Source organism: Chiloscyllium punctatum, chromosome 3, assembly GCF_047496795.1.
Source record: "Chiloscyllium punctatum isolate Juve2018m chromosome 3, sChiPun1.3, whole genome shotgun sequence".
NCBI lineage: Eukaryota > Metazoa > Chordata > Chondrichthyes > Orectolobiformes > Hemiscylliidae > Chiloscyllium > Chiloscyllium punctatum.
The window spans coordinates 88577601-88854694 of NC_092741.1; the positions used below are offsets into that span (position 1 = coordinate 88577601).

Consider the following 277094-nt stretch of genomic DNA (forward strand, 5'->3'; position numbering starts at 1 on the left):
CAGTAATTGAGTGACTGCACTGGGACCCTCTAATTGAAAGCTGTCTTCCTTAAGTTGACTGATGACCACTCCCCTTAGATTTTGAGACATAGCCGTTTGGCTAATGCACATGCAGGGTGTTTGCCATGTACTCTGCTGGAATGTGGTGCAGCTCTGAGATTGACCTAGCACAGCGCCGAACAGCAAGATGCCTACCTCATTGACCAATGACTGCTGATGACCAGGACAAGCTGACTGGCTTTGTGTCTGTGGTAAAAGGCAAGGCAAGCCAGAAGCTCTGGCAGAGGGGGGAAAAGACAAAAAGACCAGACAGAAGTGCTGTGAGCATGTGAGAAGGTGAAAAAGAAGTGAGCACTCAGAACAAAACAGGAGCTCTGAGGCGCACCTTGGTGGAATCCATGAGACTGATTCCTGTCCCTGCATGCAAAACAACCTGATAGCGGCATTCCGATGAAAGATGTTGATGCACTCCAAACTGCAGCATTGAAGTGCTGCCGCGTATTGTATGTGGTTTGGAAATATAGGTTGCCATGAGATGACATGAGTAACTAATGCCAATCTCTGTGGAAGGAGAGTCAATGGGAGTGTGTTTGGGGCAAGTGCCAGGCCATCTCTGACCAAGATTGCGCCCCGAGGATGTTGGTAACTATTGTCTAAAATGGAAGCCTGGAGGAGAAAGTGGTGAACTGGTCGACTATTGCTCACTGATTCCTCTTTGGCAGATAGAGAATAGGAAACTGCATAACAATGAGACAAGATTAAGTTATAATGACATGGTAATGCATGCAAATAGATGTAACTAGGCCTGTCACTAATGAGAGCCTTGTCCCACTGTTCTAAACTTTGGTTGGAGACTTGGGCTTCTTTCTCGATAATGAAAATCCCATTTCTACTGACCACGCCCTACTCTCCCAACTGACTTACTAATACCCTGAGGCTGGGAAGATTCAATCTTTATACATGACAACAATGTTTCTCACCTACTGATAATGAAATTAACCAGGCTTCAGCTAACATAACCTGTTTGTAGTCGAGAGTGGGTGCTGGAAAAGCACAGCAGTTCAGACAGCATTCGAGGAGCAGGAGAATCAATGCTTCGAGCATAAGCCCTTCATCAGGAATGAAGCTTGTGGGCCGGGGGTGGGCTAAGAGATAAATGGGAGGGGGTGAGTTTGGGGGAAGGTAGCTGGGAATGCGATAGGGAGGTGAAGGTGAGGGAGAAGGTGATAGGTCGGAGAGGGGGGTGGAGTAAAGAGATGAGAAAGATGATGGACAGGTCAAGAAGGTAGTGCCAAGTTGAAGGGTTGGGACTGGGATAATGTGGGGGGAGGGGAAATGAGGAAACTGGTAAAATCCACATTGATCCAGTGTGGTTGCAGGGTTCCAAGGCGAAATATGAAGTGTTCTTCCTCCAGGCTTTGGGTGGTAAGGGTTTGGCAATGGGGGAGGCCCAGGACCTGCGTGTCCTTGGTGGAGTGAGAGGGGGTGTTGAAGTGTTCAGCCACGGGGCGGTGGGGTTGGTTGGTGCAGGTATCTCAGAGATGTTCTCTGAAACGAACTGCAAGTAGATGTCCTGTCTCCCTGATGTAGAGGAGACCACACCAGGTGCAACGGATACAGTAGATGACATTGATGAAAGTACAGATAAACTTCTGTTAGATGTGGAAGGACCCTTTTGAGCCTTGGACAGAGGTGAGGGGAGTGGTGTGGGCATGAGTTTTGCACTTGCTGCGGTGGCAGGGGAAGGCCTCGAGAGTGGGATGTGGGCTGTTGGGGGCGGGGGTGGGGGGTTGGGGGCATGGATCTGATAAGGGAGTTGCAGAGGGAATGGTCTCTCTGGAACACTGATAGGGGTGCAGAAAGAAAAATATATCTGGTGGCGGGATCTGTTTGTAGGTGACGGAAATGGCTGAGGATGATGCAATGTATGTGAAGGTTGGCGGGGTGGAAGGTGAAGACCAGGGGAGTTCTGTCCTTGTTGTTTTGGGAGGGGTGGGGTTCAAGGGGAGTGACGTGGGAGGTGGAAGATATACGCTAGAGGGAATTGTCAACCACGTGAGAAGGGAAATTGCAGTCTTGGAAGAAGGAGGCCATCTGACTTGCTAAGGTGGAATTGGTCATCCTTGGAACAGATGTGGCAGAGGCGGAGGCATTGGGAATAAGGGATGGCGTTTTTACAGGAGGTAGAGTGGGAGTCAGTGGGTTTGCAGTGGATGTCAGGGGTTAGTTGGTCACTGGAGATGGTGATGGAGAGGTCCAGGAAGGGCAGGTGGGGTGTCTGAGATGGTCGAGGTAGATTTGTTGGTCATGGTGAAAGGTGTTGATGAAGTTGATGAACTGTTCAACCTCCTTGTGGGAGCACAAGGTAGCGCCAATACATTCATTGATGTAGTGGAGGAACAGGTGGGGGGTGGTGCCGGTATAACAGCGGAAGATGGACTGCTCCACGTACCCGACAAAGAGACAGGCATAGCTGGGACCCATGCTGGTGCCCATGGCTCCCCTTTGGTTTGGAGGAAGTGGGAGGATTGGAAGGAGAAGTTGTTAAGGGTGAGGACCAGTTCAGCCAAATGGATGAGGGTGTCAGTGGAAGGGTACTGATTGGGATGGCATAAGAGAAAGAAACGGAGGGCTTGGAGGGCCTGGTCATAGCGGATGGATGTGTACAGGGATTGAAAATCTTGGAGGAGGCGGAGGGTGTGGGTGGTGTCCCGAACATAGGTGGCATCTTCCTACTGACACCCTCATCCACTGGCTGAACTGGTCCTCACCCTTAACAACATCTTCTTCCAATCCTCCCACTTCCACAAAACCAAAGGGATAGCCCACCACCAAATATATTTTTCCCTCCCCACCCCTATCAGCATTCCAGAGAGACCATTCCCTCTATGAGCCTCTTGTCAGATCCACGCGCCCCCCCACCAGCCCACACCCTACGCCCAGCACTTTCCCCTGCCACCTCAGGAAGTTCAAAACCTGCTCTGACGTCACTCCCATAACCTCCGTCCAAGGCCCCAAAGGATCTTTTCACATCTGACAGAAATTTACCTGTACCTCCACCAATGTCATCGACCGTATCCGTTTCATCCAATATTGTCTCCTCTACATCGGGGAGACAGGACGCCAACTTGCGGATCTTTTCAGAGAACATCTCTGGGACACCCGCACCAACCAACCCCATGTTCCCGTGGCTGAACACTTTATCTCCCCTTCCCACTCTGGCAAGGACATGCAGGTCCTGGGCCTCCTTCGTTGCCAAACCCTTATCACCCAATACCTGGAGGCAGAACGCGTCCTCTTCTGCCTTGGGACTCTGCAACCACACGGGATCAATGTGGATTTCACCAATTTCCTCATTTTCCCTCCCCCGACATTATCCCAGTCCCAAGCCTCCAGCTTGGCACCACCCTCTTGACCTGCCCATCACCTTTCCCATCTCTCTGCTTCACCCTCCTCTCCAACCTTTCACCTTCTCCCTCACCTTCACCTACCTATCATATTCTCAGCTACCTTCCCCCCAACTCCACCTTCCCCACCCCCCCATCCCTCCCCTATTTATCTCTCAGCCCCCAACCCACAAGCTTCATTCCTGATGAAGTGCGTATGCCTGAAACATCAATTCTCTTGCTCCCTGGATGCTGCCTGGCCTGCTGTGCTTTTCCAGCACCACACTCTCGATTCTGATCGCCAGCATCTGCAGTCCTCACTTTATCCTTATAACCTGTTTGTGACCTGTTTGTTACTTCCTGTAACATGTCTCTTCTGCAGAAAACTCACAAGTATTTAATCCTTTACCACTTAATTTCAGTATGGGCCATAGGATCTGGTGGCAACAAATCTTCCAAAGAAAATCCAAATCGCAGCTGAAGGCACCTCTTAGTACAATTTCATTTTAATCTGATTTGTCTCTAATTTATAAATAAGACTAGAGCATGTGACAGTTTTTATTACCTTTTAGTCAGTGTTTTTATCTTCTTGGCCCTTTCCCATAGAGAATGTTCCTTGTGTTAACTAGAAAATAAGAAATGGACCTTCACAGTAGCCAGCCTCAGCAAATTTGAAACAAGTTATTCTGAAGTTGTGACACCTATACAAAATCCTTACTTCCAGAGCCAGCATCCTGATCAAGTAGTGTCAAAACAGCTTACATATTTCCATGTCCAGCTACAAAGATCTCCTGTGGACAGTTAAAAATTTTGTTGAGCATTCTGAAGCACAAAGATACAGAGTTGTGTGGTATGTTTAGTTTGCATTGGCTTCCCTTGTTTTATTATTACATTCTATAATATTGCATAGTTTAATAAAATAAAAGAAAAAAATCACGTCAGTGGCATATCACGGCATCATTCACTTGAATTTTAGTGTGAAAGCAACAATTTACCTGTAATTTTTTCAGTTGTTGATTCTCTGCATCAAAATGCAATCTCATAATGAAATGAGTCATCGGTATTAATTATATTTTATTGAGCATGTTTCTTGACTAAAATGATTGTTGGTGAAAGCTGACCTATTATCCACACTCATGCCCGAACTAATCCAGTACAGACCCTACTGAAGAGAAATTTTGGCAATGTAAATCACATTGGAATTTAAGGGATAATATTTTGCCTGGAGGCAACATTTATTCTGACAGATAATGATGTAGAAAATAGTCTTCTCCATGTAGAAAAGCATTTGGACAATATTCATGGTTAATAGCAGTTTCTAATATGGGTTTGACATTGTGGGAAATCTCTTGTAGAATAAATATGAGTGAATTATTGAAGTTCAGATCCAGTTTAGTCATGCTGCGAAAGATTGAATGACATGCACAACATTGTATCTAACTCGCACCTAACCTTAACTCTATAAGCATGTATTTCTCATGTAACTCTGTCTAGAATAGTCTTTTTGTTCAAATGGGCAACTGTAGTGCAAATCAAATTGCGGAACTACTCAGTTCAGTTTTATTAGATTCCCTACTGTATGGAAACAGGCCCTTTGACCAAACAAGTCGACACCAACCCTCCGAAGAACGACCCATTCCCTTATCCTATATTTACCTCTGAGTAAATGGGCAATTTAGCATGGCCAATTCACCTGAGCTGCACATCTTTGGATTGTGGGAGGAAACCGGAGTACCCGGAGGAAACCTACACAGACATGGGGAGAATGTGCAAACACCACACAGTTGCCTGAGGCTGGAATTGAACTTGAGTTCCTGGCGCTGTGAAGCAGCAGTGCTAACTACTGAGCTACTGTGCCACCCTGACATTTATCAACTGGCATTGTTTGGAATGCTTCAGTTAACATGAACATTTATATACTTTTGGAGAGATAAAAGGTAATTGCAATGCCTTATTCACAATGCTCAGGGTGACAGTTTGTCAATCTAAGGATCATCCCACAAGGGAGCAGTCTGCATCTGGCCTCCTAAGTCATAAAAAAATGGAAAGTAGCTAGACTCAAATCCTGTACCCCAACGGAAAAAGCAGCAGGTAATTTGAGAATTAAGAAGAATAACATCATGGAATGACACACAGGAAGTTGGTGGTTCCAAACCAGTGTAATGACTAAACAAGTTCAACAATGTCTAAAATTCCCAGGTAAGAAAATCACCTCTTATGTCTGAAGGATTGCAAGTGCAATATAACATGTTCTTTGAGAAATTGTCCCTCAGTCGTTAGCTGAGTCAGTTGTGAATTTGATCATCTGTGATTTTGGTCACTTATAAGTTGGTCAGTTGTGGGTTTACAAAACTGTGAAGTTGGTTATTATGAGGTTGGTCATTGTGATTTTGGTCAGTTCAGTGTTTGGTCCACTGTGAGTTCAGTCAGTTGTGAAGTTGGTTGATTGTGAAGTTGGTCGATTGTGAGGTTGGTCAGTTGTCAATTTGGTCAGTGGGACATGATAGATATTTAGTTTTGGAGGCATCAGGAATGAAAACCTCCTTTTGATTTGATATCCCAACACAGGTTCTCCAACAGTGTCATTAAACAGCAATTAGTCAACCAAGTTGTAGTGTTCACCTGATTCTTTGATTAACTCAGCAGAGATCAAAAGGTTGATCTGAAATATTGTATTCCAATGGATTTTTCAGTTTGTTAGGCATTATTCACTGAGCAAATAGAGAAGTGGTGACATATTAATGAGTAAACCTTAGGTATTTGACACTAATTTGAATTCTGTTGTTTCAGATCTGAAAGGAAAAAAAGAAAACATTGAAATTATTTAACGCATTGAGCATTATTAAAGTATCTCAATAGCGTAATATCTATGGCTCATTATTTTAGCAATGTTGGCCTGAACTTAATGAGGGTGATGGGGAACCCAATGTGGGGCAAGAAGTAGGTCCCAAGCCCATGCTGCTTGCACTGAGACTTGCTCAACAATTTTACCACAGGCAGCCTCCAAATTGAACTTCTAGAAACATGTTGTCCAACTAAGGATGACAAGAAGGCTGCTAGCTCAACTCAAAGACGGACAGATCTGAGGCCTCAGTATTACCTCCAGAAAAGCTAATTGCTGCTGATGAATAAAATTAAACAAGGAATTAGAAGGAAAACCGTCTCAGGGAGATCATTGGATGCCACCTTCTCTGTCTGCACCTTATGTATTTGGGTTTAGGCCATTGAGACTTGCTCCCTCTGCCTCCCCACTCATAGTCATTGAGTCACAAAGATGTACAGCATGGAAACAGACCCTTCAGTCCAACTTGTCCATACCGACCAGATATCCTAAACTAATCTAGTCCCATTTGCCAGCACCTGGCCCATATCCCTCTAAACCCTTCCTATTTGTGTACCTATCCAGATGCCTTTTAAATGTTGTAATCGTACAAACCTCCACCACTTTCTCTGGCAGCTCATTCCATACATGCACCACCCTCTGCATGAAAAAGTTGTCACTTGGATCTCTTTTAAATTTTTCCCCTCTCAACCTAAACCTATTCCTGTAGGTCTGGACTCCCCCACCCCAGGGAAAATACCTTGTCTATTTACCCTATCCATGCACCTCATGATTTTATAAATTTTAATAAGGTCACCACTCCTGGCCTGCCATTGTTTGTTTATTTATTTACAACTATTTAGTTGGACAGTGAATTAGCTAGCCATTGGTAAAGTACCAACATCTCAGAAAATATTCCCAAATTGTGTTTTTTATTTTGGCAATTGTCTTCTCACCTTCTAGCAGCAGACAGTCTCCATAGAATTTTATTCATCCTACATGGTCTTAGTTTCCATTGTTGTAATTTTAACAGTCAAATTCAACAAAGCAGTAATGAAAATGATTAATCATGGTGGTATTGACTGATAAATAAGTGTTGACTTGATCTTGAGAATTTACTGGCAGTTTTGAAAAAGGGAATATGGGATTTTGACATCCATGAGGAAAGGGATATGATATCTTAATTGGAAATTTGATCTGAGAACCATTGAACAATAAGTACTGCAGTGAGGAATTAGCCAAAATTATGTGCATAGCTCTGAAATGCAGTTGAGCTCACAGTCTTTGTAAAAGCACCACTGCCAAGCCAAGTACTGACTACAATATTAATATTCTGAAAATGTTTGAAACGTATCCAGACTTGCAGTATCAGTATCAGACAAAGCAGTGTTTCTGAGCCTTGTGTTGTCTTCAAATTGGATTCAACCGACTTTTGTGTTATGATATGATGCCATCATTTAGTAATAATAATAAAAAATGGAAAAACACAGCAGGTATGACAGCATCGGTGGAGAGAAATAAAGTTATTGTTTCAGGTTGAAAATCTATCAGTTTTGAAAAGGTCATCTACCTGAAACGTAAACCGTTTCTCTCCACAGATGCTGTCTGATGACCTGCTGAGTTTTTCCAGCCTTTTCCATTTCTTTTTCAGATTCCCAGCATCCACAGTTTAGTTTTGAAAATAACAAGTGCACGAGATCACAGTGTGTCAGGAAGCATCCGTGGAGAGACAGCAAGCTAACGTTTTGAGTCTAGATGACTCTTCATCAGAGCTGAAGTGAAGTGTGGAAGGGACAGCATTTATGCGATAGTTTAGAGGGGGATGTGGGTGTGCGGGGGTAGTGGGTGTAGGGAGCTCGTGGACAAAAGATGTTGATGCTTCAGAACTAATCAAAATCTTAGCTTGCTCTCTCTCCATGGATACTGTCTGATCGCTGTGATCTCCAGCATTTGTTATTTTCAGTACAGATTCCAGCATCTGCAGTAATTTGCTCTCACAGTTTAGTTTTGTTTGATTTTAGTAAGCAACTTGTGGTAAAGAATCTTTTTTCATTCTCAATAACTAAACAAATCTCAATGTTGAGGGGACACTACTCAGAGTTTTGCCTCAGTTATCTCCTCTATAAATTGAGTAAGGTTATAAGCACTGTAAATAGTAAAATATTTAGTCTGTCAATTTGATAGCATATTTAAGATAATAGGAAACGTAATATCGAAACTTAGAAACAAAATATAAAACGGTGCTGCAGAATCTTATTTTTTATCTCAATGTTAGGCATTCATGTTTTCTTGGTTGCAGTTGTAGTACTGCAAGTTTTCTAAAAAATGTCAACTATCTGTGAATGATAGTTATGTTCTGCTAATGGTTTAAAGGGTAAATGCACCATCCTGGTCAGTACTGAACTGTATAGACCAAAAATGTAATAGTTTCAAATCTTGCTTTGTGCTGAATTAGCTGACCTCACCCAAAACAGCTGTTGGGTTCTTAAAATTGGCCCCTTGGGATAGAGAGGCAAAATCAGACAAGATTCTGAGTTTTAATCCACCCAATGCTGGAAAACTGATACACGTGGATGTCAGATGAGGAGAGGATCGAGCATGATTGTTATTTCTGTAAGGTGAATTTACCTTTCAAATAACCCAAATGAAGAGACAGCCTTTTGGGCAAGATATCAGAGAATTGCTGATACCAGAGAGAGCCAAAGCTGTCAGGAGAGGAGAGGAAAATTGGGGGTGGGAGAAACAGCATGAAAGAGTAGCATTATGTTTCAAGTATAAATAGAGACAGCAATTAAGGTCTTATCCTAGTCTGATTTGTGTCTGTTCTTCGCTGGTCACCATTTGCTGGCATTTTGCATGCTGTGTTACATCATTGTATCAAATCGCAGAGAGTCTTTTTTTTAATAGTGGGTCAGGCCATAGACAAATGTGTTTAATAGTAGGCCACCATGGCAGAATGAGGGGATCTGCTCTTTCAAACTTAATGTAATGTTAAGTGAGTTCTGAGCGGCTCTTGCTGGTATCCATTTCACTGCAATGATGGTTTATGTTACAACCCTTTTTAAGCTTCTAATTGCCCTGTTTTGCTGACATTCATAGACATACCACATTTGAAATGAAAACACAACAGAAGGGTCAAGAAGAGGTTTTGAGTTAACAGAGCTCCTCAGATGAGATGCTTCATTGTACACATTAACCCTTGGTATAGCAAACATTTAAAAACAGATAAATTGGTTAGAAGAGGCAATAAGAACATGCGTGACATTTTTTTTGTATGGGAAAGAGAGATGAACTATAAGAACTGCATCTTATTTTCTTCATCTCAATTTCAAATGGCAAAATTATATGTCTGATAACATTATTACATCTATCTTTCTCTACACACTAAGTATAGTAGAATTGTAAATATGATCTTTATGAATGCATCTATATTCTGGTTACAAACAGCTCAGAGCAACTCCCCTACTGTAGCCTTCTTGATCCATCTGCCCCACCATCACTCCAACTTTATACTGTCAGAAACGGCTTGGCATAGTCTTTTTGAAATGAGCACTCCTTTAGGCTATGCAGAAAATATAGTTTCATCTTTTTTATTTTTTAAAAAAAGTTCTCTCTCAGGAAGTGTGAAGGAACAAAGTATTATTTTGTTACCATTCCAGAGTCTATAATTAAATACATGCTAATAAATAGCTGGCAATTAATTCTGGGGCTGTAATTCAATCAATGAGTGCAGGCGATATCATAAACAATGACAGTGAAACTTGAGTGGTTTATGATCATCAGCAGAGCCCCAAGGTTGAAGTACAGCTCACTGACAGCTATTAGTTACAATATAGACTGAATAGTTCCTATTTTAATAACATTTGTTTTCTACTATCCATACCTTATGCAGCCAACACGTGCAATTTCTCAGCAGAGGTAGCATGATATTGCCTAATGAAGCTAATTGAAATGTTTGACCTGAAGGTATAAGGAATCATGATCAGATACTATTATGTGTACTTTTTGGCAGATGGTTGCTGGTAAATAAACTATTCAGGATGTAATGTATACTATGAAAATTAAATCTCGACAACACATCTTTTTGAAACGTTAGTGCGATAGAGTCTTTCTCTTTTTAATGTAGATTGAATGTTATGAAATAATCTTTTGCATACCACAGCATTTTGTATCTAGTTACAGTTATAGTAAGTACCAGATGATTTGAGTTTAGACATTTTTGCTAATTTCACAAAAAGTAGCAAATAAACTCCCATTCATTGATTGTGCAACCAATCAGAACGAATTGTAGGTTTTTTTTCTTATTCATGATTTTCTCCTTATAATAGATGTGATTGACAAAAGTTCAACAGTCCTGCATGCCAAAATGCTTCACTACACATGTTGTATAAGATCTTGGCTGAAAACCAATCAGTTCTGAGTGCCCTGACTTCTCCATGGTAATGCATTCTATCACATAGCTACAAGAATGTTCCACTTGCACAGTGGATCGGGGCGTGTTTTGCTTTCTTTGTGCTGTTGAAGAGACCTGTGCCTGTCCAGTAGATGTCATCATAAATGTATGCCACATGTGGACAGCGCTGGAGAAACTCAGTAACTAAGTTCTGAAGAACTGAGTTCTGACAAAAAATCATACCAGACTCGAAACATTTGCGCTATTTCTCCTTCCACAGATTCTGCTACACCTGCTGAACTTCTCTAGCATTCTCTGTGTTTGTTTGAGGAAAAAAAACTCTGATTTGCTTCCATACATTTGTCATATATCAAATGTCCAATTGATTATGCATGAATTAATCAAAACAATAATGAAAATTATCCACGATCCAAGAGGATTAGTAAACAGCAAAAAAATGAGATCGCTGAAACCCATCACAGAGTAGCAATTAGGATTAAGTAGAAATTCTTTTATTGGATATAGGTATTGCTGGCAACACTAGAATTTGTTACACATCTCTAATTGCCCTTGATATGAGAGGCTTGCTGGACCATGACAGAGGACAATTAACAGTCAACCACGTTACTGTCTTTATGTGTCGGAATCAACGTGTAAGCCAGAGCAAGTAAGAATGGCAGATTTTCTTTCTGAAAGGGCATTCTCTAAAGTGCACCAGATGTGTTTTTATGAAAAATGGCGATAATTTCACAGTCATCATTACTGAGACTTTCTCCCAATTTTTAAAATTTTTAAAATTAATTTATTTTAAATTCCATCAGCTGCCGTGGTGAAATTTGAAGCCATGATATCTTGAGAGCTTCAGCTTGGGACCTTGTACTTCTCGTCCAGCGACACTAGCACTCAGACTAGTAGATACATGTAAAACACTATGATGAGAATCTGCATCTTCGAGCTCACTGCAGTATACTGCATATGTGTCCAGTTCAATCTCGGTTGGATGGACCCGGGTCTTTATGAGCTCAGTGATTTAAATGGACCAGCTGAGTAACCAGACAGTGTTTCCACTTTGAAATTATTGCATGCTGAAGTGGGCTTGGAATCTGTGCCCTGCTTTGGATTTTAAAAAGGTGAAATTATATAGTGCCAGGTTTGTAGGAGAAAGCTATGCAGAGAGAATGATCGGTACACTGAATGGTTTTGTACAGTGTACATTTGATAAGTGGCTCAAGAATTATTAGATCAGTGAGTTGTGGATACCTGCTATCCTCTCAGGTAAAGTGGAGTTGAATTTCACACCATTGCATTGCTGGCAGCAGCCATCAGGTCAACCAGTGTAAGAGGTAGAGACAACCAGGATCAAGAGAGGAAGCAACAATGTTTGTAGCTCCTATGGAGTAAGGAGGAATACCCTCGCATCAGCTAAGTATTCTTTTAAACTTAAATTTGATAAGTTCACCATCCAGGACAATGCAGTCCATTTGATTGTCATCCCAACTACAACCTTAAACATTCACTGCCTTCACCCCAGACACACAGTGATAGCAAGGTGTATTATCCACAAGATGAACTACAGTAACTCGTCAAAGCTCCTTCAAGAGCAACTTCCAAACTCACAAGGCTAAAAGCTGGAGATGTATGTTCACACTACTACCTGCAAGATCCCTTCCAAGTCACACATCATCCTAAATTTGGGACCACATTACCATTCTATGTTTCTATGTCAAAATCCTGGAACTTCCTTCCTGAAAGCACTGTGGGTATAGTTACATCCAAGAACTGCATTGGGTCAGGAAGGTCAATACCTTCTCCTGGGCAACTAGGAATGAGCAATAAATACTGGCTGAGCCAATGACACCCAGATCCCATGAACATTTTTTAAAATGAAAAATCACTATTGGCCTATGTAGGTGCTGTCCTTCTCATTCTTGATGTTAGTGGTCATAGGTTTCTAAGATGCTACTAGCCCTGAGGGCACCACCAAATGTACAGTCAATGAACTATCACTGCGCTGATCTCTTATTTACTGGAAATAAGTGTCAGTTAAGTTCTATCTGCCTTATAGTGTCCCACCCTGCTACCCTGTATGATGAGGAAGATGATGTTCCAATTGCTCAATGTCCTCACCTTGCTCCTGCTCTACCTCTCCCAGTTTTTCAGACCCCAATACAGCCCTTCCTGGTCCACTCAAGTTGTGACAGTTCTGTGCCAGTGTCCTGAGACATCCTCAGCCTTCAGTACCATTGTGCTTTGCTTACCTGGAGGAAATAGCATTAAGGTCAAAAGGCTTTGGCTCTGCTATACATCCAAACAGGATATTAATGTACAATCCCATCTTGTGAAGGGCTATTCAACATCCACTGGGGTTTGCTCTTAAATTTCTTTCCACTTTTGTTGCACCAATGAGACACCAATGATAGACCCTGCTGTGGCTGATTCTATCAGTCTGTGGGAGAACATAAGAAACCGAGCATGCCCTTCATTATGTGAGCAGTCAACATTCACATCATTCACAAACACAGTTTAAGATATGCTTCTATACAGCAGGGGAAATAGTGCGGGTCCTGTTTGGAATGTAATTCTATAATTGAATGGCCTGTGGATGCCCAGAATTGTGTTGTTAGAGCTGTTTAAAACCTATTCCATTTAGCACTGTGGTAGTGCAATGCAAGGTGATGAAGGGTATCCTCAATGTGAAGTCAGAACGTTGTCTCCACAAGGACTGCTCTTACTGATGATTTCATGGTCAGATGCATTTGTGGCAGGTAAGGTGCTGAGGATGAGGACAAGTTTGTTTGGCCCTCTTGTTTGTTGCCTCACCAAATGCCACAGAGCCAGGCTAGCAGCAATAGCTTTTAGGACTTGAGCAGGTCAGTGAGTGGTGGTGTTGCCGAGCCACTCTTGGTCACAGACATTGAATTTCTATCCAAAGTACATTCTGCATACCTACCACCCTCAGTGTTTCCTTTGAGTGGTGCTCAACATGGAGAAGGACAGATGGCCATTTTTGGCCTTTTGAGATCTGAAGTCAATGTTGAGGACTCAGAGGCAACTCATTCCTGAATGTATACCACTGCGCCACCAATTCTGACGTGTCCGTTCTGCCAGTGGGTGGTGGATTATGTTAGGCCGTGCTTAACTTATTAGTAAGACAGCTCTCCCAGTTTTGGAACTAACCCCCACATGCCAGCAAGGAGGACTTTGTTTCCTGGGTTCATTCCTAAAAGACCTGGTTCTAATTTTATTGGCATCATTTTTGAGGAGGGGAGGCGATGGCCGAGTGATATTATTGCTGAGCTGTTAATCCAGAGACCCAGGTAATGTTCTGTGGACCCAGGTTCAAATTCTGCCACGACAGCTGGTGGAATTTGAATTCAACAAAAATCTGGAATTAAGGATCTAATGATGACCATGAATCAATTGTTGATTGTTGGAAAAACCCACCTGGCTCACTAACATCCTTTAAGAAAGGAATCTTCCACCCTTACCTGGTCTGGCCTACATGTGACTCCAGACCCACAGTAATGTGGTTGACTCTTAACTGCCCTCTGGGCAATTAAGGATGGGCAATAAATGCTGGCCTAGCCAGCGACGCCCTCATCCAATGAATAAAACAAAAAATTATTCTAGATTCACCCACCAGAGGAAGTAACTTGTCTGTTTTTCACCTTTTTGAAATCCTTTGTCATTTCAGAATGTTTCAATGAAACAGTGACTCAATTTTCCAAATTCAAGGGAATGAAAGCCAAGTTTATGCAATCTGACCTCATAATTTAACATATATTCCCTCATTTGCTCTATGCTCCTTCCAAGTCCAGTATATCTTTCCTGAGGCTATGTGCCTGAAACAGAATACATTACTCTCCTTAGGTTTGAACCAAGTCTCACATAGAACAGACCACCCTGACCATACAGCTGGAACATTGCCTTTTCCTTTTGGTCTTCCATCTTCTTGATATAAATATCAAAATGTCATTCACTTCTTTGATTATTTATTTACACATCTTATTCTTATATGTGCTCCAGAAATCACAGACACCCTGTTAAAGTAAAACATTTCTGAAGGAAGATCACTGGACTCAAACAATAACTCTGTTTTGTCTCCAGAATGATGTTGCTAGACCTGCTGATTTTCTCCAGCAATTTCTATTTTTGTTTCAAAATAAAACATTAACCGGCAGGTTAAAATACCAAGAGACTGAGTGGAAAAGCTTTAGATAATTGTGTAAATGAATGGTTTTGATTGGCTGCCTGTTAAACACCTCTCGGGATTCTGTTTCCATTTGAAATTAAAATTGGGAGGGATGGTTAATGGGAACTCTAAGATAGCATTAAACATTTTGCATTATAATTCAACATGAAAACTACACTACAGGCTGGAAAAATACACTTTGTGAGGTGGCATTCTTGGCAGAGGCCTGCTTGTTGGGAATCCGGGTTAGAGAATCAGACAGAGGCTTGTTAGCAGCCCTCCTGTTATTCACCTTACACGATGTGTGCTATGAAGCCTTGAGATATTTATAACCTGCAGGAACAAGTATAACAGTACTGGTCAGAGAGAAAATTAAATTCATAGACAAATGTTAATTCATGTTTTAGGATATACAGTCAGGGCTACACAGATTGTGAACCAGGACAGTAGAGGAGTGAAGGTAGTCAAGCAGGAGGCTGGAAGAACACAGCAGGCCAGACAGCAGCATCAGGAGGTGAAGAAGTCAACTTTTGGGTGTAACCCTTCATCAGGACTGGAGGTGTGTGGAGAAGGTTCACCTGCCTCTCCTCCAGCCTAGTTTACTATATCAGGTGCTCCCCGATGTGGTCTTCTCTACATCAGTGAGAGCAAACACAGACTAAGGGAACGTTTTGCCGAGCATCTCAGCCGGGCCTGCAGGGGTCAACCTGACTTCCCAGTCATCGCCCATTTTAATTCCCCTTCCCACTCCTTTTCTGACATGATCATCCTTGGCCTCCTCCATTGCCACAACGAATCAAATCACAAGTTGGAGGAACACATCATCTTTCACTTATGTAGCCTACAGCCCGGAGGACTCAACATTGAGTTCTCCAATTTCAAGTAGCCTCCCTTACCATCACCTGACTCCCTTCACAGCCCCTCCCCCTTTCCTTCCATTCCTCTCATTGACCCTTCCTTCCAGCTACCAACTGGATTCATTCCTCCCATTGATCAACAAGGTCACACCCTCTACTTGTGTACACTTATCCCCACCACATCACCCTGCCTTGAAACTTCTTTATCTGCAGCTCCCCTTGCACCCATCCCCTATCCTGAAGAAGGGATACACACAAAATGTTAACTTCTCCATCTCCTGATACTGCCTGACTTGCTGTGTTCTTCCAACCTCTTGCTTGTCTACCTTGGAATCCAGCATCTGCAGTTTTTTTTTGTCTCTATCTAAGTTGAGGAATGAAAGCAGGATGGAATCTTAATGGAATCTGAGTAACGTAGACATCGGCAAGATTTGTGGCAGAATCAAAGTCCACTGAGGTCAGTCTCAAACATCTCGCTCCGTCGTTTATGTTTTTGTTGAGTTTCTTGTTAATCAGTGGCGAATCTGGGTGATCCAAGATGGAGGATGAGAAAACAAAATGTGGCTGTCAGAGCTGTACCTTTTTTGAGGTATTTTAGGTGTTGGAGGTGATTTGAATATTTCCAGGAAGAGCAATTAATGTTTTATTTGCCGTTGCATTCTTTTGGAACTTAGTGAAAAAAGTCAAAATAATGACACTTTTAAAAGGATGAAATACAGACAAAGACATCGAGCACAAGGTCAGGAGGGAGAGAGAGAAAGAATCCCTACCCTGTTAACTGGCACAGCAGTGAATCTGCACAGTTACTGCCTTTGTTGTTTACATTCATTATCTCAGGACATTGGAGTGTGTCTAGGAATATTAACAAACAGTGAAATTCACAGCTGACCTTGGAAGAGCTGGTGTGGGCGAGCTCACAGCACAGGAACAAATAAGTGCATAGTTTTTAACATGTAACCTTGCTGAAAGTCTGCAGTAGTGAATAGAGCGGGTTCTTTATTGATTATTTGTTTTATTGAGATCTGTCTCATGATTACATTTTAACAATATAAACCATAAGTAGTGAGTCAGCCTGGAGCACTGATTTTTTTAGAGCAATAAGAGGTGTTATTTTCTGGGTCTGTAGACTGTGAAGGAGCAATGCTGGCCTTTAATAGAGTGATATGCTCTTTCTGTCGGATGTGGGAGTTTAGCGAGGGTTTCCATGTTACTGATGATTATGTCTGCATTGGTGTGTTTGATGCAAATTCTATCGGATTGCATGGATCGGTTGGAGCGACAGTTATAGACAATAAGGAATTTACAGGAGCTATGATGTGTGATGGATGGCAGTTATAAGAAGAGAGAAAAGTCGCAGATACAGTCAGGTAGATGGGTTAACTCCAGGAAAGGTAGGAGGGATAAGCAGGTAGTGCAGGAGTCTCCTGTGGCTATTCCCATTTCAAACAAGTATGCTGTTTTGGAAAATGTAGTGGGTGATGGACTCTCAGGGGAATGTGGCACATACAGCCAAGTTTCTGGTATCGAGACTGGCTCTAATGTAATGACAGTTACGTTGGGCTCCAAACGATAGATTGTGATAGTGGACTCTCTAATCATAGGCACAGACAGGCATTTCTGAGGCCAGCAGAGAAAAATCAGAATGGTGTGTTGCTTCCCTGGTGCCAGGATCAAGGATATCTCAGAGGGGGTGCAGAATGTCCTCAAAGGGGAGAGGAACCAACAGGAGGTCATTGTAAATATTGGAACTAATGACATAGGAAGGGAAAGGGATGAGATTCTGAAGGGAAAATTAAGAAAGTTATGCAGGAATTTAAAAAGATGGTCCTTGAGGGTAGTAATATCTGGATTACTCCTGGTGCTATGAGATACTGAGTGTAGGAATAGGAGGATGGAGCAGATAAATACGTGGCTGAGGAGCTGGTGCATGGGAGAAAGGTTCACATTTTTGGATCATTGGAATCTTTTCTAAGGTAGAGGTGACCTGTAAAAGAAGGACTGATTGCACCTGAATTGAAAGGGGATTAATATACCGACAGAAAGATTTGCTAGAACTGCTCGGGAAGATTTAAACTATTAAGCTGGGGGTGGTGAGATCCAGGGAGATACACTGAGGAAAAAAATCAAGCTGAGACTGGTACAGTTGGGAAAGGGAGTGAGTCAAATAGTCAGGGCAGGAAGGAACAAAGCTGAGAACAAGGTAGGACTGATAAATGCAGTTTAATTTATTTTGATGTAGGAGGCCTAACAGGGAAGGCAGATGAACTCAGGGCAGGGTTAAGAACATGGGACTGGGAAATCAGAGCAATTACAGAAACGTGGGTCAGGGATGGACAGGACTGGTAGCTTAATGTTCCAGGATACAAATGCTATAGGAAGGATAGAAAGGGATGCAAGAGACGAGGGGGAGTGGTGTTTTTGTGAAGGGATAGTATTACAGCTGTACTTAGGGAGGATATTCCTGAGAATACATCTAGGGAAGCCATTTGAGTGGAACTGAGAAATAAAAAAGGGATGATCATCTTATTGGCATTGTATTATAGACCCCCTAATAGTCAGTGGGAAATCGAGAAACATATTTATCAGGAGATCTCAGTTATCTGTAAGAATAATAGGGTGGTTACGGTAGGGGATTTCAACTTTCCAAACATTGACTGGGACTGCCATCGTGTTAAGGGTTTAGCTGGAGAGGAATTTGTGAAGTGTGTACAAGAAAAGTTTCTGATTCAGTATGTGAATGAACCTACTAGAGAAGCTCTTGCAAGTATGCCTGCCTTGAAGAAGTTTTCCTCCTCTCTCTACAAGAATCTCAGGGAGTCCCTCTCCCACTGCAACTCCCAGGTCATTTCCTCTGGCCTGAAGCTCTTCAACCATGTCCTGAAACAAACTCGCTACTACAGCCACATTTGCTTCCTCAGTGCCTGTCTCCGTAACCAACTCATCCCACACAGACTCCAGACCACCTTTAAACCAGCAGAGTTCGGACGCGAACAGGACAAACAATACAGACTACAGATTCAAAAACGCCAGCAACAGTTCTCCTTCAAGATCCTCCGCTCCACGCTCGCAGCAATGCGCCGGCACCTAACCTCTCTACAGTCAGCCCTGCCTCAGCTGAGGGCCACACTCTCTCAGAATTGCAAAGGACCTCTTCTGTACTACATCCTCAGGAGAATTCATACTCTCAACAAACAATATTTCAACTCTATCTATGTTACCTAGCCAAGTAATGAAACGTCTGGATATCAAACCTACAGCTCAGTGAGTAAACCTACATCCTAAATCCCTGCATCTCAAACATCAAAAACTGTAAGTACAACAAACGTTTATCTACCCACCTCGATAACCAGCACTCCTCAAACATTCCAGTAGATTCCCCCGGCCTCTGGAACTGCTCCGACGCCATTAGCCATGCGGCTCATGCAGCCACCATCCCCATGCTGATCGATTATGTCACTTCCGCCACCATCATGGCCACTTCCACAGCCACTTCCGCCCCTCACAATTCCTAATGCATCACACGTGACATCACTTCCGCCCCTCACATCGTCACTGATGTCACACACTCAGTGACTTCCGCCCCCCTACTGCTATGTTTGCCACCACTTCCTCCCCCACCAATGCCACTTACCTGCATTCTGCTGACACGCCCCCCACAGATCCCACCATCACCATCCCCGCCCCCCAGAACACCACCCCTGCTCATGACTCCACCCCAATTCCCCCCACCACCACACAGACTCCAGTTACCAGCCCTGCCCCCACTCCCAGCTCCACACCCACACCAGATCCCAGCTCCCAGCCCTGCCGAGTTTTCACCATCCCTCCAGACCTCCCCCTCACGCCGTGATGTCGAACACTTCTTCTGCCGCCTCCGCCTCCGAGCTTACTTTCACAATCAAGACTCCTGCCCACCTTCCGAGGACCCCTTCGCCCACCTCCAACACACTCCATCCACCTGGACACCCCGCACTGGCCTATTACCCGCCCTCGACTTCTTCATTTCCAACTGCCACCTCCAATCCCTCTGCTCCAATCCCGAACTCACCATCAAGCCAGCAGATAAAGGGGGTGCAGTGGTAGTCTGGCGCACTGACCTCTACACTGCTGAAGCCAAACGCCAACTTGAGGACACCGCTTCCTTCCGCCCCCTCGACCATGACCCCACCCCCATCACCAAACCATCATCTCCGAGACCTTACAGAACATCATCACCTCAGGAGATCTCCCACCCACAGCTTCCAACCTCATAGTCTTGGTACCCCGCACTGCCCGGTTCTACCTCCTTCCCAAGATCCACAAGCCTGACCACCCTGGCCGACCCACTGTCTCAGCATGCTCCTGCCCCACTGAACTCATTTTTACCTACCTTGACACTGTCCTATCCCCCCTAATCCAGGAACTCCCCACATACATTCGAGACACCACCCACGCCCTCCACCTCCTCCAAGACTTCCGTTTCCCTGGCCCCCAACGCCTCATCTTCACCATGGATATCCAATCCCTCTACACCTCCATCCTCCATGACCAGGGCCTCCAAGCTCTCCATTTCTTCCTCTCCCGACGTCCCCAACAGTACCCTTCCATTGACACTCTCATTCGTCTGGCCAAACAGGTCCTCACCCTTAACAATTTCTCCTTCGAATCCTCCCACTTCCTCCAGACCAAAGGGGTAGCCATGGGCACCCATATGGGCCCCAGCTATGCCTGCCTCTTTGTTGGTTACGTAGAACAGTCCATCTTCCGTAATTACACCGGCACCACTTCCCACCTCTTCCTCCGCTACGTTGATGACTGCATTGGCGCCACCTTGTGCTCCCGCGAGGAGATTGAGCAATTCATCAACTTCACCAACACATTCCACCCTGACCCTAAATTTACCTGGACCATCTCTGACATTCCCTCCACTTCCTGGACCTCTCCATCTCCATTAATGACGACCGACTTGACACCGACATTTTTTACAAACCCACCGACTCCCACAGCTACCTGGATTACATGTCTTCCCACCCTACCTCCTGAAAAAATGCCATCCCGTATTCCCAATTCCTCCGCCTCCGCAGTATCTGCTCCCAGGAGGACTAGTTCCACCACAGAACACACTAGATGGCCTCCTTCTTTAGAGACCACAATTTCCCTTCCCACATGGTTAAAGATGCCCTCCAAAGCATCTTGTCCACATCCCACACCTCCGCCCTCAGACCCCACCACTCCAACAGTTACAAGGAGAGAACCCCCCTGGTGCTCACCTTCCACCCTATCAAACTTTGCATAAACCAAATCATCCGCCGACATTTCCGCCACCTCCAAACGGACCCCAGCACCGGGGATATATTTCCCTTCCCACCCCTTTCCGCCTTCCGCAAAGACAGTTCCCTCCATTACTACCTGGTTAGGTCCACCCACCGTCCCATCCTGGCACCTTCCCCTGCCACCGCAGGAATTGCAAAACCTGCGCCCACACCTCCCCCCTCACCTCCATCCAACGCCCCAAAGGGGCCTTCCACATCCATCAAAGTTTTACCTGCACATCCACCAATATCATTTATTGTATCCGTTGCTCTCGATGCGGTCTCCTCTACATTGTAGAGTGCTTTAGGGAACATCTCTGGGACACCCGCACCAATCAACCACACCGCCCGGTGGCCCAACATTTCAACTCCCCCTCCCACTCTGCCATCGACATGGAGGTCCTGGGCCTCCTTCACCGCCGCTCCCTCACCACCAGATGCCTGGAGGAAGATGCCTCATCTTCCCCCTTGGAACACTTCAACCCCAGGGCATCAATGTGGACTTCAACAGTTTCCTCATTTCCCCTTTCCCCCACCTGACCCCAGTTCCAAACTTCCAGCTCAGCATTGTCTCCATGACTTGTCCTACCTGCCTATCTTCTTTTCCACCTATCGACTCCACCTCCTCTCCCCTTGACCTATCACCTTCATCCCCTCCCCCACTCACCTATTGTACTCTATGCTACCTTCTCCCCACCCCCACCCTCCTCTCATTTATCTGTCCACCCTTCAGGCTCTCTGCCTGTATTCCTGATGAAGGGCTTTTGCCCGAAACGTCGATTTTACTACTCCTCGGATGCTACCTGAACTGCTGTGTTTTTCCAGCACCATTCTAATCTAGACTCTGGTTTCCAGCATCTGCAGTCATTGTTTTTACCAAGGTGCAAAACTTGACCTACTCTTGGGAAATAAGGCAGGACAGGTGACTGAGGTATCACTGGGGGAGCATGTTGGGACCAGTGACCATAATTTTATTAGTTTTAAAATAGCGATGGAAAAGGATAGTCAGGGTCTAAAAGTTGAAGTTCTAAATTGGAGGAAGACTAATTTTGATGATATTAGGCAAGAACTTTCAAAAGCTGATTGGGGGCAGATGTTCGCAGGTAAAGGGACGGCTGGGAAATGGGAAGCCTTCAGAAATGAGATAATGAGAATCCAGAGACAGGATATTCCTGTTAGGGTGAAAGGAAAGGTTGGTAGATGTAGGGAATACTGGATGACTAACGAAATTGAGGGTTTGGTTAATAAAAAGAAGGAAGTATATGTCAGGTATGGATAGGATAGAAAGTGTGAATTCTGAGGTGAATATAAAGGTAATAGGAGTATACTTAAGAGGGAAATCAGGAGGGCAAAAAGGGGACATATGGTAGCTTTGGCAAATAGGGTTAAGGAGAATCCAAAGGGTTTTTATATATACATCAAGGAGAAAAGGGAAACTAGTGAGAGAATAGGGCCTCTCAAAGATTAGCAAGGTGTTCCATGTGTGGAATCGCAAGCAATGGGGGAGATACTAAACAAATATTTTGCATCAATGTTTATGATGGAGAAGGTCATAGAAGATATAGAATGTAGGGAAATAGATGGTGACATCTTGAAAAATGTCCATATTACAAAGAAGAAGGTTCTAGATTGCTTGAAATGCATAAAAGTGGATAAATCCCCAGGGATAAATCAGGTGTACTCTAAAACTCTGTGGGAAGCGAGGGAAGAGTTTGCTGCACCCCTTACTGATAGTCACAGGTGAGGTGCCGGAAGACTGGAGGTTGGCTAATGTGGTGCTAGTATTTAAGAAAGCTAGTAAGGAAAAGCCAGGGACCTATAGACCAGTGAGCCTGAGGTCAGTGGTGGCTAAGTTGTTGGAGGGAATCCTGAGGGACAGAATGTACATGTATTTGGAAAGGCAAGGACTGATTAGGGATAAAAAGGTAAAAACAATGACTGCAGATGCTGAAAATCAAATACTGGATTAGTGGTGCTGGAAGAGCACAGCAGTTCAGGCAGCATCCAACGAGCAGCGAAATCAACGTTTCGGGCAAAAGCCCTTCATCAGGAATTAGGGATAGTCAACATGGCTTCGTGCATGGGAAATCATGTCTCATGAACCTTTTTGGAGAAGTAACAAAGCGGATTGATGAAGGCAGAGCGGTCGATGTGATCCATATCGACTTCAGTAAGGTGTTCGACAAGGTTCCTCATGGATCAGTGGTTAACAAGGTTGGATCTCATGGAATACAGGGAGAATTAGCCATTTGGATACAGAACTGGCTCAAAGGTAGAAGACAGAGGGTGGTGGTGGAGGGTTGTTTTTCAGACTGGAGGCCTGTGACCAGTGGAGTGCCACAAGGTTCGGTGCTGGGTCCTCTACATTTTGTCATTTATATAAATGATTTGGATGTGAACTTAGGTGGTATAGTTAATAAGTTTGCAGATGACACCAAAATTGGAGGGGTAGTGGAAAGTGAAGAAGGTTACCTCAGATTAGAATGGGATCTTGATCAGACGGGCCAATGGGCTGAGGAATGGGAGATGGAGTTTAATTTAGATAAATGTGAGGTGTTGCATTTTGGAAAAGCAAATCAGAGCAGGACTTATACACTTTCTGGTAAGGTCCTGGAAGTATTGCTGAACAAAGACACCTTGGAGTGCAGGTTTATAGTTCCTTGAAAGTAGATTCGAGGGTGGATAGGATAGTGAAGAAGATATTTGGTATGCTTTCTTTTGTTGGTCAGAGCATTGAGTATAGGGGTTGGGAAGTCACGTTGCAGCTGTACAGGACATTTGTTAGGCCACTTTTGGTTATTGTGTCCAATTCTGGTCTCCTTTCTATCAGAACGATGTTGTGAAATGTGAAGGGGTTCAGAGGAAAACGCTGAATAGGTTGGGGTTGTTTTCCCTGGAGTGTCAAAGGCTGAGGGTGACCTAATAGAGGTTTATAAAATCATCAGGTCTTTTCACTGGGGTGGGGGAGCCCAGAACTAGAGGACATAGGTTTAGGGTGAGAGGTAAAAACAATGACTGCAGATGCTGAAAACCAAATGCTGGATTAGTGGTGCTGGAAGAGTACAGCAGTTCAGGCAGCATCCAACAAGCACGTTGGATGCTGCCTGAACTGCTGTGCTCTTCCAGCACCACTAATCCAGTTTAGGGTGAGAGGGGCAAGATATAAAAGGGGTCTCATCCCACAAAGATATAAAAGGGACCTAACGGGCAACCTTTTCATGCAGAGGGTGGTGTGTGTATGGAATGAGCTGCCAGAGGAATGATGGAGGCTGGTACAATTACAGCATTTAAAAGGCAGCTGGATAGGCATATGAATAGGAAGGGTTCAGAGGGATATGGGCCAAGTGCAGGTAAATAGGACTAGACTGGATTAGGATATTGGGTCAGCATTGATGAGTTAGACCGAAGGGTCTGTTTTTGTGCTGTACGTCTTTATGACTCCATGAGTCTACAGCTTGTTAAACGCCTTTGAATGGCCATACTCACTATGGTAATTTTCAACTTCCTATCTGATAAAATACAGCAAACAAACTCGGCTTCAAGAAATGTGAACATGGAAGATAGAGTGAGTACCTGGTGACTCCAGCTGTCTGCTGGCTGTGAGGAAACTTGATGTTACTCAGCACATTGTGACACAATGTGTGGCTAACAGTCAACAAACCATTCATCCAAGAATATTGGCATCTGGCATTTGCTAACCTCTCATCATGGCACCTTTCCAATCCAATTGCTTGCTGTTTATAAACAATAGACTTGAAGGGTATCTGGAAACTAGCATTGAAAGGCTGCTGCAAGGTCAGAAAGACACCGTGTTCACGGATTGGACCAGGGTTGCGTTTCACGACTGGTCAGTGGCTCACTTAGCACCAACCTGCATTCTCACCACATTCATATGCATTGCCTGTCCTTGACTTGCCCGTCATGCATGTTAGCATATTGGTGCTTTAACCAGAGCCAAGGGCTAGCAGTGCTGCTGTACTGACAAGCTGACTTTCACATAGACAGACTGCTTGTCGTGAGTAGGAAAAACATTTTGATATACACTCCACCAAGAAGTCAGATTAACATCTACAACATGTGCCAACTGCCTGGGAAGCAAACACACTGATATTTAATCAATGACTATTTTGGAAACAGTGGGCTAGACCTCAGTCTAGACAAGAAGGAGCAACTGAGTGGGCGGCATGGTGGCACAGTGGTTAGCACTGCTGCCTCACAGCACCAGAGACCCGGGTTCAATTCCTACCTCAGGCAACTGTCTGTATGGAGTATTTGCACATTCTCTTCGTGTCTGTGTGGATTTCCTTTGGGTGCTCCGGTTTCCTCAAACAGTCCAAAAAATGTGCAGGTTACGTGAATTGGTCATGCTAAATTGCCCGAAGTGTTAGGTGAAGGGGTAAATGTAGGGAATGTGTCTGGGTGGGTTGCTGTTCGGAGGGTCAGTGTGGGCTTGTTGGGCCGAAGGGCCTGTTTCCACACTGTAAGTAATCTAAATCTATAGGGCACAGTCTACACCTTGGCCACAGTTGTTCACCTGCTTGGGATGCTCATGTCTGCAGATCTATTTGACCTTAGTTCAGTGAGTGGTCAGCAATCAGTGCTGTAGGGCCAGCGGTCTAGGGGAGTTGTGTGTTATCTGTTTAGGAGCTGCAAAGACAGTGTTCAGGAAGTTGGTCAATCATCCTTGGGAATTGCTTGTTTACATTGGTCAAAGGGCTGGGGACAAATACAGACTTGGGGATCCACCCGCCCATCATTAAGGAGGGTGCAAGGGGGTGTGGTTCTATGAGGCAAGAGAGATGGAGTCATTGCCAAAAGGAGCTGGACAGTGAAGGTCTGGGCAAGGTTGGGGATGGTGCACGGAGGGGAGCGTGGTTAAGCAGAGGCATTTGTGGAGGTGAGAGGGAACTAAAGGGATTCGAGGTTATACTAAACAACATTGGAAGCTATGGTAGGTTGTGACAGAGGGGTGGTGGAATTATTACCAGTGACCACCATCATGGCCTCCACAGGAGCAGAGTGGACATGATTGAGGTGTAATGTTGGGGTTCAGAGCACAAGGAGGTCAGTTGCAGACAAAGTTCAATATGGTGAGTCTCCACGTGGGGAGGGATGGATTTAAATAGGCTCTCAGGATAATATGAGGTAAATGGGGAGATTGAAACATGGAGGAGATGTACCTGGCTATCAGAAAGGGCCAGGTGGTGACAGTGTCCACTGCGACCTGTGATCTCTGCCACCACTTGCTGTTCTCCAAGTGTGCAATACAACTGGAAAATAGCTTGGACATTGTCCAGGATAAGTGATACCTCCTCAACATCCAGGGCCTCGTGACTGCTGGCTAGTGACCACAGCCAGCAGAGAGCTGGAGTCACCAGGTACTCGCTCTATCTTCCATGTCCAAATTGGTATGATCAGATGAAGCGGTGTGATCAGCTCCATTCTTTTTAAGGCCCTTTTGGTCAGTTGCACTGAATAGTTATAAATCCTTTATAGCACACAGTTAACATACTTAATTTAAAATTGAATTAACTAGATCAAAATGAAGGGGCCAATTTGAAAGGTATCCTGGAGTGAAAGAAAGAAGAAATTTATTATATAATGGCCTCATAAAAATGAGAACATCAAATGTAAGTATGAACACAGGTAATAAGTTTAAACTGAAAGGGCTGGGAGAACTGACTATGCCCACGGGAAGATAAAGGCAGTTGTAGAATAAAGTCCTTAGAGTATTTAAGAATTGAGATTTTAAACTAGAGTCCTGATGGCTTAGCTAGTGTCTTATTTCTTCTGCAGTGATGAAGTTTGTAGATCTTGAGTTCTATGTGAATGGTTGTTGCTCCAACTTGTTTTTTCACCAGGTACTGGTACTTAATTTGAAAGAGATAGATAGAGAGAAAGTGTCTTCCACATTTTGTTTACATATCCATTTGTCCTTGTCACTCTTTCACTTCCCACGCAGGTCCATTTGTACATTCCTGAGTCTGCTTATTGTTTTTCCAAACTGGCTACCCAGAAGGCAAGTTTTTCATCTCCCAATATATGCAATTATTGTACAAGTGTGAATTAATAGGTTGAAAACTTCATGATGCTGATTTTGTTGCCTGGTTTCCGTGCTTATGATAAGATAATAATTTCAGTGTAGACATGTTTTGTGTATCTCACAAAGCTTGCCTCAATTTGTGGTCAGGTGATTACAATAGCGGTGTTCCTTTTAAAAGTAACTTTAGTCCATCAAGGTCTCAGGTTTTAGAATTAGTTGATGGAAATAGAATATTGATAGTTCATTTTCCTTACTACAATCATAGCAAGACCTCGGAGCCAGTGATGAACCCCAACATCCCGAAGCCAAAGAATGCTCCAAACAGCTAAGAGTCAATGAACAACCCTATCAACCAAGACCAACAACAATCCTTAAATATCAAGGAGACAATGTCCAACAGTAACATCCAGGAGCTCAAACACCTCACTGCAAATCATTTCTGAGAAACAAAATGGAAAACTTCATTGCACACTCTCCAACTGCAGCAATATCAACAGCTCCAGTCCCACTGACACACTGTACCCTTCCCGGAAAATGCAAAAGCTCATAGTCTGCCATAAGCCATTCAGAAAACTGATCCTTGATCTGGTGATGTTAGCTGCCCAGCCTCCTGCTGCCTCTGTTATTACCCCTTTTTTTGCACAGTGAAACCCCAAACAACTCAAACCTTTCTTCAAGCAAGTCAACAAATATTCTTTCAACAAATTACAACATTTGTCTCAACCATATTTTTTAGGTGACAACTTGATACAATTTACATCTGCTTCCCTATGATTTGTGCCATTTTAAAATGCTCTGAACTGTCATAAACTTGCAATTCGGGAGAAAACCTTTGAGAAACGTGAAAAGGGCTAAAACAGTCTTAAACTTATTTTGCAAATCGATCCCATGAAATCCTCAGGTCCGTAAGTTTGTTCTGTTATACTCTATTCCGAAGGAAAAAATGATAAATAAAAGACTAGAGTACTTTTTTATTGTGCATAAAAGAAAAGATTTACTAAATTTAATAGTACTCATGGATGTAAGCAGAAGTAGGAAAGTACCTCTCCGGGAGTGATTGCACAAAGCTGATTTGTATGGAGGCTACTATTATTGTGCTAACACTGGGGAAACAAAGGCAAGGCAGGAATCAAAATGCTGACTCCAGCCTTTTTAGAGATTCTGTACTCTCCAGCTACTGGCTTAGGACCAACATTAAATTGTAACTTCTTACTTTACATCAGAGCATCCAGAAAAATAATTAAAGGATCACTTTAACCTCCCAATTCAGAAACAACATGACAGTTTCACCTGAGGAATCTGATATCACCAGTATATGGGGAACAAGAATTTCTGAAGAAACACCATCCCATCATGAAGGTTTTTCCAGCAGCAATAATGGTCTACTGTGTAAAACACATTCACACGGGTCACATGTCTGTGTTTTCTCAAAAAAGATCTCTTCAGATTTTGAACTTTAGGTAATGGTCTTTTCAAAACCAGAGCCAGTGCAACAGTGAAACAAGCAATCACTGACATTCCTAGTCTGGATGAAATTAATTCTAACTTTCTTCCTTTATGGCTTTATATTCATATGAATTAATAACTAATCAAAGAGGCCATTTTATTTTTATAACACTATAGATTTATGTTTTGTGCTCACTTCAATCAAAAAGAAAAATAATGAACTGGGCAAAAAGAAAATATTTAGGTAAAAACAAGAACTACAGATGCTGGAAACCAGATTCTAGATTAGAGTGGTGCTGGAAAAGCACAGCAGTTCAGGCAGCATCCGAGGAGCAGGAAAATTGACGTTTTGGGCAAAAGCCCTTCATCAGCAATACAGGCAGAGAGCCTGAAGGGTTGAGAGATAAATGAGACGGGGGTGGGGGTGGGGAGAAAGTAGCATACAGTACGATAGGTGAATGGGATGGGGATGAAGGTGATAGGTCAGAGAGGAGGGTGGAGTGGATAGGTGGAAAGGAAGATAGGCAGGTAGGACAAGTCATGGGGACAGTGCTGAGCTGGAAGTTTTGACTGATCATGTGTAGGTTTTAAAATAGTGATGTAAAAGGATAAACAGTATCTAAAAGTTAAAGTTCCAAATCGAAGGAACACCAATTTTGACGACATTAGGCAAGAACTTTCAAAAGTTGACTGGAGGCAGATGTTCGCGGTAAAGGGACGGCTGGAAAATGGAAAGCCTTCAAAGCTGAGATAACGCAAGCTCAGAGACAGTATTCAAAAAGGGGACATGAGAGAGCATCAACAAGTAGGGCTAAGAAGAATCCAAAAGGATTTTATAAATACATTAAGGACAAAAGGGTAACCAGGGAGAGAATAGGGCCCTTCAAAGATCAGCAAGGCATTCTACATGGAATCACAGGAGATGCATGAGATACTAAAAAAGTATTTTGCATCAGTGGTTACTGTGGAGAAGTACATGAAAGATATAGAATGTGGAGAACAGATGGTGATATCTTGAAAAATGTTCATATTACAGAGAAGAAGGGGCTGGATGTCTTAAAATGCATAAAAGTGTAGAAATCTCTAGACCTGATCAGGTGTATCCCAGAACACTAGGGAAGCTAGGGAATTGATTGCTGGGTCTATTGCTGAGATATACGTATCATTGATTGTCACAGGTAGGATGCCAGAAAACTAGAGGTTGGCTAACATGGTGCTACTGTTTAAGAAAGTTGGTAAGGAAAAGCCAGGGAACTACAGACCAGTGCGCCTGACATCAGTGGTGGACATGTTGTTGGAGGGAATTCTTAGGGACAGGATCTACATGTATTTGGAAAGGCGATGACTGATTAGGGATAGTCAATATGGCTTTTAGTGTGGGAAATCATGTCTCACTAACTTGATTGAGTTTTTTGAAGAGGTAACAAAAGAGGATTGATGTGGGCAGAGCGGTGGACGTGATCTATATGGACTTCAATAAGGCATTCGATAAGCTTCCTCTTGGTAGACTGGTTAGCAAGGTTAGATCTCATGGAATACAGGGAGAACTAACCATTTGGATACAGAACTGACTTGAAAGTAGAAGACAGAGAGTGCTGGTGGAGGATTGCCTTTCAGACTGCAAGCCTGTGACCAGTCATGTGCCACAAGGATTGTTGCTGGGTCCACTGTTTTTCGTCATTTATATAAATGATCTGGGTGTGAACATAGAAGGTATAGTTAGTAATTTTGCAGATGACATCAAAATTGGAGGAGTAGTGGACAGCGAAGAAAGTTACCTCACAGTTCAACAGGATCTTCATCGGATGCCACAATGGGCTGAGAAGTGGCAGATGGAGTTTAATTTAGATAAATGTGAGGTGCTGCATCTTGGAAAGGCAAATCAGGGCAAGATTTATTCACTTAATGGTAAGGTCCTGGGGAATGTTGCTAAACAAAGATACCCTGGAGTGCAGGGTCATAATTTCTTGAAAGTTGAGTCACAGGTAGACAGGATAGTGAAGAAGGCATTTGATATGCTTTCCTTTATTGGTCAGAGCATAAAGTATAGGGGTCAGGAGGTCATGTTGTGGCTGTACAGGACATTGGTTAGGCCATTTTGGGAATATTGTGTGAAATTCTGGTCTCCCACCTATATGAAGGATGTTGTGAAACTTGAAAGGTTCAGAAAAGATTTACAAGAATGTTGCCAGGGTTGGAAAGTTTGAACTATAGGGAGAGGCTGAATAGGCTGGGGCTGTTCTCCCTGGAGCGTCAGAGTCTGAGGTGTGACCATTTTGAGGTTTATAAAAGCATGAGGGGCATGGATAGGGTAAATAGACAAGGTATCTTCCCTGGGTTGGGGGAGTCCAGAACTAGAGGCCATAGCTTTAGGGTGATAGGGGAAAGATTTACAAGGGACCTACAAGGCAACTTTTCACACAGAGGGTGGTGCGTGTATGGAATGAGCTTCCAGAGGAAGTGGTGGAGGCTGGTACAATTACAACATTTAAAAGGCATCTGGATGGGTATAGGAATAGGAAGGGTTTAGAGGGATATGGGCAAAGTGCTGGCAAATGGGACAAGATTAGTTCAGGATATCTGGTTGGCACAGAAAATTTGGATCGAAGGGTCTATTTCCATGCTGTATATCTCTGACTCTATTGCCATATGTGGGTTGTTATGAAACTTTTGTCTCGGCAATGTTCAAGGACAGGCCAAGTCTCTTCTTTGCAGCATTGGAGAGATGGAGAATGACTGGCACATCTGATTCTAAGTGGCTAATGACAATGCAGTCATACTCAACCTGTTGATAATATGTATCTACAGTGGTCAGTTTCATTTGGGAAAAAGGCAACTGAGGTTAGAGAGCTTTCTATCCAGACAGTGCTTAATACTCACACCAGAGGAATATAAACACTGTGAGGTGAATTGGAAATAATACCGGGCTATCACACAGTCTTTTTTAGCACTGTTCTAGGCTCTGAAGACATCTGGTACTTTCTGGTTAAAGGAAACTGCAATGGATTTAAAGGGAATGCTGATTTGGCAGCCACATTACTCATGAGACCAAAACCAGCTAGCAGTCCTGACATGATCCAACTGGCAGTGGTGCCCACAATATAATTATGACTGGTAGCTGTGACACAATCCAATTCCCCCACACCCAGCATTAACTGATTTGACTTCCATGGCAACTTATAACTAAATGAGTAAACTTAGAGCTGACAGGCCACCCAGTTGTGAAGAACACTGTACATATGGACAAGTCACCATAAGCTCATATGTTAGATTGTGAACTCATAATTTTTTTAAATCAATCTGTCTCTTTTTATAATATTAAGATATTTGAAGAAAAAACTACCACTTATAACTTATTCTCGATATTGTCTGCTCCATTTCTTTTCCTCACACTGCTAAATGCATTCAGCAAAATGAAAACAAAATATGTAAAATTCATTGAAATACCATCAGTATTGGTCAGGTAGTCATAAACAGTATGTGGAGGTCTTTTCATTCAGTGGTCGTGTCTCTCCTGTAAGTTCCTTCCACCTCTAAACCAGAAGCTCTGGACTTGCATCCCATGCCAGGTCATAGAAGGTGCATTCATAATGTGGTCACATAGGTTGATTATCAGCCTATAAGTCCTTCCAACATACCCCCAATGACAGGCAGGGAGATTGGCAGAGTCTCCTTGTCATCTAATATGTAAAAGTTAATAGTAGACCATTGCACTACTTTGCCGCAGCATGTGGACCAATCCAATGGAGATTTATGGCCCAATTCTGAGAAAGAAGGGCAGTAAGGCAGATGGAACATCATAACTAAGACATGTTGGTTTAAACGTTCCTCTTAAACACAAAGGTAATAACCTGATCAAGTAGATTATGCCATTACCCATTGTGGAACCCAATTTACATTCCACTAATTTCGTTGGATTGAAAATTAATCCAATTTTCTAATGGATGATTTGAGATCCATGTGGACAAGAACATTTGGCACCAACTCAGCCCCCAACAAATAGTGTCACTGTCTACAAATAAAATAAAATTTGACTGTAACTTTAAATTAGTTCTCTCCAACTAGTAGCATTGAATACATAGAGGATTGAAGAGTTTCAGGGAAATTCAAGCTTTCTTTATCTCTGAGAATTAAGAAAACAAAATTAGAATGTATTAGTCCTTAGCTGGTTTGGCTAGAACCATTGGAAGTGACTAGGTGGCTGGAAAAACATGACATCAAATGGAAAAGAGATAGAAATTCGAATGATTACCTGACTCGCACCAAATAAACTAAAAGAGGACAAAAATAAATATAAGCAGTGTAAACAATAAATAAAGCTGAAAAAAGAGAGTAAAAATGTAATTTGGAACATTAATAGCAGTGAATTCAATCTCAATTTTCTTTAATAATAGACTGGTGGTGCAGTAGGATATATTCCTTACTCCACCCAACCCAATCCATTTTATTGGCCATCATTCATGGCAACAGTGGGAAGAAAATGTCCCAAAGAAGGTCTTAGCCAGAACTGGCCTATTCAAACAATCTGTTCGAGAAGTTAAATAGAGAGAGCGAAAGACTCAGCAAAATTCTTTAAATGCACTTAGGAACTTTGGTAGTATTCCTGCAGCTTTCTAGCCTTGTATTACCTGACACATGATGGTTTCAGGAAGTAGCAGTGACATGGATGGAAGAGAAGGATATGTATTGTGTGACAAGTCCTTCTCCCCTCTATCATGAGCATGCTACCACAGTGGAAAAGAGTGGTCAAAAGCAGTCATGGTGAGGGAGGATGAAGCAAGCTGAAGGACCAGAGTCATGGTCTTGTGGTAAGACAGTGGTAAGCCTAACTGCATGAATTTCTCAGCACCACTGCTTTTTTTTTGTATTCAGTCAAGGATGTGTGGGCCTTGTTGCCTGGGCCAACATTTCTTTTTGAGAAAGTGGCGGTGACCAGTTCATTTCTGTTTAATGTTGGACTAGATCACAGAGAGACTGCTAGCTCTGAAACTCTTTAAAATGAAGCAAATACATGGGAACAAAAGAGATCAAACATAAAAATACAAAATGGGAACAATAGAATAAAACAAAAAAAGGAACACATATAAAAAGACAAAAGTACTACAATTCAAGAAGCAATCTAAATAGTGGGAAATCATAAATTGAAATTTTAAAAATATGGAAATAATATATTACGATAATATAGTTTATTAATGACGTTATGGTTGAAGTAAACGGATATCAGCCCCCACCCTTAAATAAAGGTCACTAGTTGTATTCATTCCAGGAATTATAGTGATGAAACTGGGATAAAATTACAAAATCATAACAAGAATGCAAGTTCTTTGTTGTTAAGTGAATATGTTTTTGGCATGATTCTGCTAAGTAATAACAACCTCTCTTTTAGATTCTCTTATTTTCAATTACATTTATCTGAATCCTGAATTGGATAAACAAGGATAGTCTTAAAATGCTTGCTATATTTAACTTCTAACTTTATTAACTGTTTGGCCTACGTCAGTAGAGGAGTTCAACTATTGCAAACAAATTAAAGTTTGGCATTACTTCTAGTATTGAACTGTACAGTCCAACATGGAAAATCCTTGGAAAGACTGAAAATTATATGAACATGAATCTGCAGTCCATTCTCCACTGCACAACATGAGTTAAATGGAGTTGCAATAATTATGATGAATTAAAAATTGTATATTCAGTACATCCCCATCTAAGATTTAAAGCTTATGCTATATTTGTACCTAACTGCTTTCAACTTTATAATCATAAAAAGCAATTCCCAGTGAATACCAATAAAAATCAAATTCATCACAATGTTTCAATAGACTTTCAGGTATGATGGGGGTATCAGATAATCTTGAATCTCAATGAAAGTGCAAAGCTGGTGGAATCAGATTAGATTCCTTTATAAATCCTGCACAATTTTCTTTTCTGAATGCCTTCAGGTTTGAGATAATATGTTTCACAAATTTACAGATCTTTCATTGTATCTCCTGAAGACAAGTAACAACATTTTGCTGTATAGCATGGAGTGAGAATGTATGTTGTGTAGAACATCTGAGCTTGGATCAGTAGGGATAAGGAATGACTAGAGAAATTGAGGTTTTGGTCAAGAAAAAGAAGGATGCATATGTCAGGTATAGACAGCAAATATCGAGTGAATCCTAAGAAGAGTATAAAGGCAAATCATGAAGGAAAAAAGGCAACATGAGATAGCTTTGGCAAATAGGATTAAGGAGAATTCAAAGGGATTCTATAAATATATTAAGGACAATAGAGTAACTAGGGAGACAATAGGGCCCCTCAAAGATCAGCAAGGCAGCCTATGTGTAGAACTGCAGAAGATGTGGGAGATACTAAACAAGCAATTTTGTATCAGTGTTTACTGTGGAGAAGGACATGGAAGATATTGAATGTAAGGAAATAGACTTTGACATCTTGAAAAAATGTCCATAATAGAGAGGAGGAAGTGGTGGATGTCTTGAAATGCATAAAAGTGGATAGATCTCCAGCACCTGATCACGTGTACCCTAGAACTCTGTGGGAAGCTAGGGATGTGACTGCTGGGCCTCTTGCTGAGATATTCGTATCATTGATAGTCACAGGTGAGGTGCCAGAAGACTGAAGGTTGGCTAATGTGGTGCTGCTATTAAAGAAAGGAAAAGTCAGGGAACTATAGACTGGTGAGCCTGATGTTGGTGTTGGGCAAGTTGTTGGAGGGAATCCTGAGGGACAGGATGTATATTTGGAAAGGCAAGGACTGATTAGGGATAGTCAGTATGGCTTTGTGCATGAGAAGTCACGCCTTGAAGAAGTAATGAAGAGGATTGATGAGGGCAGAGCAATGGATGTGATCTATATGGACTTCATTAAAGCATTCAACAGGAGGCCTGAGACCAGTGGTGAGTCACAAGGATCAGCGCTGGGTTCAATGCTTTTCATTATTTATATAAATGATTTGGATGTGATCATAGGAGGCATAGTTAGTAAGTTTGCAGATGATACCAAAATTGGAGGTGTAATGGATAGCAACGAAAGTTACCTCAGAATACAATGGGGTCTTGATCAAATGGCCCAATGGGCCGAGGAGTGGCAGATGGAGTTTAATTTAGATAAATGTGAGGAATTGCATTTTGGAAAGGCAAAGCAGAGCAGGACTAATACACCTAATGATAAGTTCCTAGGGAGTGTGGCTGAATAAAACAACCTTGGAGTGCAAGTTCGTAGCTCCTTGAAAGTAGAGTCACAGGATAGTGAAGAAGGTGTTTGATATGCTTTCCTTTATTGGTCAGAGCATCAAGTGTATGAGTTAGGAGGTCATATTGTGGCTGTACAGGGGCCACTTTTGGAATATTACATGCAATTCTGGTCTCTATCCTAGAGGAAGGATGTTGTGAAACTTGTGAAACTATTTTACAAAAAAGATCTCTGTTCCTATATTTTAAAGAATATATTTGGGAAAATTAACTATAATTGATTATTAAATCATGTTAAAAATATATTGCAAGTTATGGAATCATAGAGATGAACAGCAATGGAAACAAACCCTTCAGTCTAACTCATCCATGCCAACCAGATATCCTAAATTAATCCAGTCCCATTTGTCAGTACTTTGCTCATACTTCTTTAAACCCTTCCTATTCATATACCCATCCAAATGCCTTTTAAATGTTGTAATTGTACTACCCTCCACCACTTCCTCTGGCAGCTCATTCCATACACACAAAAGGGTTGAGAAAACATTTACAAGGATGTAGCCAGGGTTGGAGGATTTGAGTTATTGGGAGAGGCTGAATAGGCTGGGGCTGTTTCCCCCAGAGAACCAGAGTCTGAGGGGTGACATTTAGAGGTTTGTAACATCACGAGAGACATGGATAGGGTAAATTGATAAGGTCTTTTGTCTGGGATGGGGGAGCTCAGAACTAGAGGACATAGGTTTAGGGTGTGAGAGAGGAAAAGTTTAAAAGGGACCTAAGGGGCAACTTTTTCACATAGAGGTTGGTACATGTCCGGAATGAGCTGCCAGACAAAGTGGTGGAGGCTGGTACAATTACAACATTTAAAAGGCATCTGGATGGGTATATGAATAGGAAGCATTGAGAGGAGTATGAGCAAAGTGCTGGCAAATGGGACTGGATTAATTTAGGATATCTGGTTGGCATGGACGAGTTGGACCAAAGGGTCTGTTTCCATGTCATTCATCTCTATGATTCCATAACTTGCAATGTATTTTTTAGATTAAATTAATTAGTGTGTAAACAGGTCCTTCGGCCCGACAAGTCCACACCGACCCACTGAAGCGCAACCCACCCAGACCTGTTCCCCTACATTTACCCCTTCACCTAACACTACGGACAATTTAGCATGGCCAATTCACCTAACCTGCACATTTTTGGATTGTGGGAGGAAACCGGAGCAAACTCACGCAGACACGAGGAGAATGTGCAAACTCCACACAGAGTCGCCTGAGGCGGGAATTGAACCCGGGTCTCTGGCGCTGTGAGGCAGCAGTGCTAACCACTGTGTCACCGTGATGCCCACTGTGCCGATTAACGTGATTTAATAATCAATTATAGTTTATTTTCCCAAATATATTCTTTAAAATGTAAGAACAGAGATCTTTTTTGTAAAATAGTTTTACTATATTCAAGTTCTGTGCTTACTTCCCTTCAGAGACAGAGAGAGGCATATTTAAGAGAGGAAAGGGAGCAGTGGAGTATGGAATAAAGGGAATTAAAGGAAATGCCTTGCTTTCATGTATCCTGAGCAAGTCCCAAACCACTCCACAGTCGCAGATAATTTCAATTTTTAATCAGATAAAGTGTCTATTTTTCAGGTTTTATTTTTCCAGCCCTGCAAACCTTTCCTTTTCAAATACATACTGCATTTAAAGTTAGTACGCTCACATGACAACAAAAGACCTGATTTTTCAGAAGCAGGTTATAAGTTAGACTTCCATTTCAATGCAGTACTGAAGAAATGCCTTTAATGTTAGCAGTTAGTTAGGTGAGAAACACGAAGGATTATAATATTGTTGTGTCCGTCCTCTCTATTCATAAGTAAGAAATACTCTAAAGACAGTTTGTGCTTACACTATTGCTTCCTTAAACATCTCCTTTGATTATATCCATGTAGAGAAAAAAATACGATAATTTATTTTGTTTTCTTTCCCATGTTGACCAGGTGATTTTTAAATCTCTTGGAACGACAAGTCTGAATATAGGCCCAAACCAGACATGTGCAGTCTCATCGGTTCAAAAGACCTTGATTTGTTTGCAAATAATGCCACATTAGTATATTAAGGAATTAATTACCCAAATCTTTTTTATACGTATTAATACGCAATGAATGGTTTAACATTTCAGTGTTCTTAAAATAGAATAAAGCTTTAAGCCAAAATAAATATTACAATAATATTAATTCATAAATACACTGTAACAAACATCTCAGGGATGGTAAGAAATGAAATTCAATTGGCAAGGTGATTGCAATGCATGGTTAAGCAATGCCTATTGAGTTGACTACAGCACAGTCAACTTTGTGCCACCTGTGTTTTTGAATGGATTCGTCATTGAATCAGCACTAACCATTCTGTCAATCAGCTGGAGGCCTCAGATGGGGACCAGTGCTATGAGTAGCTGGCACCAGTTAAAGCCAGCCAGCGCTGTTTAAAGCTAGCCGGCATTCTCCAAACGTCAAGGTGCTTTATAACTGGAGCAGGTTCTGGTCATCATGCAGGAAGTGAATCTGGCTCGTGAAGCATGGCACAGCATGAGATAGAACAGGCATCGAAGTTTGGGATGTTGAACTGGAGGCCTTTAGGAGGATCTGGAAAACAAGAGAGATATCTGTGAAGCACAGAGGTGACAGGAGGAGTAGATTCTCATGGAGGTCAGTTCGAGGAGTAAAGTTGCAAGGGAGTGAAACGATCATCTTAATGGCCTTACAAAAATCATCAAGATCAGTGAATACTTTTTCAATACATTATCCTACCAACTACTCCATTAAGCTTAGTAACTGTTCAATTCAACCCCGCCCCCTCCGCCCTTCACCTTTACTCGCTTACTAATACCAAGGGTGTATACTTCACCCAAAAAGCAAACACTACCAATCCTAATTTCACACCAACAGTACATTATTTTCCATTACTTTTAAGAAGACATTTACCAATTTTAGCACAGTGCAGAGTTGAAGTTCATGTTTCAAGGTGATTTGTCATTGTGTCAACTAACTGTTGACATAGGGGTATAAGTGGTTAATGTGTACCTAGTGTTTATTTCATTAGATTTATCCCTACAGGATGGATACAGGTGGAATATAATTGTTATTCATAGAAAAATGTGATGAATGTTTTAGGATACATTTCAACATTTTGCTCTTATGGATGAAATGCAATTTGAGGCCTAGGTATTGCAGGTGATGAAAGCATTTTTCACACCTGCAGCAGATATTTTAACAAAAATTTAGAACAGCTTTATCACTTCAATTTAATTTCTTCCTTTTTTCTGTATAAATAGCCAGATCCTCAACAATCCATTTTGGATTTAAACTTTACTTTCATTCAGGATTCATATGGAATTCAAATAAAATGTTAACATTATTGGTGGAGATGAAATTTAATCCATTTTAACACATTTCGTAGGGGTGACCATGTATTTTCAAATGTTAGCACACCTTTACGAAGGGGTACTTTTTTGACTCAAGTCATTAAAAGAGCTAAGTTTATACTCTTTTTATAAAGAAATAATCTGTTCTTGGTGTTAGTCAATGCCATCAAAAGAAGAGAGTATTAAAAATGCTACTGAAATCAACACAACCGAAGTATATTTTATTACAGTTGTCATGAATCCTATGTGGAGACTGAAAATTGAAATAAACAAATTCACTGAATGAGGACATGACCAACAAGATGCCAGACCTCCATAGTGAGTAACAGTTACTGTAAAATAATTCAATTCAGTCTAGATGGTTGTACAAAATTTAATGTTAATACCGTAGAAGGCTAACTTTACAAAAATAGCTTTAGGGCTTACATGGGATCATTGAAGCAGCCCTGCATGGTGGGGGCAGTAATAACACAGATGAAAAAGGGAAAAGCTTTGAAACCTATTGTATAGTAAAATGAGAGCCATGTATTACACCAAAGTCAAAAAAAGACACTTTGTTAAAACATGTAAAAGGTGACCATCAGGTCATGTATGAGAACTTAAGCAGAAGTACTTTTACAGGATAAGAGAAAACAAGCCTCAAGAGAACAGAGTTAGGCAGCACGATTAACTGAATGGAATGAAAGCTACTATCAGAGCAGTCAAAAGGCAATTAGAAAAGAAGATTGTGGATAACTCGGGCAGCAAATTGCAAAATTATTTTTAGTTATGTTAAGAGCCAGAGAGTGATAAAGGTCTATTTAAGACAACTAAAGGAGTCTTCAAGACAGATTCAGGTTTAAGTGGTTCGAATCAGTTGCTTTGCATCAGTCTTTGCTCCTGGGGGCTGTTCTCAGTTACTATTAATGCACTGTGCAGTTGACATGAAAGTTGTTAGAGATATAGCTAATGAAGATCTGATCTTGAAGAGAATAAAACTTCTTAAATTAGATCAAGCTGTTGACCCAGACAGCATTTACCTAAGGTTATGTGAATAAATGAGAGCTGCACTAAATGAATCCATTGCTCATATTTTCAATAGTTTGCTGGCATTGTGAAATGGTCTGCTGATTACTGAAAAGTGATTAATGTAGTTTTGTCTTAGAAAAGGGCAACATGTTAGAGTATATGAAACTATACGCCCAATAACATGTTGCCAGTTACAAAATAGTTTTGAGAAAGATTCTTGTGTCTGTTCTGCAGTTAAGAGAGGTCATAGCTAACTGTGATCAATCTCCATATGCCCAACTTTGTCCATTATCCTTGATATCATTGGATCACAAAAATCTGTTGAAATAACTCTGTGGAGGCTGGTATCCCGACACCAGGTTACCCTATTTTGTATGCGCACAGAACATGGACTCTGACCAGCTAGAGCAGAACCAGCCCCGAGAGTGAGAAGAATCCCTATTTATATCTGTCAGCCAGGGCTCCCTGATTGGCCCAGGCTAACTGCCCCAATCAGGGATTTCAGTTTTTATTAAATCCATCTGGCCTACCTCATTCCAATCATTATATCTACGAAGCTCAGCTTTTAAAATTACAATTGATTTTGTATCAGTTGCCACCATCACTACCTTAACAGCTAAAAAGTTTTTACAAAGATACAGATCATGATTTGTGGCAAAAAATAGATGCTGTCTTAACAATCTATTTAAGTTCTATAAGAATTAAATCTGTTAGGATGTAAAAAGATTTCAGAGTGAGTTTCAAGCTATCCATAATTAGCGCTTGAAACTATAAAGAGGTAAATCAGTGATATGATGTAGAGGTAGGAATGACAAAAATAAAGGAAACCATGGTGTTCATGCACAAGACCCTTCGTGAGGCACCATTGACAAAAACACTCTGTCATGTACCTATATTTTTCATTAAAGAATTATGGCTTTACTAATTGGCTTTGTGACAGTAGTAAAGGGAAATTTTATTCTTCTCATAGCTAATTCTAAGTCATGTTGCATACTGTGACATATATACACCAACATTAGCTGCAAGGTGAGGATGAGAGGTGTAGGTGCTGTTTGAGATCAGGAAACTGGGAAGAATGCATTTCCATAGGGTTCTTTCAAACTTAATGGACTTGATTACACTTTTTTTCTCCATTTTTGGCTGGCAGGCTGGTAAGCAGTTGACATCAGGCCATAATTAGGGAGCAGTGAGCTGAGGGGCAAAGTCAAGGTCAGTGGTGAAGGAGATAGAAAGCCTTGGTGTAGGGTATTGATGGGAGGATGAGGGGGTGATGGGGGTCTTCGTGGAGAGATTGAAAAAGATTGGTATCAGTGTGGAGAAGAAATTGGCAGTTCGGCTGAGTGGAGAAATAGTGGTGAGATTGAAAGGATCATAGTAAAGATCAGTATGGTTTTGGGAGATTGAATAGGTCATGGAGAAATTGGAAGAGTCATAGGAAGAACATAAGGGATGGTGAGGTGTCAAATTGCAACAGTGAGTGGTGCAGATAAAATGGCTCCAAAAGATCAGTGTAAATGAAATTTGATTTCCAAGGCTGTGAAAACGAAGTCAGGCCAAGTTAAGTTTAAAGCGGTGGTTAATTCTGAGGCATGTAGCCTCATTATAATCTATAAATGATTGACTCATATTTGATAAACAAATTAGTTTCCCTATCCCAACCCCACCATTAAAACCACAAGTCATTGGCTTGGAGGTGGATGGCATGAAATGCAAATTACAGTTTGTTTATATACTTACATGTAGCCAGCAAGTTTTAGAAGCTAAATTTCTCCCATAAAATGTCATTGAAAAGGTTCAGAAGAGAACCCCTAGATATCGGCATCCAAACAGTGATTATGATTCAAAAATATTATTGGAGCATCCTGATGGTTTAAAAGATACTTCTTAAATGCATATTTTTGCATCATTTTTAGATTAATTGGGTTTTAATGTCCTTGAGTTTCACATACGGCCTCAGGTACTTTAATGGTTTTTTTTCCTGTAGAAATGAAAATAGTCTAGGAAGACTTGATCATCGAAAAGCATTTAACAGAGTGGAATAGACTGAACATGTAGTCGCATAACAAGTTAAATTGGATAGAGAGAATCAAGAACCATGCATTCAAGCTGCATAATCATAAAAATAGGTTAAATGTCAACAGCTTTTTCTTTTCAGAGAGGATCATTGAACATTGGATTAACTTGTCAGCTTGTGCAATGGATTCACAGCAAACATTCAAAAGAGAACTGCACAAGTTCCTGTGGTAAGTTGCTTTCAATAGATGCAAGAGGTAGGTGTGGTGTTGGATAATTATGCATCACACCCTCACCGTTATTTGTAGTTGGGAGTTGAGGCTGGGTGGATAATCTAGTGATCTTGAACTGTTAAAAAAAATTAGACAGCAATCGAAGTAAGCTGTGCCTAGGAAATGGTAAGTCAGTATTTCTTCCAGAAATGTTTCAGGGAATGTTATGTTCGTCTGAAGTTTAGCATCCATTCCCACACAAATGTTGTGCAAAGCATACTCACAATGACCACCCCCTCAGTACTTTCAGCTTCTCCACTGTCTCCAAATGATCAATCTGCTTGGCTAACATCCAGTACTGACTGAACAGAAATTTTCTCTTATTAAGTATTGGGAAGATTTAAGAAATTGTCTTCTCCACAATCTCCTGCATAACCAACAACTTTGTTCCTCCCTTCAGCAATTATTTGAGGCGTTTTCAGGCGATGTGCAATCTTCATATTAAACTTGACCCTGAGACAAACCATTCACTCCACAGTTTGACTCCAGGCCTACCTCAATTGATGGTGAAATCCTCATCCGAGACTTTTCGTTACTCACTCATAGGATGGGAACATCGCTGGTTAGGTCAGCATTAATTGTCTGTCCATAGCTACCTTTGTGAAGATGGTGCTGAGTTGCCTTCTTGAACCACTGCAGTTCATGTGCTATAGATAGACCTACAATGCCATTAGAGAGGAAATTCCAGGATTTTAATCGAATGACACTGAGGGAATGATGATATATTTCCAAGTCAGTATGGTAAGTGACTTGTAGTCACTTGCAGATGACGTTTCCATGTACCTGCTGCCCTTGTCCTTCTAGACAACAGTGGTCTTTGATACCTCTTGACATTACTATTCCAAAGCTGGTCTCTTACATTTTATCCTCTGTAACTTGAGTTTATCCACAGCAATTCATCCATCACCTCTAATCAATGTGATTAAGATGCATTATGTGCAGTTAGTTTGATATCTTTTAAAAAAGACATTTCCCTGTAACAAAGACATTGACTTATAGTGTCTGTGGAGCCACGTTTCACATCATGGAGATTGTACAGAGATAATGGTTCCTCTGGAAATGTGAACAATGCCTTCCTACCTCATAAGGTGGAGACTAGATCATTAGGAGTGAATGGCTGCAGAAAGAAAAAGTCTTCATTTTCATAATGTCTAAGAGGAAGCTGCGACCAACATAAGCTGTCTTTTAGAATATATAATCAATGTAAAGAGAGGTCATGTGATATAACATTTTATGTGAAACCTTAAACTTGGATTTGAGAAGAGATATTTTAGTTACTGGCATGAGTACTCGCTCCATCACCTTCTCTCTTTGTAAAATATATTGCCTAAACTTTGAACCCTGTTTTGTGAGGAAAGAAAAGTGTGTCAACATTCTTACAACAGACAGTCTCCATTGAAATATCATTGGAGTTCAACAATATTGTTTTCCAGAAGTAAAAGGACATCTATCCAAATTTTGAACCAATTGCTTCAGTATCTGTAGACTCAATGAACCTTGACGGACTTCCCCTTTTTTGCAATCTGCATTTTTAATTTGATCAAGTTTAACCCCAGTTCTCTGAGAAGTTGTGTTCTTCTGCATGCTTGGAGCTTGAGTTTGTGTTTACTTGATCTGATTTGATAACACAACACAAAGAAGGAAAATTATGAAAAGGGAGAGGAGGAGAAAAGACAGGAAGGAGCGAGAAGGAAGAGTGAATCTAGAAGGGTGAGAGAGAGGAATTCATAAAAAGAGGGCAAATAGAGGTCTGCAGCCATGATATTGCAGAGACAACTAAGGGACTGAGGGGCAGGATGGGGGATTGTGTGTTGGTTAGTGACCTTGGAAACCCTCTCCGTATTGTGGGAGAGTGTGGGGACTTGGGATGATGATAGGCATCTGGCTGTATAAGGTCATTCTGGAGTTGTAAAATCCGACATAACAGTTTGGCATTTGGTGCCTGGAAACAGTAAATCAACATTGCTTCAGGGAGCACTGACTCCAGAACATTCAAAGCGATGTCTGAGAAATGCTACCAGCACAAAAGGGGACTGTGGTTTCTGACATAATGCAATTTGTTGTAAAGGTTGGGTAAGAGGCTGAGAATGGTTTCAGAATGTTTTCAAAGAGTTGCTTTGGAACTTGCTTTATCTGTTAATCTCAGAGGCACTGTGGTAGTGGGTCACTGGGTGGCATGGTGGCTCAATGGTTAGCACTGCTGCCTCACAGCGCCAGGGACCCAGGTTCAATTCCAGCCTTGGGTGACTGTCTGTGTGGAGTTTGCACATTCGCCCTGTGTCTGTGTGGGTTTTCTCTGTATGCTCTGGTTTCATCCTACAGTCCAAAATTGTGCAAGTCAGGTGAATTGGTAATGCTAAATTGCCCATAGTGTTAGGTGCATTAGTCAGAGGGAAATGGGGCTGGGTGGTTTACTCTTCGGAGGGTCGGTGTGGACTTGTTGGGCCAAAGGGCCTGTTTCCACACTGTAGGGAATCTAAACTAATGTATTAGATTAATTAGATGCTTCATTAGCATATTCAGGACATGGAGTATTAGGGTAGTGCGCCTTGGATTTGCACGTATGAGATGGGACAGGCTGGATAGGGCAATATGGTTTGATTTGTAGGCTTGTGCCTTCAAAGAAGGGCAAATATTCACAAGTCATCCTACCGGAAAAGGGGTGAGGTGTATGGAATGGGAAATAAATTAAATCAAAACATTCTGGTAAAAAATAAATATTAGATTATAAGAAATAAAAGCTTTACTAGGCCATCCGGTGAGAGATTCAGAAGTGGCCAATGACAGGATTTTCAGGAAAGGGTATTTTTAGCAATGTTTTGAATGGAGGTTTTTGTCATATACAGGAGACAGGCCCACAATGCTTGGGAAGTGTAGAAATCTTCAACTTCTTTGGAAAATACTTACAGCAATGTCAGCCATTCTGAAGTCAAAGATCAGAAGGCATGGTATCAGTAACCAGATTTGCATGAAGTATTGGAAGAACAAGGGTGACTGCACATACATTAGGTATGTCTATGCGAGGAAGTTTAGGCTAAATCATAAATGGTGCTTCACAATAGCACTTTTCTATAGAATGCTGCCATGACACATTTAAAATTGAAAATAGCCATTTACAGTACCTCTATAGATGTAACTGAGACTGCAAGTATTGCTTGATACTTTTAGGCATTTTCTCTGTAGACAAACCTGAGGTAGGAACTTAAGTGCATCTTTAAATGGAGTGTTGCTATCTGCTCAGCACTGTAACTTATAATAGATGGCAAACAGGGGTAAGAGGAAAAGAACACCCCTGACAGTTGTGTAATATGCATGATTCCTATGTGTTGATTTTGTGAAAAACACAGCTATTTTCTGACAATTTAAGAGTAATGTAACCTTGGCTTTAAACAGCATAAAACCATAGACATTTAACAGCATAGAGAAGGCCATTTGACCTGTCATTTATATGACAGGACAACATTAGGGAAATATGAAATTAATTCACAATCATAACTATGAAGCCATATATCTTAGACTAGCTGAAAATATATCAAGATTGGGCAATTTCTCAGTTGTTAGATGAGCTTTTAATTTTTCCCCTTCTTTAATCATTGTACTGAAAGGGTGAAAAAATAGTTTGTAAGCTAGATGTAGAGAAATTGTAAATAAGTTGATAAATCACTTTTTCTAATCATTTCTAATTAGTCATAAGATTATTTGGATGTTTAAACCTCCAAGGGAGGTCTGACAGAGAGATCTTCTTTCATTGCCTCAGAAGTATCATTTCCTTCGTTTGGACAGTTTAGCTATTTGTTTCAGCTGTGGTTAACTCTGACTCACTCTTAAATGGCATAGTCATTATTCACCATAAGACAAGCCAACAGATATACTCAGCTCAAACTGCATACAAATATATAACAATCAATTTCCACTTGAAAATCCTCAGTTGAGGGTTATATACATAAAGCATTGAATTGAAAATCACTTTTTGAATTGAATTGAATTGAATTTCTTGTCATGTGTACATAGGCATAGTGAAAAGCTTTGTCTTGCGAGCAAAACAGGCAGATCACATAGTTAAATAGCATAGATAAGTAAATAATAGGCAATCAGCAGAAAAACAAAAACAGAGGTACAGGTAGTTGTTAAGAGTTTGTGAGTGCATTCAGTATTCTAACAACAGTAGGGTAGAAACTGTTTTGAAACTGACTGATGCATGTGTTCAGACTTCAGTACCTTCTCCCCGATGGTAGAGACTGTAGAAAAGCATTGCCTGGGTTGGATGGATCTTTGAGAATGCTGGTGGCCTTTTCTTGACAGATACAGTTTATTATTTGCCAGGGTGTGTGTTTGAACAAACGAACATTAAGAACAGAAGTATGAACATGTGCCATTCAGCCCCTTAAGTTTGCCCAGTAATTCAATAACGTCATGGCTGAAATTCCACATCAAATCTCAGTTTCATAGTTTCACTCCATATCCTTTGATTTCCCTTCTGTCGAAACATCTGTTCATCTCAATATTGAATATGTTCTGAATTATGATCGAGCGGGTACAATCCTCTAATTGAGCATTTCAACAACCCAATGATCTCTGAATGAAGAGATTTCTCCTCATTTCTAAACGTCAGAATTCAAAATTCTCTTAGCAGGGGAGACGACCACTGAACAGCTACCCTACCACCCCCTAAAAATGTATGCTTTAATCAGTTCCTCTCTCATTCATCTTATAGATTAGAGGTCCATTATAGCTCTCATCATAGAACAGTCCACCCATACCCTCTAATAAATCATCACTGTCCTGTTCTAAGGGTAGTCTTTCCTTTCTAATGGATAGCAAACTTGTGCATGATACTTCAGGTGTGGACTCACCAAAGGCTTTCCCTTCCCCTGATACAGCAATGCCTTCACATTAAAGGCAACCATACGAATTGCCTGCATATTCATTTCCTGTGATTTACAAATGCACTAAATTCCCACTGAGCATTTACTTGTTTTGTATCTTTTTATGAATACTCTGTTTTTCCATTCTTCCACTAAAATCTCCTGCTTCCTTTTCACTTTGAAAAACCTAAATGCCATGCTTTTGCACAACATAATTCAATGACTGTTCTGGATAGTTCCAGACATTTTGAAAAACAGTGAAGATACTGACAAACATAGAGGCGACAATTTAAATATAATTTTTATATGTAATTTGATTAGTTTAGATTGCAACAAATATGTTTATTTTGGGGCAGGATTTTATTGTGGTTAGATCTAGTCATACATTAATATTCCAGTAATGAATCCCATAGTGCTTGTACATGATGAGTTCCTCAGCTTGATATGTAATTCAGTTTATCAAAGTCTCTATTTCTCCTGTGTTATAGTCATAGAGTTATACAGCATGGAAACCGACCCTTTGGTACAACTTGTCTACGCTGACCAGATCAGACACCCCAATCTGATCTAGTCCCATTTGCCAGCATTTGGCCCATATCCCTCTAAATCCTACACATTCAAAACCCGTTCAGATTGATTTTAGAGTGCAAAGTATCAGTTTCATTATGATCTGAACTTTCACTCTCAGGTCAGGAACACATAATTAGGGCATCTCTCAGCTCTGCAAATCCAAACAAGGAAGATGTGCCCTGGAGAAGTGTTTTCTTTTCCAGTGTGGTGGGGTTCCATAAGAGCCAGTGTGGATACCACTGGGACATGAACATACATTGCCTGCTGTGGAAGCAGGCTGGTTCACTTCACTGGCACCATACTGGACTCAAAGGATACCTCAAGTATCAGGCTTGCTCTTAACAGGTCTAATCTGCATTCTTCAGGTTTCACATTCCAAGGCTATGAAAATCCCACTTTAATGGAAGCAGCTAATCACATTTAAATACACAAGTGAAAACTCAATCTGTTCCCATTCTCACATCATAAGAATTGGGAATGTCATTTCAGTGGGAGACAATTAACATTTTTGGACAGTTCAGCTATTTTTCACATGATGGAGAGGATCTCTGTCATGACAAAAATCTGGGCCTAAGTTTGTGCAGTAAGAAAAGATCAAATTTCCACAAATAAATACTAAATAAATAATATTATTTTGCAACTGAATTGCTTGTACAAATATCCTATAGGGTTTCAAGGGAAGAAATAGGCTGCAAAATAAATTTTGAATGTAATATCCAAGTTGGAAGTGTGGAATAATGTATACTTAATAGTGTGCACATATTGGATAACTACTCCAGATATACAGATGCATTGTAGTGAAAAAGGGCCAGACCATTGGGATATGAAATTTTTAAATAAATTTTTGCTGTTACAACTGAGTTGTCATTATGACTATAGAAAATAAATAAAATTGATTTGTAATGAGCATTTCATAAAACTAGAAAAATTATGAATTTTCAATAAGGTAGTAATAAAACAAATTACTCTTAGCTATATTGTACTGGATAAATTGATATGCTCTGAGATGGTAATGAGATATAACTCTAATAGCTCATGTTAAAAAACTGTCTGCTGTCTTGGGAGTTAGAATGGGAAGAATCATCCATCTCTTTTTGATTTGTTGACCAGCTTGAGAAAAAAGACTCAATCAGAATAATGTCAGTCAAGATATAAATGATTTGTGCTGGTGTTTTCGAGATGAAGCAACAGTGATAGCCTTCACTAAATGACCATGTATCCAAATAGAATTTGCCTCAAGAATTACACCATCTGTTGACAAATTGTGAGAAGATCAAGGAAGATTTCATATTGGACCTTGTGCACCTCTTGCATCCTGTGTATTTGGCTGTGTAATCCAACCACAAAGAGGAAGACCTGCAATGCAGATGGTGATAAAATTATGTGGTTTTGATGACTGTCAGCCAGCTGTGAACAGTTAAAAAAACAAAAGTCGAAATAGTCAATTAGGAGGCTATCCTAGATGGGTGACATAATAGGAAATGGACATTTGCTACTGAACAAGACAACTGCTAATGCAATATCTTTCTTATAATTAATATTGTCGGTATCTGTCTTCCAAAAATGAAACATGTTGATTCTGTAATTTTTATTAGGAAACACTGGGCTGGGAAAAAAATGACTGAAAACTATTACTATAATAGCTATTCTCTTTGCATTTATTTTAATTGATTTAATTGATTTGTTAAAGTAGTGGACACAAAATCTTCATCAGGGTGTATGCAACATTTGTACTTATAAAGTGTAATTTCAAGCCCTTTGAATGTACTTGTATATTTTCACAGATTATGGGCGGTCTTCTGGTTTGTGAGTAAATTTGATGAGCATCCATAGGAGCTGGCATAAGCACATTACATTTTCCATGCTTTCCCCGGCTTCAATTCAACTGGCAAGCTACCAGAATGAAACATATTCCCAGCTCACCAATTACTAGGTGGTTGCTTCTCATATGTCTGAAGCAGCAGCTTAGAGTGGGCTCAGACCAGAAAGACTGGGCAATGACAGATAACAGGGCAGCTAGATCTGTTTGAAGATGTTTCAATTTGGTGGTAGAATTAACTAATAGAATAATCATGAAAGATGTTCTCTTTCTGCAGATGGATAGCAGATGCTACATTTTCTCTTACTGTGTTGTGTGGACCCAGCTTTTCATAGACTCACAAGGATCATGGATACACTTAACAATAGGGAACAGGATTTGATTCAGGGATTGTTTTCCCCATTCCTGTGTCCCCAGTGTTTACTAGCATGAGGTAAGCATGTACATAGAAAGCCTGCACCCTCCATTTCTGACCTGGTTGTGTCCACTGTTGATGTAGGTTTCGCCACCAACCACCACCACCCAGCGGTGTTTGTGGATTCTGGTCAGTTTTCCATGACTCCTGGGTCACAGGTCTCAGAGGAGTTGTGAAGCACAGTGTGGATTTCGGAACCTTTGAAAGGTAAGCTCAAAAGATCTGACCAGAGGCATGCTCCCTCCTGGCAACTTACTGTCAACTCATGCCTTCCATCCATCTCAACTAATCCCGATACCCACTCTACATACTAACCCAGAATGCACTATGCACAGAATCAATGAAGCATACAATAACAATGGCATGTTTGAAACTGCTGAAAGCAAAATACTTTATCAAAATTAAAAAAAAAAGAAGCTGGTGCTTCTATACCTGCACAAAAGTGTCATTCAATCTGACAATTAATGTGTCGGTATAAAAATATAAAGGTTACAATGTAACCTTATGATGAGCTGTATTATTGGCAATTTCATTGACTTTCTGCTGTACATACAGACCTTGATATTGACACTTAGAAACTATTAGAAAATATGTTTCATACCCTCAGCTGCCAGAAGTCTGAAGGAGGAGTAAATCTGCTTTGTAACAATAGCAAAGTGAAGTAAATGAAAATAGATTGGTCATTTTTATTTTAATTTAATATAATTTAGATTTTTAATTCTAAAAATACTCACTAAAATCTTTCAGACTTTCTGCTGATACACTGCCATAACTTAATAAATATGTTACATTGACACAACAGCAAAAAGCCTGAGCAAATTCAGAGCATTCAAATTATTAATTTGAAAATAATGTTGCTAATAGTGACTCTTTATCAGATTGAACTCCCGCAGCCATTACTTATTCCAGTTTAACTCAATCTAGCACTGATTGACATTGCTCTGCCCTTTAGTTGCTGACAGTTCAGGTACTTAGCTTATCTCTTTGACATATGGATTAACAAATGGACAAAACCATAAAGTTTGCTTCTCTCTGCAGTATCCGTTTTCAGTTTCCCTGTGGTTTGCTATAACTTTTCATATCAAAGACATTTCGAGTAATTAAAGCATAGCTTTCAAATTGTCTGATGGTATACTGCTAACCAAGAGGTCAGTAAGTTCAGTCACTCCACACATGCATCCTCCCAACATTTCAGTCTTGCATCATTATCACACACGCTCATTAGATTTATATCTCACATATGATTAACAGATGTTCTGAAGCTCAGTATGGTGTCCCCATAATAACAGCTATGGCAATGTCATGTGGAAGACTATTTCCAATGCTGTAACAGCACACAAATCCAATTCTAACAGCACACAAATTACATTGGCTATGGGGCACAGAAACCAGTCATTCAGCCCAACTAGCCCATGCATGAGGTTTTGGTCCACCCAAGCCTCATAGTAATCAATTTTCATCAAGTAAAACCCTTAATCAAGTTTCAATATCAATTAATAATTTTGACAAAATTGTAGTTATCCCAATAGCATTTCACATTATTTATATACAAGTGGTTCAACAACTTCAAGTATGGAACAGATGCAGAGTTAAACTTATTTATCCAAAGGTTGCTGCTTGTGTAATGTTACTCATTCCAAACATGGTATTTTGCTCTGACTGACTATTGAAGTGCATTTAATGGTGTTGGTAGCTTTATGCTATAAACTAAGCTCATGACAGTAAGTTAAAATTTTGTTCATTTCAGCCTAAGTATCTTAAATGACATAATGGGTGTCTGATGGCTTTTCGGCCAAATGTGAGTTGTGTTGTGTTTTGTCGGAGCAACTCATGCCACAAGCCCTCAAGGGTTTTCTTGCCTTTTCCTACCAAACTCCTTCATTAACCATCTACACTATTATTTCCCTCATTTCTGATTATAACCCCATCTTACCATGCACCAATCCAGGAACAGTATGCCGTGCCCACTGCCACGATATCCCAGATTTCAGCAGCATCCTTTTCACCAGCAGCTGCCAGCCAGAGCTACCCTGCATTTTGACATTTGACCCAGACATGGCAGACAGAGAAGAGGAAAGTGGTGTCTCACTTTGTGGGCAAGACCTGGAGGTTCTGCTGGATGGGCTGGTGCAGGCGAGAGATATCATCTTTACTCAGGTCCAACATGACCAAGAGACTACTAGACCAGACCACGCCAAGCCTGACCCAAGGATGCCAGTCAGTACAGTCTCAGCCTTCTGGAGGAATGGCCAACAGTGTAAAAGCGTATTTCTCCACCCTGCCAATGTAAGTGCAACCAACTTCTCACCATTACCTCACACTATCTCTGTTACTGTATCCACCACCTAACAAGATGCATGCTCCACCAAAATCAATATTGCAGCATCTCCTTCACTCTCTGTCACCCACCTCAACCTCTGATACCACCAATTCTGCATGCCCTCTGCATGCCTACTTACTCGCTTTGGCATCTCTCCACTGACACTGAGTGTAACAGATATATCACCTACTTTGATTTCCTATTATACCTATATCTCTCTCATTCCAGGAGCAAAACAGCCTATAATAGTGAACAAACTCCATGACAGGTAGTGGGATATCCAACATTCAGCTTCCCATCATATAAAAGGTGGATCCTGGCTCTAACCACCTTGAGTGGCTGACTGACTGTGCCCAAGCCCTTGGACTGGGGTTGACTTAATGTGCTAGGGTCCCTCCAGTGAAGGCTATTCCCCTTGATTTGACTGAGACCTACTGACAACTATGGAAAAATTCCTACCTTTGTATCTACACAAAATTGCAATGTTGATGCCTGATGTCCAATATGGAGTCCTTTGCAGTTGGCAAGCTGTAGCTGCCAGGTACCCGCTCTGACTTGCGTGGTCATGTCAGGTATTCTCAGTGTGTGATTTCTATCTGTTCCATGACACAACTGGAACCTGCATTTAAATGAGCTGGGATTCAGCGTCAATGAAGCTGATAATAAGAAAAATTCCCATTATTAGGCTGCTCCCTAGTGAGGTTCTCACCTTCGCATCTACAAGTCTGTTGGACAATGCAACTAGATGCTCCTAATATTGAGATAGTCGTCACTTGACCTCAACTCTCACTGATCTTCCACATTTCTCTGCATTTGAGAGGTTGACTGAAAATGATTAAAGTATATTGGGCAAAATCTGATAGTGGTCTGAGTGACTTGGGATCTGGCAAGGTTATTGGTAGAAGCAAACAAGAAGATCATCAAGGCCTGTTTCGTTATGAGGAGCATCTAGTTTTATCCTTAAGCTTTTAGTAAGTGGTGAGGCAAGTGTCTCGCTTTGCAGTGGCAAGTGGTTGATTAAGAGTTAACTATAACTTCATAATACAGCAACCACCTCATTAATATTCAACTTCCCATCTCACTAAACAAGCCAGACATCAAGAATTCTTGACATAGAAATCAAAACAGGTACCTGACAACTTTAACTCTTGGCTTACTCATCCAGAGCTCCACCTTGGATGACATTTGGTGCAAGCACTTTAGGCAACAGTCACTTGCAGCCCACCTCCACAGATGTTGGCACCTGACATGTGCCATCCTTTGTTGCATGATGGCGCACTCTGATCCATTTGATTAATTTCTTTACTTCCACAAATAATCTCACCAGTTGCCTTTGTTGAATGTTAAGTATTTCCATGATTAGAAATTCCACATATTTTACATTTATTTTTTAGAAGTTTGTTTATAATGTTTCATGTCGTACCTTAACTCACAACACTTCTTTCATGAACTGTGAAATTTTAAAAATAAAAGTGAATGTGTTCAGTGGCTTTTGCTTCCTGGTTTGTTTTCTGGGAGAATACTTTAAATGTGATCACCGACTTATACTTTTTAATTATTATTTCATCACTGGTGTTGGATGCCTCGAAATCAGCTTGGTACTAGGTTTGAACTGACAAAGGGAAAGTCCACTCTACATCTTTACGTGCAACTTTCTTTGAGCACTATTGCTTCACCACTGGCGACAAACTCCTGCCCATTAATTGCCCATTTTTAAAAAAAATGCAATATTTTAACTTAACAAAACTTTTTCTTTGCTTCCCTTTTCTTATCTCTCTCTTAATCTGATAATTTTAAAATTTGCTTTAGTTCTCTTTCTGTACCTGATTTGACACTGAATTCACCCGCTGTAATGTACATTTTTTCTCTGTGCTTGTGCTGTTAATTTCACAATCCTTCAATCTGATTAAGATAAAAGAGATATGCACTTACTTGCTCTGTTCTCTCAAGTGCCAGATGTTCAGTTTCTCCCGTTTCAACATTATTAGCTTTGCCTTTAGCATCCTGATGAGCAAAAATTTTAAAAAACCCAAAGGTGCAAGGTCAAGTCTAACTATTAGGAGATACCATTAGATGCCCTTTAAAAGCAAATTATGGCCCACTATGGGGGTGTTAGTTTTTTTATTGAATGCATCTTGGTACAGAAACTAGGTTGCTTTTTGTTTAGAATACTTTACTTCATTAAATAAGAATAATTCAGTATGCATTGTCATTTCATAAATCTCTTTGTGAAAATCTGCCTTGTTAATTTCATCCATTGAAATTATGACCATATTCTAAATGATTTTGGAATGAAATGAGTCATGATTTTGCTACAATGAGAAAAAGGTGAAATCTTTGCAGTTTTTTTAACAATGTTACACAGAGAAACATTAAATCTGGAGTATTAATTTCTCAATATTTTGTGCATATTTCATGTGAAAGTTACAATAGTTAAAGGGTAGTTGTTAACATGACTACAATTAAATTTTACTAAGTGCTTGCAAATATATTACATATATCACTTATCAATAACATTTCCAGGGAAGTCTGAGTTAGCAAGGATTGTGTTCTAGAGCCAAACATCTTCAGCTATTTGACAAATGATCCTTCCTCCAAGATAAGTTCAGAAGTGGACATGTTCATTGATGATTGTTCAAATATCAGCACTATTTACAACTCCACAGTAACTGAAGCAGCACAAGTCCAAATACAGCAAGACCTGGACTCAGGCTTAGGGTGGCAAATGGTAAGGAACACACAAATACCAGTCAAAAACTATCTACACCAGTAGAGCATCTAACTGTTGCCCCTTGATGTTCAATGACATTACCATCATTGAATCCCCATTATCAACATCCTGGAGTGATATCTGATCAGAAAATGAATGGACCAGTCACATGTAGCTGCAAGAGTTTGTCAGAGGAGAAGAATCCTGTTGAGAGTGACTCACTTTGTGTGCCCCAAAACTCCATCTACAAGCCACAATTCATGATGGAATACTTTTCCCTTCCCTGGATAGATACAACACCAATAGCACCCAAAGAGGTCAACACAGCCACCCCAATTGATTGGCATCAGATCTAACTCCTTCAACATTGACTCCCTTAACTACCAAGACATAAATTGTAGTGAAGCAATACACCTTGCATAGAGTTATAGAGATGTACAGCATGGAAACAGAACCTTCGGTTCAACCCATCCATGCCGACCAGATATCCCAATCCAATCTAGTCCCACCTGCCAGCAACTGGCCCATATCCCTCCAAACCCTTCCTATTCATATACCCATCCAAATGCCTCTTAAATGTTGCAATTGGACCAGCCTCCACCACATCCTCTGGCAGCTCATTCCATACACGTACCACCCTCTGCGTGAAAAAGTTGCCCCTTAGGTTTCTTTTATATCTTTCCCCTCTCACCCTAAACCTATGTCCTCTAGTTTTGGCTCCCCCACCTCAGGGAAAAGACTTTGTCTATTTATCCTATTCATACCCCTCATACTTTTGTAAACCTCTATAAGGTCACCCCTCAGCCTCCGACACTCCAAGGGAAACAGCCCCAGCCTGTTCAGCCTCTCCCTGTAGCTCAGATCCTCCAACCCTGCCAACATCCTTGTAAATCGTTTCTGAACCCTTTCAAGTTTCACAACATCATTCCGACAGGAAGGAGACCAGAATTGCATGCAATATTCCAACAGTGGCCTAACCAATGTCCTGTACAGCCGCAACATGACCTCCCAATTCCCGTACTCAATACTCTGACCAATAAAGAAAAGCATACCAAACGCCTTCTTCACTATCCTATCTACCTGTGACTCCACTTTCAAGGAGCTATGAACCTGCACTCCAAGGTCTCTTTGTTCAGCAACACTCTCTAGGACCTTACCATTAAGTGTATAAGTCCTGCTAAGATTTGCTTTCCTAAAATGCAGCACCTCGCATTTATCTGAATTAAACTCCATCTGCCACTTCTCAGCCCATTGGCCCATCTGGTCCAGATCCTGTTGTAATCTGAGGTAACCCTCTTCGCTGACCACTACACCTCCAATTTTGGTGTCATCTGCAAACTTACTAACTGTACCTCTTATGTTCGCATCCAAATCTTTTATGTAAATGACAAAAAGTAGAGGGCCCAGCACTGATCCTTGTGACACTCCACTGGTCACAGGCCTCCAGTCTGAAAAACAACCCTCCAACACCACCCTCTGTCTTCTACCTTTGAGCCAGTTCTGTATGCAAATGGATAGTTCTCCCTGTATTCCATGAGATCTAACCTTGCTAATCAGTCTCCCATGGGGAACCTTGTTGAACGCCTTACTGAAGTCCATATAGATCACATCTACTGCTCTGCCCTCATCAATCTTCTTTGTTACTTCTTCAAAAAACTCAATCAAGTTTGTGAGACATGATTTCCCACGCACAAAGTCATGTTGACTATCCCGAATCAGTCCTTGCCTTTCCAAATACATGTACATCCTGTCCCTCAGGATTCCCTCCAAAAACCTGCCCACCACCAAGGTCAGGCTCACCGGTCTATAGCTTTGACAATGCCTTCCAAGCTTTGACTACTGCCTGTTAGAGAGACAAGGTATACATGGGAATACCAGCACCTGCAAGTTTCCATGCTGACTTGGAACAATGTCACTGGCTCCATCACTGTCACACAGTCAAAATCCTGGAACTCCTTGGCTGACCCTGCCATCCCACAGTATCAGCAATGACAATGACAGTAACAACAATGTACATGTACGTATCATCTCTCATGTAAGTAACATCCCAGGTTGCTTCATGCAAACATGCGGAAAACCAAGAGAAGAATACGTTAAGGGAGCCTGTCCAAAGGGTTCAGGGAGAAATTCTAGACAGTAGGATCTGTGCATCTGAATGCACATTACAGTGATCTAAATGGTGGGTAGCATTTAGCCCAGATACAATGGCACTAAATTTATTGGGAAGTTATATAAAGTTAAGTGCTTTAAGCATAAACTGGAATATAGGGATTCAACTTTTCTGTTTTTAATAATATTAGCAAAATTATAAAGGCAACAGTGAACAAACCATCTACATGTATTGGTGCCAAATATTCAGCTTCTTCAAACAATGATTTTTTTAAAAAACTCATGAAAAGTAAAGAAAATAGATCCTTCTCACGATAATGAAAAAAACCCACAGGACTTATGTTAAAAAATGAATAATTTACTCGAGAACTGTCATTATTAAGCATAATGATAGAAAGTAAATTTAAGTGATTTCCGTGACCTGGGAATGGTGAAACTTAAAGAGCATGGACAATGCAGTACTACCGCCATGGAAAGGTGAGCTAGTTGGGACCTGACTGATCACAGGCAGTACACTTGACATGCACTGGTTATGATTCCCCGTAGTACCTGTAGAACAGAGCCAGCCGCCTGAACATAGCAGAAAAGCAAGAGAAGTATGAAGAGAAAGCTCACGGTGGTGACTGAAATATTTGAAAGTAGCCAGAGACTAGTGATAGACTTGCTACCTATGTCTGGAAGTTGCATGTTTAGTGGCATGTTTGCTCCTTTAATCAGTCTGAGCATCTTACTTTTTCGACAGTTTATTCAACTTAGCCCATGCCTATTTTTGAGAACATCTAAAAGTGGGGATGCACCAGAAGCTGAACAACAAACACATCCTTTCTACATGGATCTCATCAATTTTTCCAAGGATAAACGTAGCATACTCTTGATGAGACAAAGTTAATGAGCGGCCTTATTTTTTGTCAGGTAAACATACTAAAGAAAGTGAAACTGAATTCATTTATTTCAGTCAATGCAATTTGTCTCCAAAGAATTGCCTGTAATGTACTGTACAGAAACAGGGTCAACCAGTTGCAGCTAGTGTTTTAGACTTCTCTCAAACCTCTTAACATCCTTCCTCTATCAGCATAACTTACTTTTAAATGCTTATTTGAATTCTCAATAAATGCACCATCTACAGAATTTCCTGTGATTCTAATTTCCACATTCTTACTACTCACTGGGTAAAAAGGTTTCTTCTGAATACTCCATTTGGTTTCTAAATGACTGTCTTATATTTAAAGCATTTAGTTTCCTCACTTTGTAAACATTCTCTCTCTACTTTGTCAAAACAATGAGCATGCTATGCTATTTAATTTTGGTATATTGCCCTGTGAATAAATCAATATGTTTTGATTTCAATAGAGGTTTCACCTTAGAAGTACTTCATTAGATGAAATATAGCATTTTTGTCACTTGTGCACACAGCATGTTTAACATTTGGTGCTCACAATTTAATGGACTATAAAAATCAGCAAATTCATTTGGTAATATAGCAAAGTGCGAAGAGACAACATGAGTATTTCTGTGTATTTAGATGAATGAACCATGCTGAAGTACAGCCTATTAAGAATATGTGAAAATTCATGCAGGTAGTGTTCAATTTTATTTCTGTTTATCTTTGAGTCTACTGCCATCTACCATTAATGCCCATCCATCAGCCTGCCTGTGTTCCATTGTAATAGAGTCTTGGAGTCATAGAGATGTACAGCATGGAAACAGGCTTCATAAATGTTGTAAATCTTACTAGGATTAACATCTCTCAGGAAATTGCACAAATTTTGCAATATAATGGGTCCACACTTCCAAAATATCATATCTTTATGTTTTATATTTGCTTTGAGGAGCTGGAGAGGATTTCTCAAATATAATCAACCGTTCACTTTGAAAATATTGCTCCTTTAGACCTAAATATATGGAAATAAGAGAATCAAACTGCAAAAGCACAACGAGATTCACTTCTAATTATGTGGATTGATCCACTGTTTCGCTCACTATTCACTTTGTCATTGCAGTATGAAATCATTGGTATTTTACTTCTGTTTGAGACTATTCTTTATTGAAACCATTGCAACCACATCTTACTTTTTAGGAAGACATTGCCCCAGATGAGGTGTCAGATTCCAGCAAATTGAAAGAACTTTATGTTTCATAGCTTGTCATTTCACTCCAACACAATTAGAAGTATTATTTAGACAGTGGTTTTGAGGACAGAATATTGTTTAATCAGAAGATACAAACAAGGAACAGTTTGACTATGTTGAGTGTGTCTCCAACATGATGTTTTAGCTGATGTAGCAACACTTATGCTACTTCCAATGACATAAGAAACTGGACGTGGATACTGTGACATTGAAGGATCCAATAGATATTTATTATAACTAACTATTATGTACAAATATAATATTCCTCAGTCACATGAGTGTTTGTGCTAACATTACGTTACTAGATTACAACAAAGAAGCATGTTTTCAATAGAATGTCATGCTTCAAGGGATATGAAGTAAGATGATGTATAAGATCTTATATTCTCAGGTCACATGTTATGATACATGGGCATGTATTTTAAACATATACTGCCATATTGACCATGAATCAGAACAAAACGCCCATTTATTTCAAAGATAAAATATTACCCCAAACAGAGATATATGATAATACATAGGCACATGTTGTAAATTCAATAAGTGTACAAACAGATAAAGCAGTCTTTACAAGACTAACATTTCAAATTTCAATGCATTGGTGGTCTGATAACTTGTCCTGATTGACTGTCTGGAGATGTATGTACTGTTCTCTGTATTATCATATATCTCTGTTTGGGGTAATATTTTATCTTTCAAATAAATGGGCGTTGCTTATTTTACTGGTTGCTGGTTGCTGGCATTCATTATCACTGCAAAATCTTCATTGTCAGTGTTCTTCCTCATTTTCTTGGTGCATGATTGTTGTGTAGTACTTTGGTCTGAACTGGCTTTTAATTTTTCACCATGTAGCAGCACGATCAGTATTGACATCATAGAATCAGGGCTGGTTTGGAAGCCTTTGTTGGCATTCAAGTGCTTGCATTCAAATTTCTAAATCATATATTCTGCCCAGTAGACAGTTTGATACGTCTCTACCTGCTCACTCATCATGTATCTTTTTCAATCTCCTTTCACATTAAAGAAGAATGTCCTGATTCTCAGCATCATTAGACAGCTTGTTGATAATTGGCTGAGTAAATCATTGGCACTTGCTTTCTTAGCATGGGTTGTGCTGGGTAATTCCTTCTCCATCGGTGGTGCAAAAAATACAGCAACACAAAGTGAGAATCTTGCCTTTTGTTCAACACTTAATGATCATTGATTTACTAATATGAACCATGCATTCTACTAGACCTGCTTTTTGTAAATAGTGTATTGATGATGTGATATTGGATCATCACCACTTAATACAAATGTCTTGGTTTGCCAATGCACTGTGGTCTGTTGTCAGACATGATTTGACTCAAGACACTGAATAAACTAACCATATCTCGTCAGTTCTGCCATAGTGGGTGAGTTTTGAATTTCATGAATTGTGGAGAATCTATGCAAACTGGCAATTCTGTCACTACTGGTCTGTTGGTTTTCACTATGTGGAAGATTTCAGGAAGCCAAATGAATTTGTATACTGGCACTGCAATGTTATTCTGCTAATGCATGGAATTAGTGATCCATTACATGATGTGAGCCTATCTCTTGTAGGCTGTAAGATGGAGCACGACCTGCTAAGGAATACATCTTTCAAGCTGCACAGTGGTGATACATTGGATCCGGATGTTGATATTAGCTTTTAAACTGTATTGTCCTACATATGGTTTCAATAGTTTTAGAAGATCCTGATCGCTTTATGCCATAGATTGCCTCATATTGCTTTGAAAGTCAACAATATGGAAAGCTTGATTATTTTCTGAAATTTGGCTTTCTCTTGGTTGATTTTGAATCTCATTGATGAGCTTGCATTTGTAACAGTTTCCTTGCAGCCACTGCTGTTGTGTTGTACTGTCTTCTGGACACTTTTGCTTTATTCTGGAGTCCGCCTTGGCCTTTGAAACAAACTTTCCTGCATATGGGTGTCAATTTTCCTTGCTGTCACATGATTTACATCTAACAAGAATGGCTGAACAGCTTTTGAGTAGGTATAATAAACTGCATCTACTAAAGCTTTTGTTGGTCTTTTTGGTGTTTTGCTCAGAATAGCAATATTGTTGTCTTTACCTAATGCACATAATTATTGTTGGCCTCCTACTATGGCTTCATACTTGTGTCCATCGTCAAGTAATGTGTCAACTGAAGGGCCTTTTTGCTTGCAAAACAGCCTGTAATTACAGTAGAGGTGTTGACTAACTTGACAACTCTCTGACAATTCCTCTTCAGAAAAGAGATGCTATCATGTCCTTTGCTGCAGGATCTTCTGACAAAACAGAGAATACACTCTTGGGGTTTCAGTGTTTTTGCCTGAGTTGGTTTCTGTTAATCTCAAATTAATTCTTTACCTGAGCTAGTCTTCAAGAACCTTTTCTGGATGTACTGATCACCCTCGGAAAGACTAATGTGTTAATTCTGCTAAGCCCCCTCATTGCCAATAACAGTAAGGCTTTTTGCTGGATATCAATTCAAAAGGATTGAATGCTGCAGATTCATTAGACACATCCCTTGTGGCATATGTTAACCAGACAATTCCTTTATCCTAATCATTAAGACATTCATGACAATAAGCTCGAATCATCATCTGCAGAAATTAATGCCATCTTTCCAATGCACCTTCAGATTTTGTGCCTGACACATTGAAGCCAAACTTTCTTCCCAAACTATTCATTGAATATTTGTGACATTTAAATTGAAGATTGGCAAGATTATTTATTTGGGTAATTCATAGGTGTACCCTAGAACTCTGTGGGAAGCTAGAGAAGTGATTGCTGGGCCTTTTGCTGAGATATTTGTATCATCGATAGTCGTGGGTGAAGCGCCAGAAGACTGGATGTTGGCTAACATCGTGCCACTGTTTAAGAAAGGTGGTAAGGACAAGCCAGGGAACTGTAGGCCAGTGAGCCTGACGTCGGTGGTAGGCAAGCTGTTGGAGGGAATCCTGAGAGACAGGATGCACATGTATTTGGAAAGGCAAGGACTGATTAGGGATAGTCAACATGGCTTTGTGCATGGGAGATCATGTCTCACAAACTTGATTGACTTTTTTGAAGAAGTAACAAAGAGATTGATGAGGGTAGAGAGGTAGATGTGATCTATATGGACTTCAGTAAAGCGTGCAACAAGGTTCCCCATGGGAGACTGGCTAGCAAGGTTAGATCTCACGGAATAAAGGGAGAACTAGCCTTTATTCTGTGCTAGTTAAGAAAGAACTGGCTCAAAGGTAGAAGACAGAGGGTGGTGGTGGAGGGTTGTTTTTCAGATTGAAGGCCTGTGGCCAGTGGAGTGCCACAAGGATCGGTGCTGGGTCCTCGACTTTTTGTCATTTACATAAATGATTTGGATGCGAGCATAAGAGGTACAGTTAGTAAGTTTGCAGATGACACCAAAATTGGAGGTGTAGTGGACAGCGAAGAGGGTTACCTCAGATTACAACAGGATCTGGACCAGATGGGCCAATGGGCTGAGAAGTGGCAGATGGAGTTTAATTCAGATAAATGCAAGGTGCTGCATTTTGGGAAAGCAAATCTTAGCAGGACTTATACACTTAATGGTAAGGTCTTAGGGAGTGTTGCCAAACAGAGAGCCCTTGGAGTGCAGGTTCATTGCTCCTTGAAAGTGGAGTCACAGGTAGATAGGATAGTGAAGAAGGCGTTTGATATGCTTTCTTTTATTGATCAGAGTATTGAGTACAGGAGTTGGGAGGTCATGTTGCAGCTGTACATAACATTGGTTAGGCCAATGTTGGAATATGGCGTGCAATTCTGGTCTCCCTCCTATCGGAATGATGTTGTAAAACTTGAAAGGGTTCAGAAAAGATTTACAAGGATGTTGCGAGGGTTGGAGGATCTGAGCTACAGGGAGAGGCTGAAGAGGCTGGGGCTGTTTTCCCTGGAGCTTCGGAGGTTGAGAGGTGACCTTATAGAGGTTTACACAATCATGATGGGCATGGATAGGATAAATAGATAAAGTCTTTTCTCTGGGATCGGTGAGTCCAGAACTAGAGGGCATAGGTTTAGGGTGAGAGGGGAAAGATATAAAAGAGACCTAAGGGGCAATTTTTTCACGCAGAGGGTAGTACGTGTATGGAATGAGCTGCCAGAGGATGTGGTGGAGGCTGGTACAATTGCAACATTTAAGAGGCATTTGGATGGGTATATGAATAGGAAGGGTTTGGAGGGATATGGGCCGGGTGATGGCAGGTGGAACTAGATTGGATTGGGATATCTGGTCGGCATGGACTGGTTGTTCCCATGCTGTGCATCTCTATGACTCTATGACTCTATATCTCTAAAAAAAAATTGAGCTCACGGCTCCATTATCATTTTTGTCATTTTGTTTTCCAAACACTGCTCAGGAAATCTTGTTGAAACATCCATAACTGTTGAAACATACTGAGTCCCTTTCGAGCTTTTAATTAGGGATCTTGAAAAGTTGGTACATGAATTGAATGCAAAGGTTTGATTCATTGTTGGAGTTTCCCACTTCCATCTCATGTTAATATCTGTCAACGTTTTAGCACGATTTCTAGGTAATCCTAGAAAGTAAAAGGTTTTAGTATTTTAACCTGCACTTTCCTTACACATGTGGGAACTACCATTGGAATGAGCCGCTTGTGAAATGCCGCTATGATATTCAGATGAAGCCAGAACCTAATGAGCAATTGCCTTTGGCTGGCATTTGAGGTGATCTCCATTTCCTCATTAACACATTGCCTTTTAAATAATAACACACAGGCTTTGTCTCTGATTCAATTTCTCTGTAGACTGTTTGATATAACTTTTACAAATCTGGACCTGTTGTTGTATTCCCATCAAAGGAGATAGGCCAAATATACCAATCTCATTGTCTTTACCTTCATTCTTTTAATAACTTTTTTTTAAATTGTGTAAAGTTTCCAAGTAACCTCCCTTTTTTTGTGGACTTCTCGTCTCCCTGTCAAATTCTTTGGGCTGTAGTTTTAGTCATAATGAACACAAGAAATGATCCAGATGTTCACTCTGTAGCACCCCAGTTGCTTTTTCTTCGACTGATTGTTCCAAATCTCAGTGGATTTTTTAAACCAATATTTTGAAACAGTCAGGTCATTTCCTAAGATAAAATTAAATCTATCGTTTGGGATTTGTTGCACTACTTGAATTACAATTCTTCATTTACCAAGTCACTCTTTAATAAACCTGTAAAATGGGACTGGTTTGTAATCCCCATGTATGCCCCCAATTAATATTTTCAGCTTCATGATCCCCCTCTTGAATACAAATTTTATCATCAGCCAGCATCAGTGACTGGCAGTGTTGCCTAGTCCCTCCTGAAAGCAGGTTAGACAACTCTAACCAGCATGTTATGAATAATTTGCCCAGATGTCCCTCAATACTGAAGCAGTCAATCACTACAAACAAAAACCAGTACAAATACAGACAATCTCAACTTTAGTAGGAAACAAATTCATAACCTTTAATACTAAACAACTATCTCTAATGCTAATTGACCCATTAAGTTTACAGTCCTTCCCAAGTCTCTTCTAGATTTACGCAGTTGCACTCTCTCTGACTCTGTCTCTGGATCTGTGAAGCTGCTCTCACTCTCTCTCTCTCTCTCTTTCTCTCTCTGGATGGTCAGTTGATCAATGCCTCTTGCCATACTGGTCTCCTTATTCAAGAGATTGTTCTGCAAGTGAATGCTGTTTGATACCTTTTTAGATGGTTTTCTGGATCTTTCTATAACTCTGGCCAATCAAGGAGGCACACAATAGTTTGAAACACTGTCAATCATTTGGATGGCTTATTGCTGTTTGTTTCTTTGTGTAGCAGAACCCGGTGCCTTTCGAGGCAAATGTGAGGACGGCAGTTGCTGGAAACCAGAGTCTAGATTAGAATAGTGCTGGAAAAGTGCAGCAGGTCAGGCAGCATCCAAGGAGCAGGAAAATTGATGTTTCAGATAAAATCCTGATGAAAGACTTATGCCGGAAACGTCGATTTTCCTGCTCCTTGAATGCTGACTGACCTGCTGTGCTTTTCCAGCACCACTCTGATCTAGACCCCAGTGCCTTTCTGTCTGGACTCTCTGTTTAGTGTATACGTTGTTGGGGATATGTCAGTCCAGCATAACTGTTGCTTTTTACATTATGCTAATGTCATTAGCAGTTGGCTACTGTGTTTGCACTGTGTCTGGTGTGTGGGTTTTTGTGAATTCAGAGTTTTACTTTGCCAATATACCCAGCATCCCTTGCTGTTTGGACAAATTAGTAATCTATCTGTGTTTTAGCAGCCAGGTAACTGCTACAACATGCTTTGATGTTTTTCAATATCTCTGTTGGCTTACCTACTTGAGTAGAAGGATATGACAATGTCCTTCCTTTTGATATAAAGTATCCAGACCTAGCAATGGCTTGATTCTCTTTACCAATAATCAAGGAATAATTTTCTTGATTGTCCTGAGTTATTTTTCTCTTCTTAGTGGGTTCTAAGGGAACATGCACAACTTCTAAGATGGTACTCCTACTCCTTTCCTAATATACCTTTTTCTGAGTATTTCATAGACATTCTTAATTCTGCAATTAGTCTTCTATCTGACTTCCTGCAATTGGCTATTGAATGCCCTGTCTTACTACAATTAAAACATGTTAATTCCTTTATATCACTTGAAGGTTCAAGTCTTTTTCTTTTATTATTTTGGTGGTGATCTGTTTGATCCCTAAAACAAACACATTTTCCTTCGGCAGATTTTCTATTCTTCCAATTTCCTCATTGATTACCATGTGACCATTTCCCATGTGTAAGTCACTATGTGGGATACCATAGCAAGAACTGCAGCTTCTCGAATCTTAATGCTCTTCTAAATAAGCCTTAAGCTTTACTGGAATACTATTTCAGAATTCCTTTATAATGTTAATGTTCCTTAGGTTCGCAAATGTTTTCTCTAACTTCAGTGATTGAAACAACTGATACTTTAATATTACTTTTTCTCTTGCAAATTCTGCAAATGTCTGATTATGATTCTGTCTAATAGTTCTAAATTTCAACTGATAAGCTTCAAGGACAAATTCATAAGGATTAAGTATTGCACCTTTAACAGTTGCATTTTTTAAATGTCTGTCTTCAGTTTATTTGCTCATTCTTAATTCAACCTGAGTCAAAGATTTCAAATAATCCACTGTTTATCTTCTACTCCCACAAAAGAGTGATCAGCATTTAAAGCCATTTTGAAATTCCAACCCATGTATAAACTACACAATAAAATTCTTGTTTTATTTTCACCATCTTCACATACTCGTTTCTTGAAAGGTTTACATAAATTCGACAAAACACCATCCTTCCAAAAGCCTCCACTTTGTTATCATCTCAGCTGATATTGGACATGTTAGGTCCAAGAGTAAAATCTGGTTTGATATAATATAGGTTTGTTCTTTGCTGTTGGTTACCATGGTGGTTAGTCATTACACATGTTCATTTTAACAGTGAATATTCTTTAACAAAAGAACATAAATTTATTACACTAAAGAAAACATACAAAGTTTTATATATATATATATATATATATATATATATATGACAGCTTAGAAAACTCTTAAAGTAGACAACAAAATAAAGTTTCAACCTTTTTCTTTGCAATATATTTACAGATACTCAATCCCAGTGTGATATGTCACTCTAAAATTAACACTTTAATTTCTTATTTAACTGACTCTTTCCAGTTTAAATGGCCTAGAGACATTGTTCTAGTTCTGATAGCCTGGAATTCTTTTCTGGTCTGATGACCTAAACCTCATTTCAGTTCTGACAGCTTGAAAATTTCTACACAAACCCTTATGACTTTTAGCCTTCACAAACGAACTTATCCTTCTATTGACATGGAACTGTTCTTCTCAACTGAACTCAAAGTATTAGTGCCGATGACCTATTCAACTTTGTAAATGCTATTTCAATTAACTCCCCAGATATTTAATTGAACTTTAATCACTTGCTTATACAAGTAGTTCACTGTTCCAGATGACTTTCTGACCTCTTATAGCTGTAAATCTCTTTTACTTTTACTTTAAAATCCAAATTTCAAGTGATATCTGGAAATTTAGTTCCAAAGTGGGCAGAAAATACAGCTTTAGGTTTAAATTGCATTTCTGTATCATGTGAGTGGGGAATGAAAGAATTTAGTTTCATTTTTGAGTTCTATGACTGGTACCAGTGTGTCTGAAAATTTGCTTACAAGTACTTAAATGAGGCCTTTTAAAAATCCCTGGCAATCAATAGTGGAGTGCTTTAAAAAATAAGAGTAAAAAAGACAAAAAAAGGTTGTTGTCGAGAATCAAGATCCTATGAGACTGTAGAGACAGAAACTAGCCCTTTCAGAAACACAGAACCATTCAGAAGGTTTGTCAGTTTGCAAGTTTCTTTTAGATAGAAGAAGGTCATTCAAGGTGAGTAGGCCTAGAAGAGAAGCAGTGCAATTTAGTAGTCTCTGGAACAGTCAGGGCAGAAGAAAATAAGTCTTGATTGGTTTCATGTCAGTCAAAGAAAAATCCAAAAACAGAAGAATGTAGTAGAGGAGCATAAGGAATTCATGATATGATATATTAATTAGATTATGCCTTATCATTTTTATGTGTATTAAACTTTATTATTATTTTATTAAAAATACATCATTAGCCTTTTGTAAGTATTTTTAGTGGCTGACCCCACTATCACAACCAAATTGTCAAAAAAAACTTATGCTCTATCAAGCCTGATTCCACACTAAGACCTGACAAGAATATATTATAATCAGCTTGGATCCTAACTCTTTGCTTTCTCAAAATTATGTTATGATCCCAGCTGGTGGTACTACTGGACAACTGAGATCCTAGAATGAAACCTGACTTTATTGATCGTATGTTTCTTTATTTTGTTTAGTTAGTTACCCTGGTGATTAGACACAGAACTACAGATTTTTCTAATGAAAGCAGTGAAGTTTTTACACACAAGAAGAAATAAAACAAAAAAAGCAGTCTAAATATACAAGGCAATTGGAATAATCTCACACTATATAATGAAGTAAGTTACAACATGTTTCCCAACACTGTTCATGACAGAGAATCAAGTCCAGATAAGTTACACCCCTATTTCAACTCTTTAATATTCTACTTAACTGATATTTGACAATTTTATTGCTGTGGTGCTATGGAGAAAGGTTGAAAACTCTTTAAATCTGCTGACATGAACTTTCATAATCCTGAGAGCCTAAACTTGCTTGTTTCTAATAACTGACGACTTGTTACCAAAATTTCCTGGTTTATAAATTTCACAAAAAAAACCTTCTTCTTGATTTGCTCCTTAATCTGCCCTGAATCCATTTCAGGAGAGAAACTAACTTTGCTGCTAAACTAAACACCGGAGTCTTCTGAACTAATCTTTCTTAAAAAGAACTGCTCATCCTAGATCCTTCTAAACTAAAAACATAATCAATATTTGTAATTTACGAATTTACGACATTTATCGTAAACCCAACAATATAAACATCTTCTCATTAACAATATAAGGGTCCTCAGACGCTTACACTCTGATTCAAAACATTGTATCAGAAGGACTTTCTAGTCCAGTTTGGTTTTGCTTTACATCTTTGACGGAAGTATGCAACACCCAACTGACTTGAATTTGAAATACAAATTCCAAGAATGATACCAATATATAGGTTACACATCTTTCATCACAATATATCTTCTTTCTGCTTGTGAACTATTGTGTTCGACAGAGAAGATGCATAATAAACCATGCTCAGCAGTAAACGCTATTGGTTTTTGATGATGTATGCTTTTTCTGTTGTAGCAATAACATTTCATAACTCAAAGACATTTCTACATCCCTTTAATTTTGTGGATTGTTTAATCCACTCCATGTAATATTAAATCATAAGGTTGGGATTTTATTTGCTTCAAGCAAGGGATATCTCTCAGGTAATACAGTTACACTCATTCCAGTGTCATGTTTGAAACTAATCGAATAACCATTAGGTTGTATGTTTTAGGTCATTGTTTTTAGGGAGTTCCCATCAAGCAGTCCTACCTAGTCAGCAGCAGTTCTCATCAGGTGACCCCCAGAGTACAGTCTTTATTAAGTGGTCCTCACCAGGCAGATGGAAGGCAGACTAGAAGAAGTGGAGTTAGAGAGAGGGAAGTGTTCTCTAAATCCTCAGATAAAGAGGAGCAAATTACTGGAGATGCTGGAATCTGTGCTAAAAACAAAAATGCTGGAGATCACAGTGGGGTCACGCGGCATCCATGGACAGAAGGCAAGCTAACATTTCAAATCCAGATGATTCTGAATCATAGAAACCCTACAGTGTGGAAACAGGCCATTTGATTAGATTAGATTACTTACAGTGTAGAAACAGGCCCTTCGGCCCAACAAGTCCACACCGACCCGCCGAAGCACAACCCACCCATACTCCTACATTTACCCCTTACCTAACACTACGGGCAATTTAGCATGGCCAATTCACCTGGCCTGCACATCTTTGGACTGTGGGAGGAAACCGGAGCACCCGGAGGAAACCCACGCAGACACGGGCAGAATGTGCAAACTCCAAACAGTCAGTCACCTGAGGCGGGAATTGAACCCGGGTCTCTGGCGCTGTGAGGCAGCAGTGCTAACCACTGTGCCACCGTGCCGCCCATTTGGTCCATCAAGTCCACACTAACCCTCCAAAGAGCATCCCACCCCTCTAAAATATGCTTATAACCCCACATTCCCTGTGGCTAATCCACGTAACCTGCACATCCCAGGACACTATAGACAATTTAACATGGCTAATCCACCTAATCTGCACATCTTTGGATTGTGGGAGGAAACCGGAGCACCCAGAGGAAACCTACACGGGCACGGGGAGAATGTGCAAACTTCACATGGACACCCGAGGTTGGAAACAAACCAGGAGACTCTTCATCAATCAGAGCACAACACTCTTCATCAATAACAAAATCAAAACATTCCATGTCAACAGCCTGTTTGTCCTTTTGTATCAGTGTACCATTCCCAATTGTCATGGATGTATACTTGCTTTATGTAATTAACTAATGTATTATGCTCAATAAACAGTCAGAAAATTATTTTCTAATCATCGACTACATTATTAGGTAACTGTGATTGTGAAACCCTATAAATCAACAGTTGAGAGGTTGATGCAATCTGATTACCTTTTTGAGCAAGGTTGGTTTTCTGTTCCAATCATTGTCTTGTTCTGCTTCCATATTGCAGATTCGACCATGATCTGGAGAGTTCTTTCAATACGAGATCCTCTTTTGATTGTAACATACCTGAAAGAGATGTATCAAAAATTCTGAAAACGATTCTGTCTCAGGTTAGCACTGGCTGTGAATCATCATGACCACAAAATTAGGATAATGTGTAAAGTTTATCGATCAAGTTGTCAACAAACTTTCCATATAGCTCTATTCTGTTAACTCTTGCTCTCTCCAATATGTTATTGTTAATTTGTGTAAAATAATTGTCAAATGCTCGACAATATTAACTAAAGTATCTATGTTTTTCTCTTACATTTTGTTGTTTTAAGACCTGATCTAAAATTAGACATACAGATGATGAAACATGTTCAGTTATACTTCTCTGGGATTCTTAAGTAATCCTGAAACAATTACATTTCAATCAAAGTGTCTGAATGATTTGCAATCACAAATCTGCTTGGAATCGTAATTTCTTTCTCCAGTGTCATAATATCTAACTGTTGTTGTTTTCCAAATTTATGTAATTACTTGAAAGTTATTGCAAGGATTTATTTTCAATTTGTTGAAAATTAACTTAATTTACTATTTAGTGTTTTTTTTTCAATCAGTTCAATTTTATTGAATGCTCAGTTAACCAGTGAATCTTACAGATTGTTTTAAATTTGCAATTATTTTATTCAATTCTTGGATAATAAAGATGACTTGCTAATGAAGATTTATTCTGAAGAGCTTTATCTCAATGAAGATTTTTGAATTCTCTCTTCTTGTTTTCCTTTTCAGATTTTTTCGTGATTTCTAGTCATTAAAGTTGAAAAATTTCTAAATGTCTCAGAAATAGACTCCTGCTTTTCTCTAAAAGTAATTTTTGAAGAAAGAAATATCACTGAGGTGTGTTAAAATAGTGAAATGCGACATTTTAAGTCTTTCTTTCTGTATAAGTGGAGGAACTTGTTTTTTCACACTGTTTTACCTGTGACATTTGCATCTTTTTAGTATGATGAATGATTGACATCCTTCCTATTTTTCCAATACTTTCATGCAACTTTACATGGAAAGATGTTATGTTGTGCTGATTTCACATTGAGAAGTGACATTTCTAGTTAGACAATAAAAAATATTTTCCTCTTCAAACATTGCTTCCAATAAACTCTTCTTCTACCTTCACATTTTCCATGTTCATTAGTCAATTAATTTATTTTTCCAATTTTCTTATTGACTGCTCCTTTATCACAAAGATGTTACTGCCAACTTTTCTCTATATTTAAAGTAAATATAACAATGATAATTTGACAAATATAGCACTTTAAACCTTCTTTTAACTTCTTGGCCTTGAATCTTGTTTTAAGTACAACACTTGCCCACCACTCCTCCCCCACTAAAGGGCTTAACTCACATTGGATGTCCAATATCAGCCACTGTATCCAGTGAATATTATTCAAATGTTTCCCTTTGCTGCCTTGGGGAGATTCTGTTTGGTTTAAACAAGTTTTTTTTCTATTTTTAAACAGTTTCTAGTTATCTTGAACTAATCCAGGTAGACCAAGAGCTGCTACAGCTACTGAAGGTTTTCTTTTACAACTGCCTGCTGTTTGGTTTGTGTATTTTTGAGCTTCTAAACAGTGAGTGGTAACTGAACATGGATCTAAATCAATAATTTCCCTGTTTATACTCCTTGGATGGCTGTGACATGTAAAACATTTTTGTCAGTCTAGCACAGTTTGTTCAAAATCAGCACTGCTATTGTAAAAGTACAGCTAAATAAAAGTTTTTGAATCCCATCACTGTTACTATATTGTCCTGTTGCATGCCAGCACTGACATTGCTTATAACTGTTGGTTCATTCAGAACCATTGGTGATATCCTGGATGTGTTTGCCACCAAAATGTCTGGCTGTATTAGTCAAGCTACTGATACAATGTAGGGAAAGATGCTCACACAATGGCTTAGGCAGCTAATTGGTGCTGACTTGATTAAACAATAAAGGTTTATTGTATATTACCAGCAGCTAATTACATTACATATAAGATATGTGGGTTTTTTCTTGTGAGACATCAGGTTCAGCTTAGAAGAAAATACGTATATCTATTTTAGTTACATGCAGTAAACACTAAGATCAACCATTGCAGCACACACTGATAATGACTGGTGAGCTCCTTCCAGGGTCAGTCTTTTATATTCTGATGGGCAGATCTTATCTCGTGATTTCAGTGAACCCTTTCAGTTTATGATAGTTCAGTTTCTGCACTAGTCCCATTTGTATTTCTGTTTTTTCCTATTTGTTTTCTGTTAAGTTTTAAGCAAAATGAAATTTACTTCCAGTTTTCTTTTTGCTTTGCTGTCTTAGAGAATACTTCGATATGATTGGCTGTTTACTCGGTTTAATGAAATCACTGCTACTGGAAATCTTCTTCACTTGAAATTTACTATCAGGAAAATGAATTCAATGCACAGAAGTCATACATCTCTGAGAAAACTTTGATATTGTCCACAAATCCAGACATTCAGTGTTCTCCCAATTATCTGGAGTAATTTCAAACCAAACTCCGGAGAAATTAACTTACATCTGAAGAGCTGGAAATGCCTGTGGAAAGTCAACTACCCCATATTCATCAACCATCCCCATGTGATCAATGTATGCAGTATCAGAACTGAAAAGTGTGGAATTGATTCTGATAGACCAGGCATGTGGATCAGTGTGAAATACAGAACAAATACATTGCACATCCCAAAAAATAGATGGAGCCTAATGTTGTACTGATAAGAAGTTCTCCATGTACCACAAACACCAGCAATGTGCTTTATAAATGTCAAGCTTATCATTTATGTTTCTGTTATACAGCATATTTTGACATGGGAATGCAGATCTGAAGAGTAGTGCCATATAATTGCTATATAATCTCACCAAGGTGCAGTGAGTGCTTATACATAGAATATCAGCCATCTATTAAAATGTTAATGAAACTCACTAAACCTGTTGATATTCAATCCATTTTAATCATCATGCATAATTGCATTGCATTTTGGCTTGACACAGAATGTGGCATTGAAATTTATGACCCAAAGGTTCTCTTGATGATAAAATGTATGTTGTTTCAAAATGACTCATTTTGACATGAACACAGGAATTGGTCATAATGAACCTCTAAATTCAGCAGTAAATACCTGTTGTGTACTGTGTTTCCATGATGCACTGAGAATTGAGTTGAGGTGGTCTGTGGGCACATTTCATGATTGACAGTAACATGTTTGTGCTTTATGAAAATCATATGAATACATGAATAAGGGTAGGCCACTTGGCCCATTCAGCCTGCTGTCCTATTCAATATGATTATGGCTGATCTGAGCTGAAAATGTGTTGCTGGAAAAGCGCAGCAGGTCAGGCAGCATCCAAGGAGCAGGAGAATCAACATTTCGGGCATGAGCCCTTCTTCAGGACTCATTCCTAAAGAAGGGTTCATGCCCGAAACGTCGATTCTCCTGCTCCTTGGATGCTGCCTGACCTGCTGCGCTTTTCCAGCAACACATTTTCAGCTATGGCTGATCTGAGTTTAACCTCAACTCCACATTCCTGCATAGACCCCAATAGTCTTCCATCCCCTTGGTAATCAATAATCTATTTCCCTCTACCTTAGCAATGTTTAAAGATTCTACATTCACGATCAATTGAGGAAGGGAATTCCAAAGACGTCATGAGTGGCTTGCCACAGGGATCAGTGCTGAGGTCTAAACTCTTTACAAATTATAAAAATGATTTGGAAGCAGGAATCAAGGGCATGGTTTGTCCTTAAGGACTCTCTTAAAGAAAAGAAAGTTTCCTCCATCCAGTCTGAAGTGCGAAACCCCCTGTTTTTAAACTAAGGCCCCTCGTTCTACATTCTCCCACGAAAGGAAACATCCTTTCAATATGCACCCAGTCAATTCCCCTCGGGGTATCTATTATGCTCCAATTAAGTCAGTCTGACTCTTCTAAACTTAAGAGAATATGACCTAGCTTATTCTAGAGATTCCCCATAAGGCAATCCGCTCATTCCAGATATTAATTCAGTACACCTTCTCTGAATTGCTTCCAATTACTTCCATTTACATCCTTACACAGTACTCCACATGTGATCTTATTAATGCCCTGTATAACTGAAGCATAACCTCCCTGTTCTTGCACTTAATTACATATAATAAACCGTAGCAGTCAATTAGCTTTCCTGGTTACTTGCTATACTTGCATACTAACATTCTGTGATTCAGGCACTGGGACATCCAGATGACTCTGTACTCTATAACCTCTGACCATTATGGGCAATTTCACACATCTCCACATTGTACTCCATTTGTGAGATATTTGCCCACTCACTGAACCTAACTATATCCTTTTGTGAGCTCCTTATGTCTGCTTTAAAACTTACTTTCCTACCTGTCTTTGTGTCATCAGCAAACTGAGAAACCATGTTCTTGATTTCTGCATCCAAATCATTTTTATAATTTGTAAAGAGTTTAGACCTCAGCACTGATCCCTGTGGCAAGCCACTCATGATGTCCTGTCAGTTTGAAAAAGACCCACTTATTCCTATTCTCTGTTAGCAAGCTAATTTCCTATCCATGGCAACGCGTTACGTCCAACTCCAGGAGTTTTTGATAACCTTTGATCTGGCACCTTATCAAATTTAAATATAATTCATCCATTCATTTCTAATATTGCACAAATTACTTCTTCAAAGAACTCCAATAAGTGAAACATGATTTCTTTGATAAAAACCATGTTGGCTCTGCCTGATTTACCTTGAACTTATCCAAAAGCCCTGTTATAACATCTTTAATCATAGTTTGTAATATTTTCACTGTGACAGATGCATGATGGCCCTATGTGGTGCCGTTACATTGTTCTACATTAATTTTTTTAGGCATAAAAACTCCATCACTGGGTAACTTTGCACCAAATATGTTACAACATCAAAGCATATTATCCAGAAAATTTGTGTGAATTGTATTGTACTGATGCTTTGGATCCGATTCCTCTGTGCTGCTCCATAAAGTCAATGAAATACATGGATTTGGTGAAATAGAACCATCAATTGCAATCCTCATGGATTTTATCTCTACTGCCTTCATCATTAAGTTTATCTGCTTGATGTCAGTGACCATAATTGGAAGAAGTGAAATAAAGGGGCCTTCTTGAGAAGCAATGGGTCAAGTGGGCCAGGGTAGTGACAGGACCAAGGAAGGGCTTGGAAGCTGATGTGAAAGAAGTTAAAGGATCAAATCTGTAAAATGAGAGGTTAATTGGCAAGGACAGGACAGGGCTTGGAAGAAAGGTGAGAGACGGGCAGAGATGAGACTATGAGGGAAGTGGGGGTGGAAGGAAGAGGGGAATTTTTGCCAGCTGAGTTTTGTTTGAGCAATTGCACTGTTTTTGTATTCACTAGAGCAGTTTCAATCCTGCAAAAGACATAAAACTGTGTGAGTGTGCATGGAGTGTTGCACAGATTGATCAGGGCTGTTAACACCTCGGCTGAGGAATAGCATCAGTGCCATGATGCACTGAGGATGGTAACTGCAAGTGAGAGGGGATTATGGGAAAGCTAGAACATGACTAACTAGCAATGACTGCAGTGCAGATGATTTCAACAGATCTGAAGCCAAAGATGTCAGAACAGCAATGACTATGCCTATTGAATTTTTTTTAAAATTGGGACAGGAGGGTTAGCAACAACTTAAAGCTTTAACAACAATGGAGTAGTTCTGTCTCAAAATCAATCAGGAAAGTCACTTTTTGTCCAAGCTGCAACAGGAACAGAGCTAGAAACCAGTTTTATTGAGCAAAGCAGCAGGAACCTCTACATCAAGTAATGGTTTACAGTGAAGTGAATACAAAATGGACAATTTGAAAGTTAAATTTCCCTGAAAAACAACAACAAATACATAATTGCTTTGGCAAAAATGAAGATGGTGTTGGAGTGGAAGAGCAAATTCATTCCACCTTATGGCCAGACTGTGTAATTACAGTGTGACAAGTTTAGACCAATAACCCCACCATGCTTGAACAAAGGGGAAGTCTAAGTACTTTTTGTCTGGATCCTTATGATTGGCACTGGTTTTGCCCCTCTAATGGACCATGTTAATTGCAAGTGTATCTCTGTCTCTGGCAATCTACAGCAACTGTAAGCAGACCTACTCTTTCCAATTCTGAAAGCTATACCTCTGCTTGCAATGGTGAATGTGAGAATACGCCTGAGAGAGAACAGTCTGCCTCTCATGCGGTCCAATCTGTTTGGGTCTTCCTTACCTTTCTACCAAAAATAAAGTCAAGATGGATTACCTTGGGCTGATGTGATATGCCAGTAAGTTCGGCACTGTCAAAAAAATAGGAGTGCTTACAAAACACTTGGAAAATGGCATATAGAGCTAATGAAGGAGGGGGAGGCAACACAAAAACATCAAAAAATAGCAATAAACCTCTTACAAAAGTCTTCTTTAATTGTAATTCTGCTCAAAATAAGAATGTGAGCTAGCATAGATACCCATTTTATATGGCTGAGTTTATGATTCAGCTGTACTCACACACATGGAAATTGTAGAAATTGCTAATTAATATAGTTTAATTCTTATTCAGTTAAAAACTTAAATTTTTATAGCATCTTTCATAACCTTAGCATGATCAAAGTGTCTTACAGGCACTTAAATGCTTCTGGAGTAGTCACCATCACAATGAAGGAAATGGAAAGCTAATTTGAGCACGGCAATGTCCCACAAATAGCAATATGATATGATGAGATTATTTGTTTTGGTAACATTGTTTGAGAACTGAAAATTAGCTAGTACGTACCAGGGACAGCACAGTGGGTTAGAACTGCTGACTTAGAGTGCCAGGGATCCGGCCTTGGGTGACTGGCTGTGTGGAGTTTGCATATTCTTCCCGTGTCTATGTGGGTGTCCTCCAAGTATTCCTTTACAGTCTAATGATGCACTGGTTAGGTGGGTTAGCCATGGTAAAAACCCCATGTGGAGTTATGGGGGTGGAATGGGGTGTGGGTCTGGGTGGGGATGCTTTTCGGAGGGTCAGTGCAAACTCCTTAGGCCAAAGTGCCTCTTTCTGCACTGTAGGGATTCTTTGAGAGTTCCTGTACTGTTCTTCAAAATAATATCATGGGACATTTTATATCCAATTCAGAGAGCATTATTGGATCACGGTTTAATGTGTTAACCAATAGATAGCACCTCCACAATATTGTAATACTCCCTCAGTCACTGACAGTGTGAACTTACAACCTTTGTATTATTTTGTCCAGGTGGGAAGTGAACCTTCTCCCCTATTTCACCTCCTCACAATGAAGTTTTTAGGTTTTTTTAGTACAATAAAATTAAGATGTAATTAACTCTTTATACTGTGTTTTAGATGAAGCCAATCACAAGGATTTCTTGAGTTAAACAAAGAGCAAGTTGTTAGTTACAAATACCAGGGAAAATAATAAATATGTGATATCAAGTTTACTATCATGTGCAGTGAATTAGGACCTCAAACACATATGTGCAAACACACATACAATGTTAAAAGGGGATAACATCCATGGAAGAATGGAAGATAAAATAATCCACAATTAGGTGGTCTTGCATGCCTGTGAGATATAAGGTTTTAGCTGAGACTATGTTCAACTGGCCAATATCTTAGATGCCTTTGGCACTAGCAAATATTGCAGTTCTCTCGGTTCTTGATTCTCTGAAGCTTCTTTTCAGTTAGTACAGTTGTGCAAGGAGTGTCTCTTCTTAGAAGAGAAAAAGCTTTCTCAGTCAGTATTCAGTTCTGCATTCTGAACTCCACTTCTCCTTGGACTTCCAAAACAGCTCATTGAATTAGCAGCTGTTTGCATGTTCCACATCTGCTGAGATTTAGGTTTTCAGACTTGGTAACTGCAGATGTTTCACCAACCATGAGAAGATTATCATAATGGTCTAAATAAATAAAAGATGGAGACATTTTCCTCCATCCCCTGCGGTTCTGAATGACTAGTTTCTTTGATCTTGAGGAAAATGACAATTTCAACTCAAGTTGACTTTGGTTTAGATTTACGTCCATTTCTTGAAATGTAGCCAGTCCGTGTAGGTTAGGTGACCTCTGTAGCCATTCTAAGTCAGCGTTTTGGTCCCTTTTTAAAATGGATTCAGTCCTTGGAAGTCTCAGGTACTAAATTAGCTTATTGATTACAAAGATTAATAGTCTATATTCTACATCATGAAGACATGATGCAGTGGTGACAGTACTATCAACTGAGCCAAACCTGACCTCATTAGCAGATATGTCTGATGCTACTTGAAAGCATTAGTACTGCAAGATGGATAGAGTTCCAGCATAAGAGATTTCCATCCATATTTCTCATTACTTGTACCTAATCTGAAGAACTGAGTAGTTCCATTGGCTCAGCAGCAAGTATGTGAATCAGATTAGGGCAAACAGCACAAGGTTCAATCTCTGCATCAACTGAAGTAAATTCAGGGCCTATCTCCTCACCATAATCTGTGGTAAAGAAAACCACAATTTCCCATGGTGCAGCTACATTCAGGCAGAGAACAGCATCTACCTAACTTATTCCCATCAATTGGATGTAATTGACTGAAAAAAACCCATATTGTTTCTTAAAATAAAAGTTCTTTCTTACACACTTTGCTGCTCAAAAAGTAAAATGAACCAAAATGTCTCCTCTAAAAATAAATGATTTGCTGACAGGATCCATATTTTACATACTCTACCATATTTCTTTAGAGAAGGCAATTTCGGAATTTTATGACATCAGAAGAAAGATATTTTTCATGATTTCTTTTCTATGCAAGGCACATTTTGATGGCATGTTTAGAAAGAGTGCCAAGTTAGATTACCTCAATAGTTATTACGTTATGCAGTTTATTTCACTGCAACTATTGAACACATTAATCACGGAATCATAGAAACAAGAAGCATCAATTTGAGCAACTGGACATATTCATTGTACATGACTATCCAAGGCAAAAGAATGTCTTGGAATTCTCACATTGTGCAGGAATTGCATGTAAAGCGTCTCAACTGTCCCATCATTTTCCTTTAGGTAAATATTTATTCTAAATATTTACATGTTTAGTGCTGTCCTTAGTCTAAATTAATTGCTGTCTCCTCTTCCTCTCACCAAGCCCCTCTCACACCAATTTCTATTGCCATTGTGGAGCATGCTATTTCACTTAGCTGATTCTCTCAGCGCTGTGCACACAATCTAATAGAAGCATAGAAACATAGGAGTAGGAATAAGCCATTCATCCATTAAAGCCTGCTGACCATTCAATATGATAATGGCTGATCATTCAACTCGGTACCCTGTTCCTGCTTTCACCCCACCCATTGATCCCTTTAGCCCTAAGAACTATATCCATCTATTTTGAAAAGCTTTGACCTCAACTGCTTTCTGTGGCAGAGAATTCCATGGGCTCACTACTCTCTGGTTGAATAACTTTCCCTTCATTCCCAGTCCTAAAGGTTTGAGGGTGCAAGTTCATTCAGTCCATATCCTTAGACTGTGACCCCTGGTTCTGGAGGCCCCAGTCAATAGGAACATCCTTCCTGTGTTTACTCTGTCTCGCCCCATTAGAAATTAGAGGTTTCTCTGAGATCCTTCCTCATTCTTCTAAACTCCAATGAATATAGTCCTAACTGATTCAGTCTCTCTCCAAAAGCATTTTCTGCCTGACAAACAAAATTATTACAATAAAGTCTTTTCTTGAAAATGTCGTTGACAATGGATTAAAAATAAATCATAAAAATGAATTAAAGAACCGTGGATGCTGGAAATCTGAAACAAAAACAGATCCAACATTCCAGGTCCAATTCCTTGATTCCAGAATGAAGGAATAAGCAGAGTTCCAATCATAGAAAGGAGCATGTTCCATTGTTACAAAACAGAAATTGCTAGAAACATTCAGCAGGTCAGGCAGCATCTACAGAGAGTGAAACAGATTTAATGTTTGGTGTCCAAAGACTTGTGTTCTGAAGAAAGTTCTCCGTACCCAACACGTTAACTCTGCCTTCTCTCTCCACAGCTTCTGCCAGACCTGCTGAGCTTTTCCAGCAATTTCTGTTTTGTAAAAATGGAACGCGCTCCTTTCTGTGATTGGAACTCTGCTCATTCCTTCATTCCGGAAACACAGAATTGGAGCTGGAACGCATTACCTATTCATGTAATGGAGGCAGATTCACATGAAGAATTCAAAAGAAAATTGAATTATTATCTGAAATGGAAGAGTGTGCAAAGTGAATTGCTCCTTCAGAGCCCCAACCCTTAAAGGACAGGTTGAATAGACTCATTCAGTGCAGTAAGCATTCTGCAAATCAGGCAGTTGCCATGCTGAACTGCAATGTCTGAAGCAGCTCATGTGACACTATTGTGGCACTTAATCTCTTCAAATTTAAATGTAACTTTTACCAGATTGCAATACCCTTACCTGAGCTTCTGGGTTGTACATCAACGCACACTGGCTTTGCAGCTTTAGTCTGTCATCATGTTGAGTGCTAGACAGAAATATACTTTTGCTCATTTGTGTATCGGCCACGATTCAGTTGGGAACTTTCTAATGTTGAATCCAAAGGTTATAGGGTGCAAGCTCCTTGCAGACACGAAATCAGAAAAATCAAAGCTGACAATCTAATGCAACATATTGCAATATGTTACATTATCCACAGTGCCATCTTTTGGATGCAACCTCAAACTGAGGGGCCCAGTTCTTAGGTAAATGTGAAAGATTCCATAGCAGAGTTCAAGGGGGCATTATCCGCCAAAGTCTTGGCCAATAGTCATCCCTCAATAAATACCAAAAACGTAAATTTCTGGGTAATTATCACAGTTCTGTTAGTGGAAGCTTGCTTAATATACATTGACTGTGACCATTTCTGCATTACAACATTAGTTATGATTCAAAAATATTTAATTGGCTGTAAAGTTATTTAGATGCCCTGAGGTCATAAATGGTGCTGCATAAGTATCTTCACACCTTTTCAGCTTTCTATTTTCCATTCGATAATCTCTAATATTGTACCTACTGATACTCTTTCCCTCAAACAGCTCCTAAATTTACCATCTCTCCAAAACTCTCCTCTAATCTGGACATGTGTTTATCTATGTTCAAATCTGCTTCCATCCTACCCAGATGCCAACTTCATTCCATCACAAAACCACAGATTCCGACTATAATTGCTCTCATATTGCCTACTCCCTGCTTTCCATCTTCAATCAGACTACTTGCTATTTAATGCACATTTTCTTTGTGTCTATTACAATGCACGTGTTGTTACCAACAGAGGAAGAGGGAAAATTGGCTCCCCTCTTTCTAACCTCTCCTTGGTTCAATGTAATAAATATTTTCATTACTCTGTCACCTTGAAAAACAATAAAAGTGCAATATCAAATGAGCACACAAACAGAAACAATAACTTTTGAAGGGAGAAGGTATCTTGTGTGAACGGAAGCTAAAAGTAGATGCAGTTTAAAATTTTTTGAGTCCTTGAGTTGTGAGAGTGAAATCTACATCAACGACTATTCAATTTGTTTATGCATTTCATTTCCTCATCAGTAGCAAAATTTATACTATCCTCGGTTCTCAATGAATGGTTGTTTTCTTAAGTTGATTTTCACAGGTTTTTTTAAAAGAGATGGTAAGGCATAGGGAGAAAGAGAGAATAAGAGTGCAGATGTTGTCACAAAATTATTTTTTCATCTCTTCCTTTTACACCTCAAAAATGGCTGCTGAAATAGGGTCCAGTTATATATTCCAAAGTCTGCATTCATTGTTTTTTCAAGCTGAATGTACAATAGGGAACCTTTCATTTCCCAATATGTGCACTCAATGAGCAATCATGAATTAAATAGAATACAAAGTTCTTAATGTTAAATTAGTTGTTTTGTTTCACAATCCTTTGATGAAATTATTGTTTTAGTATAGCTGGTTTATTATATTCAATGTGGGTTCCTGGGACTTTCCTCAATCTGTGATCAGGTAAAGATGGTAGTCATTTTTAGGTTAGTATTTAGAGTCATAGAGCTGTACAGCATGGATACAGACCCTTCATTACAACTCATCCCTGCTAACCAGATATCCTAACCAAATCTAGACCCATTTATCAGCACTTGGTCCAAATCCCTCTAAACCCTTCCTATTCATATACCCTTCCAGATGCCTTTTAAATGTTGTAATTGCACCAGCCTCCACTACTTCCTGTGGCAGCTCATTCCATATTCGCACCACCCTCTGCATGAAGAAATTGCTCCTTAGGTCCCTTTTAAATTTTTCCTCTCTCACCCGAAACCTATGCCCTCTAGTTCTGGACTCCCCCACCCTCAGGAAAAGACTTTGTTTATTTACCCTATCTATGCCCTTCATGATTTTATAAACCTCTATAAGGTCACCCCTCAGCCCTTGATGCTCCAGGGAAAACAGCCCCAGACTATTCAGCCTCTCCCTGTAGCTCCAGTCCTCCAACCCTGGCAACATTCTTGTAAATCTTTTCTGAACCCTTTCAAGTTTCACAACATGCTTCTAATAGGAGGGAGACCAGAATTGCACACAATATTCCAAAAGTGACCGAACCAATGTCCTGTTGATTTTTTTTAAAAAACTATTCTTAATCTATGAAAATCTCAGGTATTAAAATCAGATGATGGAAGTTCAATATTGACAGTCCATGTTTAACACTATCACAATAATGTTTACTGATTCAATCCATGCCAATCTCAGCACTGTCTAAAGGTCAGCTGCAGAATCAATTTCTGCTTCATTGTGAGCAGCAACCCTGTACCATGGACTTTCCTATTTAGAGTGCCCACGGACGGTTACTTCTTATTAATATTCACTGAGGTTTACTCAGATTTGTACTCCAGAACTTGCTACTCCCCTAGCCAAGCTCTTCCCGTACAGTTAAAACAGCGGCATCTACCCAACAATGTGGAAAATTGACCAGGTATGTCTTGTAAACAATAAGTAGGACAAATCCAACCCAGCCAATTACTACCCCATCAAACTATCCTTGATCATCAGTAAAGTGGTGGAAGCTGTAATCAACAATGCTATCAAAGAGCACTGTCTCAGCACGAAGCTGCTCAGTGACACCCAGTTTGGGTTCTACCAGAGCCACTCAGCTCCTTACCTCATTACAGCATTGGTACAAATATAGTCAAGACAGCTGATTTACTGAGGTGAGATGACAGTGACAGCCCTTGACTTTAAGGCTGCACTTGATTGAGTGTGGCATCAAGGAGCTGGAATGAATGGGTATCATTCTCCACTGGTTGCAGTCATACCTGGCACAAAGGAAGATGGTTTTTATTGGAGGTCAGTCATCTCAGCTCCAGGACATCTCTGCAGAAGTTTTCCTGAGTTATATTCTCAGCCCAAATGTCTTCAGCTGCTAAATCAAGAAACTTCCCTCTATCATAAGGTCAGAAGTGGGATGTTGGCTGATGATTGCACAATGTTCAACACCATTCCCAACTCCTCAAATATTGAAGCAGTACATGTTCAAATGCATAAAAATCCCCAGGCCCTTACCGTTAAATTTTTAAATCCTGCTCCGATTTGCTTTTCCAAAATGCAGCACTTCACATTTATCTAAATTAAATTTCATCTGCCCATTGGTCCATCTGATCAAAGTCCCATTGTATTCTGAGGTAACCTTCTTCGCTGTCCATTACACCTCCAATTTTGGTGTCATCTGCAAACTTACTAACTCTACTTCCCACGTTCACATCCAAATCACTGATATAAATGAGGAAATTCAGTGGACCCAGCACCGATGCTTGCGGCACTCCACTGGTAACAGGCCTCCAGCCTGAAAGACAACCCTCCAACACTATCCTCTATCTTTTACCTTTGAACCAGTTTTGTATCCAAATGGCTAGTTCTCCCTGTATCCCATGAGATCTAACCTTGCTAAACACTCTCCCATAAGTCAAACGCCTTACTGAAGTCCACATAGATCGCAATTATCACTCTGTCCTCATCAATTCTCTTTGCTACTTCTTCAAAAAACTCAATCAACTTTGTGTGGCATGATTTCCCATGCACAAAGCCATGTTGACTGTCCCTAGTCAGTCCTTGCCTTTCCAAATACTTGTAAATCCTGTCCCTCAGGCATCCCCCCACAATTTGCCCACCACTAATGTTAGGTTCACTGGTCTATAGTTCCCTGGCTTTTCCTTACTACCCTTCTTAAATTGTGGCACCACGTTAGCCAACCTCCAGTCTTCCAGCACCTCCCCTGTGATTATTGATGAAACAAATATCTCAGCTAGGGGCCCAGCAATCACTTCCCTATCCTCCCACAAAGTTCTAGGGTATACCTGACCAGGTCCTGGGGATTTATTCACTTTTATGTGTTTTATGACATCAAGCTCCTCCTCCTCTGTAATAAGATAAGATAAATAGACAAGGTCTTTTCCCTGGGGTGGGGGAGTCCAGAACTAGAGGGCATAGGTTGAGGGTGAGACGGAAAAGATATAAAAGTGACTTAAGGGGCAATTTTTCACACAGAGGGTTGTATGTGTATGAATGAGCTGCCAGAGGAAGTGGTGGAGGCTGGTACAATTGCAACATTTAGAAGACATCTGGATGGGAATATGAATAGGAAGGATTTAGAGGGCTATGGGCTAAGTGCTGGCAAATGGGACTAGATTAGGTTAGGATATTTGGTTGGCATGGACGAGTTGGGCCAAAGAGTCTGTTCCCACACTGTACATCTCTATGACTATGACTCTATAACTCAATGACTCATCAACACTTTCCCTGTTCATCTCAGCCAGCTCAGCTTTGCCTCATTGGATTCTGGCAGAAGATCAGAAGAAAACCTTTTACTGTCCTAAACTTTATATCAGGCAGTATGGTGGCTCAGTGGTTAGCACTGCTGCTTCACAGCACGAGGGACCTGGATTCAATTCCACCCTCAGTCATGGAGTTTGCACATTCTCCCTGTGTCTGCATTGGCTTTCCTAGTGCTCCAGTTTCCTCCCACAGCCCAAAGATGTGCAGACTAGGTGGATTGGCCATGCTAAAATCCCCACAGTGTCCAGAGATGTGCAGGCAAGGTGAATTAGCCATGTAAAATACAGTGTTACAGGGGTTTGGTGGGCGTGGAGGGCTCTGGCTGTTTAGAGGGTTGGTGTGGACTGGATGGGCTGAATGGCCTGGTTCCACATTGTCGGGATTCTACGATTCAGAAATATCACGCTGCTTTGTGCTTACATCCAAAATGTCCTTTCATTCATGAACAAGCCTTTGGCTATTCATCACCTCATTGTGAATAACTGCATTGCAATCACAGATTTGAAAGCATATTGCTTCATGATGATAATACCTTATCTTTTTTCTTTGATTCATTCAGGAAATGTGGGATACGAGTCTCAGTCATTATTTATTGCCTTTCCTTAAATGCGCTGGAAAAGGTGGTCATGAAATGCCTACTTGAATCAACGCAGAGCGTTGGCTTTGGGTAGACCTACAACGCCATTAAGCAGGAATTTCCAGGATATTAATCCAGCAACACTTAAGAAATGGTTATATATTTCCAAGTCTACGTGTTGAATGGCTTGGAGGGGAATTTGCAGGTGTTGGTATTCCCATCCATTTGCTGCTCTTGTCCTTGTAGATTGAAGTGGTCATGGATTTGTAAATTGCTATTGAAGGAGCCTTGGTGAGTTTATGAACTTCATCTTGTTCATGATACACACTGCTGCTACTATGCATCATTGATGGAGGCAATGTGTGCTTGAAGATGCAAAACCAATCAAGTAGGCTGCCTTGTCCTCGATGGTGTTGTGCTTCTTGAGTGTTGTGGGATCTGCATCCATCCCAGGCAAGTGGAGTGCATTTCATCACACTCCTGATTTGTGCCTTGTAGATGTGGACAGGCTTGGGGAAATCAGGAAGTGAGTTACTCATTGCACGCTTCCTGGCCTCTGAGCTGGACTTGTAACCATAGTATTTATATGGCTAGTCCTATTCAGTTTGTGGTCAACATTAGCCTTCAGGATGTTGATAATGGGGAATTCAGCAATGGTAATACTGTTGAATGTTAAAGGATGATGGTTAAAGGTGGTCATTCTCTGGAACTTATATGGCATGACAATTATTTCCCACATATTAGCCTAAGCCTGGATAGCAACAAGATATTGCTGTTGCTTCAGTATCTGAACAGTGTGCATGCACATTAACAAATCTGCCCACCTCTGAATTTATGATGGCAGAATGTCATAGAAGAAGCAGCTGAAGATGGTTGAGTCTCTCTGTTTAACTGTTCTCTTTAAAATATAATCGAGTTGTATTTCATCGTGCTAACAGCACGTTTATAACTAAATAAAGTCTTGACTATTTCCTTATTCCTCCATAATGGTGTCCTACTTTGAGCTTCTTCCGCCCGTCAATTACCTTCTCATTTTCTATCACTCTTCCATGGTCCAGTTTAAGTTTCTCAATAAGACATCTTCCTTCCATTATCTCTCAGGTCTCTCCATTGAGTTGCTTCTCATCAGCAATTTAGCCTTCAATGTACCTTGGCTTCTGATTTTGCTATCAATCTGTTCCCCCTGTGAACCAATTCTCTGATCTATGTTTATGATCCTTGCAATGGCATTGCTGTTGCACATGACCTCTCTGTTCTATGATCATCATAGACTGAGACATTTTCCACCACTTTCCAATCTCCCTCAACAGCCCAAACAATAGGTTTATCATGCACCCATTTCAGAAATTAAGCTTCTATTCACCAACTATAAAACACGCCTCACAGTTTTGTAATCACGAAAGACAAATTTAAAACTCCTTATGTTAATTGCTGGAGTCAATTACTGAGTACTATAAAAGTAATATAAACAGCATATAGTACAAATTTCCTTAGCTGTGATTTTCTGACAAAAAATCCATTCATACATCATTTATAATGACAAACAGAAGCCACAATAGAGAGAAAACCATATAATTTGTTTCTATTTACCACCAGAAACAGTACAATGAGATAGTCATTGCCTTTCTGTAAAGAACCACATCTCTCCAGTAGAACTCCCGCCTCAGGCGACTGACTGTGTGGAGTTTGCACGTTCTCCCCGTGTCTGCGTGGGTTTCCTCCGGGTGCTCCGGTTTCCTCCCACAGTCCAAAGATGTGCAGGTCAGGTGAATTGGCCATGCTAAATTGCCCGTAGTGTTAGGTAATGGGTAGATGTAGATGTGGATGTAGATGTAGGGGTATGGGTGGGTTGCGCTTCGGTGGGGCGGTGTGGACTTGTTGGGCCGGAGGGCCTGTTTCCACACTGTAAGTAATCTAATCTAAAAAAAAACTATTGATGAGCACCTTATTTGAATCTGTGGTAGTCTGCACCAATCCTTTCCATGTCATATTCAGATATTTCCAAACTAGCAGGCCCACAAGAGGAGTCAATACAACTTACTTTCATTCTGATTCCTTTTTCCATTTGGGTACAGAAACAGGAGCAAAGAAAAATGGGGAGAGGAGAGTAATGAAAGGAAATTTTTTATAGGCCAGCTGGCAGCAAGCATAGAACATAGAACATTACAGTGTGGTACAGGCCCTTTGGCCCTCAATGTTGCACCGACCTGGGTGGAACCAATCTGAAGCCCAACTAACCTACCCTGTTACATTCTTGTCCATATGACCATCCACTGATCATTTAAATGGTCTTAAAATTGGTGAGTTTGCTACTGTTGCAGGCAGTGTATTCCACATCCCTACTACTCTCTAAGTAAAGAAAATACCTCTGACATCTGTTCTATATCTATCACCCCTCCATTTAAAGCTATGTCCCCTTGTGCTAGCCATTACCATCTGAGGAAAAAGGACCTCACTATCCGCCCTATCCAACCCTCTGATCGTCTGATCTGTCTCAATTAAGTCACTTCTCAACCTTCTTCTCTCTAACGAAAACAGCCACAAGTCTCTCAGCCTTTCCTCATAAGACCTTCCCTCTGTACCAGGCAACATCCTAGTAAGTCTCCTCTGAACCTTTTCCAAAGCTTCCACATCCTTCCTATGATGTGGTAACCAGAATTGTACGCAATATTCCAAGTGCAGCCACACCAGAGTTTTGTGCAGCAACAGCATCTTATTATGGCTCAGAAACTCAATCCCTTTACTAGTAAAAGCTAACACATGCCTTCTTAACAACCCTATAAACCTGGGTGGCAACTTCCAAGTATCTATGTATCTGGACACTGAGATCTCTCTGCTCATTTACATGACCAAGAATCTTACCATATGCTAGTACTCTGCATTCCTGTTACTCCTTCCAAAGTGAATCACCTCACACTTTTCTGCATTAAATTCCATTTGCCTCCAGTTCTGCAGCTTATCTATGCCCCTTTATACCCTACAATATCCTTCAGCATTATCCATAACTCTACTAACCTTAGTGTCATCCAGAAATTTACTAACCCATCCTTCTCAGCCCTCATTCAGATCATTTATGAAAATGACAAACAACAGTGGATCCAAAACAGATCCTTGCGGTACACCATTAGTAATTGAACTCCAGGTTGAATATTTCCCATCAACCACTACCCTTTGTCTTCTTTCAGCTAGGCAATTTCTGATCCATACCGCTAAATCACCCTCAATCCCATGTCTCCGTAGTTTGTGCAACAACCTACTTTCAGCTAGTCAACTTCTGATGCAAACTGCTAAATCACTCAATCTTATGCCTCTGTATTTTGTGCAATAGCCTACCATGGGGAACCTTATCAAACATCTTACTGAAATTCAAATTCACCACTTCAATCTTTTACCCACATCCACATGTTTGGTCACCTTCTGAAAGAAATCAATAAGGTTTGTGAGGCATGACCTAGCCTTCACAAAACCATGTTGACTATCCCTAATCAACCTATTCCTCTTTAGATTATTGTAAATGCAATCTCTTATAACACCTCCCAACAATTTACCCACAACCGAAGGAAGGCTCACAGGTCTATACTTTCCAGGGTTGTCTCTACACCCCTTCTTGAACTAGGAGTCAACATTTGCTATCCTCCAGTCTTCTGGCACTATTCCTGTAGACAATGACGACATAAAGACTAAAGCCAATAGCTCAGCAATCTCCTCCCTGGCTTCACAGAGAATCCTAGGTTAAATCCCATCAGGACCAGGGGACACATCTATTTTTACACTTTCCAGAATCGCTAACACCTCCTCCTGATGCACCTTAATCCCATCTAATCTAGTAGCCTGTATCTCAATATTCTCCTCGACCACATTGTCTTTTTCTAGTGTGAATACTGATGAAAAGTATTTATTTAGCACTTCCCCCATCTCCTCTGACCTCCACTGCTATGCTTAATTGGCCCTAGATTACTTTAGTTATTCTTTTATTCCTGATATAGCTGTAGAAAGCCTTAGAGTTTTCCTTGATCCTATCTGCCAACGACTTCTCATGACCCCTCTTGGTTCTTCATAGCTCTCTTTTTAGGTCCTTCCTGGCTAACTTGTAATTCTCAAGCACCCTAACTGAGCCATCACATCTCGTTCTAACATAAGCCTTCTTCCCCTTGACAAGAGATTCAACTTTCTTAGTAAATCATGGCTCCGCGCTCAACAACTTCCTCCCTACAGGTACATACTAATCAAAGACCCGCAACAGCTGGTCCTTGAATAAGCTCCACATTTCAATTGTGCCCATCCTGCAGTTTCCTACCCTATGAGGCATCCTAAAACTTGAACTAATCGCATCGTAATTGCCTTTCCCCCCACTATTACTCTTGCCCTGTGGTATATACCTATCACTTTCCATCACTAAAGTAAACATAACTAAATTGTGGTCACCATCATCAAAGTGTTCACCTACCTCCAAATCTAACACCTGGCTGGTTTCATTACCCAGTACCAAATCCAATGTTGCCTCGCCCCCTTATTGCCTTGTCTTCACACTGTGCTTAAAAATGTGTTGCTGGAAAAGCACAGCAGGTCAGACAGCATCAAAGGAGAAGGCTTATGCCCGAAATGTCAATTCTCCTTCTCCTTTGATGCTGCCTGACCTGCTGCACTTTTCCAGCAACACATTTTTAAGCTCTGATCCCCAGCATCTGCAGTCCTCACTTTCTCCTTGTCTTCATACTGTGTCAGGAAACCCCCCTGCACACATTGGACAAATACTGACCCATCGAAAGTACTTGAACTATGGTATTCCCAGTCAATATTTGGAAAGTTAAAGCCCCCATAACAACTACCTTGTCACACTCGCTCCTATCGAGGATCATCTTTGTTTTCCTATCCTCTACATCTCTGGAACTATTTGAAGGCCTATAGAAAACTCCCAACAGAGTAACCTCTCCTTTCCTGTTTTAAATCTCAGCCCTTACTACCTCAGTAGAGGAGTCCTCAAATGTCCTTTTTTCAACCTTAATACAGTCCTTGACTAACAGCGCCACACCAAACCCCCCGCTCTCCCCCCACCATCACCACCACCACTTTAACTATTTTCTCTGTTCTTACTGAAACACCTAAATCCCAGAACCTGCAATAACCATTCCTATCCCTGTTCTACCCATGTCTCTGAAATGGCCACAACATCGAAATCCCAGGTGTCAACCCATGCTGCAAGTTCACCCACCTTATTTCAGACGCTCCTGGTGTTGAAGTAGGCACACTTCAAACCAACCTCTTGCCTGCCAGTGCCTTCTTATAATCTTGAAATCTTAGTTCTGCCTTCGCTACTCTCATCCTCCTGGATACTTGAACTATAACTTCAGTTCCCATCCCTCTGCTGTATTAGTTTAAACCCACCTGAAGGGCATTAGCAAATTCCCCCCCAGGATATTGGTGCCGTTCTGGTTCAGGTGAAGACCATCCTGTATGTAGAGGTCCCACCTACCCCTGAAAGTGTCTCAATTATCCAAGCATCCAAAACCTTCCTTCTTGCATCATCCCTATAGCCACGTGTTCAACTCCTCTCTCTCTCTCTCTATTCCTCACCTCGCTTACACATGGCATGGGCAACAAACCAGAAATAACAACTCTGTTTCTTCTAGTTCGAATCTTCCATCCTAGCTCCCTGAATTTCTGCTTTAAATCCCCATTTCTCTTCCTACCTATGTCATTAGTACCTATGTGGACCACGACTTGGGGCTGCTCCCCCTCCCCTGCAAGGATCCTGAAAACACGATCTGAGACATCATGAACCCTGGCACCTGGGAAGCAACACACCAACCGTGAGTCCCTCTCGTCCCCACAGAACCTCCTATCTGTCCCCTTAACTACGGAGTCCCCAATGACTACTGCTCTGCTCATCTCCCCCCTTCCCCTCTGAGCAACAAGGACAGACTCTGTGCCAGAGACCTGTGCCCCATTGCTTACCCCTGGTAAGTCGTCCCCCGCAACAGCATTCAAAAAAGTATACTTGGTGTAGAGGGGAACAGTTACAGGGGATCCCTGCACTGCCTGCTAGTTCCCTTTCTGTCCCTTGATGGCAATCCATCTACCTTCTTCTTTTCTCAGGTGTGACTACCTCCCTGTAATACCTCTCAAGAACCTCCTCCACCTCCTGAATGATCTGAAGTTCATCCAGCTCCAGCTCCAGTTCCCTAACACAGTTTTTGAGGAGCTGGAGTTGGGTGCACCTCAGGCAGATGCAGTCAGCAGGGACACTAGTGGTGACACTTATTTCCCACATTCTGCAGGAGGAACATTCAACCGCCCCAACCTCCATTTTCACTATTTTACATTTCCAACGAGGCTACTGAAAAACTTATAAAAAAATAAAGAAACCAGTTGCCTCATCAAACAATGCACAGAACTTTTTTATTGGTTAGAGATGGAGGAAGGGTGGGAGACACTGCCTGAGCAGTGTTTCAGCATCAGTTGAATGCGAGGACCAGAGGCCCAATGCGAAGATAAATTTTAAAAGATATAAAAGCTTACTTCAGGAGTTCAGCATTCTTTATTTTTCATCGGCAATTGGGGGAGTGGGAGGAGTGACAGCAAGGAGAAGAGGCCCGACGGGAAGGTAAATTTTAAAAGATATAAAGGCTTTCCTCGTGTATCGGCAGAGCGCACACTGAGCAGGAGCAGACACAGGACTGCTGGGTAAGTGAGGCTTTATATTTGGGTGGTTGCTTTAGCCGAAACACTACTCGGGTAGTGTCTCCCGCCTGTCCTCCTCCTCTAACCAAGTATTTTCATGCCATTTTCTCTTTGCTTAATTCATAGTTCAAATTAAGCTAAAAAGAATGCAACCTGAGTAAAGATGGTGCTCATATTTCCATCTAACTGGCATAGCCATGTTCTATAGTACCAATTACATAATTTCATTTGCAAGAGTTTTAAGATACAAATAATCAACAGAAAAGAAATAAAGAACCTTAGTTTATTTATCTCTGCTCAAATTGTTAATATCCTCTTAGGGGCAGGATTTCCTCCATGCCACATATGTAAATCGGTGTGCGCACATTGAAAAATTATGATTTGAGGATTTTAAAGCATATCATGCAAAAGGAAATCTTCCCTTCATGCCTGCTGAGATCAAGGATGAGTAAATCATTTTGATCAGAAGAACATAAGACAAAACTAGTTTACTAATCTATATATATATTCATTATTGGGCAGATGACATGGTGGGCATTTTCTTTCTAATTCCTGAAGAAGGGCTCATGCCCAAAACATCGATTCTCCTGCTCCTTGGATGCTGCCTGACCTGCTGCACTTTTCCAGCAACACATTTTCAACTCTGATCTCCAGCATCTGTAGTCCTCACTTTCTCCAATTTTCTTTCTAATACTCTGTACTGCTTCCGGAACGTCTTTTTTTCCCAATGATCAAAACTTTATAAACTCAGGTATAAGGAAGAAAAGTGACAGTCTGCACAATACTGCATGTTTATGCATTTGTTCACCTACCCTTTCACTACACTTCGCAGTAATGTGCATAAAGGTAAAATTATGAGTAGGGTCATTCTTTGGGATATTTCCAAAAAGGGGTGAAAATCGTCGTGATTGTGTTTAAAAAGTACAAAACATAAGCTTCAAAACAATTGCAATATATCCATAATGGTAGTAATTCCATATATTAATGCAAATACATTTTTGAAAGGTGTTAATTCCTTTGCTGCTGCATCAGTTAGGTTGTTCAAATATTTCAAGAGATATGTGGAGGTCTAAAGGAGCTGGGTGATAATGTTACTTCTCTGAGCAATCTCACTTTTGTCACCCATCGGGTATAAAAGCAGTGAGCTGATGTGTGAGATATTTTGATGCAAACTCTGTGTTTACAGTGTCTAATTTGAATGCTCTATATGTTCTAAATTGAGTTTTCCACTAAAGTTGGAATTGTTTCTGATAAATTGCATTAATCAATAAGGGGCCAAGACCTGATCTACCAGAACTCATCTCTAGTTTGAAATGAAGATATGATTGCACAACTTATTCTATAATGTAGAAAGTTAGTCTCTAAAAGTGGATGAAATTTATCAGTGAGCGCTCTAGTCAGAAGCATTGATAGAATTTATTTGGGTTCTGCTTTGGTATGATGCTATTTTTACTTATTCTGTTTATTTTGACCTTGCAGTAGAAATTAGAGGAGTTCTTGTTGCACTGTGGTAGTTTCCCTAACTCTGGACCAGGCGCTCTGAGTTTGAGCTCCATGTCAGGACTTGTTGACTATGGATAGTGCATTTGTAACATGGCCAAACGGGTTGATTCTCCCAATATGCCTCATGACAGTCAATAGTGTGGGAGACATTCCTGGTCAACCATCCTGCAGAAACTAATAACCGTCCTGTAGAAATTAATAAGAGCCATAAGTAGATACCAATCCAATTGAAGTCCATGGCCCAACACTCAGAAAAGAGGCCAAGAGAAAAGACAGACAGTTAAAATTACGTAGTTGAATTCACAGTTTAACATTTCGTAATACATAAGAAAAGGTAAATTGCAATGAATTTGTGCTTATATACCATTTGAAAAATTAGCATGAAGAGGATCATAATAAAGATAGCTTAGCATGAAGAGAGGGACCTGAAATTCTCTGAGGGCAATTCTGGTAGTGAATGGATAGTGGAACAGAGCCTTGACCAATTCACATACTCGATCCTAGATTGTCAAACACTGTGGAGACAGGTTCTTTACATGATTGGGGTGCTTGAGTAGGCAGTGGGGAGGAGGATGAGCAGGAGGAGAGGTGAGGGGTGGGGGAGGCAAATCCAACTTTCTAAATTACAATAGCATGTACTGGACCTTCAGTGCCCCCAGGCAGGAAGATAAAAATTAATTTTGGGACTTTAAGCAGAGCCTTTTTTGCTTGAGGCATGAGGTAATTAATCCTCTCCAGGTCACAAGTGGAGCTCCACAGAGATCTATATTAAGCTCATTGCTCTTTCTATCTTTATTAATGATTTGGATAAAGGCATTCATGTGAACAATCCACATCATTTCTAATGACACAAACATATGTGTGGGAATTATGATCTTTGTTAAAGAAATAGTTTGCAGGTGGATCCAGACATCATGGGTGAATGGGTCAGAATCGAGCAGATGTCTTTCATTTTAGGCAAGTGTATCATGATACAGTAAGGCAAACCTATTTCCAACCATGTTGAGAATTCAAAGCTGCAGTTTGGGAGAAACCCTTGGGATTAGAGTTCATGAATTATTGAAGATCTATGACCAAATCATAGCAGGTAGCAGCGTGGTGCAGTGGAAGCGTGCTGGGCCCGACGGATCAAAATCATCTTCAGCTATGCGAAGTTGGAGCAGCACGGTGGCTCAGTGGTTAGCACTGCTGCTTCACAGCACTAGGGTACCAGGTTCAATTCCAGCCTCAGGTGTGGCGTTTGCACATTCTCCCCATGTCTGTGTGGGTTTCCTCCAGGTGCTCTGGTTTCCTCCCACATTCTAAAGATGTGCAGGTCAGGTGAATTGGCCATGCTAAATTGCCCATAGTGTTAGGTGCATTAGACAGAGGGAAATGGGTCTGGGTGGGTAACTCTGCGGAGGGTCGGTGTGGAATCTAATCAAATCCACACGGCTGTTACAAAACTGCTTGGATTGTTGGGATAAGGACTGTTAAATACAAGATAAGGAGTAAAACCCTTTCCCAATGTACAAGATTTGACTGGACACATCTCAATAAGATGCTACTATTGATCTTTCACATCTTTGGGTGAGACCGATGAAGGGTCAGAAGCCAACTACATAATTTTAAGGATTTTATAATTTGCAAAAGATTTCAAGGGGATATTTTTGAGATCTGTAAAATGATCATGGGATTAGGTTCTCTCCCTGAGGATAAACCATTTTAGCTTTATTGGAAGTGGAGAACCAGGGCTATCAGTTCAGCTGGTGTCTGATCACAGAAACACAAGCATGCAAGTTTGTGCAAGGTACTCAGCCAGCTGTTACGATGTAGATATTCTGCAAACCACAACCATCTGTCTAGTCGTCAACCCTTCAACAAATTGACAGAGTTGCTGTTGGGTGACAAGGAATATCCATACTGACATGGCACATGACACCTCTGCACAACCCCCTCACGAGAATGAAATACAAGTATAATACACATTAGTGAGCTGTTGAAACTGACATTCAGATGGCTGGTAATGCTTGGGGGCTCCCTACAATATTGTCCATAAATAGTCTCTTCTGTCAAAGCATTCTTCTGCATCCTGCACACTTTCGCCATGTAGAGCAATTTGATTTGGAACATGTGCAAGTTGAATAGCAGATTTCATTGGAGAACAAAGATCAGTTGAAGGCAGGGGAGACCACCTTAAAAGCAATAGGAAGAAAGAGAAGCCCACACTTTTAACAAATGTAAAAGTAACTGATTTAATTTCCAATTAATTGCTTTCCAATTATTTTGCATCCAAGACTGTTCATGCCTTATAAAAATTCTAAGCTTCAATAAAGCTGGTGAATAGTTGCTGTTGTTATGTCAATTTTTCTGAGATGCCATTGACCAGTGAGTTCTGGGTATTGTACTCCAAATTGTCTTATTGACCTTGGCAACTACTAAGAAAGTATTATGCATGGTTTTTCTCCTCCATTCATCATATGTTGTCACCACTGGCCAGGCCATCATTTATTGCCCATCCCTTATCATGCAGAAGGCAGTCAATAGTCAGCCATATTGCTGTGGCTCTGGAGTCACATGTAGGCCTGACCATGTAAGGATGGCAGATTTCCTTCTGTAAGGGACACTAGTAACCCAGTTGGTCTGATACAACAATGGTTACATGGTTCAGACTCGATTTGCTTTGAATTCAAATATCCCCATTTGCCATGGTGGAATTCAAGCACATGTTCCCAGAATCTTAGCCCTGGGATTCTAGATTACTAGTACAATGATATTGCCACCAAATTAGCCCCTTCCCCTGTTCCTCAGGTATTGCTTGATATGCTTGAGGTTCAGCTGTGCTGACGTCTTGAGAGGAAGCAACATGTATTCCCAGCCCACGGTGCTGGAATTCAACACTACCATGATGCTTAGGAAAGCAGTTGGCAAGGAGGTGAGGGTTTCCTTGCATTAATATCTGAGGTGGGTACCTGACTCTCCAAAGTCAATTGCAGGACCTGAATGCGATCTGTTTGAGCTCTTACCATTGCCGAAAAGATCAGAAATACTATCTTGTGACAGCAGCTTCTGGGAGGTAGCTACACTTCTGTGTGAGATTGCATGACACTTTCAGCCATGGTAGGGATATAAGGTTTTCCATTGCCCAGTATAACTGCTTGTACAAGAGAAGAATGATCTTTTCAAGGCTGGTCTCCTAAAGTTTTCATCACCTTTCACCTCAGTAAATGAGAGCACATGACCTGACATGAATCTCTACCCGTTTCATATTTCCTACTATCAACACCATTGCTCCTTCACGCTAATACTGCTATTTCAACACCTAACTCAAAGCGAGTGCTGGGGCTCAGGAGAGATGGAACATTTAACAACACATCTTCAAGGCAATTATCTTTCTCCAAGGTTTTGTTTTATCGTCCAGATGCTGAGAAGGGCCTAGAAGAAAAACAGAAGAGACAGCAATCCCTAGATAGGATGGAACTGAGAAGCTGAACGTATTTATAGATGATGGCCTGAAGAATGCAGCTTGAAGTGTCAAGCTTATTGAATATTTGCTGAGGTAAATTCAATTACATGCAATATCCAATTAATCTAACTGCATCCCCTTCCCTGATGCTCATGAGTTTCTTTGGATTATGAAGGTCTAAGGCTGTGGGCTGCAGTCAGATGAGGGCTATGATATTGGGTCAATTAACTCCACCCTTTCATTCCTCCACCCACTCAATACCTATCCTGCTTTAAAACTTGGTCTGTAGCTTTCCACAGCAAAATGGAATAGATCTGATGATACAGCCACAGAGGGCCAATCATTCAGTAGGGACTAAAATACATGGCCTCTGCAAGACTTATTTCGTTCTCAAATGGAAGTGCCTTCCTTCCAAAAAGAAAAAATATCCTGGATTATCACTGACCAGAAATGAAATTGGACTAAACCATTTAAGTGGCTACACGGGCAGACCAGAGATTAGGAATCACACAGCCCATAAATCACTTCCTGACTCCCAAAGCCTAACCAATATCTGAAAGTCAGGAGTATGATGGAATACTTTTTCTCACTTGGATGAGGGCAGCTCAAACAACACTCAAAAGGCTTGACTCCATCCAATGTGTACCATATATTCGATGCACTGCAGAAATTCAGCAAAGTCCTTTGGTAGCACTTTCTGAATACGCAATGACTACCATTTAGAAGGTCAAATGAAGCTGACACATGGAAATATCACCACCTGCACGTTCCCTTCCAAGATACTCACTTTCCTGACTTGGGAATTTATCACTGTTCCTTCATTATCACTAAGTCAAAATCATGAAGCTCCTTCCCTAACAACATATTGGGTGTAGCCACAGGAAATGGACTGTATTTCAAAAAAGACAGTTGACCACCAATTTCACATGGGCAACTAAGGAGAAGCAATAAATGCTGGCTGAACCAGGAATGTATAATGTGAATGAATATAGCAATAAATAAATAGAAAACAAATTTAAAGGCATTCTTTCTAAATACAAATGAAGTGTTAATGAAAGATTTCCATGATAATAGATAATATGGACTTATTGTTTAGTTTGCAAGGAAAATGTGTAGAAAACAAACTGTTTTATTCACAAAGTAGCAAAAAACAACCAAATCAACTCTTTCAGAAAGGTTCAGAAGTTGATCAGCAACCTGTTTGGCCACTTTATGAACACAGCTTCCTTAGGCATTAAATGCTGGAGGGGAACTCAAGCCTGAAACTCTGGTTCAAAGGAAGCAATGTTTCCCACTGTGTCACAAGACCTCCTGGCATGAAACTATTAGTAGATCCCAACGCTGTGAGAATTCAGCAATTAGTTAAATGGTGAAGAGTAACAGACTCTTGCTAACAGAGTTACATTAGAATGGAAGAATTTACAAAGTAGGATTTATTAGGTAATGTTGCTGAGATCAGTATTGTTTCTAATTTACATCAGTAACATGGATGCAAAACCTCAAGAGTTAACTCACTTTTTGCAGATAATATCAAATTAGACAAAACAATAAATCAGATGACAAGAAATCTATCTCTACCTTAAATATATGCAAAGGTTAGCATCCGCAGTATTCTATGGCAGAGGATTCCAAAGGTTTACAAGACTCTGAGTAAAAAAAATCTCCTTAACTCAGATCTAAGCAGCTTCCTCATTTATAAATTGAGCCCAAGTTCTGAACTCCCAACCAGGGAAAACCTCTTGGCTACATTAACACTATCTGTCATTTTAAGTATTTTGTAAGTTTCAACAAGATCACCTCGTATTCTTTGAAACTCCAGAGAATAAATGTCCAGTTTGTCCTATCTTTCTTCATGGGCCGTCATAGTCATTGAGTCACAGACATACACAACACGGAAACAGATACTTCTGTCCAAGTCGTCCATGACAAACAGATATGTCAACTCAATGGAGTCCAATTTACCAGCACTTGGCCCATATCCCTCTAAAGCCTACCTATTCACATATCCCCATCCAGATGTCTTTTAAATGTTGCAATTGTACCAACCTCAAACACTTCCTCTGGCAGCTCATTCCATACACGTACCACTCTCTGTGTGAAAAAGTTGCCCTTTAGGTGCCTTTTAAATTTTTCCCCTCACACCCTAAACCTATGCCCTATAGTTCTGAACTCCCCCACCCCAGGGAAAAGACCTTGTCTATTTACCCTATCCATGCCCCTCATGATTTTATGAACCTCTATAAGGTCACCCCTCTGTCTCCGATTCTCCAGAGAAAACAGCCCAGCCTATTCAGCCTCTCCCTCTAGTTCAAATCCTCCAACCCAGGCAACATCCTCTTTTCTGAACCATTTCAAGTTTCACATCATCCTTCTAATAGTCATGATTCGGAGATGCCGGTGTTGGACTGGGGTGTTTTTACTGGTAAGAATGCCAAGCTTCTCCAGTTTTTTGTTCTTGGCGTGCATGTACGTGGTGTAGTTTTGTCGCCTTGTCTGTTGGCAATGTCACCCCAATCCTCCTAACAGGAGGACACTAGAATTGCATACATACAAACCTGACATTTCTGTGTTACACTGTCTCTATAACAATAATATTTTTCCTCAGGTAAGGAGACCAAAATTGTGCACAGTACTGCAGATGCAGTCTAACCAAGCTTCTCTACAATTGAAGCAAGTCTTCACTACTCCTATACTAAAATCCTCTTACATTTCATCAGTCTTTCTAATAGTTTGCTGCACCAACATGTTAGCCTTCAATGATTTATCAACAATGCCACCTCGGTCACTTTGTACACCTCCACTTTCCAATATCTTCGCAGTTAAGAAATATTCTGCACGTGTGTCTCCTACCAAGGTGGGTAACCTCACATTTTTCCACATCATATTACATCTGCTATGTTCTTGCCCATTCAGTACGTCTGTCAAAATCCTCCTGAACATGATTTATATCTTGCTGGCAACATGCATTCCCACCAAGCTTCGTATCATCTAAACATTTGCCCATAGTACATTTGGTCCCCAACCCCAAATCATTGATATACATTGTTAACGGCAGTTCGAGAACTGATTTTTGCAGCCCCCTCCCCCCCCCATTGTCAATATCCTGCCAAAGCAAGAATGGGCTGTTTAAACCCACTCTCTGTTTTCTGTCTGTTAGGCAATCTTTATTTATATCATTATCAATGTCTTCTTAGTTTAACTGGTATTTGATTTTCCTAAACTTTCAGGAAACCATCAAAGGTTGCATTTTTAAGCTGATTTTTTGTGATTTCCAAATGCTTCTATCAAGAGTAATCTCCATTGCTTCAAACTCTCAAATACCTGTTGTTGTAATTATTGTCAACCTATTTTGCTATTTTACATGATATCGGCATGTAACTAATAGTTGCCTGAGTTCATTTTGTCATCAGGGCACCGCAGGTGTTTCCATCCATTTGATTAAGACTTCTTTATTGTTCAATGATTCACTCATAGCTATGATTATCTGAACTTCCTAACGCTATGTACAAATTTATTCATATGGAAGATCTCTTAGGTTTAACATTGAATGGATTTAGTGAAAGCTTTAAATGTTTTTGAAGCAATGGGCCAAACCGTAATGCGCATGATGATGGGAACTGAAAATCCAATTTATTACCATTCAAAGATATTTAAATTAGGAACAGGGTGAGATATTTCCAAGAGATGCATAAAATAGAGACTAGGAAGAGTTGTAATCCATGGGGAAACATGTGAGGTATTCAGAAATAAAGAAATAAAACTGATGAACAATTTATGCTAAGGTTATAATGATATTCTCATCAGGTTATGAGTTATCATATAAGGATAATAAAAAAGATACCAACTGGTATCTTTTTTATTATCCTGACATGGTGTCTTTTTTTATTATCCTTAAATAATAACTCATACCCTGAAAATGAAATAAGTTAAATAATGGGTGCATGGCAAAAGACTGAAGACAAATGTGAATTTCATGTTGATGACTTGCAATTATTCATGATGATCTAGTATTAAACAAAATAAACATTTCAGCTAAAATGAAGATACAAATGTGGGACGTAAGGGTCACTGGTAGTGTCCCTGCTGACTTCCTCTGTAGGAGGTGCACTCAACTCCAGCTCCTCAAAAATTGTGTGAGGGAGCTGGAGCTGGAGCAGGAGCTTGATGAACTTCAGATCATCCGGGAGGTGAAGGGTGTTATTGAGAGGAGTTTCAGGGAGATAGTCACACCTCAGGTGCAAGGAAAAGGCAGATGGATTACACTCAGGGGACGGAAAGAGAACCAGCAGGCAATGCAGGGAATCCCTGTGGCTGTTCCCCTCAATAACAAGTATATCATTTTGAACACTGTTTGGGGGATGACTTACCAGGGGTAAGCAATGAAGTACAGGTCTCTGGCACAGAGCCTGACCCTGTTTCTTAGAAGGGAAGGGGGAGATGAGCAGAGCATTAGTCACTGGGGACTCCATAGTTAGGAGGACACATAGAAGGTTCTATGGGAATGAGAGACACTCACCTTTGATGTGTTGCCTCCCAAAAGCCAGAGTTTGTGATGTCTTGGATTGTGTTTTCGGGTTCCTTGAGTGGGAGGAAGAGCAGCCCCAAGTCATAGTCCACATAGGCACCAACAATATAGGTAGGAAGAGAGATGGGGATTTAAATTCAGGGAGCTAGGGTGGAAGCTTAGTTGTTATCTCTGATTTGTTGCCTGTGCCACGTGCTACAGGGGCAAGGAAGAGGGAGACAGAGGAGTTGAACACATGGCTACAGGAAGAGTACAGGAGGGAGGGTTTTGGATTCCGGGATAATTGGGGCTCATTGTGTGTCCTCTACAAACAGGATGGTCTTCACCTGAACCAGAGGAGCACCAATATCCTGGGGGAAATTTGCTAATGCTCTTCAGGTGGGTTCAAACTAATATAGCAGGGGGATGGGAACCTAAATTGGAGTTCCAGTGTCCAGAAGGTTAAAAGCAGTGAGGTCAGAAATGAGGTTTCAAAATCGCAAGAGTTCACTGGCAAGTAGGAACATGGTTGTAGTGTGTCTACTTCAATGCCAGGAGCATCCAGAATAAGGTGGACAAACTTGCGGCATGGGCTCCTACCTGGGACTTTGATGTTGTGGTCATTTCGGAGACATGGATAGAGCAGGAACAGGAATGGTTGTTGCAGGTTCCAGGACTTTGATCTTTCAGTAAGAACAGAGAAGATGGTAAAAGAGGGGGAGGCATGGCACTGTTAGTCAAAGACAGTATTATGGTGGCAGAAAGGATATTTAAGGACTCGTCTACTGAATTAGTATGGGCCGAGATTAGAAGCAGGAAAGGAGAGGTGATACTCTGTTGGGAGTTTTCTATAGGGCTCCGAATTGTTTCAGAGATGTAGAGGAGAGGGTAGCAAAGATAATTCTGGATAGAGCAAGAGTGACAGGGCAGTTGTTATAGGGTCTTTAACATTCCAAATATTGATTGGGAAATCTATAGTTCAAGTACTTTAGATGGGTCAGTTTTTGTCCAATATGTGCACAATGGTTCCCTATCACAGTATGTAGACAGGTTAACAAAGGCGAGGCCACATTAGCTTTGGTACTGGGTAATGAACCTGGCCAGGTGTTAGATTTGGAGGGAGGTGAGCACTTTGGTTTTAGTGACCACAATTCAGTTATGTTTACTTTAGCGATGGAAAGGGATAGGTATATATCAGAGCAAGAGTTATAGCTGGGGGAAAGGAAATTATGATGCGATTAGGCAAGATTTAGGATTATTAGGATGGGGAAGGAAACTGCAGGTCAGGGATGAGCACAAACATGGAACAGCTACTGCATGTCTTTGATAAGTATATATGTGTCAGGCAGGGAGGAAGTGGTTGAGTGAGGGAACCGTAGTTTACTAAAGACGTTTAATCTCTTGTCAAGACAAAGAAGAAGCTTATGTTAGGATGAGACGTGAAGGCTCAGTTCGGGTACTTGAGAGTTACAAGTTAGCCAGGAAGGACCGAAAGAGAGAGCTAAGAAGAGCCAGGAGGTGACATGAGATGTCATTGGCAGATAGGATCAAGGAAAACCCTTTATTTTCTATAGGTATATCAGAAATAAAAGAATGACTAGAGAAAGATTACGGCCAGTCAAGGATAGTTGTGGAAAGCTGTGCTTGGAATCTGAGGAGATAGATGAAGCCTTAGTATTCATACTGGAAAAAGACAATGTTGTTGAAGAGAATACAGATATGCAGGCTATAGGCTAGATGGGATTGAGGTTCACAAGGAGGAGGTGTTAAGAATTCTGGAAAGTGTGAAAATAGATAAGTCTCCTGGACCTGATGGGATTTATCCTAGGATACGCTGGGAAACCAGGGAGGAGATTGCAGAGCCTTTGGTTTTGATCTTTATGCTGTCATTATCTACAGGAATAGTGCCAGAAGACTGGAGGATAGCAAATGTTGTTCCCTTGTTCAAGAAGGGGAATAGAGACAGCCCTAGTAATTATAGACCAGTGAGCCACACTTTGGTAAAGTATTGGAAGGGGTTATAAGTGATTAAATTTATAATAATCTAAAGAGGAATAGGTTGATTAGAGATAGGCAATATGGTTTTGTAAAGGGTAGGTCATGCCTCACAACCCTTACTGAGTTCTTTGAGAAGGTGGCCTAACAGGTGAATGAGGGTAAAGTGGTTGATGTAGCTTAAATGGATTTCAGTAAGGCTTTTGGTAAGTTTCCCCACAGTAGATTGTTGCACAAAGTATGGAGGCATGGGATTGAGGGTGATTTAGTGGTATGAATCAGAAATTGCCTAGCTGAAAGAAGACAAAGGGTAGTGGTTGATGGGAAATGTTCATCCTGGAGTTCAGTTAGCAGTGGTGTACTGCAAGGATCTGTTTAGGGGTCACTGCTGTTTGTCATTTTTATAAATGACTTGGATGAGGGTGCAGAAGGATGGGTTAGTAAATTTGCAGATGACACTAAGGTCAGTGGAGTTGTGGATAGGGCTAGAGGATATTGAAGGTTACAGATGTACAGACATACACTGCAGAGCTGGGCTGCGAGGTGGCAAATGGAGTTTAATGTGAAAAAGTGTGAGGTGATTTACTTTGGAAGAAGCAACAGGAATAAAGAGTACTGAGCTGATGGTAAGATTCTTAGTAGTGTAGATGAGCAGAGACATCTCCGTGTCCATGTACATAGATCTCTGAAAGTTGCCACCCAGGTTGATAGGGCTGTTAAGAAGGTATATGGTGTGTTAGCTTTTATTGGTCAAGGGATTGAGTTTCTAAGCCACAAGGTCATGCTGCAGCTGTACAAAAGTCTGGTGCGGCCACACTTAGAGTATTGCATACAGTTCTGGTCATCGCATTATAGGAAGGATGTGGAAGCTTTGGAAAGGATGCAGAGGAGATTTACTCGGATGTTGCCAGGTATGAAGGGAAGGTCTTATGAGGAAAGGTTGAGGGACTTGAGGTTGTTTTCGTTAGACATAAGAAGGTTTAGAGGTGACTTAATTGAGACATATAAGATAATCAGAGGGTTAGATAGTGTGGACAGTGAGAGCTTTTTCCTTGGATGGTGATGGTTAGCATGAGGGGACATTGTTTTAAATGGAGGGGTGACAGATACAGGACAGATGTCAGAGGTAGTTGCTTTACTCAGAGAGTAGTAGAGGCATGGAACACACTGCCTGCAACAGTAGTAGACTTCCCATCTTTAAAGGCATTTAAATAGTCATTAGATAAACATATAGATGATAATGGAATAGTGTAGGTTAGATAGGCTTCAGATTGGTTTCATAGATTGACGCAATATCAAGGGCTGAAGGGCCTGTACTGCACTGTAATGTTCAATGTTCTATGTTCTAAATAAGTCTCCTTGATACTTAACCTGGGACATAGGTAAATAGCTAATATATTAGCAATAAGCAGAAGTGCCATAAGGAAAAGCTTGGGCAAAAGTAAAATGACAATATCAGGATATCGTGAAATATTCTACAACTATATTATGGGTATGTTGAAGTTATTAGGACTAGGATTAAAAAGAAAATCTGATTTTTTTTTTCCTTTATTCCTTCATGGGATGAGGGCATTTCTAACCAGACAGCATTTATTGCCCAACCCTAATTGCCCAGAGGACAGTTAAGAGTCAACCACATTCCTGTGGATCTGGAGTCACATGCAGACCAGACCAGGTAAGGATGGCAGTTTCTTTCCCTAAAGGAAACTAGTGAATCAGGTGGGTCTTTCATGACAATTGACGATGGATTCATGGTCACCTCGATATTACTCCGAATATCAGATATTTTATTGAATTCAAATTCCACCACCTACTGTAGCAGAATTCGAACCACAATCCCCAGACATTATCTGGATCTCTGGGTTGACAATCCAACAATAATGCCACTAGACTTTCACCTGTCCCTACCCCGGCCACCATTTTCAATGTCCCACAATTTAATTGTAAATTGGAACATTCAAATATATTTCTGAATTTTGAGGGAGAAGAAACAAAGTTAACCCATTTTATAGTTGCAGCTGATTTCAACACACCAGTTAGGCACTATTGTCTAAACGATGCAAATATGAAAATGTTACTCTGCCTTAAAAATTTTCAATGCAGCAAAGAAGTTAAATATATGGGTGGCATTTACATAAATTTAGAATTTTAACTTGCAATTATAGTTACAATGTAGTTTAACAGCAAAATGAAATTTGAATGAATTTGCCTTCTTACATAACATGAGAAAGAAGCAGTGAATTTAGGCAAAATGCAGCTGTACACTCTCTAACTGGAAAGCTCACCACCAAAGCCTTACTTGATTTTGGATTTTTGCTGGATTCTGGGTTGGGCACTGAGGGTTGTGAGTGTTTTGGGCCAATCTGGGTCAGGTGAGGTCAAGGGTCACTTGTCCATGGGAATAAGCTAGCACACAAGTGGCAAAATAGATAACAGGTCTGGCATCATTCAGTGCCTGGATGAACTGCTCAGGTAAGTTCATTTTAATTGAGCATTTCTTTTTAAAAAAAGAGGTGTTCTAAAATTGCCCAGTTTTCAGAGAACTCCAGACTTTGGACAGCTGGTTTTGAGACACTGTCCGTAAGTTAAAACAGTTTTTTTCTTGAATATATAACATGCATCCACAACCAAGCAAATAACTCATTTAATCTAAAATCTTTCAAACAGAAATGTTCCCTGACTCTAGTGGATAGAGTCAAGACTTTCTTCTTATGTGTTGTCCAGAAAGAGGTGGCATAGCATTAAAATTAAAGCAATGTATTTGGAATTGAGACTTGGTCAGTTGAGAATTTCAAAATTGAGATTGTCAAATTGTCATTGAGTAAAGTTATTAAGAGTGTCAGACGTAAGGACTATGTTTGGAGTTAAGCTAAATATCAGCGACAATCTAAATGAATGGTGGAACAGACTCAAAGGGCTGAATGGCCTACAGTTCTATGTTCCACTGGGAATCTTCTTTGAGTGGTTGTGTCTATGAAGAGACTTTTGACGACATTACTCCAACATAACATTATTTGTGGTAATGATAGGAGTCATTTCCTTAGTTGGTAAGTTGTGGGACTGATAATTATCCACTGTGAAAATTAAGGTCCGTACATGAATATATATTACCTTTTCTTAAAAAAAGGATACCTTAAGTCGTTGGAAAATTAAGCCAAAACAATACAAAAAAAATGCCTGAAAATTGCAGCAGGTCAGGCAGCATCAGTGGAGAGAGAAGCTTGCCATTTCAGAACTGAGGAAAAGTTAACAATCTGAAATATTAAGTAACGTACCTCCCTCTCCGCAGATGCTGTCTGGCCTGCTGAGTTTTCTCAGTATTTTCTGTTTTCTACCGTGTAACTCTACAGACTCCGACAAAACCCAATTGTGACACAGTTGCTTTCACTTGTGTAAAAGCGTGCTCCCTGCATCCATAACTAGTTGGCGTTGTGCTGCCACTGTCAATCAGCAAGCAATGGTTGGACAAGAGCAAAATACAGGCACCATGGATACTGAGAAACTGAGATTTTAAAAAAGCACATAGAAAAAGCAAGAAATACTCAGCCGATCTGGTAGCATATGCAAACCAATGGATGGCCTTTCCTTATTAACATCCAGGCTGCATTGACTTTGACTGGGCTGAGATTCTTCCTACGCGCGAGCTTCTGGGCGCACCTCAAGCTCGGCTCATCCCTTTCCTGGGCTGCACAAAACTTTCTTTTTTCACAAATCCGTTGTAAAATTTTAGAAAATTTTAGTGATAGCCAACTATGTTGCCGCATTTTTCCAGCTGATTTATATTCTTTTGCTGGAACTGCAATCAAACTCTGACTTCATGAATCCCGTTACATGTTCTTAACTGGCACATTTAGAAAAAAAACTATACGAAGTTTTTATTTGTGTATTTCAAACTACAAAGACGGAGGATGTGCAGTTTGCACTGAAAGCGCTTCGCACAGTATTGCAATTTTAATAGGATTATCCCTGGCTTCCTTATTCCTGAATGAGCAACTGTTCCTGATATTTGGATATCCCTGTTCGGTATTGCTGTTTCACTAATTCGCATGGAATAAAACATGATTTCTCAAAATGATGTCAGCCTGAAGGCTGGAGCGCTTTCTTCACATATCGCTATCACTCGCTCAGTCAGCCTGTGAGTTGGTAGAGGAATCGCTCTGTCGGTCATATCGCGCCCACTGCATTAAGATTAATGGCACGGACTTAAATGTAATTGGAATCCGATATAAAAAAAATCTATCACATAACCTCGGAAAGAGGCCGGCTCCCGTTAGCTGGTGTTTGCGCTGTTTCAGAAAGTTAAGTGAAATGGGCAGAGAAATGACTTTATATAGCCTTCCAGCAGAAAGGGGCGAGGCCAGACCATATTTACTGAAAAAAAAAGACAAGTATATTAGACAGAGCCCGATGCTGCCTTGTGGAGATTGTATTCGCCAGGCTCGCGTCATTTGATCTGCTCAGCGCTGTTCTCCTCAGTCATATCGCCCTCAAGAGTGCGAACAACCTCAGCGCGTCTGCTCTGCGAGAAAGCTTCGCGTTCCTGTCCGTCCCCAGCTCGACAGACGCTTCACACCTCCCTCCGCTCGTTGGACGGAAAGCGGCTGCAATTAACCTGAAGCCATCGAGCGGTTAGCAGCAATGCCTGGCGAAGCTCCGAGGATGGTTACCACCACAGCGTGAGACCGAGCAAGGCCGGCAATCTCCCGCAAGTGGCCAGCTATCGCAGTCATACTGGAGAGAGTTTGGATTGCAATACTAACTGCGGGGGAAAAGTCTGAAGATATTTTATCTTGATTTTTTTTAAGTGTAAAGGGAAATGGCACTAAACCAAATCTGATATTAAAAAATTGAAAGGCTTATTAAGCTCGTCGTTTAAAACAAAAGTAATGCTATAACCTTTCAGTTAGACTGTTCATCTAACCTTTCTTTTTAATTCTGTGATTTAAAGATCTAAATGAACTGCAATCAGATAGCTAGAAAATTATTTCGGAAAGAATTACCCGAGTAAAACATTGGCATTTGTTCAGATTGTTGAGCAGTGGATGACTGTGAAGGTGTTAAATGTGACAGTTATTGACTGGAGAAGGCAGAGCAGATGTTGACGGGACCTGGTCTGGGGCTATCCAAGGCGTTTCTTGTTAAAAAGGTGAAACCCCAGTACTCCGAGTTCTATGAGGAGGCTTCCAACACACTTGGCTGCAAGATGTTACTTACAACTCGGGCCAGTCATTCCGGGGCCCTACCTCAGATCTGTAGACACGCTGTAGCACTATAGATCTGGTAAGGCTGCCTCCACTGTTTTACTTTGCTGCATTCACATCGATAACCAGAACTTGATTTTGAGGAGCCGAGGATATCCCGGAGATTCTCCCAAGTGAGCTCCCGAGTCACTGCTGTAGCTGCTTTTAGGAGACACCACCCGCAGGTTACTATGCAATTTCGACTGATTTCTGTGGTTCTAATTTTATTAAACTGTATGGAATACATTGGCAGCCAAAACGCCTCAAGAGGAAGGCGGCACAGACGAAGTAAGTTTGAATTTTTAAAAAAATGATGTTACACCTGTTTACATTTCCAAATACCGGTACGTTTTTGTTTCCTTCCCCCCCCCCCCCCCCCCCGTCGTCTGTATCTTTGAATTCCCTTTACGTTTGGTCCTTTAAATTCTGATTGTGGCTGTAGCAAAGTGCTTGGTGTTGGCGGGGAGGGGGTTGGCGTGGAGGGGCAGAGTGGACTTCAGTTAACTTTTCTGTCAGTCGGCTCCTCAGACCGATGCTTGAAGGTATAGTATTGGCCTTAGAGAGGGATGCAGTGATCTACAAAATCAGCCTCGGTGTCTGCTTGCCGCTGTCTAATCTCGGACATTTGCCGAGTTAGAGTGAGGCGTTATAACAAGCACAAGAAAAACTTCGTCCCGGAGGAAGGGGAGTTGCTGTAATTTCAAACGCAGCTATCCGCTAGTCTCGTCCAGGTCGCTTTTAACACTGGGAAGACAGTGAGCCGTTGTCAAGGCTGGGTCTGAGTCTGTTTCTTTGCTGCTTGTAAGAACTTCGATTTTAAAAATATTGTGCAAAGAATAGCAGAAATTCAACCACTGAAGGAGGCGAAGTGCTGTGCGTGTGTTTACTTTCTGATCTTTTATTAACTAAAGAGAGCAGGATATTTTGAATCTCCGCGGAGGGGGATATACTGACTAACGTGCCGGCATACCTATACATGGGGGAGCATTGCTGGCTGATAGGACAATACACTTCGCCATCAGCATCTATTCTCACCCGCCAGTGTTTTGAAAAATGTGTAGGTCAAGGGTACGGGTAATCAGGTCACCAAAGGGAGGTCAGTAAGTGGATATTCCTCTATCGGATGGTGCTGTGCAGCTGAGAGCGCTTTTGTACTTGACAGTTTGCTTATCGCCCAGAGATCGCGGTGCTAATGTGCTGCTTCAGTTTGACTGCAGAAGTATTCCAGTACTTCGCCTCTTTGGTCAACTGCATGTAATCTGAAACTTACTGACAGACGTTCCTCGTAGCTCTCACTCCTTAGCGCCATGTAGGAACTGAAATAAGAGATCACATATGCATTGCCATATACTAGGAAGTGCTGGGTATGTTTATTTTCTTCCAGATAAATAACCATCACACACCATCCCTAAGTTAAACATCAGCATAATGCGTGTTCAATGAGACAAGCAAAAGCGACAGATTTTGGGGATGATTAATGAATTTTAAAGAAGATTTAATATATTTATATGGCTCGATGGTTAGCACTGCTGCCTCACAGCGCCAGGCACCCGGGTTCGATTCTAGCCTCGGGCGACTGAATGTGTGAAGTTTGCACATCCTCCCGGTATTTGTGTGGATCTCCTGCGGGTGCTCCGGTTTCCTCCCACGAAGATGTGCAGGCCAATGCTACATTGCCCAGAAGGTTCAGGGACGCGTAGGTTAGGTGCATTAGTCAGGGGTAAAATAGGGTAGGGTGGGATATTCTTCGGAGGGTTGGTGTGGGCTTGTTGGGCCTAATGGCCTGTTTCCACACTGTAGGGATTCTATGAAATGTGAAAAGCGTTTCAAATACGCTACAAATGAATGTGTATCTTTACGGGCCCCTGATGTTTGCAGATGTCCAAAAAAACATCAAGTGTGTGATATTCATGCCAAATCTTATTGAAGTGTAAGGACAAAGACGGTTCCTTCACAATTCAGTCGACACCAGTCATCGAAGCCTGTCTGAGAGTGTCCTTATGAAGGTTTTCCATCTCCTGCATGCTCCGATGAAGAGTCATCTGGACTCGAAGCCCGAGTTTCCTCTCTCTCCATGGATGCTGCCTGACCCGCTGTGATCTCCAGCATTTGTTGTTTTCAGTTCAGATTCCAGCATCTGCAGTAATTTGCTCCTACATTATGATTATGCCCACCCCACTTTCGCGGGAAAAAAAATCCTTGAGCGTCCTTGAGGACGTAAGGAAAGAGAATTGTAAAACAACTCGACCTCAAAGGATGAAGCGATCTATAGGGTTCAGCCCTGCCCCATACCCACACATTGATTTCAAGTAACAAGATAATCCATCCGGTATACCCTCAATGGCTGGATCCCATGTCACTGATCCATTTTCTTTGTTGGAAGTCACTGCTTCGAGAATCATAGAAACAATAATGCTAGTCACCAGATAGCTTAATCTGGTGAAATTCTCGCTTCAGAGACCCAGTAACTCTCCCAAAACGCGCCAGGCCAGGGCACTCGCTGCAAGATCATCTCGACATCTTCTGTTTTCGGCTGAACCAGTTTCAATTTGGGTAACTGAGAGAAACAAGGCGCCCTAACGCTGAGAGAAGCTCTTGAAAGCATTTATCGCACCATTTCTAACCCTGGAACTTGTGAGCCTGGAATGAAGAAGGAAGAAAGTCATTCTACAGCTTTCAAGTCCCGACACAGAATTAGCCCGCGAGTAGGAAATGGGGGATTGCGTTAGGAGTTGGATGGGTCGCGCTGTTGTGGGAAAGTGACAAGAGTCCTCTCAGCGTGGGAGCAGGAACTCAGCGCAGGGGCAAAACACTGAGCACTGAACCATCAGTAAGTTACAAAATGAGAGGGGACTCAGAACGAGCAACAAGTCTAGAGTCTTGCTCGATTAGTGGCACCAGACCAGAAATTGTTGGAAAAGCTCAGCAGGTCTGGCAGCATCTGTGGAGAGAAATCAGAGTTAATGTTTCAGGTCCACGTTCAGAATACAAGAAGATGGCACTTTGGCCAAAAACTTTTTTAACCACCGTACGTTTGGGAATTCATAATTTTTTTTTGCATTTTACGAAAGCCCCAATGAAACTTTTGGTTGGAGCTTTCGAGGTGAAAGGGCGCATTTTGTTTTCTGCCATTTCTTCAACCGCCTCGGTAACATCGTGTGAGTCAAACTCTTGTCTGTGGACTCCTGTGGCACCAGCATTACAACGGGATCAGCGCCTGATGGACGGGGCCAGGCTCTCGACTCACACCATCTAACATACTTTTACTGAGTTCGAGCATTCCCCACCCAGATGCTTTCCAACATTACTGCTGCTAACTGGGGAGTCTCCGGGAAAATTCCGACCCAGAGTAAAATATCTGCTTACTGCCCGCAGATTCGTTATACTAAAAACTCGGTTGGGAAGACCTCCACTTTTTGATCAGCGTGGAATCTCATTATATAGATCTATATATAACAAGCCTTGCAAATGAACACCTATTGCGACATCTTGTGTTGTAAAATATTATTTCTAAGTCGACTTACGCCACTGCAGAAAATAGAGTTTATTGTCTACCGCATGTGCAATTTGAATAATTCCCGAGCTACAGTGTTAGAAAAGAATTAGTTTATGGTAATTATGTTGAAGGCAATATGACAACAACTGCATTTTTTGCTTACACCACTCTATAATAATCCCACCTGACGGGACATTGCAACTTGGGAAAAGGCAATAAGGATAGCAAAAGCCTGCAGATGTCAGTGCAAATAATGCTTTGTTTCCAATGCAGCTAATCTTGATCGTATTACAGGCTTAGCTGCAATGCCAACATTTTCAAGAAATCTGACCATTCGACAGCCAGTTTAATGTAATGCGTAGACCACTTTTGAAACTGAATATTAATTTATGAAGAAAAAAAAATTTGGGAGTCAGATTGGGGTTGGATTTGATCTCTTCTTACTTCTGGATAGCGTTGTCCCTTTGTCGTCGTGCTTTCTTGCTGATGTTTTCGTGAGTGTTGCATGTTACTGTGTAAGATAAGGGAGCCGACGTCGCTAATAAATAAGTAAGTTAACGTTAAAGCTCTGCGGAGAGAGGCTGGTCTCAAAGGTTTTATCTGTTCAGGTAATGACACAACAGAAAGAACTCGCGCCTCCCTTTTTTTTAAAGAAAATTGGGTTTATTTTCTAAACCAATTTGAAACAGGATTGAAAAGAACGTGATGGATAATTTGAACCCAGTTAGCTCCAGGTATCTTCTCCTGTCCTTATCCCGGCAGCTGGAGAGGGCGGGGGACCAACTCCGTGACAATCCGTGCTCCCAAATCTCTCGATCTAATCATATGTGTTTACTGGCGGGAGATCGCTCACCAGAAACCGGTCTGCGCTCGGAATGATTTCGATTGAAGACTCGGGGACATTTGCGGGATTCTTTGAGAAAACGATTAATGACGAAATTAATGCCAAAAAAAAGCACCCGCCGAACGGACTGAGCTGTGACAACAGTTTGGATGTTAGCATACCTATTTAATGACTTTATCAGAATTGAATTGGATAAGGATTTCCCCCAGTCCATGGCAACAATAATGAATGTTGTAGATTAAGTTTTGGCACAAGTTTTGGCATAAAATGACTGTACAGACTTCTGAGTGATGGCATTCAACAGAGACTAGCCTGTGGGCAAATATTTTTTTAAAAATCCTCATTGACCTTGTCGAGAGGAAATCGTTTCCAATCCCATTGGATTTCCCCGACACCGAGACGATGAGAGGACACATGAACGTTACAGCTGAGCTTCCATTATCTTCAAAGCACCGCGAAGTGAGACAGAGTTACAGAGAGCTCCCAGTCAGTGAAGGTGTGCCCCAACAGTAAAACCAACAACTCGGTTAAAAAAAACAATCGGAGACTTGGCTGTACCATCAGATGACTCTATATGAGTGTGTGGGAGGAGCCGATTGTAAATGTTGAACGAATTGAAAAGCGAGGAACGAAACCAGTCTGAAAACCTTGTGAAATGATGTGCTCTTGAAACTTGAACATTTGTCAGGATTGGTGCCGCAACTGGTGATCCAGTTAAAAATGACTCGTGGTGACTGTTGTATGAGGAAGGCTTATCTGGGGCTTTTCAGAACGGCTCATATAGTCCTAGATGTAACAGCCCATTTTATAAACTCGGGAAGGTGAAACTAACTTTCAGAATCTTTTTTTCTGCAGCGGATGGCGTGGTTGGGCCTGTCTAACGGATGTCCTTAGTGACTCTAATGTTCTTTGGTTGCAATGACGAACAGCCCTAATGTTTGGAAATCACTCCCCAGAGTCCAGTTCACGATGGGAACACATTTGAGCTTTTACAATTGAGCGTTGATGGCAGACCAGTGATAGAAGTCCTGTAACAAAAATAAATTGAGCCAAATTTATTTGATTCTAAAAGGTTTAGTCCACAATTATTCACTAACACTGTTATTAACCCATAGCCAACAAGAGCACTGTCAGGATATCATGAATTTGTGGATTAATAAACATGGTGACAATGTCGAAAACCCCAGTCAGTGGTCTGTAGGATACCTCTATGTCAGTTCCGTACATCGGGTTTGATAATTTTACAGAATCATTACACATATGCAACGCGGTTCGACCTATTCATTTGAAAGGCCTGTTGTTTTTAGTTTAGCTTAGAGTGGTATTGTTTCATATGTTAACTTGTTAACAGTTCAGATGACATTACTTAAAATTCAGACGTGATTAAAATATTAATTGATATTCGTGGTTCAGCGTAAAATTATGACTCATCACCTTCCCTTCCTCAAATAGATTTTCGCGTGGGAAATGTTGGTCTTTTCACAACCCAGCGGTTGTATACGTTGCGTTGTTGCCTGTTTGTGCAGCGTTATGACCCACTTATTGCTTCCAATGACACTCTGGGCGATAAAAGTGATTTATAGCGTTCCCCTTGGAGCCCCAGAGATGGCGGGGTCCAAACACAACAACAGCTCCTATTACAAAAACAACATTGAAGATTTTTTTTTCTGCACGGGCAGGATAGTGTCGTTTTCTGGTTCTGCGGCTTAAGTCGACAGGAAGAAATGGGAATTCTTTTATTTGCTATTTTTCAATGACTAACCTGCAGAAATCAATATCGGAATGTTTGAGAGTGCAAGAGAGGCATATGAGGATAATTTTCATTCTTACAGGTTGGTTCTGGTGCAATAAATATTTGGTGACATACTGGAAGATAAATATTTGTCCTCATTAATAATCCAAGTATGGTTGGTGGTTTGAACCACTGCAGCGCGTGCAAGAACCATACTGCTTCCAGTTTTAAGATGAACCCATGACAAGTGTAACTCTTTCATTAGCCACAGACAACTGAATTCTGGAGATCAAGCTCCCAAAGATTTAAAAAAAGGGAACTCTAACCTCACTCATTCCCATCCCTTATACTCTCGGATTGCATTAACCCAGGTGAATCTCAGATCTTCACTTTCGGCACATGGTTCTTCCCAGGCTCACAGTAAAGCAAGACAGATGATCAGAGTTTTCCCCAGTTAATGCGCACTTAAATGCCCGGCGATTATAAGCAACATGTTTTTAAGATGTGACATGTGCTTACATTTGGTCCCTGTTAGTGAAAGCACGTGGTGGATCGAGCTGTAACAGTTCAGCTGCTTTCCTAAACAGCCTCTGCACCTCTTTTGAAACTGGGCGGTATGAGTTGACTGGGACTGCACAGTCATGAAGTCACAATGATACCGCGCTCCTTTTGGGATCGCTCAAACAGCAACAGCACGTCACTGTGCGGAGCGTTCTCCTGCAGAGGGGATGCTGTCTCTGCGCTCTTTTAACACATAATGCTTAACGAAAATGGTGAGAGGTGGGCAGCACCACAATCGGCTCTTTAAATGCACTGCAAGTTAGCACACTGGTACACCCGCGCAGACTCCTGCAAAGCTGCCTCTGGCTTGGAGCGAAAGTTAGTTCTGAGTTGATCGGAAACAATCGACGGGCCCTCCTCCTCAACCTGGGACCTGCCTAAACCTCATGAAGAAACACTGAGCGAAGTTTAGTACCCATCTTTTGATCTGTAGCAGCTAAATGGGCGTACGTTTCTCACATTTTACCTCCGTTCGCTCTTCATTCAGTACAAAGGTGGCAGTCTAGCTGCAAGGCGGATCCAGACCTGGAGCCCACTAAAACTGAGCAGCGTGAGACCTCTGCAGGAGGCCACTGCATATTGCCTGAGCTGAGCACTTGGCAACGACGAACTCCAATCGTTGTGAATCCAGGTCAAAACAAAAGTGCTTAGGCAGTTGGCTGAATACCCTGGACAACTGGAAGATTCGTATTCATGGAGTTCGATGGCTGGTCTCTAATTCACAAAAAAAACAATGACTTCACATTAAAAGGCAGCCCGGGAAGTAAAGGTTTTGTGTGTGGGAGAGAACTCTTTGCGATCGACACTATTATAAGAATACAGTACAATACGACACAGTTTATTTTTATGCCAGTTCTCTCACCGTTGACAGACCCCTGAGCTACCTGAAGTGCTGTTCAGATGACAGAGTATTGGCCATGCAGAAACCCATTCGTGGTCTCAGTTTGTGGAATGTGATGGTCAGCCATTCAAATATGATAGGAAGTGACACTTTTCCTAATTTCCCTTCCATTTCCCCAGCTAGTTATTTTGCGAATTGCTTCATGCCCATCTCAACTTAAATGAGTTTCTTTACACTTACATTCAAGATTTTTCCAAAACTCCATATCAGTTCAACAATTTTTAGTTTTCTGCCCCTAACCACCTTGTCTTTACCATGGATGCCCAGTCTCTGGACCCTGACACCCCCTTACCATATGGCTCAGAGTCCTCTTGTTTCTTAAACAGAGGTGAAAGCCACTATTGTTCCTGTTCCCTCCACTGCCTGGTGCAACTTGTTTTCTTTACTAAACAAAGTTTCCTTTAACTTGACTCACTTCTTCCAAATGAAAGGGAGTCCTGATGGGCCCCAATTACATTTATCTTCCTGTAGGATGTGTCGAACATTCCCTGTTCCAGTCCAACTCATTCCCATTCTCCTAAATGGTTTTCTGATGCATTGATGACCTTTTCTTGGAATTGGAGAAAAATATCAATTTTGTTTGTAACCTTCACCCTTCTCTCGCCTTCACATAGTCCATTTCTAATAGTTCTCTTCATTCCACAATCTCTGTCTTAATTTCTGAGGTAACTGCCTATGAAAATTCACTACCAACTCACTGACTCCCACAGTTATCTCATCTACACTTCCTTACATTCTGCTTCCTGTAAAGAGCTCAATTCCATTCTCCTTGTTTGTATATTTCCACCACATTTGCTTCAATGATTTTACCTTCCACAACAGTGCTTCTGACGTTCCTGAACTGAGGATTTTAATGGTCCTCATTAATATCTAACACTTTACCTCCTCCCTCCTCTGTCCAAGACTAGAGACTCCTTCTGGGTGAACCTACTATTTATTAGTACTTCTTCCAATGTATTGTTTCAATGATTTGTTGTTCAAAATAAAATCTTCTCTACAATGGGGAGACTAAACACAGATTAGGTGACCACTTTGCAGTGGTCTGCTCACTGTGCAAGTGTAATTCCAACTCGTCCATTGCTTGTCATTTCAAATACATATTTTTGCTCTCACGCACATATTTCTGCCCTTTGCTTGTTAGAGGATTGCTGTGAATCTCAATGGAAATTTGAAACAGCACCATCACAATAGTGATAAAATGTGGTCTATTGATTTTTAAATTCCACCATTTGATTTTAATACCACGGACTGAAATGATTTCAAAAGGGGAAAATACCAACTTGAAATGGCTGCAGTAATCACTTGACTACAGAGCTTATGCCTGAAACGTCAACTTTCTTGTTCCTCGGATGCTGCCTGACCTGCTGTGCTTGTCCAGTGCCACGCTTTTCAACTCTGATTTCCAGCATCTGCAGTCCTCACTTTCTCCTGCTACAGGTCAAGCCAAACTTCATAAGACTATCATTAAACAAGAAGTAGCCTGGACTGAAATTAACATTGTTATCAAAAGAGACTGAAATCAGTCAGGCATGAAAAAACTGTATCATTTGTTTGATCCATACCTATATGAAAATTTTACATGTTGGAGATTTTGAAAACAAAACTCATCTACAATTATCCAGCTTGAAGACAATAAAACCAGACACAGGAATACACTAATGATCTGTATTTCAAGGAATTACTTTGGCAAAACAAGGGTGATAAATTTGTGACTGGAACTGGAGAAGGTTCTTCTCTCTCTTGGCTCGCTCAGGAAGGACAAGTCCTGGTGACAAAACAAATTGAAGAAATATCCAAACATTGACAATTCAAAGACATCTGCAATATTCATGTCTGCCATTGATCTAGAACATCCCTAACTAACAACAGTTTCAGTTTGAAACTCAACACCTCAAGAGCACCCTCAGGATTTTAGACTGCATATTATTTTATCCTCTTTTTCGTATTTGACATTAACCCCTTTTAATTTTGAGTGTGTGTGTGTGTGTGTGCGCGCACACACACACACGTGCATGCTTGGTGTTAATTTTTTATTTTTCTCAGTACTGGCAAGTAATAAAATAGCTCTTACTCCTTATCGTTTCTGGTGAAATTAATTGGGGTGAAGTATAGCTATATGCTAAAACTCATCTAAAACATTTTGTTGCAGCTGACAAAGGAGGTTAAAAAGAGGAGAGCCAGTTCACCCCTTCTCACCTGATTGTAACTCATTTTCATATAGGCACTTTACTGCATCTGGATTCAACATTCATTTAAACAACTTCTGACCATGAAATGTGTCCTCCATGTTGATTCTTTGCAAAGTGCCAGAGTGTATTCTGTTTTCATATCTTTGTTTTTACACAGACTTTACCATTATTCTGCCATTAACATTAAATTAGTATCTATGTTTTTGTTCCTTTACTACAATTATCACCATCCCCTTTGCGTTTTGCTCCATGACATCTTTGTTTTTTTTCCTCTTTTGCCCTCTAATTTGTGCTGGATATTCCCTTTTATTCTACCTCTCCCTTCCACAATCAACTGCACAAAACCCATTACTGGTTTACTTCCCTTCAATTCTGAAGAAGAGCCATACTGGACTCAAAACGTGAACTCTTTCTCTCTCCAATGGTGTTGCCAGGCCTGTTGAAATTTTCCCAACCTTTTCCGTTTAAAGATTGACTTTGGGCAACCGATGGCTGAAGGTTCTGTGGCCCCAATTTTGAGGTACCAGAGGAAGTCATAGAGGTGGGTACAATTACAACATTTAAAAGGCTGGACAGGTATATGATATGGAAGGGTTTAGAGGGATATAGGCAAAATATAGGCAAATGGGACGAGTTCAGTTTAGGAAACGTGGTCAGCAAAGATGAAGGGTCTGTTTCCATGCTATATGATTCCATGACTCCTTGTGGACAAACCCTCACTGGGCTGCAAATCAGCACTAAAATAAACAAAATGGAAGACTCGGCTCCATTGGGATGGGGGGAGTATTCTTTCTGTGGTTTAGGTGTGATCGCAGTTGTTGCCCTGTCCATCACGCATGTAGCCACCAGCCCTGAGGGAGGCTGCCTGCATTGAGCACTTGAGAGAGCATCTCTATGAGCAAGGCTAAAAAAGTCTAATTGGGATCATAATCAGTGTATTTGGCTACCTGATTCTGTTCTATTGGCAGCCAACCAAATTCCCAGCTTGCCCTGGGAAACATCCCCAGTGGCAGAAACACATCAGGAAGTTGCCTGATCTCCTCTAATTATCTGGCTTCGTCATATGTAATTTCATCATCAAGGGACCAGGCAAATTCAACCCTAAGTATTAATTGATAATAAAGCAGAAATATAAACATTGATCTTTGTGCTAATACTTGTGCCACAAGCATAGTTAATACTTAATTGCTGTCTTTTTTTAAAAAAATGTCCTTTAATGTAGATTTCCATGGTTTCTCTTAAACTATAATACTGAAACTTTTACTAATCAAATGGAGAGTTTGCTGTGCTCCCATGTACAATTTTGAAACTGTCAGATGACACTTCAAGTCAATGCTTATGAGTTTCTGGGGGGAAAACATTATTTTGGTTTTAATTTTCACTTCATCTTTGGAAAAATCTTTATATTTTTCATTCAATTTAAAATAAGTTCTGGCTAATGGTCTTGAAGTAACTCAGTTTAAAACAAAATCCCGTAAAACACTAAAGACTACAAAATACAATGTATGACTTCTTCAATAGATTAGATGAGTCTTTCAATACTATAGAGGTGAGAACATCATAACAGGCATGTGCAGTCACAAAATAGTCTGAGATATTTAAATAATTAGTGAGAGTTTATGGTGCTGCCACAGAGGTTTGCATAAACAATAATATTTGGATGAATGAGATTCAAAATTTATACTACAAGTATATTATTTTGTATTATGATTACCATCGAAATATATATTATATATAGAGGGCTATATGGTTCATATGTTGTCAAAGCAAAAAGAACTATCTCTAATATATAAATATTTAATAATTAATGAGTGACTTCAAGACAATAGCAATAGTGATGTCTGATTTCTGACCGTGTATCCTATTCATCAGCAAGAATGCCAAATGTCCACCTCCATAACCCATTGCTGCCCCAGCTGCAGTCATCTGCCATGTTGTTGGTATTACTAGAACAGAATACTACAAGCTCACTAGGTCAGCCTCTCACCCTGCGCCCCCCCCCCCCATTAATTGACATCATTAAAAAATCGGCCCACATTCGAAGTCCCACGAAGTCCTGTGAACCCATTATCCCCGCGCTCACAGACCTACATTGGCTCTTGGTTCATCAAAGCTTCAATTTTAAATTCTTCCGCTTTCAATCACTCCCGAGCCTCACCCCTCAATATCTCTACGATGTCCTCCTACAAATCTTCGAGATCCCCAATTCCAGCCTCTTGTACATCTCTAACTTTCATTGCCCCATCTTTGGTGGGTGTGAAGTCTTCTGGTTCTCATAGTATAGATATGGATAATTACACTTTTGATTCAAAATGTTGGAACACTATCAGGCATATTGCTTGCATCTTTCAGTGTGGCTGGTGGCTGATAGACTTGATATGTTGTTATTTGGCACATGACTGTAATGCAGCAGAAAAATCGTGGCAACCCTAATGTAAATTCTAAGAACAACTAGTCCCTTTTTATGAATAACACAATAATATAACAATCTAACCATATTTTTATAGTGCTAAACTCTAGAAATTCTTCCTTCTTCTCTAATTCCCTCCCCATTTTCAGGATGCCTTTTTCTTTGATTAAGTAAAACATATTTCTTTGACAAAACTTCTGATTACCTGCTTTATTATATAATATGGCTAAGTACTAATCTTTGATATTGCTGTTATGAAGCATTTTGATACATGGTTCTATATTAAATATGATATATGAATGCAAGTTGCTGTTGTTGTTCATGACCTGCATTCAATGCTTGGCAATGAAATCTTAAATGTAAAAATTAAATCAAACATTTACCTATACAATTGGAAGGAAAAAAATGGCAACAGACATGGGAAATCTTAGGCAAAAGTAAGGGCTGCAGATGCTGGAGATCAGAGTCAAGATTAGAGTGGTGTTGGCAAAGCACAGCCGGTCAGGCAGCATCTGAGCAGCAGGAAAATCTTAGATTCAGTGGTAAACATACACAACCAATGGAAAGCAGTTAACAATAGTACCAACAGGAAGTTGAACTTTGCAACCAGTACAGTAGAATACAAAGCATGATCATTTTGTACAGAGCTTAAATCAGATTATACCTTGAGAACAGATAATTGTTCTCAAAATCAATGAAATAGATCAAAGCTCTGCTGTCTTACAGTTGTGACTGATTATGGACAGTTAAGTAACCAACAGAAGGAGGAGGATCATTAAACATCCCCATTCTCAATGTTGGAATCCAACATGTGAGTGCAAAAGCCAAGACAGCAATCATCTTCAGCCAAAATTGACAAATAGTTATCTCTGTCAGCTTGTTTCTATGATACTATCCAAGATACATGACAGTCATCAGCCCATTCAACCCAATCCATGAAACGTTATGAAATTACTGAATGCATTGAATAGAGCAAATACTACAAATCCCAAAAACATCAACATTGTAGTATTAAAGATCTCTGCTTCAGAATTACTTGCACCTAGTTACAATGTCAGTGCATGCATGCACTTGCACTGTTGAGCTTTCTGATGTGGAGTATGATACACCAAAATGAACCTGAGTTGATTAGGCTAATTGAGGTTCAGCTAACATAATCTTTTGAATAAAGGGACAGCAAAACCATTTAATTACAGGAGTATAGGACTTTACTGCATCTTTCCAAAGGGAGTATGATATACCAAACTGATTACCATAAGTTCCTACATTGATTACAGCAATGAAAATATTTTTTAAAATTTCTTCATTTTATGGGATGTGGGCATTGGTGGCTGGTGAGCATTTATTGGCGATCCCTAGTTGCCCTTGAGAAAATGTTCCTGAGCTGCCATCTTGAACTGCTATAGTCCACCTGCTGTGGGTTGACTGACAATGACATTAGGGAGGGAATTCCAGAATCTTGACCCAGCATCAATGAAGGAACATCGATACGTTTCCAAATCATGATGATGAGTGGCTTGGAGGGAACTTGGAGGTGGTGGTATTCCCAATATCTGTTGCCCTTGTCCTTCTAGATCGAAGTGGTCAGGGTTTGGAAGGTGCTGTCTGAGGAACTTTGTGAATTTCTGAAGTGTATCTAGTACACACAGCTGCCACTGAGCATCGGTGGTGGAGAAAGTGGATGCTCGTGGATGCAGTGCCAGCAAAGTAAACTGCTTTGTCCTGGATGGTGTCAAGCTTCTTGAGTATTGTTGGAGTGGCACTCATCCAGGCAAGTGGGAAATATTCCATCACACTGCTAACATGTACCTTGTCGATAGTGGACAGGCTTTTGGGTGTCAGGAGGTGAGTTACTCACTGCAGTATTCCTAACCACTGACCTTGCCCTTGTAGCCACTGCATTTGTGTGGTGAGTCCAGTTTAACTATCATAATCCCCAATTAAAAGTAATTTTCTTAGCACTGTATTAACTATTACTGTACTGCATTTGGAATTTGCCTAGTGCAGAAGTGATTTAGGGGAGCAAGAATTGAAATATTTTAAAATGATTGAAGTATTGAGGGCTGGGAAGGGAATGCATCATTTGCTTTTTGCAATGGAGAGCTCTTTTCAATCAACATTTGAAGAGAGTGCAGCATACTTGAAGTCTTCTCCAGATGGCCATGGAGAAAAGCTAAGAGAGAATCTGTAACAACAATCTGGGTTTGTGGAGCACTGCTGCTGCTGCGCCAAGCTGATCTTGCTGTTACTCATGTAATGAACAGTGCAAATAGTTCTCATATAATGTAAAAGTGAACACCATAACTTCAGTCCAATCCAGGCAAACTAGTGTGAACAAAGAGTTTACTGGATAAATTACTGGCCCATCAGTTTACTCTTAATCTTTAGTAATGTAACTGAAATAGTATCCATTGTGATAACCCAAAGTATTGGTCACTAATACTCAATTTGGGTTTTGCCAGGGTCATCTTGGACCAAACATTGACAGAAGAGCTGAATTCCAGAGGTGAGAGTGACTACCCTTGACATCATGGCAGCATTTAACCCAGTGAGGCATCTAGCAGGACCATCTAAGATTAAAATCAGTGGGAATTAGGAGTCATTGAGTTTTTAACAACACAGACAGAAGCTCTTTGGCCCATCAAATCCATGCTGGTCATCATACATCAGCTAAACTCCATTTTCCAGCACTTGCCCCCATAGCTTGCATGCTGTGGTGTTTCAAGTGTTCATCCAAATAATTCTTAAATATCTTGATGGTTCCTGTTTCTGCCAACATTTTTAGGCAGTAAGTTCCAAATACCCAAAATCCTTTGGGTCAAAAGCAAATCCTCAAATCTCCTCTACACTTCTTGTTCCTTATCTCAAAGCTATGCTGCCTGGTTATTAAACCATTTACTAAGTTTGGGGATGGATAGAGCTCTTCAGTGTCTGGAAGTGTGCCTACGACAAAGGAAGATGGGTGTTGGTTTTGGAGGCCAATTATCTCAACCTTAGGACATCCCTTAATTGAAGGAGTTCCTCAGGGTAGTATCTTAGCCCTAATTATGTTTAGTTGCTTCATCAATAACTTTCCCTCCAATGGGAGATCAGGAATTGGATTGTTTGCTGATGATTGAATATTATTCAGATCAGTTTATAACTTTTCAAATTATTTACAGTGTGTGCCTGCACGCAACAAAGCCTGCACAGCATCCAGGCTTGGGCTGATAAATAACAAGTAACGCACAAGTGGCACATGAGAAGTTAGTGATGAATTATAAATGGTTACCGTGCCTGAGTTCCATGAATGAATTAAATATTTTTAAAAATCTAATTACAAAAAAAATTCAAGTGTTAGAAGCAATAACAAAAAGAACACAAAGCTGATATCCAGTATTTGAGGTCTATGTTATGAAATAAATAAGAAGAAATTTTGACTTTCCAGCATGTAAGAACCAAAGCATCTTATGGTGGTATACAAGATTGTTATGAATATATTTAAGGTTATGTTATTAATATATTAAAGGTTGTGGAAATTGGTTTAGCTCAGTTGGCTGGATTGTTGGTTTACAGAAGAGTGTTAGTATATTAGTATGAATGGATAATTGGTTACCTAACTGAAGACAAAGAGGTGGGGTAAAAGGGCATTTTAAGGATGGCAACCTGTAACTAGTTAAGTATCACAGGAATCAGTGCTGGATCCACAATTATTTACTATGACTAGGCTGAAGGAAGTGAATGCACTATATTCAAGTTGGCAGATGGCTCAAAAATACAGAAGAAGGCAAATAGTAAGAATGGTACAAAGAGACTATGAAGAGTTATAGACAGGTTGAGTGAGTGGGCGAAAACATGGCAGATGGAATATAATGTGGGAAAATAAGAGGTTATTCACTTTGGCAGGGAGAATAGGACAGTTGAATATTATTTAAATGGGGAAAGATTATATCAAACAGGGGGCCAACACCTTCAACATATTGTCTAGCTATCACCATTGTTAACAGCTAACCCGAGAATGCAACTTTTAAAAAAAGGTTTTGTGATTTACACATGAAAGAAGTGAAAATATCACAGTATTCTAACAGATGAAAGGCTGAACAGACAATCAATTTTTCAATGTATAATTTCAGTTACATCACATTTTTGCTATAAATTCTGTGTTACAATCGAGCCCTCCACTATCACCTGATGAAGGAGAGTCGCTACAAAAGCTAGTGTGCTTCCAATCAAACCTGTTGGACCATAACCTGGTGTTGTGTGATTTTTAACATCAAACTGCAGTGCAGAGTCAGTTGGAGGTCTTCGTGCGTGAATCATAAAAAGTTAGCATCCAAGTTCAGCAGGTAAGAAGAACAGCAAATAGAATGTTGATTTTTATTTCAAATAGGATGGAATATAAAAATAGGGAGGTTTTGCTAACACTATAAAAGACATTAGTTAGACCACAACTGGCATATTGTGAACAATTTTAGTCCTTTTAGTAAGGAGCGATGTATTAGCTTTTTAAAAAGTTCAGTGATAGTTCACTTGGTTGATTCCTGGAATGGAGGGATTTTTCTATGAAGTGAGGTTGAATAGGTTGGGGTTGTACTCATTGGAGTTTAGATGAATGAGGGGAGATCTTATTAAAACAGATCAGATTCTTAACAGACCTGACAGGGTAGTTAATGTGAGGCTGCTTTGCCTTGTAGGAGAGTCTAAGACCAGAGGATATAATATCAGAGTAAGAGAACACCCAGTTAATACACAGATGAGGAGGAATATTTTTCTCTCAGCCAATACTAAATCGGTGGACTTCTATGCCACATAGGCTGTCAGGATTGGGTCTCTAAGTGCATTAAAGTCCAAGATAAAGATAATCATTAATGGAATCAAGCATTTTGGGAGAAAGACAGGAAAGTGGAGTTGAGGATTCTTGGATCAGCCACTGAATGGCAGAGCGAACTGAAAAGATTGAATGGCCTGCTCTGCACTTATAACTCTGTCATAGAGTCATTAAGTCACAGAGATGTACAGCACGGAAACAGACCCTTTGGTCCAATTTGGTCCATGCCGATCAGATATCCCAACCTAATCTTGTTCCACCTGCCAGCACTTGGCCCATATCCCTCTAAACCCTTCATATTCTCACCCAGATGCCTTTTAAATGTTGCAATTGAACCAGCCTCCACCACATCCTCTGGCGGCTCATTCCATATGCGAACAACACTGTGTGAAGGAGATGCCCCTTAGGTCCCTTTTACATCTTTCCCCTCCCACCCTAATCCTATGCCCTCTAATTCTGGACTCCCTCACCCCAGGAAAAAACTTTTTCTATTTAACCTAACCATGCTCCTCATGATTTTATAAACCTCTATAAGGTCACTCCTCAACTCCAAAACTCCAGGGAAAAACAGCCCCAGCCTATTCAGCTTCTCCCTACAGCTCAAATCCTCCAACCCTTGCAACATCCTTATAAACCTTTTCTGAACCCTTTCAAGTTTCACAACATCCTTCCAATAGATGGAAGACCAGAATTGCACACATATTCCAAAAGTGGCCTAACCAATGCCCTGTATAGCCGCAACATGACTTCCCAACTTCTATACTCAATGTTCTGATCAATAAAGAAAGCATCCCAAACGCTTTCTTCACTATACTATCTACCTGCAACTCTACTTTCAAGGAACTATGAACCTGCACTCCAAGGTATCTTTGTTCAGCAACACTCCCTAGGATCTTACCATTAAGTGTGTATGTCCTGCTCTTATATGCCTTTCCAAAATGTAGCACCTCGCATGTATCTAAATTAAACTTCTTCTGCCACTCCCCGGCCCATTGGGTCATCTGATCAAGATCCCATTGTACTCTGAGGTAACCTTCTTCGTTGTCCACTGCACCTCCAATTTTGGTGTCATCTGAAAACTTATTAACCAAACCTCCTATGTTCAAATCTAAATCATTTACATAAATGACGAAAAGCAATGGACGTAGCAATTACCCTTGTGACGCACCACTGGTCACTGGCCTCCAGTCTGAAAAGCAACCCTCCACCACCACCCTCTGTTTAAAACTATGCTTCTGCAGGGTGGTCAACTCAACAGAAACATGCCTCTTCGCCCTCCAAAAGAGGCATCATTTGCAATGGGTTCACCCTGGAAGTTAAATAAGGCTGAATAATGTTTCCAATGTTTGGTGCTTCTCAGTAGCTACCTGATTAAAATTGGACTATTTCCAGGTGAAAACAGATCTTGCATGTTCTATTGACACCAGTGGGGGTGCCTTTCAGATTTCCTTATGATGTACATAGATGGAGTTTTGTGGGATGGGATCAATGAAACCATTGTTATAAATAGGCTTGAGCAGAATTCAAAGTTCACAGTCAGGTTTCGGAAGTGAATTGGATTGGAGGCTGGATCATGTGTTGCTTTGGATCAGCAATCTTATTTTAGAAAATGTTAGCCCTATTGCAGTTAGTCAAAATTGGGCTCACAAAAACTGCAGCAATTTCCAAATCTGAAATGGAGGCCTTGTAAATTTAATTGGACAACTGAATTAGCTAAATACCCAAACAAAGCCCATTGCCAGATGGTGGTCTTGGAGTTCAATATAACTATGAAAAGTCCCAAGCTGAATATAATGTTATGGTAAGGAAAACATTAACAATTTAAAAATGGGCAATTGTGTTTTGAAATTTCCATCACTGGAAGAAGCCAGAAATATGAAACTTACAGGTGACCATTCTTCCGTAAATTTCTGCAATGGGTTCTCAAGTGCAAGAGGGTTTTAATTTTTCTTTGAGTGGATGTAAATGTTGCCATTTAGCTGAGGTAGATAACATGTTCAGAAGGGATGTAACAAGTACCTCCATGGCATAAAATCTCATTCTCTTGATACTGTAGATACAGAATTATGGAAGAAATTCTAAAAACAGATTGAGCAGCAATGCCCATTGAGTGCTATATTGATAATAATTTACTATGGGATAATAATAAATCACGTGAATGAAAAAGGACTGAGAATCAATGCTGCAGTTTTAAATCAGATGCTGGAGAATGGAGAAATCCAAACATTCAAATGACTGAATAGCAGCGGTCAGCTATCCAATTCGTTTATGAAGAAAGGAATAATCCCTAAGAAATTATGAGAAATATTAGAAAAAATAATTTTTGGAATGCTAATGTACACTAAAAATGAGGGAATGTAACATGCAGTCTTTCTGTACAAGGTGTTATCATTAAGCAATTTTACTTTGTTTTTCAGTATCATTGCACATATATCCACATACTGTATAATAATTTATTTTAAGAATAAAATGAAGGGGAATGCCTGGATTCTGTCTCGGTAATCCTCAACCTCTGTTCTTTAACACAGGGGGTAACAGGTTAAAACTGGTAAATGACACATTTCATGATGCTATCAGATTAGTCTTCAAATGATTTAAAGTGCATTTAAGAATGGGTAACAAATACAATGTCTTCCAAGTCATAATCATAGAGTTATAGAGATGTACAGCACAGAAACAGACACTTCTGTTTGAGACACTTGTCCATGCTGACCAGATTTCTTAAATTAATCTAGTCCCATTTGCCAGCACTTGCTTATATCCCTTCCTGTTCATATACTCATCCAGGTGTCTTTTAAATGTTATAATTGTACCAGACTCCACCACTTCCTCTGGCAGCTCATTCCAAACACGCACCACCCTCTGCATGAAAAGTTGCCCCTTAGGTGCCTTGTTAAATCTTTCCCCTCTCACCCAAAGCCAATGCCCTCTAGTTCTCGACTCCCCCACCCCAGGGAAAAGACCTTGTTTATTTATCCTAGCGAGGCGCCACATGATTTTATAAACCTCTATAAGGTCATCCCTCAGCCTCCGACATTCCACGGAAAACAGCCCCAGCCTATTCAGCTTCTCCTGAAAGCTCAAACCCTCCAACCCTAGCAACATCCCTGCAAAGCTTTTCTGAACCCTCTCAAATTTCACAACATCCTTCCTATAGGATTATGGTCACTGGCCCCAAAATGCTCCCCTACTGACACCTCAGTCACTTGTCCTGCTTTATTTCCCAAGAGTAGTCAGGTTTCTCTAGTAGGTACATCCATATATTGAATCAAAAAATTTTCTTGTCCAGCCTTAACAAATACCTCTACATCTAAAGCCATAACACTATGGCTGTCCCAGTCTATGTTTGAAAAATTAAAATACTTTACCATAACCATCTTATTATTCTAACAGATAACTGAAATCTCCTTACAAATTTGTACTATAGACACCCCCCCCCCCCCCCCCCCCAACCACCGCCACCCCCAGTCTATAGTACATACCCAATATAGGGATCAACCCTTTCTTATTTCTCAGTTCCACTCAAATAATTTGCCTGGACATATTCCCAGTAATATCCTCCCTCAGTACAGCATAATGTTATCCCTTATCTAAAACACCACTCTCCCTCCTCTCTTGCTCCTCTTTCCATCCTTCCTGTAGCATTTGTATCCTGGAATATTAAGCTGCCAGTCCTGGCCATTCCTGGCCATGTCTCTATAATTGCTATGCTGTCCCAGTCCCATGTTACTGACCATGCCCTGAGTTCATCTGCCTTCCCTGTTAGGCAACAAATAAATGCAGTTTAATTTATCAGTCCTACCTTGGTCTCTGCTTTTTTCCTGCTTGCCCTGACTGTCTGACTTGCTCCTTTTCCCAACTGTACCAGTCTCAGACTGATCCCGTTCTTCACTGTCTCACTTTCTTACTAGTTTAAATCCTCCAAAGGACCTATAGCAAATCTCCCTGCCAGTATATTAGTCTCCTTCCAATTCAAATGCAGTCTGTCCTTCTTATATAAGTCACTTCTACCCTAAAAGAGATTCCAATGATCCAAAAATGTGAACCCTTCTCCCATGCACCAGCTCCTCAGCCAGGCATTTTTCTACCCTATCCTCCTATTCCTACCTTCACTAGCTCATAGTACCAGGTATAATCCAGATATTGAATTAGTGGTGCTGGAAGAGCACAGCAATTCAGGCAGCATCCCAGTAGCTTCGAAATCGACGTTTCGAGCAAAAGCCCTGAAGGGCTTTTGCCCGAAACGTTGATTTCGAAGCTACTGGGATGCTGCCTGAACTGCTGTGCTCTTCCAGCACCACTAATCCAGAATCTGGTTTCCAACATCTGCAGTCATTGTTTTTACCTCGATAATCCAGATATTACTATTCTCGAGGACCTCCTTTTTTAAATTGCTGTCTAACTTCCTATATTCTCCCTTCAGAATCTCCCCCCTTTCTCTTCCTATATCATTAGTTCCAATGTGTACAGTGACATCCTGCTGGCCCCGCTCCCCTTCGAAAATATTCTGCACTCTCTTCAAGATATCCTTCATCCTGTCACCAGGGGGGCAACACACCATTCTGATTTCTTGCTGTCGGCCACAGAAACATTTGCCTGTGCCTCTGACTAGAGAGTTCCCTATCAAAATCGATCGCTTAGGACATAATGTCCCCCTTATTACACTAGAGCCAGTCCTGATACCAGAAACTTGGCTGTTCGTGCTATATTCCCCTGAGAGTCCATCACCCTCTACATTGTCCAAAACAGCATACTTGTTTGAAATGGGGGTAGCCACAGGAGACTGCTGCACTACCTGCCTAGCCCTCCTACCTTTTCTGGAAGTAACCCATTTACCTGACCATTTTTCGTAAATGCAATTCGATGTCCAGAGATACTTGAACAGCAAAGGCAGTAGCTGTGCGATTCACTGCTCTGTCAGACAGCAGTGTAGATTTCTTTCTCATTTGATTCACTGACCATGTGGTCTCTACCTTTGTCTGTCTTCCTCCTTTTTAATATGCCATTGCTTTGAAGGAATGAAAGCCATTTAACATTTTAAGAGATAACAGGACGGTGCACAAGGGGGACTACAAACTGCTTCTAGATGAATGCATTTACATGGACCAAATGACCACCCCAGCATTTAAAATTCTTTTGTGATCTTACGACTTTAACTAGCAGTCTAGGCCAACAAATTCTAGAATGACCAAAGTGACAGTACTAAACACCTACTAATAATCACCTTATTACATAACCAAAACACTATTTCCAATATCAACTGTTACAGATTAATCTCAGTCAGAAAGATTGTGTATTTTTAACTTTATTTAGTGTTATAGTCTGTTAGATAATATCAATTGTTGTTTCCTACCAGCCAATGCAAGCGTGAGCCAAGGTTGCCCCAAAGGGTGTGATCGATGTTCTGAATATAATGGATGCCTCTCATGTAAACCTAGACTCTTCTTCTTTCTGGAGAGAAATGGGATGAGACAGACTGGTGTCTGTCTCTCCTCCTGTCCAAGTGGATACTACGGAGTCCGAACACCAGAAATGAACAAATGTACACGTAAGTGTCCAAACTCCATAGGGTTAATGTTATGTTGGTTAACGTAATGGTTCATTTCAATGTTAAAAGCATTTTTTTTTAAAAACTGGATAACTGTTGGTCTTCTACTGATACTTGAGCCAAAAGGTTTACTTATCACTGAGATCTAAATTATATTAAGAAAATTCTAACATTATTTTTGTTCGATTTCTATGGGCATTCCTCAGTATATATACTTTCAAAGCCTTGGCTGAAAACCTCAGGTTAAGATGTTGAGATTCTCTACATTTAGATAACACTAAGCCACACTCCCTCGATTCTGTGAATACATCTGTGAAAATAATGTTCATGTTAAAAAAAAGTAAACCCTGCCACTACTAACCTTGATAGAAACAAATCTCCCTCAGAGTAATGGATTATACTCTTTAATTAGAGTTTTCATTTGCATGAAATTGAAATATCTTATATTTTATTTTAATAATGGTTATTGGAATTTATTTTTCTTCATTTTCTGTTAAAAGCAGTGGTAACAGGTATTACCAGATTCCTATAACTCACTAAACTGACCCTTTCTGGAAATGTGAACCAGCAGAATGAATACTGGCAGTTGTACAACAATGGGTGAATCACAGACAAGTTCAATCATGTTCTCATCCAAAGTTCATAGCTACATTTTCCAAAAAAAACATTAGATAGTTATCAGGTTCGAGAACCCGGGATGATTTGTTTCCCTCCTTAGCCTAAAGATGTTAATCTGGCCTGGCTGAGATTGGCTAACAAGTTGAGATCAATCTGGAAATTTTGTAGTTTATATAGCTGGCTCCATATTGCACGTTTGTCAGCCAACAGCCCAAAGTCTACTCTCCTGAAACTTTCGTCTTTCTGACCATTGGTTCTGAACCTCATTCTCAGCTGATATTCACTTTGCATTCTATTTACAGAGTTTATTAGATACAAATCTGAGTTAAGAAATTTGATTTAAATTTCTACTTGCACCAATTATGTTGCACCAGTCTCAATTTCAATCCTATTGTATTGTCTGGCAATAAAATCTTTATAAGTAATTAAATGTATTTCGATAACAATTTAAGCAGAAACTGGGGTCTCAGGATTTCTAGACTGTATGACAAAGTACCACAAATAGACACATGGAGGGAATGAAGACAAAAGCTTCAGCTCCATAATTTAATATGCATAAATGTGATTTTAGATTTTGTTTCAGTATATTAATTAAATTTATTAAGGTATTTCTTTGTTTGAGGTCAACTGCAACATCGTAATCTGGCATTCAGGTAGCAGATTTAACAATGAGAGAAAAACTTAATTAATTTGTAATTACATTGTAAACTCCAAGATTAAGCTACAATTTCAGAATCAATTATGTGATGATTTAATAAAGTTATATCACTATTCTTGCAAGGAACAACTGTCAGGACACTACATTGTTATAATGATTACATTGGAGGATTAATTAAATTAACAAGAAATAATCTGTAATTATCATCAGGATTTTCTAGGCTCTCTACATGTTAGATAGTACTATTGCAACTGGAAATGTAAACAGCTTGTTTCTAATAAAAACAAATCCTGACGGGAACAGCTCTACATGGAAAGGAAAATTGTTTGTAATTGAATACAATAACTTCAAATGCTCACTTTACCCAGTCATCCAGTTAAGCAATGAACTTGGCTTCTTGCCTTCAGCTTCTGCCCCAATGTGTCTCAAAATTTGAAGCTTTTGAATTCTTGGCAGCGAATGAGACAGAGGGAGAAAGTGAGGACTGCCGATGCTGGAGATCAGAGTTGCAAGTGTGATGCTGCAAAAGCATAGCAGGTCAGGTAGCATCCAAGGAGCAGGAGAATAGATGTTTCAGGCATAAGCCCTTCATCAGGAATGAGGCTTGCGGGCCGGTGGGTTGAGAGATAAATTGGAGGGGGGTGGGTCTTGGGGGGAAGGTAGCTGGGAATGCAATAGGTATATGAAGGTGGGGGAGAAGGTCATAGGTCGGAGGGAGGGTGAGGCGGATAGATGGGAAAGACGATGGACAGGTCAACAGAGCAGTGCCAAGTTGGAGGCTTGGGACTGGGGTAAGGTGGAGGGAAGGGCAACAAGGACATTGGTGAAATCCACATTAATCCCATGTGGTTGCAGGGTCCCAAGGCAGAAGATGAGGCATTCTTCCTCCAGGCATCGAGTGGTTAGGATTTGGCGATGGAGAAGGCCCAGGACCTGCATGTCCTTGCTGGAGTGGGAGGGGGAGTTGAAGTGTTCAGCCACTGGGCGATGGGGGTGGTTGGTGCAGGTGTCCCAGAGATGTTCTCTGAAATGATCTGCAAGTTGGTGTCCTGTCTCCCCGATATAGAGGAGACCTCATTGGGTGCAACAGATACAGTAGATGACATTAGTGGAGGTACAGGTAAATTTCTGGAAGGATCCTTTGAGGGCTTGGATAGAGGTGAGGTGGGGGGGGAGGTGTGGCGCAGGTTTTGCACTTCTTATGGTGGCAGGAGAAGGTGCTGGGAATGGGGTGTGGGCTGGTGGTGGTTGTGGATCTGACAAGGGAGTCGCAGAGGGAATGGTCTCTCCAAAACGCTGAAAGGGGTGGGGAGGAAATATATCCCAGTGGTGAGGTCTGTTTAGAACATAGAACATAGAAAAGCTCAGCACAGAACAAACCCGTTGGACCATGATGGTGTGCCAAACATTAGGTCGTAGGTGGTATAAGTGGCTGAGGATGATGCGATGTATGTGGAGGTTGGTGGGGTGGAAAGTGAGGACTTGGGGATGGGGGTGGGGAGGGGGGTTCTGTCCTTGTTGTGTTGGCAGGGTTGGGGTTCAAGGGTGAATGTGCAGGTAGTGGAGGAGTTGCGCTGTAGGGCATTGGAGGGGAAATTGCAGTCTTCGAAGAGTGAGGCCATTTGGTATTTTCTATGGTAGAAAGCTAATTCTAGAAAATCCTGTTCCACTTTCTACTTGGTGCAAGTCTGCAAATATACATCAGTCATAAAATTGTCTTTGACTAAAAAATGACATGTTCTTATAAAATGTCTTTCAAGACCTCATTACGTTTCATAGTGCTTTCCAGCAATTTCTGAAGTTTAGTCATGACTGTAATGTTCTAGTGTATAACACAATTAATATGCATTTATAGAACACATTTGACTTAATAAAAGCATCTCAAAGCACTTCGCAAAAGCATTATCAGATAACATTCAGCACAAAGCCATGTTAAATAGTATCAAGGCAGATGACCAAAAGCTTGGTCAAAGAAATGTTTTTAAGCTTTAGGTTAGTGGAGAAGAAAGGTAGAGTTTAAGGGGGGATTGCAAAATATACATTCTCGGCATTTAAAGGTACAGACACCTAAGATGATTCAGCAAAAAGTGGGGATATGCAGGATGCCAAGATTGGAGGAGGTTAGGTACCTTCGAGAGTTGAAAGGCTGAAGGAGGTCACAGAAATAAAGAGGGATAAGACTATCGGGAGAGGGATTGAAATAGAAAATTGGAATTTTATAATTGAGCCACATATATAAAACATGTTACTATTATCATAAAGCATATACGAATTTAAGTCTGCTATCATTGCAGGGTTTACAAGCAGTAAATGTGCTTTTTTCACCCCGGTATTCCTTTAATTTGTATTTGAAGTCGAGAATCATCCATTTCAAGATGTTGCTGGCAAGATGACACTTGCATGCAGCAGCCAGTACATTCCAAAAAATGGAACTTGCTGGTTGTTCATTTAAAACCTAATTCAAACCTCAAAACTGTGTACTTTGTGGTCACTTTGTATATTTATAAAAATGTTATGTTTAAAGTGCATTGCCAATTGTAATATTTATTATCCACAAACTTTGTGAAATTTTGGAACAAAATGATCTCTTAAAATGTGCTGCCAGTAAATATGTTTCAAACAGTAAAGAAAGCTGAGACCACACATTAGCACAGCAGGCTCTGTCACAGTGGCCATTGTAAAATCCCGTCTTTATATATTTACATGCTATTAAATTATTTCAGGTCATTCACTGGTTTAACTGCAACTATCATTAAAGCAATTTGTTAAATTAATTTAATATGTAATCAGATTTCTTCCCCAGTCCTGTCTACTCTGGTTAGATTGGGTAACTTGATGCTCAATTTTACACTAAATGAATTGCATAAAATGGAAAGCCTGTTTACTGATTTTTTTTAAAAATCTGTTTCAGGATGCAGAGCTGACAACTGTGACACCTGCTTCAACAAAAATTTCTGTACAAAATGCAAACCAGGATTCTATTTGCATAAAGGAAGATGTTTTGATATCTGTCCTGAAGGGTTTACCCCAAATAATCAAACAATGGAGTGCACTACCGCTGGTAAGAACATTTTATTAACTTCTTAAGTTACACACAGAAAAAAGACTGATTTGCATCAAGTGCATTACACACCATCAACATTTCTTGAAGGGCCCTACAGCCAACGAAGTACTTTGTAGGTGCAATCACTATTGCATGAAGTGCAATGACCAATTTGTATAGAGTATGGTTCCACAAACAGCAGTGCAATAGTGACTAAATAATCTGTGTTGGTAAAGTTAGTTGTAAAATAAGTATTGGCTAGGATACTGAGTAACGTCCCTGCTTTCTACCTGAGAGATCAAATGAGCCTTCAGTATAACCTCTCATTTAGAATCATAGAGATGTACAGCACGGGAACAGACCCTTTAGTCCAACTTATCCATGCCGATCAGATATCCTAAATTAATCTAGTCTGATTTGTCAGCATTAGGCCCATATCCCTCTGAACCCTTCCTATTCATATTCCCATTGATATGTTATAATTGTACCAACCTCCACCACTTCCTGTGACAGCTCATTCCATACACGCACCACTCTGTGCATGAGAAGGTTGCCAGCTTGGTCCCTTTTAAATCTTTCCCCTCGCACTTTAAACCTATGCCCTCTAGTTTTGGACTCCCCCAACCTGCAAGAAAGACCTTGTCTATTTATCATATCCATGCTCCTCATAATTTTATAATTTTCAGCCTCCCACACTCCAGGGAAAATATTCAGCATCTCCCTCCAAGTCAAACCTTCCAAACCTCACAATATCATTGTAGATCTTTTCTCTACCCTGGATTAGTGGTGCTGGAAGAGCACAGCAGTTCAGGCAGCATCCAAGTAGCTTCGAAATCGACGTTTCGGGCAAAAGCCCTTCATCAGGAATAAAGGCAGTGAGCCTGAAGCATGGAGAGATAAGCTAGAGGAGGGTGGGGGTGGGGAGAAAGTGGCATAGAGTATAATGGGTGAGTGGGGGAGGGGATGAAGGTGATAGGTCAAGGAGGAGAGGGTGGAGTGGATAGGTGGAAAAGAAGATAGGCAGGTAGGACAAGTCCGGGAAAGTCAAGGGGACAGTTACTGAGCTGGAAGTTTAGAACTAGGGTGAGGTGGGCGAAGGGGAAATGAGGAAACTGTTGAAGTCTACATTGATGCCCTGAGGTTGAAGTGTTCCGAGGCAGAAGATAAGGCGTTCTTCCTCCAGGCATCTGGTGGTGAGGGAGCAGCGGTGAAGGAGGCCCACGACCTCCATGTCCTCGGCAGAGTGGGAGGGGGAGTTGAAATGTTGGGCCACGGGGCGGTTTGGTTGATTGGTGCGGGTGTCCCAAAGATGTTCCCTAAAGCGCTCTGCTAGGAGGCGCCCAGTCTCCCCAATGTAGAGGAGACCGCATTGGGAGCAACGGATACAATAAATGATATTAGTGGATGTGCAAGTAAAACTTTGATGGATGTGGAAGGCTCCTTTAGGGCCTTGGATAGAGGTGAGGGAGGAGGTGTGGGCGCAGGTTTTACAGTTCCTGCAGTGGCAGGGGAAAGTGCAAGGATTGGAGGATGGGTTGTTTGGGGGCGTGGACCTGACCAGGTAGTCGCGGAGGGAACGGTCTTTGCGGAAAGCGGAAAGGGGTGGGGAGGGACATATATCCCTGGTAGTGGGGTCTGTTTGGAGGTGGCGGAAATGTCGGCGGATGATTTGGTTTATGCGAAGGTTAGTAGGGTGGAAGGTGAGCACCAGGGGCATTCTGTCCTTGTTACGGTTGGAGGGGTGGGGTCTGAGGGCGGAGGTGCGGGATGTGGACGAGATGCGTTGAAGGGCATCTTTAACCACGTGGGAAGGGAAATTGTGGTCTCTAAAGAAGGAGGCCATCTGGTGTGTTCTGTGGTGGAACTGGTCCTCCTGGGAACAGATCCGGCGGAGGCGGAGGAATTGGGAATACGGGATGGCATTTTTGCAAGAGATAGGGTGGGAAGAGGTGTAATCCAGGTAGCTGTGGGAGTCAGTGGGTTTGTAAGTGGGTTTGGGTCAGTGTCAAGTCGGTCGTCATTAATGGAGATGGAGAGGTCCAGGAAGGGGAGGGAGGTGTCAGAGATGGTCCAGGTAAATTTAAGGTCAGGGTGGAATGTGTTGGTGAAGTTGATGAATTGCTCAACCTCCTCGCAGGAGCACGAGGTGGCGCCAATGCAGTCATCAATGTAGCGGAGGAAGAAGTGGGGAGTGGTGCCGGTGTAATTACGGAAGATCAACTGCTCTATGTAGCAAACAAAGAGACAGGCATAGCTGGGGCCCATACGTGTGCCCCTTTGTTTTGGAGGAAGTGGGAAGATTCAAAGGAGAAATTATTAAGGGTGAGGACCAGTTCAGCCAAACAAATGAGAGTGTCGGTGGAAGGGTACTGTTGGGGACGTCTGGAGAGGAAAAAACGGAGGGCTTGGAGGCCCTGGTCATGGTGGATGGAGGTGTAGAGGGATTGGATATCCATAGTGAAGATGAGGCGTTGGGGGCCAGGGAAACGGAAGTCTTGGAGGAGGTGGAGGGCGTGGGTGGTGTCTCGAACGTATGTGGGGAGTTCCTGGACTAGGGGGGATAGGACGGTGTTGAGGTAGGTAGAGATGAGTTCAGTGGGGCAGGAACATGCTGAGACAATGGGTCGGCCAGGGTGGTCAGGCTTGTGGATCTTGGGAAGGAGGTAGAACCGGGTAGTGCGGGGTTCCCGCACTATGAGGTTGGAAGCTGTGGGTGGGAGATCTCCTGAGGTGATGAGGTTCTTTATGGTCTGGGAGATGATGGTTTGGTGATGGGGGTGGGGTCATGGTCGAGGGGGCAGTAGGAAGAGGTGTCCTCGAGTTGACGTTTGGCTTCAGCGGTGTAGAGGTCAGTGCGCCAGACTACCACTGCGCCCCCTTTGTCCGCTGGCTTGATGGTGAGGTTGGGATTGGAGCAGAGGGATTGGAGGGCTGTGCGTTGTGAGAGTGAGAGGTTGGAGTGGGGGAGGGAGGTAGACAGGTTGAGGCGGTTAATGTCCCGGCGGCAGTTGGAAATGAAGAGGTCGAGGACAGGTAATAGGCCAGCGCGGGGTGTCCAGGTGGATGCAGTGTGTTGGAGGTTGGCGAAGGGGCCTTCTTTTCCCTCTTTTCTCTACCCTGTCAATTTTCACAACACCTTTCCTATAACAGGGAAACTTGAAAGACAGCACCACAAGTTATACTTCATTTGCAATAGAATACGGAATTATTGACCTCAAATTGATGGAAATGTATTCAGAGTTAAGTGTACGAACAAGAAATTTTTCTCCAATATTGTACTGTTTAAAACCAATGGAAATGAATGGCTGCCTGTATGAAATTGCAGGTTGTGACACATTGTTTTCTTTGTGAATTAAGTTGATAAAATAAAGGGAAGAAAAAGCAAAGGAAAATATTGATGAAATAGTAGAAATCAGTGTACATAAGGAAGAAAAGGAAAATGATAGATAATATCCAGATTAAAGAAAATAATGGGAAAGTCATGGAAAAGTAAGGATAAAAGCAAACAGGAAAATTAAATTCGAGCAAAGAAAAGAATATAAACTGGTGGAATCCAAAAATTGTGAGATTACAAAAACACCCATGTCCATCAAGTTTAGCATCCTGGACATCACAAAATACAGTGTAAAAGTGAGTTGATCAGAAATCAGGCAATCAATCTCTACCAATTAGATTATACTGCATCATATTACACAAAGAATACTCCATTGTGGAGAGGATTGGGAAACATTAGTTAAAGCTACCTTTTTTTCTTTCAAGTACACTGCATCTAACAGAAAACAGAATTCTATGTTGCACAATATAAGAATCTGACACCATTAGAATAAACAGTTTCTATTAACTTGCTTAAATGCCAAAGTTCACGATTAGCTTTTAAAAATAGGAATTACTTTCCTTTCAATTTTTGTGAATATAACTGCCTCTGTAACTTTTTAATGTTGAGCATTCTTTTCGACTCAATCCAAGTAATATATCACATATTTCAGTCTTGGTAAGCGTATGAAATAACTGTCCAGAAACAGAAAGATGTTTGCACTGCACAATCAGGCACACTTTCCTTTTCACAAACTGTGTTGTGATCAAGGTTTTTGAATAAGAACATCAAAACACAAGCGATAGGAGCAAGGGTAGGCCATTCAGCCCTTCAAGTCTGCCCCACCCCACCTGCCACAATGATCTGCCCAAGACTTCAAATCCTCTTTCATGCCAGCTCCTCATTGCCTTAATTTATCATTTTTTAAAAAAAAGACAGCTTTATCTTGAATACTTTCAGAGATCGATCCGTGAAAACTTTCTGGGCGAGAGAATTCCTGACACACTCTACGCTCTGGGAAAAGAAATTCCTTCAGATCACATTTTTAAATGAGTGCTCCTTTATTCTATAACTTTTGCACCCCAGTTTGAGACTCCCCTACCAATCGAAACATTTTCTCAACATCTGCCCTGTCAAGCCCCCACAGAATTTTGGATTTGCAAAAGTTAGAATAGAGCCCCTTTTACATTAGTGCACATGGACTTTGCCTAACAATTCAGAAAGCTGGCTTTTAGATGCAAAGGTTTTGGGACTAGTCAAAACCAGCTAAGAGCTGAGCCTACCTCCTCCAATACGCCTCTCACGACCATTCCCGGAGGACCTTTGCAGCACCTATATAAAACAACAGTGAAGATCCTCAATCAGCTCTAATAAATATCTTGCTCCTGGCATTAGAAGTGAACTGTTCAATATCACTGTAATATTGAGAAAAATTTTACAGTCTTCCACCTGAGAGTTTGAGTTGGGTGGAGGGTGCTCTCATAAAATTCGATATGTGAGTTGTATGCCTGCCTGCCTCAATCTCGCTTACAGTTCACAGGTGGGGTGGGGCATCAGGTGGCCCACCAACCTTTTTGCTTTAGGTACCTCACCTCTGCCACCCCAGGGGGAGGCCCATGCCACACGAGTAATCCGTCAGTTTTTACTGGGTGGGCTGCTATCAAGAAAGTATAGCGGATTTCTTTGGGACATGCTTTTGGCCAAAAGAGGCAACACACCCCACAAGGTGTATTTAGGAAACCTCAATCTCAAAACCTTTAACCCTCAATCTCCATCTTCTGTGACCCAGCTTCAAACCTCTTCATGTTAGCCGTTTGTTATTCTTTCATGAGGTGTGGGTTTTGCTGATAAAGCCAAAACTTCTTACTCTTCTAGAATTGCCATTGTTGGCCATTTCAGGAGACAGTTAAGACCCTCATTCCAGGCCAGACCTAGTAAAACAGCAGATTACCTTCTCTAAAGCACAATAGTAAACTGGAAATTGTTTTTTATGATAATCAGCCATGATTATAATTAGATTAGATGTTAATTCTAGATTGCATTGAATTCCAACTTTATCTTCTAGCATATGAATATGAACCCATGTCATAGAGTCATACAGACCTACAGCATGGAAACAGACCCTTTGGTCCAACTCTTCCATGCTGAACAGGTTTCCCAACCCAATCTAGTCCCACCTGCCAGCTCCCAGCCCATATCAATTCAAACCCTTCCTATTCAGATGCCTTTTAAATGTTACAATTTGTACCAGCCTCCACCACTTCCTCTGGCAGCTCATTCCATACGTACCACCCTCTGAGTGAAAAAGTTGCCCCTTAGGTCTCTTTTATACCTTTCCCCTCTCACCCTAAAACTATGACCTCTAGTTCTGGACTCCCCCACCCCAGGGAAAAGACTTTGTCTATTTATCCTATCCATGCCCCTCATGATTTTATAAACCTGTATAAGGTCACCTCTCAGCCTCCCACGCTCCAGGGAAAACAGCTCCAGCCTATTCAACCTCTCCCTATAGCTCAAATCCTCCAACCCTGGCAACATCCTTGTAAATCTTTCTGAACCCTTTCAAGTTTCACAACATTTTTCCGATAGGAAGGGGACCAGAATTGCACGCAATATTCCAACAGTGGCCTAACCAATGTCAAGTACTGCCGCAACATGACCTCCCAATTCCTGTACTCAATACTCTGACCAATAAAGGAAAGCATACCAAATGCCTTCTTCACCATCCTATCTACCTGCGACTCCACTTTCAAGGAGCTATGAACCTGCATTCCAAGGTCTCTTTGTTCAGCAACACTTCCTAGGACCTTACCATCAAGTGTATTAAGTCCAGCTAAGATTTGCTTTTCCAAAATGCAGCACCTCAAACTTATCTAAATTAAACTCCATCTGCCACTCCTCAGCCCATTGGCCCATCTGATCAAGATCCCATTGTAAACTGAGGTGACCTTCTTCGCTGTCCACTACACCTCCAATTTTGGTGTCATCAGCAAACTTACGAACTATACCTCTTATGCTCACATCCAAATCATTTCTGTAAATGATGAAAAATAATGGACCCAGCACCGATCCTTGTGGCACTCCACTGGTCACAGGCCTCCAGTCTGAAAAACAACCCTCCACCACCATCCTCTGTCTTCTACCTTTCAGCAAGTTCTGTATCCAAATGTTGAGTTCTCCCTGTATTCTATGAGATCTAACCTTAGTCACCAGTGTCCCATGGCGAACCGTGTCCAATGCCTTACTGAAGTCCATATAGATCACATCTACCACTCTGCCCTCATCAATCCTCTTTGTTATTTCTTCAAAAAACTCAATCAAGTTTGGCACCATTTTGCCCTCACCTGAAGTCTTGACCTTAGGCAATTAACTCCCCTCTAAGCAGGGGATGGCTGTAGAGCCATTTGGTTTGTTGGGAAAATTCCACCATTTGAAACGTCCTAGCCATATCATTTTCATACCAGGTACCTCACTGATGTTACAATTCATTTCTGTCATAAACATATTTCTTAAATTCAATTGCATTAGTTGCTCTCTTATTTATCTGGGAGTCACTTCAAACTGCACAAGGTCTTTTAAAGCAACAGCACAGTTCAGGGTGTAATAATATTTCATTGTAACCTGAATGGATACTGTTGTATACTTCCTCAATCTGAACAAAGGCAGACAATACAAGCATTCAGAGAGACAATTTTGATGGTTATGCTGTTTCATTTCACCGCACATGATAATATAGGTTACAGGTTGTGATCAAAACTCACTTCACTTTCCATACCTAAACAAAGTATTGATCCTACCATGCTGTTCCCCATTGGCAGAGTTTTGTATGAGTATTTACAGGATTATGTTGCTTGCTGCACAACCACTGACTGTAAAAACCCATTAGTTTTGGCTTTCCACCTAAGGCAGAATTTCTGTTTAGGAGAAAACGAGGACTGCAGATACTGGAGATCAGAGTTGAAGAGTATAGCGCTGGAAAAGCACAGCAACCAAGGAGCAGGAGAATCAACGTTTTGAACATAAGCCCTTCATTCCTGATGTAGTGTCACAAGGATTGGTACTGGGTCCACTACTTTTCATCATTTATACAAATGATTTGGATGTGAACATAAGAGGTATAGTTAGTAAGTTTGCTGATGACACCAAAATTGGAGGTGTAGTGGACAGTGAAGAAGGTTACCTCAGATTACAATGGGATCTTGATCAAATTCTCCTGCTCCTCAGATGCTACCTGACTGGCTATGTTTTCCCTGGATTCCCATTTTGTACAGAATTAGGCTTTAAAGCAATTGTCTTTACACTTAGAAGATCTTGGTCAGTGAAAACCTATTCCATGTATGTTCAACAGCAGGGCAAAATTATAAATCACTCCTTGTTCCTATTAAAACCCAGGAAGAAGTGAACATCAGATTGGTCTCCTAGAGGTGCCTAATAATTCAGGTAATTTTAATGTTTAATCCAGAGCTGAACAGTAAAATTCCTGGTCTGAGTCAAGTTGAATGATCACACTTTGAGCTGACAGAATGGGCAAATAATTGAAAGAAGCTGGTACAATGGGGGTAGGGTGGACAGAATGCTTTGTCATCACTATTCAGCCATGCCTAATAAAAAAAAGTACATACACACATGGAAAAGCTGAATCTTCAGTTGACTCGTCTTCAGTACCGGATGTAAGGTTCCCAGTGAAGATATCCATTATGTCTAAAGCATAAATCAGGACCTGCATGAGAGGAGGGGTAAAGAGATGATTTCCAAAAATAAGTAATCAATATCATGATTAATTTTACTTATTCCTTTACAGTGCACTGTGAAGTAAGTGAGTGGACTGCATGGGGTCCCTGCACAAAACAAGGGAAGACATGTGGTTTCCGGAGAGGCAATGAGTCAAGGAAGCGAGATATTGTGCAGTTTCCTTCAGCACAAGGGAACCCCTGTCCAAAAATCACAGAGACAAGAAAGTGTATTGTGCAGAGAAAACGATGTCCAGCAGGAGAAAAAGGTAAGAGTGTCTCAACGTGGGTTAGTCCAGCTCCCACAGAGGGACAGTGGGCTACTGAAATAACTAACTCCATAATCTTACAATATTACAGCAACAAATGTCTGAATTAACTGAGTCTATGATGTATGGTACCAATGCTGTTGGCAGTGATTATTGGCAGGATTGTATCCGATACTATCTAGTACTTAACTAAGAAAGTAACCATCACTTTTTAATTTGAGTAACTTGTAATTATTACACTTTTAAATTTGAATGCAAATCTTTCTGTACATTTGTTAATGAAAGACCATGTCATCTTAGGCTTATGGCAAACATGTGTGCAATGTTACACAAAGTAGAAATCCTGTCGAAGTAGGCTTTACAAGATCTGAAGTGACTATAAAAAGCTGCCGTAACCAACAAATTGCTAGCTCCTAGCAATCAATAACATATGTCACATCAGTGCACTGGGAGCAAACGGTTTTCCAGAAGCAGTCTACTTACATTGTGCTTCAGTGAATAACCATATCATACTTTGCTTTATTCAGTTAATTCAGGGTGGTGTTGTCGCATTCCAGTATCTTATTTCTTTCTTCAAATGAGACTTGGAGCAGCAATTGAAAGGTGATTTCCTGAGAATTAATGCAGAAGGGAACATCTAAGTATACTTTCTAAGGGGGAAATACACTGTTACCTGACTTCCATTTTTGGGGTGTGGTGTTATAAAAGTTGGAAACTTTTTTGTTAGCTAATAGCTTATACTATAGGGGAGACAATGGCCTAGACATATTATCACTAGTACTGTTAATCCAGAGTTTTGGGGACCCAGGTTCAAATTAATTTTAAAAATTGGGATTTAAGAGTATAATGATGACCCAGGAATCCATTGTTGATCGTCAGGAAAAACCCATCTGGTCCATTGATATCCTTTAAGGAAGGAAACTCCCATCCTCACCTGGTCGGGTCTACATGTGATACCAGACCCAGCAATGTGGTTTACTCTTAACTGCCCTCTAGGCCATTGGGGATGGACAATAAATGCTGTCTATCAAGTAATGCCCTCATCCCCTTAGTGAATAAAGAAATAAAAATAATCTTGCTAACAACCTTTGGAAAGAAGGTACCTGAGGCACATCTAATATCACATATGCATAAGAAAAGCAGCTAGTTGGCAAAAAGAATTTCAAATCTGAGCCATTGCATGGTTAGCACTGCCTTCAATTAGGTCCTAGGAGGAGGATGGGGGGAGCTTTGAGATAGTGAACCAAATTCCATATTCAGATAAATATTATTATGAATGTATGATGGCAATCTCAAAGACCTCTGATTAGGTTGTATGTCAACATGATTTATATTGATCAGTGGATCCAGTGCCAACAGCATACAGGGCAACTCACTTTCAGAAAGGGGATCCAAAACTGGCAACACATTCCTTTGTAAAATTGAAGATAATATTAGCTTTTATGCTACTTTAATACAGACCAAACTATGTAATGTAAGGTTTGTTATTATAGTTAAGTATGAAATATTTTAAAGAAAGTTGTATGAAAAGGTGATCCTTTAATGCTGACAATCTATTTACATTTATGGCCCCAATGTTTATGGGAAGCTATATCTCCAGCAAGAGTACTTGGAACGACTGAGAGGGTGCAGTTGGTGTTGAATTTATTGGGAGGATCTCATTTATAGATCTTTTTATTTCATTTCCTGCCCCAGCAGCCTTTGAAAGACTGGAAAGTTGCTTACTTGGAAGGAATGTGCTGGAAGTAATTCGTAACAATTGGAGAATGTCATGGAATGCTGGGGATGCTCAGATTGTGGCAACAAACAAGGAGGGAGAAAGCAGAGGAGCAGGCTCTGGAGGATATGGGATGGGAGGGGAATGGAAGAGTCCGGGTGGTAATCAGCATTCATAGGAAGGGAGAGAATTCAGGCAAGGAGATCATTGAGAAGGAGTGATTGTGACAAGAGATCACAGGAAGGGAGAGATTGTGGAGAAGAAGAGAGATTGTTGGAAAGGAGAGAGTGTGAGGAAGGAAAAACAGCAGGAAGGAAGAAACCAAGAGGAAGGAGAGATCAGAGTGAAGAAAAAATTATGGTTAGACGGTGGAGGAAGGAGAGACTTCAGGAGTGAGAGATCACAGACAGTGAGAGATTATGATAAAAGAGGACATGCCAGAGGAAGAGTCTAGGAAGAGGTACATCTCCTGATAACTTTAAAATCTAGAAATCTATTAATCACTGGCTTGAAGTTGCTCGATGACTCAGCTCATGCTGTTCTCTTGAGTAGTGAATTCCAAAACCTAAATGGCTTGCCTCTTGTTCTGCGACATCTTTGCCTGGCTTTGGATTGTCCAACCAATGGACCACCTTTCTCCATCAACCCAGGTGAGTTCTGTTAGAATTTAGTATGTTCAATGAGTGGGTGAGATCAGAGGGACAGAGATCTAGGAGGCAGAGAATTACTACAGGGAGGAAGAGATAGCAAAGTTGGAGAGATCATGGGGAAGGGGAATCATGGAAAGGGGGAGACTTCATGGATAGAAAGATCCCGGGAAGGAAGAGACTGTCAGGAAGACCTTGGGTGTAGAGAACCATGGAGAAGGAGAGATCACAGGCAGGGAGAGACCATGAGGAAGGAGTGATTGAAGAGAGAGAGAATTCATGGCGTGGAAAGACTGCAGTTAGGAATGAATTGCTAGACATATCAAGAAAGTGAGAAATTGTAGGAACAGAGATTGAGGAAGAGATTCTGGCAAGCAGTTTTCTTGAGGGGACTTTGTAAGCTCTCCTGTTTCTCTTGGCCTACAGGCAGTACCAATAAAGCATTTCTTTACTACATCTGACAGCTGCTTGGTTTCCAGTCCCTGCAGGAAACCCAGCCCCCAACTGCTAAAGTCAAATAGCTCTCAAGATCTGAGTAATAGAGTCTAATCTGAATATTACAATCACTGAACCAACTTCCAGAAATGAACCAAGTTCCAGAAACAACCTCCAGCTCAGACCGAACCCAACATATGTGTATAGTTGGGGGAAGGGGGGAAGAGAGTTAGTTTAAAATTGCTCAGTAAGTGAAAAGAAAATAAAGAACTGCAGATGCTGGAAATCAGAAACAAAAACAGAAGTTGCTAGAAGAACTCAACAGGCCTGGCAGCGTCTGTGGAGAGAAGCATTTAGCACAGTTAGCATTTCAGGTCCAGTGACCCGTCTTCAGAACTGTAGCAAAACAATATTATGGCTGGCCTGCAGTGCACTATTAGAGTCTGTGCAGTTCTAATTCACTGGAATTATACCTAAGGCTTTATAATATGCATTAAATAGTGGTTGCCTGGGCTTATTTTGGTGCAAACCATGTTAAGTTACATCTTGTGCTGAAGTCACATAAAAAATGAAAGCTGCCCAAGGTGGCAAATCAACGGAGTTCCTCACTTGTAAATGTACTTAATACAAATAAAAGAAGTCTGAGCATGTACATAAAAGCAAAATATTGACTCTTGTGATGTAGTGATAATGTCCCTACCTCTGGGATAAAAGGTCTGAAGTCTGGTCTCACCAGGACAAGAGATGTGTCATAATATGTCTGAACAGGTTGATTAAAATGATTATGACAAAATAAGCACAAAAGCAAAGCACAGCAAATGGTGGAAATTTGAAACAAAATGTTCAGAAGGAGAGTCATATTTGACTCGAAAGGTTAACTTCGTTCATCTCTTCACCGGTGCTGTCAAACTAGCTGAGTTTTTGACTATGTAGATGATGACTACTAAATACATAAATTCAGGGAATGAGTGAAGAAAATCTACATGTTCTGAATTAAATGCACAATATAAGAACACACTTGTATCATCCTGTAATATAAGAAACTCACTATACATTTCAGATCAGTGTACATAGTTTCTTTAGCTCACAGTCTAAACAAAATTGATTCAACAACATTTAGTCATACATTTCTTTGTAGTCAAGCTAAGTTCATGTCAAAGGTTCAATTGAGGAATAAGTATGCCTAGACATTTGTTCTTCCACTCTTAACATTTACTTTGCAAAATAACCATGAACTTCTATCAATGAAAAAATAACTTTAGAATAATAATTTTGGGTTCTTGATTTGAAATATCCTGTGAAACGTATTGCTTCTATGGTACCAGAAATAATCAATTTTATGGGACTATTTTCCTTGGAAAAGAAGTTGAGGGACAATTGATTAAAGTGCTCAAAATCGAGAATGGTCTAAACAGAGCAGACAGGAAATAACTGTTCCCACTGCTGGAATGATCAAGAACCAAAAGGCAAAAACTTCAGGTGGTTGGCAAGACAGTAATGGCTACATAAGGGAAATCATTTTTCAGACGAGGAGTGGTGGGATCTGGAATGCATTTCCCGAGGAAGGTACAATTTTGAATTTTCCAAGAAACTAGGATCATTATCTGCGGTGGTAAAAATTGGACAGCTATGGGGGAAAAGGCAGGAGCGTAATAGATTCAGCTGGATTTCACTTTCACTGAGTCATCACAGATGTGAAAGGCTGCATGGCTTCCTTCAAAGCTGTAATAATTGTATAATTATATCGTGGTCTATTTGCTATCAAGATTTTTCCATTCTACTTGTGTTGTCATTGGTACTGAGCAAATACTTGATCTGATTTGGTCCACATAGAGATAATGCAAGCTTGTTGTCCTGATTTGATTGCTTGATGCAAACCCAACTTCAAATCATGATGCCTTTACTCCTCTCAATTATCAAAGTTCACTATCACTTTACCTTGTTGCTTTGTGACTTCTCCTGCTTTCCCTCTGACAGTTTTGTTGAATGGTTAGTGGCGTGCCTTAAGAATGGTTAGTGGCGTGCAAAAACAATAGACCATCATGTAGTTAACTGGTGAATTCCCAACTAGAGAGTATGCAATGGATTGTAATTTGGCAAGTAGGATATAATTAGAATCGTAGAGTCATAAACACAGAGATGTACAGCATGGAAACAGACCCTTTGGTCAAACTCATCCATGCCGACCAGATATCCCAACCCAATCTAGTCCCACCTGCCAGCTCCCTGTCCATATCCCTCCAAACCTTTCCTATTCATATACCCATCCAGATGCCTTTTAAATGTTGCAATTGTACCAGCCTCCACCATTTCCTCTGGCAGCCTATTCCACATACACACACACATACCACCCTTTGTGTGAAACTGTTGCCCCTTAGGTCTCTTTTATATCTTTCCCCTCTCACCGTAAACCTATGCCCTCTAGTTCTGGACTCCCCCTCCCACCCATGGAAAAAAATCTTGTCTATTTATCCTATCCATGCCCCTCATGATTTTAGAAACCTCTATAAGGTCACCCCTCAGCCCCCGACACTTCAGGGAAAACAGCCTGAGCCTATTCAACCTCTCCCTATAGCTCAAATCCTCCAACCCGGGCAACATCCTTGTAAACCTTCTATGAACACTTTCAAGTTTCACAACAACTTTCCAAAAGTAGGGAGACCAAAATTGCACACAATATTCCAACAGTGGTCTAACCAATGTCCTGTACAGCCATAACATGACCTCCCAATTCCTGTACTCAATACACTGACCGATAAAGGAAAGCACACCAAATGCCTTCTTCACTATCCTATCTAGCTGTGACTCCACTTTCAAGGAGCTATTAACCTGCACTCCAAGGTATCTTTGTTCAGCAACACTCCCTAGGACCTTACCATTAAGTGTATAAGTCCTGCTAAGATTTGCTTTCCCGAAATGCAGCAGCAGGCATTTATCTAAATTAAACTCCATCTGCCACTCCTCAGCCCATTGGCTCATCTGATCAAGGTCCCGTTGTAATCTGAGGTAGCCTTCTTTGCTGCCCACTTCACCTCCAATTTTAGTGTCATCTGTAAACTTACTAACTATACCTCTTATGCTCACGTCCAAATCATTTACATAAATGACGAAAAGCAGTGGACCCAGCACCGACCATTCTGGTACTCCACTGGCCTCCAATCTGAAAAACAACCCACCACCCTCTTTGAGCCAGTTCTGTATCCAGATGGCTAGTTCTCCCTTTATTCCGTGAGATCTAACCTTGCTAACCAGTCTCCCATGGGGAACCTTGTCGAACGCCTTACTGAAGTCCATATAGATCACATCTACCGCTCTTCCGTCATCAATCCTCTTTGTTACCTCTTCAAAAAAGTCAATCAAGTTTGTGAGAAATGATTTCCCACGCACAAAGCCATGTTGACGATCCTTAATCAGTCCTTGCCTTTCCAAATACATGTACATCCTGTCCCTCAGGACTCCCTCCAATAACTTGCCCACCAGTGATGTCAGGCTCACCAGTCTGTAGTTCCCTGGCTTGTCTTTACCACCCTTCTTAAACAGTGGCACCACGTTAGCCAACCTCCAGTATTCCGGCACCTCACCTGTGACTATTGATGATACTAATATCTCAGCAAGAGGCCCAGCAATCAGTTCCCTAGCTTCCCACAGAGTTCTAGGGTACACCTGATCAGGTCCTGGGGATTTATCCACTTTTATGTTTTTCAAGACATCCAGCACTTCCATCTCTATAATATAGACATTTTTCAAGATGTCACCATCTATTTCCCTACAGTCTATATTTTCCATGTCCTTTTCCACAGTAAATACTGACACAAAATGCTCATTTATTATCTGCCCCAATTCCTGTGGTTCCACATAAAGGATGCCTTGCTCCTATTTACCCTTTTGTCCTTAATGTATTTGTAAAAGACCCTTTGGATTCTCTATAACCCTATTTGTCAAAGCTATCTCATTTCCCTTTTTTGCCCTCCTGATTTACCTCTTAAGTATACTTCTACTTCCTTTATACTCTTCTAAGGATTCACTCTAACTATCCTGTCTATACCTGACATATGCTTCCTTCCTTCTTTTGTCATCAAGCATTCTGTATACCTATCAGACTTTCCTTTCACCCTAACAGGAATACACTGTCTCTGCACTCTCTTTATCTCATTTCTGAAGGCTTCCCATTTTCCAGCCGTCTCTTTACCTGCCTAATACCATCAAAATTCGCCTTTCTCTAATTTAGAACTTCAAGTTTTAGATCTGGTCTATCCTTTTCTACCACTATTTTAAAATGAATAGAATTATGGTCACTAGCCCCAAAGTGCTCCCCTATTGACACCTCAGTCACCTGCCCTGCCTTATTTCCCAAGAGTAGGTCAAGGTTTGCACCTTCTCTAGTAGGTACATCCACATACTGAATCAGAAAACTTTCTTGTACACACTCAACAAATTCCTCTCCATCTAAACCCTTAACACGATGGCAGTCCCAGTTTATGTTTGGGAAGTTCAAATCCCTTACCGTAACCACCCTCTCATTCTTACAGATAACTGAGATCTTACAAATTTGTTCCTCAATTTCCCTCTGACTATTAGGGGGTCTATAATACAATCCCAATAAGGTGATCATCCCTTTCTTGTTTCTCAGTTCCACCCAAATAACCTCCCTGTAAGTATTTCCAGGAATGTCTTCCCTCAGTACAGCTATAATGCTATCCCTTATCAAAAACGCTACTCCCCCTCCTCTCTTGCCTCCCTTTCTATCCTTCCTGTTGCATTTGTATCCTGGAACATTAAGCTGCCAGCCCTGTGTATCCCTGAGCCATGTTTCTGTAATTGCTATGATATCTCAGTCCTATGTTCTGAACCATGCCCTGAGTTCATCTGCCTTCCCTGTTAGGCCCCTTGCATTGAAATAAATGCAGTTTAATTTATCTGTCCTGCCTTATTCTCTGCTTTGTCTCAGCCTGCCCTGACTGTTTGACTTGCTTCTGTTCTCAACTGTACCAGTCTCAGATTGATCTCTTTCCTCACTATCTCCCTGGGTCCCACCCTCCCACCTTACTAGTATAAATCCTCCCAAGCTGCTCTAGCAAATCGCCTTGCAAGTATATTAGTCCGCTACCAATTTAAGCACAATCCGTCCTTCTTTTACAGGTCATTTCTACCCCAGAAGAGATCCCAGTGATCCAAAAGTGTGAATCATTCTCCCATACACCAGCTTCTCAGCCACACATTCATCTGCTCTATCCTCCTATTCCTTCCCTCACTGGCTCATAGCACCAGGGATAATCCAGATATTACTACCCTTGAGAACCTCCTTTTTAAATTCCTGTCTAACTCTCTGTATTCTCCCTTAAGAATCTCAACTTTTTCCCTTCCTATGTCCTTGGCTCCAATGTTACAATGACCTCCTGCTGGCCCTTCTCTCCCTTGAGAACATTCTGCACCCTCTCTGAGACATCCTTAATCCTGGCACCAGGGAAGCAACACACCATTCTGATTTTTCACTGCTGGCCACAGAAATGTTTGTCTGTGCCTCGGACAAGAGAATCCCCTAACACAATTGATCTCTTGGAACCTAACATATCCCTCATTGCATTAGAGCCAGTTTCAAAACCAGAAACTTGGCTGTTCGTGCTACATTCTCCTGAGAATCCATCACCCCCTATATTTTCCAAAAGAGCATACTTGTTTGAAACGTGAATAGCCACAGAAGATGCCTGTACTACCTGCCTACCTTTCTTTCCTCTCCTTTACCTCTCCTGGAGTTAACCCATGTATGTGACTGTATCTGCGACTTTTCTCCCTTCCTATACCTGCCATCCATCACACCCCCTTGCTCTTGTAAATTCCTCATTGCCTCTAACTGTCATTCCAACCGATCCATTCGACCTGATAGGATTCACATCCAACGGCATTTAATGCAGATATAATCCTCAGCAACAGGTAAACTCTCCCTAAACTCCCACAACTGACAAGAAGAGCATATCACTCTACTAAGGGCCATTTTTGCTTCTTCCAATCTGAAGACACGGAAAATAGCCCTGTCATATTCCTCTACAAAACACTGCAAACTTAATACTTCTGGCTTATATTTTTAAGTTTAATCAAGAGACATACCTCAATAAAACATATAATCAAGAAAGGACCCACTCTATTCACTACTGCAGACTTACAACAAGGCCTCAAGGCCACACTTAAAACTATTCACTTATCTGTGTCTGTGCTGTAACCTCTCCCAAACAGGTTCCTCCAAGATCAGTTGTGTCGTTCGCTGTTTATTAATTTTGTTTCTTCAATTTTTTTCCCTTCTGATATACTGGCTCTCAGACTGTCCTTTATCATTCTGTAGAATCATTCAATGCCACCATTGAATTGCAGATTGTATTCCAACAATGTTGAGTTCTGTAGTTTGCTAAAAACTCCATGAATTGACTAGAAACAACCTTCTGTTTCATGTTACTGATGATCATTCCTGACAGCCACCATTTTGTTAACAGCTTGTCTAGAATATCAACGACAAAGTGATGATTATAGAATTTGTTATAATGATTTCCAGACCTTTGCTCTGTAGATCATGAACAACAAAAAAAGTGATTTCTTGGGGGCTGCTTGCACTTCTCCAAAATAATCAACTTAGAATTGTTGCTGTGGTTCTGTTGGCTATGGGGTCAGTTGCAGAATTATGAGAACCAGTTTGACAGGAGCTTTCACTGATTGTACAAGCTAAGCAATTTTTATTAAATTCTTCTATATAGCTTTCTGTAGCTGGCCACCAGTCTATTTCATGGAATACTTGTTTCACATTAATATGAGTCCAAATATCCTTTAAGATTAAGTTGCAATACATGTCGTTGTAGCAAATTTTGAGATAAATATGCAAGGTGAGTGCACAATATTAGTATCACCAAACAATGTAAGATCATTGCATATTCTGCTGAAGTACAGGAACAACTCTTCTATTTTGCAAGATTATTGTGTTTTTAACTATGAGTTCACACTTTGCAGTGAGCTCTCCTTTGGCATTCCTGCCTTCAACACCTCTGCCATAATAAGATTCACACTCACATGTAAAATCACCATTATCATGTCCTCTTCAATGTCACAATTCACTTTGCTATGGCTAACACAGTCTATGGTATATTATGGCTAAACATGTCAACTATTCGATTGCGTGAACTGTTCAAGTTCTCAACCTCAAAACTATAGTGGTGAAGACAATCTGACCATCTGTAGATGCCCAGACCTTGATGACCCCCAGATCCTGATGGGGCTAACAACATAGTCGGCACTTGATCAGTGAGAAGAGTGAATTTTCAATCCTAAGGATGTTGATACCGATATTGACAAATGTAGATGTAGGCTAGTGCTTCTGATTTATTCTAACTGGATGCAGTTTCTGACAATGGATGTAGCAAATCATCAATCATTAAGGGCTAAATTGAGAATTGAGAACCAAAAAGGTAACAATTGCTGGATTATTACTTGAGCGATGAACTATTTGGCACACATCAATAAAAGATAAATGCATGGCTCAAAGATTAGAATCGGAGAAGTGGGTTAAAATTCAAGGGAGATTGACACCTGAACTGAGGAGGGAGGAAGCAGTTCCAACGGGATGGGCTCCACCTGAATCTTACTGTGACCAGACCTGGGACCTACTGAATCACATAAAAACGTGCTTTTCCTCCCTCCATCATCCAGACAGCCCTCTGCCACACCATCTTCATTCCCTGTTCCACCACTCTAAACCCCCCCCCATGCAACAAAGGCAGAGTCCCCCTTGTCCTAACCTATCACCCCACCAGTCTCCGCAACCAATGCATCATTCTCAAACACTTCCACGAACTCCAAAAAGACCTCACCAACTCCAAATAGACTTCACCACAAAGAATATCTTCCCCTCCCCACCCTTCTCTCCCTTCCACAAGGACTGTTCCCTCCAACAATCCTTGGTTCGCACCAAACCATTTCCCCCCCCCCCCCCCACCCACCCCCCGAACCCCTGGTGCCTTCCCCTACAACCAGGGAAGATGCAAATCCTGCTGGTACACCACCCCCCTCACCTCCAACCAGGGCCCCAAACAGTCCTTCCAGAGGCAGAGGTTCACCTGCCTCTCCTCCAACCTAGTTTACTGCAGTTGCTCCCGATGTGGTCTTCTCTACATCGGGGAGACCAAACGTAAACTTAGGAAACGTTTTGCCGAGCATCTCAGCCAGACCTGCAGGGGCTGGCCAGACCTCCCAATCACCGCTCATTTCAATTCCCCTTTCCACTCCCTTTCTGACTTGACCATCCTTGGCCTTCTCCATTGCCAAAACAAACCACAGCTCCTACTGGAGGAACAACACCTTATCTTTCGCCTGGGCACCCTACAGCCCGGAGGATTTAACTTTGAGATCTCAATTTCAAATAATTTCCACATCCTCTGACTTCCTTTCCAGCCTCTCCCTCTCCCTTCCACTGCTCCCTACCATCAACAGGATTCATTCCTCCCACTGACCAACCAGGTCCTACCCTCTACTTGTCTTCACCTATCCCCACTTCACCACCCCGCCCCCACCTCCCCTTTATCTGCAACTTCCCCATGCCAGCCCCAGTCCTGAAGAAGGGTTACACCCAAAATCAACGAGGTAAAAACAATGACTGCAGATGCTGGAAACCAGATTCTGGATTAGTGGTGCTGGAAGAGCACAGCAGTTCAGGCAGCATCCAAGTACTTCGAAATCGACGTTTCGGGCAAAAGCCCTTCACACCCAAAATGTCAACTTCTGCGCCTCCTGATACTGCCTGGCCTGCTGTGTTCTTCCAACCTCCTGCCTGTCTACTTTGGATTCCAGCATCTGCAGGTTTTTTTTGTCTCAAATCACATAACTATGGCTGTAGATTCAGTTTTAAAATGCATAATGTTGGGAGGATATTCAGTTGCATTGAAAATTAGAAATCAGTGTTAAAGGAGAAGGTAAGATTGCAGGTTAGTGATGAGGTTGATTGTTACCAGAAAATATAAACAAAGAACAGAAAATGTGAATGTCAAATTGTACCAAGAATCATAAAACCATAAGGAAATTTGATGGTAGAGTAAACTTAAAAGCTTTGTAGCTGAATTCACAAAGCATTTGGAATACAATTAATGAGCTAACAGCACAAAGAGAGACAAATGGGATCTAATTTTGTGGTGATTACTAAGATATGGTTACAAGTCCCGGTTGGGGAATTGTATATCTAAGGGTACTCAGGGTTTCAAAGCTGTAAGCAGGAAGGAAAAGAAGGTGGTTTGGTTTGTAAGGAAAAGAAGAAATAAGTGCTGGATTAAGAAATTATTTAAGCACTCAAAATCAAGATTTAGAATCTGTCTGCGTAGAAATAAAAAATAGCGAGGGAAAGAAGTTCCTGGTGGCAGTAATCTATAAGTCGGCAAACAGTGATCTAGCAATAGGGCCCACTATAAACCAGGAAATACTGCAAGCTTAGAAGAAAGGTACAACAAAAATCATGGTTGATTTTAAAATGCATATAGACTGGAATAATTAAATTGGCAAGAGTAGTCTCAAAGGCAAGTTTATTGAACATATTAGAGATTGTTTCTTGGAAAACTATGTTGTGAAACCAACCAGGGAACTGACTATTCTGGATTTGGTATTTTGTAATGAGTTGGGGTTAATTAACAATCTTATCATAAAGGATTCTCTCAGGAAGAATGATCAGTTTGAAGGTAAGAAACTTGAGTTCCACACAAGTGTGTTCTGGAGTTAAGCAAAGATAATCACATAGGCATGAGGACAGGTTTGTTCCTAGTTGACTAAAGGAAGACTAAACTTTTAGGTATGTTTAACAAGATATTCAACTCTGCCAAACTAATATATTCCAGAGAGGAAGAAAGATTCTAACATGCCACTAAGTTAAAAATAACATAAAGGCAGAAACTAAGGCATACCATATTGTAAACTATCACAGGCTACTCATTTTGGTAGGAAGAACAGAAAGGTAACTCATTATCTAAATGGAGAGAAACTTCAGAGTACATTGGTGCTTTGGGATTTTTCTGTTCTCATGCATGAATCACAAACAACTAGTATATGAGTGTATCAGGTGGTAAGGAAGGCAAATGGAATTTTGGCATTTATTGCTAAACGGATAAAGGATCAAAGTAGGGAAGTATTGCTGTAACTATGCAAGGCATTGGCGAGGCCACACCTGGACTACTGAGTACAGTCATGGCCCCTTTGCTGAGGAGGGCTGTAGTTGTATTGGAGGCAGTTCAGATGAGGGTCATTGGATTGATTCAAGAGATGAGGAGTTTGTCTTATGAAGTGAGATTGAGAAATTTAGGCCTATATTATCCAGCATTTAGATGAAGGAGAGGAAATCTAATTAAGATATATAAATGGAATTGAAAAAGTAGACATTGAGCCAATGTTTCCTTTGTGGGATAATCTAGAATTAGAGGTCATAGTTTTTGGCTAAGGGCAAGCAAATTTAAAACAGAGATGAGAAGGAGTTACTTTTCTCAAAAAGTAATGAATCTGTGAAATTCATTACCCCAGAGTGAGGGATGGATGCCAGGACGTTAACACGTTTAAGGAAGAGATAGACAAATTTTTAAAATACCATAAGGTTGAAGGGTTTGCACATATGTACAGAAAGCTTGAGCAATACTTTCTGGTACTATGTGGGCATCAGTTGCTACATTTCTTACATTACAACAGTCATTACCCTTCAAAAGTATTTCATTGGATGCAAGTTACCTTGGGAGATCACAAGCTTGTGAAAGTTTGTATACAAATACCAGTCTTTCTTTGTTTTATTGCACAATATCAGAAGCTGCAAGTCATATAGTCAATCACACTGAGAGTCTTGTAGTTCCTAATGATATGAGAGAGATGATGGTATAATAGTAATGTCACTAGACTAATAATGCCAGTAGCCAAGGCTAATCATCTGGAGACATAGGTTCATATCACACCATGGAAACTGGCGGAAAATAAATTCAATTCATAAATCTGGAAAGAAAAAGTAGCCTCAGTGGCCATAAATCTCAAGTCATTCACTAATACCCTTGAGGAAGAATTGCTGGCAACCATACTTGGTCTGGCCTATACGAGAATCCAGACCCACAGCAAGGCAATTGACTCTTAAATGCCTTCTGTTGCAAAGTCAAAAAGGAATTAAACTAGATACACAACTTAACTTAGCTACTGAAAATGACATTGGCAAACCCAACCTAATGGATCCTGCAAAGTTTTCCTGACTAACATTTGGGGGAGAGCTGTCACATAGATGAGATAAGGAACAGGCTAACATATTCATTGAATTATACCTCACAGACAATTCCCATTATAACACTATCACCATCCTTAAGTATTCATAGAATCCCTACAGTGTGGAAACAGGCCCTTCAGCCCAACAGGTCCAGACCGACTCTCCAAAGAGTGATCCACCCAGACGGAGTCGTCTACCCTATATTACCCCTAACCAATGAACATAACCTACACATCCTTGAACACTATGGGCAATTTAGCATGGCCAATTTATTTAACCTGCACATCTTTGGATTATGGGAGGAAACTAGAACACCCAGAGGAAACCTGGGCAGAATGTGCAAAATCCAAACAGACAGTCGCCCAAGGCTGGGATCGAACTCAGGTCCCTAGTGCTGTAAAGCAGCAGTGCTAATCACTGAGACACCATGCCAGCCCACTGAGAGACTACATTATGTGCATTTACATAGATACCATCAATTCTGAGGAAGGGTCACTAGACTTAAAATGCTAACTCTGATTTCTCTTCACAAATGCTAACAGACCTGTGGATTTTCCAGCAATTTTGTATTTGTTATTAATCTCTACTTGTCAGTTTCTGCTCTGTGAATGTGTGAGTGTCATTATCAAACTGTACATGTCAGTTCATGTGATTTGAAACTGGGAGTGTTATCAATCTGTTCCTGTCAATTTCTGCCTCATTTTCATTAAGCAGAACAGATTGATAACACTCCCAGTTTCAAATCACATGAACTGACATGTACAGTTTGATAATGACACTCACACATTCACAGAGCAGAAACTAGCAAGTAGAAATTAATATGTCTTGTCTCACCAGCAGAACAAACCCACTAGAGGTAGCAGCACAATACTGGACAGTGGAGGGGGAGTTGCCCCTGGAGTCCTCAGCTTTGACATCAGGCCCATTGTTTGTGATATTCATAAATAATGCAAACAAGAATGCAGGAGGGTCAATAAGAAAGTTTGCGGATGATACAAAAATTGGTCAGGTGGTTGACAGTGAAGCAGAAGATGTTAGATTGCAGGTAGATATAAGTGGATTGGTCAGATTGGCGGATCCAACTGCAGATAGGATTTAACCCTGATAAATGTGAAATGATGCAGTTTGGAAGAGGTAAACAAGACAAGGGAGTACTCAATGAATAGCAAGACACTAGGAAGCTCAGAGAAACAAAGGCATCTTGGAGTGCTTTCCCACAGATCCCTGTAGGTGGCAGGGCAGTTAGGAAGGCCATGAGACACTTATCAGTCATGGCATAGCTTATTGGAGCAGCAAAGTCATGTTGGAGCTATGCAGAACTTTGCTTAGGATGCAGCTGGAGTATTGTGTGAAGTTCTGGTCACTACAATGTTGGAAGGATGTGATTGCACTGGAAGAGGTACAAACACGATTCACCAGGATATTACCTGGGATGGAACATTTCAGCTCTGAAGAGAGACTGGATATGCTCAGGCTGTTTTATTTAGAGCAGCAAAAGTAGATGGAAGGACGTGGATGGGGTGAACAGGAGCAAAAACAGAAATTGCTGGGAAAACTCAGGAGGTGTGGCCGCATCTGTAGAGAGAAAGCAAAGTTAGCATTTTGGGTCCAGTGACCCTTCTTCAGAACTGATTGTAGCTCGGAAAAGTTTGGTATATGTGCTGAAGATGGAGTAGGGGAGGAGTAAATGATAGGTGGAGAAGGAGCCCAGAGACAGGGAGAGAAAAACCAAGTTGGGTAGAGAAAGGATTCCCAGCATCTGTAGTTCTTTGAGTTTTGTTTTTGTTTAGTGAATAGAAAGCAGCTGTATTCTTTTGCTGAAGGGTCAATAATGAGGAGATTAAGTTTTAAGAGAAAGACAGAATGTTTAAAGGGGATTTGAGGGAAAAAAAATCCTTTGCACCTAGAGGGATCTTGAATGTACTGCCTGAGAAGTGGAAAATATTACAACCTTTAAAAAGTATTTGGATGAACATGAAATGCCATAATATTGAAGGCTATGGGCCTTCTGCAGGAATGTAGGACTAGTCTAAGTAAGAACATGCTTTGGTGGTACAGACTTGATCGCCCAATGGGCCTCTTTTATACTATATGATTCTGTGATCTTACAATTCAAAGTCTCATTCATGGCATCAGGTCAAATGTGGGTGAGACATGCTGCTGATTCTCCTCCCCTTAGCTGATTCACCAGTACTCATCCATACTAAACACCCACCTGAAAAAGAACTGAAGGTGGCAGGGCACCACAGCATATACTCTTGATAGGGGACTTCAATGCCCATCACCAAGAGTGACCTTGTAGTATGACCAATAACTGGGGTGGCCAAGTCATAGGCACTAGACTGGGTCTGTGGCAGGTCAGGAGGAAACAAGAGGGAAAAGAAAACTTACTTGATCTTGTCCTCACCAATTTACTTATTGCAGGTGCATCTGTCCAAGTTAGTACGAGGAAGAGTGATTACTGCACAGTCCTTACAGGGACATGCTTCAATTTTTACTTTGAGGATGCCTTCCATCGTATTGTGTGGCACTATCATGTTGCTAAATGGAATAGATTTTGAATAGATGTACTGAGCATCAGTGAGATGCTGCAGGCCATCTGCCAGGAACAGAATTATTGTCATCCAAAATCTCATAGCCCAACATATCTTTCCCACCAAGGCAGAGGATCAGCACTAGTTGAATGAAGAATCCAAGGGGCCATATCAGGAGCATCATTAGGCATAGCTAGAAGTGAGGTATGAAGGTACAACCAGGAGTACTTGCCACCAAACAGCAGAAGCAGCATGTGATTGACAGAGCTGAGAGACCCAACAAGCAAAGGTATCAATTCTAAGTTCTGCAGTCCTGCCACATCCAGGTGTGAATAATCAAACAACTCCCAAATATCCCCATCCTCAATGATTTTGCACATCAGTGCAAAAGATAAGGCTGAAGCAATTGCAACAATCTTCAGCCAAAAGTGCTAAGTGGATGACCATCTCAGCCTCCTCCAGTGGTCCTTAGCATCACAGATACCTTTTCTTCAGCCAATTGAACTCACTCCATCTGATATCAAGAAATGGCTGAAGGCACCAGATACTGCAAAAGCTCGGGACCTTGACAGCATTCTGACAATTGCACTGAAGATTTGTGCACCAGAAGTAGCTGCACCCATAGCTAAACTGTTCCAGTGCAGTTACAAAACCGATATCCACTCAGCACTGTGGAATATTGCCCACATATGCTCTGTCGCTAATGAGCAGGAGATATCCAACCCAGCTAGTGACCACACCATTAGTCTTTATTATTCTTTCATAGCATGTAGGTGTCATTGGCTGGGCCATCACTTATTACCCATCTGTAGTTGCCCTAAGAAGTTAGTGGTGAGAACTTGCTTCAAGGCACTCCTGTTCATACCTTGATACTTTCACTTCTAGCTTTGCCTGGTGATGCCCCTGATATGCCCTCTTGGATTCTTCTTTCAACTAGCGCTGATCCGCTACACCAAGTGTTGACTTGGTATAAGTAGACACACAATGCCATTAGGAAGGGAAATCCAGGATTCTGACACAGCAACATTGAAGAAGCAGTGATATATTTCCAAGTCAGCATTGTGAGTAGCGTGGAGGTGAGCTTACAAGTGGTAGGGTTCCCATGTATTTGCTGCATTGCCCTTCTAAAGAAAAGTCGTTTTAGGTTTGGAAAGTGCTACTTAAGGAGCCTTGGTGAATTCTACAGTGCATTGTATATGTGGTACACATGGCTGATACGAGCATTGGTTGGAAGGGAATGGATGCTTGCTGATGTGGTGTAGATCAAGTGGGTTGCTATGTCCTGGATGGTGTCAAGCTTCTTGAGGCCTATTGGAGCTGCACTCATCCAAGAAAGTGTGGATTGTCCCATCACACTCCTGACTTGAGCCTTGTAGGTGGTGGATTTAGCGAGCTAGGTGTTATTTGCTGCACAATTTCTAGCTTATGGCATGCTCTTGTAGTCACAGTACCTATATGACTAGTTTCTGGATTGAATTTCATTTTGAACTGCTCTGCCCAGCTAACCAATCCATTGATATTCTCCTGAAGTCTCCCCCTCACCATTAACCACCCTACCAATTTTTGTGTCATCCACAAACTGCTTGATCATACCTCTTACATTTTTGTCTGAATCATTAATAGACATCACATTCAGCAAGCAAACCAGCACTGAGCTCTGTAGACCCCATTAGAAACAGACTTCCAGTTACAGAAACATCCCTTTACCATCACTCTCTGCCTTTTGTCTCTCAGCCAATTTTGCAGCCAATATATCACTTTGCTCTGGATCCCATAGTCTCTCACTTCCTTGATCATTCTTCCATGAGGGACCAAATAAAGAGCCTTGCTAAAAATCCATGTAGACCAAATCAAATATATTTCCTCATCACCACCTCCTCAAAACATTTGGTCAAGTTTGTCAAACATGACCTTCCCTGAGCTAATCCTGATCAATCTGTGCCTTTCTAAATTGAAAAAATTCTGTCCCCTAGTATTCACTTAATAATTTCCCCACAAAGAGACCGACTAGCCGATAATTTCCTGGTCTGTTCCTTTCTCTCTTTTTTTAATATAGGACAATAATGAGCAATCCTCTAATCTACCCTCTCCTTACCTATAGCCAGAGAAAATCAGATTTAAAAATTTCTGCAATGGTCCCTGATATCTCATCTTTTGCCTGGGATACATCCTTATGGGGGGCATGTGGATTTATCCACTTTTAAGGCTGCTAAACCCACTAGTACACCCTCTCTCTGTATGTTAATTTCTTGTAATATTTCACAGCCCTCTACCCTAATGTCTATAACTATCATCCTTTTCTGTCATTAAGACCAACATACAGAATTCACTGAGGACTGTGCACATATCCTCTGTGCCTCTATGGTCCCTAATGGGCCCTACTCTTTCTCTAGTTTTTTTTGATCTTTACATATTTAAAGGAACCCTTTGGATGTTCCTTTATTCTACTCATCAATGCTTTCTCACCCTCTTGAGCTCTTGGTTTCTGCCATAAGCTTCTCTTTGTTCCTTAATATGAAACTTTATATCTCTTGATGTCCAGGTTATCCATTCTTACCCATACACTTACTCCTCCACTCTGGAACGTATTTGTTTGTACCGTTTGCCATTTCCTCCTGAAAGCCTCCCACTGCTCAGACACACTATTACCCACAAGTAGCTGCTCCCAGACATGAGTGAAAATCGCATCTTACCTTTGGATAATTAGCCTTTGCCCAGTTTAGAACTTTTATTCTGGGCCTAACCTTATCTTTTTCGATAACTGTCCTAAATCTAATGGAGTTATGTTCACTAATGCTTCCTGATTGATATGTTTTCCACGTGCCCAGGCTCACTATCGAACATTAAACTCAAAATTGCCCCCTCCCTTGCTTACCTTTGTATGTCCTGGCTAAAAGAATTCTCATGGATGCAGGTTGAGAGTTTTGTTCCCTCCCTATCTTTCACACTAAAACTACCAAGTGGGTAGTTAAAAATTCCTCTCACGGTCTCATTGTTATTACATTTCTCTGAAATTTGATGACGTATTTGTATCTCTGGCTGATTGTATGCGGACTCATAGTACACATCTACCAGCTGCCTGCTTTGTGTTTTTTACTTGTACCCATATGGCCTAATTTGATAATACTTCCAAGGTATCATTCTTCTGAACTGCTCTAATTGATACCTTGATTGATATTGTGAGCAACTCTCCTCTTCTATCCTCCTCCCTATTGCGTTTGAATGATCTATAACCAAGAATATTGACCTCCCAGTCCTGCCTTTCTTTCAGAGGAACCTCAGTTATTGCTATGAGATCATACTCCCATGTGCTTCCCTGTGCCCTCAGCTCACCTATCGTTTTCCTCAGGCAGCTTGCATTATATTGCATTTAGCCCCAGTAAACTAATTCCTTTCCTCTCTAGTCTTGTTTCACACTTTTACACTTTCTAATTCCATTTCAGCTTCTCCACCCCCACCCCTGAACTGATTGTCAGGATCCCACACTCCTGCTGATCTAGTTTAAGTTCATCCCAATAGCATGAGCAAACCTCCTACGCTTATATTGATCCCGTTCTTGATCAGATGTACCTGTCGAACTTAAACAGTTCTCACCTCTCCTATAAATGTCTCAGGAATCAAAAGCAGGACCATATATTCATCTGCTTTAACCTTCTACTCCTATATTTTGTGGCACCGGGAGTAATCTGGAGGTTGCTATCTTTGAAATACAGCTTTACAATTTCCTACCTAACCCCTAAACCCTGCTTGCAGGACCTCAATACTCTTTCTTCCCTTGTCATTAGACCCATTATGGACCACAAACTCAGGCTATTCACCCTCCCCATTCAGATCACTTCTTAATAAACTTGACTCTAGTACCTGGGAGGTATCTTACCATCTTGGAGTCAAGACTACAGTCACAGAAACTCTTTTACTATCCTCAATAATGAAACCCCTAGCTCTATTGCCCTTCCTGTCTGTTTCCTGCCCCTTATGCCACTGGATGATCCACAGTGCCATAGCCTTAGCTGATGTCCTCCACAGAGGGACCTACACTCCCACAGTTTTCCAAGGCTGACATAGGGTTTGCAGTCAAGAAGCACTCAGGAGGTTCCCTCACTATCAGTCTCATCCCTGTCTTCTGCTTGGCAGTTACCCATTCCCTCTCTGCCTGCAGTTCTTTAATCTGCGGGGTGACCACATCCTGAAACATGATATCCATGAATCGTTCAACCTCCTGAATGCACCAAAATGCCCTCCAGCTGCCTCTCAAGCCCCAAACCCAGAGTTTGAATTGCTCCAGTAGGAGGCACCTCCTGCACATGTGATGGTCTAGACCTCCACAAGGTTATTCTTATTTATGCCCTGAGTCCCACTTCTTCCCTTGATATTCAATGGAATTAGCTTTGCTGTAAACCCTGCTATCAGTGCCCAGAAGATTAACATTGACCAGAAGTGAAACTAAAGCAGACATTTAAAGATTGTGACTACAAGAACAGTTCAGAGGCTGGGAATTCTGTGAGAGGTTACTCACTTCCTGAGTTTCCAAAATTTCAAGAAGCTGAACACCAGGCAGCCCACTCAATTAGCAACTCAGCCAACATCTTCCACAATCACTCTGTCCACCACTGACACAGACTGGCAGCAGTATGTACTGAGAGAAGCCTATTTCCTCTCATCATGGTCATGAATTGAACAACTTTAGAAAAGTAAACTTGGGACGTCTGAAGCCTAATCTAAGCAAATGAACCCATCCAGCATTCCTGTGGAATAGAAATCTTAAATGTCTTGAAAAAAAGATTAGCTGTGTCTTGCTTCCAGTGCCTGAATGCTTTTAAAATGTTCTGTATAAGATGAGCTGCCATAGGAAGCTGTAATCATTTTAGTTCCTGGAATTCAAAGTTAGTAATCTGCAGTAAATCTTGTTCTGAGCAATCTCAGCAAAATTTATATGGTTTATTTGAGCCCTTCTCTAATGATTTTGAACTAAAACCATTGAAATGATTTCAAGTTTACTACATGTAGAGACATTCTGGAAACCTCAAATGTGCTGCCACTACACAGTCTCATTAGAAGTGTGGGCTTTTAACAGAAATCTGTTTCACAATGAACAAAAACCAAGGTGGGTGCATTAAAGCTACGTTACATCGTACACTTTAATTGTATTTCGATCTAAATTTAAAACTAATCTATAGTTAAAGCCTTGACGTCAACAAGGCAAACAAGTAATCATGCCCTTTTTTTTAAAACGGCATACTCCTTGTTCTAACTTACGAAAGAAACTAAAGGAACAAGGCTTGCCTGGTCATAGCCAAGTTGCTGCTAGTAATCTAATACTTTCTGATAAAGATTGTAGATTACTTGCTGCCACAATAAGACTTGACAAATGGGTCCCTGGCTTATATTCCTAGTACTGTGTCAAATACTGCTGGAAAAGGCAGGGAAACCAGCCAAGAGCTCTCAAATCTCAAAAGTTGAACATTAAGATAGATCCTATTTAGTTGAAGAAGGATGTGATACAATGCAGCAGCCTACAAAATCAAAATAGTAAGAAATTACAATTTCATTGCACAGGTTTGAAATATTATGAATTAAATAAAACAGCCACTGGCAGAGTTCAGCTGAGTTATTTCCCAAAGGTGCAAATGAAAGTTAATAAATCTTGCAGCTGCAATGCCCAGTGTTTAACTTTTTATGGTGTAATTGGCAATGAATTGTAAAAATACTAAAGGGTGTTTTATGTCTGTAATTTAACCTTTCTATGGTGCAGTTCTTGTCTTAAATTTCCCTTCAGTATAAAAGAAAAACATCTGAATTCCCAAGCGAGACCCTCGTCCAGTCAAATTATGACTAGGTCAGAGTGCTTGCAGGCTGGAGCTGGGGTATGTTGGTAGCGCTGTGCAGTATCGCAGCTGCAAGTATAGGTAATGGACACCAGTGTAGTTAATGACCTTTCTCTCATGATTATCCAGCAAGCTGCAGCCTTTTAAAATTAACTCAAAACTAATTACTGTATCCTTTGAGCTGTAGTGTTTATATTTCACATACGCTGAAGGGTCAAAGCTTGAACTCACCAAAAGTGAACTGCGTACAATTTAAACTCAGCATGTCCTCAGGGTTCTGCTGTTTACCTCCTATCATTTTTGTCAGGAATATGCTTTATTAATTTTGGTCTGGAACATTTTGTTTTAAGCATTGAATCTAATTATCTGAATAGCCAGTAGACCGGAACAGACCTTAGTGGAGTACTTCTTATGGGGGAAGGAAAGGGGTCAATGTACTAATTCTCTTTCCTTGACATTATATTCCAAACCGTAATCATGCACAGTGCCTCTTAATCCTTTGCTGTGTTGAAGACTTGCGAGGTCCCTAAAGTTATCCATTACACAATAAGTTTCGGTTTTCTGTGTCTTGGCAAACCAAGCAGAAAGGAAGTTGAGACCTAACATGACGAAAATTGTTCCTTTCATACTGGCAAGATCGCAAGGACTGAGGTTCACAAACATGGCAGGATGCTAATATTTTTGTTTGTTAACTCTGTTCCTGAAAAGGATAGTACAAAGGAATGAAAAACCTGAAGCCAAACAGTATACATTGAAAATCTCAAGGAATTACCTATTTTATATATTTATTTAAGCCTTACTTGTCAGCAAGAATTCTCTGGATAGTAATGTAAGTGTAGAATGAGGGGCCAAAATTCTTGTCTTCATTAACTTTTGTGAAAAAGGAGACATGGATAAAAGGTGACAGAACTTATGAAGAGAGCACTTTGACCACATTTCGTGTTTCTCTATGAATTCCCAACTGAGATAAATGGCAGTGGAAAGGAACTAAAAAATCATGTCGTGCTTGTTAAAGCTAATCATGGTGCACATGCTTAATTACACCACACTGAAGGTTCTTTGGCAAGTGCATATTTAACATCTTAAAATTAAAGGTCACAAATACATTCACAGAGCAGTGCAGAGAGTTTTGTCAGAGTACACAGCAGCAATTGCTGGATTTCTTTAAGTGGAGGAATGGGAGTGGTTAAGGCATAAGCAATAACAACTTGATTAGCATTGACTCAGTGGCAGCACTGTCACCTATGAGGCAGGAGGTTAATAGTTCAGGTGGCGCTGTGTATGATCTACAATGACAATTCAATACAGTGCTATGAAAGTTCTATCCTGTCAATGGTATTAAGCTTTCATGAGGTCTTCATCTAGCAGCCTATTTTTTAAAATAATTGCTGCATGTGGAAATATGAAGTAAAAAGAGAAAGTGCTGGAAATAATAGGTCAGACAACGCCTTTGGAGAGAGAGAGAAAGACTTAAAGGGCTGTAAGTAAGGTAGAAGACAGGAGAGACTGAAGAATGAGTTAACCAACAGAGTCAAAAGGATATATGATGGGGTTGGGAAAAACTTGAAGAAATAAAAATTGTGTCTTTGCCCTTTACAGTTTTTGTTTTTCAGTCATTTTTGCATTCAGTCAGCAGCACACCTGCTCCTGGCATGTATTTTGTTTCTTTGCTTCATTTCCTGCCCTTTGTCCCTGTCTCACAGCCCTTGCTGAAAACCTAATACTAACATTTCCTAGTTCTGATGAAAGCTTATTGGCCTGAAAAGAAACTCTGTTTCTCTCTCCACTGATGCTGCCTGACCTGTCCAGTAAAGTTCATTTTCTTTCTCGAGCAGCCTCAACGATTCAGATATTTTGATCAAAGTCAGAAGCCCTACTTCTGACCCCTGATCAGATTAAAAATAATCCACTTACCTTTAGGTGTCTTCTGCGTTGGACATTTCTGGACATGAGACTCAAGTTATGAACCTGTACAGGACTTCTCAAATCCAATAGCAAAGAAGATTCTTCATAGAAACCAAGCCCTCTTTTGCAGCAGATAGTGCAATTGAGTAACTCACATCTATTCTCCCCATTGCCCATCCTTCATCTACAAGGCACAATTCAGAAGCGATATAGAATAAGCTGCACTTACCTAGAGGAGTGCATCTTCCAACAACGCACAAGAAGCTTGACACTATCTAGGATAATTAACACCCCATTCATCAGCTTCAACATTCACTCCCTTTCATTACTGTTGCACAGTGCTAGCAGTGCCATTTACAAGGTGCATTGCAATAACTCACTAAGGCTCCTTCTTTAGCACCTTCCAGACCTGGAATCTCAGTTACCTAGTAGGCCAAGGTCAGCAGCTACATGGGAGTACCATGGCCTGCAAGTTCTCCTTCAAGCCGCACACCATCCTGAGTTGAGATGATGTCATCATTTTGTCACTGTTGTCAGATCAAAATACTGGAACTCCCATCCTAACAGTAGTGTGAATTTACTCACATCCTAAGGGCTGCAGCAGTTCAAGAAAGTAGTTTACCATTATCTTCTCAATTAGAGATGGACAATAAGTCAATGATGCCATTATTGCATGAACAAATAAAAATTATATAACATAGTGTAGATGGAGATTGCAAAAGTTTCTATCATATTTACCACTAACCACTGTCTAAAAGAGTTGAATTTTGACTGAGAATGCATTATTTAACATATAACATATAACATTCCTTCATGCACCACCTTTGTGTTGGTTTTAATCAACTACTTTAAATGTGCGTAGAGCTGTTCATATTGTGCAAAATAAATTTTTGTAAGTACATTTGGTAGCACACTATCAGGGGAAATTAAGCTTTTGAAAGATATAACAGCACGAATGACAATAATTTGCAATATTTTTCTCTTGTGTTGTAAAGTATCCCCTGGCACTTGGACATTGCAAACTGAAAAAGACACTGAGGTGTGTAAGGTGATTTTAGATTAGATTAGACTAAAATTTGATCCAAAAGGTAGCTTTTAAGAAGTGTCTTAAAGAAGGAAAGAGACACAGAGAGCTGGGGAGGCCTAGGGAGAGAATTCTAGAACTTGAGGCATTAATGCCAAATGAATGGTGAAACAATTAAAACTTGGAGTGTTCAAGAGGCTAGAAATAGCGAAGTATAGATATCCTGGGATTGTAGAGGTCAAGGAGATTATATAGATGGGGGGGTGGGGGGGGGGGGGTGCAGTGAGGCATTGGAGGGATTTGAAAATAAAGATAAGAAATTTAAAATCATGCTAGTACTTAGCCGGATATAATATTAGATGGCGAGCAGAAAGGTGACATGGAAGAGAACTTGCAGCCAAGATATGGACTGAAGATTTTTGATGAGCTGAACTTTACAGTGGAAGGCGAAGAACATGCAAAACCTGCTATGAGAGCTTTGAAATAGTCGGATCTGGATGTAACCAATACCATGACTGAGAGTTTCAGTGGCAGATGAGCAAAGGGAGAGATGGGAATAAAAGAAGTTATACAAATGAATATTGTGAGTCTTAATGTGATATGGAAAAGTGGTTGAAAGCACAATTCAAGCTCACATATGGAATTAAGATTATGAACAGTTCATCCACTTTACTAACACCTGCCACCCTGACCTCAAACTTACCTGGACCGTCTCAGACTCCTCCCTCCCCTTCCTAGACCTCTCCATTTCTATCTTGGGTGACCAACTCAACACAGACATTTACTACAAACCGACTGACTCCCACAGCTACCTAGATTACACCTCCTCCCACCCTGCCCCCTGTAAAAACACCATCCCATATTCCCAATTCCTTCGTCTCCGCCACATCTGCTCCCAGGAGGACCAATTCCACTACCAAACAACCCAAATGGCCTCCTTCTTCAAAGACCGCAATTTCCCCTCCAACATGGTCGACGATGCTCTCCACCTCATCTCCTCCACTTCCCGCACCTCTGCCCTTGAACTCCGCCCCTCCAATCGCCAACAGGATAGAACCCCCCTGGTCATCACCTTCCACCCCACCAGCCTCCAGATCCATCGTCATTTCCGCCAACTCCAAATAGACCCCACCACCAGGGATATATTTCCCTCGCCACCCCTATCAGCGTTCCGGAAAGACTGCTCCCTCCACGACTGCCTCGTCAGGTCCACACCCCCCACCAACCCAACCTCCACTCCCGGCACCTTCCCCTGCAACTGCAAGAAATGCAAAACTTGCGCCCACACCTCCCTCCAAGGCCGCAATGGATCCTTCTATATTCGTCGCAAATTCACCTGCCCCTCCACACACATCATTTACTGTATCCACTGCACCCGATGTGGTCTCCTCTACATTGGGAAGACAGGCTGCCTACTTGTGGAACATTTCAGGGAACACCTCTGGGACACCCGTACCAACCACCCCAACCACCCTGTGGCTGAACACTTAAACTCCCTGTCCCACTCCGCCAAGGACATGCAGGTCCTTGGCCTCCTCCATTGCCAGACCCTGGCCACATGACTCCTGGAGGAAGAGTGCTTCATCTTCTGCCCAGGAACCCTCCAACCAAATGGAATGAATGTAGATTTCTCCAGCTTCCTCCTTTCCCCTTCCCCCACCTCATCTCAGTCCCAACCCCCAGATTCAGCACCACCCTCTTGACCTGCAATCTTCTTCCTGACCTCTCCACCCCCACCCCCTCTCCGGCCTATCACCCTCACCCTCACATCCTTCCACATATCGTATTCCCAGCACCCCTCCCCCAAACTCCACCCCCGCCCCCCCCCACCTTTTATCTCAGCCCAACTGGCACACCAGCCTCATTCCTGAAGAAGGGCTGATGCCTGAAATGTCGAATCTCCTGCTCCTCGGATGCTGCCTGGCCGGCTGCGCTTTTCCAGCACTACACATTTCAACTCTGGTCTCCAGCATCTGCAGTCCTCACTTTCTCTTAAGATTATGAACAGTCAGGTTCAACCTGAGACAATTCAGGGAGAGGAATAGAGTCAGTGATACAAAGCAAAATATGTGAAAAGGAGCAGAGAGAATGGCTTTAGTCTTCCCAATATTTAATTGGAGGAAATTCTGCTCATCTAGTACTGAATGTCAGATGAACAGTCGATGATTTCAAAATGGATGTGATAAGAGAGGTGATACTGAGATAAGGTGGGCGTCATTGCAATGCCTCTATAGAAATTGATGTTGTTGAAGGCAGAATGTAAATGAAAAATAGAACACATCCATGAAGGACATCAGAGATAACTCTGTGGGAATGGGAAGAGAAGCAATTAATATTTAAGAATAGAACCAGTTGGACAGTGGTGAAGAGAGGGTGGAGGAGAAATGTGAGATAACTGTGAAAAAGGCTGCAGACAGATTGAGAAGGATGAGGAGGGATAGTTTAGCATTATCATAATCACGTGGGTTCTCATTTGTGATTTTAGCAACACGCCGTTTTGGTATTGATAGTGTGGAAATCTGTTGTAGAAATTCAAAGGTTGAGTTCTAGAAAGATGGTAGTAGCTTGGGAGATGATAGTATATTGAAGACTTTGGAGAACAAAGGGAGTTTGGTAATGTAGTGGTATTTTACAAGGATGGAGCTGTCAATTTTTTTAAGGAAGTGGGATGATGACAGATTTGAAGGAGACAGAAGGACTGAACCTGAGGAGATAGAACATTTAACAACATTAACAAACATGGGACCCAGCAAGATAAGTTAGAGACCAGTAGTTTAATAGGAATAGGATTTAGAGAACAGAAAGTGAATCTAATGGAAAAGATGGGGTACAAGAGAGCATGTGGGAATATAGAAAAGTCAACATTGTCAGTGCCTGGGCTTGGGAGTGATGGGACAGGAGACTAAGAGGATGTTCAGTCCATTTGGAGAAGGAAGGAAAGAAAGTAGAAGAGATAGTTGATAATCTCAATTTTTCTTTGTAAATATATTTATTAGTAATTTTTTTTAACTTTACAAACATATAACATTATTGAAAAATACAATCATAACAAATATCAGTATAATAAAAAGAAAAAAACACAAATTACAATACAACTACTGTCTACTAACAATAACCTACCCTATAATACAAAACAAATCCTAACGCTGTGCAAAGCAACACCAAAAAAAAGAAAGAAAAGCAAAAGAAAACAAAAAAAACCCCACAAAATACAGAACAGCTATGCTCGGCGTAAAGTTCCCAAACAAAGGAACGGGAGCATTGTATATACACCCATATTAACTCAGGAGACCCCCTCCAGGGCCCAGGGCTTGACAAATCTAACCATCCTAGTTAAACAAATGCCCTAGTTAAGATAACTGACAAATCTGTTTCCAAATAACTCAAGTAGGGCTTCCGTGTTTTATAAAAATGGTCTGTTGTGTGGTGCACCATGTTTGTAAAGAAATCCATAATTAATTTCTGCCATCCCAGCAAGCCCGGTGGGTTCTCAGACACCCAATTCATCAGAATATTCTTCTGTGCACAGTGTGCCCATGCCCTTCTAAAGATGGTAATTCCGTAGACCTAAGAGGAGAGATATTGGGTCTACTTTGACTTCAGTCCTCGAGACCCTCCCTATCTCTCCCGCCACAGCGTTCCAATAAACATGGAGCCTGTGGCATGTCCAGAAGCAATGAGTAAGAGTACCCGATTACCAGATGGTCTGGTGCCAGATGAGCCCTGTGCAGAACGTTTAACTGCGTAGCACATGTCCAATTACAGATTGAGATCTTTCGAGTATTCTCCCATATATTCTATCATGTTTCAGAAGAGATCTCCACTTCCAACTCTTGCTCCCAGACCTCACATAACCGGTTAATATCCTGCTAGGCCCTGCCACCCAGCAGGCGATAGAGGGCACTAACCGAAAGGGTGTTTGTGGAACATAGCAACAATGTATCTCTGTATCGGGCTTAGTGAGAAGTGTAGTCTTCTTCTGGATGAAATCCCTAACCTGAAGAAAGCGGAAAAGATCTCTGCTGGGTAAACCGTATTTGCGGCTCAGTTGCTCAAAAGACATCATAACCTCCCCCTCAAACAGGTTTCCCAAACTAGAAACTCCTCTCGCTGCCCATAGTTTGAACCCTGAGTCCATCATCCCTGGTCAGAACCCTGGCATGCCAACTATAGGCGTAAGTGGCGATAATCTCAAATTTAGTGGCAAAGAAATCTATGAACTCTTCATTGGGGTAAAAGTGGAGAAAACAAGCAGAGAGGTTTCAGAAGATGGCTTGCAGTAGAGAAAAGAAATTGGATGTAACCTTTACATTCCAGTATACCAGAACAGGTACAGCACTTTTAGCAGGTCTTAATAGTGATTTATATGCTCCAGTGAGACCTTGTGTAAATTGCTAAACCAATTGGCTGTCATATTCATTCAAGTCTGCATACCTTGGACTCAAGAGAGTAGAGATAAGAGCCATAGTGTGGGAAAGACCAGGGTGCAAAAGAAAAGGATTAACTGTACAATTGGGTGTCTAGGCATTGAGCTTGGAAATGAGGGTGCAAATAAGTCGCTCCAGAGCTGTAATAAATAGAAAGCCAAAGGTCAAACTGTTGGAATTTTGAGAGTGTGGTTGTAAGTGAATTGGGAGCATATTTTCCAGGGGCAGATATAGAATAAAATAGGACTTGGAGACAGAAGAAGGTTGTGAGTGGTTAATGATACTAGTAACTGATCAGAGATGGCCTTTTCTGTGTTTGATTCAATGGGACCAGCAAGACCATTTAAAATGACAAGGTGAAGGGCATGGCCATGAAAACAGGTCGGGGAGTTTACAAAGGGGTTAAGATAAAGGGATGATAGAGATAGTGAACTCAGAGGAGAAATAACATGACTAATTGACACAGGGCTGAAATCATCTCAGATAAGAAGTCACTCATTGCAAAGGCTGAGGGAAAAAAAAGGAAGATTGCTTCTTGAGAAAATTGGCATGGGTTGATATTCAGGAGAGGCGCTCTTACTTTGATTTTTTTAACTGAGACATTGGACCTGTCAGATGGATATATTTATTCCAAAGAAGAACAAAAGAGTTCTCCCTGTTGTCATCACCAATATTTCTCGAACCAATTACTCAGATTGCCCAGTCATTATCACATTCTGCGACATTGCTAAGTGTAAATTGGCTGCCATATCTCCTACATCACATTATTATCATAGCAACTATACCTCACAGTATCACATTATCTATGAAGTATTTTGAAACATTCTGAATTTGTTGATGATGCTGTATAAATGCAAGTAGTTCTTTGTCTCTTGGTCTTTTTAACCAGTGAAAAAACATTGGAGTGAATTATCTCAAGTACAGAGGAACCTTGATTATCCAAAGGACATGGGCAGGGAGTATTTCAGTGGGTTAATCGAATTCCAGATAATTGAATCCCGGATAACATAGTTTAGCCAAGCATCGCAACCTTGCAATCTTACTGGATAATCCGACATTCAGATAATCGCATGCCGGATAATCGGGGTTCCTCTGTATATCTTGAATGCCCAATCTCTCAGTGTAACAACACCAGAGTGACAATAAGTGAGCCTTAGATAGTTAATATAGAATATAGAATATTATAGCATAGTATAGGCCCTTTGGCCCTTGATGTTGTGCCGATCTGTGGAACCAATCTGAAGCCCATCTAACCTACACTATTCCATTCTCACCCATATGCCTATTCAATGACCATTTAAATGCCCTTAAAACTGGCAAGCCTACTACAGTTGCAGGCAGAGAGGTCCACTCCCCTACTACTCTGAATAAAGAAACTATTTCTGACATCTGACCTATGTCTATCTCACCTCAATTTAAAACTATGTTCCTTTGTGCTAGCCATCGCCATCCAAGGAAAAAATCTCTCACTGTCCAACCTATCTAGCTCTCTGATTATCTTATATGTCTCAGTTAAGTTGCCTCTCAACCTTCTTCTCTCAAAAAAAAGCCTCAAATCCCTCAGCCTTTCCTCATAGGACCTTCCCTCCATACCAGGCAACATCCTAGTAAATCCCCTCTGAACCCTTTCCAAAGCTTCCAAATCCTTCCTATAATGCAGTGACCAGAACTGTACACAATACTCCAAATGTGGCCGCACCAGAGTTTTGTACAGCTACAGCATGACCTCATGGTTCTGAAACTCAATCCTTCTACCAATAATAGCTAACACCCTGTATGCCTTTTTAACAACCCTATCAATCTGGGTGGCAACTTCCAAGAATCTATGTACCTGGACACAGCGATCTCTCTGCTCATTTACACTACCAAGAATCTTACCATTAGCCCAGTACTCTACATTTCTGATACTCCTTCCAAAGTGAATCACCTCACACTTTTCCACATTAAACTCCATTTGCCAGCTCTGCAGCTTATCTATGTCTCTCTAACCTACAACATTCTTCGTCACTATCCATAACTCTACCAACCTTAGTATCATCCACAAATTTACTAACCCATCCTTCTAGCCTTCATCTAGGTCATTTATAAAAATGACAAACAACAGTGGATCCAAAACAAATCCTTGCGATACCCCACTAGTAACTGAGGTCCTGGATGAATATTTCCCATCAACCACTACCCTCTGTCTTCTTTCAGATAGCCAAATTCTGATCCAAACTGCTAAATCACCCTCAATCCCCTGCGTCCGTATTTTGTGCAATAGCCTACCGTGGGGAATCTTATCAAATGCCTTACTGAAATCCATATACACCACATCAACCACTTTACCCTCATCCACCTGTTTGGTGAGGCACGACCTACCCTTCACAAAACCATGTTGACTATCCCTAATCAACTTATTCCTCTCTAGATGATTATAAATCCTATCTCTTAAACCCTTTCCAACACCTTACCCACAACAGAAGTAAGGCTCAATGGTCTATAATTACCACGGTTGTCTCTATTCCCCTTCTTGAACAATGGGTTAACATTAGCTATCCTCCAGTCTTCTGGCACTATTCCTGTAAACAATGATGACATAACAATCGAAGCCAAGGGTTCCACAATCTCTTCTCTGGCTTCCCAGTGAATCCGAGGATAAATCCCATCCAGCCCAGGAGACTTATATATTTTTACACTTTCCAAATTCCTACACCTCCTTGTTATGCACCTCAATCCCATCTAATTTAGTAGCCTGTGTCTCAGTATTCTCTTCGACCACATTGTCCTTTTCTCGTGTGAATACTGATGAAAAGTATTCATTTAGTGCTTCCCCTATCTCCTCTGACTCCATGCACAACCTCCCACTACTATGCTTAATTGGACCTAATCATTCTCTAGTCATTCTTGTATTCCGGATATACATATAGAAAGCCTTAGGGTTTTCCTTGATCCTATCTGCCAATGACTTCCCATGTCCCCTCCTGGCTCTTCTTAGTTCTCTCTTTAGGTCTTTCCTGGCTAACTTGCAACCCTCAAGTGTCCTAACTGAGCCATCACATCTCATCCTAACATATGCCTTCATCTTCCTCTTGACAAGAGATTGTCCTTCTTAAGTAAACCACAGACCAGCAGTAGCCCTTGAATAAGCTCTATATTTCAATTGTGCCAATCCCTACAGTTTTCTTCGCCATTCTAAATTGTCCTACATCTTGCCTAATCGCATCATAATTGTTTTTCCCCCAGCTATAACTCTTGCCTTGCAGTATATACCTATCCCTTTCCATCAGTAAAGTAAACATAACCGAATTGTGGTCACTATCACCAAAGTGCTCATCTACCTCAAAATCCAATACCTGGCAGGACTCATTATCACATAATCTAATGTGGCCTTGCCCCTTGTTGACCTGTTTACGTACTGTGTCAGGAAACCCTCCTGCACACATTGGACAAAAACTGATCCGTCTAAAGTATGGAACTGTAGTATTCCCAGTCAATATTTGGAAAGTAAAATTCCCCCATTACAACTACCCTGTCACTCTCGCTCCTATCGAGGATCATCTTTGCACAAGCTCAATTAGATTAGATTAGATTACTTATAGTGTGGAAACAGGCCCTTCGGCCCAGCAAGTCCACACCGACCCTTCGAAGAGCAACCCACCCAGACCCATTCCCCTACATTTACCCCTTCACCTAACACTACGGGCAATTTAGCATGGCCAATTCACCTAACCTGCACATTTTTGGACTGTGGGAGGAAACCGGAGCACCTGGAGGAAACCCACGTAGACACTGGGAGAATGTGCAAACTCCACACAGACAGTTGCCTGCGGCGGGAATTGAACCCAGGTCTCTGGCACTGTGCTGCCGTGCCGCCCTCATCTTTGCTATCCTATTCTCTACATCTCTGGAACTATTTGGAGGTCTAGCCAAAACTCCCAACAGGGTAACCTCTCCTTGCCTAATCTCAGCCCATACTGAGGGCTGAGGAGTCCTTTCTGCCATGATAATACTGTCGTTGACTAACAGTGCCACATCACCCCCTCTTTTACCATTTCCTCTGTTCTTACTGAAACATCAAAATCCCAGAAGCTGCAATAACCGTTCCTGTCCCTGCTCTAACCATGTCTCTGAAATGGCCACAACATCAAAATCCCAGGTACGAACCCATGCTGCAAGTTCACTCATCTTACTCTGGATGCTCCTGGCATTGAAGTAGACACACTTCACACCAACCTCTTGCCTATCGGTGCCGACTTACAATCCTGAAATCTTAATTCTGCCTTCGCTATTCTCATCCTCCCGGATACTCGACTTACAATTTCGGTTCCCACCCTCCTGCTGAATTAGTTTAAACCTACCTGAAGAGCATCAACAAATTTTCCCCTAGGATATTGGTACCCCTCTGGTTCAGGTGAAGACCATCCTGTTTGTAGAGGTCCCACCTACCCTAGAAAGAGCCCCAGTTGTCCAGGAATCCAAAACCCTCCCTCCTGCACCATTCCTGTAGCCACGTGTTCAATTCCTCTCTCTTCCTATTCCTCGCTTCGCTGGCACGTGGCACTGGCAACAAACCAGTGGGCGGCACGGTGGCACAGTGGTTAGCACTGCTGCCTCACAGCGCCAGAGACCTGGGTTCAATTCCCGCCTCAGGCGACTGTCTGTGTGGAGTTTGCACATTCTCCCCGTGTCTGTGTGGGTTTCCTCCGGGTGCTCCCGGTTTCCTCCCACAGTCCAAAGATGTGCAGGGCAGGTGAATTGGCCATGCTAAATTGTCCGTAGTGTTAGGTAAGGGGTAGATGTAGGGGTATGGGTGGGTTGCGCTTCGGTGGGGCGGTGTGGACTTGTTGGGCCGAAGGGCCTGTTTCCACACAGTAAGTAATCTAATCTAATCTAAACCAGAGACAACAACTCTGCTTGTTCTAGCTCGAAACTTTCACCCCAGCTCCCTGAGTGTCTGCTTTAAATCCCCATCTCTCTTCCTACCCATGTTGTTGGTGCTGATGTGGACCACAACTTGGGGCTGTTTCCCCTCCCCTCAAGGATCCTGAAAATACAATCAGAGACATCACGAACCCTGGCACCTGGGAGGCAACACACCAACCCTGAGTCTCTCTCGTTCCCATAGAACCTCCTATCTGTCCCCCTAACTATGGAGTCCCAATGACTCATGCTGTGCTCCTCTTCCCCCTTTCCCTTCTGAGCAACAGGGACAGACTCTGTGCCAGAGACCTATGCCCCATTGCTTACCCATGGTAAGTAGCCCCCCCCCACCTTCAACAGTATCCAAAACAGTACAGTTGTTGCTGAGGGGAACAGCAACAGGGGATCCCTGCACAACCTGCCAGTTCCATTTCCTCCCCTGACAGTAACCCATCTCCCTTCCTCTTTTACCTGAGATGTGACTACCTCACTGTAACTCCTCTCAATAACCCCTTTTGTAAGGGATCAATAGGTATTTGATGATTTTCTTGAAAATATGAAAAGATCATTCCTGCTAATGTGTTATGATTGGCTCATCTTTAGTACGAAATGTAAGTTTCATTGCATTTGATCCCAAGACTTTGTAATAGGCTGTAATACATAGAAAAGTAGGCCAATCATTGTTTTTGATAAAAGACTGAATTCCACCCCCTGATAGTGACCTGGATTTCCTCCATGAGTAAAATAAGATTCTCAATATATGCTCACAAAGCATAATTCACATTAACAGCAAATTAAAAACTGGTGCAATTCTATGGAACATATAAGCTTGGTTTGTTGGTAGTGATGGCAAAACAGAGTGTTCACAATCACTATTCTGCTCAAACTGCACATGCATGGAGGGGTCAGCTAGCTCAGTTGGCTGGACAGCCGATTTGTAATGCAGAATAATAGCAACAGCATGAATTTAGTTAGGTTACCATGAAAGATTCTCCTTTTGAACCTCTTCCCTTACCTAAGGTGTGATGACCTCAGGTTAAACCACTACCAGTTATCTCTCTGAGAGAGAAGTAGTATGATCGGTTGAAATGTGGTGAACTTACATGCACAGAATAAGACAAAATGCAGAAGCTCTAAAACGTCATTTAGCTTGCATCCCTTCAAAAGATGCACTTATACAAGATTCCCTACAGTATCGAAACAGGCCACTTGGCCCAACAAGTCCACACTGACCTTCCAAAGAGTAACCCACCCAGACCCATTCACTTACATTTACCCCTGAATAATGCACCTAACACTATGGGCAATTTAACATGGCCAATTCACCTGACCTGCACATCTTTGGATTGTGGGAGGAAACCGGAGCACCCAGAGGAAACCCATGCAAACACGGGGAGAATATGCAAACTCAACACAGACAGTCGCCCAAGGCAGGAATCAAAACTGGGTCCCTGGCACTGTGAGGCAGCAGTGCTAACCACTGAGCCAGGAGAAAGTGAGGACTGCAGATGCTGGAGATCAGAGCTGAAAAATGTGTTGCTGGAAAAGCGCAGCAGGTCAGGCAGCATCCAAGGAACAGGAGAATCGATGTTTCGGGCATAAGCCCTTCTTCAGAAGATTCTCCTGCTGATGTTCAGATTCTCCTGCTCCTTGGATGCTGCCTAACCTGCTGCGCTTTTCCAGCAACACATTTTTCAGCTCTAACCACTGAGCCACTGTACCACATACTTAGAGAGTCCCACAAACTACAATCTACATTACAATCATGGGTTAACAAGAACTTCCACTCTAACACTTACACTGACTGTGAATACAGTAAAGGAATCTGAAAACCCTGGGACTAGCTGTTTTGCAGATAGGTCCAAAAATGTATTGGTTCATTCGGGCCCTGTGAAAAATAACTTCTCTTTTAGGTTCATTCTGGTTGGTTTGGGCCAAGCAAAGATTTTTTTTCCAAATGCCAGAACTCAATACATCTTCAGGTCTGTCCAGATCTCTTTGTATCCATTTTCGAAAAGAACTTCAGATTTTAAGTCTTTTCCATGTTTCAACATGCAGATAAAGGATATACAACCTGTACATGGAAAATGTTACATCCTGTTGAATGAGATGTAACTAGGGTTTTGTGATTTACACAGTTCAAATTTCCTGCCCTACCTTCATAACTACCTTCAATATCTCTTAAAATCTCATTTTATGTTTCTCAAGTCTTTATTTTCTGTTATAATAAAACATTCGCATTTTGTTTCATTTTTAAAGTAAATCTTCATAATTTTAAATAGTTTCATTCTTAATCCAATCATAATTAAATTTGCAATGTGAAAATGTAAGTTAAAATGACAAAATTCAGTGGTTTCAATTTCCTGGCTTGCTATGTCTTAGATTTTCAGTGTGATTGGATGTTTTGCCCATTTCCTTACATCACACAGCTCGGTTTTGGGACCAGATTTAAACTGTCATCAGAAAAGGAGAAAATCACACCATGCAAATGGCTACATCTTTGTGGACAACTATATTTGTAATCAACAGTGAGTGTCTTACTTTGCCTCTAACTACAAATTCTGGACCATGGACTTCAGAGAACTCAGCCATTCATCCTCACCTCCTAAAGTAAATAAAGGAAGGTGAAAAGTAATTAGGACCAGAGTAAACATTTAAAGTTCAGTTAAAGTTACAGCAATGTATAAAGTTCAGCATCATCCACATTGTAAAGCAAATATGAAAAGTGTCCACAAACCATCACGAGTTAATTTATTCAGAACAAGGTCAGAGGTCACATGATACCAGGTTATAGTCCAACAGGTTTATTTCAAATCATAAGCTTTCTGAGCACTGCTCCTTCGTCAGTTATCCAAAGTATTGTAAGTGGGTTGATTGCCAGTGATTTGTAACTGTCATGCCAATCACCCCACATTTATTATAAAAAACCCTGTGTCAGTTACTCAAAAATTCTCCATCCCAGATCTACCTATAGACTTTATTGAATTACTTTTTCTCCTGTGTTTCTGTCCCGTGAGCTGTGAAGTCATTTCTCTAGAATACTCACACAACTGAGAATTTAGGTCTTCACGTCTTATAATAATCTGCAGATTTCTAACTTAACAATCCTAGCCATTAAGTTTCAGAAACAAAACTGTTTCACTGAGGTAATTTACTCCCGTAACTGTTTTGAACAATCTTCTTTTTTGGGAGAGATGATATTTGCTTCTGACCTTGGTTCAATCTTCTTTCAACCTGAGTCCAAAGGTTTTCGAAATAAATAAAAACAAACTTTCAAACCTTAGATTCTGTTAAGGCTAATGGTTGAATGTTTTCTCTCCCCTGTCGTAAACCAGCACAGTATCAACAAATATCCATTAACACTCCAGGGGTGGTTGCCGTCAATTGCTCACTGACTCATGCTGTTTTAAAATATCTTGAACTGAGATGCATTGCCTGTCAATTTTTTGATTATAAAATTGCATACTGATAATGCCCATATAAACTTATGATCTGTAATAATAAACTTAAATCTTAATGACACTCTCTGCCATGGGTCGTATGGCATTATCACTATTACTACAGTATGGCAACATAGACCATTTCCATTATTCATGCCAACATGGGAAACTATAACAGAAACATTAAAATAATGATATAATGCATTAATTTGAGAATTGTTTTTGTTTCTTCGTCCAATTATCTCCAGTCTTTAACATGAAGACAACACTTCGTCTTACTATTCCTTTATTAGTATATTAATCAGTTGTTAGAAAAGTTTGAAAATTAACCCTTGATAAGAATAAATGGCATTGGAGAAGCAAATAAGTGAAATGGAATCCGTCTAGCTGGCTTATAAAAATATGTTCTTTTGTTTGGAATTATACTTTGCTAAATAGTAAGTAAATGAGAATCGTACATTGCCTATGTATGCATGAAGTAAGCATGCAATTATCCAGATTTCACATTACCCTGATGTGATGCTAGTAATAGAATGCTTGCTGATAATCATAATCCAAGACTATAATTAATATGACTTAGAGCATTTGCTGCAATATATCGCTAAAGTTGAACGGAGAAAGCAATTGGGATTTAATAAGCAAAGCTTCAGGGTGTAGGGGTCATGATTTAAAGTGTGGATGGAATTCCATGATTGAGGACCAGAACACTTCAACAGAAACACTTCTTATTGCACAGACTAGGATTCAGCAGATATTAAAGACATTTATCTTCAAATTACTGTGTCATGACAACTATGGACTCTGCATATTCTAACATTGAACTTATGTGTCAAAGAAGCTGGATAGGTGATCAATAGCAAAGTTATTCCATTGTATTGATGCTTTGTTCAAATTTCCAAGGATTCCAAAGATTTTACATTATTCATAGAAATTGTGCATCTGAGCTGATTTATAATTCAATTTTGTACCTACAGTACAGCCTAGCTTTTTCAGTCTGAATTTGTTTTCAGTTTTTCAAACTGAATTTGTTTAATTCAGTTCACCCTGGCATTAAAATAACATCAATTTCAAAGTCTAGTTTATGTGTGAAATTCTCCCTTCCCTAGAAATGGTAAAGGCAGCAAACAATTGGACGAGTCGGCCCTTGAGATATACCACTTCTCGATACCTCAGCAATTAAGTGAGAGGTGAGAAAGTTCATTGGAAACTTAATTTGTCGTCAGTTAGACCCTTAAGTAGACAATTAATGGTCACTTAAGGGTGTCAGCTTGCCAGCAGCTTGATGATCTGCCTTCCCAGCCAGCAAGCAAGTGACTAGACTAGGGAACCCAGCTGATCTGCTTGCAGCTTTGGGGTCACTGTGGGATGCTCCATTTGCCCCAGTATGGGTTCAATTGGGGCACGGATAGAGGGCAAGGGGCCAGCCACTGAAAGCCAGACCCCTGCCCTTGCTTATGACCACCCTTGGCCCCCGTCCTTGTGTTTCCAACCCATGATAAGCAAAAAAAAAATTTATCATCATTGTATTCCCTAACTACAATCTGAAAATCAGAAGTAGGATTTATGTCTCACAGCAGGCAAGAAAATGTGACAATAACTGCTGCTGACCTATGACTAACTCAGGATTGATCAGAATCAAACCTACATTCCTTTCAGTACAAGTTCCTCAGTGTTGCATCATGCAATGATTACTTACTGAGTCATTAGGTGAGTCAGTCCACATTGCTTGAATTACAACAATCTGGCTGGAAAACCGACTTAAGTTCAGCTCCACTACCAGGCACTACAGGAAAGTTTGGAGGAAGCAGAATATTCATTTTATCCCACATACATTTGTATAAAAGATGTCAGCTTTTTTATCCACCATGACAAGATTTCTAACATTGATGCTTATTTTGTTGCACATTTCCATTCATTATAATTTTACTTTTTGACAGTAGTTCTGCAAGCTTCCATGTAAATGTTATTTTTATAACATGTAGCTGATTGCTAAGATAAACTTATGACATTTTTTATAAATGTACAAAATAGTGTAGGTAACAGTTTGTTAAAAGACAAAAAATGAACAATGTTAACTTGCATGCAGAACTATTTTCAGAAGATAGGGCCTTTTGTCCATAACAGGATGTTTGTATTTTGATAAAGTGTCATCTGGATTATTATCTAATTCATCAGGAAAACAGTTTCCTCAACAGATTCTTATTGTGTTGACAAGTTAAAGAAACACAGACCGTTAGCTGTTTTAAACTCACCGCTAAATTGGACAGCAGATCAGTTAGGCTGCCTGCACAGCCATGTTCTACTTATCATGGAACAGAAGGATGTTTTCACCAAGCTTTTGGTTTGTCTTGCTCTAAGTTCCAAATTTTTGATCCAGCTCCATGGGTGATCATTGAATAAAAACTGAAAAAGGCTGGAGATTTGATCAAGACCATGGGCAAAACTTTCCCCTCTGATATAGCATGGGCTATGGCAAGGAAGTGGGGAAAATAAGGCAAGAATCAAAAACATCAACATTTTATTGCCATAAAGTAAATTTCTGATTATCTTTTTAAGCTCTAAACAGTGTCTTCAGAATCTTGCTATTGAATCTTGCTAACTGATTTATTTCTATTCATTGGCGTGTCATTAATAGAACCAGTATGGTTTATTATATGCTATCTCTAATTCTCCTTCCCAGAGAAACTAGATGGTGGAGAATTTCCATTATGCAAGTCAGAGCAAGTCGCTGACCACTGCAGTTTACCAATTGCTCGTTCCGTCTCACATTTCCTTGCATTGAACTTCATCTGCCACCTGTCCGCACACTACACCAACTTTTCAATGTCCTTTTGGAGTTCCACATTATCCTCCTCACAGTTTCTAATTCTTCCAAGTTCAGTGTCACATGCATATTAGGAACTTGAACCATACATACAAGGTCTGGATCATTGATATATATCTGGAAAAGGGGTGAAAGAGGACGACAGTCAGTTATGCAGTGCTGCCACATTCAGTCAAGGCACTGCAGGACATCAGCCAAGATCAGTCAGACACTTAGTCCTCCCAGGGTCCATGGATTCATGCCCTTGGAGTCTAGAAATTAGGAAATGTTCAGTCCTGTAGGCCAGGAATAGTCAACCTGAAGATGACAGGTAAGTTATTTGGGATGCTGTGGAAATATAAGATGAAAGCATGATAGAAGATGAAAGAGCAGGAGAGGTGGTGGGGTGTCTCCAGTGAATGAGTAAGGAGTGCAGAGAGCATGAAGAGTTGGCAATTTGGAAGGATGAGATGTATAAGAACTGTTGAGTGGACATAATGCATACAATATTAAGAGTTGGAGTCTGTGAGCTTTGGTGAAAAGTGTGTTTAATAATGGAGCTAGAGTGAGAGGTGACCCTATGAATGTAACATATCATACAGAAATGATTGCATTTAACCTTGTGCAGTGCATTAGATCATTGCCTTCTTCCTGAACTGCTGGGTGTTCAATTTAAGCTGATGAACAGCACTGACCCAGGCTGCTATCTAAATCCAGGCTGGCTCAGTCTGGCCATGTGACTTTCTGCAGTGGTCAGCAAGGAAAAAGACAGCCTTCCTTTCCACCATCACATCCACCAGCATTTCTAGGTCATTGTCTAAACAGCAGGGGGTAACTGCTGGTCTTGTCCTCAGTGATGATGGTTGAGCACACAACACGGGCACTTTCTGGCATGCAGCATCTGAAGTGGTGTGCAGCTGGGCTTTCAATGTGACACAAGCAGCATTAGCACCAGAATGACCTGGCAGGAGACAGTAGCTTCTGCCTCAACTGCCATATGATCCCAGAGAAGAGTACTGAAGAGCCTAGTTGCATAAACAATAAGGGGAAAAGAGACAGTTGCATGAGAAGGTCACTTGAGCCACAGCGGACTGAGCACCATGAATCTCACTCAACAAAGCACTTTAAAGTGGGAACATTCCACACATAATGTCCAGAACACTGCCTTCCCACTCTGAATTAACTTGCATGGTTTCCACACGTGCATGATGCAAAAACAAAATGATTGAGCCACATTTAGCCAGATGGGAACTAGAATTTGCTTGATCAAGGTTCAGCAAAGATTTAACAAAACCTGTTTTCTGTTGTACCATTATCTTCTTCAGAAAAACAGCATGCTTGAAATGAAGAAGAAATACAGATGCGATTTACAAAATATGTTATACGGTCCCATGTACACCATCGACAATAATTGACTTGGATGCAAAATGAAAACAGCCAGTTAATTTTATACATAAGACTTAAGGATTACTGGTGGTCTTGAACGTTCTTACATATTGGGATTACTTTACATGTGGCTGCAAAAGGATAAATAATATTTTTATGATATATGTGTTTTCAGCTACATAATAACAAAAGTAAAAGAGCAGGAACACATCATTCAGACCTCCAAGCCTGCTCTTCCATGCAATAAGACCATGTCTGATCTTCTATCTCATCCTCACCACACTATTGCCAGATCCTTAGTATCCAGAAGTTTATCAACCTCTGTCTTGAGTTTGCTCAATGACTGAGCATCGATAGCTTTATGTGCAGAAAGTCAGAAAGATTCACAGCCTTTTAGGTGTAAGCATCCATAGAGCCATAGAGTTATACAGCACAGAGACGGACCCTTTGACACAACTCATCTCTGCCAAAAGACATCCCAATCTGATGTAGTCCCATTTGCCATGTTCCTTAAACCCTTCCTAGTCATATACACATCCAGATTCCCTTTAAACTAAGTAATTGTACCAGCCTCCACCACTTCCTCTAGCAGTTCATACCATACACCCAGCACCCTCTGTGTCAAAAGGTTGCCCCTCAGGTCCTTTTTAAATCTTTCACCTCTCACCTTACTTTCAGGCCCTAAATAGCTGATCCCTCATTCTGAGACTGTGACAAATAGTTCTGTAGTGCCAAGCACAGGAACCGTGTTCCTGGTACTTTTTCCCATATTCTTTCATGGGTATGTGAGAGTTACTAGAAAGAACAGTATTTGCTACTTATCCCTAATTACCCTTAATTGAGTGGCTTGCTCAAACATTTTAGAGGCCAGGTAAAACTCTGGAGTCACAAGTAGACCAGACCACATAAAGATAATAGATTTCCTTCCCTAAAGCGACATTGGTGAACCAGATGGATTTTTACAACAATTGATGATAATTGGCATGGTCTCCTTCATTAAAACTAGCATTCCAGATTTATTAATTGAATTTAAATCCCACTGCTATACAGTGATCAACCCCCAAATTCCACCAAACATGCCAAAAGAGTGAACACAGGGTTCTGCTCAATATCTGTTCCTTATGCTTGATGGCATGGGTTATTTTACAATGCTTATTTGAAGTGCCTTCAGACATTTTTAAAATATTAAGGTGCAATGTAGTAATGACCATTTTGGGGCTGAAGACTAAAAATAAGAACAGGTATGATTTCAAACCAAGGAAGCCGTGCAAGAAGGCATTTGCAGTTTTGACAAGAAGTTATTGGAACATATTGTGCATTGTATATACAATGTTACCAATTCAGGCAGTGAGAAAGAATTCCTGACAAATTAACATTGCCTGTGTTTGCTCAGGGCAGTACACTCTTTTCATTGACTTTTCATTCAGCGCCAATGTTGGGGGCTCAGCATGGTGGCAATCTCTTGATTGGTTGCTGGCAGGCGGCTATAGCCTTTGTGTGGAGAATACAACAGAAACAGCTAACCTGCAAAGAGAAAACATCTATGTCTCTTTCTCACCTTTCTTGTGTGAAGTAAAAGAAAATCCCGAGCAACTAGTTTTCCCTCCTCTCCTCTCCCTTGTGAGCTGCTCTCTCTGAATATCACATATTGAAATAACAAGGGAAAACCATCTTCAGAGGCACTGAAAGGGTAAATCTTCAATCTGTGAATGAAAGGTGTAGCTACCACCTGGTCTTCAGCAACGAGTCAGAAGGAATCAGAAGGATCTCAAAGAAAATTATTTATTGATACTTGTATTCAGGACTGGTGACAGAAATGTGCTTTTCAAACATGTCCTTTCCCTTTACCCACTTATAATATTTGTGCCTTGTCTTGTCTCTTTGCGTATTTGTTTGAATTTATTTTTAAAAGTGCATATTTTAAGTTATATAGTTATAGATACGCAAGTCAATTAGTCTATTTTTTGCCATTGGTTAAGAACAGTCTGATGACAATAGTTATTTTCTTGTCAGTGAAAACAGCTGATTATATATATATATATATATATATATATATTTTAAAACTGAATGAGACACTTAGGTAGAATGGGGCGATTTGGTAGTTTAATCACATTTTCACATTTCGCTCCAGGAATAATGGGGCTTGATTTCGATTGTATTAGCCCAGTGAGTCAAGATGATGTAAGCAAAAGTATTTATTTAAATTAAAGGAATGAAAAAGGTGCACCAAACAATACATAATGTAATTCATAATGCACAAAATCATGCAATTAGTGCTGTGAAATAGCAAACAAAAAGGCAACAAGTAAGGGAGAAATAAGAGATCAAAGTATCTGGCAGAAGAAATGTCAAGCTTTTAACAAAAACAAAGAGAAAACGTCAATATTAGCATAAAGAAGCAGCAGAGATCAGGTATTGGTCAATATTAAAAGAGGTTGCATTTATACAGAAAAATATTAGCATAGATGTAATAAACTATAGAATCTCTCCTGTGTGGAAGCAGGCCATTTGGCCCATCAAGACAACACAAAACCTCGGAACAGCACCAGACCCACCCCATCCCCGCATTTCCCCTGGTCAATCCACCTAACCTACTGTGGGAGGAAATCTGAACACCCAGTGGAAATCTACACAAATATGGGAGAACGTGCACAACTCCACACAGACAGTCACCCAAGGCTGGAATAAAGCCCAGGTCACTAGCACTGTGAGTTAGCAGTGCAAAACAATAAGCCACCATGCTGCCCAATAAAGCAATCAAAACAGAAATAGCACTTACATAAATCATATTATATATGCCATGATGGGTGGTAATATCCTGTAGGGAGGAACAGCCATTGGGGAAATCATTCTACATTAGTTATTGTTGGTTTTTATGCTGTAATATTGAATGTATACATACTTGGGGATTTCAGTATTAGCCTCAAGAATCTAAAACTAAAAATTTATAATATTAGATAAAATTGTGTACATGTGTGCATATGCTGAGATATGACATGTATGTCTGTGTTCAGGAGCAAGAAGAAACCAATTGCTCTCCAATTTAAACTGTAACATATCATTAGTTGGTATTATATGAACTATTAGCATTGCCTCTTGAATTAGGAACCAGCAAAAATGTACAAACTATGGAGAAACAATTACCAAGCACAGGGAATGCCAGAGAAACTCAGCAGGTCTGGGAGCATGTGTTGATAGAGAAACAGAGTTAATGGTTTGGATCCATGTGACTTCGTCAGAACTCAAACCTGCTGAGTATATCCAGCATTCTCTGCATGCATTTCAAATTTGCAGCATCCACAGCATTTTGCCTTTTCTTATTTGGAGAAAGTTAATAACTTTAAGGAGAAAGCATTGGGTGAACAATTGAAACCTGGTGGGAAAGGAGTAGAGTAGATTATGATAAAAGTGGAACAAGATGGACAGTGAGCTTGCTGAATGACTTGTCAGTGAATTAAGACATAGACAATTCCACTCTCCACTACTACCTGATGCAGTAGCAGAACAATGCTAATGAATTGGTTGCCTTCTCGCACACTACATTGTGAAATGGTTTCGGACTGACATCAAACACCAATCTGCTATATGACATACAATAGTAACTGAATTGAATACTACACATGAGAATTTATTTTGTCAGAACAAATGAGACCAGTGTAAAATACAGTGTAGCAAGGAAGGTGGAATGTCAGGGCAATATCAGTGGTACAAAGGCAAAATGCCGTGGATCTGAAATCAGAAATAATAAAACGAAAATGCTGGAAAAACTCTGTGGCGCGAAAGACTGAGTTACTATTTCAGATCAATTAACTTTTTTCATGATGCAATATCAATGGTGTCTGCAGTCAAATGTTCCAAGTGATATTATTGATGATTCCACATCCTAACGCTTAACATACAGTCATGCCTAACTTTGATCCTATTTCTGAAAAATTACAGGCATCCATGATGAAAGAATTCTGAGATATTTCAAAATGAAGTGAAAATTGCACACTCCCCTCTAATGAGAGAGGGGAATGTGCAATTTTCACTTCATTTTGAAATAATGAGAGAGGGAAATGACTGATGGCAAATTTGGTCTAACCTATACCTAAAGTGAATGCAATACATATAGGAATTGAAACTACCCAGTTGGTTAGCCAGCTGAGTTAGGCAACTACCCTGAAACCACTTGATTCATTTATCCTCACCAGATCAATGAAAACTATTAGATTATGCTGTTCAAAAATAGCAAGTGTGAAAAGTCTTGGGAATGCTTAATTGGCACCCATGTGACCAATAGCTCTATATGTAGTCTTGTACGTTTTTTAAATTTAAGACATGAAATGTAGGCATCATTGGCAAGAACACCATTTATTGCCGTTCTCTAATCACTATTGGGATGACATGGCTGAGACATTTCCTTAATGACTGAGAGGTGTTCTAGCTATTTCAGATAAAAGTCAACCGTATTACCACTGAGACTCTGAAGTCATATGTAGGTCGATATAGATGACAGCAGATTCTCTTTTTGAAGAACATTGGTGAATCTGATGCATGTGAAATTCATTGGGAAGACACATATCAACCCCCACTTTACCAAAAGTACCATTATCCAAAAATCAAACAAAGTATCTGATTCCTAACATGTTTCTTATGGGTACATAGAAGGTCTGCAGTGGTGTTAAAGTTGATGCTAATAGTGGCCTCTGTTAATCTGGGAGAAAGTGAGGACTGCAAATGCTGGAGATCAGAGCTGAAAAATGTGTTGCTGGAAAAGCGCAGCAGGTCAGGCAGCATCAAAGGAACAGGAGAATCGACATTTCGGGCATGAGTCCTTCTTCAGGAAGGGCTTATGCCTGAAACGCCGATTCTCCTGTTCCTTGGATGCTGCCTGACCTGCTGCGCTTTTCCAGCAACACATTTTTCAGCTTCTGTTAATTTACCAATAGATCAAAACCAACACTTCATTATATTTTGAGAAACAGATTTAGAAAATCTTTAATCTGAATGATAAGTCATATCATCCTTATTTTTAACATGGTCTTGCTCTTGCCTTTGTTCAGAGTCATCTACTTTATATATCTAGGGCATTTACCATTCCACCTTCCTTGCTACACTGTATTTTACACTGGTCTCATTTGTTCTGACAAAATAAATTCTCATGTGTAGTATTCAATTCAGTTACTATTGTATCCATAGCTTAATACTGTTCTGTTTATTGAACTGTTTAGACTAAACATAGATATATGTGTATTGATTTGACTGTGCACCTGGAATGTTATTGATTTGATTAATAGAGAGAGTATGCAATACAGTGTATAACTTCTCCACACTTTGCTAACTCAACATTATTATAATTGCATAGCCCTTCCTTGCAGCTCTTCCATGCCCAGTTGATTGCCTGTAAACACAAAGCTATGGAACAAATTTTTTTGTTAGGCCTTCTCACTGAGGAGACTTCAGGCCAATCCACATCCAATAATCTGCTCTGAAAACTTTGCTCATGTTTTGACAGCTGTGATAAATTACACACAACAGTTGAATCAATCGTCATCATTCTAAATAACCAATGAAATAATAAATCAAATCAACTCCCAACAGTTTAAAGAAAGGTATTCTCACCCTATTCCCTCAAAGTAAAGAAAATCCTATAAAAATAATGGAATCTTATACAAATTTTGACCAATGTTGGAATAGTTTATCCTCAGGCCATGTCCAGTTTCTGTACTGAATTTATTAAAATCCATCCATTAGATTTGAGATACATTGTTTACAGACTAACAGACCAACTGGAGTCAAAATATTACCTCCCTTGACCTTCACTGGTGGAAATAATAAACTTAGTAACAACTACCCTCCCACCTTTCCCAAATGTTTAATAATGCACTTATGGAGAGATAAGAAACTTCAAACCAGTTCTAACTATAAATAGATTGACTGCTGACTTCATAATTTATTACTAACATAACATATTTAACTAAAATTAGGAAAGAGGAATAGACTGTTTAGCACTATTGGAAGGTAAGGTTAAATTCATTTCAAAAATAAGAACTGAAAGAACTGCAGAAGGTGGGAAATTTTGCAAATGAGCTTCACACAGAAGAAGTAGTAAGGATGAAAACATACCTAGAATCATTTCTTTCTTCCAAATTGAGGCAGGACTTTTATTCAGTGGAATTAACTCAATTCTGTTTGCAGGTATTTCAGATTGGTATGGGTAAACTTGATCTCTAGTATCATGTACTTGGTATTAAAGCTCTATTATCTCCAACAGAAATAAAAATGTAATCTTTCGAATACAATGTAAATACATTCAGCTAAAAACTGCACACCACTCTTAAACTTGTAAACAGTTTAAATTCTGAGACTTTACAGATGTTTCTTTGAAATTATTATGAATAGAGTTTTATTTAAACCCTACTTCCTATGTCATATTACAGCTGTTACACTGCCCAAGTGAGATTTAATTCAAATAAATAATGACATATAAGGTTTCTCCTTTTAATGCCACATCCATTCTAAGACACATTAGTTATGATGATATCTAATTTAGAACAGTACAAAATGCTTGCCAAAGTGCCTCTTGTTACGTAACAGTAATGTCTCTAGCTCTGAGTCAGAGATCCTACCCGATGCAGAGGTACATCATTACCATACCTGAACAGATATTTTTAAAAAACTAAAATACCTACAGTGAGCAGCAGCATGCATATCGTTGGTATTTTAGGTAGTCAAACAAATCAAGATTTTTGATCAACCTATACAGACACACATCTAGAGAACGTGAGACTTGAACCTAGGCCTTCTAGTCAGGATAATACCACTGCATCACATTAATCTCTTAATCATGCGTTTCTTACAGAGTTCCCAGTTAAATGTGAAATAACTTGCAGAAATCAGTCACTGAGATGCCATGCAACCATTTTCTAGTCATTTCTAAGTATACTTTGAATCTGGAATGACTTACCATGATGAGTAATGGCTAATGCTCCCATTTTTTACTGATCAATTCTAGAACTAAACTATTTTCGCAATTATTGATCACTAAAATGTTTTACAATATGGCCTTTGCCAGGTAGGTCAATTGTTTAAACTGATCAGGTATTGACTTGTCACTGCAAGCACCCCTCATCGCACCCCTCCCCCGCCACTCCCCCCAAAGTGAGTGCATTGTTAAACTTAAGATTTTCATTTATTTTGTTCCGTCTGTAGTGTACATCTATAATTCTGTGCACAAGTTGTACTTATGTATAAATCTGTAACTTCTATTCTCAAGCAGCAAAATGAGGCAAAGAGTGCATTTCTGATCCTTAGAAAAAAGTTGAAAATCTGGAGCCTCAAGCACAAAAACAATGGTTGACTATCAGCCAGACCAAACTCCCACAGTTTAAGTTATTCATTGTGAGCTCATAACCCAGATTGCATTGGTGGTGGGGAGCAGTAAAGAGCTGAAAATAGCAGTATATCAATAGGCCTTAAAGGGCTAAATGTTATAGAGTCAGAGAGTCATAGAGATGTACAGCACAGAAACAGGCCCTTCAGTCCAACCCGTCCATGCTGACAAGATATCCCAACCCAATCTAGTTCCACCTGCCAGCACCTGGTCCATATCCCTCCAAACCCTTCCTATTCATATATTCATATACCTATCCAAATGCCTTTTAAATGTTGCAATTGTACCGGCCTCCACCACTTCCTCTGGCAGCCTATTCCATACACGTACCACCCTCTGGTGAAAAAGTTGCCCCTTAGGTCTCTTTTATATCTTTCCCCCCTCACCCTAACCTATGTCCTCTACTTCTGGACTCCCCCAGCCCAGGGAAAGGACTTTGTCTAGTTATCCTATCCATGTCCCTCATCATTTTACAAACCTCTATAAGGTCACCCCTCAGCCTCCATGCTCCAGGGAAAACAGACCTAGCCTATTCAGCCTTTTCCTATAGCTCAAATCCTCCAATGCTGGCAACATCCTTTAAATTCTTTTCTGAACCCTTTAAAGTTTCACAACATCTTTCCGCTAGGAAGGAGACCAGAATTGTATGCAATATTCCAACAGTGGCCTAATCAATATCCTATAAAGCTGCAAGATCACCGCCCAACTCCTGTACTCAATGCTCTGACCAATAAAGGAAGGCATACCAAACCCCTCTTCACTATCCTATCTACCTGTAACTCCACTTTCAAGGAGCTATGAACATGCACTCCAAGGTCTCGTTGCTCAGCAACACTCCCGAGGACCTTACCATTAAGTGTATAAGTTCTGCTTAAATTTGCTTTCCATATAGATCACATCTACTGCTCTGCCATCATCAATCTTCTTTGTTACTTCTTCAAAAAACTCAATCAAGTTTGTGAGACATGATTTCCCATGCACAAAGCCATGTTGACTATCCCTAATCAGTCCTCGCCTTTCCAAGTACATGAAAATCCTGTCCCTCAGGATTCCCTTCAAAAACTTGCCCACCACTGATGTCAGGTTCACCGGTCTATAGTTCCCTGGCTTGTCCTTACCACCTTTCTTAAACAATGGCACCACGTTAGCCAACCTCCAGTCTTCCTTCACCTCACCTGTGACTATTGATGATACAAATCTCAGCAAGAGGTCCAGCAATCACTTCCCTAGCTTCCCACAGAGTTCTAGGATACACCTCATCAGCTCCTGGGGATTTATCCATTCTTACGCGTTTCAAGACTTCCAGCACTTCCTCCTCTGTAATATGGACATTTTTCAAGATGTCACCATCTATTTCTCTACATTCTATATCTTCCATGTCCTTTTCCACAGTAAATACTGATGCAAAATATTTGTTTAGTATCTCCCCCATCTCCTGCAGCTCCACACAAAGGATTGCCTTGCTGATCTTTGAGGGGCCCTATTTTCTCCCTAGTTACCCTTTTGTCCTTAATTTGTAAATACCCTTTGGATTCTCCTTAACTCTATTTGCCAAAGATATCTCATGTCCCATTTTTTGCCCTCTTGATTTCCCTCGTAAGTATACTCCTACTCCCTTTATACTCTTCTAAGGATTCACTCGATCTATCCTGTCTATACCTGACATATGTTTCCTTCTTTTTCTTAACCAAACCCTCCATTTCTTTAGTCATCCAGCATTCCTTATATCTACCAGCCTTCCCTTTCACCCTGACAGGAATATACTTTCTTTGGACTTTCATTATCTCATTTCTGAAGGCTTACCATTTTCTAGCCGTCCCTTTACCTACAAACACCTGTGCTCAATCAGCTTTTGAAAGTTCTTGCCTAATACCATCAAAATTGGCCTTTCTCCAATTTAGAACTTCAACTTTTAGATCTGATCTATTCTTTTCTATCATTATTTTAAAACTAATAGAATTATGGTCACTGGCCCCAAAGTGCTCCCCCACTGACCCCTCACTCACCTGCCCTGCCTTATTTCCCAAGAGTAGGTCAAGTTTTGCACCTTCTCTAGTAGGTACATCCACATACTGAATCAGAACATTTTCTTCTACACACTTAACAAATTCCTCTCCATCTTAACCCTTAACACTATGGCAGTCCCAGTTTATGTTTGGAAAGTTAAAATCACTACCACAACCACCCTATTATTCTTATAGATAACTGAGATCTCCTTAAAAATCTGTTTCTCAATTTCCCTCTGACTATTAGGGGGTCTATAATATAAACCCAGTAAGGTTTTCATCCCTTTCGTATTTCTCAGTTCCACCCAAATAACTTCCCTGGATGTATTTCCAGGAATATCCTCCCTCAGTACAGCTGTAATGCTATCCTTTATCAAAAATGCCACTCCCCCTCCTCTCTTGCCTCCTTTTCTGTCCTTCCTGTGGCATTTGTATCCTGGAACATTAAGCTGCCAATCCTATCCATCCCTGAGCCATGTTTCTGTAATTGCTATGATATCCCAGTCCCATGTTCCTAACCATGCCTTCTACTTCATCAACCTTCCCTGTTAGGCCTCTTGCATTGAAATAAATGCAGTTTAATGTATCAGTCCCTGCCTGTCCTGACTGTTTGACTCGCCTTTGTTCTCAATGTACCAGTCCAGATAGATCTCTTTCCTCTCCCCTCCACCCCCCCTCCCCGACTTTACTAGTATAACTCCTCCCAAGCAGCTCTAGCAAATCTTCCTGCCAATATATTAGTCCCCTTCCAATTTAGGTGCAATCTGTCCTTCTTGTACAGGTCACTTCTACTCCAAAACAGCTTCCAATGATCCAAAAATATAAATCCTTCTCCCTTGCACCAGTTCCTCAGCCACGCATTCATCTGCTCTATCCCCCTATTCCTGCCCTCACTAGGAGTAATCCAGATACTAGTCTTGAGGACTTTCTTTTTTAAATTCCTGCCTAATCTTCTTAATTGTCCCTTCAGAATCTCATCCTTTTCCCTTCCCATGTCATCGGTTCCAATGTGTACAATGACCACCCTCTCCCCTGTGAGAACATTCTGCACCCTCTCTGAGACATCCTTGATCCTGTCACCAGGGAAGCAACACACCATTCTGATTTTTCACTGCTGACCACAGAAACGCCTCACTGTACCTCGGACTGGAGAATCCCCAAAGATAATCAATCACTTGGAACCTAACGTACCTCTCATTACATTAGAGCCAGTCTCAATACCAGAAACCTGGCTGTTCATGATATGTTCTCCTGAGAAACCATCACCCCCTACATTTTCCAAACAGCATACTTGTTTGAAATGGGGATAGCCACAGAAGGCTCCTGCACTACCTGCCTATCTCTCTTACTTTTCCTTGAGTTAAGCCATCTATGAGACTGCACTTGAGACTTCCCCCCTTCCTATAACTGCCATCCATCACATCCCTTTGCTCTTGTAAATACCTCATTGCCTCTAACTGCCTCTCCAACCAATCCATTCGATCTAATAGGACACAACCAATGGCATTTATTGCAGAAATAATCCTCAGTAACCCATAAACTCTCCCTAAACTCCCACATCCGACAAGAAACCATATCACTCTGCTAAGGGCTATTTTTGCTTCTTTCAATCTATAGTCCCAGAAAATAGCACTGTCTTATTCCCCTACATAACACTGCTCCAGGTTAAATTAATACTTATGGCTTATACTATAAGTTTAATCAAGAGACAAAGCTCAATAAAACATGTAATCAAGAAAGAACCCACTCTACTCACTACTGCAGACTTATTTAAGGCCACGCTTAAAACATCCACTTATCTGTTTCTGTGCTGTGACCTCTCCCAACAGGTTCCTCCAAAATCAGTCGCAAATTTCACTGTTTTTTAATTTTCCCAGACACACTCCGATGTGCAGTGATACATGAATTCAACAGCAAAGGCAGTAACTCCTAATTCTGTCAGTTAGCAATGTGGGTTTCTTTCTCTCTCTCTCTCTCTCTCCTGCACTGACCTCTGTCTGTTCTTCTTTCTTTTAAAAATGATATTGTTTTGACTTTTTTCTCTCCAAAGTTCCAAAACAATGAAGCAGCATATAAAACAGTAATTGCTGCTCCTAGAATTTGAGGAAATCATCTACAACACCTAAAAAAGAGGCAGCTGTTACAGCCAGAAATTTTTCCCATCCTCCATCTTGGATTACCCACAATCCTTTTAAAGGAATGCAAAATCTTTGGGAGGGGGTGGATATTGTCATGGCTGATGTAAGTTTATGTATAACTTTTTCATGCTTTGCAGAGGCTATATACTGCCTTTCAATTTCTCAAGGCATCCATAGTGCTGGAACAGTCAAGGAATTACTCCTGATGTGCCATTCTTCGTATTATGCAAACAAAAATGGGAGACAACTTGGACATTTCAATGTTGTGTAAATATCAATTCAGATAAATGTCAGAGTTGCTTGATAATGGAATGCTGCCAGACATTACGAAAATGCCCCAACTCTTTTGAATATTCCCATGGAATCTCCTCCATCCACTAAGAGAAATAGCAGGGGTTTCAGTGACTATTCCATCATACACCTCTGGCATCAGCGTTGTCCCAGTGTAGCATTGAAATCTTGTTACTGTTTGTGTTTGCTACAATCTATTTGCAATGGTAACCATTCCTAAAGTTATCATTATTGACGAGCCTAAAGCAAGAAATTATCAAATGCCTATTTATCTGACAGGACAATGGGGTATTGTGAAGAATCCAGAGAAAAGCTAAAATCAGTTGATATAGTTTCTATCGTGCTTGTCTCGTGTTCCCAAATACCAAGCAATGTAAAATAAAGTAGCTGAAATTTTAGTTAAATGTTAGCATTTGACATAAAGTATCAACAAAAACAGTTGTAGATATTATGATGTCTGATTAAAAATCAAACTCCAAAGGCACTCTGAGGGCAATAAGTTTGCAACCATTCCATTGCACCTCTATCCATATTAGCAGGTTCACAGTAGACAGATCGGGATTGCAGGAGAATACAGAAAATGTGGAGACCAGACTTTTATACAACTGAATGTTGCCATAGGATGCCAAAGTCTGCATCCACCACCACTTCCTTCATGATGATTTCAGTAAACAATAGGAATAGGAATGGATGGAGTGTACAGTGGGCAATTTATCGCTGGGAGCATGTTCTGTGTAAAATTGAAATATTGGTAATTCGTATTTATGTTGTTTCACGTAACAGCACTCTCACCATGGATTTAGAAAGTGACGGATTCAAACCCTCTAGAGGACTTGATTGCACAAGTTGAATTGTTGCCGAAGCATTCTTATGGCACAATTTTAAAAAGGTAGCATGTAATAACATGCTAGTAGAACCCAAAGTGGGCACCACTTCCATTTTCTTGGTTTTTCTGCCAGTTCTCTCACAATTCCAATTAAAATTTAAAGTGCTGGCAGCATGCATAGGAGGCTCATGCTATTACATGGCAGGGGGAACAATCAATGATGAAAACAGTATCAGCTGACAGTGCAACAGGTATGTGTGGGCTACAGAAAAACCTCCTGGATAAACAGGGAGGCTCTGTATCATGTGTTGCTGGAAAAGCGCAGCAGGTCAGGCAGGATCCAAGGAACAGGAGAATCGACGTTTCGGGCATCAGCTCTTCTTCAGGATTCCTGAAGAAGGGCTGATGCCCAAAACGTCGATTCTCCTGTTCCTTGGATGCTGCCTGACCTGCTGTGCTTTTCCAGCAACACATTTTCAGCTCTGATCTCCAGCATCTGCAGTCCTCACTTTCTCCTCCCAGGCTCTGTATCATGGCCTACTACTTTCCTGTCTAATCCATTGCAATTAACCTTAACATTATTGAGAGCACAGCGTTAGAGCAGATATTTTTCAAATTGAAATTTCACCTGCATATACTTCATATTACATTCATTTCAATTTATTCATGTCTGTGCCAACATTATGTGTTGAGACAAACTTAGTCCAAGAGCTAAATATCCCAACACACTTCCTGATTGACAGACAATGACAATTGTAGGGGAATTAGAGATATTTCCTTATCATAGAAGAAAAAGCAAAGCTGGATTTTTAATGCCCCTGACAGGTGTGCTTTGGGCAGAGGAAAACATAAAAAATGCCAGATTGCTAACACAATACCTCCTGAGCCAACACACTCCATAGATGCCAGGTAGGTCAGCTCTGTAATTGGCAGCCTAAGCAACATATTTAAATGAGTAATTAAAGCTCTTTTAAGTCTGGTAGCAAGGTCATTGAACAGGATAATAACATGATTGGTTTGGGTAGATGGGCAGGCAGAAGCTTCTTTTGTGGTTTTGATGAAAAAAAGTGGCAAGAAATAAGGGTGTAGCGATTGCAATGAGGTCAGCCAGCTGAATCTCATACAGCATGCGTTCCCTAATTAGGGCTGTTAATCTGATCCAATCAGGGAGACCTGGCTGATGGATGTAAACAGGAGTGTCAGAGATTCTTTTCACTTTGAGAACTGGTTCTGAAGAAGGCAGACCAGTGTTAGGTACTATGTACATGTTAATAATGGGTGACTTAGTGATGGGATACCAGTGTCTATTGTAGTTATTTCAGGGGAATCCTCATTCCAGAGGTGTGAACCAGGAGTAATTCATAAAATGTCACCTCCACCTTCTACCCACATCTGCCCTCCAAAAGCCAACACTGCCCCTCCCTTCTACTCCAGTGTTCCCTCTAATTTTCTTCTGGGCTGCACAGGATTCAGAGGTCCATGCGTGGTGGCAACTTCCAGAACCGATTGACATGCCAATGCCAATTGCCTTGCACGACACCTTGAATCAGTGATGTGCACACACCCAGGTATTTTAGAGGAATGTTACCCCCACCTCTTATCTCTGTGCTTTAGGTGCTCTCTTCCATCCTGCACTAAAACCTTGAGATTCATCTTTCTGTTGTAGCATAAACTGACTGTTCCCAGCACCACACCCCCCAACTTGAAGGTAGGATGTCATTGCAAAATGTTTTGTGAAAATACAAGGAAATGCAAATAGTGGCAAGCCACAGGTCAGCGTGAGGCTTGACCCAACACAAATACACCATTGAAAAATTGACTGCTCCCCAACTAAGTCACGCCAACTACCACATTTCCCGTTTTAGTAAAATCCCATATTCCCATAAAACCCTCCCCTTCCCACCAAACCTGAGTATCAGCTGCCAATTCAGACACAATCAGCACTGTTTACACTATTAAGCATTTTCAACTAGAGGACATAAAACTCAATTGTTCGCACCAGGTAAATTCATCACATCTCAGCCATGCTGATGGTGAGAGTACAATGTCAGCCAAGGCACCCTTACCACAAAAGGAGAAATGCACGACATCAGGAAGGCTAATTGTTGCTATTCATTATTATTAGAGGAATTCAATGTATAAGTAAGGATATATTATGCTTCAGTTTTACAGGGCATTGGTGAGACCACATCTTGAATAATGAATGCAGTTTTGTTCTCCTTATTTAATAGACAATAGATAATAGGTGCAGGAGTAGGCCATTCTGCCCTTCGAGCCAGCACCACCATTCATTATGACCATGGCTGATCATCCTCAATCAGTATCTTGTTCCTGCCTTATCCCCATAACTCTTGATTCCACTATCCTTAAGAGCTATATCCAACTCTTTCTTGAAAGTATCCAGACACATGGCCTCCACAGCCTTCTGGGGTAGAGCATTCCATACACCCATCACTCTCTGGGTGAAGAAGTTTCTCCTCAACTCTGTTCTAAGTGGCCTACCCCTTATTTTTAAACTGTGTCCTCTGGTTTGGGACTCACCCATCAGCGAAATCATGCTTCCTGCCTCCAGAGTGTCCAATCCTTTAACAATCTTATACATCTCAATCAGACCCCCTCTCAGCCTTCTAAACTCAAGGGTATACAAGCCCAGTCGCTCCAATCTTTCAGATAGTCCCGCCATTCCGGGAATTAACCTCGTGAACCTACACTGCACTCCCTCAATAGACAGAATGTCTTTCCTCAAATTTGGAAACCAAAACTGCACACAATATTCCAGGTGTGGTCTCACCAGAGCCCTGTACAGATGCAGAAGGACCTCTTTGCCTCTATACTCAAATCCTCTTGTTATGAAGGCCAGTATGCTATTAACTTTCTTCACTGCCTGCTGTACCTGCATGCTTGCTTTCATTGACTGATGTACGAGAACACCTAGATCTTGTTGTATTGTCCCTTTACCTAACTTGACTCCATTTAGATAGTAATCTGCCTTCCTGTTCTTGCCACCAAAGTGGATAACCACACATTTATCCACATTAAACTGCATCTGCCATGCCTCCGTCCACTCACCTCGCCTGTCCAGGTCACCCTGTATTCTCCTAACATCCTCCTCACATTTCACCCTGCCACCCAGATTTGTGTCATCAGCAAATTTGCTAATATTACTTTTAATACCTTCATCTATATCATTAATGTACATTGTAAAAAGCTGCGGTCCCACTAGTCACCGCCTGCCATTCCGAAAGGGAGCCGTTTATCACTACTCTTTGTTTCCTGTCAGCCAACCAATTTTCCATCCATGTCAGTATTTTGCCCCTAATACCATGTGCCCAAAGTTTTTGCACTAACCTCCTATGCGGGTCTTTATCAAAGGCTTTCTGAAAGTCCAGGTACATTACGTCCACTGGATCTCCTTTGTCCATCTTCAAAGTTACACCCTCAAAAAATTCTAGAAGATCAGTCAAGCATGATTTCCCCTTCATAAATCCATGCTAACTTTGATCTATCCTGTTACTGCTATCCAGATGTGTTGTAATTTCATCCTTTATAATTGACTCCAGCATTTTTCCCACCACTGAGGTCAGACTAACTGGTCTATAATTCTCTGTTTTCTCTCTCCCTCCTTTCTTAAAAAGTGAGACAACATTAGCCACCCTGGATTAGTGGTGCTGGAAGAGCACAGCAGTTCAGGCAGCATCCAATGAGCAGCGAAATCGACGTTTCGGGCAAAAGCCCTTCATCAAGAATGCTCTTCCAGCTGTGCTCTTCCAGCACCACTAATCCAGTATTTGTTTTACAACATTAGCCACCCTCCAATCCACAGGAACTGATCCTGAATCTACAGAACATTGGAAAATGATCACCAATGCATCCACGATTTCTAGAGCCACCTCCTTCAGTGCCCTGGGATGCAGACCATCGTGGACTTATCAGCCTTCAGACCTAACAGTCTCTCCAACATCATTTCATGCCTAATATAAATTAACTTCAGTTCAGGTCCTTCAGCCACTATTACATCTGGGTGATTGTTTATGTCTTCTCCAGTGAACACAGATCTAAAGTACCAATTCAACTCTTTTGCCATTTCTTTGTTCCCCATAATAAATTCACTTGTTTCTGTCTTCAAGGGCCCAATTTTAATCTTAACCATTAGTTTTTCTTTTCACATACCTAAAAAAGCCTTTACTATCCTCCTTTATATTTTTGGCCAGTTTACCTAAGTAACTTATTTTTTCTTTGCATATTTCCTTTTTAGTTATCCTCTGTTGTTCTTTAAAAGCTTCCCAGTCCTCCATTTTCCCACTCATCTTTGCTATGTTATACTTTTCCCTTTTGTCTTTATATGGTCCTTAACTTCCCTTGTCAGCCACGACCACCCCTGCCTATCCTTAGGATCTTTCTTCCTTTTTGGAATGAACTGATCCTGCATCTTCTGCATTATACCCAGAAATACCTGTCATCGTTGTTCCACTGCCATCCCTGCTAGGGTATTGCACCATTGAACTTTGGCCAGCTCCTTCCACATAGCTCCGTACTTCCCCTTATTCAACTGAAATATTGTCACTTCCGATTCTACCCTCTCCCTTTCAAACTGCAGACTAAAGTTTATTGTATTATGGTCACTACCTCCTCATGGCTCCTTTACTTTGAGATCCCTGATCAAATCCGGTTCGTTGCACAATACCAGATCCAGAATTGTTTTTTTCCCTGGTAGGCTCCAGCACAAGCTGTTCTAAGAATCCATCTCGGAGGCACTCCACAAACTCCCTTTCTTGGAGTCCAGTACCATCCTGATTCTCCCAGTCTACCTGCATGTTGAAGTCCCCCATAAAAACTGTAGTAATATCTTTGCAACAGGCCAATTTCAGCTCCTTATTCAACTTACACACTACATCCAAGCTACTGTTTGGGGGCCTGCAGATAATTCCCATTAGGGTCTTTCTACCCTTAGAATTTCTCAGCTCTATCCACACTGACTCTACATCCCCTGATTCTAGGTCCCCCCGCGCAAGGGACTGAATATCATTCCTTACCAACAGGGCAACCTCATCCCCTCTGCCAGTCAGTCTGTTCTTACGATAGCACGTATAGCCTTGAATATTCATTTCCCAGGCCCTGTCCATTTGAAGCCACGTCTCAGTTATCCCCACAACATCATATGAGCCTCAAGCGCATCCACCTTATTTCTAATGCTTCATGCATTCATATATAATATTCTTAATTTGTTACTCTTCTCACGCTTCCTATCAATCACTATTTCACTTGACCTTACGGCATGATCCTTTTTTGAGTTTTGAGTTTTCTGCTCCATTGATTCCATTGTCTTTCTTGACTTCTCTTGTTCTAACTTTCCCTTTAACTTCCTTCTTAAACTTCCAGTTTGCCCCCCCCCCCCACCCCGCTATTTAGTTTAAACGCAGCTGTGTTGCAGTAGCAAATCTACCTGCCAGAATGTTGGCGCCCCCACCTATTGAGGTGCAACCCGTCCCTCTTGTATAATTTATCCTTACCGCTAAACATACCCCAGTGATCCAAGAATTTAAATCCTTGCTTCCTGCACCAGTTCCCCAGCCACACATTCAAGTCCATTATCTCCCTGTTCCTGTCCTCTCCAGCCCAAGGAACTGGAAGCAAACTGGAGATAACCACCCTGGATGCCCTGCTTTTCAGCCTTCTTCCGAGTTCTCCAAAGTCCCACTGAAGAATGCCCCTCCTCCTCTTCTTCCCGACGTCATTTGTGCCAACATGCACCACCACGTCTGGCTCTTCACCTTCGCCCTTGAGGATTTCTTGCACTCTATCTGCAATGTCCTTAATCCTGGCACTAGGAAGGCAACACACCATCCTCAAATCCCGCCTGTTGCCACAGAAACGCCTTTCAGTCCCTAAGAAAGGATGTACATGCTTTAGAGATAGTTCAGAGACAGTTTTTAAATTGATTCCTGGAATAAGTAGGTTGTCTTATAAGGAAAAGTTGAACAGAGTGAGCTTGTTTCCACTGAAGCTTTGAAGAATGTGGGTGATTTGACTGAAATGTATAAGCTCCTGAATGGTTTTGACAAACTGGATGTAAAAAAGATATTTAGTTTTATGTGTGCATCCAGAATTAAGGGGCAATTAAAAATGTTAAAATTAGGGGTCACCCTCTTAGGAGAGAGTCAAGGAGGCTTTATTTTCTCTCAGAGGGCTGTGCGACTTTGGAACTCTCAGCCTCAGAAGGTTGTGAAGGTGGGCCATTGAATACTTTTAAAGCAGAGATAAATGTTTTCTTGTTAGGTAAGTAATCAAAGGTTATCAGGTTAGATGGGAACGTGGAATTAGAAACACAAACAAATCCGCCATAATCTTATTAACTGTTGGGGCAGGCTGAAGTAATTCATTGATCTACTTCAGCTCCTATTTTGGATTATTAAATGTTTGTAAGAGTAGAGAAGGTGGAATGATGCCTTTATGTTCTTTAATGTTTCTTCTCATTTTCATTCAATTTGTACCAATTTGTAGTCACACACTTTTTACAAATGCACTGTCAAGTAGAATTTGAGGTGCATGTAATAGTGTTAAGTTTTTCCTAAATTTTATCTAAATGGTGATGCGAATACAGCAGAAGTAGTATGATACAGCAAGCACTATTAGCTCTGTCTTTTCTTAGGAGATCAGGAAGACAGATTTGTCATAAATTTATGCATTTTAAATGAACATCATTATTTATGTCTTCAAAAGCAGGATTATTAATGCCTGCATATTTTCAGTATTTTTATTCAATATAATACAATGTGAGCCATATAAAGTAAGATCCCACTTAACTCAATCACACCTGAGATCACACATTCTCTGACCCAAAAGTTTCATCTTCCCAGGTTGTTTTCCTGTGAAATACTGAACTGTGGACCAGGATCTTAAGCAATCACTTCTGGAAGATATTTGAAGTGTAAAGGCCATTCTTATTCTTAACTTTTTTGTGTAGTATAAAACTTATCAACTGTGAACTATGTTGTGCCTGATGGCAATTTGTGAGTGGAATGCAGGAATATTCTCCTACAATATTTCTAGTGTGGTAGCTAACCAGCGCTTTGCAGAAAGCTTCTGATAGAATTTAATGTGTGGTCTGGCAAGGTTTTGCATTTAGTGTCCTGAGTGTTTCACAGATGGTAATCAGGAGTGCTTTTGCAGTACTTTAGTGTCTGGTAGCCAATAGAAGTTAATGTCAGCTTTCAGCGGTGACAGAAAGCAGACAGTAGCTGATCATCCACCAATTATGTACACCTCATTTGATATCTCCTTCCATTAGCTTCAAGAAAAAGTAAATCACATTTATATACAATGGGTGCAGCTTATGACATGCCTAATCTGCTACAACTTATCCTTCACCATTGCTGAAAGCTGAAGTCAGTCTGTAGTATTTTTCACAAGATATTTCATAGCATTTAAGAACGTTTTGATCCTGTTAAAATTTCATGTCTGGCAAATGGCAGTGATTCATTTCTGATCAAAAACAATCTCAAATCTGTCATATAACATCATTTTACAGCTCCTACATGACAACATTTCACACATATTGAATGATAACATTTTAATATGGACAGTCTCTCATATTTGATGACCATTCACAAGATGTTATGGAAAACACTGGGTACCATTTTAAATCATTTCATGGACTGAAATACTAGCACAGAGAAAGGCCATTTGGCCTACTGTTCTTTAATTCTGCTAGTTCTTCCACAAGTGCTGTCTTTCCAGTTTTTGTGCCTTTTTGTATGTGCTTCCACATTGTTCTTTAAACATGTATTCAATTTCTTGTAAAATTACGTTACAGTTTCAAAACCATTTGTGGTAAACCATTCCATGCTCATAAAATGTGAAAAATATTCTTCTGCTGAAATTCCTAAGCCCCTGCTCCTTTGTCATAAATTAAAGGAATGAAGATAACATAAAGTTAAAAATCACACAACACCAGGTTATAGTCCAACAGGTTTATTTGAAAGCACTAGCTTTTGAAGCGCTGCTCCTTCATCAGGTAGCTGTCTGGTGAAGGAACAGTGCTTCAAAAGGCAGTGCTTCCAAATCAACCTGCTGGACGATAGCCTGATGTTGTGTCATTTTGCCCCAGTCCAACACCAGCTCCTCCACATTATGGCTAACATACCAGGATGATAAACACACCAGGATGTTTAATGCCTCTTAACACATGAGGATTGAAATTATTTTTACCAATATGTATAATAAAACAAATTAATAAATGTATTGAAGTAATACATCGAGAAATATCATATGAATTGCAGACATAATTGTTACAGGTAAAATAAAGGTAGGGTAGACCATAAATAATTTTTTCTTATCCTTGATTTAAAGTTGTTTTACTCATTCAAAGAATGTGAACATTGCTGGAAGTACCAACATTTATTGACCATCTCTGTTTGCCTCTGAGAGGTGGAGGTGACACAACAGCCACAGTATTTATAATATAGAATTATAGACCGGTTGTAATGTAGAAGGAGGCCATTGAACTGGTCACATTTGGGCTAGTTCCTGTAAAAAAACTCAGCTGCTTCCATTCTCTTACCTTTTTATCAAGTCTTCCTAATATTTTCTCTTATGGTAATTATCCAGTTGTCTTATAAAAGCTATGATTAAAAACTGCTCCCACCTCACTTCCAGACAGTGAGTCCAGAATCTAACTTCTTTCTGCTTGGAAAGCTTTTTCCTTTTGTCATCTCTTTTTTTCTTGCCAGTTAGTTTAACTTGATGAACCCAATTCTTGATGCATCTGCCAACTGGAACATTTTCTCCTGATTTATACTCTTTCAGACTCCAGTGATTTTGAATATCTTTCTCAAAGCTTTCAACCTTATCTTCACTGAGGAGACAACCCCAACATTATCAAACCATCCACACAACTGAAGGCTCTCATCCCAAGTTGCTATACTCACAAAGAATTTCTGCATCCACCACTTCAGCTGACAGCAAGTTCCAGGGCAGCAGCTTCAGAAGTGTTGAGGATGGCAACCCACCCTTAAAGTGCATCCCTCTTAGAATTGAATTTGAATAGACCAATTCCTTTTATTTATATTTAGGAATTTTACTGTGGCAAATGGAATTCATGCCCCAAATGCCTCACATCTGTTGTTCCTGTCTTCTACATTGACATAAACTGCTTAGGTATCTGGGAAGCTGTCATTGATACTTAACTCGTTTAATCATCAGCAAATATCTGCACCTCTGACTTCATTATGGAGAGAAGTTCATTGATAATGGGCTGAAGAAGTTGATACTCGGTTTACCCTGATGAACTTTTGCAATGCTAACTGGGGAGTGAAATGATTGGCTTTCGACAACCACAACAACCATCTTTTGCTATGGTTCATGCTAGGAGAGAGTGTCCCTTGTGATTCCCAAATACCTCACTACTCTTAGAGCTCCATGGTGCCAAATGCTTCTTTGAAGTTAAGGGCAGTCACTTTTACCACACTTCCTGAATTCAGCTTTTACGTTTATGTTCAGGCCGTGAATGACATGCAGTTTGAGGTTGAGTGGCCCTGGTGGAACTCAAAGTGAGAATTGATTAAGAATCTATTGATGAATGTGTGCATTTGATAACACTGTCTCCAGCATCTTCCTTTGCTTTGCTGATAATCGAGGGCAGTGATATTGACCAGATCAAGCTTGTCTTGTGTTTTGTACACAGGATATGGTCAGTTATACACATTGTCAAGTAGATGCCAGTGTTATAATGATAACTATAACAATATGGAACAGCATGGCTAGTGGCAAGGTTAGTTCTGGAGCACAAATCTTCAGTACTATTTCCAAAACATTGCCAGGGTCCACAACTTTTGCAGTATCCAGAAGTTTGTAGTTTCTTAAATCACATTTTACTGGCATCTGTGATTCTGGAGACCTTAGGTGGAAGATGAGATCGATGCAAATGAGATATATGCAAAGCCTGTTCTTTTGTACTGATGTGTTGCACTCTCCTGTCATTGGGAATGGGGCTACCTTTGGTGCTTCCTCCTCCTCTTAATTACTTAATTGTCAACAGAATGTGGCAGGATCCTGTTGTGGCAGAATAACAAAAGCTTGGATGTAAGAGCTTGTAGGTTTGCTTTGCTTTATCTAGTGAATGTTCCTTTTACATATGTGTATGTAGTCCTGTTTTCTAGCTTCATATTTTTAGGTATGAAAGGTATTTATTTTGACATGTCCTCCTCACTGTTCACTGAACCAGGTTGGTCTTTAGGCCTGATGATATTGATAGAGTAGGGGATATTCCAGGCCATGAGGTTACAGCTGTGATTGAACACAATTCTCCTGCTGCTGATGGTCACAGCATCTCATAGGTTGCTAGTTTTGAGCTGCTGGATTTGATCTGAATCAATTTGACTCTGCATGATGACAGTCCTGCACAACATGATACAGGCTATCTTTGTTGTAATGACAGACTTTGCCAATGGTACAGGACATACAAAGCCAGACACTGGGATAGAGATGGAGAAGTATAGGACATTGGTGGAAAGGTATGATTCGATGAGTACAATTATGCTAGGTTGCTGTTTGATAAATCTGTTATTATTAAAGAGGAATTTGCAAGATTGACTGGACAGAGTATTCCTTTCTCATATCTAATGTTTTGGACAATATTGGTTTGATCAGCTATTATTATTCATTATTGTCTTTTTATTGCTGTTTGACAAAACTGAGAACTTTGCTGGAGTAGTTCCAAAACACATTTAAGAGTCAACTTTATTAATGTGGATCTGGAGTCACATATATGCCAGATCATGTTTGAGTGGCAGATTTCTTTCCCAAGAGACCCGATGGGTTTTCACAATAAATACGATTACTGACACTAATCTTTTATGTACAAAAATTGAGAAATTGACAGGTCTGGCAGCATCTTTGGAGAGAAAGCAGAGTCCAGTGTCCCTTCTTCAGAACTCAGTGTTTTACATGATTTCTTTATTTCTTGACTTCAACAAAAGATGACAACATGAATGTTACATTGTAAAAGTCGAGGCTGCAGAAAATGTTCTACCTCCTCAGGATTTTCTGCAGTCCTCACTTTCGCCTAGTTCAGTTTCCATGGCAGGCATTTGTCGCTTTTATTTCAACCTGATGCAATTAGTTTGTTTTTCACTAAAATCTAAAATAAAACATAGCAATCTTACTGAGAACTATTTATGAATAAGTCTTTCAAATGCTGTCATCTCAGTTCAGCCGTCATCTGCATAAATATGTGTCTTTTATTTGAATAGTAGGTATAGAGATCATTGTGTTTTAAATGCCCTTTGAGAGTGACAAGACATTGGTAATTAGAGACCTGAGCTGGCAGCCATCCACTCATAAAACGTAAAGACTTGGTGGCTTTCTAAACACTCAAGTAAAGTGAGTTTGGCTTAATTATGACTGTGGGCCAGAACAAATTTCCTCGTATTGCAAGTGCGCTATCTAGTGGAGGCCATAGAAACAGGAGATAGAAGCAAATTCAAGGTAAACTCTTGCTACTTAGGAAACAAAAGGCTAAATTTTCTGACAGGCATCAGGACACCAGTGTCAAGACTATATGATGGTTCTGAGACCACCCATGTCAGCAACAACCTTATAGGGTCAGAGAGTCAGTGAGTCATAAATGATTGAGAATAGAGTCATACAGCATGAAAACAGACCCTTTGGTCCAACGAGTCCACACCAACCATGTTCCCAAACTAAACTAGTCTCATTTGCTTGTTTGGTCCACATCCCTCCAAACCTTTCCAATTCATGTACTTATCCAGGTGTGTGTTAAATTTTGTAACTGTACCTGCATCCACTACTGCTTCTGGAAGTTCAGTCCACACATGAACCACTCTCTGTGTAAAAAGCTTGCTCCTCGTGTCGTTTTTAAAACTTTTTCTTATTTATATCCCCCTTAGTTTTGAATTTCCCCACCCTAGAGAAAAAAAACCTTGCTGTTCACCTTATCTATGCCCTCCATGATTTTATAAACTTCAATAAGTTCACCCCTCAGCCTCGTATTCTCCAGTGAAAAAGTCCCAGTCTTTCCAGTCAAGTTTTATGTCACAAACTCTTCAGACCCTGGCAACATCCTGGTAACTCTTTTCCAAACCCTCTCCAGTTCAACAATACCTTTTCTATAATGGCAACATGAACTGCACACAATACTCCGGAAGAGGTCTCACCAATATTCTGTACAAGCTCAACACAACATCCCAACGCCTATACATAAAGGTCTGAGCAATGAAGGCAAGTCATCTCAATGCCCTCTTAACCACCCTGTCTAACTGTGACTCAAATGTCAAAGAATTATGTAGCTGAACTCCAAGGTCTCTCTGCTCTACAACACTCCTCAGGGCCCTATCATTAATTGTATGGGACCTGTCCTTGTTTATATCACCAAAATGCAATACCTCACATTTATCCAAATTCAACTCCATCTGCAAATCCTCAGTACATTGACCCAATTGATCAAGATGTCTTTGTAATCTTAAATAACCTCCTTCACTGTCCACTACACCACCAGTTTTGGTGTCATCCGGAAACTTACTCACCATGCCATCGATATTCTCATTCAAATCATAAATGAAAAAAAAAGTGGATCTAGTATCGATCCCTGTGAAACAGCGCTGGTCACAGACCTCTAGTGTGAAAAACAACCTGCCACCACCACCCTCTGTCTCCAACTATAAAGCCAATTTTGTAGCCATTTGACAAGTTCACCCTAAATCCCATGTGATCTACCTTTACTAATTAGTCTACCATGCAGAACTCTCTTTTCCTTCCAATAGTATTATAATACTTCAAGTGACCAGGAAGGTCAGAGTCATTTGAATCATTGTATGTCAATTGAACATACATCAGAGAAAATTATTTTTTGAAATTCTAAGATACCCAGTTTCAGCTGCAGACTTAGAGTAGACTGCCTTAAAGAGTGGGGGTAGGCGATGGCCGAGTGTTATTATTGCTAAACTAGTAATCCAGACAGCCAGGTTAGTGCTCTGGAGAAAGTAGGAGCAAATTACCACAGATGTTGGAATCTGAACTGAAAACAAAAAGTGTTGGAGATCACAGTAGGTCAGACAGCATCTAGGGAGAGAAAGCAATCTAATGTTTTGAGTCTCGATGACTCTTCATCAGAGTTAAAGTGAAGTATGGAGAGGGCAGCATTTCTGCGATAGTAGTGGCGGGGAGAGGATGTTGAAGGGCTGAGGGAGAAAAGATGTTGGTAATTCAGATTTAGTGATTGGGGACCTGGGTTTGAATCCTGCCATGGCAGATGGTTGAATTTGAATTCAATGAAAATCTGGAATTAAGAGTCTAATGATGACCATGGAATAATTATTGATTATTTGGAGAAACATATTCACCAATGGCATGACCTGGTCTGACCTGTGACTCCAAACCCATAGCAATGCGATTTACTCTTAACTACCCTCTGGGCAATTAGAGATGGGCCATAAATACTGGCTGAGCTATTGACGCCCACATCCTGTGAATGAATAGAATAAAAAGTATTGTTCAGTCATCATATTTCTCTGACAAATTACTTTAATCAAACTTAGTGGGGTAATTTTCTGCAAGTAACAATTAATTGAATTGTGCCCCCGCTCCAGTCATTAGGAAGCTGACTAGCCAAACTAACCAACTTTTAAAAAGGTCACTCACTCTGTGGTGATGCATAATACTGGTGGCCTTACCAAACAGAGAGTGGGAGTTCCATTCCTCAGTGGAAGGAAGTCCTGCCCTCAAGAACTATTAGTCAGTTTGATTGGCTGGCATTGCCAGCAGTCTCAGCAGAACCACAACTTAATCACCATCAATTACCCAGTCCCCAGAAAGAGGAACAATGGATCCTGGGCAAACACTAGGCTTTTAGGGTGGGAAGGGTTTGGGTATTCTAGGTAAGGGAGCAAAGAGGGTGTGGGACTGGATGTGGGGGGTGGGGGAGGGTGAAGGTTGTGGAGGCCAGCAGGTAGATTTGGGGATACCATCTTGAGTATTTTGTGAGGGAGTACCAATGAAGCTTACAGAGCAATAGCCCCACTTCCCAAAGAGATATATCCCCCTCCTTCCTTTCCAGATGATGAAAGTCACCACTCTTGTCAATTTGCTCATGCCAACTGCTGTATGGTCAACATAAAGCTAATTCAGCTCAACTGGCTCTTTAGTAGGGTCGATCTTTTTTTCCCAAAATGATGGGTAGACTGGTGATTTTGTTTCCTGCCCATTTACTATATTATGAAAACTTGGTCAGGATGGGCAAGAAAGCAGTGGGTTAGCAATTCACCAGGGTTAACATGCCGTACCATAAACCTGGCCACCAAGGAGCCATAAAAATCAAGCCAGAACCTGCACCAAGAAATAGAGGTAGGCTCACATCATTGCACAAGGTACTTTTAGAGAAAGCTTATGTGCAGTGACAGTATTCAAGCAACACTGCCTGCCTCATTTTTAGACTCATATTAGTTGGGGATCAGGTGGCTGCTACACATTGGTTCCTTGTTTCTTTTTCTTGACTAACACTATACCAAAATATATGGCCATAAAATCTAAGACTCACAGGCCAGTCAGCCCACCGAGTCTGCTCCACCACTCAATGAGATCACGGTTGATCTGATAATCCTCAAGTCCTCTATTCTGCCTTTTCCCCATAACCCTTGATTCCCTTACTGATGAAAAATCTGTTCTATTTTAGCCTTGTATATACGTGATGACTTAGCAATGACAATCCTCAGCAGTAAAGAATTTCACAGACTCTTATCCACTGAGAGAAGAAATTCTGCCTCACCACTGTCCTAACTGGATGACTCTTTACTTTGAGATTATGCCCTCTAGCCCTAGATTCTCCCACAAGGGGAACCAACTTCTCCACATCTACCCTGTCAAGCCCTCTAAAAATCTTATATATTTCAATAAGGTCATCTCTCATTCTCCTAATCTCCAATAACTATAAAGCCAGTCCTCTTAAGACAATTGTTCCATACCTAGGATCAATCTAATGGACCTTCTCCAGACTATCTCCAATGCCACTATATCTTACCTTTGACAAAGGGACCAAAACGGTTCTCAGTATTCTAGGTATTTTCTGATTAGTCTTTTATATAGTTCTAGCAAAACTTGCCATTTTCTTTACATGTCATTCCCTTGGAAATAAAGGCCAACATTCCATTTCCTTCCCTATTACCTGCTGAATTTGGATGCAAGCTTTTTGTTGTATTTTATGCACAATATCCCCAGACTTACATTGCAACTTTCTGTAGTTTCTCTGTTTAAATAATATTCAGCTGTACTATTCCTCCTGCCATAGTGCATAACCTCACATGCTCTCGAATCTGCTAAGTTATGGTCACTCAATTAACCAGTCTGCAACCCTTTGTAGATCCTTTGTGTCATCCTCACTGCTTGCCTTTCCACCTATTTACGCGTAGTCCTCAAACTTGGCAAAAGTACTTTCACTTCTTTCATCCAGACCTTAAAAATATATTGCAAACAATTGTGTCATCACAGCTGATCATTCTAACACTCCACCAGTTAGAGTTTGCCATCATGAAAATGTTAATTCTATTCCAACTTTCTGTCTTCTATTATTTAGCCACTCACATATCTATTCTAATATACTAATCCCAACAACTTGGGTCTTTGTCTTATTAAGCGGCCTTACATGCAGTAGCTTACTTAAAACCATTCAGAAATTCAAATATATTACATCTTCTTGGTCTCCTTTATTTATCCTGCTTGTTACCTCCTCAAGGAATTCTAACAAATTTGTCAGCTTGACTTCATGTTCATGAAACCAATCTGACTGCTTGATTATTGCGCTGCCATTACGTTTGGTCCTAACGTTTTCTCAATAACAAACACTGAGCTGACTGGCCTACAGTGACTCTTTATTGTCCCATTTCCTTTTTTAATAATATTGTTACAGTGGAAGTATTCCAATCGTCTGGGACTTTTCTATAATTTAAAGTTATTGCAAGATTACTCGTGTATCCATTATCTCTGTAGCTACTTCCTTTAATATCCTATGATGCAGGCCCAGGGGACCTATCGGCCTTTGGGTTGCCTGCTAATTTTCATCTAGTGATAATTATTGCACCATTCCCTCTTCCCTTGTTCTGCCTTGATTATTTAGTATTTTTGTGATGCTATCAGTATTGTCTACCATGAAAATTGATGCAAATAGTTTATTTAACTCTGCTGTCCATTTTCTGTTTTCCCCATTATTATTTTCCTAACCTCATTTTCTAAGGGTGTTATGTTCACTTTCGCCTGGCTTTTCCTTTTATATATTTAGAGAAGGTCTTGTTGTTCACTTTGAAATGATTTGTTAGGTTTACCCTCCAAGTTCATTTTCCTCTTTATTATTATTTTTAAAACTACTTTTATTGGTTTTCAAACCTTTCCTCGTCCTTTTGTTTGCAACTAATCTTTGCACAATGTATGTTTACTTTCTTTCAATTTGATGTTATCTTTAACTTCCTTTGTTAACCAGGTTGGCTTAACCCTGCCACCTCCCACCCCCACCTCCAACTAAAATACCTCACTGGAATATATCTTTGTTGTGAGTGAAAGAATATTTTGTTCAACAATAGCCATTCTTCCTTAACCATCTGATCTGCTGAGCTCTTTCTAGTCCTCTGTAGTTTTCCTGATGCCCACAATCTGACCACACCTGAATGATGTCCAGTTATGTAAATAAATGTAAATACAGGTCAGACATCTCTGACTTGCATCCTGATCTCCTGCAGTGGCGTCAGATACAGCTTAAAAGCAAAATCCCAGCATGACTAATTCTAGAGACACTTTTTCAATGTTACTTATCTCAAAGGATGAGTCAGTTTTAACAAAACAGGATGTGTGAGGAAAGTGACAAAACCAGAAATTGCTGGGTAAACTCAACAGGTCTGGCAGAACCTGTGGGGAGAAAGCACAGTTAATGTTTCAGACACAGAACAATAACTCTGCTTTCTCCTACAGATGCTGCCAGACCTGCTGAGTTTGCCAGCAATTTCTGTTGTTATCTCAGATCGCCAGCATTTGCAGTTCTTTGTTTTATTGCATTGTGTGAGAAAAGAGATTTTCATAATGGAGTTGTCCCCTTCTGTGAACTATGGTGAGCACAAAAGTGAATGAAATGGAGTGAAAAAAGTTTTGAAGAGAGGTGTAGACCTGGATTCCTAAAAGCATACTCAAATATTAGGTGCACTGAAATGACACTCTTACTGTATAACCAGCAGTGTTGAGTTCATTATGGCTACTATACTTTTGCAAATCTTCCACAAAGAACTATCCACAACTGTAGCTTCCTGAAAGTAAATGTTAGGCCTTATGCTTAAGAAACAATATGGAATCTTTACAGGAGTTGAAAGCTGTTTCACAGTGACTGTTGCAGAGATAGAGTTCAATTGAGTAGTCAGAATGAAAATGGATAAAAAAAGACGAAGGCAGCAAGCATTCCCCAGCTGATAAGATTCCAATGGAGGACAAAGACATATCGGTTAGGACAAAAAATTCTCTTCCTTTATCTTGACTGCTCTAAATAGTTTGAAATGTACTATAAGTCAGAAGTGCAATGATCTCAGGGTCCTTTTATCATCAATGACTAAGAAATGCTGAAATGCATCCGAGGGCCTCAGGATGTGTCATTCATTGTGTTTAACGTTTTTTTTCTACCTTTTCTGTAGTGCAGCTGTGAAATGTAATATCATCATTATAAGAGAATGTCAAACAATATTTCAGTGGCTATGTCTGAGTTTCAAGTCTTGTTGATTACTCATCGAGGTATTTGGGTTCTTTCTCCATGAGATGTGGGTCTATTTTCAACCTTTGTTTCAAAATTATCTGACAGCTGTTCATCAGAGTTGCTTTGGACTCTGAAACTTGTGGTATATTTATAAACAATTGTTTCACCATTCAAATAACATTTCGTATTCTTCTTATGTGCCACTTCTTTGACTAAAAAGAGAAGGGGGCATTTCATTAATATTCAGTCCCCTGCATATTTCCCAGTCACAAATGGACATGAAGAGGAGGCAATCTAGTCTAAATCAATGCTCACTGTAACCCAGCTACTGGAAGATACATCCGTTATATAAGAACAACTGCAGAACATGGAGTATGATACGTTTTCAAGTAGAATCTTCCAAAAATAGTATTTATTGCTTATATGTTAAGGTAACTGATATCCTGCCCTCAAAACAGTCCTGATAAAAAGTTGTTATCCTGAAAAGTTTTCTCTTTCTCTTCTCATAGACACTGTGAGACATATCGAGTACTCACTGCATTTCTTTGCTTTTCTTATTGTTCTGGTGGATGGTGGCTATCTTGAAACATCAACAGTTTCTATATTGCATCAGATTCTTCATGATCTGCTGAATATTTCCAGCATTTTCACTTTTATTTGATTATAGTTTTCATTTATCTGCAACATTTTGTCTTAAGATTACTAATGTAGGATTAATACTTAATGGGGATACTCCCAAGTTTTCCTAGCTTTGCTTTCCTTAATCCTTCTTGGGATTACTAAAGTAGGTTGAGTAACGTTCATGATAAAGCAGGTTCTTTGTGTTCTGATGAAGAAATAAATTTGATAAATATAACTTAACATTTCTCATTCTTTGTTTATTTTTGTGTCATTAACATTAAATTGGTTTATTGGTAATTAATATGTGCTCTTTAATTTTAGGAAATAAGGGCAATGACAAGAGGAATAAATCGAGAAAAGAAGGCAGAAAAGAAGCAATGTCTGGAAAACAAGCTAAAAATAGTAATAGGGGCAAAGAAAATAAAAACACCAGAGAAGAACGTGTAAGGAAAGAAAAATCTGGAAACAAGAAACGAAGAGGGCAGAATAAGAAACTGATACCCACAACAGTGAGCACTGTTCACTAAAATCCTCACTTGGTTGCTGAGATTTCTGATGCTGCTATGTATTAACAAGCTAACCTATAGAGGTGCACTGTATAATGGATCCAGTGCTGGGTTCCTACTTCTAATCCTTACTCCTGACCTTTGCAGAGACTGCTAATCATTTCAAGGACTACAGTTGAAACTGAAAGTGTAGATATGCCTAAGTTTATCCAACATTAGACATGATTAATCCAATCCCAACCGAGTAAATTAGAACTCCAGATGGTTAGCGCAAGTATCATGATTACCCTGTAAGGGTTAACAAAAAAGAGCCAAATACGCTGAGAAAACCGATTCCATTTTAAGGGAAGGAAGTCTTCAGCCTCAGTGCTGGAGATTCCTCATCAAATGTGATATGCATTTGTGCATGTTCTGATTTCTGTATAAATTGACAATAGAATCTTTTTTTTTCTTTTTTCTCATAATTATTAACAGATTGCTGCCTTGTAATATAGAGGAATGTAATAAATGTCATTTGAAGCCTGGAGAACCAACTGTTAACATTCTTTTTAAAGTATTGTTTTTAAGTTTCCGTTTATGACCTCTGTAAGAAACAGTGCACACACTTGAGCTAGTGTCATTGTTGTCAACAGATGCCACTAAACTGCTTAAAAGCACCTGTATTTCAAATAAAAAATATATTTCCTTTACTGAATTCTCAGAGTATGTTTATGACATGAATATTCTTCCATATGTAGCATTATGGTATGTAGTTGGAAGATTATTATCATTTATGTAGTAGTTTATTGCATGTAGGTTTGGAAGCATTTTGATTGGCTGGAATGATATAAAGACCTGCACCACAATGTGGCTCTTTAATTTGACACACATTCATGACAAGAATCCAGAATGGTCAAATAGAACCATCTACTTGTTGCTGGCATTATAGGTGGGCTTGTTTCATTTTTCCTGCTTAATTTACTGATGCTGATCAGTTTTTCTCTGAACAATTAGTAGGAAAAATAAATATCACAGATTAAAATAAAGAGGTAAATTTAATGTTTCAAAAAATTCACATAACTAGCTGGACTTATTTATTTCTGAGTTGAAATAACATTGCAATAAAACTAAAATCTTCAGATAAGAGCAAGAAATTATTTTGTATGCTGCTTTAAATGAAGCCATTTTAACAGCCAATAGAAACATTATTTATCAACCTACAAATATATTTATCACTAATATCACAGTACAATTTCATGCTTATCATAATTCTCATTCTTTGGTGTGCTGGAGAGAAAAAGAATTAGAGGATTGCAACTTATATTAATTACATGTGCAGTCAATAAGGCTTTGTGAGGGAAGACAGATTTCTGAGAAATCAACTAGGTTAACAAGTCTTTTCATTGCTGATGATCAAACCCAACACAAAATCTGACCAAGAATTGTTTTATTTAATCTTGTAGATCTAGTAAAAATGAGAATAAATTCTTTCAAATGGTTGTGTAGTTGTGCAAATGAGTTATGTTGAAAGAAATCCTGAAACCATGCTCATTACTAACATAAAAGGTACCATAAATGTCTATGTTCAACTGATCTACTGAGGTGAGGCTGTTAATTTCCTTATCTGTGTTCACCTTTTTGGTCTAGTACAGATCAAAATAGTCAGAAATAGGCAACATAGATGATTCCTAACCCCAGGACTATTCCTGGAGATAGCTGCTTAGTGATGAATAAATTCTTGACTAACTCACTTTTCTTCTTGTTTTTTGAGATTTTTAAATTTTCCCTTCTCACCTGAAGGCACTAATGTGGTACAGAATGGAAACATCCTGATTGTATATGTATTATATGTCTGTTTTTCATATCTCAGGCTGAATGGTGAGCCACAGCAGCAATTCTACAAGAAAAAACAGCTAAGCTTGATCCTTATGTTATCAAATATTCGCATTATATCCCAGCAAGAGTTACCAAAGTGCAACAGTGAAAATGGGCTGTGGCTAACTTTTCTCTTCCCCTGGGTTTTTGAGGTAAAAACAAGTAGAGATGTAGATCCATCTGAGTTCTGCTAGATCAGATTGTACCTGAGATGCCCAAAAACTTGAAGGCTCAGTTCCACATTGACCATTTAATGTGCCAAATTGCTTGATTACTTGATTAACAGCATGATTAATATGTTATTACACCCTTCTACATAATAGCTACCAATGTTGTCACATATTATAATCTTATTAAGTATAAGCTTATGTTTTTATTTTCATATTTTTGTTGCCTCAAATCTTTGAATAAATATGTGCTTTTCTTTATAAAGAAGCTTACCTATTTTAACTATTTAAGCCTCGTTTTTGACATTAACATTCGATTTCTATTTGGGACTCATTTGTATGATTCCCAATGCAGTGTTTAAAAAGCATGATCTTGATTAAGTATTTCTGATAAGCTTTTTTTCTTGTGAAATAGAAGAGCCAGAAAAAAAATGTATATTTTCATCACTCAGAAATCAAGATAAAATGATACAATTGTGTTTTGATGTGATTTATGTTATTTATTTCAACATTTGCTTATAAATAAAGGAAAGTCTCTTGGATAATTTTTCAAGACATCTCTTTAAAAACATTCAATTTTCAAGTAAGTTTTATTTCTCTGCTAATTTCCTTAACACGTTCTCAAATTAATGTTAATGTAATTTCTCATGTTCAATTTATTCTGTGATTTACACCAGGAAAATACTCAATTTAATGGCTCACTTTAATTAACTCTGATTATATGTCAATCTATTCAATCTGTAAGACTTTTCAACATCACTACCAAAATCATTGTGAACGTTTTATTAATCGCTGCTGTTTTGTCAGTCCTACAATAGTTCCAGAGGATAGTTCTATAAACTTTCTCTTTGAAAGAAAACTACTTTTACCAAGAGACTTAAGAACAGCTACCAACAGATTTAAGAACAGCTTCTTCCACTTTGTTATCAGACTTATGAACGGACCTCTCACATATTAGAGTTGATCTTTCTTTGCACTTACTGCTGTAGCTAGCTATAACACTATATTCTGCATTCTGTCCTATTACTCTGATGTACTTAGGTAATACAATACTTTTCACTTATCTCAGCACGTGACAATAATAAATCAAATCAAGTCAAATCAAAATTTGTATTTAAATAGTACCTTATATTGGAATAGAAGTCCCAACATGCTTCAGAAAAACACTCATAGCAAAATTTAATATTTAGAAACCTAAGGAGATATTAGAGCAGGTGACTGAAATTGTCGTAAAGAGCAAGAGTGTATGAAGCAACATACAAGGATGGGAAAGAGTTGAAGAAGGGTAGGAAGTCTAGATTTGGACCATGGCCCCTGAAGTTCCAGCCAATGCAGATGAATTCCATAGTGCAGCAATTAACACTCAGGATGATTAAGAGGCTAAAAATGAAAAGCACAAATATTTCATGAACTGTGTAAGTGGAAAATGAATACCCTGTATTATTGTAACGTAGGTATGCATATTAAGAAATATTTTATACCTGTGGTATTTGTTAAATATTAAAATGTATATCTAATATTTCATTGTTTGAAGCATATAATTTAAAGGATGGAACATAACACCCCTCAATACTGGTAAAACTTGGATCTGTCAGGCAATGGCAGCAGAAAATCTGCTAGGAAGAAGTGAGGACTGCAGATGCTAGAGATCAGAGTCAAGAGTGTGGTGCTGGAAAAGCACAGCAGGTCAGGCAGCACCTGAGGAGCAGAGGAATCACATTTCAGGCAAAAGCCCTTCATTAGGAATTTCTGATGAAGGTTTCTTGCCCGAAACGTCAATTCTCCTGCTCCTCAGATGCTGCTTGGCCTGCTGTGTTTTTCCAGCACAACACTCTTGAGCAGAAAATCTGTATCTAGGCCTTTATGATAAAGGAAATTGAGTATAAAAGTAGGGAAGTTTTGCTAAAGCTATACAAGGCACTAGTTAGAACACACCGAGATCCCTCGAAAGATTTTGATCCCCTTATCTAAGGAAAGATATACTCACATTGGAGGCAGTCCAGAGAAGTTGATCTTCGGGATTTTGTTATGAAGAGAGGTTGAAAGTGTACTTATTGGACTTTAACAGAATGAGACAAAACCTTAATGAAACATAATATTCTTAGGGGTCTTCACATGGTAAAAATGGAGAAGTTGTTTTCCCTTGTGGCAGAATCTAGGACCAGAGAGCATAATTTCAGAATAAGGAGTCATCCATTTAAGACAGTGATGAGGAGGAATTTCTTCTCTCAGAGAGTAGTGAATCTGTGAAATTCTTTACTGCAGAGATATAGAGTCTGCACAAGAGTGAGTTAGATTTTTAATCAGTAACCGAGTCAAGGGTTATGGGGCAAAGGCTGGAAAGTAGAGTTGAGGATTATCAGATCAGTCATGATCTCATTGAATGGCAAAGTAGACTTGATGTTGTCTGGTTGCATCACATCAACTAAATCTTCTGCCTTTACAATAGTTTACAAAAGTCAAATGAGGCTGGATCTTAATTAGTCAAACCAATGTTTGTTTCCATTGCTTATAGCTCCACAGTTGCAAGAGTGGGAGTAAGGGAAATGATTTTGTTTGTTTTTGGTTATAGCAAGTATGGATGTCAGTCACACTACACTAAAAAAAAGAGAAAGAGTAATACAAACTGACAGTACGGCAAGGGTAAATACATAATATTAAATTTGATATTAGCATATGAGCCACTAAAGACACGCACATAAAATATGTAAAGCAAACACAGATCGTGTCAATAGTTATAAAGGAATAAGTAAGGAAGATAATGAAATATATAAATTTAAATGTAAAATGTATAGGAAAATAAGAAATCAGTGTGAACAGAGAAAATACAAAAGATAGGAAGGCAAAATTACTCAAATGGGAAGGAGATCATTTCCATGATTTAAAAAGCAACTGAGTACAGGTAGATTGGAAAAGACTTGCAAGCTAAAGCAGTAATAGAGACATAAAGTACATTCCAGGAAGAAATAATCCAGGTTTTATTTTAATTCACACATGGGATGTGGATATTGCTGGCTGCCCAGCATTTTATTGCCCATCCATAGTAAATTAAACACCATCCTTAGTAGGGGAGAGCATCCAAAGATATGTACCCTGCATGGCAAATAAAATAGAAGCCAAAATAAATTAAAATTAATGAGGTTTATAATAATCACAGTAACACTTTGGTGTTCACTACAGGAAAGTGTAAAGTTATACACTGAAGTTATGCGAAAACCAGGATAAAAACAAACTAAGCAGCATGATCTTGATCAAGACAGATGAGCAGGGAAACCTTGCAGCCGACATCTACAAAAAGTGGCATACATATCGATAGAGTGTTAAAATACTTTATAAATAGAGAATTTATAGACAGAGGATTTATAAATAGAAGTCTAAATTATGTAAGCTGTTAAGTAATAGTTAACATTTATAAACTATAGTTAGCATCAACAGGAATATTGTAACAATTTGCAGTAACCAACCAGGCAACGTTGAATTGGTATTGACAGATATCATGACCTAAACCCCAGCAAGATCAAATTTCCCCCTCCATGAACTGCCAGCTGATCAGTATGGCCTACATCAGTAATGCCACCCACCTCCCCACTTCATCCACTACCACCCTGTAGGCCGCTAGCAAATCCATCTCCCCACTAGGCACCTACCTCCCCACCTTGATGAAAGGTTCACTACTGTTTGAATACTAGAGAGGGAGGGTGGGGATGGGGTTAGGGGTTTCACGAAATACTGCTAATAGTTTGTTTAAAATATTGTTAGATGAATTTGAAAAACAATTATTAAATGTTCATGCTGTAATTGAACATAATGATTTTGCTTAAATGTGTTCTCATTCTTAAACTTATTAAAACTATTTCAACTGATCATTATTGACTTAGAAGTCAGAAAGCAGTTCTCTCTAGACAACTATCCTCAGCATTTTAGCGTTTGTATAGTACCATAATCTGAGCTAATAAGATAATAAACTCCAGACAAAACGAAGAAATTGAAGGGTGAAGTGGTTAAGTGTTGCACAATCATTACTTGTTGGTGTTTTACTGTCGTAATGGAGGAAACATGACCCATGCCAGAAGTATAAAACAAATTTGCATGTTATTTATCTAAAGTTACATAAAGTTGGTACAGAGCCAAATACATTTTTTCTTTAATGTCATGCACATAATTCTAAGTTAATGTCAGACACTGACAAAAATAAGATATTAATTTCCTTAATGAGTCATTGAGCATATGGTAAAAAAGGGATCAACAATTTTGAAAACAGTTCAATCAATAGTCACTGTTAACATTTTTTAGTAAGAGGAAATATGTGGCTATTTTAGGCTGTCATCCCTTCCAGGAAGCATCTTCCATTGAGGAGAAGAGAGGCCAGTCTTAACAAAGGATTGCACAGTGCAATGGACTAGCAAACTCTCCTTTCACACCTGGAAACTGAGTTCAGATTTACTTGAGGTAAATTTTTCCTCTCTGTTTTGTGAAATAAATCTTGAGTGCAGTGAAGTCAGGCATTGAAACAAGTTTAAGTGTCTGAATTTCATTTCTGTTGGGGCTTGTATATTCCACATGTTCTAGAGGTAGGTTTGCTCGCTGAGCTGGAAGGTTCATTTCCAGACGTTTCGTCACGCTACTAGGTAACATCTTCAGTGGGCCTCCAGACGAAGCCCATTGGAGATATTACCCAGTAGGGTGATGAAACGTCTGGAAATGAACCTTCCAGCTCAGCGAGCAAACCTACATCCAGAACCTCAACCTGAGCTACAAATCTTCTCAAAACACGTTAATTCCACATGTTAAAAAAAAGTCATAAGATGTTGGCTTTGTTGGCTGGGCCAGCATTTATTTCCCACTCCTAATTGTGCTTGAGAAGTTGGTGGTGTATTCCCATCTTGAACCACTATATATAGTGTAGGTACACACACAGTGCTGTTTGGAAGAGAGTTTTAGAATTTGTCCAAGTGATAGTGAAGGAGTAGTGGTAAAGTTGCAAGTCACAGTTATGTGTGGCCAGTGATGGTATTCCCATGCATCTGCTGTCTTTATCCTTCTAGGTGGTATGGCCAAGAGTTTGGAATGTACCATCAAAGAGGCTTGATGAGTTTCTACCATGCATCTTGTATATGATACACAGTGTGTGTCAGTGGTGGAAGGTGATGGATGGGGTTGGCATTCAAGTAGGCTGCTTTGTCCTAAATGGTAACAATCTTCTTCAATGTATTTGTAGCTGCATTCATCCAGGAATATGGACATGATTTGAGGAAATGGGTTATCATCACAAAATTTTACTTTTTAATTCGCTGCCACATCTCTTCCAGTTATGCCCACCTTAAAGAAGTTCTGCTCCTCTCTCCGACTGGACTTTTTGTTTGTCATCATTCTTTCATTTTTTTTCTCTTAGTGTTTGACAAGGTATTTTCTAAAACTCGCTTCCACAGCTATATCTCATTCCTCAGTGAACTATCAACAATCCCTGTGTTGGAGACAACATCTGCCTATACTTTTTTTCTGACTCTCTGATCTCCACTTCCACCCATCTATTCCTTTTCCCCACTCCCTATCATCAGCATTAACACTGAGGTGCTTTCGGTTCTGAAGAAGGGTCACTGGCCTTGAAACAATGACTCTGTTTCTCTCCACAGATGCTGCCAGACCTGCTGATTTCTCTAGCAATTTCTGTTTTTGTTCAATCCAGAATTCACAGACTCTGACTGCTCTTTTAGCCACAGTTTTTATCAGTTGATCCAATTTCTGGTCAATGATAACAGTTGGGAATTTAGGTGATAATGATTGTGGGGGAATTTAATGATGGTGATGGTTGGATTTTGTCCTTTTGGAGATAGTCATTGCCTGGCATTTTTGTGGTGTGAATGCCTGTTGCCACTAGTCAGCCCAAGCTGGAATGTTGTCCAGGTTTTGGTGCATTTGGACATAGATGGCTTTGTTATCTGCTTTATTATTTGCAGAGTAATGTATAATGCTGAACATTGTGCAATAGTTAGTAAACATTTCCACTTCTGATCATATGATGGGAGAAGGACATTGATGAAGTAACTGAAGATAGTTAGATCTTTGGAATCCTGGGAAATTCCTGCAGTGATGTCCCTGGACTGAGATGACTGACCTCCAAAACGTTTTTTTCCCAGGTATGAATGCAACCACTGAAGAGTTATTCCCCTGATTCCCCTTGACTTACGTTTCAATAGGACTCCTCAATGCATAGCATTGATGTTTAGGGCAGTCAATTTCACTTGCCTCTTGAGTCAAGCTATAAAGTCCAGGTTTGAGTCAAGGCTGTAATGGGGTCAGGAGCTCAGTTGAGAGTTGGTGAGCAGGTTAGTTTTACGCATGTGCTACTTGATAGAACTGCCACTAACACCAACAGAGACGTCAACAGCAGTCTCTTTGTACAACTGATTGAGTGTTAATCTGACGCCCTGAGGGTTGAATGGTAAAGAAGAGTCTTCATAAGATTGGGAAGAAACATCTCTTCACCAGGTTTGATTACCTTTCCCGAGGAATGATTTCACATTTGTTCACAGTCCATAGCAGACAGAACTCAAAGGACATGGTTCCCAGTGAATATAAGAACATAAGAACTAGGAGCAGGAGTAGGCCACCTGGCCCTTCGACCCTGCTCTCCCATTCAGTAAGATCATGGCTGGTTTTTTCATGGACTCAGCTCCACTTACCTGCCCACTCACCGAAACCCTTAATTCCTTCATTGTTCAAAACAAAATCTATCTTAGTTTTAAAAACATTTACTGAAGTAGCTTCAACTACTTCACTGGGCAGAGAATTCCATAGATTCACAATCCTCTGGGTGAAGAAATTCCTTCTTAATTCAGTCCTAAATCTGCTCCCCCTAATTTTGAGGCTATGTCCTCTTGTACTAGTTTCACCAGCCAGTGGAAACATCCTCTCTACATCTATCTTATCTATTCTCTTTAATAATTTTATATATTTTTATAATATCCCTCCTCATTCTTCTAAACTCCAATAAATGTGACCCCAGTCTACTCAGTCTCCCTCATAAGCCAACCCCCTCAACTCTGGAATCAACCTAATGAATCTTCTCTGTACCCTCTCTAGTGGCAATACATCCTTTCTCAGGTAAGGAGACCAAAACTGCATGCACGATTCCAGGTGTGGCCTCACCAGCACTTTAAACAGCTGCATCATAACCTCCCTTCTTTTAAACTCAATCCCTTTAGAAATGAAGGACAACATCCCATTTGTCTTCCTAATTACTTATTGTACCTACAGACCAGCGTTCTGTGATTCATGCACAAGGACACCCAGGTCCCTCTGCATAGCAGCATGCTGCAACTTTTTACCATTCAATAATAGGCCTTTTTACTGTTACTCCTACCAAATGGATGACTTCATATTTATTAACATTTATTCCATCTGCCAGACCTTTGCCCACTTATTTAAAATATGTACGTTCCTCTCCAAAATTTCACATAGAACATAGAATAGCACTCATTTAACCCCACTCTTTCCAGCCTGTTAGTTAACCAATCCTCTATCCATGCTCACACTCTACCCATAAGGCCATGCATTCTTATCTTACACTAGCAACTTCTTAAGGTGCATTTTCTTGATGTGGGAAGATATTTTCCTGGGGAGAAAATGGTGTAACTTAAAATATTGAGCAGATTTCTGAAGGAACTAGATTCTGTCTCTTTTTGTGATCCTGGGGCGATTCATTCCACTTGTATCCCAAGCCTCTTTGAAAGTTTAGGATCTGTACTTTCGTTTTGATAAAATTTCATTTGCATTTTTCTCACTATATTTTACCAACTTCACCATATCAACTACCTACCTGTCCCAAAGGCATCCTATCCATGAGAATCTGGTCCTATTTTAGCACTGCCGTTCCAAGAACAACTCACCTTTCAGTGAGTATCTGTTTAAAGACCAGCATCCCTGGCACCTATGCCATCTTTAAAAGGCTATTGAGCACCCAGACACGCAACGGCAATTTAACATTGATCCACACCAGCAACATAATGAAACAGCAACCACAACACCATGATGCTCACAGCATGTATAGCTAACACTCCCTTGCACATACAACACCATTTTCCCACATTGGTTCCTGTTGAACTACCTACTGCCACACTATTTACCTGTCCTTAGCTCCATATCATTTTTAACATCCTCTCTAGACACCATTTTTCTAACTCCAGAGCTCATTGTAGATTCACATCTTGTCATCATCTACAAGGGGAGCATCACGTACAGGCAAGTAACTCGTCAATTCCAAACATGAGCGTTTTTCATAGTTTGGAGTCACTTAGTTTAGTTGGCTGGATGGCTGGTTTGCAATGTAGTGTCATGTTAGCAGTGTGGGTTCAATTGCTACACCAACTGAGCTTACTATGAAAGTCCTGCCTTCTCAACCTTGACCCTCAAGTTAAACTCACCACCAGGCAGCTCTCTCCAAGGTCCTCTGACACTATGGTGACTTTACTTTTACCAATTTACAGTCAGCAAAAGCAAACATAAATAAAATGAATTGATAATGCAGTTTGGCCCCACAATGCAAACCAAATGCTGGCACGATGACCAACGCCAGCCAAATAGCTAATGATGGTCTGCTGCACCAGTTCTCAGCTACAGAAATCAGATGTTAATCCGGTCCTGCCTACCTTGTAGCACCTGATGGAGCTGAGCTCTGTCACACATAAGGAGCAATTTCTCCTCCCAATGTCATCATTCAGTCTCTCAGTATCCAGTACATTGTTCCACTGCCAATTCCAGTTGTGCACAGGAAAGCACACCAGGATGATACCCCAGACTATGTTGGGTTACTTCACCCTATCCAAATTCAGGACCCCTGTCTTTTGTTTCACCACAACTCCATGCACAGTAAGTGCACAAACCTAATGTACTCCACTCCTTTGCCATCACAGATCCACATAAATCACTGTATGTGATGGAGCAATGTTCCCCTTCTCTCATAGTATCCTTGGAAGTTTCACGAGTGCTGGGACACTTTTGACCAGCATATGCCTCTTTTTAAGTCATTGACACTGGCTTCTGCATCATTGAGGTGCCAATGATAAATTCCCAGATACCAGTGGAGCATACAAAACACTTTTCACCAACATTGTAGTCCAAAGTGCGTTCACTCTGCATGCATTGCAAATGGACAAGGAAATGGTTGTTAATGAAATGTAGATGGAGTTTGGAAATGCATGATTCACATCTTCAAGTCTTCAGTGTCCTTGATAACCTGACTTGCCCTTCATTATTGTCCTTGTTCCCACCTCAACACTTGCCTCTGCATTTCCTCACCCAGCATTGATTCACCCAACCCTTTTAGCAGTGTTACCTAGCTGTCCCTACAGTCTTCCTTTGCACCTTCCTCAATGATCAATGCATGGACACCAAGACTGTATTTGCTCTAAATCTCTAACAAGCTTTAATGAGCAGCTCCATTACATGACTGGCCAGAACTCTGAGCACTGCCTTTACAGCTCTTTGACTGATGATACGTGATTCTCCTGACTGACCATTGCCTAAACTCAGGATAGTAATTGGACCATGATTGGCCTTAGCAGCTGACTGACTGTGGCCGGACCAACTGGGCCTATGACTGATGTTACCTGCTCAACCACTGCTCCCTTGACTGGACAGAGAACACCCATCCATGTTTCAACATGGCCATTTGTTTAAATACATGTAACTTTCTGCCATGCAGGCAGTTGGTATAGGTTTTCAATTGACCTCATGGTTTGTTGTACAGTAAGATGTTCTTGAGCACCATCAATGGCCCCTTCCCCAAATCCTGCCACCCTTGGCAGATCCTTAAGCAGCCTTGGGATAGGTGTCTGCTCTAAAGAGCTTTCAATACCACAGTTGGGCTCTGGTAATAGCACCAATGCACCAGCAGGTATATTAAGGCATGATAAAGGTAGACAAGGTATGAATGCTGCAAGCATTCAGTTAGGTGCTAAGTGAGCAAGCAAACAGCCCTGAGATGCAGACATGTCCAACCCATGAGCTGGTTGCCTGTCCCTGCTGACAAGCAGTTCTTGCAGTAGCATTGCAATGATAGTTGCTGGAGTGCCCCGTGATGCAGGTCTGTTTCTTAATCATTCTGCATGTGGATCAGAGAAGCACCACGAGGTTTGTGAGGAATTGGAAATCTCAGAGGCCGATGTCCATGAATAAGGGAGGGCATGCGGCTGGTGCCCATGCTGCTTGGTGATAAGCAACACAGACACTTTTTGCAGCCAGCTGATATCACAGACACCCATGTTGCAAATTCTTGAGTCCAGTCTCTTCAGCAAATTTGGAAAAATACATATAAATGAAGTGAAATATGCAAGTAATTAAGTGTTTATCAAGCAATAATTCCCTTTATCTAGCAATTTATCACTGCTTAATAAGAAACTCGCCTCACCACTGAGCAAATGCATAAAAGATGCAGCAAGTTGTTCCCAGTGTTGAGCTAGGCTCAATAGACCTCTCATACAATTCTGCCACAACTCTCACCATAGCTGACATCATTCTGGCCCCTTTAAGAATCCTCCATGTATTTCATCTTGAGATTTTCACATTTGATCCAGTCAGTCCTTGCAAATACCTGCAGTTAAATGGCTTACTGACTCCCTCAACCAATAGTCACACTCAGCTGCTCTAAAACACATCTTAGCAGAGTCAACACTTTCAGAAAAAAGAATTTTAAAAAGTTGGAGAGAAAGATGAAAAATAAAGAAATGAACAAGTTCCAAGTCTTTGTAATTCTAATATTCTTTGAATAGTACATTGCATGTTTATGCAATTGAATGTCATAGGGAGATGATTGGATTCTCTCTTATTGGTAATAATCATTTATGTGGTGCAAGTATTACTTGCCAGTTATCAAGCCAAGTCAAAATGTTTTCCAGAACTTTCTCTATGTGGACACAGACTGCTTGAGTATCTCAGGAGTAGTAAATGGTGCTGAACATTATATATTCATTAAGGAACACCTCTACTTCCACTCTTTATGATAGAGGAAAGGTCATTGATCGATCAATGGGCTTAGTACACTTCCATGGGGAATTCCTGCAGTGATGTTCATAGATTGAGATGACTGATGTCCAATGATGACTCCAACCTGCGAAGCAATATTTTTCCTTGATCCCACTGACTTCAGTTTTGTCAGGCCTCCTTGATACAGCACTCAATCAAAAGCTGTCAAAGGCAGTCACTCTCAACTCATTTCTTCTGTTCAGCTCTTTTAGCCATGCTTTGACTAAGGCCGTAAAAAGTCAGGAGCTGTGTAGCAGAACCCAGACTGAGCATCAGTGAACAGGGTATATCTGAACAAGTACTGCTTCACAGCATTGAACACAATGCCTTCCCAGTTTTGCAGACAGGGCACTCCTAGCTATTTTTGCACATTGCCAGGTAATGCCTGCATTGTAGCTGCACTGGAACAGATGAGATAACGGTGTGAACAATTCTGTAATACAAGTGTTAAGTACTCTTACCAAGTGTTATCAGGCCCCATAGCCTTTGCAGTGCCTTCTTTTGTCAATATCATGTGATGTGAATCAAATTGGCTGAATACTGGCAGCAGTGATGCTGGAACCACTGGAGGAGGCTGAGGTGGATCATCCACTTGGCCCTTTTGGCTGAAAGTATTTTCAAATATTTCAGGTTTACCTTTTGTCACAGATGTGCCTAGCTCCCCCATTATTGACAATAGGAATATTTGTGGAACCATCTCCTCCTTGGGTTAGTTGTTTAGTTGTCCACCATAATTTGCAACTGGCTATGGCAAGACTGTTGAACTGATCCATTGTTCTGAGGCTGTTTGGCTCTGCCTATTGCATACTGTTTGGTTTGTGTGATGGACAAGTAGTTTCACCAGGTTGACACCTCATTTTTAGGAATGCCTGGTGCTGCTCCTGGCATGTAGTTCTGTACATCTTTGAAACAGAGTTCATCACTGAGTTTGATGGTATTCTAGAGTGGTGGGTATGCTGGGCCATGAAGTTACAAATTGGGATTGATTACAATTTTAATACTGTTAATGACATCACCTCATGGGTGTCCAGTTTTGAATTGTTAGATCTGTTTTAAATCTATCACATCTAGCAGAACACTTTAGAGAGCATCCCTAATGTGAAGACCGTGCTCCTCATCTCCACAAAGACTGTGTAATGGTCTGTCCTACCAACACTCTCATGGACAGATGCATCTATGATAAGAGGATCAGTATGGACAAAATCAACCAGCTTTTTCCTTCTTGTTGGTTTCCTTGCCACCTGCTACAGCCCCAGTCTAGCTGTTATTAATAGTTAACCAGGTCAATCAGTCATGGAGTGAGCAAGACACTCTTGGTGATGGAAATTGGCATGTCCAACACAGAATATATTCTGTGCCATTATAATCTTTATTCCAGTTGCTATTCAATATGGAATAGTACTAATTCATCAATTGAGGAGGGGAAGGGGAATTGGTAGGCAGCAATCTGCAGGAGATTTTCTTGCTCAAGTTTGACCTGATGCCAAAAATCTTCATAGTATCCAGAGTCAATGTTGAGGACTTGCAGGGCAACTCCCTTCCAACTATTTACAACTGTACCACTACCTTCACTAGTTCTGTCCTACCTGGGCTTTTGAATTATTAGTCCAATGACATTGCCATTATCCCAGCACAGATCTTAATATAATGGGAACCAAGTGACTCTGTTCCAGATAGGTCATGTTTTGATATTATAACTGATGCTACCCATTTTGATGCTTTGCTAGTGAACATATCATCATGTTAGTTGATTTCCAAGGGGGAAATAAGAAGAGCAGGAAAACCGTGCTCTGTCTGTCTCTCTTTCTAATTTCCCAGATACATTGAAGCAAATCTATAGTAGACTAGTACCTGACATTTCTTTCAGAGTAATCTGCACATTTACAACAGCTTCCTTTGCCTGACTCTACTTCCTCTGTCATGAGTTTCCGTAGCAGGTTGCCTTGCTGGACAGCAGTTCAGCTATAGAACCTCCATGTGATTTCTTGAAGTTAGGATTTGAACCAAAGTTTTTCTTCAATTCCAAAAGGTGATCCCTTAAAAGAAGCCACAGGTTTCCATGCTTCCACACACTGCTCATCTACAGGAAGAAGGACCAATACCACCTTCTAGGAAAACAAAGCAATAACAAAAAAATTCCAGTTTAACCAGCAGATTTCTGAGGATTCCAATGGATCTTCAGGAATAATTAAGTCGTCAGAGAGTCAGAGTCATACAGCATAGAAATAAGCCCTTCGGCCCATCATGTCTCTGTTGACTAGTCAGAGAGTCAACGAGTCATACAGCACAGAAACAGACTCTTCAGTCCAACTCATTCATGCTAATCAGGTATCCTACATTGAATTAGTCCCATTTGTCTGCATTTGGTCCATATTCTTTGGAATCTTTCCTATTCAACTACCTGTCCAAAAGTCTTTTAAATGTTGTAATCGTAAATACCTCTACCACTCTCTTTGGCAGCTCATTCCATATGCACACCCTCTGTGTGAAAGGGTTGTCACTCAGGTCCCTTTTAAATCATTCCCATCTCATCTTAAACCTACACCTTCTAGTTTTGGACTCCCCTACCCTGGGGAAAAGACCTTGGCTATCTATTTTATATGTGCCCCCCCGTGAGTTTATAAACCTCGATAAGGTCACCCATCAGGTTCCGAAGCTCCAGGGAAAAAAGTTATACAGCACCTTCTTCTCTGTAACATGGACATTTTACAAGATATCACTACTTATTTCTCCAAGTTCCCTTGCTTCCATATCCTTCTATACAGTAAATACTGATAAAGAGTTCTTGTTTAGTATCTCACTCATCTCCTGCAGTTCCACATATAGACAGCCTTGTTGCTCTCGAAGGAACTATGTTCTCTCTCCAGTTACTCTTTTTCCCTTAATGTATTTGCAGAATTTTTTTTGGATTCTCCTTAACCTTATTTGCTAAAGCTAGCTTATGTTGCCTTTTTGTTGTCTTGATTTCCCTCTTGAGTATACTCTTTCTGCTCTTATACTGTCCTAGGAATTCATTCAATCCCAGCTATCTATACCTGCTACATGCCTCCTTTATCTTGACCAAAACCTCACTTTCTCTAGTGATTCAGCATTCTCTACACCTATCAGCCTTGTCCTTCACACTTATAGGAACATACTGTCTTTGGACTCTTGTTATTTCATCTTTGAAGGCCTGCTACGTTCCAACCACCCCTTTACCTACAAATAATCTCTCCCAATCAGCTTTTTACGGTTTTTGCCTTATACTGTCAAAATTGGCCTTGCTCCAATTTAGAACATTAACGTTTTGATCCTCTATCCTTCTCCAAAATTATTTTAAAACTAATATCATGATGATCACTGACCCCAAAAAGTTCCCCCATTGACACCTCAGTCATTTGCCCTCTTTTCACACACTAGGAATTCAATGATTCTATGATTCTGAAATGCTTCACCTTGCACTTATCTGGACTAAATTCTATCTCCCATTACTCTGCCCAATTTACCAGCTGGTTAATATCGGACTGTAGCCTGAGACCATCCTTCTCACCATCAACAATACCACTAATTTTCATGTCATCTGCAACTTATATCTTATACAATCACATCCAAGTGATTAATACACATACCAAGCACAAAGAGTCCCAGCATCAATCTCTGTAGTTCACTGTTTTCAATTTCACAGGCTTCCAATTTCAAAAACAACCCTCCAACATCACCCTTGGCCTCCTATTTGTGAGCCAATTTTGGATCATGCCTTGAATTCTATGGGCTCTTACCTTGTGTACCAGCCTTCCATGTGGGCCCTTGAGAAAGGTTTTACTGGAGTCCAACTGCAATACTTCTCATCAATATTTTTACACACCATTTTGAAAAACTCAATTAAGTTAGTCAGACAGGATCTCTCTCCAACAAATCTTTGCTGATCCCCGATCAACCTTTGCCTTTTCAAGTATTAATTAATCCTGTGTTTCAGAACTTTTCCAATAATTTTGTGATCATTGATGCCAGACCCACTGGTCTGTAACTACTTGGCCTGTCCATGCTGCCTTTCCTGAAAAAAGGAACCAGACTGGCTGTCATCCGGTCATCTGGCTCTTCCACTGTGGCCAGAGAAGAATCAAAAACCTGTTAGGAGCCCAATATCCTCCTCCCATAGCAGTCAGTGACATATCTCATCAGACCTCTATGCATCTCTATGCTGAGTGAAACATCTAATACCTTCTCTTATTAATCCTAACATGTTCTCGAACATCACCAACCCATCTGAAATTCCCAGCTCCTCAGTGAATACAGATGAGAAGTATTCATTTAAGACCTGTCCCACATCCACTGGCTCCACATACAGGTTGACCCTTTGGTCCCTGATAGATCTCACCCTTTCCCTGATAATCCTCTTATTCTTAATACATACTCATACAAAGCCTTGGGATTTTCTTTGATCCTATCTGACAAAGACATTTCATGGTCCTTTTTTGCAGTCCTAATTTTCTTGTTAAGCAATTTCCTACAGTATTTATACTTTAGAAGGGCTCCCTCTATTGTACCTGGTATATGCTTCTTTCCTTTTCGTTATCAAACTCTCCATATCTCTTGACATCCAAGGTTCCCTGAATCTGCTGCTCTTGCATTTCACACTTAGAGGAGCAAGTTGACTCTAAATTCTCACTATACTACTTTTAAAAGACACCCACTTTCCAAATGTAGACTTACCGGCTCCAATCTGATTGCCGGATTCTGTCTAATGATATTGAAATTGGCCTATCTCCAATTTAGACACAAATTCTGCCCTATTCTTATCCCATTCTACAATGACATTGAAACCTATAATTATGGCCACTATCCCAAACATTTTACCCACTAAAACTTCAACCACTTGACCCATGTCTTTCCCGAGGATTAGGTCCATCTCTCTATTAGGACCATTGACATGCAAGCACAAAAGAACTCTCCTGGATGCACTTTACAAATTCCACTCCAGCTAATCCTTTCACACTAAGGTGATCCCAGTTCATGTTAGCAAAATTTAAGTCCTCTATAACAAGAATCCTGGTTCTCTCACACTTTTCTGTAATTTGCTTACATATCTGCTTGGAGAAAGTGAGGACTGCAGATGCTGGAGATCAGAGTCAAGAGTGTGGTTCTGGAAAAGCGCAGCAGGTCAGGCAGTATCCGAGAAGCAGGAGAATTGACGCTTCAGGCATAAGCCCTTCATCAGGAAGGCTCATGCCCAAAACGTCGATTCTCCTGCTCCTCGAATGCTGTCTTGCATATCTGCTCCTCTATCTCCCTCTGACCACTGGGCACCTCTACTCTAATCCCAGCAAAGCAATTGCCCTTTTTTTATTTCTAAGCTGTAGCCTGATGGCATCATTTAAAGATCCCTCTGCAATGTCCTCCATCATTACTGCAAAAGTGGTTTACTTTATCAACAGTGCAATGCTCCCAACTCTCTTATTCCCTACCAATCAAGCCTGAAACGTCTATACCCTGAAATGTTTAGGTGCCACTCCTGTCCTTCCTTCAATCATGTCTCAGTGATTATAACAATGTTATATTCCTACATGTTTGACAATTGCTCTGAATTCTTCCACCCTACCCGTCAAACTCCTTGCATTAGAACAGATACAATTTAGCTTTCTAGGCCTCACATTTGCCTTATCCTGCCCATGTCCTCTCCATTACTGAACTATCTTAGCATACCTTCGATATCTGATTGGACCTTGCTCCTAACTTTACATCTATTCTGTGTCCCATTCCCCTGCGAATTAGTTTAAATGTTCCTCAACAGCATGAACAAATGCCCAGCAAGAATAACAGATCCATTCCACTTCAGATGCAACCCGTCCAGTTTGTATAGGTTGCACCTATCCCAGAAACTGCCCCAATGATCCAAAAATCTAAAGTCCTCCCTCCTACACCATTCCTTTAGCCATGCATTCATCTGACCCATGTTCCTATTCCAATACTTAGTGGAGTGTTGCATTGGAAGTAATCCAGAAATTACAACTGTCATAGATTTCTTTTTCATCTACTACTAGATCTCTAAATTCCTACTGCATTATCTCTTTTTTTTTAACCCATGTTATTGGTACTGGTATATATTACAACTGTCGGCTGTTCACCTTCCCCCTTCAGAATACCCTGCAGCTACTCTGGCACCTAGGAGGCAACATACCATCAACATTCTTGTTTGCTGCCTGTCAGTTCCCTTTACAATTAAGGGCCCTACCATTGAAGCTTTCATAGTCTTTTTGCTCCCTTGCTGTGCAGCAGAGCCAACTGTGGAACACAAACTTAGTGTTGCTGATTTCCCCTGAGAGGTCTCCAAGCCAACAGTATCCAACATGATATATCTGTTTGAGAAGGGGTTGTCCACAAGAGATTCCTGCACTGTATGCCCACACTTACTAGACTTGCTGGTGGTCACCCAACAAATTTCTGTCTGTGTTTCCCTAACTTGTGGTCTGACCTACTTGCTAAAGGTGTTACCTCTCTCCATTGTGTGAAGGAAAATCATGTTAATGCATGATTCACCCAACTATCTGGTGTAGTAAAACACTGCTGACCTTACTTAGGAATATCTCTTCAAGCCATTCACCTTCTTCCACCATTTCCTGGAAAACGTATTTGGGAAAACCCCTTGTGCCATAATCCTGTAAGGCAAAAAAAAAGATTAAATTCAAATGGCACTCCTCTGCCTCTAGTTCTGTATTGATCCAAACACTTTTTTGTTTGACACATAGTTATTGATAACTTGATGTACCAGGTCCTGCAGGAACTGCTGACAACATTTGGCCCAGTGCAAAAAACCAGGCAATGCTGACTATTGATCATTGTGCCATTGTCTTAAATGCAGTGCCAATAAACACATGAGATATCAATTAAGTATTTAAGTAGCTCTGCCAACCCAGTTTCTGTTGAGAATTACAGCCATCAGATTCTGTAACTGCCTACCAAAGTCAGCTATTTTAATGTCTGTCTGCAGAGGCTGGTATACGGCTTTTGAGTGCGCACAAAGCAGCTGTTCTTGTCTGGCAGCCCTTCAACTCCTCCGTTTCTTCTCATTACCTCCTAATGGGAATCCCATTTGAGCCAGGAGTGGTAATGAAGTAGCAATAAAAAACTGACACAAAGACTCAAAGGAATATGAAGGCTTATGAAAGCACAATGGCCAGCAGAAACAGGGAAGAGATGATCAAGTTGTCAAAAAAGATCAAAATAAAATTGAATGACTGTCCTTTAAGTTATGTACGTCTTGATTCTCAGTTGCAGCCTACACTGGATGCCTGATTTTTAAGACATGACGTGTAACTTTCCCATTTTCAGTGAAAGTGTTTTGACAAGTGAGATTCATGGTGTTGTACTGAATGGATAATACAATAGGGCTCTTGGCTGCCTTTCTTGGAAAATTGCAGGGCCAGGGTGGAGGAAGTGCTTCTCACTGATGAGGCCTTCATACAATTGTGCCATGTTAAAGTCCAGTATTTCAGACCCTGCAAGCCAGAAACTGGCCCTCACCCTGGGATGCTTGACCATTATCACCGAGGGCATGCTAAAAGGAAAATAAAGCTTGCTTCCAATTTGGTGAACAGGGACCTGACGGATGAGGTGATGGTTCTTCTTCCTGCAGGAGACCACACCACCAGATCCAGTAAGCCTGGACCCAGATTGCTGCTTGGGTCAGTGCTGTGTCCCAGGTGGAACAGGACGTCTAATAGGACTGGAAGAAGGTCAATGGTTTTCTGTGCTCTGCAAAGGTAAGTACTTCCTTCTTTCCTCTATTATCGAGTTTTGAGAAGATTTGTACCTCAGGTTGAGGTTCTGGATGTAGGTTTGCTCGCTGAGCTGGAAGGTTTGTTTTCAGGCATTTTGTCACCATACTAGGTAACATCTTCAATGAGCCTTCGAATGAAGTACTGGTGGTGTAGTCCATTTTCTATTTGTATGTTTGAGTCTCCTAGGGTTGTTGATAGAGTTCTGGTTGGAACCAGAACTCTGTCAACAAACACATTTATTTGGATCCCACTTACCACCCCCTGAGAAAATGAACAGGAAATTACATCACAATACAAAATGATGTCACCACAGGAAATGATATCACCAACTCTAGGAAACTCAAACATATAAATAGAATGCGGGCTGCACCACCAGTGCTTCATCCGGAGGCTCACTGAAAATGTTACCTAGTATGGTGAAGAAACATCTGAAAATGAACCTTCCAGCTCAGCGAGCAGGCCTACATCCATTCCTCTGTTATCTCACACTCAGAGGACACTCACCAATTCTGCCACGACACACACCTCTCACCAAGGGTCATGGACCACAACTCTCACTGTTGCATGCACCATGTCCACTAACCTGCTCTCACCCACCACATCCTCCCAAACTTTTAACCCTTCCTGCTCTCTGTTGTTTATGCATCACGATCAATGCTCTTGGGTTCACTTTCATTACACTCAATTCTTCCACCTCCACCTCTTTTTATTGCAGAAAAGTCTCAACCCCCTCTCCGCTGCTAGACTAATGGTTCCAAAGCACCCTAGCTGACTTACCTGCAATCCCTAGATTGCTCATACTTGACCAATGGGACTGACCATTGACAAATTCCCAGATTGCAAGAACACATATCTTCTGGTAGTACTTGACTGACAGTGGTCAAACCCCTGATACAGAATTAGAGAGTCGCTTGATTGACTGGGCAATGTCCCTTGACTACCTGTCATCATCCTTGATCCCATTAACAGCTGTTACCCATTGACTCTCACAGACAGCCATTTGCTTTAAGCACAAGCATATTGTTTGCCAAGTAAACTGCTGGAATAAGCTGCAGGTGTAGTAGTCATGATTTGGAGATGCCAATGTTGGACTGGAGTGTGCAAAGTTAAAATTCACACAACACCAGGTTATAGTCCAACAGGTTAAATTGGAAGCACTGTCCTGGACAGTTGGTTAATTGTATACATTCCTTTTTTTTATAGATATTTTTTATTAAGAAAGAAGGTTTTTAAAAATTTTTTTAAATTACAAAAATAATACAAACTAGTGTATTCCACTTTACAATATAATAACAACATCAATATAAAAGCTTTTAAAAGTCTAACTATTAATCCATTCCACAAATGACCAAAACATAAAATAGGATATCATACAATACTAACAATAAACAAAAAGAAAGATAAATAACTGGATACATCAAAGTTTGTGAGAAGATTTGTAGCTCGGGTGCTCGTTGTTGTGGTTCTGTTCACCGAGCTGGGAATTTGTGTTGCAGACGTTTCGTCCCCTGTCTAGGTGACATCCTCAGTGCTTGGGAGCCTCCTGTGAAGCGTTTCTGTGATGTTTCCTCTGGCATTTATAGTGGCCTGTCTCTGCCGCTTCCAGTTGTCAGTTCCAGCTGTCTGCTGCAGTGGCCGGTATATTGGGTCCAGGTCGATGTGCTTATTGATTGAATCTGTGGATGAGTGCCATGCCTCTAGGAATTCCCTGGCAGTTCTCTGTTTGGCTTATCCTATAATATTAGTGTTGTCCCAGTCAAACTCATGTTGCTTGTCATCTGAGTGTGTGGCTACTAAGGGTAGCTGGTCATGTCGTTTCGTGGCTAGTTGGTGTTCATGGATGCGGATCATTAGCTGTCTTCCTGTTTGTCCGATGTAGTGTTTTGTGCAGTCCTTGCATGGGATTTTGTACACCACATTGGTTTTGCTCATGTTGGGTATCGGGTCCTTTGTCCTGGTGAGTTGTTGTCTGAGAGTGGCTGTTGGTTTGTGTGCTGTTATGAGTCCTAGTGGTCACAGTAGTCTGGCTGTCAGTTCGGAAATGCTCTTGATGTATGGTAGTGTGGCTAGTCCTTTGGGTTGCGGCATGTCCTCGTTCTGTTGTCTTTCCCTTAGGCATCTGTTGATAAAATGGCGCAGGTATCCGTTTTTGGCGAATACATTATTTAGGTGTTCTTCTTCCTCCTTTTGCAGTTCTGGTGTACTGCAGTGTGTTGTGGCCCTTTTGAATAGTGTCTTGATGCAACTTCTTTTGTGTATGTTGGGGTGGTTGCTTTCGTAGTTCAGGACTAGGTCTGTGTGTGTGGCTTTACTGTAAACCTTTGTGGTGAATTCTCCGTTCGGTGTTCTCTGTACCATCACGTCTAGGAATGGGAGTTGGTTGTCCTTTTCTTCCTCTCTAGTGAATCGGATTCCTGTGAGTGTGGCCTTGATGATCCGATGTGTGTTCTCTATTTCTGTGTTTTTAATGATTACAAAGGTGTCATCCACATATCTGACCCAGAGTTTGGGTTGAATTTGTGGTAAGACTGTTTGTTCTAATCTTTGCATTACCACCTCTGCTGTGAGTCCAGAGATGGGTGAGCCCATGGGTGTGCCATTGATTTGTTCATATATTTGGTTGTTGAATGTGAAGTGTGTTGTGAGGCACAGGTCCAGTAGTTTGAGTATGCTGTCTTTGTTGATAGGTTCAAAGTCCTGTTGTCTGTTCTGTATGTCCAGCAGGTTGGCTATTGTTTCTCTGGCTAGGGTTTTGTCGATAGAGGTGAACAGTGCTGTTACATCAAATGAGACTATAGTTTCTTCCTTGTCTATGTGTATATTTCTGATGATGTCCAAGAATTCCTATGTTGATTGTATAGAGTGTCTGGATCCGCTGATCAGGTGTTTCAGTTTCTGCTGTAGTTCTTAGGCCAGTTTGTGTGATGGTGTCTCTGGTAGTGATACTATGGGTCTGAGTGGGATGTCTGGTTTGTGCACTTTAGGTGGTCCATAGAATCTGGGGTGTTGTTGCTTTCAGGTTTCATTCTCTGTAGGTCAAATCTGGTTATCTGTCCTTTTTTTGTAGGTTCCTCAGTGTGTTGTTTATCCTATTGGTAGGCTGTGGGGTGGGGTCAAACTCCCTCTTTTGGTAGGTGTTCATCAAGGCCACACTCACAGGAATCCGATTCACTAGAGAGGAAGAAAAGGACAACCAACTCCCATTCCTAAACGTGATGGTACAGAGAACACCTAACGGGGAATTCACCACAAAAGTATATAGGAAATCCACACACACAGACCAAGTCCTGAACTACGAAAGCAACCACCCCAACACACACAAAAGAAGTTGCATCAAGACACTATTCAAAAGGGCCACAACACACTGCAGTACACCAGAACTGCAAAAGGAGGAAGAAGAACACCTAAATAATGTATTCGCCAAAAACGGATACCTGCACCATTTTATCAACAGATGCCTAAGGGAAAGACAACAGAACGAGGACATGCCGCACCCCAAAGGACTAGCCACACTACCATACATCAAGAGCATTTCCGAACTGACAGCCAGACTACTGTGACCACTAGGACTCATAACAGCACACAAACCAACAGCCACTCTCAGACAACAACTCACCAGGACAAAGGACCCGATACCCAGCATGAGCAAAACCAATGTCGTGTACAAAATCCCATGCAAGGACTGCACAAAACACTACATCGGACAAACAGGAAGACAGCTAATGATCCGCATCCATGAACACCAACTAGCCACGAAATGACACGACCAGCTATCCTTAGTAGCCACACACTCAGATGACAAACAACATGAATTCGACTGGGACAAAACTACTATTATAGGACAAGCCAAACAGAGAACAGCCAGGGAATTCCTAGAGGCTTGGCATTCATCCACAGATTCAATCAATAAGCATATCGACCTGGACCCAATATACCGGCCACTGCAGCAGACAGCTGGAACTGACAACCGGAAGTGGCAGAGACAAACCACTATAAATGCCAGAGGAAACATCACAGAAACGCTTCACAGGAGGCTCCCAAGCACTGAGGATGTCACCCAGACAGGAGACGAAATGTCTGCAACACAAATTCCCAGCTCTGCAAACAGAACCACAACAACTCGATACATGCTGAAATTAGATTTACATCAAGTAATCACAAAACCTGTATTTATACGGGATTCCTCCTCCCAGGGGCCCCCAAAACAGCTGAAACCATGGATAAGCAAAAGCCCCGGACAATATGGCTGAGATATCTGTGTCGGTGTAGTTCAAAAAGGGCTGCCATGTTCTGTAAAATAATTCCATTTTTTAGTGCACCATATTCGTAAGGAAGTCAAGGGGGATATATTCCATGACTATCTTGTGCCAATTTAAAAGTCCTGGGGGACCTTCGGCTATCCAATTCACTAAAATATTTTTCCTTGCATGAAAGGAAAGGATAGTAAATAATTTCCTCCTGTATACGTCCAGAGAGGGAAAATTTGGGGAGCTTAAAAGCTCCTTAATCCAGGGACACTGGATCCAAACCAATCTCTGTACCCAAAATCTTTGTCAAAGCATTTGCTACTCTGTCCCAATACCTGCGGACCTTATAGCATGTCCACAGACAATACGTGAGAGTACCAACTTCGATTTTGCATTTAGGACACATTGGGGGTGCTCCTGCCTTGAACTTCGTGAGTTGTTCATGCGCCATGTGGGCAATGTGGAGTATCTTCAATTGAGTAGCCTGAGTTCTGGTACAGATAGAGATCTTCCTGGCATTTCCCCAGATGTCCTCCCACATTTCTAAAGAGATTTCCAACCCTAATTCTTGATTCCAGGTTTTATATAACCATTCCATGTCCTGCAATGCCTTATTGCAGAGTGAGTGGTAGAGAGTACTGACCAAGGGCGGCCCCATCAGCCATAAGACTCTCCTTTCCCTATCCGATTTATAAGGATTGACTATCAGTGTGGTCTTCTTTTGTATAAAGTCTCGTGTTTCGAAATACCGAAAGAGGTCCTTGCTGGGCAATCCAAACTTCTGGCACAGCTGCTCAAAAGACGTCATGACCTCCCCCTTGAATAGGTTTCTCAAACAGGAGATACCTCTGGACTCCCAAATTTTGAATGTAGCATCAGTCAGCCCTGGCTGGAATCCCAATGTTCCCACTATAGGGTTATAAGAGAAGGTTTTTTGCAGGCTACCCTCATCTTGTCGCATTATTCTCCAGGCTTTAATTGTGTTTAGAACAATAGAGTTTTTACAATAGCCCGTAATAACTCTCATCTTGTCCGTAAATAATAGATTGATGAGGGGACAGTTTGCTTGGGCAGTCTCAATATCTAACCAGATTGATTGTGGGTCACAAGAGACCCAATCAACTACATAAGATAATAGGGAGCTCAATTGGTACCTCCTGAAATCCAGAAAGTCCAGTCCTCCCCTTACTTGTGAAAACTGCAGCTTTTCTAATTTGATATGGGGCCATCTATGATTCCAAATAAAGGAGCCAAGCCAACCACGAAGCTTATGGAATGCCTGTCTTGGCAGCATCAAGGGGAATATTCTCATAGGGTATAAAAGATGAGGTATAATATTCATCCTAACTAAGGCTACTCTGCCTAGCCAGGATATTGGGAGATCTTCCCAAAGTTGAAGGTCCTGCCTTATTTTCTCTAGTAAGTGTGTATAATTGGCTTTATATGGCTGATCAAATACCAGAGTAATAAAAATACCTAAGTACAGAAAACCTTCTAGTGACCACCACAAGGGAAAACAAGAACCGTCCAGAAAATTGGATATACTAGCAAGGATTCCCAATGGCATGGCCTCCGATTTCACAAAATTGATCTTGTAACTGAAAGCATATAAATTGACCACATGAATTAAGCAAGCACAGATGTCAAAGGATCACTTTAGAAAAGAAGGACATCATCCGCATAGAGAGTAATTTTGTGCTTGCCTGATCCAACTTCCAGAGCCATTCTGTGAGGGTCACTTCGTATAGCTTCCACTAGTGGTTCAATCACTAGCGTAAATAATAATGGTGAGAGAGGACATCCCTGGCGACAGCCTCTGCCAACACTAAAGTTATCCAAACTTAAACCATTGGTGTCACCGCTGCTTTGTGACCAATATATAATACTGAAACCCATTTAGTAAAGACCTCTCCAACACCGAATCGTTCCAGCGTATAAAAGAAAATTTGGCCATTCTACCCAATCGAATGCCTTTGCTGCATCTAGGGAGACAACTAAATATGGCTTGTATCATACTTAAGACCCTTCTAATGTTATTAGTTAACCTGCAACCCTTTATAAACAGTCTGGTCCTCTTTTATAATGAATGGTAAAACCCTCTCCAGTCTTAATGTTAACATTTTTGAGAGAATTTTAAAATCTACATTTAACAAGGTTATGGGTCTATATGAAGAGCAATCTTCTGGGGCCTTTCCCTTCTTAAGAATGAGAGAAATATTTTCTTCTCTCAACGAAGACAGGAGGCAGCCCTGACTATGTGAATAGTTATACGTATTTATAAGTGGCCCGGCCAGTTCTCCTACAAACTCTTGATAGAATTCAGTCTGGAATCCGTCTGGTCCAGGCGCTTTGCCACTCTGAAGCTGCCTTACTGCCTCCTGTACTTCCTGTGTTGCCAGGGGGGCATTCAGAGCGACACCTGCTGCAAGGTTAGGCCCAGGAGGGCCAGATTTTTAAAGAAAGACTCCATCTTCCTTGTTCTATCCTCACAGTCCTGCGACTCATACAATTCAAAATAGAACTTTCTAAAGGCTGTATTGATCTTTTTACGATTACAAGTCAGGGTACTAGCGCTCTCTCTAGTAGACGTAATGGCTTGGGGAGCATTTTTCTTTCTGGCAAGCTACGCTAGATACCTACCAGGCTTGTCACCGTATTCAAATAATCTCTGCTTCGCGAATAATATCTCCCTCTTTGCTGTTTGAGTAAATGCGGTATTCAAGGCTGCCCTAAGGGCTGTGATCCTCTGTAGCTTAATAATGGAGGGCGTATCAACATATACTGTCTCGAGCAGGCACTGTTGCTCTCCCTTTTGTCTTTTCCGGGTCACAGAATATGAGATAACCAAGCTTCACGTGTATGCCTTAGCAGTCCCACATCGTCGAACGGTTACTGGGCGTGCCTGGGTTGATATCCAAGAAGGTTTTAAATTCCTGCAAAAAATACTTTATGAACTTGCTATCCTTCAATAAGAAAGGGTCTATATGCCAATGTCGGGGACCTATGCCATCATCACAAGTCTTAACTTCCATGTATACTGCGGCATGATCAGAAATAGTTATATTACCTATTTCACAAGACAGTATCGAATTCAAAAGGGTCGAGGTGACAAAAAACATATCGATTCTGGTAAGGCACTTGTGTGGGTTAGAATAGGAAGTAAAGTCTCTACCCTGGGGGTGGAGACACCTCCACTCATCTACCAAACCCAGCTCCCTGTTCAGATCCGCCAGTTGCCTAGATCTCTGAGATATGCTCGCAGAGTTCCTAGGTATCCTGTCCATCTCTGGGTCAATAATACAATTAAAATCTCCCCCTATAACTGTATGGTAGAATCCAAGAGCCATCAATTTAGAGAACGCTTCCCTTACAAATTTAAAAGGATGTGCTGGGGGGCAATAAAGATTCAAATTCCCGTATTCTTCTCCATATATTAGGGCTTTAATCAATATATACCGTTCAGACTCATCTTTTATCTGGCTTAGCACTTGGAAGGGAAGACTCTTCCAAATAAGCATGGCTACTCCCCTACTTTTTGAGCTGAAGGTTGAAAAGAACACCTGGCCAAACCTGCCCTGTTGCAGCTTTGAGTGTTCCTTATCAAGTAGATTTCAAGTAGATGTGTCTCCTGTAAGAGAGCTACATCAATCCTTTCTTTTTGAATACTTGATAACGTCTTTTTCCTTTTGATTGGCGAATGGCTCCCCTTGACATTCCATGTGCACCACCTAAGCGAATGGTCAGCCATGATTGTCCAGGCAAGGCCCGAACCCCCCCAGGAGGAAGAACCCCACCCAAAAGACATTGAATAAAGACCAAAAAAAAATCACATATTAAAAATTTTTTTAACAAAGTTAAATCAACATAATTAAGAACTACTCTTAAGTAAAAATAACATAAAGCATACTTAAAAGGAGACTTTTCCCCCTTGTTCACAGGGGGCACTACTCCCTTCCAATAACCCCATCATAACCTTTCCCAGCCAGGGCCCTGCCCTCGGCCCAGACATTACAAAATAGAGTAAATAAATTCCAGTATCTCATAAAACAGGAGTTAAAAGTGGGTGACCCATCCACCACCCCGCCCCCCCCCCGACACTATCACCTAGATACGCTTAATAAAACAACACAAGATAGAAATATATTACATTACGAAAGTATTAGGCAGCTAAATAAAAAAAAGAAAGAAAACCCCCCTCAGAAACATCTCCCAAAAATCAAATAAACCGCACGAGCTATGAATAAGAGACCAAAGAAAGAATAAAAAACAGGACCCTCCACCCACAGGGAAAGATAGACAAAAGAAAGATGGAGAAAGAGAAAAGGATAAACAAAGTGGGGGGGGGGGGGGGGTGGAAATAAAGTAATTATCCATGCAATTCAAGTCCCACAGTCCATTTGAGAATGTCCAGGAATCTTTTTACTTTCTACAGTGATCCAAAATTATATATAGATCCTTCATGACTGAAGCGCAGTGTTGCGGGATATCGCATGGAATATTGAATATTTAAGTCCCTCAGACGCTTCTTTGCCTCATCGAATGCCCTCGTCTTGCAGACCACAACTGGAGAGAAGTCCTGAAAAACCATTATCATGGAGCCCTTGTACATCATGGCATGGGGATCCTTCCCCAAGACTCTGGAGGCCTCCAGCAACACTTGTTTTTCCCTGTAACATTGAAATCGAACTAAGAGTGGACGGGGGGGGGGGGGGGGGGGGGGGGCGCTGGTCTGACCCAGGCCTGCGCACAGCAACTCAGTGGGCCCGCTCCACCCGCACCCGGCCCAGCTCCAACTCCAATTTCAGTAGTTGTGGGAGCCATTGCTCCAGGAAATCCATACGCTGGCCTTCCTCCTCCCATTTGGGAAGACCCAGCAACCGAATATTTTTCAGACGACCTCGATTTTTGATGTGCTCCTCCAGGGTCCAGATTCACCACTCCAGAGCCCGGACCTGACCCACGGATGACTCGGCAATAGTCTCCGAGGCCACGGCCCATTGCTCCACCCCTCTGACACGCTGCCCGAGTATCTCAATCTCTAGGTAATGCTTCTGCAGCATGACCAAGATTGACTCCCACCTGGACCAGGTCTCCTCGATGGACTCATCGATCTTCTCCCGGAGTTTGACAATCTCCAAGATCAGGCTCGCCTCTGCAGGCTGCAGATGTCTCTGCTGCTGCGGGGAGAGTCCCTGCCTGCTGCGAACATTTTAAACAAACATCAAACTGTTAAAGTTTGATGCAAAATGGACAAAAGTGGTGGGCAAAAGCTATGTTGAGTGATTTAACAGGTGAGGTAAAGGTGGGCTTTGCCTGAGTCTTGGGCAGAGCTCTGCAGACTCAGACCTACTGGGTCGCCGCCATCTTGAATCTCCTCCACATTCCATATTTTAAGAAAGCCTTCATCTGCACTCTTCTTTGAAGCAGGGTTGATCACCCAGCTTGTTTTAGTTGGGATGCTCCCTTGCAATATACTCAAAAATACACTAGAGTTCCAATTGATTTCTTCCCAGTTTTATGCTCCATTATGCCAACTTCAGTTTTGAGTTGTGTTTCAGGGTAAAATTTGTCCGTGATATCTTACAAAAGCAGGTTGTGGACATACCATACCTTTAGAAGGGCCCAATCTTTCACTTTGATTTTATTCCTTATCAATGCAGTGCATAAAAATAAGTCATGGTTGGTTGGTTTTCAATTTGTGAAAATGACTGGAAAGTGACTATTTGAAAGAGGCAACTGCAATCTTGCATTTTTTTACAGAATCTCATTAAAGGCTGTGGCGTAAATGATAGTGATTGCTCAGTCAGTGCAGAAACACAGTCTGAACCATAAATTGACCTTGTTACAAAATGAAAGACTACTTAGTCAAAATTACAGGTTTCTTGTCAGTCCAGCAGACTACATTGCTCTTCAGCAATTTATACTATTTTCTTCGACAGATCCAGACAAACAGGATTTATTTTTGAAAAAGCAAAATCCCGTGGACCTGGAAATGTGACAAAAGAAGAAAATGAAGTGGGAAGTCTGAGCCAATAAAGCAGCATCTGTGGAGAGAAACAGAGTTAATGTTTCAGAGCGAAAACATTAGTTGAAGAGAAAGGTAAGTTCCTTTTAGATTTATCTTTGAGTAAAGCCCTTACAGTCACAGAGGATGCATTCTTAGAGAACGTTGTTGAAAATGGCTGACTGTATTTATGCAATACACAATGAATGTGCAATGAACGCCTTACTTGTAGTAGACAGTTAATACCTAAAAGAGTTAACTGACATCATTACGTGGGTTTTGCCCATCAGAATATAAGGGCTTTCCAGGGATGAGATAACCAAAGTTTCTAAGGAGTCACCTGTGATTTTTACAAGTGTCTGGTGCAGTGTGTTGAAAGCACCAGAATGTTTTAGCAGCAGTAGAGTCATAGAGTCATAGAAATGTACAGCAAGGAAACAGACCCTTCGGTCCAACCCGTCCATGCATTCCAGATATCCCAACCCAAACTAGTCCCACCTACCAGCACCCAGCCCATATCCCTCCAAACCCTTCCTATTCATATACCCATCCAAATGCCTCTTAAATGTTGCAATTGTACCAGTCTCCACCACATCCTCTGGCAGCTCATTCCATACACGTACCACCCTCTGTGTGAAAAATTTGCCCCTTAGGTCTCTTTTATATCTTTCATCTCTCACCCTAAACCTATGCCCTCTAGTTCTGGACTCCCCCAGCCCAGGGAAAAGACTTTGTCTATTTACCCTATCCATGCCCCTCATAATTTTGTAAACCTCTATAAGGTCAGCCCTCAGCCTCCGACACTCCAGGGAGAACAGCCCCAGCCTGTTCAGCCTCTCTCCATAGCTCAAATCCTCCAATCCTGGCAACATCCTTGTAAATCTTTTCTGAACCCTTTCAAGTTTCACAACATCTTTCCGATAGGAAGGAAACCAGAATCGCATTCCAACCAATGTCCTGTACAGCCACAACATGACCTCCCAACTCCTGTACTCAATACTCTGACCAATAAAGGAAAGCATACCAAACACCTTCTTCACTATCCTATCGACCTGCGACTCCACTTTCAAGGAGCTATGAACCTGCACTCCAAGGTCTCTTTGTTCAGCAACACTCCCTGGGACCTTACCATTAAGTGTATAAGTGCTGCTGAGATTTTCATTCCCAAAATGCAGCACCTCGCATTTATCTGAATTAAACTCCATCTGCCACTTCTCAGCCCATTGGCCCATCTGGTCCAGATCCTGTTCTAATCTGAGGTAAACCTCTTCGCTGTCCATGAACCTACTCTTAATCTCACAACAGATCATCATTTATCTCAGACATAATGCAATTAACTATTAATTAATATGTACTAAGCCTATTTCTTTGTCAAAATCAAGCTATCACTGTCTAAGGTATTGTGTGGGCATCTTTCCCCACTTGGTATCAGAAGGTTAGTCTGGATGCCAGCAAGAATCATTGGTCACCTTTAATCTACCCAAGTCATTTCAGATGGATCAGGAGGATGAGCACAGCAAAATAGACCTCTAAACTGTAGGTCAGGGCAAATTGGAATTGCAGTAGGTGAATATGTATACAGTAAGCATTACATGGAGGGAGAATTCATGAAAGGCAGGCATGTGAATGGCAGAGCTTTGGAAACTGCAAGTGGATAAAGCTTAATGGTTACATGACCCAGATTGATGTGAGTTTTAGGACATTCAACATTGAAGGTGGAGAGGAGAGAGTTAATATTTAAGATCTTGTAACAAAGTAATTAACACATAGTACTACCTCAGGAAGACTCCATAGTTATTTGTAATAATGTTTCTGAGTCACAAAATGAGCATCAAACTTGTAACGACCTTGTGAATGGAAGTACAGTAAATCAAGTCAAGGAAGACAAAGGGTAAGGAGGCATTTGTGGAAGAGCTCGTGAATTCAGCAATTAGCACCAAATCAAGGAGGACAAAGCCGATCAAGGTGGAACATCTGCTGACAACAGCAATCGGGAACAAAGGCAGTTTCTTGTGAAATGTACATGTAACTTGTAGATTCACAAAATTGCATAAATAAACAATCCCAAGCTGTATTCGATAAGAAGTCCGGGCATCCCTTTGAGGACTTGACTTCTCCCAAAAGCTTTTGTCAATAAACTCTGTGTTTAACCCACTATCGATCTCAGCATGGTAATATTTTACTGACAACAAATATTATTTATCATTATGTCACAAGATTGCAAAGCAAACTACAGTGAAACAAATCTTAGTTTACTAAAAATAGTATTTTAGGTGGATCAATACATATTTGCCCAAAGTAGCATCAGTGTGGACTGTGTTTGGATGCAGATTGACCTGGTTTTTAATTGTTCTGATTCATTCACGTTGGAAACAGAGTTTGGAACTAACGGTGTCCAGATAATTGATGACAATATCACTTTATGTTGACTAATGCCACATTTGGGATCTCCATCAGAACTTACAATGACTTGAATATCCTGTTTAATATGGGTTAGAAGATTCATGTTTGATCACAACAAAGTATATCAACATCACTTATCATTATCATTTACCAGGAAGCAACTGTTTGAAGGGAAATCCACATTCAATATGTGGAAGGCTTTTAAAGAGAGTTGATTAGAATTCAGGAGACTTATGTTTCTGTGAAAAATGAGGGATAGAAATGGCAAGATTAGGGAACCATGGATGATAGGTGAAATAGTGAGACTAGCTGAGAGGAAAAAGAATGCATACATAAGGTCTAGGCGACCAATGGCAGACGAAGCTTTGGAAGCATATCAGGAATGTAGGACCAATCTGAAACGAGGAGTTAAGAGGGCTACAAGGGGTCACGAAGTATCCTTAGCGAGCAGGGTTAAGGAAAACCCCAAAGCCTTTTATTCATATATAAGGAGCAAGAGGGTAACTAGGGAAAGGGTTGGTCCGCTCAAGGACAAAGGGGGAGAGGTATGCGTGGAGTCAGAGAAAATGGCTGAGATTCTTAATGATTCCTTTGTATTGGTATTCACCAAGGAGAGGGATATGGCAGATGTTGAGGTTAGGAATAGATCTTTGAGTACTCTAGGTGAAGTCGGCATAAGGAGGGAGGGAGGAATTGTTATGTATTCTAAAAGCCACTAAGGTGGACAGGTCTCCAGGACCGAATGGGATCTATCCTAGGTTACTGAGGGAAGCAAGAGAGGAAGTAGCTGGGGCTTTAACAGATATCTTTACAGCATCCTTGAAAACAGGGGAGGTCTCAGAAGACTGAAGAGTTGCTAATGTTGTCCCTTGTTTAAGATGGGTAGCAGGGATAATCCAGGTAATTACAGACATGTGAGCCTGACTCAGTGGTAGGGAAGCTACTGGAGAAAATACTATAGGATAGGATATATGCCCATTTAAAAGAAAATGGGCTTATCAGTCATCGACAGCCTGATTTTGTACAAGGAAGGTCATGTCTTACAAACCTAATAGAATTGTTTGAAGAGGTAACAAAGTTGATTGATGAGGGAAAGGATGTAGATGTCACATACATGGACTTTAGTAAAGCATTTGATATGGTTCCCCATGGTAGTCTAATGAAGAAGGTGAAGTTGCATGGGGTCCAGGGTGTTCTAGCTAGATGGATAGAGAACTGATTGGGCAACAGGAGACAGAGAGTAGTAGTGGAAGAGAGGTTTTCCTTTCATCTGCAAGTTTGCAGATAACACTAAGATTGGTGGAGTAGCAGATAGTGAAGGGGCCTGTCAAAGAATACAGCTGAATATAGATAGATTGGAGAGTTGGGCAGAGAAATGGCAGATGGAATTCAATCTGGAGAAATGCGCAGTAATGCACTTTGGAAGATGCAATTCCAAAGCGAACTATACAAGAAATGGTAAAGTCCTGGTGAAAATTGATGTACAGAGACGTATGGGTGTTCAGGTCCATTGTTCCCTGAAGGTGGCAACACAGGTCAATAAAGTGGTCAAGAAGGCATATGGCATGCTTTCCATCATTGGACGGGTTATTGAGTATAAGAGTTGGCAGGTCATGTTACAGTTGTATAAGACTTGGTTCGGCCACATTTGGAATACTGCGTACAGTTCTGATAACCAAAAGGATGTGGATGATTTGGAGAGGGTGCAGAGGAGGTTCACCAGGATGTTGCCTGGCATGGAGGGTGCTAGCTATGAGGAGAGGTTGAGTAGATTAGGATTATTTTCATTGGAAAGAAGAGGTTGAGGGGGACCTGATTGAGGTCTACAAAATCATGAGAGGTATAGACAGACTGGATAGCAATAAACTTTTCTCCAGAGTGGAGGACTCAATTACTAGGGGTCATGAGTTCAAAGTGAGAAGGGAAAAGTTTAGGGGAGATACACATGGAAAGTTCTTCATGCAGAGGGTGGTGGGTGCCTGGAGTGCGCTGCCAGCGGAGGTGGTAGAGTTGGGAGTGATTAGTGACAAGATACATGAATGGCAGGAAGCAAAGGGATACAGATCCTTAGAAAATAGGCAGCAGATTTAGATAGAGGATCTGGATCAGCACAGGCTTGGAGGGCCGAAGAGGCTGTTCCTGTGCTGTAATGTTCTTTGTAATGTGCTCAGAACATTGTTTAGATTCTTGAAAATGCAGTGTCACACTGATCTTAGAGCTTACTCACACTAATTGTATAAGTGTTCCACACAATTACTTTTCAAAATTAATGGCACCTTCCCATGAAGTTTTTCTATTTTAACTCTTTCTCACTTTTGTTTTCATTTTGTATTCAGAACAGACTCATGAAAGTGGTGTGGTTTATATCTTCCCTCTAAAAGTCTTTTAAGGAGGTAATAGTGTATCGCACAGGATGAAATTAAAATTCTGATGCAAAAGTGTGGATAGGATTGGTGGGTTTTAGGGCACTGCTGCTGCTCCCGTGGAGACATTCTTGTTTGTATTTACTGCTTAGATTCACAAATGGAAATTGACCACAACTGAGTCACTGTTTCAGAAAGTTTTGATTTCCCTTGAGTTTCTTTCTGGCAGGAAACTCCAGTTTAACTACAACAAAACAAAACTGAAACAATTTTCAGTTTGCAGACACTGAACACTATGATTCATTAATAATACTGAGATAACACATTGGCTTTTGTGGGAACACAGAATTCAATGCATCAGTCTGCAGTTTGTAAATATTTATTCCATATCACTTCAGCATTTTCCTAGCTAGTACGTACATCATCAACTATTATTGTTAATTGAACAAAAATAAGAAGAATCTTAATTTATTGAATGTAAAACAACAGAGCCCTAAACACTTATTCACCTTAAGTATTTTTCTTTTCTGTAGTTTAAATTGAAGTCCCAGAACAAAGCACATCAATTAGTTGCTGATGCGTAATCATGACGTGGGCTTTGCTGGTAATTAAATATATTTCCATCAACCCTTGAAAATAATACACTGTCAATAGTTTTATCTCATGCAAGTTTCATTGTTATTGCCATTTTTACACATATTGCTTTGAGCACTGTTGTGAACATATCTAGCACACAGAAAAATATAATTAAAACAATATAATACTGGAGTTATTCTGTCTTACCATCATTTAGCAAACCTACGATTATGTTATCATTTTAATGATAGGACTCTATTAACTATATATTCCCAGTAAACTAGTGATTACATAATTACTGTACTCCAGTCTTATCAGATCTATGCTGAATTATGCAAAGCACTTTCATCAGAACTGTGGGCAATTTATTTTGAAGGATATATACTTATAAAGTATTAAGTCTATTTCAAAAGGTAAGAATTCTATGTTGCTTTTGTGTCTTCTTGCTGGAGTAGAAGGAATGTTACAAATTACTTTTGACCACCAAGTAATATAAGTTAATCACATACAAGAATATTATTCATATGAAACCTACAATCTTAGCCTAAGATAAAATAACAAGAACAATGTAGTACTTTCATGATATTAGTGATATTAAAGAGGAATGTTCCTTTGTCTTTAAAAAAATGTTGATTCAAATAGTAGGGACTATTAATGTCATCTGTTCCAGTTTGATCGTTTGACATGACTATTATTAAAATGTCCAAATGTTAAAATAATTTGAAACAACTTAACTATAAGACAATAAATATGAATTGTATTATTCAAAGAATGTGAGAATTACATAGAATTGTTTCTTGTTTATTTCTTTGTGTTTCACCATTTCTGCAATAATTTTATTAATTGTCTTTTTCTGAAAGTGGTGTCGCTGCTGAGGTATGTTTCAGAGGTGCACAGGGTGAGCTGTGGCTGAGGGAGTCAGCAAGCCAATTAAATATGGGTGACTCCAAAGATCAAATCTCAATATCCAGGGCTGAAATACAGTCTTTAAAAAGTGCACAGACTCTAAAATTTCAAACAAGCCCTGGATGTTATTGAACTGAATAACACAAGAAGCACCAAAAACTAGCCAGAATTCAGATTTTTCCGCATTTTGATCAATATTTTAAGAGATACTATTTTTGACGAGGGGAAGCTACAGATTAACCTTCTCCCTGTCTTCCCAGATCAAGAAAAGAATTTATGGGCTTCAACAGGAATCCTGCTCTTTGTGACTCCCTGGGCTAGAATGAAATAGTTGGGATATGAATGAAGCTATGGTCTCAAAATAGATGCTAAACCAAGGGAACGATAATCAAGCCTGGAAAAGATATTTTTTTTTCATTATTTAATTGGGCTCTTTCTTTTCAATTAAGATCACAAGGTGTCACTTCTACACCACATTAGTTGTTCAAAGTGGCCACAATTAATGTCTCTTTGGTGTCAGCGATAGTGCAACCGACTTCAAATGTTTCAACAATGATCTTCCCTCATTCTAAACTCAAAGGTGAGGACATTCACTGATGATTGCACAAAGTTCAGCATTATTTATGGCCGTTGCAGACACTGAAGCAGTCTGTATGCAAGTACAGCAAGATCAGGATGACATTCTGTCTTGGGCTATTATTGTAAATAGCAATTAATATTCATGTTGCACAAAGTGTCAGGCATAGACCATCTCCAACAAAAGAGAATTCAACAATCACTCCTTGACATTCAATAGTATTAGCATAACTGAATCCTTCACTATTAACATCAGGGAAAGTTTGAGGGGTGAGGGAATGAGGAGAGTGGGATTTCATTGATCAGAAACTGAACTGGACTAGCTATATGCATGCTGTGACTACAAAAGCAGCTCAAAAACTAGGAATTTTGTGGCAGGTAACTCTGCTCTTGATACTCTAAATCATGTTGATTATGTACAAGGCCCCATCCAGGTGTGTTCACTTACTTGTTTGAGTGAAGCTCCAACAACACTCAAAAAACTCAACACCATCCAAAACAAAAGCCTGCTTGATTGGCACCTCAACTAACACTCTCAGCATTCCCTCCCTCTATCAGTAATGCACAGTGACAGCAGTGCATACCATCTACTAGATTGACTGCAGTAACTCACCAAGACTCGTTAGATAACACCTCACAAAGCTACAGCAGCAGAAACAGAAAACCAACTGCAAGGTCATCTCCAATTACTCACCATCCTGACTTGGAACAAATTTTACATTTTACTGAACAGATTTCTGTGTAAATGAATTACATAAAGTTGCCCTATAAATAAAAATAACTAACAATTTATAATGTTTCTTGCATTTATTTATGGATTCCTTAATCTTCTTACTATTTATGTCAAATGGGGTGATATGAGCTTCAGGAATAGTGAGGCTACAGACCAGATCAAAGATATTTTAAAGATCTTTTTTGAAGCTATTGGAAAAAGTGACAAGATGATTTGAGTTTGCAAGTATGTTCCAGAAATGGGGTACAGTAGCAACAGCCTTGGCAGGTGATGTGATTGGCTATCTAGAGTCAGGAATGTAGAATGTGAACTTGGTCATAAGATGATGCTGAGGACATAGATGTTGGAAGGTAAGCTCAAATGGGTTTCTGAAATCACTAATAGTCTCTTTCAAAGTTTCAACTATCTACAAAGTACAAGTCAGGAGTGTGATGGAATACTCCCCATTTGCCTGCGTGAGTGCAGCTCCAACAACACTCAATAAGCTTGACACCATCCAGGACAAAGCAGCTTGCTTGATTGGCTTCACATTCACAAGCGTCCACTCTCTCCACCACTGTCACTCAGTATGTACCATCTACAAGATGCACTTCAGAAATTCACCAAAAATCCTTAGACAGCACTTGTTAAACACAACCACTTCCAATTTCCAATTCTATCACAAGGGAATTGGATACATGGGAATACCAGCATCTGCATGTTCCCCTCCAAGTCACTCACCATGGACTTTCTCAAGGGCAACTAAGAAGGTGCAATAAGTGCTGGCCAACCATGATGCCCACATACTGTGAATGAATAAAAAGAAATCACCATTCCTTTATTGACACTGGGACAAAATCCTGAAACTCCCTTCCCTAACAGCACTGTAGATGTACCTACATGATTTGGACTACAGTGGTTCAAGAACACAGTCCACCATCACTTTTATAACGGCAAATAGGGATGAGCAATAAAAGCTGGTCTAACCAGTCACATCTTCATTTTCTGAATGTAGAACTTTCTTAAGAAGTGTGAGACCTCCCTGACTAAGCAGAGACGTTATCACTGATGTCTGGAGCTTGGGTTTAGGGTGATTGGGAGGTTTCCACGTCACAACATGAAAACAATCAGTTCTATAGCTCTTGTCTTAAATTTCTGCTCAATGGTTTCTCATCTCTAACTGAGGGGCTTGGGTTTAAGGCCCACTTCAAATACATGAGGAAATAATCCAGGCAAACCGTACAATATAGTACTGAGGGAATGTTACACTGTTGGAGTTTCCACTTCATTGTGACATTAAAGTAAGACCTTGGTTGCTTTTTTTTTAGGTGGATGTAAAGGATTCCATTGCACTTCTGTCCTTTATTTATTCCTCAACCAACCTCACTATGGTCATCTATTTCATTTCTGTTTGACAGACTTTGTCTTGTGAAAATTGGCTGCCACAATTTCCCATATCATAGGAAGGACTATAATTCAAACGTAGTTCATTAGGTTCAGCTGTGACAGGTACTAAATAAATCAACTCCTTTCTTTTGCATTTTCAGCCATTGAATATTTTGATGACACTTTTGTGAAAAGAAAACCTCACAAGATACCGTAGAATCCGAGAAGAATCTTCACTTTCTTTTGGCGGCAGTTGGAGTCGGAGGATTGACAGCAAGGACCAGAGGCCTGACAGGAATGTAAACTTTAAAAGATATAAAAGCTTACCTTGTGTATAGGCTGAGCGCACACTGAGCAGGAGCAGACAAAGTATGTGAGGTTTTATATTTGGGTGGTTGCTTTACCCGAAACACTACTCGGGTCATGTTTCCGAAACGTCCTCCTCCTCTAACCAAAAAAATGTTCTGTGCGCCAATTGGTAAGTTGACTTGTTTCTTTTATTAGTTTTTCAGTAGTCTCGTTGGGAATTTAGAATAGTGGAAATGGAGGTTAGGGCAGTTGAATGTTGCTCCTGCAGAATGTGGGAGGTAAGGGTCACCACTAATGTCCCTGCTGACTGCAGCTGTGGGAAGCGCACCCAACTTCAGCTCCTTGAAAACTGCAATAGGGGAACTGGAGCTGGAGCTGGATGAATTTCAGATCATTCGGGAGGCGGAGGGGGTTATTGAGGGGAGTTACAGGGAGATAGTCATACCTCAGGTCAAAGAAAAAGATAGATAGGCTACCAACAGGAGATGGAAAGGGAACCGGCAGGTAGTGCAGGGATCCCCTGTGGTCGTTCCTCTCAAAAACAAGAATACCATGTTGGATACTGTGGGGGGGTATGACTTACCAGGGGTAAGCAATGGGACACAGGTGTCTGGCACAGAGTCTGTCCTTGTGCTCAGAAGGGAAGGGGAGAGGAGCAGAGCATTAGTCATTGGGAACTTCATAGTTAGGTGGACAGATAGGAGGTTCTGTGGGAATGAGAGAGACTCACGGTTGGTGTGTTTGCCTCCCAGGTGCCAGGGTTCGTGATGTCTCTGATCGTGTTTTCCAAACCCTTGAGGGGGAGGGGGAGCAGCGCCAACTCGTGGTCCACATAGGAACCAGCGACATAGGTAAGAAGTGAGATGGGGATTTAAAGCAGAAATTTAAGGACTTAAGTTGGAAGCTTAGAGCTAGAACAAACAGAGTTGTTATCTCTGTTTTTTTGCCTGTGCCACGTGCTAGCAAAGCAAGGAATAGGGAGAGAGAGGAGTTGAACACAGGATGGAGGGTTTTGGATTCCTGGATAATTGGGGCTCTTTCTGGCTCTACAAACAGGATGGTCTTCACCTGAACCAGAGGGGTACCAATATCCTGGGGAGCAAGTTTGTTGATGCTCTTCAGGTTGGTTTAAACTAATTCAGCAGGAGGATGGGAACCGAAATTGTAGTTTGAGTATATGGAAGGATGAGAATAGTCAAGGCAGAACTAAGATTTTAAGATCACAAGAAGGCACTGGCAGGCAAGAGGTTGGTGTGAAGTGTGTCTGCTTCAACACCCGGAGTGTCCGGAATAAGGTGGGTGAATGTGCCGCATGGGTTGGTACCTGGGATTTTGGTGTTGTGGCCATTTCAGAGAATGGGTAGAGCAGGGACAGGAATGGTTGTTCCGGGAATGGTTGTTGCATGTTCCGGGATTTAGATATTTCAGTAAGAACAGAGAAAATTGTAAAAGAGGTGGGGGTTAGTCAAGGACAATACCATAGTTGCAGAAAGGACTTTGAGAACTCCTCTACTGAGGTAGTATGGGCTGAGATTAGAAACAGGAAAGGAGAGGTTACCCTGATGGGAGTTTTCTATAGACCTCCAAATAGTTCCAGAGATATGGATGATAGGAGAGCAAAGATGATCCTCGATAGGAGCAAGAGTGACAGGGTAGTTGTTATATTTCCAAATATTGACTGGGAATACTATTGTTCGAGTACTTTAGATAGGTCAGTTTTTGTCCAATGTGTTCAGGAGGGTTTCCTGACACAGTATGTAGACAGTATCTCAATCCCAACCCCCGGATTCAGCACCGCCCTCTTGACCTGCAATCTTCTTCCCGATCTTCCCGACCTCTCCGCCCCCACCCCCTCTCCGGCCTATCACCCTCACCCTCACCTCCTTCCACCTATCGTATTCCCAGCACCCCTCCCCCAAATTCCCTCCCCCCTACCTTTTATCTCAGCCCACCTGGCACACCAGCCTCATTCCTGAAGAAGGGCTAATGCCCAAAACGTCAATTCTCCTGCTCCTCGGATGCTGCCTGGCCTGCTGTGTTTTTCCAGCACCACATTTTTCAACTCTGGTCTCCAGCATCTGCAGTCCTCACTTTCTCACAGTATGTAGACAGGCCAACAAGGGGCGAGGTCACATTAGATTTGGTACTGGGTAATGAACCCAGCTAGGTATTAGACTTGGAGGTAGGTGCACACTTTGGTGATGGTGACCACAATTCAGTTAGGTTTACTTTAGTGATGGAAAGGGATAGATATATACTGCAGGACAACAGTTATAGCTGGGGGAAAGGCAATTACGATTCAGTTAAGCAGGATTTAGGATGCATATGATGGGAAAGGAAACTGCAGGGGATGGGCACAATTGAAATGTGGAGCTTATTCAAGGTCCAGCTTCCTGATTTACTAAGGAGATTGAATCTCTTGTCAAGAGGAAGAAGAAGGCTTATGTTTGGATGAGATGTGATGACTCAGTTAGGGTACTTATGAGTTATAAGTTAGCCAGGAAAAACCTAAAGAGAGAGCTAAGAAGAGCCAGGAGGGGACATGGGAAGTTATTGGCGGATAGGATCAAGGAAAACCGTAAGGCTTTCTTTAGCTATATCAGGAATAAAAGAATGACTAGTGTAAGATTAGTGCCCGGGTCTAGAATAGTGTGGTGCTGGAAAAGCACAGCAGGTCAGGCAGCATCCAAGGAGCAGGAAAACCAAAAATATGAATTTGCGTGTCATCTTTGGGCAGGGGCCATGCTAATTTTCTCTGTATCGTTCCAATTTTAGTATTTGTGCTGCCAAATTCGTGAAGCGTTCTATATTTTTCATTTTCCTGGTCCTTGGATGCTGCCTGACCTACTGTGCTTTTCCAGCACCACTCTAATCTAGAACTCTGATCTCCAGCATCTGCAGTCCTCACGTTTGCCTAAGATTAGGGCCAATCAAGGATAGTAGTAGGAAGTCGAGCGTGGAGTCCAAGGAGATAGGGGAAGTGATAAATGAATATTTTTTGTCAGTATTCACACAAAAAAAAGACATTGTTGTTGAGGAGAATACTGAGTTACAGGCTACTAGACTAGATGGGATTGAGGTGCATAAGGAGGAGGTGTTAGCAATTCTAGAAAGTGTAAAAATAGATAAATCCTCTGGGCCTGATGGGATTTATCCTAGGATTCTCTGGGAAGCCAGGGAAGAGATTGCGGAGCCTTTGGCTTTGATCCTTATGTTGTCATTGTCTACAGGAATAGTGCCAGAAGACTGAAGGATAGCAAATATTGACACATTGGTTAAGAAAGGGAGTAGAGACCACCGTGGAAATTATAGACCAGTGAGCCTTACTTCAGTTGTGGGTAAAGTGTTGGAAAGGTTATAAGAGATAGGATTTATAATCATCTGGAGATGAATAAGTTAATTAGGGATAGTCAATACAGTTTTGTGAAGGGTAGGTCATGCCTCACAAACCTTACTGAGTTCTTTGACGAAGCAGGTGGAAGAGGGAACAGCAGTTGATGTGGTGTATATGGATTTCATAAGGCGTTTGATAAGTTTCCCCACAGTAGACTATTGCACAAAATACAGAGGCATAGGATTGAGGGTGATTTAGCGGTTTGGGGGTCAGAAATTGGCTATCTGAAGGAAGACAGAGGGTAGTGGTTGATGGGAAATATTCATCCTGGAGTTCAGTTACTAGTAGGGTACCACAAGGATCTGTTTTGGGTCCACTGCTGTTTGTCATTTATATAAATGATCTGGATGAGGGCCTAGAAGAATGGGTTAGTAAATTTGCGGATGACAATAAGGTTGGTAGAGTTGTGAATAGTGATGAAGGACATGGTAGGTTACAGGGAGATATAGATAAGCTGCAGAGATGGGTCGAGAGGGGGAAAATGGAGTTTAATGTGGAAAAGTGTGAGGTGATTCACTTTGGAAGGAGCAACAGGAATGCAGCGTACTGGGTTCATGGTAAGATTCTTGGTAGTGTAAATGAGCAGAGAGATCTCGGAGTCCAGATACATAAATCCTTAAAGGTTACCACCCAGGTTGATAGGGTTGTTAAGAAGGTATACAGTGTGTTAGCTTTTATTGGTAGAGAGATTGAGTTTCAGAACTATGAGATCAAACTGCAGCTGTGCAAAATTCTGGTCACCGCATTAAAGGAAGGATATGAAAGCTTTAGAAAGGGTTCAGAGGTGATTTACTCAGATGTTGTCTGGTATGGAGGGCAAGTCTTGGAGGATAGGTTGAGGGACTTCAGGCTGTTTTTGTTAGAGAGAAGAAGGTTGAGAGGTGATTTAATTGAGACATATAAGATAATCAGAGGGTTAGATAGATTGGACAGTGAGAGCCTATTTCCTCAGATGGTGATGGCTAGCACAAAGGGACATAACTTTAAATTAAGGGGTGATAGATACAGGACAGATGTCAGAGGTAGTTTCTTTACTCAGAGAGTAGTAGGGGTGTGTAATGCACTGCCTGCAATAGTTATAGACTTGCCAATTTTAAGGGCATTTAAATAGTCATTGGATAGGCATATGGACAAGAATGGAATAGTGTAGGTTAGATGGGCTTCAGATTGGTTCCACATGTTGGCGCAACATCGAGGGCTGAAGGGCCTGTACTTCGCTGTAATGTTCTATGTTCTATGTTCTAATTATGGAATTGTACAGTACAGAAGGAGGACATTTCACCCATTATGGCTGTACTGGTTCCCAAAAGAGTTACTTAGCTAGTCCCATTCTCCAGCCTGATCTTCATAGCCCGCTAACTTCATTACTTGCAAATATATATCTAGCTCTCTTTTGAAAACACATATAGAATCTCCTCCCACCACTCTCCCAGGCTGTCCATTTCAAATCCTAACGACTCTCTAAGTAAATAAGTTTCTCTCATCTCACTCCTAGCTCTCGTGCTGACAAGCTTACAACTATGATTCCTAGTTACAAACACATCAATTAATGGAAATAGAATATCTGCCTTTACCCTGTCAAAACTGTTTATAATTTTGAACACCTCAATAAGGTCACCTCTTAATCTTTTCTCCTCCAAGAAGAATAAACCCAATTTCACTAATCTTTCCTTGTGTGTAAAATCTCTAATTCTTTATATAATTCGAGCAAATCTCTTTTGCACCCTCTCCAGGGTCTTAACATCTTTCCTTAAATAAGGTGCAGAGAACTGAACTCCACATGTGACCTGTACAGATTTGTACAGGTGTAGCATTACTTCCTTAATTTTATATTCTATGCTTCTCTGAAACCAATTTGAAACATTTCAGATTGGCCTGCAGTTTTAGTCATAATAACCTGTAGATAAAAAACAAACACTTGGGAAACGAATTACAATGAATAATACAAAACAGGAAAAGGTCCTTTGGGCCACCAAGACTGCCAATACGATGCAGTTCTAAACTATTGTCTCTACATGATCTGCATCCCTCTATTCCTTGCCTATTCATATACCTGTCAAGATGCCTCTTAAGTATCTGCCTCCACCAGCTCCTCTAGCAGCACATTCCAGGCACTTAACACACTCTGAGATAAAGAAACTTACTTCTCACATCTCCTTTAAACTTTCCACCTTTTACCTTAAACCCACATCACCAGCAAGTGATATTTCTACTCTGGGAAAATGACACTGACTGTCCATTCTCTCCAGGCCTCTCATAATTTTATAAACTTCTGTCAGTTCGCCCCTCATCCTTGGATGTTCAAATGAAAACAAACCAAGTTTATCCAATCTCTCCTCATAGCTAATACCCTCTTAACAGACAATATCCTGATCTCCAAAGCTGCCATGCCCTTCTGGTGGTGTGGCAACCAGAACCATACATAATATTCTAATGTGGTCTAACTAAACTTCTATCCAGCTGCAACATGACTTACCAATTCTTATATTCTATGCTCTAAAACAATGCCAACAAGCATTATAAAACTGCTAAATGCATTCCAACACTGATACTTACGGTGGATTACACTTTGTTCATAAAATAAGGAGGTTATATGTTACTTGAAAAAAATCAGGTAAATGGGTGATGAGATTTAGGAGTATAGATACAGAAACCATTGAAATATTGACTCACATTAAGAAAGTTAAAATCACACAACACCAGGTTATAGTCCAACAGGTTTATTTGGAAGCACTAGCTTTCGGAGCACTGCTCCTCCATCAGGTGGTTGTGGAGAATAAGATTGTAAGACACAGAATTTAGAGCAAAAGTTTACAGTGTGATGTAACTGAAATTATATATTGAAAAAAACCCAGATTGTTTGTTAAGTCTCTCATCTTTTAGAATGACCATGTTAGTTTCAGTTCTTTCATATGTAAATTACAAAACTTTTTTAAGAAGTTGAAGGGCTTTTGCCCGAAACATCGATTTCGCTGCTCGTTGGATGCTGCCTGAACTGCTGTGCTCTTCCAGCACCACTAATCCAGTATGTAGGCTATGCAGGTGAGCCAGATATTTATTGCATGTCATTAATTGCTCTTCAGATGGTGCTGCTGAGCAATTGGCATCTCCGTGGTCCATGTGGTGTTGATATTTCAAAAGTGGTTTAATTTACAGAGTTCCAGAATTCTAACCCAGCACTATATAATAGAGCTCAAGGTTATGTTTAAAGAATCAAACATTGAATACTGAAAACAGGGAGAAGCCAGTGGAAAGCAAGCTTGAGTCAGTATTTAAATGCCATCTGCACCTGGTTTTCAAGCCATTCTTGATCTCTTTGATTCTGTATACAAGCCTCTCATTGAATTTATCAAAACAAAACTTATATCAATTTACCTCTGTTCAGTCAAATAATCCACCTTCTATATATGTTGAAAGAGAGACTCTGGTATATATTCAGTACTTTCTATATAATCATTCTCTTTAAAGATTACTATAGATGAGGAGATCCAATCAGCTGCAATGGTTCACCCTTCTACAAAATACAGCAGTGACTGTTTCACATCAAAGACCTCCACATGTCAAATCCTAGTGTACAGAGAAGTTGTCATCACCACAGTCCTATCCTATAGTGAGACGTGAACCAGCAACATGTAAAAATACTTGAGAAATTCCATCATCACTGTCTCTGCCACATACTCTGAATTTAATGGGAGGCCTGATGACCAAATGTAAATGTCCTTCTTGACACATTCTTGGATACTCCATCAGCATTCAGACAAAACTTCTGCACAATCAGTTTTGGCAAACTGGCCACTGTGACCACTTGACTGAAAGTTAAGTCTTGTTCCATCAATTTTAAAATGGCCAATGCTCTGGGGAGGACAATGAAACATTTTCACGGGCACTTTGAAGCTCTTCTTAAGCACAGCACCATTGACCTTATTAAATGGAAAGAGCTGGCTACTAACTGCTCAGGATGGCAATGTAAGATGTAACAAGTTTCATGTCCTCAGTATCTTACTATGAGACAAAACAACCACAGATAAGGAAAAGGGAAACAAGCCCTGCATTCCCACTGTCCTGCCCCATATGCCCAAATATTTGCAGATCAGAAACAGCCTTTACAGTCATGTGAAGCGTTAGGACATGGAGAGAGACAGCTGAACTAAAGCCGCCTTTCTACCTCTGTATTCGCAACACAGTTAAATGAGTCTGTTGAAGACCCTGAAATAGTTACCCTGGTGGTTACTGACCATACTTTTGAATAACCAAGCCCAGACTTTATGAATAATTAATTTCCAGACATCAATTTTGAATCTGAAACTAAATACTTAACAATTTATAAACTACAACCAACATTAGCAGAGAGAAAATATAACAGCACGGGAAACTGATTAACATCTGTAATTTAAACCTGAAATATATGCTTTCTGCCCCATTCAGACAAAAGACAGACAGGCAAACAAACACAGTTGAGGGATAAATAAAAGAAAATAACAAAACTGGGCAGATTACTTAGATATCTTTCATGACGGATTATTACAGGTATTGTGGATTCCTTGGCTGTTCTTTTTTTTAACTTTCCTGATCAGGGTCACCTTCTCAATTCACCCAGGTAAAGGCAGCAAAATGTCTAACATAGCTTTCCTTTCTTTGGGTGTCCAGAAGCTGGTGTCTCAGAATTAGGCAGGGAGCTTATAAACCCTCATGCTGTCTCGGCAGTAGCCCAGAGCCATCTCTCAGAAAACACTGTTCGAAAAAATAACTTTAATTCTGGCTCAGCCCTGATCGATTGAATCCACTCTCCCCAATGCTTCTGTTGCCATTTTACAACAGCCATTTGTTTGAATGTAGTGTCTCCTTCAGACTTATTAGCACCAACTCCCAGGTACTGACTTCACTAACAACCAGCTTCTGCTATCTGTTTGAACACAATGGTTTTCCTGGAGGGTTGCTGTGTCTATTACAACATTTTAATCACAACTCAACTTGCACTAACCTCCAGGCTTGGTCTCACAACTGAATGAAGCTTGCCTGGTCTGTTCTTTTCTTTTTAAGCCAAGCTGTCCCAAAGTCCATTAGACATAATTCAAAATTGATAAAAGAATAAAATGAAAGTAATGAAAAGTCAATAGGGTTCCAACAGAAACTTAACATCTGAATGGCAGATGTCATTCTTGAATTGAGGGACAACCGACAAGTGTCTTCAGTTTCACCAGGGCTGTTCGGTCCAATATTGATTGAATACAGCATTAACATCAAGGACAGCAACTTAAAATTCTCTCCTAGTATTCACCTCCGTCAATTATTTCGGAATCAAGGCTGTGATGATGTTTGGAGCTGATCTTCTTTCTGTCAGAATCTGAGTTGAGGATCAGTGCTCAGGCTATTGATGAGTAAATGTCATTTTAAAGCATAATATAACTAAAAATTCATTTCATTACCTTACCAATGAATGGATAGGGCTAATAAGGTAGCATTTGGTCATCTTTATTTGCGGATAGCACATTTCTTGTGAAATCTTCCATATATCTGGACAGCTATCATTACTGTGCTGGAACAGTCTGCTGAAAACAGACACGAGTTCTGATACACAGGGATACAAGCTGGGAACATCACTAAAGCATAGAGAATTTGTCCAGTGCCCACATTCTTTTCTTAATATCACAAAAAGGGAACCAAATTAATTGGAAATATTCATGTTTGTCTGCCGCACATCCCTTGCAGGATTTTTAAAAAATGTTTAAGAGTCTTAACTGTTTAAGAGGAGGCATGGAGGCCTCCTTGACATCACTTGACAATAGATAGAGTAAGCTGTATACTAAGCGCAGCCATCTTAATGGTGTGGTGGACACGTACAACAGGGTTTTCTGAAGCAACTTCCTGAGGTTGAAATTATTGACCTATAGCTAAAGGTCACCAGACTTTCAAGCTGCTAATTTTAAATATAAGATAGATTTTTTTTGTTATGCAAAGGTATTAAGGAATGTTGGCCAAAGCAAGATAAATGGAGCTAGCTATGGATCATCATGATCTCCTAGAATGGTGGAACAGGCCGAAGGGTTTGAATAGCCCATGTCTGTTCCTACAACCTCAGGGATACTCTGCCACACAAATATGGACCTGCAGCTTGTGCAAGACAGCAGGCAGAGGGGTTGCATATGTAGTTGTTAAGTTTCATGGGGTTTTACCTAGAGTCCAAGAGGTTCCTCAGCTGTACCAAGAGGAGGGCATATGGTCTTGTATCATAGAACATAGAACAGTACAGCACAGGAACAGACCCTTTGGCCCAGACCATCGCTGTGTCAATCATGACGCCATTCTAAACTAATCCCATCTGCTTTTGTGTGGTCCATATCCTTATATTTTCTGAGTTCTGAGGAAGGGTGACTTGACCCAAAATGTTAATTCTGATTTCTCTCCACAATTTCAATATGTAACAAAGCGCAATTGAAGATTTTACACAGGGCTCATATGGTGCCAGCGAGGTTAGCTAAGTTCAAGAGAGGTACGTCACCAGGATGTCCCAAATGCAATATTAATATAGGCACTCTCACACACTACTACTGGTCATGTTGTAAGACCCAGAGATACTGGAGTGCTATAGTAAGGGAGCTAAAGGACATCCTGGGGATTGAAATTAATGTGGATCTGGTATTTCTTCTTCTGGTGTTGCCAAATTTGCTCTCTCTGAGGGAACACGGGAAGACATTGTGTAACAGTCATACCCACTGTGCCAGGAAGAACATTTTAATGAATTGAACATTGGAAAACCCCCAGGTCTTAGGGGGTGGAGCAGGCTGGTGAAGGAACATTTCCCTCAAGACATCCTCACACATATGGTGCACCACAAAATGGAGCAGTTTTATAAGATGTGGCGGCCCTTTCTAAATTACATTGACTCAGACTTATCAGCAATATCAATTAGGGCCGTGGTATAGCTGTGGGAATCGGTCTGGACGCCCATGGGGCCCTGGGAGGGGGAGAATAGGGGAAAAGAATATGGGTACAATGACAGGAGCTTCAGTGGAGATATAGTGAATGAAATAGAATAAAGTGATGTGATATAATTAAATTTAAGCTAATTTGAATTCAGTTTAATTTAATTTTTATTTAATTTGTTTGTAGTTTCATTTAAGTAGATACGTTTGTTCTGGTAGAATAGTAGGTAGTTCATTATTAATAGTGTCGTGATATGACATTGTTGTACTGCCTTTATCTTTCTGTATTTTTGTATTGTTCTTTTTTGTATATAGATGTTCTGTAAAAGATTTGAATAAGTTTCTAATAAAACTATTTACAAAAAAAAAGACAATAGCTAGAGGCATCTTTCTAAATACAAAGCCAAGAGAAAAGAAGCAGCTAGTTTAAAAAGAGTATGGTTCACTCACTCAATTCACTTCAGTGGATATGAAATCATTAGAATCTATTCCCATTGATTTAAAGTTTTAGGAACAGGTTGTAACTTTAGCAAACTACAAATAATTGGATAAAATAACTGAGTAGTTAATTAAAACAGATTAAAGAAATGTCAAAACAGATATTGTGCTGCGATTGCAGGTTGTGAAAGTTTCTAGATGCCAGTGTGATCCAGGGCACACACATCAGCTTGAGGATCTTCAGCTCCGCGTTATTGAGCTAGAAGGCAAACTTCAGAGACTGCAGCACATCGGGGAGTAAAAGTGACCTGGTCACTATATTCCAGGAGGAGGCCACAGTTCTGAGGATGCTGTCTTCTGATTTTGTCAGTGGTCAGGGGCAGGAGAATGTGACTACAAATGTGGCAGGTAAGGGAACCTAGAGGGTGGGAGAGCAGGAATCTCAGACTTCGTAATTGTCCATTACATATAACGTTTTTCAGCTTATTTGGATTAGACAGAGAGCTGCAGGGTGGATGAGTTAACTTGCAAAAGTAACATTATACATGAAGCCATTTAAGTGGGGGAAGTACAAATGAACGTAGGGTAATAAGGGACAGTATGAGAGAATTAACACTATTTTCACTCATTGTGAGTCCAGATAGCTGTATACCTGCCCATTTGAATGCAGAAAACCTCACAATGGGATGGGGAGGATCAATTGTGATGGTGCACATTGATACCAATGACATAGCTGGAATGAGAGATTGCATCATCTCTTTTTCCACTTCAGGACCTTCAGGACCCAATATCAAGTTCAATATTTTGAGGGCCTGAGCACCTTCTTCCATGTCCTTCCCCCAACCCACACACACTTGTCATCACATGGGCTGCTACCACAACCAACCAGCTTTCAGCTAATAATGGTCCCCATTAGCAGCCACTGATTCCCCCAGACTGACCATCACTCATTCCTCTGTCTGCCAGTTGCTTTTCTCTCTCTCTCTCTCTGGGCTCTATCTCCAACTAATGTTTATTCTTCCCCCTCCTACCACCCTTTTTCAGCATTTATACCACCTTTTCTTCACTACAATCAGTTCTGAAGAGTCACTGGACTTGAAACATTAACTCTGCTTTCTATCCACAGAAGGTAATAGATGCATTGGGTTGACTTTCCAAATTCCACAAGATACTGGAAAATTCCATCAAACTGGCAGGAACAAATATAGCTCCTTTACTTAAGAAGAATAGGAGGTAAAAAAAACAGGAAGCTATAGGTTAGTTAACTTGTTTTTCATGTGGAATATGTTAGAATTGATCCTAAAGAATATATCAAAGAAAAGAACTGCAGATGCTGGAAATCAGGATCAAAAACAGAAATTGATAGGAAACCGCAGATCTGGCAACATCTGTGGAGAGAAAGCAGAGCTAATGTTTCTGGGCCAGTGACCCTTCTTCACAATCCTATTAAGGAGCTTATTGTTGGCCACTTTAAAAAATCATGGTAATTGGAAGGAGCATTATTTTGTGAAATGGATAGCAATTATAACAGACTCTTTGGGAGTTCTTTGAAGAAATCATGTGCACTATGGATGTGGAGAACCCATTGACATGTATTTTGATTTCCAGAAAGTATTCAACATAAAGGTCTTCCATATAGTAGAAACCCATGGTACAGAAACTAACATATTAGCATGGAAAGAGGATTGGCTGGCTGGTCAAAAACAGAGGGTGTGCACATATGGTCTTTTTCTGATTGGCAGGCTGTGATTACTGAAATCTCCCAAATATTTGAACTGGGCCATAGCTTTTTACAATTTATTTCAATGACTTAGATGAGAGAATCAAAGGTGTTGTAACTAAATTTGTGGAAGACACAAAAAATAGGCTGGAAAGTATGTTCTGAAAGGATGCAAAGCAATTTTACACAGGTTAAGCTTGTGGACAAAAATCTGGCAGATGGAATATAATGTGGGGAAATGTTACTTTGGCAAGAATAATAAACATGCAGAGTATTACTTAAATGGAGAGCAACTGCAGACTTCAGAGGTGCAGACAGATTTAAGTCTTCCAGTGTACCACTTACAAAAATTATAGAGGTACATCAAATAATACGAAGGCTGATGGAATGCTATTTTTTATTATAACAGAAAAGTACTTATATTATGTTTCATTTATACAGGGTACTAGTGACACCACGTCTGTTTGCAGTTTTGGTCTCCATTTTTAGATGATGTGAATGTGCCCGATCCAGAGTTTGATACTGTATTCTGAATATGCACTGGAGTCCTTGGCTCCATCTAGTGGCAGAATCTGATTGGTGCGGATAGCGCTGGGATTTCATCAACTATCTACACCAACCAAACTCTGCCACTAGATGGCTCTCGTGAATCCAAAAGCAGCATCCCCGCAGCCCTTAGGTCGTTCCGGGATCCACTTGCAAGTCAATTTGTACGCAAGTCAAAACATTATGCAGGACCATGTGAAGCAAGTACATGATTTGGAGGAGCCGATGTTGGACTGGGGTGGACAAAGTTAAAAATCACACAACACCAGGATATAGTCTAACAGGTTTATTTGGAAGCACCAGCTTTCGAGGCAATGCCCCCTTCATCAGGTGGTTATGGAACATGAGCAAAAAGGGTTACAGTGTCATGGAGCTGTAATGATATATTAAACAAGTTTAGTTAAAACTCACACAACACCAGGCTATAGTTCTTAAACAGATTTAGATTTGATTTAGATTTACGACTATAACCTGGTGTTGTATGATTTTTAATTAAAATTGTTAAACTAAAGTCTGTGTCATATGATCATGTTCCACAACTACCTGATTGATGAAAAGGCAGCGCCTCGAAAGCTAGTGCTTCCAAATAGACCTGTTTGACTAAAACCTGCTGTTGTGTGATTTTTAACGTTGTCAGTCCTGGAAATTTTCATATGTTGGGTCTTTGCACCCCTGGATGGGATCGCATTCATAAGTTGAATGTTTGTAAATCAGGGACCCCCTATAATACATTTATTTATAGATGATATTTCATATTGTATTGTTTTTATATTTTTGTGATGTATTTTACTTTCATAGTTATTTTAGCTATCGGTGCAGAGTGCTTTAACTGAAATGAGTTTAACTGTGATTCCCACAGAAACCCAAGATCCATGATTAATTAGTCATCATGTAAAGTCACAATTTTCAGGAAGTAGGCAGAAGTGAGGAATCATCATACATAAAAGCTATGATCCAATGGACATATTCAAATTTATGAGGGGTCCTGGTTGAGTAACTAGGGAGAAACTCCCTGCAGTCACATGGGCAGCACCTGGCTGCTGTGAGGATGAAGCAGTCGGTACCTGTACAGGCATTTTTCAGCAAACTGTGGGCCCTGGTGGAGGACCCTCACACCAATGGGTTCATCTGCTGAAATCAGAATGGACATGGATTCCTGCTTCTGGATGAGCAAAAATTTGCCAAAGAGTCCTACCCAAGTATCCTGGTGCCTCAAATGCATTTAGATAGTCTGGTTCAAGTAAGAGATGCCTCTAGTTGTTGGATAAAATCAAACTCCAAGGTTTGGAGTTTGCTGCCCGGACTGGAGGGCTTGCCTTATGAAGAAAGGTTGCATAAGCTCGGACTTTTCTCTCTGGAGAGAAGGAGGAAGAGAGGAGACTTGATCAAGGTGTACAAAATAATGAGAGAATAGATAGAATCAAAAGCCAGAGACTTTTCCCCAGACCAGGATTGACTGGTACGAGAAGTCACAGTTTGAAGATATTAGGAGGAAGGTATAAAGAGACGTCAGAGGTAGGTTCTTTGCGCAGAGAGTTGTGATGCATGGAATGCGTTCTGGATTAGTGGTGCTGGAAGAGCACAGCAATTCAGGCAGCATCCAAGTAGCTTCGAAATCGATGTTTCCGGCAAAAGCCCTTCATCAGGAATAAAGGCAGTGAGCCTGAAGTGTGGAGAGATAAGCTAGAGGAGGGTGGGGGTGGGGAGAAAGTAGCATAAAATACAATGGGTGAGTGGGGGAGGGGATGAAGGTGATAGGTCAAGGAGGAGAGGGTGGAGTGGATAGGTGGAAAAGAAGATAGGCAGGTAGGACAAGTCCGGACAAGTTATGGGGACAGTTACTGAGCTGGAAGTTTAGAACTAGGGTGAGGTGGGGGAAGGGGAAATGAGGAAACTGTTGAAGTTCACATTGATGCCCTGGGGTTGAAGTGTTCCGAGGCAGAAGATAAGGCGTTCTTCCTCCAGGTGTCTGGTGGTGGGGGAGCGGCGGTGAAGGAGGCCCAGGACCTCCATGTCCTCAGTAGAGTGGGAGGGGGAGTTGAAATGTTGGGCCACGGGGCATTGTGGTTGATTGGTGCGGGTGTCCCGGAGATGTTCCCTAAAGCGCTCTGCTAGGAGGTGCCCAGTCTCCCCAATGTAGAGGATACCGCATCGGGAGCAACGGATACAATAAATGATATTAGTGGATGTGCAAGTAAAACTTTGATGGATGTGGAATGCTCCTTTAGGGCCTTGGATAGAGGTGAGGGAGGAGATGTGGGCGCAGGTTTTACAGTTCCTGCGGTGGCAGGGGAAAGTGCCAGGATTGGAGGGTGGGTTGTTTGGGGGCGTGGACCTGACCAGGTAGTCGCGGAGGGAACAGTCTTTGCGGAAGGTGGAAAAGGGTGGGGAGGGAAATATATCCCTGGTAGTGGAGTCTGTTTGGAGGTGGCGGAAATGTCGGCGGATGATTTGGTTTATGCGAAGGTTGGTAGGGTGGAAGGTGAGCACCAGGGGCATTCTGTCCTTGTTACGGTTGGAGGGGTGGGGTCTGAGGGCGGAGGTGCAGGATGTGGACGAGATGCGTTGGAGGGCATCTTTAACCACGTGAGAAGGGAAATTGCGGTCTCTAAAGAAGGAGGCCATCTGGTGTGTTCTGTGGTGGAACTGGTCCTCCTTGGAGCAGATATGGTGGAGGCAGAGGAATTGGGAATACGGGATGGCCTTTTTGGCAAGAGGTAGGGTGGGAAGAGGTGTAATCCAGGTATCTATGGGAGTCGGTGGGTTTGTAAGTGGGTTTGGGTCAGTGTCAAGTCGGTCGTCATTAATGGAGATGGAGAGGTCCAGGGAGATGTCAGAGATGGTCCAGGTAAATTTAAGGTCAAGGTGAAACGTGTTGGTGAAGTTGATGAATTGCTCAACCTCCTTGCGGGAGCACGAGGTGGCGCCATTGCAGTCATTAATGTAGCGGAGGAAGAGGTGGGGAGTGGTGCCAGTGTAGTTACGGAAGATCAACTGCTCTACGTAGCCAATAATGAGACAGGCATAGCTGGGGCCCATACGTGTGCCCATGGCTACCCCTTTGGTTTGGAGGAAGTGGGAGGATTCAAAGGAGAAATTGTTAAGGGTGAGGACCAGTTCAGCCAAACGAATGAGAGTGTCGGTGGAAGGGTACTGTTGGGGACGTCTGGAGAGGAAAAAACGGAGGGCTTGGAGGCCCTGGTCATGGCGGATGGAGGTGTAGAGGGATTGGATATCCATGGTGAAGATGAGGCGTTGGGGGCCAGGGAAACGGAAGTCTTGGAGGAGGTGGAGGGCATGGGGGGTGTCTCGAACGTATGTGGGGAGTTCCTGGACTAGGGGGGATAGGTCAGTGTCGAGGTAGGTAGAGATGAGTTCAGTGGGGCAGGAGCATGCTGAGATAATGGATCGGCCAGGGTGGTCAGGCTTTTGGATCTTGGGAAGGAGGTAGAACCGGGCAGTGCGGGGTTCCCGGACTATGAGGTTGGAAGCTATGGGTGGGAGATCTCCTGAGGTGATGAGGTTCTTTATGGTCTGGGAGATGATGGTTTGGTGATGGGGGGTGGGGTCATGGTCGAGGGAGCAGTAGGAAGAGGTGTCCTCGAGTTGACGTTTGGCTTCAGCGGTGTAGAGGTCAGTGCGCCAGACTACCACTGCACCCCCTTTATCCGCTGGCTTGATGGTGAGGTTGGGATTGGAGCAGAGGGATTGGAGGGCTGCGCGTTGTGAGGGTGAGAGGTTGGAGTGGGGGAGGGAGGTAGACAGGTTGAGGTGGTTACTATCCCGGCGGCAGTTGGAAATGAAGAGGTCAAGGGCAAATAGGCCAGCGCGGGGTGTCCAGGTGGATGCAGTGTATTGGAGGTGGGCGAAGGGGTCCTCGGAAGGTGGGCGGGAGTCCTGATTGTGAAAGTAAGCTTGGAGGCGGAGGCGACGGAAGAATTGTTCGACATCACGGCGTGTATTAAATTCATTGATGCGTGGACGGAGGGGGATGAAGGTGAGTCCTTTGCTGAGGACTGATCGTTCATCCTCAGTGAGGGGGAGGTCTGGGGGGATGGTGAAAACTCGGCAGGGCTGGGAGCTGGGATCTGGTGTGGGTGTAGAGCTGGGAGTGGGGCGGAACCTGTAACTGGAGTGGGTGTGATGGTGGGGGGAATGGGGGTGGAGTCATGAGCAGGGGGAGTGTTCCCCTTGGGGTTCTGGGGGGTGGGGATAGTGACATTGGGGTCTGTGGGGGGCATGTCAGCAGAATGCAGGTGAGTGGCGCTGGTGGGGGCGGAAGTGGTGGTGACCACGGCAGTAGGGGTGGCGGGAGTCACTGAGCATGTGGCATCAGTGATGATCTGAAGGGCGGAAGTGGTGTCACATGTGATGCATGAGGAATTGTGAGGGGTGGAAGTGGTTGTGGGAGTGGCCATGATGGGGGCGGAAGTGACATCATCAATCAGCATGGGGGTGGCAGCTGCATCAGCCGCATGGCTAATGGTGGAATAGGTTCCAAGGACAGGGGAATCTTCTGGAATGTTTGAGGAGCGCTGGTTATGGAGGTGGGTGGATAAAAGTTTGTTGTACTTACAGTTTTTGATGTTTGAGATGGAATTGAAATACTGTTTGTTGAGAGTATGAATTCTCCTGAGGATGTAGTACAGAGTGGGTCCTTTGCAATTCTGAGAGAGTGTCGCCCTCAGCTGAGGCAGGGCTGACTGTAGAGAGGTTAGGTGCCGGCGCATTGCTGCAAGTGTGGAGCGGAGGATCTTGAAGGAGAACTGTTGCTGGTGTTTTTGAATCTGTAGTCTGTCCTGTTTGTCCTGTTCGGGTCCGAACTCTGCTGGTTTAAAGGTGGTCCGGAGTCCATGTGGGATGAGTTGGTTACGGAGGGAGGCACTGAGGAAGCAAATGTGGCTGTGGTAGCGAGTTCGTTTCACGACATGGTTGAAAAACTTCAGGGCAGAGGAAATGACCCTGACCATCAGACGCCTGGAGAAAGAATGCCTCATCTTCCGCCTCAGAATACTTCAACCCCAGGGCATCAATGTGGACTTCAACAGTTTCCTCATTTCCCCTTCCCCCACCTCATCCTCGTTCTAAAATTCCAGCTCAGTAACTGTCCCCATAACTTGTCCTACCTGCCTATCTTCTTTTCCACCTATCCACTCCACCCTCTCCTCCTTGACCTATCACCTTCATCCCCTCCCCCACTCACCCATTGTACTCTATGCTACTTTCTCCCCACCCCCACCCTCCTCTAGCTTATCTCTCCACGCTTCAGGCTCACTGCCTTTATTCCTGATGAAGGGCTTTTGCCCGAAATGTCGATTTCGAAGCTACTTGGATGCTGCCTGAATTGCTGTGCTCTTCCAGCATCACTAATCCAGAATCTGGTTTCCAGCATCTGCAGTCATTGTTTTTACTGCATGGAATGCATTGCCAGCTGCGGTGGTGGAAGCGAAGTCATTGGGGACATTTAAGCGACTGCTGGACATGTGCATGGATAGCAGTGAATTGAGGGGTGCATAGATTGTTACTGTATTTGACATTAAGATTAAATCTCGGCACAACATCGTGGGCCATAGGGCCTGTTCTGTGCTGTACTTTTCTATGTTCTGTGTTTTTGTTTCCTT

The 277094-nt window shown here is 40.9% G+C and overlaps 1 protein-coding gene and 1 pseudogene across 1 annotated transcript; one reads left to right on the top strand and one right to left on the bottom strand.

Moving 5' to 3' along the window:
- Window positions 1-108425: 108425 nt before the first annotated feature.
- Window positions 108426-220672, top strand: rspo3 (R-spondin 3). The gene is made up of 5 exons (XM_072556004.1): window positions 108426-109549; window positions 131558-131749; window positions 135937-136086; window positions 144183-144380; window positions 217986-220672. The coding sequence occupies exons 1-5, from the start codon at window positions 109453-109455 to the stop codon at window positions 218189-218191; spliced, it is 843 nt and encodes a 280-aa protein (XP_072412105.1). The 5' UTR covers window positions 108426-109452; the 3' UTR covers window positions 218192-220672.
- Window positions 220673-261156: 40484 nt separating this feature from the next.
- LOC140473120 (U6 spliceosomal RNA) lies at window positions 261157-261255 on the bottom strand (annotated as a pseudogene).
- Between the last annotated feature and the right edge of the window lie 15839 nt (window positions 261256-277094).

Excerpts from the sequence above, each read along its gene's own strand:
- rspo3 (XM_072556004.1), top strand. The coding sequence starts at position 109,453 with ATGCAATTTCGACTGATTTCTGTGGTTCTAATTTTATTAAACTGTATG. Across the intron at positions 131,750-135,936 it reads AGAAATGAACAAATGTACAC|GATGCAGAGCTGACAACTGT; the intron begins GTAAGTGTCCAA and ends AATCTGTTTCAG. Across the intron at positions 144,381-217,985 it reads ATGTCCAGCAGGAGAAAAAG|GAAATAAGGGCAATGACAAG; the intron begins GTAAGAGTGTCT and ends CTTTAATTTTAG.